Source organism: Pinus tabuliformis, chromosome 5_2, assembly GCF_031772625.1.
Source record: "Pinus tabuliformis cultivar Carrire ecotype Pingquan chromosome 5_2, CPIR1, whole genome shotgun sequence".
NCBI lineage: Eukaryota > Viridiplantae > Streptophyta > Pinopsida > Pinales > Pinaceae > Pinus > Pinus tabuliformis.
Genome location: NC_142306.1, coordinates 568,506,801 through 568,795,158, shown reverse-complemented (window position 1 = coordinate 568,795,158; position 288,358 = coordinate 568,506,801). Strand labels below are relative to the sequence as shown.

At 38.1% G+C, this 288,358-nt stretch overlaps 1 protein-coding gene across 1 annotated transcript; it reads left to right on the top strand.

The window, feature by feature from the left end:
* Nucleotides 1-82,414: 82,414 nt before the first annotated feature.
* Nucleotides 82,415-83,971, top strand: LOC149160232 (uncharacterized). Its single transcript, XM_089434548.1, has one exon. The coding sequence runs from the start codon at nt 82,415-82,417 to the stop codon at nt 83,969-83,971; it is 1,557 nt and encodes a 518-aa protein (XP_089290674.1).
* Nucleotides 83,972-288,358: the final 204,387 nt, after the last annotated feature.

Here is a 288,358-nt window from a genome sequence, read left to right as displayed (position 1 = left end):
GTCAAACAAGTCTTCCAAAGGGGTTAATCCTTTAGGTAAAAAGTTATCTTTGTGATTAATTACTTCAAAGTCCTCGTCAATTATCTCATCAATTTCAACTTGCTTTAGGTTCTCTACATTTGATTTTGCAAATTTAGTGGGGTGAAATCTATCCATCCTTTCATCTTCTATCTCATTAATTTCTATTTCATTTTTAAAATCAGGATCTAATGTTATGTCAGTATCTATATTACTATTTACAAATTCTTCTTCTAAGGTTAAAAAATTGTTTATTTGTTAGTCATTAGCAAAAACTTGCTAGTTTTTCAAGCTATCTAGGATAGCAGGTATGTGCCTAACCTAAGTAGTGTACTGATGGTTAGGTTGAAAAGGTAACTTCCAAGTGCTAGAAAACATTGCTAAACTATGATCCTACATATTATGTTTCCTTGGGATGACCGCAAGCCTAGTTTCTAGGAAAGTGTTCATTATTTATACAATTGTCCCTAAAAACTTAATCTAGGATCTTTGGCCATATATACAACATTAATTTGTTTTATAACTAACTCAGAGTCTCCCAAGACAGAAACTCTTTTGGCTCCTAAATTCCTAACTAGTTTGAGACCTAAAATCAGGGCTTCATATTCAGCCATGTTGTTAGTGCATTTGAAATTCAGTTTGTAAGCATGGCCCTCTAAGTGATCATTCTCCAGATTGTATATCCACACTCCTGCTCCTGCTCCTAACTTATTCACTCACCCATCAAATTCAAGGTGCCATAATATCTCATGTTCATAATTCTCACTGTTTGGGGGAACAAAATTTTCATTGTTTAAGGCGTTTTGATCATTCTTTTCATTGGAAAGCTCTTGAGTTTGGACAGTTTCATTTTTAGTTGTAACTGTAATTTCTTTTGGTTTTGAAACAATTTAGTTTGAAGTAGTTTGTGGCATTTGTTTATCATTATACAAAATAAAAGAATCAATGTCAGAATGCATGGAGTAGATAGGGAAGTTTTGAGGCCTATCCTAGCTACTCACTACATATTTCATTAGGGTTTCTCTGTACAACTTTTTGGGTTGTCTGAAAATTGAGATTGTGGCATATGAAATATCAAGTTGTAAAGATCCTTGGAGTTTAGCTCTCCATGATCTAGACAATAGCATGCCATATTTAGGTGGGATGTCAGCGACTACTATATCCATGAGAATGCTCTTAGAAGGATATTGTACTAAGGTAATACACAAGTATTTGATTAACCCTAGACACTTTACTTGACTTGATTCAAATGAAAATAAGTCCATGTAAGGTCTTGTTATGTCTAAGTTTAATTTTTCCATAACTGATTTGGGCATTAAATTGTGGGAGGCCCCAGAATCTAACATTGCATTGTGTAAGATTTTATCATGAATGCTAAGGCTAATATAAAAGGGTGGTATCCCTCCTTCTAGTGGTTTTCCATTATCAGGACCGAATATAAGCTCAAGTTGATAATCAAACAAGTTGACAAAATCTTCATTCCAAACAATGTTTAAGGTTTGATTTATTTGAGACATATATGTTTCACTTTTAATCAGCTTTGTTAAGGGAACTGAAATTTTCAGTTTAGCTACCTCTGCTCCCAAATTGAAAGGAAAATGGGCTTTTTTTGTTTGAGTGCTCGGAATTTTCATAGCAGGAGTTGGAGTAGGTTGCTCATCTTTTTCTGTATTTAAGGTCTTTTTATGTGGATTTTCTAATACGGTGCTGGGAGATTTTTCCACTGTCTCCTTGGAGGGGATTGAAGTGGATGGTTGATCACTAAGGGGTTGGTCATGGGTTATATCAACAATGGTGGGGCCAGGAGGGTTCTGATTTGGTCTAGGGAGGATTTGGAGAGTTTTAGTAACTGGAGTTGTTTTGATTTTCTTGGGTTGATTTGGCACTATTTTCTTGGTCTGGTCAGGAGTATCAGTATTCTTTTTACTCCTCAAGTTGTATTGTTTGTGTACTTCAAAGATGGCAGAATCATATCCTTGTTTATAATCAAATGATTCTCCAGATTGGGTCTACAATTGCTGCAACATATGCAGTTCTTGCTCATCTTGGGTCAAGAAGACAATTTCCTCATCATCTAATCCCATCAAGTTAATGTGGGTGTCTTGTTTAGGGTCATCTTAATGGGATGTTTCAACATATTTTTCTTGAAAGGGAGGCCTAATATTCTGGTTAGGTCCATTCTTTCGAGTACTTTGATTCTGATTCTTTCTAAAGTTTGGGTTTCTCACTGGAGGTGCCTGTTGATTAGCCCATTGAGGCTTCCTTTCAATGTTCTATATCATATCCATCATTTTTTCCATACCCTTGGTTAGGACATCTATTTCAAGGTCAGATGGTAAGGCTTCATCTTTGGTAGATCCTCTCCTTTCATTCCTAACCCTAGCTCGTTTTGCTGGCAAATTGGCTTCTACACTAACTGCTACACTCTGCATATCTTCTAAAGTTGGGGGATTTCTCTCTCTGAGTTGGAATACCATATCAGTATCAAACCCATTAGGAAATTTTATCAGTGCTAAGTCTGGTGGGGGCCGAATATTGACTGGTATTGCATTGTATATATTGTTAAATCTAGTATAGTAATCCTGGACTGTTTCATTTGGTCCTCTTTTAATGTTTTTGTATTCTGAAAGGATCTGCAGATGTTTCTTTTTCTTTTCCCATCTATTTAAAAATTGCTGATAAAATATATCTAGACTATCCATTCTATTAGCAGGTAAAGCTCTAAACCATTTCCTAACATAACCATCTAAAGTCTGAGCAAAAAGTCTCATTTGAATATCTCAATTATCAATTTCATGCAATTCAAAATAACCTATCATTTTGTTTACATGATGTTGTGTTGTATAAGGTCCTATGCCATCAAATTGGACAAATTTTTTTTGGTAGTCTTGTGGCATGGAACCCATTGGGGCAAGTAACACAAGAGGAGCACATTATTTGCCATGGCTCTAAGTTGGGCAAGGCTAAGAAGTGGGGTTGGGGTACTAGGAGATGATACAATAGTTGATGGAGAACTGGGAGTAATAGGTGATTGATGGGTAATGGTAGGTTGGGAGGGAAGTGAAGGTATAAATGGAGGTGAGGAATGAACTTCAGAGGTGGAAGGGAATAATGGTGAACTAAGGCTAGTGGATTCTAGTTCAAAAAGCTTAGGGATATTAACAGTAGTAAGGGATGATTGGGGAGAATTTAGAATATACTCATCAATTGACTAGTTTGTCTTTTGGACTTCGAGATCTGCAATAAACTCTGGATCTAGAACTATGTCATCAAGTGCACTTTCAGACCTGGTTCTAAATAGGGAAAGGTCAAATGAATCATCAAAGGGGAGGTATTCTAAAAACAACCACTCATCAGGGCATGGATCTTCTTTGATTGAAGGTGTTGGACTGACTGAACTTTCTTGTCTTTTGGATCTTCTCGAAATCAGGTTGGGATTATCCACTAATAGGGCAGGGTTTGGATTTGGATTAGCCCTAGTATAGTGAGTTCTCCTTGAAGCCAAAATTTCAAGCTTTTCTAATTACTTTCTTTTGTGAAATTTTGTAAATAAATTCTAATAAACCCTTCAAGAGGCTTGAAACAAATATTTGAAATTTTCTCAAAGGTTTATTAAGACTGAGCGTTTGAGTTCCCTAGTATGGTTGCCACTATGTTATCACTCAGAATTTTCCTTAGAAGTTATCAGAAGAAGGAAGCATCTGAGGTAACCACAAACCAATATTTTAGGCTTAGGCTCTAGCCAACCTAAGTCCAGAGAGGGCTCTCTCTTTATAATTTAGCTTTGTTTTATGGGATTTTAGGCTAGTTATTAGTGTTCATGGGGTTTTGGTTTTGATTTTAAGGTTGGGTGGTGGAATTCTTGGAGCAGATGGATAGAGATAGGTCTTCAAGCCATTGGGATATGGAGTCAACAAATGGATAGCATAACTGGATCAGATCATTAAAGGGAATGTTCACAGGGCAGGCTAGCAAAGAAAACTGCAAATCTTTAGGCCTAATGGGTGAAGTAATTCTAACCAGGGTGAAAGGGCACTTAAGAATCCTTGGACCGGGATCAAAATGAAGAACAGAGGATGATCATGAGCAAAGGGCAATTAAGAATCCTTTGCTATAGACCAGAGGAGAAACTACGAAAGCTAAGGCGCAATTAAGAATTCCTTAGCTAAGATAGTTTAGGAGAAAACATTTAGAGTGTAAAACAGTCAAGACAGAGTGCATTTAAGCAGTTTCTGAAATATCATTCCACACTATACCAGATACAAATAAAATTATGGAAAAAACATAAGGAAAGACAACATTGAACATGAGAGAATACTTATTTTTATTTCGCTTTACACAAGAATCTTGTAAAATATTTGATCTTTATTCCTTGATCCAGCAAGCCAATCCAGTCATTGATACAATAGAATTTTGATTTGAGAGAAAAAGTCTATAGAAATGTCTTGGAATCCACCCTACATACTTCGAAATGTGAAGTATTTATACAAAAAATAATTACAAAATATCTCATAACAATTTGATATTTAATCTAGGGAATAAAATATCTTCATGCATGAAGATAGAGACAGATGTAGAACTCCTTCTTGCTATTCCTTTTATTGTGGTGTTGCTACCTGTTTCTATTGAGTTTTGAGCCCTTTAAGTTGGTTGATAGTTGTGGTATTTCTATGCTAGAATATTCTTTACTTTGATCTTTCACTGATACTCTTTGACTCTATTACTCTTTGACCCTGCTAATTTATATTTTACCTATTTCACCTGGCTTCCTTCAGATTTACTGTGGTAACTTTCTGATGTAAAACCTTCTCATAGTAAATATGTCATTTTCTCCCACCATTCTGCCTCAGGAAATCTCAGTTTCAACATTCTTCTGTAAATTTTGTATACCTCTGTGTATTTTTCAAAATTGGTTTGGTTAGAAACAAATGTTTCACCTCATGTTCTAGGAAAAACAGGTTCTCCAATGTATCATATAATACTTTTCCTTTTGGCAGGGCTTTAGTAACTGATGTACTTGCCTGTTCCTTTGCCAATTTTCTTAACCTATCTCCATAATCTAACTGGGTCATGAGTTTATTATTGATGACCATAGGACTGGGAAGTCCCTTGTACCTCAAAATTTGAAATTTAGCCATAAACCTATCAATGGCTACCTGCATGTTGGGGCACTTCCCTTCTAAGTTGAGCATGAGGTTTCTTTTGGAAAGAACCTTTATAATCTCTAGGATGGCTTTAGTCCTATCCTCTATGTCAAGCTCATGGAGCTCATATCTGTTCTTATTGTTCAGGAGGTGGATGAGTCGATTTGCACCTCAGGTTTGTCTCCTAATTCTTCCCTTACTTTCTAGATGGCTTTAGTGGCTATCTTTAGCAATTCTATTTGCTCAAATATAACTTGGATTGATGGAAAAATATCATTGATAGAGTCAATGATATTGGCCCAAATAATTTCTTTGGTTTGTCCCAGAGGTTTCTGTAATGTTAAATCCTTATCCAGGATTTTAATTTTGTCACCCATTCTCTGGGCCTTCTGTGTTTCTTCTTTCTGCTAGATTTGGGCAAGTTTGCGGTCAATTTCTAGACTTGCCACTTTTTACTTTAACCTCTTTATCTCTGTAGCCTGGATAGACATCTTCCATAGCTTTCACAAGTTTTGCTACTTTATCTATTGATGTACCTATTGTTGTAGTAGATTCTACAGTTACTGGAAATGTTGTGGCAGGTGGAGCTGTGGGTGCTAGTGATGCTGCTAGTGTGGAAGTAACTGTTGTAGATACTGTGGGGATGACAGTTCTAGAAGTTTTGGCCAAGTCACTTTTCTTCGACTGAATTAAAGTGTCCAACTCCTTCTATGTCTCCTTGAGTTGATCGTTTAGCTTCAGGACCAAGTCCATGAGCTCTTCGTGTCCTTGATGTGCTTCTAGGACTTCCTATGTTTGTGGGTGACGCAGCTGGGGTATTTTTAGCTGCTTCTTGAGTGTAGCAATATCATCATTTTTTATTTTTTATTAGCTGTTCTGTGGCCTTTACATCTTTGGGATGATTTCCTAACTCAATGACTAAGTCCTCTAAGGACTTGATTCTAGTATCTTTGGCCTGTGAGGAGGACTTATCCAACTAGAACTATGCTAATATATTGTTAATAGATTTTTGCAGTTGGTGGGCAACAATGGCTTTCCCTGTTAAGGTGGATTATATCATCTCCTTTGTTTGCTTGTGTAGCTCAATCTGGTCAATGGGATGAATATCCCTTGCCAGTACTTCAAAATCCACCCTTTTAAAATCTGTTGTTGTCCTTAGCTACGGAGTGGTTGGCTTGATGAAGGTCATTTGCATTTTCCCCTCTTTGACATCAAAGGCTAACATAAGCCTTGTTTTATTGGTAAGGATCATCTTCAAATACTATGCATAGGTTTGGGCTTTCAGCCTCTCATTTCTAGCCTTTATTTCTTTTTATCTCTCCTTAATATCTTGGTCTTTATCTGCTGGCATTCTGAAAGAGGATACCTCAAAAATTTGATGTCTTTCCAACATCTGAGTGTGTGATTTGGAAGGTTCTAGGATGCCTCCAGATGTAGTGGTAAGCCCGCTCCTATCTCTTTCTCTTCTTGTAACTTCAACTGTCTCCTTTGTATATTCCTGTTCAGAGACATGATTCACTCTTTGTCTCAGCCTGGATTGTTTCTGCATGGGCTTGTGATGTTTCTCTTTCTGAAGTAGTGGCCCCTTCCCTATTTTTCTTGAGGCTTTTCTCCTTATTTAGAGGAGTCTGTAGAACTGGAGGGGTACTCATGGTGGTTTTTGGTTTACCTGATTTATATGGTATGTCTATTTGATTTGGCACCTCTGACAGGTCTGGCACTTCTGATCCCTCTGGCACCTGTGATTCTTCTGGAACATGTAGGAAAGAACCCTCATCAAGACGTTTCTCTAGGTCAATGAGCGCATTCTCAATGTCTACTTTGGTGTTGTCCTAATCTACTAAGGTCCCTTCTACCCATTCTGATTGGTTTGCAAAGGCTTCAATTTCAAGAATGGTTTGATGAATGAAAGGTCCTAGCTTGACCTTTTGTCTCTTCTTGGTTATGAATTTTAAGGGTCATATCTCTAGGTAAAACTTCTTTGGAATTTCATGCTTTGTAATATCACGTCTGCTTCATGGCCTTCTTCCCTTGAGTTACATATGAAGGGGCCTAATTGGTCTTTTATTTTGAAGTTGGCCTTCTTCTTGGCATTAACAAAATTTGTTTCATCTACACTTATAATCTACCTGTAATACTCAAGAGCAAATAATCTCATTGGGAGGTATTTGGGGAGCTTGTATGGTGCCAGCATGCAACCATAGATTCTGATTTTGGTATGGTTTTGGTACAAGTACCAATCACCTACTTTGGACTGTTTTGAGAGTTGCAAGATCATCTTTATGTATGAACTAATTCTTGGAGGAGGGCTTCCTATCAGCATTGTCACAATTGGATGTAAAAATAGGTCTATGAAGTCTACATATGAATATGAGGAGTCATATTTATGGATCAATGGAGTCCAAAAATTACTGATCTAGGGTGACCTTTTGCGTCAAGCTTCCAGAGAGTAAAGGGGAACTTATCTACTTGGAAGTATAGAAAAAGGTGATACAAAACAGAGGAGTACTTAAAAACTCTCTCATTACTCGTTCTAAGGAACTGGTCATGCATCCTATCGGCTACAAACTTGGCATAATCATAGATGACAGTAGGATGTTGTCCTAGAGTGAAGATGGACATGAAAGCCAGGATGATTTCATCTATATACTCACTGGTGGTATAACCTAGGACACTAGATATCATTGTTACAATGTCTTGACCAAATGGGGAAAATATGGTAGCCACATATGGAGGAGGATCTCTTGGGATATGCTTTTCATCCCTGATGAAGGTTTAGAACATCTCAGCAAGTTTTGTAGTGGTAAGATTGGGGAATTTATCTAATAGGTTTCCAATTGAAAGAGGGGTTAGGTTTTGCCCTGGTTGAAGTTGTAGCATCTCATTGATAGATTCAACAATGATGGTGAAAAGTATGGTCTGGTTAGGGTACATCACTGCTCTTTGACTGGGGATATAATTTTCATGGAAATAATGAACAATTTATGGTAAAATGTGAACTTCAAGGAATTGGTACTTGGGCAAATTTAACTCCCAAAGACCAATTTTATCAGCATGGTTCAGGTATTGGTCTTTGTATCGACAATATAGTTTGAGAAGGGATTCTAGGACAGAGGTTTCCTTTATCTGAAAATCCTTATCACCTAGGGGGAGGTGGTCTAGGTCTAGATGAGGAGTGGAAATAGGTCTAACATCCATGGCAATTGGGGCAAGCATTCTCAGTTCTTGTGGATTTGAGTATGGAGGAGGTGATTTTCAGTCTTTTAGGGCAATGGTGGTTCAGTACAAAGTAGGCTTAAGTTGCTTGAGTTTCTTTAATTAATTTTTTACTTTAACTAAGAAAACTTAGTAACTGGTTCTAAAATTGACAGGTTTTCCAGTGAATTATGGCTTAAATACCTGGAATTTAAGGAAAACTAGCACTGAACAGGGCGGCTGGCAATTGCGAACAGTCGAAAAAGGCTCTGTGTAGACTGGAAAGTGAACTGGGTGCTCTGTGGTGTCTTTAGGGTGCAATTGGATGTAGGTTGACAGCTTCGACATTCGTAGGTGCGTGCATGGAGGTTTATAGTTGAAAAAACGATAAAAACAAATGATTTGGGGCTTTTTGGCTTTATGCGCGAAAGTCGATTTTGGCGGGTACGAGTGAATAGTGGTCATTTTTTCGTGTAGCGGGGTGAACAGTAACCATTTTGTCGTGTAGCGGGCAGGCAGTAAATGGTTTCCATCGCACCGCTTTTAGGCACTCAGTGGTATTGGGAGGAGGCCGCTCGATTCCATACATTGAATGACACGTAGCATAGGGGGCCCGTCAAAAAACAACTTTATCGGGCAGGTATTGTTCGGATGTCGGGTCCACCCGATATGGATAAGGGTTGTCAGATGTGAAGGAAGATGATCGCATGGTGATCAGGCGGGGAATCTGCACAGAGAATAACAGGGGGGCCTGGAGAGTGATTAAGTGTGGCGGTATTTGGGTTAATGATAGATTAAGGTGGGGTTAAGGCATCGGGGTCATTAGCGTAGGGATTAATTGGGTTTTTGCCCAACTTAATCACAGATCGATTAGTTAGTGGGTTTTCGGGGTTTGGTTGAAATTATAGTTTATATTTAAACTAAGGGTAGGGTTAATTTTTATGTAGGAATTAAATATATACGAGGAAATGGGTTTTTATCGGGATTTAAAAAATAAAATTAGTAATTAAAAAAAAAATTGGCAAAAGGGGACACTACACACTAAGTAAATGATTTTTCACGTTTTAATGCCTTTCCAATATTAACATAAATACTTAGGATAAGGTGTTTTGGTGGGTTTTTTTGGGAAAAATGGGTTTTACATGGGGGTTATTGCTTTTCCTAGGTAAATAGTGTTTAACCTTAGAAAAAGGGGTTTTATTAGGGAAATGAGGGGAAATGAAGCAGGATGAATGAACTGAAGGGGGGGATGAATTTTTATGAGGGGGTTTTAGTACTTATTGCCTATAAGTCATTGAGCCGAGAGTCTGGTCCCTCCAAAAGTTAGAGAAATGCTCTGAGCCTCTTTGACTTAAAGGTTTTGGTACTTTGAACTTTATTTGTGGGAAATTAGTAAAGTGAAAGGATGAAATGGATGGGGGAATTTAATTAATTGACTTTTTAAATCTTATGCATGCTTAAGTTCCCACTCACATTTGGAACTTTTATGATGAGAATGATAAATATGTTTTTTTTTATAACCAATCATCATAACTTCTACAACCTTTCTTCTACTTACCTATCTACTCATCCTACCATCTTTACTTCTCTTTATTAGGGTGCATTTGAGCTAGAAAACCCTTATCAAACATTTTTCTTTTCTCTTTAAAATAGTAAACTAACTAAATCTAACCTTCTTACATCCAAGGGCTCAGATTAAACAGTGGAACTCCTTTTATTTACTCTACCTATCTAAATATCTGCCAAGGTTACATTGTTTGGATAGATTTTTATTATCTATCTATAGACATGAGATTGAAAACATGAAATAGTCAAGTTTAAACATTTTGACCATCATGGATTGTGGCAAGGATTACAAGCTGCACATAATCATTTATTTTTCACAAAAAGTAAATAGTAGTGGCATTTTGGCTTGCTCACTTTCATGGTCTTTTTCCTTTTCTTGGGGTTCATATTTTTCATTTTTTTTTGACCTTTTTATTTTTTTTGTCCTTTGATTATTCTTTTAGGACATACCCTCTTTACATTTTTTTAAATTTATCAATATGGAAAACATTTGCAGAAAGCAAAGGTATGTACATATTCCAAGTTTAAATCGCATCCATTCAAAAATTATGACTCTTAATAGTATAGGAACCTAACAGGAGAAACCAGTGGGACTGCTAAGGCAGAACCACAACTATCTGAACAAGGATCTCGTGTGATCCCAGATCTAGGTAGTGCTGCAAATCCAGCTCTGGTTGCTAACCCTCCGCTTACTCAAGAAGAACCCCTTGAAGTCCCCAAAGATTATTGGTACATATTTGACCAAATGGCAGATCAACCACCTCAAGGTCAAACCTAGACATTAGAGTACCCCATAGTCAACCAAGTGGCCAATACCCCCATGAAGGCTATTCCTCTGCACAAGGTCCCAACTTTCCATGGGATGATCACAAACGATCCTGATGCTTTCCTGTTTGAGTTTGATGTCCTCTGTAAAGGGTATGACTACACCACTAACCCCCAAAAGCTAAAACTGTTCCCTTCCACTCTAGAATTAGCAGCCTTAAGATGGTTTATGGGTTTAGGTGTGTGAACTATTAATTCTTGGGATGAGATGAAAACCTCCTTCCTCAAAAGATACTAGGACTTTTGTAAGACTAGGGAACTGAAAGCTGAAATTTTTAAGATGACTGCAAAAGATAATGAAACACTAGAAGGATATTGTAGAATGATTTAATTATAATTTGTAGAGGTCTCCACACACTGCCTTACCAAAATAAGTCCTATGAGTGATCTTAATTAAAGGAATGAAAGAGGAACGGGTAGAAACTCTAAACTTAATGGGAAAAGGAGATATTTCTTAGGAATATTATGATGAAATTATTCGCTTGTGTATTAGGTGTTCGTGAGGAACCACATGTACAGGAGCAAGAAGCTGAGATCCCATGAGCAGGGGAAGCAAACCACATAGTGGAGGCATAACACGGATGGAAATCGATAATCTCCTGGAAGATTTTAAGATGGACATCCTGGGCAATCTCACAACGTAGCTAGACGTCTTACAAGCTAAACAAGATCAAGCCTTAGCTGAATAAAACTTGGCCATCTTCTGTCCACATTGTCGAAAGAAGCACAACCAATGGGAATGCCCATTAGACATGGTGCAGACATGCGCTATCTATACTAAAGAGCACACCACTGAACAATGTCCATCATTACCAGGGCTAAAAGCAGTATTCAAGGAAGCAGAAGAAGAAACAAATCCAGTATATCAGATAAACCAACGTCGATAGTGATAGGCTAAAACTACAGGCATGACACAAGATGTATCCCAGTTCTTTCTTTCTTCACAGTTTAATCAACGACATAACCTTGGGACAACATGGCAAGGCCAATCACCCTACCCAAGTTGGCAAAACCCACCATTCCCTATGACATCTTGGACAACGAAACCTTTTTCGTGAAATGGCTAGCCAAATTCTCCTTTTACTTCTGTTTGGCAGGGTAATCCCTATCAATCCCAGTGGCCTGCCTCTACCTCTCAAAATCTGAATTGGTCTACAGATTGGCAGGGACCTCTAGGCATATCTAACACACCTATGGGGGTAGGTCCTCAACCTCAACCTGCGCTATCAGCACCTTATACATTATAGCAAAATCCCCAACCTCTTCTGCGGCCTCAATTTCCAACTCAAACAAATCCAAATCCTAATAACAGACTAGTTCAGTTGGTGCATATTATTGAAATCTTAGATTATTAGATTGAGCAGAAAGAATGTAATGAACTTAGATTGAGGTCAGGGTGTATCATCACGCCTGAGGAAAACAAGGATCAACCTTCAATTGAAATTGAAACCCCACCTATACATATACCACCACCTGTAATTAATACCGAACTAAAAGAAGGAGAAGAGACAGATCAACATGAAGATCCTGAAAAAAATACATTCACTTCTCCCCCATTCCCCAAAAGGTTAATGATACCCAAATCTATTGTTTATCCAGATTTCGATCTTGTAGGGGAATTGAAAAATATTTGTATTAAAATTCCTCTCCTCCAGGCCATTCAAGACATACCCATCTATGCCAAAACAATTAAAGAGTTATGTGTAAAGAAGCTTGCGAGGAAAGCAAAAACCTCACCTACCATTCATGTTGTAGGGACCTTATCTGATTTACTCTTGGGAGGGGAAACTCGAATAAAGTATGAAGATCCTGGAAACCCCATAGTGACAGTTCAGATATATGGCTACTTTTTTCCAAATACCTAAATTGATCTGGGTGAAACCATTAATATTTTAACAGTAGAAACATGTAAAGCACTTGGTATTATAGCCCCGGAACCAACCACCAATCTATTAGAACTCATTCAGTGGTAAGGCTAGAAGGAACCTTAAAGGATATCACAGTTTCTGTTGATTCGTGGGAATATCCAGTAGATTTTCTTATCATAAACCCAAAGAGTATATTAGATGGGCACCCTCTGATTCTGGGCTGGCCTTGGATTGTGATATTTGATGCTTATATTGGTTGCTGAGAAGGTAGCGTGACTATTGCAAAGGGGGATGTTGTAAAGAATCTTGTGTTATATCCTCCTGCCAAGCCAATTCTACCCATTGTAAAAATATGTAAACAACCACCAATGTAACTGGAGGAAAGCATTCGTTGACCACTCACAGTAGCAAAGGCATTATAATTTAAAGATCAAACTAAATATGACGTTATTAATAAGTCTATGAATCAGCGTGCTAATGTGAGCAATGTAAAGTTCAAATTCTGAAAGAAATCTTGGATAATGAAGCCATGGAGGATCCTCTGAAGGATACAGACGATCAGCATATTCAGATGACTAATGTTCATAACAGCAAACTGTTAGAGATTGAACTTGGAAAAATTCTAAATATTAATGATGGTCTAGATAGTGATCAACAACAAAAGCTCATACAGGTCCTACAGAAATATAAATGGGATTTTGCATGGGATTATCCTAATATGAAAGGAATAGACCCACACATATGTACACACCACATCTATACTGAGAAGGATGCTCGACCCATGCAACAAGCTCAATGGAGATTGAATCCGCATCTCAAGGACGTTGTGAAAGAAGAGTTACAAAAGCTGTTGGATGTAAACTTTATTTATCCTATCTCAAACAGTAAATGGGTCTCTCCATTGATGGTAATCCCTAAGAAAAATGGGAAGTGGTGTATCTATGTAGAATATAGGGAGCTGAACAAGGCGACATAGAAAGATCATTTCCCCCTCCCATTCATCGATCAAGTCTTAGATATTTTGGCAGGGAAGCAGTTCTTTTCCTTTTTAGATGGTGTTACACAAAATATTGTCACCATGACTATTTGCAATCAGTATGAGTCTATCATCATTCATACTGTCCTCCTTAGCAAGTATCAAACCTCAGCTCTTCATGTCAAGCTTTGAAAATGAGAGAAAGACCTTAAAAATCAATAAAGCTCTGGTTCTGCACTTTCTCTCACTGTTACCTATGGTCCCGCACCCCTTGTTCATGTTACCTACGGACCTGCCCACTCTGTCTCTAAAGGAGTGGGTGCAGACCCCTGTGAAAGTCAAAAAGGCGCAAGTTTATTCTTAAAAACTCACTTGTGGTTAATTCTAGATGATTCTAGAAGGAATCTTGATGATAGGAGCTAATCCCTTGATGATAGGAGCTTATCCCTTTGAAGGAGGGCTTTATCCATTTGAAGGTGGACCTAGTAACTTCCCTCCACTGCACTATAAATTAAGGCATTGGGCTGGTTGCTAGAGAGGTTAGAAGCTGAACATTTTTGAGGGTAAATGCTGTTGGAATTGAGACTTCCTAGTTAAGCTTGAGAGGAGAGATCACATACCTTTTGGCTTCATTGGGAAGAGAGTGAAACTTGTCAAAGTAGAGGAGACTTCTCGCTGGACCTTGGGAGGAGCTTGTATAGCATCAAGGCACCAAGGTTGTGAAGTTATTCTTTGATTAAAGTTAATACAATCAGATTCATTTTTCTCAACAAATTGTCTTATGTGATTTGTTTCATGAATTCCTCGATCATCATGATAAATATGATTTATTATAATGGCTTTTCAGGTGCTATTTAATGTGTGTGCTTGTTTGTGTTTGCAGATTCTCTACAAGGGAGCTCATTTGGATCAATGGAGCGAGACTTCCACAAACTTGCATTGGACCCAAGGTAGGCCTAAAACACTTGTTTGCCTTTATTTATAAATTGCATATTTAGAGAAAGATAGAATTTGTTTGGTTTGCTTGTCGCTAGATATCATTAGATACTAGGGAGGTTGGTCTTGTCTACAAGAACGACTTATCCGGTTGACAGATGGTTTTAGTGGCTATAATCAGATTCAGATCACCCCTGAACACCAGGACAAAACAACCTCAAAGTCCTCAATTATCGCCTGGGGGGCAGCTTCAAGGTACCTAATTTCTGCCTGGGGGCAACCTCAAGGACAGTACATACCTATGAGACATTACATTCCTCAAGGTCAACCCCAGACTCAGTATGTACCTCAAGGTAAACCCTAGTATCAATATGTACCTCAAGGTCAACCCCAATATTAGTACGTACCCCAAGGTTATCAACCTAAAGGTCAGTACCCAACCCAAGGTTTCCAACCACCTTCCGGTCAATCTTTTGTCCAAGGAGCTGGAAATGTACCATTGAATTATCAACCCTACCCTCAACCCGGTTATGGTACTCAATATTCTCAACCTGCTATGGGTCCATACCCCGGAATGAACTTAGTGTGGGATCCATCTCAATCTCAACATATCTTGCAACCGAATGTGCAGTTGTCATCTCAAATTGGGCAACCCTTGGTTTCTGGTTCACCCCAGCAACCTGTCCAGTCTACTATTCAAACTTCTGCACCTTTTATAGTTTCTCAGCCTGGGCCTAGTACTCCTTGTACTCCACCTCAAACGAAGGCTGCAACTACTACAACATCCGTTCAATATACCCCACCTACTTCTGGAGTATCGACAGCTCCGGTTTCTATTGTTCATGTATCAACTCCTCAAGCATATTTACCTCAGTCTGGTTCCACAATTCAGACTTCGGTTCAAATGCCTGTAGGACAACTTGGTCCAAGTACGGTTGTCACAAGTCAACCTCAATTTACTTATCAACCGTACCAGGGACAGTACCAATTCAGTTCTGCTGTGCAGCAGCCAGTCTATCAGTATCAACCGTACCCTGGATATACATATCAACAACCCCAGTACGGTCCGATTAATCCTGGTTTTCCGGGAGGATATAATATCCCAAATTCAATTCCAATTCCTAGTTATCCTAGATATCCTCCTCCTGAGGCTGGTCTCATGACCCAGGTTTTCAGGGACCCTAAGCGTCAATTACTGTTCATTGCAACTTTGGACTTGCCTGACTTGTCGCGCCTTACGAACGATCCAATTAACTATCTTCCGTTTTGGCCGCCAATGCCGAATAAGTTGCCTAGTGATATTCCTAAGTTTGAAGGCAAATCAGGAGAGGACCCGTCGAACCATGTGATGACTTACCACCTCTGGTGTGCGTCTAACTCCATTTCAAATGATTCAATCCGTTTAAGGCTTTTCCAGCGCACTCTAATTGGTCTTGCGGCCAAGTGGTACATTGAGTTACCGCGAGCCACTTTTTATAACTTTAGTCAGTTAGCTACTTCGCTTTTAACTTATTTTCAGTTGCCAGTCAGATATGAAAATGGCACAGAATTATTAACTTCATTAAAAGAATCAACGTCCACTTACATTTCAGATCACATTCATGAATGGAGACATCGACGACGTTTAGTGAAGGTTTTTATTCCGGATCAGATCTTAGCTGAATGGTTTGTAAAATCTTTATTACCGGAGATCACTGGGGATGTAGCTAAGGCAGGGGACGTTACTGAAGAGCAAGTAATTTCTCAAGCTCAGTACCTTGACTTAGTTTATACACAGTCAGGTACGTTACACGAGAAAATCCCAGACCTTCCTAAACAAAATCAAATAACTGCAGCTCCTTCAGGGTATCATGCCGCTGATGGTATGATTGGTACAGTTAATACCAAAAGTAAGAAGAAATCTTCCAAGAATTATTCTCCTATCATAACTTTACCAAATTCCCCGACAGGAGATTCTTCCGCGGAAATTTCTCCCGATATTCATGTTGTAGAGTCATCTACGGCAAAATCAAAATCCGACGGTAAAAAGAAAGGGAAGAAGAAAATAAAACAGATTAAAATTTGAAAGAGAAACCAGAAAAAACGGAATCTACTGAAGAGAAACGCAAACCTCGTTATCCTTGTCTCATTTGTGACGAAGAGAATTTTACAAGAGACTGCCCTCATCGCGTTGAGGTTGTAAAAATCGTCAAAGGTTCCCAAATGCCTGCTGTTTTAAAGGATCCTTTTCCTAGCCAAGACAGTAAGATGATAGGTTCTTCCTCAAATGCCTCTGAAGAACCCATAATGATTATGTCCCATGTTAGGATTGTGACTCGATCACAAGATTATGGAAGTAAAAGTCCTGTTGATGGTAAGGAAGCAGAATCTTCTCATTCGAACCCATCAACTTCAACTCCCGGTTCCGATCCACTACAGATCGAGAAACCTAACCCAGACTTAGTAATCAAACCACCTACCAAGGGTATACTTAGAAAGTCAGCTTTCAATCCACATGCGAGAGCGGCTCAGAACTATAATATTGTTGAAGATTTGGCTATTTCACCTTCGGCAATGTCGGCTTTGGAAGTGCTGCAATCATGTCCAGTGCAGCGTAAATTGCTATTGTCGGCTATAGGAGCTGTTGACGTTCAGGACTCGAACCTTATAATTTTTGATCTAGAAAATAGTACACCTCGCTTACCTCATCAAATGGTTTTCCAGATTCCAGTGTTAGTCAAAAACAGACCTTGTTATAGGACTGTGATTGATGAGGGATCCTCAACGTGTATTATGTCGATCTAGTGTTGGAGATCCCTTGGTCTCCCACGCTTAATCAATCCCCAATGATTCGAAAGGCCTTTGATGGCCTTGGGTTCCATCCTTTTGGCATTCTATAGGATTTACCTATAGGGGTTGAAGGCAAAACTGTTAATCTAGATGTGGAGGTGGTTGATGCCCCTCTAGATTACAACCTTCTCTTGGGTCGTAGTTGGTCTTACGCTGTGACAGCTGTTGTTTCATCGGCCGGGCTTATAAATTTACCTCATAATGGAAAGATCATAACTATAGACCATCTAAATTACTTTTCATCCGACCCAGCCTCTTCTGAAAGTATTTAGCATGTCGGCAAAACAATTATCCCGTATAAGGATGTTGGAGTAGGACTAGTTAAAGATTCTGGTTTACTAGGAACTTTTCCTTTTCCTCCTATCAACGCATCATCTTCTACTGCAACCATTCATATGATTTCATCATACACTATTTTTTATGATGATCCTTGGATCGTACCTTCCGAATCTGAGATAGATTCATTTGGTGATGTTATGCCTTTGAGTCCATATGAAATTGCGTATCAGGCCGTGCAGTCGTTTTCCGACCCTTCTTCAACCGAAATTGACTTAATGAATGTGGTCCATGAAGAATCACTTTCAACATCAAACTCAGATTCAACTACGTTTTCCAAACTTGTTCACACTGATGAGCAAATTCGTGAAATCCTGTGTGTTGATGATTTACCATGGGAAGATCTTCATTTTTACCTGATATTGATCGCTTTGAAAAATGATTTTTCATCTATTTTTATGACTGAATATGTCAAGGAACCTCAGAATCTAATGAAAAATCCTGATTCTGAGTTAAATTTGGGAAACATTTCTCGAACTATTCCTATTGATATTTCGGTTAAGCCTGCAATTGTTGAAAACATTCATATAGGTGCCTCTTGTACGGAAAATGAAATTCAAACATATAAAGCCCTATTTCAAGAATTTCGCGACGTGTTTGCCTGGTCATATGAGGAAATGCCAGGAATTGACCCAACAATTGTTGTTCAGGAAATCAAAACTTACCCGGATGCTAAACCCGTCCAGCAACTTTTGCGTCAGATCCACCCGCGAAAGGCTGCTGCCATTAAAGCAGAAGTTGAAAAATTACTTAAAGCAGGTTTCATTTATCCAATTCCGTTAACGGATTAGGTATCAAATATTGTTCCTGTTAACAAAAAGCAAGGAACAATAAGAATATGTATCGATTATAGGGATATTAATCGAGCATGTCCAAAAGACAATTACCCAACCCTCTATATTGATCAAATCATTGATGATTGTGCCGACAGTGAAATATTCTCCTTCATGGATGGTTTTTCCGGATACAATCAAAAAAATATTATACCTGATGATCAACCAAAAATGGCTTTCATTTGTCCATGGGGGACATTTTCTTATTGCAAATTACCTTTTGGGCTGAAGAACGTCGGGGCAACTTTTCAAAGAGCCATGTCTTACGTGTTTCATGACATCAAGCACATTGTGCAACCCTATCTTGATGATTTACCTGCTCATTCATTACATCGAGCTGATCATCTCATCCATTTAAGAGCAATCTTTATGAGGTGTAGGCATTATCGAATTAGGTTGAATCCACACAAGTGCGTTTTCTGTATAGAAAGGGGTCAGTTACTGGGGTTTGTTGTTTCGAAAGTCGTCATTCGTGTCGATCCCTCAAAGGTTGAAGCTATTGTCAAATTCCCTCCTTTGAGTCTTCGCCAACTCCAAAGTTTGCAAGGGAAAGTAAACCTTTTACGTCGATTAATTCCTAACTACGCTGAGATCACAAAGGGTTTTACCCGGTTATTGAAACAGAATACTCCATTCTTTTGGGATGAGATAGCTGATAAATCTTTTAATGCACTAAAACACGCATTGACCCATGCTCCGTTACTGCATCCTCCCAACTACAACCAGGACTGCTTCTTATATCTCATCGCCTCGCATTCCACCATTGGAATGGTGTTAGTTCAGGAAGATGAATTCAGTACTGAACATGTGATATATTACCTTAGTCGCACTTTAAATCCAACTAAGCTAAAATACTCACATGTGGAGAAATTGGCATTGGTAGCTGTTCAAGCTGTCCAACGTTTTCGTCATTACATTTTACTATGCAAAACTACAGTAATTTCCAATTGCAACCCTATGATCTATATTTTGACCAAGCAATTGCTAGGGGGCAAGTAATCCAAATGTATTGTGATCCTGTAGGAGTTCGACTTGGAATTTGAAAAGTCTAAGTCAAAGAAATCTTTAGTTTTTTCGGAGTTGATGTGTGACTTCCCGCGTGCTGACACGGAAACTGTGGCGGAGGAGCCCATTGCGGACGAATCCTTGTTTCTAATCAACACTTTAGATCCATGGTATGGAGATATCATCGTTTATCGCCAGAGCCAATCCTTTCGGCCAGAATTTTCAAGATCAAAGCGTCGAAAAATACGATTCCAGTCCCAACAATTCAAAATTATTGGAGATACACTTTATCGTCGAGGGGCGGACTCTGTTTTCCGGCATTGTTTAACTCATGAGGAAGCTGAAAGGGTTCTAAATGAATGTCACTCTGGAGCGTGTGGCAGTCATATGTCTGGGTTTGCCACAACCCAAAATATATTGCGCGCTGGCTATTTCTGGCCGTCTTTGTTTAAATATTGTATTAACGCGGTCCGAAAATGCCACAACTGCCAAATTTTTGATCAAAAGATGTGTGCTCCACTTGCTCCTCTCCACCCTATAATTGCCATCGGTCCTTTTGCGAAATGGGGTATCGATTTTATTACATGTAACCCTCACTTGACTGGGGGGCATGCGTATATCATCCTTGCGGTAGATTATTTTACCAAGTGGGCCGAGGTGATGCCTACATTTGAGGCAGACGGAAAAATTGCTGCAATTTTCGTGTTCAATCATATAATTACTAGGTTTGGTGTTCCACAAGCGATTATCACTGATCATGGGCGTCATTTTCGAAACATTATGATGACTGAACTTACAGACCAACTTGGCCTACGTCACGATAGTTCAACTGCATATTATCCATAGGCTAATGGTCTGGTTGAAGCCATGGTCTGGTTGAAACCATCAACAAAGTTCTAGTCATCATGATCCGAGGAATCATTGGGATTCATAGGTCGAATTGGCATAACATGTTATTTTCAGCGCTTTGGGCGTATCGAACCTTAGTAAAAACATCAACCGGTTTCACTCCTTTCCAACTAGTTTATGGTTTGGAAGCTATGTTACCCATTGAATGCGAAATCACGTCATTTCAAATGGTCATCGAATTACTTCCAGCCACTTCTGAAGAGGAAAAATGTTTGTTATACTTGGCTTAGCTAGATGAGAATCGACGTGATGCTGCATTAGCAATCGAAACTCATGCCAAATGTATTAAAGCTCAGTATGATCGAAATGTTATCCCTCGTAATTTTTCGGAAGGAGACCTAGTCTTATCGTACGATCAAGCAAATGATAAATTAGGCGTTGGGAAATTCGTACCCATGTGGCATGGTCCTTATGTTGTTAAGTGAAAGCTAGCAAAAGGGGCCTATGAATTGGTAGACTTTGACGGGGTCTCTTTAGGTAAACCTAGAAATGATCTTTACCTGAAGAGATATTATGCTTAAATCTGGGTGTGGAGATTTTTATTTAGGTTAGTTTTCTTTCTAGCTGGTGTGTTTTAGATTAAAAAGTGTGCTTAGCTTAGAGAGTGTTTTTTGTCATTATTCCTGCTTATCTTGATTTTACTCTTGATATTGCAGATGTCGATGCCTCTCCAAACATACATTGGTTTTTTTGATGGTGCTTGTCATAATACAAGGAACATTTCTTCCGCAGCTTGGGTTATCTATTCGCCCTCTGACGAGTTGGTATCTATGCATGGGGTAAGCCTCTGTCAAACAACAAACAAAATTGTCGAGTATAGTGCAGTGATTGAGTTATTATCTGAGTCTATCTCATTTGGGATAGTTTGATAGTGAGGTTAGATTTTGAACTCGTTGTATTACAGCTTAATAGAGTATATGCCATTAGAAATCCAGTGTTATTGAGATTATTTTTGCGAGTTCGTCTCTTGGAACATGAATTTGACTATATTGAATATCAGCATATTCCAAGATATTTAAATACATTAGCAGATGCAATTGCTTCTCAAATGTTAAGTAGACATTTGCAATAATCATACAAGTAAATTTAAAAACATGAAAACTCACCAAAAGAACAAGAAAAACTAGTTTTCAAGAAATGAAAGGTGAAGAGGGCACATCAAAACATGCTTCCCCAAAGTAGCCAATAACATGTTTTACAAGATAAGCCAGTAATAGTGATATATTTTAGCATAGAAGTGTGACAAATATACATCGTCTTCGATCATAGGTTGAAAAACACCTTATGGTCGGTAAAAATGATAGTACAAAAAGCAAAAAATGTCATATGTGTCTACAACAGGCGATTATCCTATCACTGGTGATGATCATGATAAGAAACCATTGTACGGGCCACCCTACAAAGGAACCTCCTGAAAGGTCCTGGGACGCCAATCACATAGTGTTGTAGCCTAAGAGGAATGTCATATATGCTGGTCTCTGGAATGTCTGCTGTCAAATGCTCTAAATGACTCTCCAATTCGGCCAAGGTCTTTATAGATTCGTCCTGTGGGGCTGGTGCTGCTGCACCTGGTTGTTTTCTCTCATAGGGCCGGAGAGTGGCTGGTCGCCATGGACTACATCTACATTTGAAACTTTTACTATCAATTTTGGGACGAGATAAAAACAAAAAAAATAAATAAATTAGAAAATGTTGAAAATGATTTTACCTGAGTCATCCCATTGCTCTTCTGGTGGAAGAGCCATGTCTGGGTCACCATGATAATCTACCCCAGCATAAGGAAAGTCCTGAATAGCAAAAACTTAGTTCTCCAACCAATGAAAATACTCAGGAGTGAATCGAACGACTTCTCTTCCCTCCTCAGGATGAGGGCCATAACTGCAACCCAACGCATTAGTTTGGGCTCTCGGGGAAGTCCAGCTCCAACAGTGAGATGTTGTGGGACCAACATTGGAACCCTCTCCAAACCAAAGATCACAACTAAAGCACCATATCCAAAGGTCTTCAGTTGTCCGTTCTTTTCTCTAGTTAGTTGGCCTTTTATATTAGCCAACACAGCATTGCACCAGTTGAAGATGGTGCCTCGAAAGCAGTCTACTGCCATCCGCATTTGGGATCCAATGGCTATATGTAGTGTTGCGCTTCTGCAGAGCTTGGTAATAGTAAACACAATCACTTTGAGCTCAGGAAGGGATATGGTTTTGATATCTATCCCTTTTTCTCTAGTTTGGTCATTGAAAAACTCTAGCCGGAGGCTATCGACAGACTTGCCACCTGGCCTAGTCCCGAATAGGGTCAAATGTTCACCTCTCTTAGGAAAACCAGTCAAAAAGTAAATGTCTTCCAGCTCCATTTCGAGCTGGTGACCACCAATAAAGAAGCGCTGGTTCTATATGTTCCACCTGTCTACCAACCACTGCAAAAAGTCCACCTGGGCCCTCATGCCAGGTATGGCCCAGAATTTGTATAAGCCGCATGCCTTCAATGCATCAATCAAAGGTTGATTATTTATCGGGGTGAGATCTACATCCTCATTCTCCCGTTCTCACCAATCAAGCATGATGTATACCCTACATTCAATAAAAAGGCGAATTAGAATATCTAAAATCAAAATTTTTGGGTGGAATTTGAAAAATTTAGGTTTAAAAACCTTTGCTGCGAGGACCGCACCCTCTCTGTTAGAGACAGTGCGTGGGTCCGCACTTTGCCTTCACGGCAGGTGCGGACCCCTGTTTTTTTTCCTTTTACAAAAAAGTCAGGGTCCATAGGTTACCTATGATATGCCTGCGGACCCCCGCGCGCGGGTTTTTAACCTAAAAATTCCTTAAAAAATGAAATCAAAGCCTAAAAACAAATTTGAAATGGATAAAATGGAAGAATAGGATAATATGGATTACCTGGAGGAGACGTCGTTCGATTCCAATGGACGGATTTTCCGCAATCTTCACGGGAAGTTTCTGACCAAAAGCTCTCTTTTCTCACTCTGAAGTCAAACAGTAAAAATGAATTTACAAAAGCCATTTTTAGAAGCTTTTTTGAGTAAATGAATTTTAATTTGTTTATTTTTCACTTTAAAGAGGTAACTTTTGCAACATTTTTATCTATTTTAAACAAGTATGAGTAATGTTTTAATTTTTGTGCAGGATAACAAATTTTTCAGGAAAACTTGGTCATTTTCGACAAAAAACATTAGAGTCACCTTTAAGCTCTTTTCTGACTCCTAAAACATGAAAATATTGCCGAGTTTTTTCTTTTACACTCGTTAAAACGGAACTAAAAGACGATCCACTTACAGCCCTTTTCTGACCGTAAAAACATGGAAATATTGTCGGATTTATGTCGTTTCAAATTCGATATTGGTTATAAAACTACGTGTCATTGATCGCTTTTTTTCTTTTTTGGATCAGAGGCACTAATTATGAAAAGTACTCCTTGGTCGTAATGATCAAGCAGTTCTCTCAAGTATTATTTTATACTTTCTCGGGCTTGGGAGACACAAATTTACGAAAAAGGACAACCATGGAGTCTTCTTAAGTTTTTTTAAACTCTATAAAATTGAAAAACGCCGAGTTTCTCCTATACTGGACTCGTTAAAACTTAACAGTAAAGGACCTGTTCAATTACAAATAGGAATGGACCACTCCTTCTTAGGGTTTGAATTTAAACTAAGTTGGACTCATCCGAAGGATGAGCTTATAATCAAGCAAATGTTATCCTCCTCGAGCTTGTTAAAAATAAAGAGGTACTTTCCAAAAATGGTGGGGGAAAAGAGAGAAAAATGAGCCTGTTTCTCATACTTTGTAACCACTCTTGAACACGACACCTTTTATTCACCTGGGTTGGGAGATACTTTTCCTAACAGTTGACCAAACCATATTGAAAGTCTTCAGCCGGTTTCTTGGTATTAACTTTGGGTCAATTTTCACCAAACCATCTGCTGTGTCGTTATGTGTTCAAGAGGTCAGTGCAAATAAACCATTCATCTGCAAAATATCTGTCATCCATCTTGACCATCCTTGAGTCAGTCCTTGCAACTAAATTTCTTAAAACTTGATCTATGATTTCTTTTTGTGGGCTTACCTACGATGGATCACTTTCTATCAACTTCAACTCATTATCTAGAAAGATGATCTAGAAATCGTCAGTACCTTGGGATCTGCATGCCTCAATGGCAGGTTTCTCGCCTTCGACGATAGGTTGCATCATTGACCTTCGATCAAAGGATTCCATGACATGTTCGACATCAACACATCTATTCACATCTCATGGATTGTACTGAGTACTTTGAGAGCCATTGACATTACTGGTGGTTTCTCTCACACTTGTTAACAGTGTACATCATTGACTGGTAATCAAGTGGTTTCTACCATGTTCGACTTCGACACATTCATTCACATGGTTAGAATCGTACTATTTTGGGAAGTAGAAATCAAGACCCTGGATCTAGTTTCCACCATCCAGGCTGTGAGGAATTTTGTATTCATTATACAGTGGACTATTCATAAACAGATGGTTGCATCCATATTGTGTCTACATGTGTCTATACTTGTGATGTATTACAAGATCATTCCTATATCAGAGCAGTAGTTAGTTTTCTAGTCAGTTTTGATCTGAGTATGGGAATGCCTACCTCAGCGATGATATGATTTCATATATATATTTTGCATTGAATGTTTTTATAGGTTCCAATCGGGATCTCCACAAGATGATCCTCGAAATGATAAATTACTTCACTCTTCTTAGATGATAAATGAAATCCTCATCTATTACAGACTTCGCACTTTAGGGGGCAATCTGTTACACAAAATATTATTACCATGACTATTTGCAGTCAGTATGAGTCTATCATCATTCATACTGTCCTCCTTAGCAAGTCTCAAACCTCAACTCTTCATGTCAAGCTTTGAAAATGAGAGAAAGACCTTAAAAATCAATAAAGCTCCGGTTCCGCACTTTCTCTCAGTGTTACTTGTGGTCCCACACCCCTTTTTCATGTTACTTGCGGACCTTCCCACTCTGTCTCTAAAGGAGTGGATGCGGACCCCCGTGAAAGTCAAAAAGGTGCAAGTTTATTCTTAAAAACTCACTTGTGGTTAATTCTAGATGATTCTAGAAAGAATCTTGACGTGGATGGTTCGCTCCTAGGTGGTTCATGCATCCCAAAACTGAAGGAGCTAATCCCTTGATGAGAGGAGCTTATCCCTTTGACAGAGGGATTTATCCCTTTGAAGGTGGAACTAGTAACTTCCCTCCATTGCACTATAAATTAAGGCATTGGGCTGGTTGCTAGAGAGGTTAGAAGCTGAACATTTTTGAGGGTAAATGCTGTTGGAATTGAGACTTCCTAGTTAAGCTTGAGAGGAGAGATCACATACCTTTTGGCTTCATTGGGAAGAGAGTGAAACTTGTCAAAGTAGAGGAGACTTCTTGCTGGACCCTGGGAGGCGCTTGTACAACATCAAGGCACCAAGGTTGTAAAGTTCTTCTTTGATTAAACTTAATACAATTAGTTTCATTTTTCTCAACAAATTGTCTTATGTGATTTTTTTCATGAATTCCTTGAACGTCATGATAAATATGCTTTATTATAATGGCTTTTCAGGTGCTATTTAATGTGTGTGATTGTTTGTGTTTGAAGATTCTCTACAAGGGAGGTCATTTGGATCAATGGAGCGAGGCTTCCACAAACTTGCATTGGACCCAAGGTAGGCCTACAACTCTTGTTTGCCTTTATTTATAAATTGCATATTTAGAGAAAGATAAAATTTGTTTGGTTTGCTTGTTGCTAGATATCATTAGATACTAGGGAGTTCGGTCTTGTCCGCTATTAGCCTCTTGTTGCAACAGGTGTTCATGTTTCATGATTGACATTTTTACATGCCAAATATGTCATATTTCATGCTACAAGGTTCCATATTTCCTTAAAGAGGCCAAAGAAGAAGTCATAAAAGTGTGCTAGTCCAAATGCCATTGCTGTATTCCAATTTTGATGAGTTGTTTCATTTTGATAAAGTTCTTTAGGTTAAGGGAAGGCCGAACAGTTTAACCTTGGTCTCTCTAGGTTTCAATTTCCTGTTTTAGAATATAGAGAATGATATCTATCCAAACAGCTCAATCTTGGCAGATTTGTAGATAGGTAGAGAATCAAAGGAGCCTAATCGCTTAATCTGGGCCCTTGGCAGAAATGAGTGTAGACTTAGATAGGGAAATAGAAAAAAGGAAAATTGTAAATCTAGGTCTGCAAGTCTAAGTGCACCCAATCCAAAAGAAGAAAAAATTCTAGTAAAGTAGGCTGGGTAGGTAGTTTTTGAGGTTGCAGAATGATGATTCATGATCAATTTTGTGTTTATAAGTGTTATATATTTTCAGATCACAGTCATGATGCAATTTTTCACCTGAAGGAGCTCAAGCTGGACATAACTAACTCCCCTCTCTTCTTATTCCCCAAATCACTCACTGATTTTCCCAAAGAGGTCAAGATCTGCTTGAGCCTCTTAGTCCCATCATGTTCCATAACATTGGCCTTGGTGAAGATCTGCCTCACTTAAGGATTTCCATTCTTCTGTTACAAAGTTCTATTTCCCCAAATAGCCTAAGGTCCCTTACCTTAGTGCTTTCTGGTCACCTCCATATTAATTACTAACTATATTATCTAACTCCCTAATCCATTTCCATTTCCCCTACTAAAACTATGTATAAAAATTCCAAAAAAATAATAGTACCCCCCTTGGCACTATAGCCATATTTTTCCTAAAAAGTCCAGGGTAAACTAGTCCATCTGGGGCTGTTTTTAGCCCATCCAAGTCTTAAAGGAAGTTAGTTTGACACCTGGTCATACTAACAACCTTTTTCCCTTAGTCCTAACCCTCATTGTTTCGCCCTTATGCCTAAGTCTCAAGTGCAAAACTATTAACCCGCTCGTTTATATATAACCCAAAACCATTTTTTTTAAGTTTTTAAACCCCCCCCCCCCCCCCCCCCGCCGCACCGTATGAAGATTCGCATATTCCCGCACCTCGTCCCTTAACCCTCCACCGTATCGTCCTTGCCGCCAGCCGTCAGATCTGGCCCGCCCGAGATCTATGGTGGGCGGGCCTTCCCATCTCCCAACGTGCCGAAGGTTAGCGTCCGGGAGATGGGATGTATTGTCGTCGTACTCCCGCCACGCGTCACCTTCCCAGGCATGGCGGAGCTCCCCTCCCCGAAACCACCTTTGCTCCAAGGTGGTGTGCCCAGAAAACCACAAACCGCTCTCCTCTGGGTGACGTAAGCCCCACGTCATACTGCTGCATCATCTGCCTGCGTGGCCTCCTGCCACCTTACCACCGAGTCACCCTGCCACATCACTGCCACCGTGTCCCTTTACTGTACTGCCACGTCACCTGTGTACGTGATGATGTCATCACGCTGACGTCATCCCGCCACATCATCCACCGTACCATGCTCCCACCCACGGACGTCATGCTGACGTCATCATCAAATTTGAGGCAAAAGGCGAAAATCGTGCTTAGGAAGCCCAGATTCAAATTCTGAGGTAGTTTTTCACGCACGATTAGCGCCTAGCGCTAGTCGCGCATGGCTACGCGAAAAGGGCCAAAAGGGAAAATCCCGAGTTGCGGAGCCCCTAGCAAGCCCAAAAGGCGCCGAATGACCCGTTTTTCTTTGCGAGGCATGCAGAAAGGATGAAAAGACAGTTCTAAAGAAAACAAAGGGCTGAACAACGGCCATTAAGTTTTGATTTGACCCACAGCGAAGGAGAGGACTGACCCGATTCATTTGTCAAAGAGTATCAGAGGAAAGACGAAGCGGCAAAGAGTATCAGTTAAATTTTTAATGGAAGTCTTCAGTTCCCAAAGCAGGTCTACATTAAATGACCTCCAACAAAGTCAAATCAGGAGGTGTAAGCCCATCCCAGCTCTCAAATCACATTTAAAGCATTTAAATCCACCGAACCACAATGGAGCAGAAGTCCATGCGCAATTATTGCAGAAGCACTACACCAAGCCACCGAGGACAACACATTAATTCAGTTTTGATACGGCTACCTTCAGCGCAGCCCATAGATATTTTCTTGCATTTATTGCTGATAGGGTTAGGTTAAAAGTAATCATTTACTTTCAGACCTGTTTAGGTCACAGCTGTAATAAACAATTTTGGAGAATTTTTCCCTATATATACCACCCTCTGTATTGTTTCAAGGGTTGGTCGATTGATAACTTTTTCATTAGAGACTCGCACTGTATGTCTGATATTTTTCTTTAATCAAAGATTGCTGAAGATATTGGAGGAATGACTGTCTGATGTGTTGTTAATGGTCTCCGGAGACTGAATGATGGAATCCTTGTGCTGCAACATGGCTCAATAAGTGCTTCTTACCTCTGTTTTCATCGTTTCGCCATCTAAATAGCAGAAAGAAAGATTAGCTTAGAACTTGTTTAAATGCACTCTAAGCTCAATGTCTGTTGTTTCTTTATGTTTTTTCATCTGAACTGAACTGGACATGAATATGAATTCCATGTGGCTCATATTTACTCTAATTCACATGTGTTTGACAGTTATCTAGGGATTCTTTACTGCCCCTAAATAGAGCTCGTTCACCCTTCTCTGTTAAGCTGATTGAGAGATTCTTGATTGCCTCTCCTTCCTTAGCATTATTTTCATCCTTTAAACTTGAAATTTTTTTCCATGTGCAGCTACCTTGCTCCGTATTCCTCCTATGACCAAGAAAACGCACCAGTAATCTTACTCCTTGACTCCATGCCCAATGGTTTGAAACTTTCACACTATACCTGCCTCTTTACCTGAGAACATCAATCTTCCCACCAAAACGCAAACAAAACCCCTGAACTCAATAGCTAGCCTAAAATCATCATCAACAAAGCTAAATCAGAAAGAGAGAGCCCTCTCTGATTGCAGGTGGGCTAGAACCTGTAATCCAAAGTTGGTCTGTGGTTACCTCGGCCGTATCCCTTACTCCAACCTGAGGGACAACCTGAGTGATAACATAATGGCGATTCCACTGGGGACCTCCTCAGTTAAATTCACGAAACAGGTTGGAAGAATCCACTGAGAAATCAATTTTCTAATTTCTGTATATTCCTTAAAACTACAGATGAAGCCTGAATGTCAGCCAGGTAGCCTTTGAAACTATCTTTGCTTTGCATTGACAGAAGTAAATAAAAGTTGCTTCAGTCAATCTTCATGCTAGTTTTAAACTATAGATAGCGGTTCCAAAATTTGATCAGTTCCTTGCTAGTTCTAAAAACATTCCCAGAAAAATACCAAAAAACAGTTCGGAAGCTGGCTCCCAAGAAGAATCTACGATACACAAGGTCAAATCCAGACCCAAATCCCCCAGCTGCTTTTGAAAATCCGAACCTAATCCCAAAAATCCTTAGGAAGCAAGGGCAAAGAGAAGATTTTGCTAATTTGAGTCCTGAAACGGCTTACCCAAGCTGTGTTCCAACTCCTGTCAAAGTTTTATTCCGTTCAACTCCTACTTCCCCTTGTTCATCATCCACATCTCAGAGCGCTCCATCCACACCTCCATTCACTGCACGTACTACAAATACCACTACTGTTGTTCCAGTTACTTCTGTTATCCCTGTTATCCCTGTTGTTCCACTTATTCCCATTGTCCCACTTATCCCTGCCAATATGGCAAATAGATATGCACCCCTGCAATTACCTGCTAATCCTGGGGCTTTACCTCAGGAGTACCAATCTAAAATTATCTATTTTGACAGTACTGGTCCTTTCACAGCCCTTCAGCATACCAAAAAGATGCAAGACTATTTTGAAAACTACGAGATAGACGATGATAGCGTGAGAATGAGAATTTTTATTCAAAGTTTAACCGGTGATGTAAGAACTTGGTTCAGATCACTCACAGCAAATTCCATAACTACTCCGGATGAGATTTACCAGTCCTTTACCAACAGATGGGAGAAAAAGAAAGACCCCCTGCATATACTAGCTGAATATGATACAATTAAAAGAGGTCCCCAGGAGACTGTTTTGGAGTACTGTGCAAGATTCAATAATGTCTATAATGCAATACCACAGAACTTAAGACCGCCCCCTAACCTTGACTTGTACAAATTTCCTGATGGTTTCGACCCGGACATGGCATACTAGTTAAAATAAAGAGCTCCTCAGACTCTTGCAGACATGCAAAATGTTGCTATTAGCGTAGAGGCCAACCTAATTTCCAAAAGAAACAGAGCTAGAATGGAAAGAAGAACCACCTTTAAGGAAGAACCCTCAGCCCTTGATCAAAAGCTTGATGCTATTATCAGTGGCCTACAAAGGCTGGGAGAAAGAGTAGAAAGTGTTGAGAGGAGATCATCATGGGAAGGACAACAGTCCAATACCATAAGGAACCCAAATTTCAGAAAAACACAGAACACAAATACTGGTAGGTCTAACCAAGATCATGACATAAGACCCCCTTTTCAAGATAACTATGTTGAAGGATCTACTTCTAGTGAACCCTTAGAAGACACTCATATGAACCTGATGGATCTAAAGGGTGAACAACAAACTTTTCTGAGCCAAGAAGGCCAAGATGAGAATAACTTTAGTCGATTTCAGACTAAGTATAGTGAGTCTTTTGATTTTAAACAAGGTTATGATACTACTGTGTATGAGGTCCACAAACAATATAAGCTGAGAACTAGGACCATTGACATCTCTGAACCTAGCAAAACAAAGGATGGCAAATAGCCCAACAAAATTAAGAGCAAGGCTGTCATGATAGAACCAGCTGATACAACTGTCCCAAACCCGCATCAAGTGACTGTAGAAGACATTACAGAAGCGCAGTCTTATGAAAATTAGCTTTTGCCACCTTCTTCCTCTGAGAAAAACTCGAACAGCTTTCCAAAAAGCCCTTCTGAAATTGAAAAACCGCAAGCAATCAATTCGCATAATGCTGATAAAAAAGAGAAAAATGCTGATAATTCAAATGAAACAGAAAAAACTGTCATTATCAACACCAAGACTCCATTGGAAAAGCCATTTAATTTAGAGGCAGAAATAGCTAAGTTGAATATATCTATCCCCCTCTCAGAACTTGCCAAACACGATGTATATAGGCAACAAATTCAAAGATCACTTCAAATAACAGAGAATAAGGACGATGTAAATGTTTTGGATGATACTCCTGAACTGTTGTTTGGTCTAGAAGTTAATGGAAAATCAACATATGGACCTATTCCACCCTTTTATGTCAGTTTTCATATACATGACAAAGTTTTGCATATACATGACAAAATTTTGCACAACGCTATGTTTGACTCAGGTGCATCACACAATCTTATGCCCAAAGCAGTTATGAAAAAGTTGAACCTTGATATTACAAGACCCTACAAAGATTTGTACTCATTTGACTCAAGTCAAGTCAAGTGTTTAGGCCTCATCAAAGACTTGTGTGTCTCCCTAGTCCAATATTCCAATAAGACCATCCTCATGGATGTGGTGGTGGCTGACATCCCACCAAAGTATGGTATGCTCCTATCAAGATCATGGGGAGCAAAGCTCCAAGGATCCCTTCAACTAGACCTCTCCTATGCTACTATTTCAGTCTTTGGGCAACCAAAGAGACTGTACAGAGAAACCCTCATGAAATATGTGGTAAGTAGTGAGAGCAAGCCTGAAAATTTTCCCATTTACTCAATCCATTCTGATATGGATTCTTTTATTTTGTTTAATGATAATACAAATTCTCTAACTGATGATGAGCCTTTGGCTCTAGAACAACGAGCACAAATCAATGAAGAATCGGTTGCACATACCCATGAGACTGTCACAACAATTAATACAACTAGCATGATAGAAGAAACTCCCCAAACAGAAATTTTAAAACTGCCCAATCCTAACATAGCTGAAACTCTTAGCACAAACCACAAGCAAGAAATCACATGGTATTTAGAGTTTGATGGCTCTGTCAACAAGTTAGGAGCAGGGGCAGGTGTTTGGATTCACAATACACATGATAACCATGCGGAGGGTCATGCCTACAGACTGAACTTTAAATGCACAAACAACATGGCAGAGTATGAGGCTCTGTTGTTAGGCCTTAAACTGCTCAAAGCTCTAGGAGCTGCAAAGGTGTCTATTTTAGGAGACTCTGACTTAGTCATACAACAGATGAAAGGTAACTTTGTAACCAATGACAATAGAATGAGGGCCTATAGGACTGCTGCCACTAATATACTCAATACATTCACTGAATTCAAGCTTGATAAGATTTCAAGAAATCACAACATTCACGCTCACAGCCTAGCCACCTTTGCTAGTACATGCAAGCTTCCTTTTGACCCAAACTATCACTTCACAGCTGAAATTAAACATAGGCCCGATGTCCCAAACAACGTTAAAGATTGGCAAGTGTTTGAAAATGACGCCCGGATCAACAATTTCCTCACCCTTGAGCATGAGTTTTTAAATATTAATATTGACATGGACGCTATGACAGATGACCAACAGCAAACAACTGAAAATCAGCGGAAAAACCAGCAGGCTGTAACAGCTGCAACAGCCAAACAAATCCTGAACTTGACTGTTCTTGACAAAACAAATATAGAACGGCTGAAACAAATGCACTGGGAAGAAACAGATAAGACAGAGACTGAGATTATTGACTTAAAAGATAATTTTCTGCCTGCTGGCCTAACCCCATTAGAAGACATGTTTGATGCCAATGATGTTCCCAGAAAGCCAAAATTACAACAATTGAACGCTACTATAGAAGAACACAACATTGGGACAGCAGAGAATCCCAAAATGATCAAATTGTCAAGAAATTTACCACCTGATCAAAAGCCCAAATATATTGATTTGTTCAAAGAATTCCAAGATGTATTTTCTTGGAGTTATGAGGATTTGAAATCCTATGACACCTCGGTGATCCAACACACAATTCCCTTAAAACCAAATCAGAAACCCTTCAAGCAGAAACTTAGAAGAATTAACCCTATGCTTCTTCCCATGATTGAGAAGGAAGTAAAGAGGATGTTTGAAGCAGGCATCATAACATCCATAAGATTTTCTGAATGGGTATCCAATCTTGTTCCCACAAGAAAGAAGACAGATGAGATTAGACTTTGTGTAGATCTGAGAAATTTAAACCAAGTCTCCCTAAAAGACCATTATCCTTTGCCCAAAATGGACCACATCTTACAAAGAGTAGTGGGGTCATCTAGAATCTCTTTGCTAGATGGCTTTTCAGGTTTCAATCAAATGCTTGTTCACCCGGATGACCAAGACAAGACAGCCTTTACCACATCGTGGGGAACATTTAAGTATGTTAAGGTGCCATTCAGACTTAAAAATGCTGGTGCCACCTTTCAAAGAGCAATGGATATTGCTTTTGCCAAAGAAATACATGACTTCCTAGTTGTCTATCTTGATGACCTGACCCCTTTTTCAAAATATGATGAAGAGCACCTCAAGCATCTTAGGCAAATATTCATGACATGCAGGAAATATGGCATTTCCTTGAACCCCAAGAAGTCTCTCTTTAGCCTTGAAGAAGGCAAATTACTTGGCCACATCATATCAAAAGATGTGATTAGAATAGTTCCTGAAAGAATCCAAGCCATACTCCAAATCCCATATCCAAGAAACATAAAAGAGCTACAAGCATTCCTTGGGAAAATCAACTTCCTAAGAAGATTTATTCCAAATCTAGCTGAACTGATACGACTGTTAAGCAATATGTTAAAAAAGGATGCTAAGGTAAAATGGTCTCTTGAAACCAAGCAAGCATTTGAGAGTATCAAAACGGCCTTAACCCAAACCCCTGTCCTCACCAGCCCACAATTTGACAAAGATTTTATCATCTTTTCGTTTGCATCTGATCATACTATAGTTGTTGTCCTTTTGCAAAGAGATGAACAGGGAGCTGAAAAGCCGATTGCATTTTTTAGCCGAGCCTTAAGAGATGCCCCTTTGAAGTACCCAATCATGGAAAAGCAGGCCTACGCACTAGTTAAGGCCATCAAGGATTTCAGAATCTATATTTTATATTCACATGTGACTGCCTATGTCCCACACGCTGCTGTAAAAGACATACTGACCCAAGAGGGATTAGAAGGCAAAAGAGGCAAGTGGATAGCAAACATCCTTGAGTATGACATAGAAATAAAACCAACCAAGCTGATAAAGGGACAAGGTTTAGCCAAACTGATGTCCGAAACAAACTTTCAAGCCCTAGACATTAACCAGCTGGACAATGAACAGGAGCTGGTGACTCCACAGATCAGTGAGACATTTTTGCAATTTCCATGGTATGTTGATATATGTTATGTACTGTTAAACCTGTTCGCTCCCCCAGGATTGTCCAGAACCAAGAAAAGATTTTTGAAAATGAAGACTATAAGGTTTTGTGTCATAGATGGTGCATTATTTTTGAGAAATCATGAAGGTATATTGCTTAATTGTTTAACCATGAATGAAACTAACAATGTCATGAAAGAATTCCATGCAGGTGACTATGGAGGACATCTATATTGGAAGTCCACCACTGATAAAATCTTAAGGGCTGGATTCTATTGGCCCTCTCTTTTTGCAGATATAAAGAGGTTTGCCATGTCATGTCACAAATGCCAAATTTTTGAGGGCAGAAGAAAGCTGTTACCCTTGCCCTTGAAACCCATCTCAACCGAAAAACCTTTTCAACAATGGGGTCTTGACTTCATTGGAGAAATCCATCCCTCTTCCTCAGGCCAGCACAAATGGATTTTAACAGCCACCGACTATTTCACTAAGTGGGTTGAAGCCATTCCATGTAGGCAAGCAAATGACACCATCATTATCCAATTCCTTGAGTGCAATATCCTTTCTAGATTTGGCTGCCCCGAGAAAATCATCACTGACAACGCCGCTGCCTTTAAGTCCAAAAAGATGATCAGTTTCTGCCATAAGTTCCATATCACCCTGGGCCACTCTACAGCTTATTACCCTCAAGGTAATGGCTTAGCCGAATCATCTAACAAAAGTCTCATCAACATCATAAAGAAAGTGCTGGAAGAGAACAAGAAGAACTGGCACAAAAGGCTGGTAAATGCCCTATGGGCAGATAGACTTTCAAGCAAGAGATCCATTGGAATGAGCCCTTATGAGCTAGTATATGGCATGGAGGCCAGATTTCCTTCATCCCTGGGCATTCCTACTATCAAACTGTTATAGGAAATTCAGGCTGAACCAAATGACATTCAAAGAAGAGTTAATCAGACCATTCATCTTCAGCAAACTAGCGAACAAGTTTATGACAGAGCTCAAATTTTGCAAGAAAAGCTTAAAAAGTTGTTTGATAAGAGAGCTAAGGCTGAGGATTTCAGTATTGATGACAAAGTTCTAAGGTGGGACTCACGAAGAGAAGACAAGGGCAAACATGCCAAGTTTGATTTTTTATGGAAAGGGCCATTTGTTATTTCTACTGTTCAGGGAAATAACACATATTTTCTCAAATCTATAGAGGGCAGTACTGCTGAAGAAGGCCCTGTGAATGGCCATATGCTGAAACATTACCATGACCCCTTTTAAGGGACACGATGCAAGCTTTGTATATATCTTTTGTACAATGATATTTATATATATCATCACTATGTTTTCATTTTTATCTAAGCAAACCAATTGTCAAGGGAGCAGTAGTAAATTTGGTGAAAACCTAGCCAATACAAGTTTTCCAGTTTTAAAAGCTCTGTCTCTGCACTAACCTCAACAAAACAGCAAGAATGGCACAGTTACATCAACCAAATCATGGCAAAGGGGAGTTGTTTGCGGTCTTCAGTCAAAGGTAGCAAAACAAAGCAGTATTTTTAGTTCACATCAGCACCCGTGCTCAAAACAAAAACAAGGCAAGAATATCAGTTTTGATCCATGTTGTGAAAATGTTTCAAAAGTACAAAGCTCAAGCAACATTCTACATAATAGCAAGCACATAGAAGAAAGCAGGCAGTGCTATGCATTTCACAACAATTCAGTTGGGGAAGAGTGTTGTTCTTATTCCAAATTTTCAACTACTTAAATAGTCAACACAGAGAAGTTTTTTAGTCCACAACAACCATAAGAGATCAAGGTAGTCTGACCTATTGTTCTTGGCTTTTCACAAGGAAAAGCCATCCCCAAGTGGAGCCACTGTTAGCCTCCTGTTGCAACAGGTGTTCATGTTTCATGATTGACATTTTTACATGCCAAATATGTCATCTTTCATGCTACAAGGTTCCATATTTCCTTAAAGAGGCCAAAGAAGAAGTCATAAAAGTGTGCTAGTCCAAATGCCACTGCTGTATTCCAATTTTGATGAGTTTTTTCATTTTGATAAGTTCTTTAGGTTAAGGGTAGGCCGAACAGTTTAACCTTGGTCTCTCTAGATTTCAATTTCCTGTTTTAGAATATGGAGAATGATATCTGTCCAAACAGCTCAATCTTGGCAGATTTGTAGATAGGTAGAGAATCAAAGGAGCCCAATCGCTTAATCTGGGCCCTTGGCAGAAATAAGTGTAGACTTAGATAGGAAAACAGAAAAAAGGAAAATTGTAAAGCTGGGTCTGCAAGTCTAAGTGCACCCAATCCAAAAGAAGAAAAAATGCTAGGAAAGTAGGCTGGGTAGGTAGTTTTTGAGGTTGCAGAATGATGATTCATGATCAATTTTGTGTTTATAAGTGTTATATCTTTTCAGATCACAGTCATGATGCAGTTTTTCACCTGAAGGAGCTCAAGCTGGACATAACTAACTCCCCTCTCTTCTTATTCCCCAAATCACTCACTGATTTTCCCAAAGAGGTCAAGATCTGCTTGAGCCTCTTAGTCCCATCATGTTCCATAACATTGGCCTTGGTGAAGATCTGCCTCACTCAAGGATTTCCATTCTTCTGTTACAAAGTTCTATTTCCCCAAATAGCCTAAGGTCCCTTACCTTAGCGCTTTCTGGTCACCTCCATATTAATTACTAACTATATTATCTAACTCCCTAATCCGTTTCCATTTCCCCTACTAAAACTATGTATAAAAATCCTAAAAAAATAATAGTACCCCCCTTGGCACTATAGCCATATTTTCCCTAAAAAGTCCAAGGAAAAATAGTCCATCTGGGGCTGTTTTTAGCCCATCCGAGTCTTAAAGGAAGTTAGTTTGACACCTAGTCATACTAAAAACCTTTTTCCCTTAGTCCTAACCCTCAAAAACCCATTGTTTCGCCCTTATGCCTAAGTCCCAAGTGTAAAAATATTAACCCGCTCGTTTATATATAACCCAAAACCCTTTTTTTAAAGTTTTTAAACCCCCCGCCACGCCGTATGAAGATTCACATATTCCCGCACCCCGTCCCTTAACCCTCCGCCTTATCATCCTTGCCGCCAGCCGTCAGATCTGGCCCGCCCGAGATCTACGGTGGGCAGGCCTTCCCATCTCCCAACGTGCTGAAGGTTAGCATCCGGGAGATGGGCAGTATTGCCGCCGTACTCCCACCACGCGTCACCTTCCCAGGCCTGGCGGAGCCCCCCTCCCCGAAACCACCTTTTCTCCAAGGCGGTGCGCCCAGAAAACCACAAACCGCTCTCCTCTGGGTGACGTAAGCCCCACGTCATACTGCTGCGTCATCTGCCTGTGTGGCCTCCTACCACCGTAACGTCGAGTCACCCTGCCACATCACTGCCACCATGTCCCTTTACCATATTGCCACGTCACCTCCGTACGTGCTGACGTCATCACGCTGACGTCATCCCGCCACCTCATCCGCCGTACCATGGTCCCACCCGCTGACATCATCCTGACGTCATGCTGAAGTCATCATCAAATTTGAGGCGAAAGGCGAAAATCGTGCTTAGGAAGCCCAGATTCAAATTCTGAGGCAGTTTGGGCTGAAATGGAAAATCCCTAGTTGCGCAGCCCCCAGCAAGCCCAAAAGGCGCCGAATGACCCGTTTTTCTTCGCGAGGCATGCAGAAAGGATCAAAAGACAGTTCTAAAGAAAACAGAGGGCCGAACAGTGGCCATTAAGTTTTGATTTGACCCACAGCGAAGGAGAGAACCGGCCCGATTCATTTGTCAAAGAGTATCAGAGGAAAGACGAAGCGGCAAAGAGTATCAGTTAAATTTTTAATGGAAGTCTTCAGTTCCCAAAGCAGGTCTACATTAAATGACCTCCAGCAAAGTCAAATCAGGAGGTGTAAGCCCATCCCAGCTCTCAAATCACAATTAAAGCATTTAAAGCCACCGAACCACAATGGAGCAGAAGTCCATGCGCAGTTATTGCAGAAGCACTGCACCAAGCCACCGAGGACAACGCATTAATTTAGTTTTGATACGGCTACCCTCAGTGCAGCCCATAGATATTTTCTTGCATTTATTGCTAATAGGGTTAGGTTAAAAGTAATCATTTACTGTCAGACTTGTTTAGGTCGCAGCTGTAATAAACAATTTTGGAGAATTTTTCCCTATATATACCACCCTTTGTATTGTTTCAAGGGTTGGTCGATTGATAACTTTTTCTTTAGAGACTCGCACTGTATGTCTGATATTTTTCTTTAATCAAAGATTGTTGAAGATATTGGAGGAATGACTGTCTGATGTGTTGTTAATGGTCTCCGGAGACTGAATGATGGAATCCTTGTTCTACTACATGGCTCAATAAGTGCTTCTTACCTCTGTTTTTATCATTTCGCCATCTAAATAGCAGAAAGAAAGATTAGCTTAGAACTTGTTTAAATGCACTCTAAGCTCAATGTCTGTTGTTTCTTTATGTTTTTTCATCTGAACTGAACTGGACATGAATATGAATTCCCTGTGTCTCATAATTACTCTAATTCACATGTGTTTGACAGTTACTTAGGGATTCTTTACTGCCCCTAAATAGAGCTCGTTCACCCTTCTCTGTTAAGCTGATTGAGAGATTCTTGATTTCCTCTCCTTCCTTAGCATTCTTTTCATCCTTTAAACTTGAAAAATTGTTCCATGTGCAGCTACCTTGCTCCTTATTCCTCCTGTGACCAAGAAAACGCACCAACAGTCTTACTCCTTGACTCCATGCCCAATGGTTTGAAACTTTCACACTATACCTGCCTCTTTACCTGAGAACATCAATCTTCCCACCAAAACGCAAACAAAACCCCTGAACTCAATAGCTAGCCTAAAATCATCATCAACAAAGCTAAATCAGAAAGAGAGAGCCCTCTCTGATTGCAGGTGGGCTAGAACCTATAATCCAAAGTTGGTCTGTGGTTACCTCGGCAGTATCCCTTACTCCAACCTAAGGGACAACCTGAGTGATAACATCCGCAAGAATGACTTATCCTACTGACAGATGGTTTTAGTGGATATAATCAGATTCAGATCGGCCCTATAGACTAGGACAAAACAACCTTCACCTGTCCATGGGGTACATTCACGTACAGAGTATTACCATTTGGCTTGTGTAATGCCCCAACTACATTCCAGAGAGTTATACTTAGCATATTTTCTAATTTAATAAATGAAGGAATTGAGGTTTATATGGATGATTTTACTCCATATGGGGATGATTGTGACCAAGCATTGCAAACATTAGAAAATGTCTTAGAACGATGCATTACTACCAGGTTATGTTTAAGCAATGTCAAGTTCCACATGATGATGACCAATGGTGTAATATTGGGACACTACATCTTTGCAGCAGGAATACAGGTAGACCGAGCAAAAATTCAGGTAATTCTTTTACTGCCTATGCCCTGCACGTAGATAGAGGTGCATAGCCTCCTAGGATATGCAGGCTATTATCGTAGGTTTATTAAAAACTTTTCACAAATTTCTGCACCTCTATATGCTTTGATTGGAAATGTTGATTTTAGTTGATCTGACAAATGTGACACAACTTTTACAGGTTTAAAGAAACTAGTCTCAATAACACCAATATTGCGTTGACCAAACTGGGAGTTGCCTTTTCACATATCCATGGATGCATTAGATGTAGCTATAGGTGTTGTCCTTGGCAAATAGGAGGACAAGAAACCTTATGCTATATATTATATTAGCAAAAATCTCACTTTTGCAAAACTTAATTATACAGTGACAGAAAAAGAATTTTAGTTGTTATTTATGCAATAAACAAATTTAGACACTATATAACTGGCTACCCAGTGTTTCTATACATTGATCACTCTGAAATTTGGTATTTAGCTAATAAACCTATCACAAATTGTTGAGTAACATGATGACGGCCAATTCTTGCCACGACTTCCTTAACGCCAAAGGATGGATCCCTTTTCCTGAGCACACCAGTTTCTCTCCTAGATCCTGGAATACTTCATTCGCATTGTGTAGAAGGACATGTTTTTTTGTCCATTTGGTTCCTTCAGCCAGAAGTCCAGTGACTTTGGCTATGAATACTTCAAAAATGGTTATACTTCTGCCTCTGACTGTGGTGCTACCATTCTGCAAATTCTGCAGAAATTCCAACGTCAACCCCTCATGAAAATCCTACAACCTATTTAGATATTGCAGCCATTCTGCACGCTCGAGAATTGCACGAGCTTGATATGATACCATAAGTACTGGTAGTTCATTCCTAATAACTCTTCCTCCCATGGCTAATGTACCTATAACTGGTTCACTTGTATGCAATTTCTTTACACTTCCATAATTCAGAACAACAACAGAAAACGTTACAACAATTAACAGAGAAATGATGATATTTTGGGATTTAATATCATATTTATTTAAGGCATCGGTCCCGTCAACTATACTTAACGTAGGATCATGAGTCTACATGCCAGCCATAATGGTTGTCGTCCTTACCCCAATCAGAAATACTTGCTAATTATTGCTCATTCATAATCACCATTGAGTCCTTCCCTGGAAGTTAATTCAAATGATTATCGCACAATTGCAAAAGCACGGCATGTGTGACAGTTAAGAGTAATTGTGTGGTAATCATTTGAAATAAATTCAGGGGAAGGACTAAATGATGATTATGAATGAGTAATAATTAGCAAGTATTTTTTATTGGGGTAAGGATGACAGCCATTATGGCTGGCATGTAGACTCATGATCCTGCATTAAGTATGGTTGATGGGACCAATGCCTTAACTAATTATGATATCAAATCCAAAAATATCATCATTTTTCTGTTAATTGTTGTAACGTTTTCTGCTGTTGTTCTGAATTGTGGACATGTAAAGCAATTGTATACAAGGGAACTATTTAAAGGTACAATAGCCATGGGAGGAAGATCTATCAGGAATGAACCACCAATACTTATGGTATCAGATCAAGCTCTTGCAATTCTTGAGCATTCAGGATGGATGCAATATCTGAATAAGTTGCAGGATTTTCATGAGGGGCTAATGTTGGAATTTCCATAGAATTTGCAGAATGGTAGCACCACAGTTAGAGGCAGAAGTATAACCTTTTATGAAGCAGTCATAGAAAAAGTCACTGGACTTATGGCTGAAGGACCAAATAGATAAAAAAAACATGTCCTTCTACACAATGTGATTAAAGTATTCTAGGATCCAGGAGAGCAACTAGTGCTCGCAAGAAAAGGGATCCATCCTTCGGTGTTAAGGAAGTTGTGGCAAGAATTGGCCATCATCATGCAAAGATACATTAACTGCGATGGTCAGCACGATGTGGTAAATCCCCATCAACTGAAAATTTTAGCCATTTCAAAAGAGAAAACTTTAGTTGATTTGTCGTTTTACTTGAATCTCTATTACATGATGTCGCCTGTCAAGTTAGGAGAGCCAAGGACCCCCACAAAGTAATCAACCATCACCGATTGATTAAATTAAACATTATGAATGGACTGGCCCAATAGCAGTTAACTTGGGATAATGTTATAAATCCTACCTTGGCTCGACCCCAAGAAAACATAGTAATAGAGCAGCAAGGGCCAAGAACCCCAGGTCCGAGAAAAACACTAAAAACAAAGAATTCCTTCGTGCCCCCCAACCCATCAAAGCATAGGCTCTTTGTGCAAGCGAAAGTTGATCAAGGCATCCCACTTCAAGCAGATGAGGTTGGACCATCCTGCACACCACCTGCAATTCCACAAAATTCTCCTTTGCAAGACTATGAGGAGGAAGTGGCCAGGGTATTGGAAAACATGGGGATATTTGGAGAAAGTAGAGAACAATCCAAGAACGCTGAGGAACAGAATTGCACTCCCAACCAGTCTACCCCTACTGACAGCCCTGATTGTGAGAAAAATCATGGAAGAATAGAGGGAACCAATTCCTTCTGTGGAAAAACTTGGTGAAATGGAGACACATGAAGAATATATCACTAATGGAGGAAATCGGGCAACAGACACCGATCTAGTGGACCCCCCAGGTGAAGAAAACCCTATAAATGAAACCCTGGTAAATGAAAATCAACCAGGTAACACTATTTTTTCTAAGTCCCCTAAGGATGAGGCCTACCCAGAAGAAAATACAGAGAATGACAATTGTTCAGGAGACATCGTTGTACTGGGGTCTCCTGGAAGAGAAATCCATGATAAGGAAAAATTAGAAGATGTATCTCCCTCAGGAGATACAGTTCCAGAAGGAACCCTCCCTGATGCTGACACATTACCACATGTATAGGAACCAAAGGATAATTTAGTTAACCCATCACCGGTTGGAATTCCTAGGATAAAGAAGTCCTACAGGGACAGGCTCAGAAAAGCACTTAATAAGTATAGGAAACAGAAGCGAATAATTGGGAAACTAAGGCAGTGGTTAAAGGAGGCCATTAGAGCCAAGAATTTGTAAGTATAAAAAGAGACCACATGCACACAAATAGAACATTGTCCTGGAAGGAACATTAAGATCCAAACTGAGGATCTTTTGGCTTGTCCAAAGGAAACTCAAACAGAGTCGTGCCTCGTAGAAGATGCTGAAATGCAAACCGAGGACCCCTATGTTTTCTCATGAGAGACCCAAATGGACCATCCTACCATGGATATTGTTGTTCAAACATATGCTAAAGAGGACATTCCAATTGGTTATTGCATGATTCAAGAGGCAGCTAAAGCTACTATTCAGACCAATCCCATGGAGACCCAGGAAGCAGAAACCCAAACCGAGGAACCACCTGCCTATACTCCCTTAATCAGGGAAGCACTTATTAACAGACTGCAAAATGAATTACTAAAGGCGCAGCAAGAATTAGCCCAGTACAAGGAGGAGGTAGTGCCCTTGAAGATACATCAAGAATTAAAGAAACAATTTGTGGCACTAACCATAACTGAAGATGAAACCTTTGCTCAGTTTAGGGCTGAATAGAAAAAGTTTGAGAAAGCATGGGAGAAATTACAGAAGGCTCAAGAGCAGTTGGAAACTATCTTCTCTCTCTATTCAGAAACCTTGTCATGTAGAGACCCTACTACAAATTATGCCCTCTACCTCCTAGAAATGTTCCTACTGCTAAAGATCAAAGCTACTAAGGCTGGTAAGCCAGTGGAAATCAAAACCACCCTGGATTTTGTCAAATGTTTTAGAGAATAGAATGAACATGTACAATACCTCCTTTGTGAGATGTATATGCACAATTTCTTTCTGAAAAATGAAAAGGACAGTAACCTTGGCCCCTTTATAGGGGATGTGCAACTCCAGTCATTTCTCTCTTTCGCCACTAATCAACTCAAGTGGGCCAAGGCCCACAATACCTTTAAGAGGCATGAAGAAGGAATTGACCTATGGGTGAGAGGAGAACCAACCAAACCCCTACAACTCTTGATTAAACACAAGAAATTCATGAAATGAGTCAGTGTTATAGGCCAACTGGGGCCATTCCATACAGATGTTATACAAGCTGGAAAGGAATATTTCCAAGAGATTAAGGAGGAAGCCTTGTCTGCAGCTAGACAAAGGTGGGAAGCCTCCAACATTACTGTTAGAAATCGAGAACCATTTAGATATCAAAACTTTAAAGCTACCTCCTCTTGTTTCTATAAATACAATCATATGATTTTGACTATGGGACCTGAATGGATAGGATATCGGTATAGGACTCCAATCATATGGTATCCTCTAGATAAGCATCACTATGATTACACCTTGAATAATTGGGATGTTACCTAGGCTTTTATTATATTGAAGAAGAAAAATGGCTTCATATATTATAAGGAGTAAGTATATTATGCCTACTCCCTAACTCAGCTACACATCAACTATTTAATTGCATGAGGACATGCAACAAGGTAAACTGGGGAGTATGTTGGGTCAAGAAAAAGGTATATTTTATACTCAGTAATTTCTTTATTTCATATTTGTCTTTACACGATTATCTCTATTTATAAGCCAAAATAAAGGAAATTATAGTTAAAGTTGGATCAAAGAACTTGGTAACAATTTAGATAAATCTGGCACTAGAAACTGACTTTTTACTATCCTTGTGTGCAAAAGACGCCAATTAGTCAATTGTTGTTCAGTTGACAGAGCAGCACCATGCTATAAAAGAGAAAGATAACGTCCAACGCAGGCAAGGCAACAAGAGACCAGGCAAACTGATACTATTTCATGACAGAATCAGATTATGTATTGCAAAATCCTCATGATTCCCTGATCCCGAGGATTCACTTTTATCTCGTTTTCTCTCTTATTATTATATATAAGGTCGAAAGGCAAACAAAGTTTATTTTAGACTTATGTAATGTATAATCATTCTTTTTGAGGCACATCCTATTGTTATCTCAGTAATGCTGTAATCTGGTTACTCATATTAATGAAAGACTGTGTTTGATCTTCACTTATATTCTAAGTATTCCTTAGTGGAGGCTTCTAGCGACTTTGGGCCCGATCAAGAGAAGTTCTACTACTTCCTTGTGTTATAATCTTTCCATTTGAATTTTTATTGATTGTTAATATTCAATTAATATTATTTTTCTTATTGTGAGGATTGACAATTCCAATTTATATTTAGCCGTGTGATGTATCTGAATAATTCTTTGATTTGATTGGTTATATTAGTTTCAGAATATATTGTTGTTCCTTCTAAGTTATGGTACCATATATCTTAGAGGTAGTGTCAATCAATTTCCATAATCTGCTGATAGATGTAGTTGTTTTTAGAAGACATTTATTGTATTTGCGAGATTTCCGTTCAATTAAGAATTTTTGTTCAATCAATATTCTTGTTCATTTGAGAATTGTTGTTCAATCGAGATTGTTTTTCAATTGATAATTTTTGTTCAATCGAGATTGTTGTTCAATTGAGAATTGTCGTTCAATCGAGATTGCTGTTCAATTAGGATTTGCCATTCAATTCTGATTTGTGATAGATTAGCATTGTTGTTCAGTTGTTATTGTTATTTTTCTTGATTAAGTGATTTAGCTTTAATTCCATTTGAAGATTTCCAAGCATGATTCTTTGCATTCGCATTCTGATTCATTTAGTTTTGGAATAAGTAGACGAAATTGCAGAGTGTGTTAAGAGTTATTTCAAAGTTATTTTTCCCTTAGTTATTTCTTTAAGAGTTGTGTGACTTAAGTTGAAAAGATATTTATTAGTGATTGCAACAATTTACCTTTAGCTAACCTCTGAATTCACTGCATAGATTGTGCTGACACTCTTGAGATAAAAATACTTACCTCAGGTAGACAATTAATGTAGGAATTAAGATTTCTTAAAAAAAAGACATCTTAGTGAGCCAAAAGCATGGTCAAAATTTCAAGTTCTAAAGCCTCGTATAAAAAAAAATATTAGTAAAAATTCCAAGATGATCTTTTTTAAGCAGTGAAACCCTAGAATCCAAAGCTTTGATACCAAATGTTATGAAATTATATCACAAAATAGAAGAAAAAACAGATCAACGACTTGAAAATTAGCCTCTTCGAGGGGGGAACCTCCTTTACATACATAAATGAACAATTCTTGGATTATAAAAATGAAAAGTCCCCCTTGGTATATATATGAGTTTAAGGGGTCACAATATAATCAAAACCTACATAACAATAATAATGTAAGGGAACAACAATAACAATAGTGGGCTTCTCTGGGGCACAACAATAACAATAAGGAGGCTACAGTAGTATTATAGGGACCTAACAATATTATAATAAATGGGTGACCCTATCAGATACAAAGTACTATAAGTTCAAGGAAATTCAATGAATCTTGCATAGGAGAGGAAGAGCTATACATCACCTCCTATAGTAGACTAACCACCACTCCCCGCACTTATTGAGAATCCATATTGCATGTGGTATGTTGTGGAAATACACACAGTCCTCACACAACATAGAATGCACATTGTACATATTAATCCTTTGTAGCAACCAATTACTAGATTTCGAACATACCAATAGTAGCATAATCTCATTTTATATTTAACCTAAAAGCACATGCATCCCAAAGGAGAATGGTCAAATGTATTAGGGACAATAAATCACCACCCAACCATGGACTAATTACATTCAAATCTATTATGCATTTGTCTCCCTCGAGCCAGATTCCAAGGCATAAGGGGACTACTCCACATACAAAGCCTCAACTACTGGTAATTTAAGGAACTCTTGTGACCAAAATATCTCTCTCCTAAATGCATAAAATTATTCCCTTGACTTAGTCCAACCACTATGCTACCTCAAGTTGGATACATGGATCAACCTTCAGTTGAGCCCCCCAACGATGCCAGCCCCATTTTTCCTAGCTCTCCCTAGGAGGCTATTGAGTAAAAAATATATATCCTCCCTTCATCCTGCCAAATTCTTAATTTTCTATTGGGTTACCAGTCTAGCCCAACGCTAGTGAGCCAATAAAATGTTGTCTATTTGTCCATATGTCTATATTTTTATGTTAGTTAGTCACGTCATTTGTTGATTAATTTTGTGTCTACTTGCCAATTCTTGCAATCGAGTCATTATCATGTCACCTACCCCCCTTGCTTACCATTTGTCCCTAAGAAAAGTCTACCTTAGCCTTGGAATCCCTTGTCCCTTTTTCCTCATCCCATGTGCCTATGTTTTCTTTCAAAGTATTAGATATTTACAAAGGTGAAAGTGACTAGGTTGTTACAAACCCCTCCCCCTTGGCTGAACCTCGTCCTTGGTATTAAATAACCACATATAATAAGATCAATAGCTTCAAAGAATAACCATATCCAATATGGATCTTTATAGGTATAACTTGTTTTAGCTTTTACGATAGGATTTATATGCACAATGTCTCACCCATCCACTCAATAATCATTACTTTATAAATTCAGACATTTTCCAATGGCCCCTTTTTTTGTCTTTTGATTCAATCCCATCTTGGATTTTTTTCACTTTCCTTGGAGTGTTGCTTGTCTCCAATATCCAACATTTTTATCCTCCTTCTCCTTGTTCCTTCAGTGAACAATTCCCAGCTCATTGTTTATGGGCACATCCCCAATGTGCTTTTGATTCCACCTAGCTATGCTCATGACCAAAAACCAATTTATTTTTTGGCCTTCCCTTCTCTATTTCTCAGTCCATTGGGAAATATGTTCATCTCCCATTCGTGCTTCCTCACATCGAAGGGATCCAAAACCAAGGCATATCCCTACCTCAAAACTATCATATCGGTCATAGCATGCTTTATGGAAATCAGTTGGCACCATTGGTGCTAGTGTCCCACAATGGATTTGTCCCTAAAATCTCCACCTTTTGCATATTGTTGTTGTTCCATCTCTTGGCCAACTTTCTTCATCTGAAGTTAGAAATCTCATGTCTATTCGTACATCATAAACACAAAAATCCCATGAGACTCATCATAAAGAAAAATGTATTGAATGTAGATTATACCTTATTAGAAATTTATCCTTATTGTGAACTTGGAATTTTCCATAATTCCTACAGAAAACCAGGTTAATGCATAATAAAATCATCATAAACTAAATCATATCATTAGGTTAGCTCAGAATCCAAGTTATTACAAATCATGCTCATAAATTAAATATTCAAAAGATCAATAAATCACTAGTACTTATCTTGATTTGGTGACTTCTTCTTTTCTCATACACACATCAGGCTGATTTCCTATCCCACTAAGCACCCAGACAATAGCATGTCCTTCACGATGAAAGTGTTGATCCGAAGTGGTTGCTTTAATGCTATAGGTAGCTTCTAGACTATTCTTCAAGGTACCAACTCAAAATTCATGTTGCTTCGTGGCTCCAGGTACCCTCTAGGTTAGTTTCCCAGGTACCCACCCCACAGTCATGCTACTCTAGGGCTCTAGGTACCCTCCAGACTAACTACCCAAGTAGCTGCCCCATAGTCATGATGGATAAGCCAACTCACGACTATGGGAACTACCAAACCAAGTATTCACTACCAACCTAAGTAGTGTTCTGTTAGAATATTGGGAATCCAGAGGTTATCCCACCTCCACCCAAAAACAATACATAGTACATGGGCCTAGACAAGTAACATAGACATATACATATACATGTAGTGCCATACCACGTACACATAACGTGATGTAATGTACACATATCACAAACACACATTTGACATGGTATAACGTATACACATTTACACATGTATGACACATGCAAATATACACAAAAAACAAGGGCATACAAAGGCTTATACCTCCACCCTAAAATCAATACAAGAATCTAGAACTTTGTTTGAGCTCCACCTAATATACAGCTGGAGTCAATAGCACTTGCTCCACCTGCTTGTATTTTCCTCATTGTATCGTGTTCATTCATATTTGCATCAAATAACTATAGTCCATCATTCTTACCCATGAACAACTTCTGACAAAGTCTACCAGTCAAAATGGCATCCTCATATATACATGTGTGTCAGCATAATCATGTATGCAATATATAAGCACATGTGCAACTAAAATTAGGGTTAAGAGAACTCCCTTTTACCATTTTGTTTTCCATCACCTTTATGGACTCAACTAGTCTACTTGGTTGTAATATCACATGCCACTTACCCTTTTCTTTTGCATATACTTGTTTCCATGTTTCTTCTAGCTTGCCTCATGGTGTTCCATGTTACCCTACTTTCCTCAGCATGTTCTTATCCATGTGAACCATCCATTACCTATTCCTTAGAAATATGTGGCTTCCTTGCCACCGAACCATCTTTTCCCAAGGAACCCAAGTATATAAATCAAGGGAAAATTATAAAATCAACAAGAAATTCAAGAGGTGAAATCCAAAGTAACATCGCTAAAAAAAATTAAAAAAAAATTATCGCAGTCATCAAGGAAAACCACACACCAAAAACAACATGTCCATGCATGTCAAAAAGTTCAAAATCATAGCACATCAATCATCAAGTAAAAGACTCCCAAAACCTGACTCAGTGTCCTTAGTCTGGCATTCATGGCACTTTCTTCCATCATACCATGTATACATATGTGTAACAAAATCAACGTCCTTTTCCTGTCTCTATCACTAGGTCTTTCCATGTGCAAGTAAAACTCAACTTGTTTCCCTATAGTTGTTCATGCATCCATAGGATTGTTAGTAGCTATAAATATATCGGAACCCAAAAATAACACCAATGTTTGTTTTCAAGTTTAGAAACACATGTGCACATTAGTTATAACTGTCATCCTACATTTGCACATGTTAGATCCATCCTAATAAGGTAATCATAATCAACCTCTTTGTCGAAAACAACATTTGAAACCAGTTGTTTAAACACTTGGCAAGATTAAGATTGCTTACTATAGAACCTGCAACCTCATAGAATCAGTTAGCATGCATCACATTTTTAAAATTTCACATTCATAGAAGGAGAATACATCACCAATCTTACAGGAAATATCAAGTTAGCATATAATCATTCTATGTTTATTAGCATTCAATTTCACATGTAACAAAGAAATTAACATCCATAATATGCCCTAAAAGTATGCAACAATAGGGTTAAAAGTTATATAATTTGATAAATACTAGTGGGTTATCTTGTGGGTCAAGAGGATATGGGTCAGATGATATAGAATTGACTAGGCTACCAACGGAACAGGTTTCTCTTCCTTCAATATAAAAACTTGACATTAGATGAGAAAGGTCAAAGTCCGATTGTTTGTAGTTTTTCAAGAAGTTGTAGGGGTTTGTATCAATCCAACTACCTCACCAATGCTTACTTAACCATCCAGACACCTTCCTCTTTACCCAAAAATAATACAAGTGAAGGTTTTTCCCGATTCAAATAATAATATGGTCTCACTTTGGACATACCTTTTCAAATCATGGGCATAAGAATTCACTTACCTTGGTTAAGTTCTAATAACCAACTCAACACAAGCACTTTATTTCATGAATGAAAAAATGTGTTGGAGTAATATCATGTGTCAAGACTCTTTCCTTTTCCATATCCTACCTAAGTATTAACCATCTCTATTCATATAGATATCATCAGTTAAACACTTACAATATCAACAAAATTTCAAAGAATTCTTACTAAATCTCTATCATCAGATATGTGCAATATTGGCATGGTCCATCATACCTAAATGAATTCCATCAACATCTATGATGTCACTTTTTCATGTGGTGTCTCATGGGAGCTTACATCATCCCTTCACTAGATTCTTGATGGTTACACAATAGCAATAACCATCATTACTCACTTTGCCACATATAGTACAGATGTGATAGCATGTGTATGTTATGACACGACTACATGTAGAGTGTATATCTGCACATCTATGTCTTATTCATTTTTGAAACACATGCATTCCTTTGAGTAATTGTGTATAGCCAATTATTAACTCTTGCAATAGCAACATTTATATGCCATACTCAGTGTACAAAACACATTTATCACTCAGATAAATATAACCATATAGAAATATTCGAGGTAAGGATTTCTCCCTTATAATATCTACACCATTGGCAAGGGTTTCCATGGCCCCATGGCTACTCTGATTGGAAGACATAGCTCCAATCATACCCAATACACAAAAATTGTTATATTCTCACCCAGGTGACAAATCATATAATTGATGCTTTACTTATCATAGTACAATTGCTACTCTATATAAGCAAACAGAAATTTTAGGTGAGAAGCTCCATTATTAATGAATCACATTGTTGATCAAGTATAACTCTCATCTACTTAGTAGGTCTTATCTACCATACAAGGCTTCCAACATTGTTCTCAAACTTTTTTCAGGTTTGGAACTAAGGTTTTCAACACCCTTTTTATGGTGTTCCTCATTCTTCCAACAAATTTGCAGGATATTTCTTGCATATCAGTAAAAAAAAAATTGAATTTGGGCCTCAACTTCTCATAAAATTGAGGCTCCTATATGAAAAACTCTTTTTGTATGTAGATAATATCTTCATAATGAAATTCAACAGTTCTTGGCTAAGCCATAAAAATTTCAGCGGTTCAATCAACCAAAATGTATCCCTCTCATGTAAAAAATTCTTAAGTATTTATATCATTACAAAGGTAGTCATGAAGAATTTAAGTCATGATACATGTATTTGCACTTATTTTGAACAAATACCTACACCAGGAATATTAAACTCCAAAACACTCTATAAGAAGCAGACAATGTATATGCTAAAAGTTGGACAATAGAGTCAATAGGCAGACACTGCATATTTAAAAGAAACTCTGAAGAGTGGATTGTATGTCCTAATTCTACATAAACCATATTTCTAGAATTTATGACAAAAAACAAAATTGTAGCTTCAATCACATACTTTTTTTTAATGTGTTGAGAGAAGGAAACTACTTCAAGTAATCATTAGAAAAAACATTGTCCCAAAACTTGAACTATCTCACTTTTAACTTCTTTATCTATGTGATGTACTATACCTTTCTTTTATAGACACAGAGGACAAGAAATATAATGGGTGTAGACACCCTGTGATTCCCTTACAACCTAACCCTAAGCACCTAGAAGGCATGTGCTTAGTCTTAATAGATATGCTTTCCTAGAATGGAGTACCCACTAGAAGAAAGGACAAGCATGCATACTTGTATCTCTCTTCCAATCACAACAAGTGGTGAGATCATTTACCCAAAGTGCTCCCTATGGCAAGAAAGTGTGATAAGAACTAAAACTTCAAGATCTTATCCTTTCCCAAGCCAAATATTTTGTGTCTCAAAATATCTGGAGAGTTTAGGAGGCTATCAAGCTTTTCATAAGATGAAGAGGTGGCAACTTTGGTTTGGACTTTCTTTTAATTGACACCAAAACTAGTAACCACCTATTCTAGTTTAGGATAACATGACACTGGCCAAAGCACCATCATTTTAATCCTTAATGCTCTTTAGGAGAGAGTTCAAGACCATCTTTGACATCAATGATAGTGGATCCAGATAATATATTCATTTACCTAAGCTAAAGGATAAATCTAGTATGAATAATGTAAATAGGGTAATGTTGGAAAAATTCATGAAATATATTTCTCGTCTCTCTCATATTCAAACATGGACCGCAATTTCGAAGGAATTGGTGGAAAATAGGAAATTAAATGAATCTAAGGTCTTCCTTGAGTATAACTAATGAATGGTAGTCATCACTAGCTATCTAGAAGGCAAGTCCTAAATGTATGACCAAACAAATTTTGGAGGCTTCATTGTAAGCAAACCACATGGGTTTTTAGGCTAAAGAAGTGTTTGGAAACCATGCTTAAAACTAAGGCATCCTGTTCTCCCTCATCCCTCATACTAGAAGGCCTTGTTGCTATATACTTCCATATTAGTCTAGGTGTTTCTCACACATATACCCCATATTTCATAGATTGGAGTTGCTCAAGCATCTATGTTGATTCTTTCCTTTTGCCAAATATGTGTGGCAGTGGTTTTAAGTGTTTTGTACCCATTTATCTTGCAATCTTATTTCGTGGAAAGCAACCATTCTAGGAGATAAATAAACTTGATTTGGTGAGTTTTAGTCTACATGCCAACTTGCTAGGATTGAAACCTTAATAAAAATTTGGAAAAAAAAATAATGTTAGTGTACCTAATGTGATTCTTTTTTATTCATAAACACTTCACTCAAAATGGAAAATTTCTTCTCACTCAACAGTGGCATTTTACTAAAAAAGGAGAAAATATATTTTTAACAATTACAGAAGCATTGTCCTCCAAAAATAGCAACATTCTTCTAAACTAACACAAAATTTCCCTTCCAAAAATAGAGGCCTTCTCTCCAAAAACACCAGCAACTTAAATTCCTAAAAGGCATCACCCTCCTCCAAAGATAGCACACTCTAAAAATATTATCAATCCTCTTAAAGGTAGTGAAATTTATCATTGACTTTGGACTCAATTTTGTCCAAGGAAAAGCATTGGTTCCATGTTGTCTTCCAACTAAAGGTGAATTATATTCTACTATTCAGGAAAAAATATAGACCATGAGAAACATTGATTTTGTTTTGTCTAAATGGAGCAATTGTCAAGACCTATTTTTATACCCTTCATATAATTCATTCCTCTTGTGATAGAGCACATTAGGTATAATGATTGAACCTGGAAGCTCTGACACCACTTATAACACGCCTCATTAATCACCATAATAAGGAGAGATGTTTATCGTGAAGGGTTGATTCCTAGTGTAGCGTATTGGGGATGGGATCTAATTTTCTAAAGGTCTCTCTCTTTTTTTTCTTTAAAATACTTTTGTAGAGAATTTAAAGTTTGATTACATTTTGTAACTTTTGAAATAACACTTTAATGTAGCTGCTACAACCACCCTCCAAAATTTTTCTTAGCTTTGTTTTGGAGCCTCCCTACCAACCTTTCATAGCAGCATGTCTTGCTTCGTCAAGTACACAAGATTTAGCGATTTTCTTGCATAAAGACAACCTGTATATCAAAGCTTGTTGCATTCCCCTCATAGGTTGTTTCTCCAAACTTGGTCCAACTGTAGGCTGAGAAACTCCCTCAAAGAATTGTGCAATTCTAGAGGGCAACCAGCCTTCCCTCCAGAAATTGCGCAATTTAGTCTTGTAGCCTGCTAGGCTCCAGAATTCTACAATTCTGCCAGTCAAGCTTCATCTCAAAAATTGCGCAATTCCTCCCAGCAGGGCTGCTCAGCCCTGGAATTGCGCAATCCTAGGCAGAAGTCAGCTTATTTACCTAGAAATTGTAGAAATCCACTAGGTAGTCAGCCCAACTCCCTTCCAGAAATGCGCATTTTCTCCCAGCAGTTGAGGAGGCTCTTGCATGTGCAGTTGGTTTGACTAGTTCCACCCGGAATCAAGGAAACTTGAATTGCATGCATGGGTTGTTTTTTCTCAGAATAGAAAAAGAAGCATGCAAAAGGCATCCCATGTTTTAGGGAGCTATTTTTAGTAATTGGATGTTACATGCAAAGATCATTTTAGAATCTTTCCTCCAAGTGTCACTTTTTCCTAGATTTGTGGCATGCGCGTCATGGGCTTCAAAATTATTTATTCGACACTTAAGAGCTCATTTCTTCACATTGATATTGGATATCTAACATCCCACATCACATCCAGGAATATTCGACACATCCAGTTCAGATATTCACGAGCAAGTGGTCTCAACTTGTCTTTTACAATATCTCTATTGCTTTTTTATGTTTTCACTTGTATGAGTATTTTTTCTTGATTTCTTTGAATGCTTTGTGTCGTTTACACGCATACTAGCTTGTACTAGCATCATTTTAGTTTTCATTACTATCTCACTGTTGTCGCATGAATGAAATTATTTTGCATGAATGGTCGCTGATTCAACGACTCGCTTCACCCACATGAATGTTGTTCCATTTTATGAATCTTTCATTCATTTTTTTCATGCATGATCATTTGTTTCTGCTCACACTCAGTACTGCCATGCATTCACTTTCACATTTTCTTTTAGTTGCCCATCAACGAGTCTAGGCAGCCTTGGCCCAGACTCTACCTCACCAAGACATCATTACAAAATCCTGAGAGGGAAGGCTCTCTCTTCCCCTCTAGAAATGAACATTTTTACCTAGCAGCTATTCCCCAGGTCTGCTTTGCACAATTCTGAGGGACAATGATTGTTGGCCCAGGAAGTTAAGTAATGTAGCCACTGAGCCTGCATCCATTGCCAACTAAAATTAGGCATTGCACAATTCTAGCAGTCAGCCTGGATTGCACATTGCGTAATTCCAGTAGCCAGTCATGCCTCCCAGACAACCCAGAATGCCTTTTGTGTAGTTATGGCAGCCAGTCACTCAGATTCCTAGAAGAAATTACACAATCCCTGCCAGTCTTTCCCCAGGTATGTGTTATGTCATTCCTCAAATTTTCTTTGGTTTTTGCTAAAATATTTCTTGCCATGCATGTCACTTTGTCTCTAGATCTTGTAGGTGTTCATCAACCTCTTGAAAATTCAAGATCAATGGTCTCCAAGAGAGTAGGATCAAAGGACACTAATGGAAGTGAAACTGGAGTAGCGGTTGAGCGAGTGTTCACAAGTCTACAAATATATGAAGATACCAAGCTGATTCTACACAAGGACATCAAGATGAAATGGTAAGAGGTCGATGATGCATTTACAAGCACTTTTGGGGAAGACTTCGAAGACCGCTAGGTATATGTGAACACCCACAAGTTCGGCTTGTACCAGATTGCATGTAGATACCCTATGTTCCCATGCGCGGACATGATACACTGGATTGTCTCGCATACTGACCCCGAGACGATGACCTTGAGCAGTGTCAGCAGGACGAAGATTGCAACCTTCAGGCTACAGGATTATGATGAGATGTATCAGATGTCGAAGCCCGTGACTATCATGGAGACTCCCTTAAGCTTACCTAACAACAATTCCAACTCTAGATACATTCCGAAGAACTAGGTAAAGGAACCGGCTAGATTCAGGATGACACCCAACCAGGTCTACAAGAAGAAGATACTACGAAAGGCGTATCAATACTTGGTCATTTTCTCATGTCAAATGTATGGCCAAGAAAGCATGGAAGCCTTCCTACAGATTTGGGTGATCGTGTTGGGCCAACTAGCCAGAGAGGGAAAACCATTCAACTGGTCCGGCATGTTGGATCATCAGCTGAAGGAATAGGTAACGAGGGCTTGACAGTTGCCCAAAGATATGAAAGTAGAAATCTACATGTCTTGGATGAAGTATATGCCCGTCAAGAGTTCCCAGGCTTAAAGTGGGAATGGTCAACGGTGGATACTATTGTGAATAGTTATTGGAAATTGTTGTCTGAATGCAGCTTCAAAAGAGTTATCACATGGTTGTCCGATCATTTTTTCACCCTAGTTTACAAGATGATATTCTAACAAGATCCACCCTGCATGTCGATGGCAGCAATGGAGGCACTGATAGACATAGCTGATTGGTATGCCTCACCGTCCAACACCTTCATACAAATGTATAGTGCAGAGAAGCCTCAGCATATTCTACCAAAGTTTGCCTTAGACGTGCTTGTCATTAAGGAAAGTAGTATATCACATCTCCACAAGATTGATAGCTAGGTTGCATCGGAAGAAGAAGACACCTTGGCTTGCTTTCCGCTGCACATTGGGTTATATGAGATCAAAATTTTCAAGCATGTGGATGTCGAATTAGAGTAGATGAATAAGTATCCATTCGACCTCCAAAGTTACAATCCATATGACCCACATTGTCTTGTGAAAGATGACTTCATGAGAGTACAGTTCAACTGGATCCACGGGGCATTTCATTGGGCGGATATTGCTACAGTTTTTCCAGATATAATGAACAAGTTAGCTTTGTTGTGGAGTGGTTAGTGAAGAAACATGAAATAGCATCTCGGAGAGCACCAAAAGCAACAATAGCAGTAGAGGTGAACATACAAGTGTGTGACAAGGGCAAGAGGAATATTGTCAATCACATGGATGAAGAGAAAAGCTACAAGTTCCAAGCAGATCCACTTGTAGAGAAAGCAGCTATGGCTATAGAGGTGAAGAGGCAACAACATAATAAGAAAATCGTGTAGAGGAAGAGAGAGAAACAAATAGTGGAGGAAACAGAGAAGGAATTGCATGAGTTGAAGGAGAAACTCTGAAAGGAATAGAGCTGCGCAAACAAGAGAGGGAATCACAACAGAAATAGGTATAGCAGGGGGCACAACATGTGTAGATGGATGAAACAACACACGTACAAGTAGTGGACTCATCAGAACAGCTGGCATTAGGTGAATAGGGTGAACCATCACAGAAGAAGGACTTCGCTCAGGAGATAGAGTGGGCATTTGAACGGATGGATACGAACATGGAGCAGAAGGAGTTAGAGCAGGACATCAACCTCATATCTCACCACCAAGAGGTCAACCCACCAGCTTCACCACATCTAGAAGATGAGAAAGTCCCAAGTAACCAAGGAGACACTGAGATCCTTGGAGATCAGCCGGAAGGAGAGATGCACAACATCTCATTCGACGAGTCTCAACATAGAGTTGTGCAATCCTGCAGAGTGTCAACTCTGGAAGATCATAAATCTCCTGTGCAATATGAGGAACGAGTGATCATGTCATAAATGCATAAACATCTAGCAGCCTTGGCCAATTCCACTAGAGCATATGTCGAAGCCACTATCTCAAGTGTTCGCTTTCTGATAGCTAAGAATGAGCGAATGGATAAGGAGACACAGACGGCCAAGAAAGGAAGAGAATTGGTGACAACGTCCGCTTGAGAAAAACTGAAGAAGGAAATACTATATGAAGTACTATCCCTTGACACAGTTATGCGAGCGTTTTATTCCAAGTTTGGTACATGCATAAAGCAGTTGTCCATCTCAACGGATGGCAACAATGATGTGCTAGAAGAGCATGTATCTTGTCAAATGTGCATGCTGCTGTTGATTACATGCAAACATGGACGATGAGATACAAGGGAGCCCCACTTCACTTGCCTAAGATGATGAAGCCCAGAGTGGTCGAGCTGAAGGCATGCATCCAGAGTTAGATCCGGAACTATGAAGAGCTTTTGCAGCTCATCACTAGTCTACAGGCTTCCCATGCACGTGTATTCAAGAGTATGGATGTTGTGGTGTGCGCACATGTGATCCCATCTATTGGGACTCTCACCCAGGCGAAGACAAAGGCACAGGTCCAACTAGAGATTGACTCATACTTTGATGAGTTGATGCACATTGCCACCAACCTAGACTTGCCCATCAATGTTGACATCATGCACAAGTATGCTGCTGGTCCGGACGCATTGAAGGCAATGATGAACATTCTTTCAGATGAGTTGGATAGAGGAGCCGAAGCAGTGTACCCTGATGCTATGGAGGCAAGAGTTAGGCTCCAGAAAGATGTCACCTTGGAGCAGAAGGACACCATCGCTGACTACCAATCTTGGCATTAGTTTGCTACTGTCAATCACAATGAAGATGTCGAAGAGTTGGTATTCCAATAGTTGCCTGAGTCATAGTGATGTCCAGCAAGGCTTTCTCAAGCCATTTTGTCTCACATGGGTACATGTGCATTGTAATGTAACATCTTGTCAAGTGTAAGTTAAAGTGTTGATAGTTGGATGTAACATTCATAGAGTAGATGAAGAGTCATGAGGGTAGAATTGTCACAAAGGGGAATGTCAAGGGTCACCCCACTCTTTCCTATAAATAGTCCCTCATAACTCATTATAAAGGCTTTTGGTCAGCCAGGCTTCCAATAGGACAATCTTAGAGAGATCTTGGATAATATTGTAATGAGCCTTGGCTTCTCCACTGCACAGAGCTAATACATCTCTTTGGAGGAGCAGGTGCTTGTGGCTGTAACGTTCCATCGTTAGAACAAGTGGTTGGACATGGATGTATTGTATGACTGGAACTTACACTTCTTAATATAACAATATCCAGCACATTTCATGCATATGTTGTATTGTATTTCAACTATCTATTTACTCTAAATGATATATGTATTTGTTTGCTTACGCATGCATGCATAGCTATTTCTGAGTATGTATGTATGAATCTTTTTGAAATGTGTTGTTGGTTTAACCATCACTTTGGATTGCTAGCTAACTTGCCTTCCATGTTGTGATGCATCCTTTCTCGTGTGTTCCCTTATTAACTCCATGCTATCACAGGTTTCTAAGGGGCACACTCATTTCAAACCTTGTGTGTTAGAACCTCTCATGCACCTTCCTTAGCCCACTACATATGACACACCCTTGCTACCAACAGAGTTATCTTACTTGCCTCTGTGCGAAATCGCGGTCAAGGCATTACCGTACGAACCACTGCTGAGACTCTTACACCAAACAGTTTGAGGTCTACTTGGGACTTCTTACCGGGGAGATCCCATAACATCTTGGCGGGTCTAGCACCATCAACATTTTTGGCACTAGAAGGAGGGCCAAATGACAAGTTGTGTCTTCTCATCTCGTTTTGAACCTTTTCATATCTATCATGGAGTCTTGTACTCTTCTCCCTCCATGATGTTTTTCAAATGCTGAATCTGTTACCATCACGAGGGAGTTTTTTTATCACTTGTCCACTTATACGTATGATGGTGAAGGAGAAGTGGCCTGGCTTGAGTTTTTACCTGAATTTCTTTCCATGCTTCATGAGGAAGATGGATGTTCTGATGAACATGCCAGTTTGTTTCTTGCATACACACTTTGCGAATCTCCACATCGATGGTTGTGCAGCCCACTGGCTGAAAGCCTACACTCACTTGAGCACTTCTGTGATCTCATTAAAGACACTTTCTATAATTTTGATGGAGACATTTTGACCAAAAACTGTTACAACAATAGAAGGATCGACATGAATCACATATGGATTTTTAGTAGTGCTTCTGCGATTTGCAGTTTCAATCTCTAAAGAGTTAGATGAAAATTTTCTATCCCTGGGACCGATTCGAGTATTGCGTTAATAAATCTTCTCATCCCAAGGAGAAGTTTGAAATCAAGCCTTTCTCAGTATTCTTTAATGGCGGAGATGCGCAATCACAGCCGATACAGTCACTGTCATAAGTGACTGTCCGCCTTCCCCTCATCGAACAACTCCACCACTGCAGAGTGATGCAGGAGATCATGCTCGCACATTTGTTTAGATGTCACATTCTCCCAACATCACTTCACTTAATTTTCACACAGATTTGGTTGTGAGTCCCTCAAGTTGTCATATGCATTTTGTTCCACAACCTCTGTCTTCGTACTTGGCTAATCCTTCGAATGATATTGTCTTGTGTTCTTCCATTCCGAACTCTACACTTGTTGTGAACGAGGATCAAACCATCGATGGAGTTGGTGTTTCACAACCAACATGCACTATCATTCATGAAGAGTATGATTGGGAGCTTGAGCATCAACACTCGATGAAGGATGAATCCCTTCCGTCTGAACCTCCTCTGTTCTTCCTTGACATATTTGGTGAACCTGACATCCATGATTTTTCATGTGTATCTTCATCTATGGATGCACCCATTGTTGATCACTCACAGGACACACCAGATTTCAGTCCATCATCTGACAATAGAGAGGATAAGTTATTCATTGAAAATCCACTTGATCTTTCATCTTCCTTTTCTAGAAACACAAAGGATGAATTTGTTTGCTTCTCATCTACCCCTATTTGATTCATCAAATCATGAGGATGCCGATGAAATGAATGATTTTTCTGATTGTGGCTATCATGATCCATTTACTCCCATATTCGATCACGATCATGATTCTATCGCAGTAGATTTTTCAAAGCCACTAGTTTATGATTATTTATCTGACGATGAAGTCGAAACACCCAAGAATATCGAGGCACTTCAGCCCAAGCTAATGGTTATGTCATTCCCTTGCTCTCTTGGGGTCAGTTTCACTTCCGACTAGGAAATTGTTAAATCACCCAAGGCTCCTCATCACTCATATGTATGCATTGAAGATCAATCTCACACACAGATCATGCTTCCTCCACTTGAACTGCACAATCCCATCGCTCATGCATTAGAGGAATATTATACTGCAAGCATGTGTGCACGACACAAGTTGTCTTTGTTTCTTTCATTTGCTTGCATGTCACAGTCAAGAATGTGCATATGCTTCACAGCTGCATGCAATGTTGCACAACACCATGATAAGTCCACGGGTTGCTTGTCATGTACTTGCCCTCACTTATGTCCTATGGGCACTTTTAAACATGACGTGTGTTTCTCTTCATGGTTATATCTTTCTTGCTTGCTGGTCCACACAACCAGGTTGCTTATGGACCAAGCCTTCATCAACATGGGTCAACCAATGCGCCGATGGCTACATTGGAAATATAAATTCACGTGATTAGGCCCTTGCACCATTAGCTTAGGAGTAGGAGTAGTTTTTGCTTACAGTTGGTTTGCTCACATGCTTGTTTGCTTACTTGTTTTGTTTGTTTGTCTATCTGCTTACTTGTTTTCTTACTCACTTTTATTTCACTTTTTCTTCTGCTTCTACTTTACTTTGTTGTTTGTTTGTTTGTTTGTGTTGTTCGTAGGTTAGTTTCGCATGAAACCATGTATGACCCTTGAGACAAGCTGGGTAAAGTACAAGAGGTATTGTATTGCTATCACTACTTGGTTATCTATCATCCTGCCTCTATATGATGAACTTGTTACCTTTAGTCCATGATACATTGAAGGAAAATATGTATCGTTCAAAGTGAACCTTGGTGAAAACACAATGCCTACGTGCTAACTTGTGTCACCTACTCTAGTCAGTTGTTTTTTGGTTAACCCTTGTCAGCTCAGTCAAGTAGAGTAAGGTGAGGGGCAAAAACTTAACAAGCACGTCAAAGGTATATAATAAACTACTTCTCTAAAGGAAAAACATCTTATGCTCTTAATAAGTTGGGATCCTTATTTCGCCTCTGAAATGAATAAGTGTTATGCGTAGTTATGAAAAAAATGAAAAGTGAAAAATGAAAAAAATGAAAAATGAATAAGGTGAAAGAAGAGAAAGGCTACCTGCGCAGAGAGGTGATGCAAGTAACTTCGCTAGGCACCTGACCAAGCTCGCTGGAAGCGAAGCAATGCTTGTGTTCTTGTGTGACTCCATCGGGGTACTATCCAGGCCTGCTGGCAATGGAGCAACACTAGAGATGAAACTAAGACTCTGACAATTATATTGCGTGTGCACCAATATACCCCTCAAACCCAATCGAAAAAACTATGTTTCCTTGCCTTGGAATGTGTTTCAATCGACCAAGAGCATGGTAGAAGCTACATCTTACAATCGAGCTAGTGTAAAACCAAGATGAACTAAGAACTAAATAATACTTCTAAAGGTGTAGACTTGTTTTTCAGGAACAAGGTCCATTTAGAGAAATGGAGTTCTACCAATGTGTCGCCAAGTATTGTATCGGCTATAACCACCCTCCAAAATTTTTCCTTAGCTTTGTTTTGGAGCATCCCTACCAACCTTTTACAGCAACATGCCTTGCTTCATCAAGTACACAAGCTTCAGTGATTTTCTTGCAGAAGCATACCCTGTCTATCAAAGCTTTTTGCATTCCCCTCACAGGATGTTTCTTCAAACTTGGTCCAAATGTAGGCTGAGCATCTCCCTCAAGAAATTGTGCAATTATGGAGGGAAACCAACCTTCCCTCCAGAAATTGCGCAATTTAGTCTTGCAGCATACTGGGCTCCATAATTGTGCAATTATGCCAGTCAAGCTTCATCTCGAAAATTATGCAATTCCTCCCAGCATAGCTAGTCAGCCCAGGAATTATGAAATCTTGGGTAGCAGTCAGCTGCACTACCCAAAAATTGCACAAATATCATGGGCAATCAACCCATATCCCTTCCAGAAATGTGCATTTCCTCCCAGCAGTTGAGTAGGCTCTTGCATGCGTAGTTAGTTTGACCAGCTCCACCCAAGACCAAGGAAACTTGACTTGCATGCATGGGATTCTTTTTCATGGAGTGAAAAAGAAACATGCAAAAGGAATCCCATGTTTTAGGGAGCTAGTTTTAGCAGCTCGAGGTTACTTGCAAAGATTGTTTTAGAACCTTTCCTCCAAGTGTCGCTTTTTCCTAGATTTGTGACATGCGCATCATGACTGTCAAACTTATTTATTTGACGCTTCAGAGCCCATTTCTTCACATCGATCTTTGAGCTCTGACATCCCACAGCACATCCAAGACTCTTCGACACATCTAGCTCAACTATTCACGGGTAAGTGGTCTTTACCTACCTTTTACAACATTTCTATCGCTTTTTGTGTTTTTGATTGTATGAGTGTTGTTTGCTTGATTTATTTGAATTCTTGTTGTCATTTACATGCATACTACCTTGTACTAGAACCGTTTCAGTTTTTGTTACTATCTCACTGTTGTCGCATGCATGAAACTATTTTGCATGAACAGTTGTCGATGCGGTGACTCGCTTCACCCCCATGCATGTTGTTCCATTTTCTGAATCTTTCATTCACTGTTTGCATGCTTGATCATTTGATTCTACTTACACTCAGTATCGACATGCATTCAATTCCGCATTTGCTTTTAGTTGTCTGTCGCTGGGTATGGATAGCCTTGGCCCGGACTCTGCCTCACCAAGAAAACATTGTGCAATCCTGTGAGGCAAGGTCCTCTCTTCCCCTCCATAAATTTGTGGTTCAACCCAACAATTGTTCCCTATGCTTTCTTTACGTAACTCTGAGGGACAGTGACTATTGGCCTAGAAAGTTACGCAATGTAGTCATTGAACCTGCAACCATTGCCAGCTGAAATTGCGCATTGCACAATTCCAACAGTCAACAGTCAGCCTGGATTGTGCATTGCGCAATTCCAACAACCAATCATGCCTCCCAGACAGCCCAGAATTCCTTTTGTGCAGTTCTAGAATCCATTCACTCAGCCTCTTGGAAGAAATTGCACAACCCCTACTAGTCTTTCCCTAGGTATGTGTTATGTCATTCCTCCAATTTTCTTTGGTTTTCGTTGACATATTTCTTGCGATGCATGTCACTTTGTCTCTAGATCTGACAGGTGTTCGTTTTCCTCTTAACAGCTTAGGATCAATGGCCTCCAAGAGAGTAGGATCAAAGGACACTGATGGAAGTGCAACTAGAGCAACGATTGAGCGAGTGTCCGCAAGTCTACCGATATATGAAGATACCAAGTTGATTCTAAACAAGGACATCAAGATAAAATGGCAAGAAGTCAATGATGCATTTACAGGCACATTTGGGGAAGACCTCAAAGACTGCCAGGTATATGTGAACACCCACAAGTCCAGCATGTACCGGATTGCATGCAAATACCTTGTGTTCCCATGTGCGGACATGATACACTGGATCGTCTCACACACTAACCCCGAGACAATGACATTGAGCAATGTCAGCGAGATGAAGACTGCAACGTTTAGGGCACAGGATTATGACGAGATATATCAGATGTCAGATTCCATGACTATCATGAAGACTCCCTTCAGAGTACACAACAACAATGCCAACTCCATAGACTGTAGAAATTCTTCAAATTATCTACAAATCTCATTCTAAGACCATGTAGAAAATATGACTGTAGATTAACCCGATAATGCAATATAACCAAAGCAAAATACTATAACCTACTTCTACTATCAATTTGCAGAAGCTTAAAGATTGAGCTGAATCAAAGCTGAACACATATAACTAGAAGAAGAAGAATCAATACACAATACACATGAAAATACTTTGGGGAAAGCCTCAACTAAAAACCCCACTATCTATATTATAATACAAGGTGGAATTATGCTAGGGTCCAACCCTAACCCCCTTATTTATGTAATAGGATCGAGTCATTGTTATAGTTAAGTAAAGAGTCAATAAAGCCCATATTAATAATTGTAAGTGGTTAACCTGCATTTAATGAAGGGACCACAGTTAGTTGCAAATGGTAAATGGTATTAGATAGATGGTATTAATAAGAACCACGGTATTTCCCCATGGTATTGCATGTATGAATCCTATAGAAAGGATAGAGACTCCCATCGAGGAGCATCATGTCTTATTTTGTAATTGAGCTCAGCTCTATTGGAGGTTGCCCCCTTGAAGAGGAAAGTGAACATTTATTTCTGAATAATAAAATACCTGTTGTTATTTCTCATTGTTATATGTTCTAGGTATATTTCTTCGCATAATTGGTATTCGGGTATCGTCTTGCAGGTTAAGAGCATAACAAAATACATAAGAATTATACAAAGCTTTAGCTCTCACATCTAGCCAGATCTCAGTACAATCCTCCTGGATGCTCATATGCAATCAAAGCTTCTCACAAGCCTTCCTCTCTACCCTCCAAGCTCCTATTTCCTTGCATTGTTCCTAGTGGATGATCTCCTCCAACCAAGTGGAAAACTGATCTCTCACACTGATCTCACACCCTGTCAGAACTATGCAATCCCCAAGGAACATTATTCCTTCTGCATGCATGAGTTTCCTTTATACAAAACCACATGCACTAATAGTACACTATCCTTGACATTTAGCTCAACTGGGTCTTTCTCAAAATATACATGCATGAGTTTTTGATGAGGGAATCTTCAGTTAACTAGAGTACACTAGTTGAGTGCATGCATGCATCAACTGACCAATAACTCACCATTAGTTCCTCAAACAGTTTGGAACTAATTTAACTAGACTTGACTCAGAACTGAGTTAACTAATTACAACTCAAATATAACTAAACCTTATCTCCTTAATTTAAGGCTTATCTCCTTAATTTAAGGGATAACTCTTGCATGACTTCAGAAAGACTTCTAACTTGAATTTATCCAACTAATTAAGTCAAAATAACTTAATTAATTATTTCCAAGCAGTTGGTGAGACTAAATTCGATTTTAATTCACAATTTTAATTCAAGGACAAATTAAAATCAGAATTTCTAGATTCTATTTTTATCATTTCTTGTTGCTATTTTCAACAGTCCCTCTCAATAAGAAAGGAATTCAACTCAATCCCGATCATGAACCTTTGGAATGTTATGCATGCAACACTTCTCTCTAGAGTTGTTGCTCCAGCAACTCTAGAAACAAAAAAACATCCAACCTGAATTAGTATGATGCATCTGTCATCAAAGTCTCTAACGGTTGTTGCCTCTGTCAACTGAAAACTTTGTGCTTCTACTGACTCTACCTTTTTGCACTATTTTCAATCCTTCTTTGCACTCTTCAGTATCTGATTGCTCTAGCCTTTATCACTTTTATCTCTGAATGCATCAATCCCACTGATTCCTCCCACTACTATGTACTTTGGTCTCCCGTAGAAAGGTACGATCCATGAGATAAAACCTCTCAATGGACCCTGCCCAATTTCAGCCTTCTTGAGACTATCACCTCACATCGCCCCACCTCACACCTGGATGTGTGGCTACATGTGATCCCTCTTCCCACTCCAATTGTGGCTCCTCCACAATTGTTTGAGACTTCTTCTGGGACTGCATGTTGAGAGCTAATTTACTCTCCCTCAACCGCCAAGTCTCTAACATTTTCCTTGCTCCTCAAGGCTTTGCATGCATCTTGAACCTCAAGAGAATGCATGTTATTAACTCATGAATTGATCTGTTTCACCTGTCTCATGTTGATGTGTTTAAGGAAAACCTTTCCCTTACTGAAGACAACATCGTAGCCTTTGTCCTCCAACATCACGACCGATACCAAGTTATTCTTTAGTCCAGGCACATACTTTACATCTGTCAAGGTGATAGGAGGTCCATGCTCCCTCTGAAAAGAAACAGTGCCCACTCCTAAAACATTATACCTTTCGTCGTCACCCATCTCTATGTGCATCTTGAGGTCTTTCTCCTCCAAGGTACTAAATAAACTTTTATCACCAGTCATGTGGAATAAGGCTCCACTGTCAAGATACCAAACACAACCCATCATCGATGACACCATGCATGCGATGAGGGTAAAGTCTATTTTGAACTGAGGCTAATGCCTCACCTTATGATCCTTTTGAGGATCCCTTCTTGGACTTCTTCGATGGGCAATTAGTCGCATAATGTCCCATCTTGTGGCAATTAAAGCATCTCACTTTAAACTTGTCACCCTCTTCCCTCCATGAGAAGAATTAGATTTGGAATGGGAATCCGTCCCCTTCCCTTTCCTTTCCTTACTCGCTAAGGCCAGATTTTCTTCATTATCATCCTTGGATGAAGAACCATCTCGTGTGCTCCTCCTGATCTCCTCCTTCACGAGATCTGACCATAGTCGTTCCCAATTCGACAGTTTTTTCCTTCCATTCACAGAGTCCTGGTAGCTATTCCAGCTCTTTGGAAGGCCAAGGAGAGTGAGGCTCACCATATCATCATCGGCAGTAGTTATTCCCACACTACCAAGCTCATCTCTACAAGTAGTGAACACATATGTGGAAATAGTATCGTCGTTCTCCATATTGATTCTTCGAAGCTCATCCTTGAGCACTAATTTCCTCTGGTCACTACTATTCTAGTAGAGGTCCTTCAATGTCTTCCACATTGAATATGGAGTATCCTTCCCATGGAGACTCGAGGCAATATGGTCTCGAACTCCCTCAAGGATGATCCATCTCACCTTCACCACACACTTCTTCCACTTAGCCAACTGTTGTGCATTAGTTGAAGCTAGCTTTGGGATTTCTTAATCAATGAAATCCCTCAAACCATTGTCTTCTAATACAACCTCCATGTGTTCTTTCCATGACATGTAATTCAAGCTACCTTCCAAGGCATACTCGAGTCTCAAGCCATAGAACGCCATTGGCCAACCTTGAAGTATCATAAGAATTCAATTTGCACCTGCAACCCCGAACTTCAAACTTCGAATTCTCTTCTCTATATACTATTCATAGCTCCAATAAACTTGGATTTGATACCATGTAGAAATTCTACAAATTCTCTACAAATCTCGTTCTAAGACCATGTAGAAAATTTGAGTGTAGATTAACCCGATAATGCAATATAACCAAAGCAAAATACTATAACCTACTTCTACTATCAATTTGTGGAAGCTTAAATATTGATTTGAATCAAATCTGAACACATATAACCAGAAGAAGAAGAATCAATACACAATACACATGAAAATACTTTGGGGAAAGCCTCAGCTAAAAACCCCACTATCTGTATTATCATACAAGGTGGAAATACATAAGAATTATACAAAGCCTTATCTCTCACAGCTAGTCAGCTCTCAGTACAATCCTCCTGGATGCTCATAGGTAATCAAAGATTCTCACAAGCCTTCCTCTCTTCCCTCCAAGTTCTTATTTTGTTGCGCTGTTCCTAGTGGATGATCTCCTCCAACCAAGTGGAAAGATGATCTCTCACACCCTGTCACAACTGCGCAATCCCAAAGGAACCTTATTCCTTCTATATCCATGAGTTTCCTTTATAGGAAACCACATGCAACTGATAGTGCGCTATCCTTGACATTTAGGTCAATTAGGTCTTTCTCAGAATAGACATGCATGAGTTTCTAATGAGGGAATCTTCAGTTAACTGGAGTACACTAGTTGAGTGTATGCATGCATCAATTGACTGATAACTCACCATTAGTTCCTCAAATAGTTTGGAACTAATTTAACTGGACTTAACTCAGTAACTAAGTTAACTAATCAGAACTGAAATATAACTCCTTATCTCCTTAATTTAAGGCTTATCTCCTTAATTTAAGGGATAACTCTTGCATGGCTTCAAAAAGACTTCTAACTTGAATTTCTCCAACTAATTAAGTCAAAATAACTTAATTGATTATTTCCAAGAAGCTGGTGAGACTAAATTTGATTTTAATTAACAATTTTAATTCAAGGACAAATTAAAATTGGAATTTCTGGATTCAATTTTTATCATTTCTTGTCGCTATTTTCAACATAGACATTTTGAAGAAATGGGTAAAGGAGTCGGCTAGATTCAAGATGACACCCAACCAGGTCTACAAGATGAAGATATTGCGAAAGGCGTATCAATACTTGGTCGTGTTTGCATGTTAACTGTATGGCCAAGAAAGCACGGAAACCTTCCCACATAGTTGGGTGATCGTGTTGGAACAATTGGCTAGAGAGGGAAAACCATGCAACTGGTCTAGCATGTTGGCTCATAAACTGAAGGAACTAGTAATGGGGGCTCGATGGCCATGCAAAGGTATGCAAGTAGAAATCTACATGTCTACTTACATCTTGGATGCAATCTGTGCCCGACAGGAGTTCCCTGTCTTGAAGTGGGCATGGCCACCAACAGAGATTGTTGTGAATACTTATTGTAAATTTTTGTTTGAATTCAACTTCAAAGGAGTTATCACATGGTTGTGTGATCTTTTTGTCACCCTGGTTTACAAGATGATATTCGAACATGATCCACCCTACATGTCGATGGTAGCAATGGAAGCACTGATAGACATAACTGATTCGTATGCCTCACCGTCTGACACCTTCATACAAATTTACAGTGCAGAGAAGCCTCCACGTGTTCTATCGCAGTTTGCCTTGGAGGTGATCCTAATGTAGGAAGTAGCATATCACATCTAGGAAGGATCGATAGCTAGGCTGCACCGACAGAAGAAGGCACCTTGGCCCGATCTTCCACTGCACATTGGGTTATATGAGATATGAAGTTTCAAGCATGTGGATGTCGAAGTAGAGCAGATGAAGAAGTATCCATTTGACCTACAAAGTTACAATCCATATGACCCACATTGTCTTGTGAAAGATCACTGCACGAGAGTATAGTTCAACTAGATCCATAGGGAATTTCATTGGGTGGAGGAGGACCCATGGAGATATTGCTACAGTTTCTCCAAACCCAATGAATAGCTTAGCTTCACTGTGGATTGGTTAGTGAAGCAAGGTGAAGTAGCATCCCAGAGAGCACCAAAAGCAGCAACAATAGTAGAGGTGAACATACTAGTGCATGACAAAGGCAAGAGGAAGATTGTCGATCACATGGAGGAAGAGAAAATATGCAAGTTTCGAGAAGATCCACTTGTAGATAAAACATCTATGGCTATAGAGGCGAAGAGGCAACAACGCGATAAGTAAATCACGCAGATGCAGAGAGAGAAACAGAGAATGGAGGAAATAGAGAAGGAGTTGCATGAGTTGAAAGAGAAACTTTGAAAGGAACATGAGCCGCACAAACAGGAGAGAGAAGTGTAGTAGCGAAAGGTACAATAGGGGGCACAACATGTGCAGATCGATGAAACAATGCCCGTACAGGTAGTGGACTCATCAGAATAGCTGGCATTAGGTGAACAGGGTGAACCATCGCAAGAGCAAGACTTTGCTCAGGAGATAGAGTGAGGACTTGAACAAATGGATATGGACATGGATCAATAGGAGATAGAGCAGGACATCGACCTCGTGCCTCACCACCAAGAGGTTGACCCACCAGCTTCACCACATCCAAAAGATGAGCAAGTCCCAAGTGACCAAGTAGACACTTAGATCCTTGGGGATTAACGGAAAGGAGAGAAGCACAACATCTCATTTGACGAGTATTAACATAGAGTTGTGAAATACCGTAGAGTGTCAACTCTGGAAGATCATACATCTCCTATGAAATATGAGGAACAAGTGATCGTGTCAGATATGCGCAAACATCCAGTAGCCTTGGCTGATGCCACTAAAGCATATGCCAAAGCCACTAGCTCAAGTGTTCACTTTCTGATAGCTGAGAATGAGCAAATGGCTAAGGAGCTTTAGACAGCCAAGAAAGGAGGAGAGTAGGTGATAGCGTCCACCCGAGCATAACCGAAGAAGGAAATACTAGATGAAGTACTGTCCCTTGACACCGTTATGCGAGTGTTGTATTCCAAGTTTGGTACTGTGCATAAGGAAGTGTTCCATCTCAATGGATGGCAGTAGCGATGTGCTAGAAGAGCACGTATCTTGTCGAATGTGCATGTTGTTGTTGATTACATGGAAACATGGACGATGAGATACAACGATGAGATACAAGGGAGCCTTGCTTCATTTTCCTAAGATGATGAATCCCAGAGTGGTCAAGCTGAAGGCATGCATCCAAAGTCAGATCCGGAACTACGAAGAGCTCCCATAGCTCATCACTAGTCTACAGGCTTCCCATGCACATGTATCCAAGAGTATGGATGTTGTGGTGCACACAAATGCGATCCCATCTATTGGGACTCTCACCCAGGGAAAGACAAAGGCACAGGTCTAACTATAGCTTGACTCGTACTTTGACGAGTTGATGCGCATTGCCACCAAACCAGACTTTCTAATCAGTGCAGACATCATGCACAAGTATGTTGTTGGTCCAGCCGCATTGAAGATAATGATGCACATGCTTTCAGATGAGTTGGATAGAGGAGCCCGAGCAGTGTACCTGGATGCTATGGAGGCAAGAGTCAGGTTCCAGAAAGATGTCACCTTGGAGCACAAGGACACCATCGCAGACTACCGATCTTGGCATCAGTTCACTACTGTCAATCACAATGAAGATGTCGAAGAGTTGGTCTTCCAACAGTTTTCCGAGTCATAGTGATGTCTAGCAAGGATTTCTCAAGTTTCTTTGTCTCACATGGGTACATGTGCATTGTAATGTAACATCTTGTCAAGTGTAAGTTCAAGTGTCGATAGTTGGACGTAACAGTCATAGAGTAGATGAAGAGTCATGAGGGTAGATGAACTGTCACAAAGGGGAATGTTAAGGGTCACCCCACCCATTGCTATAGATAGTCCCTCACAATTCATTATAAAGGCTTTTGGTCAACCAAGCTTTCGATAGGACTATCTTAGAGAGAGCTTGGACAGTATTGTAATGAGCCTTGGCTTCTCCATTGTGCAGAGCTAGTACATATCTTTGGAGGAGCAGGTGCTTGTGGATGTAACATTCCACTATTGGAACTAGTGGTTGGACATGGATGTATTGTATGAATGGAACTTACACTTCTTAATATAACGAGAGAAAAAACATTTCATGCATATGTTGTATTGTATTCCAGTTATTTGTTTACTCTAAATAATATATGTATTTGTTTTCTTACGCATGCATGTATAGCTATTTCTGTGTATGTATATATGAATCTTTATGAAATGTGTTATTGGTTTAACCATCACTTTGGATTGCTAGCTAACTTTCCTTCCATGTTGTAATGCATCCTTTCTTATGTGTTCCCTTCTTAACTCTATGCTATCACAGGTTTCCAAGGGGCACACTCATTTCAAGTCTCATGTGTTAGAACCTCTCAGGCACCTTCCTCAGCCCACTTCATATGTCACACCCTTGCTACTAAAAGAGTTATCTTACTTGCCTCTGTGTGAAATCATGGTCAAGGCATTACCATACGACCCATTGCTGGGACTCCTACACCGAACGGTATGAGGTCTAATTGGGACTTCTTACCAGGGAGATCCCCTGACATGTTGGCGGGGCCAACACCGTTAACATTTCTGGCGCTAGAAGGAGGGCCAGATGACAAGCTATGTCCTCTCATCCTATTTTGAACCTTTGCATACCTATCATAGAGTCTTGCACTCTTATCCCTTCGCGATGTTTTTTTAATGCCAAATATGTTACCATCACGAGGAATTTTTTCGATCTCTTGTCCACTTACATGTATGATGGTGAAGTCGAAGTGGCCTGGCCTGATTTTTTGCATGAATTTATTTCCATGCTTCATGAGGAAGATGGATGTTCTGACGAACATGCCAGTTTGCTTCTTGGATACACATTTTGCGAATCTCCACATCGATGGTTGTGTAGCCTACTCGCTGACAACATGCACTCACTTGAGCACTTCTATGATCTCATTGAAGAAACTTTCTATCATTTTGATCTAGACCATATTGACCAAAAATTGTTACAACAATGGAAGTCTCCGCATGAATTGCTTATGGATTTTTGGTAGTGCTTTCGTGATTTTTAGTTTCAAGCTTTGAAGAGGCAAATGAATTTTTTCTATCTTTGGGACCGATTCGAGTATTGCGTTAAGAAATCTATTTGTCCCAAGAAGAAATTTGAAATCAAGCCTTGCTCAGTATTCTTCAATGATGGAGCTACACAATCATAGATGCATACGGTCACTGTCACAAGTGACTATCCACCGTCCCCTCATCGAACAACTTCAACACTACAGAGTGATGCGGGAGATCATGCTTGCACATCTGTTCAGTTGTCACATTCTCCCAACATAACTTCGCTTAATTTTGCTAAGATTTGGTTTTGAGTCCCTCGAGTTGTCATATGCATTTTGTTCCACAACCTTCGTCTTCGTACTCAGCTAATCCTCTGGATGATATTATCTTGTGTTCTTCCATTCCGGACTCTACACTTGTTGTGAATGAGGATCAAGCCATCGATGGAGTTGGTGTCACACAACCAACATGTGCTATCATTCATGAAGAGTATGACTAGGAGCTTGAGCATCAACACTCGACGAAGGATGACTCCCTTTCGTTTGAGCCTCCTCCATTCTTTCCTGACATCTTTGGTGAACCTTCCATCCATGATTTTGCATGTGTATCTTCATCTACGAATGCACCCATTGTTGATCACTTGTAGGACACACCAGATGTCAGTCCATCATCTGACAATGGAGAGGATAAGTTATTCATTGAAAATCCACTTGATCTTTCATCTTCCTTTTCCGAAAACACGTAGGATGAATTTGTTCGCTTCTCATCTACCCCTCTGTTTGATTCATCATATCATGAGGATGCCGATGAAATGATTTATTTTTCTAATCGTGGTTGTCGTGATCCATTTACTCCCATATTCGATCACGATCATGATTCTATCACAATTAATTTTCGAAGCCATAAGTTTATGATGATCTATTTGACGATGAAGTTGAAGCACCCAAGACCGTAGAGGAAATTCAGCTCGAGCCGATGGTTATGTTAGGCCCTCACTCTCTTGGAGTTGGTTTCACTTCTGACCAAGAAATTTTTCAATCACCCAAGGCTCCTCATCACTCATATTTATGCATTGAAGATCAATCTCACACACAAATCATGCTTCCTCCACTTGAACTACATGATCCCATCGCTCATGCATTGCAAGAATCTTACATTGAAAGCATGCATGCATGATGCAAGTTGTCTTTGTTTCTTTCGTTTGCTTGCATGTCATAGTCAAGAATGTGTGTATGATTCACAACTGCATGCAATATCGCACAACACCAAAATAAGTCCATGGACTACTTGTCATGTACATGCACTCACTTATGTCCTATGGGCATTTTTAAACATGAATTGTGTTTGTCTTCATTGTTATATATTTCTTGCTTGTTGGTCTGCACAACCAAGTTTCTCATGGACCAAGCCTTCACCAACATGGGTCAACTAATGCGCTGATGGATGCATTGGAAATATCACTTCACATGATTAGACCCTTGCACTGTTAGCTTAGGAGTAGGAGTAGTGTTTGCTTATAGTTGGTTTGCTCACATGCTTGTTTGCTTACTTGTTTTGTTTGTTTGTTTGTCTACTTTCTTGTTTGCTTACTCACTTTTCTTTCACTTTTTCTTATTCTTCCACTTTGCTTTGTTGTTTGTTTTTTTGTTTTTTTCATAGGTTAGTTTTGCATGAAACCATGTATCACTCTTAAGACAAGCTGGGTAAAGTACAAGAGGTCTTGTACTGCTATCACTAATTGGTTATCTGTTATCCTACCTCTGTATGATGAACTTGTTACCTTTATTCCATGATACATCCAAGGAAAATACAAGCACATCAGAGGTATACAATAAACTACTTCTCTGAAGGAACAACCTCTTTTTCTCTCAATAAGTCAATATCCCTCTTCCACCTCTGAAATGAATAAGTGTTATGCATAATTATGAAAAAAATGAAAAGTGAATAATGAAAAAAATGAAAAATGAATAAGACAAAAGAAGAGAAAGTATTCTTGCGCAGAGAGGTGATGGAAGTAACCCTGCTAGAGTACTGACCAGGCTTTTTGGTAGTGGAGCAATGCTTGTGTTCCTACATGACTTAGTCGGGGTACTGTCCAAGCCTACTGGCAGCGGAGCAACACCAGAGATGAAACTAAGACTCTGATGATTATATTAATTTTGCACCAATATACCCCTCAACCCCAATCGAAACAACTCTGTTTCCTTGGCTTGGAATGTGTATCAATCGACCAAGAGCATGGCATATGCTACATCTTACAATCAAGCTAGTGTAAAACAAGGACAAACTAAGAACTGAACAATAATTTTGGAGTTGTTAGACTTGTTTTTCATGAACAAGGTCCATTCATAGAACTGGAGTTCTACCAATGTGTCACCAAGTGTTGTAGTGGCTACAACTACCCTCCAAAATTTTTCCTTAGCTTTTTTTTGGAGCCTCCCTACCAACCTTTCACAACATCATGTCTTGCTTCGTCAAGTACGCAAGCTTCAACAATTTTCTGACAGAAAGAGAGCCTGTCTATCAAAGCTTGTTGCATTCCCCTCACAAGTTGTTTATTCGGACTTGGTCTAGCTACAGGCTAAGAATCTCCCTCAAGAAATTGCACAATTCTAGAGGGAAACCAGACTTCCCTCCAGAAATTGCAGAATTCAATCTGGCAGCCTGTTGGGCTCGAGAATTGCACAATTCTCCTAGTCAAGCTTCATTCAAAAAATTGTGCAATTCCTCCCAGCAGGGATGCTCAACCCAGGAATTACGCAATCCTAGGTAGCAATCAGCTACTCTACCCAAAAATTGCACAAATCTCCTGGGCAGTTAGCCCATCTCCCTTCCAGAAATGCACATTTTCTCCCAACAATTGAGCAGGCTCTTGCATGTGCAGTTGGTTTGACCAGTTCCACCCGGGACCAAGGAAACTTGACTTGCATGAATTGGTTGCTTTTTCCCAGAATAGAAAAATGAACATACAAAAGGTATCACATGTTTTATGGAGCTATTTTTAGTAGCTGGAGGTTACATGCAAATATCATTTTAGAATCTCTCCTCCAAGTGTCGCTTTTTCCTAAATTTGTGGCATGCACGTCATGAGCTTCAAAATTATTTATTCGACACTTTAGAGCTCATTTATTCCCATCGATATTGGAGCTCTGACATCCCAAAAAACATCCAGAACTCTTCGACACGTCTATCTCAACTATTCACAAGTAAGTGGTCTCAACTTGTCTTTTACAACATTTCCATCGCTTTTTGTGTTTTCACTTGTATGAGTGATGTTTGCTTGATTTCTTTGAACGCTTTCTCTCATTTACATGCATACTAGCTTGTACTAGCATCGTTTCAATTTTTGTTACTATCTCACTATTGTCGCATGCATGAAACTGTTTTGCACGAATAGTTGCCGATTCGGCGAATCGCTTCACCCACATGAATGCTGTTCCATTTTCTAAATATTTCATTCACTGTTTTCATGCACAATAATTTTCTTCTACTTACACTCAATATCACCATGCATTCACTTTCACATTTTCTTTCAGTTGCCCATCGGCAGATCTGGGCAGCCTTGGCCCGGACTCTGCCTTACCAAGGCAGCATTGCACAATCCTATGAGGGAAGGATCTCTCTTAACCTCCATAAATGCGCACTTCTGACCAACAACTATTCCCCAGGCCTGATTTGTGAAATTCTAAGGGACAATGACTATTGGACCAGAAAATTGCACCATGCAGTCATTGAGCCTGTAGCCATTGCCAACTGAAATTACGCATTGCGTAATTCCAGCAGTCAACAGTCATCCTGGATTGCATATTACACAATTCTAGTAGCCAGTCATGCCTCTCAGATAGCATAGAATTCCTTTTGTGTAGTTCTAGTAGCCAGCCACTCAGTCTCCCAGAAGAAATTGTGCAATCCCTACCAGTCTTTCCCAAGGTATGTGTTATGTCATTCCTCCAATTTGCTTTGGTTTTCACTGAAAGATTTCTTTCCATGCATGTTGCTTTGTCTCCAGATCTCGCAGGTTTTTATCTACATCTTGAAAACTCACGATCAATGGCCTACAAGAGATCAGGATCAAAGGACACTAATGGAAATGCAATTGGAGCAGCAGTTGAGCGAGTGTTTGCAATTCTATCAATCTATGAAGATACCAAGTTGATTCTAGACAAGGACATCAAGCTGAAATGGAAAGAGGTCAATGATGCATTTACAGGCACATTTGGGGAAGACCTTGAAGATCGCCAGGTATAAGTGAACACCCACAAGTCCGACTTGTACCAGATTGCATGAAGATACCCCGTGTTCCCATGCGTGGACATGATACACTGGATCTTCTCACACATTGAACCTGAGACAATGACCTTGAGCAGTGTTAGGGGAATGAAGATTTCCAACCTTTAGGGAACAATATTATGATGAGATGTATCAGATGTTGGAGCCTGTGACTATCATGGACACTCCCTTCAGCTTACCCAACAACAACACTAACTCCAGAGACATTCTGAAAGAACTAGGTAAAGGAGCCGACTAGATTTAAGATGACACCTAACCAGGTCTATAAGATGAAGATACTACGGAAGGTGTGTCAATACTTTTTCATTTTCACATGTTGACTGTATGGCCAAGAAAGCATGGATACCTTCTTAGAGAGTTGGGTGATCATGCTGGACCAACTGGCTAGAGAGGGAAAACCATGCAACTGGTCCGGCATGTTGGCTCATCAATTGAAGGAATAGGTAACGAGGGCTCGACAGCCGCCCAAAGGTATGCAAGTAGAAATATACATGTCCGCCTACATTTTGAATGAAATCTATGCCCGATAAGAGCTCCCGGGCTTGAAGTCGACATGGTCACCGGGGGAGACTACTGTGAATATTTATTGTAAATTTTTGTCCAGATGCAGCTTCAGAGGAGTTATCACACAGTTGTTCGATCATTTTGTCACCTCGGTTTACAAGATGATATTCTAACAGGATCCACCCTGCATTTTGATGGAAATAATGGAGGCATTGATAGACATAGTTGATTGGTATGCCTCACCGTCCATCACCTTTATACGAATGTACAGTGCGGAGAAGCCTCCACATGTTCTACCGAAGTTTTCCTTGGACGTGCTTGTCATGCACGAAGTAGCATATCACATCTCGGCAGGATTGACAGCTAGGTTACACTAGAAGAAGAAGGCAGCTTGGCTCACTCTTCCGCTAACATTGGGTTATATGAGATACAAAGTTTCAAGCATGCGGATGTCGAAGCAAAGCAGATGAAGAAGTATCCATTCGACCTCTGAAGTTACAGTCCGTATGACCCACATTGACTTGTGAAAGATCCCTGCATGAGAGTACAATACAATTGGATCCACAGGGCATTTCATTGGGCAGAGGAGGACCCATGGAGATATTGGTATGGTTTCTCCATACCCAATGAATAGGTTAGATTCGTTGTGGAGTGGTTAGCGAATCAATGTGAAGAAATATCCTGGAGAGCACCAGAAGCAGCAGTAAGAGTAGAGGTGAACATACCAGTGCATGACAAGGGCAAGAGGAAGATTGTCGATCCCATGGAGGAAGAGAAAAGTTGTAAGTTTTGAGCAGATCCACTTGTAGAGAAGATAACTATGGATATAGAGGCAAAGAGGCAACAACACGATAAGCAAATGATGTAGATGTAGAGAGAGAAATGGATAATGGAGAAAACAAAGAAGGAGTTGCATGAGTTGAAGGAGAAACTCTGAAAGGAATAAAAGTTGCACAAATAGGAGAGGGAATTGTAGTAGCAACAGGTATAGCATGGGGTGAAACATGTGCAGATGGATGAAACAACACCCATACAGTTAGTGGACTCATCAAAACGTCTGGCATCAAGTGAACAGGGTGAACCATCGCAGGAGCAGGAATTTTCTCACGAGATAGAGTGAGTGCTTGAACGGATTGATACAGAAATGGAGCAGCAAGAGATAGAGAAGGACATCGACCTCATGCCTCAACACCAAGAGGTCAACCCACCAGCTTCACCACATCCAGAAGATGAGCAAGTCGCAAGTGACCAAGGAGACACTAAGATCCTTGGAGATCAGCCGGAAGGAAAGATGCACAACATCTCATTCGACAAATCTCAATATAGAGTTTTGCAATCCCGCAGAGTGTCAACTCCAGAAGATCATACATCTCCTATGAAGTATGAGGAATGAGTGATCGTGTCAAACATGTGCAAACATCTAGCAGCCTTGGTCAATGCCACTAGAGAATACGCTAAAGCCACTAGCTCAAGTGTTCGCTTTCTGATAGCTGAGAATAAACGAAAGGCTAAGGAGCTACAGAAGACCAAGCAAGGAGGAGAGTTGGTGATAACATCCGCCCAAGAAGAATTGAAGAAGGAAATACTAGATGAATTATTTTCCCTTAACATAGTTATGTGAGTGGTTTTTTTCCAAGTTTGGTACTGTGCATAAGGCAGTCATCCATCTCAATGGATGGTAGTAGCGATGTGTTAGAAGAACATGTATCTTTTCGAACGTGCATGCTGCTATTGATTACATGCAAACATGGATGATGAGATACAAGGGAGCCCCACTTCACTTTCCTAAGATGATGAAGCCCAGAGCGGTCGAGCTGAAGGCACACATCCGAAGTCAGATTCAGAACTATGAAGAGCTCTTACAACTCATCACTAGTCTACAGGCTTCCCATGCACATGTATTCAAGAGTATGGATGTTGTGGTGTGTGCACATGCGATCCCATCTATTGGGACTCTCACCTAGGTGAAGACAAAGGCACAGGTCCAACTAGAGCTTGAATCATACTTTGATGAGTTGATGCGCATTGCCACTAGCCCAGACTTTCCCATCAGTGTAGACATCATGCACAAGTATGTTTTTGGTCTGGCTGCATTGAAGACAATGATGCACATGCTTTCAGATGAGTTGGACAGAGGAGCCTGAGCAGTGTACCCTTATTCTATAGAGGTAAGAGTCAGGTTCTAGAAATATGTCACCTTGGAGCATAAGGACACCATAACGGTCTACCGATCTTGGCATTAGTTTGCTACTATCAATCACAATGAAGATGTTGAAGAGTTGGTCTTCCAACAATTTTCCAATTCATAGTGATGTCTAGTAAGGCTTTCTCAATCCATTTTGTCTCACATGGGTACATGTGCATTGTAATGTAACATCTTGTCAAGTGTAAGTTCAAGTGTCGATAGTTGGACGTAACAATCATAGAGTAGATGAAGAGTCATGAGGGTAGATGAACTGTCACAAAGGGGAATGTCAAGGGTCACCCCACCCTTTGCTATAAATAGTCCCTCATAACTCATTGTAAAGGCTTTTGGTCAGCCAAGCTTCTGATAGGACTATCTTAGAGAGAGATTGGATAGTATTGTAATGAGCCTTGGCTTCTCCACTACGCAGAGCTAGTACATCTCTTTGGAGGAGCAGGTGGTTGTGGCTGTAATGTTCCATTGTCGGAACTAGTGGTTGGACATGGATGTATTGTATGACTAGAACTTACACTTCTTAATATAATAAGAGCTAGCACATTTCATGCATATGTTGTATTGTATTTCAACTATCTGTTTACTCTAAATGATATATGTATTTGTTTACTTACGCATGCATGTATAACTATTTCTATGTATGTATGTATGAATCTTTCTGAAATGTGTTGTTTTTTTAACCATCACTTTGGATTGCTTGCTAATTTTCCTTCCATGTCATGATGCATCCTTTATCATGTGTTCCCTTCTTAACTCCGTTCTATCACAGGTTTCCAAGGGGCGAACTCATTTCAACTCCCGTGTGTTAGAACCTCTCATGCACCTTCCTTGGTCCACTGCATATGTCACACCCTTTCTGCCAAGAGAGTTATCTTACTTGCCTTTGTGTGAAATCATGGTCAAGGCATTACTGTACGACCCACTGCTGGGACTCCTACACCAAATGGTTTGAGTTCTAATTGGGACTTCTTACCAGGGAGATCCCCTGACATGTTGGCGAGTCCAGCACCGTCAACACACTCTTTTACCAACTTCCTTCTTATACATAAGAGAAAAATATAGCCATAGCTAGTAGAACTTCTAACTCAACCATAGGCGATCAAACTAACATTACCTATTTGGTGCTATTTAGCAAGATCATTTCATTGCATGGTTTTCTTAGCTTGATAAAGTTGACAAAAGGATAAGCTTTGAGTCAAGGAATTGGTAATGATGAGAGAAAAAAGGTAACCAAAGACAATTACAATTTCAAATGCATTAATATCTATACACATTTGACCTTTAAGGCATTTTTGGCTTGGCATACATAACATGTTTTCCACTAAAGATAACAAGGAATTCTTATCCTTTCAAAAATTAAATAAAAAAGGTAGCAAGAAAATTCTCTCAAAAATTAAATTTTAGGGTTTTGAGCATAAAACAAAATTTAGCTTAGGTGAGAAATAAATTTCAAAAGTTAACCAACAACTAGTTAGGGGTTTCAGGACTACTCCTTTAGATTACAATTTGGTGCTCTAAGAGATCATCAATCTACTTAACATTACTATTAACACATAAATCCTTAAGCAACATGAATTGTTATGATATTGGCACCATTCCGATAAATCAAGTGTAAATTTACTATTTGGTAAAGTTATTATTAATAAGAGTCAAAAGCATAAGTTATTACGCCGTAAGGCGTTTCCCTTTGGGATTAACTTCCCTGTATGCCACCCTGTAATGTTTTAAGCCGTTGATCCGTTGTGTTAGACGATTAGATGCTTGTTAATCGTTCGATCAATGGAAGGTAGGTGGAACGGTTCGATGAGTCGGATGAGTCGGCTCTGGCTGAGCAGTCCAGGTTCGTGGTGTTCATCATGGCGGACGCAATTCTGAGATGCTCAAACAGCCTGGGCTGTAGCCAGACCTGCTGGCTCTAATGTGGCTGTGGATGCTCAATGCTGAAGCCTAGAGTTGAGGAGAGGGATGTATACTGGGTTCTCAAAGAGGAGTTCAGGGCTGAATTGAGCTATTCCTGTTTTGTCAATAAATGATCTGCGGGTGATCTTGATTCTACTGGCTGCCATCGGAGCGAACCCACTAAACGCGTCACTGGACCATGAATTGTACTCGAAACACTGCCAGGAATTCATTCCTGCGCCAAAAGCCGTCAACAAAGAGGAGGGCTTATTCAACGAAGAAGCCCATGGATTGACCTTTTACCACGCTTCATACGAGGGAGGAGATCCGATCTTTAACTAGAGTGACCTCACACGATCGAATTCCGTCTCGTTTTCCGTCTCTGATCTGTGGCAAACCGAGCGGGAAGACGTCTACCAATTCAAGGGGCGTTTAATGGTTCAAAGCAAGAGGTATGGAGCAGCTGCTATCAATCGTCACTTTCAGAGGCCACCGTCCCATTTCAAGTTCGCTCGCCCGCCGCGGTGGATGTCGAGAGGTCGAGTGTTGGTGATCTTTGCAGAGGGTTTCTACTCAAATTCATCGCAAAGGATATGTATGCTTGGATTGGGTGGGAGGTATTTTCTGAACGGTTCTTCTAGGACTTTCTTGGCTTCTGTTAAGTTTTCTTATTCCAAAACGAGCACCCTTGTGAGTGGTTTGATCAATGGGACTGTAGAGAGGTTAGATAAAGAGAATTCCTTCGAGCCCATATCAATTTATGCAATGTATGATGGGTTTTATGAGTACACTAGGGTTGAGGATGCCAAAAGGGTTTGTTCAGTCAGGAAGCCTGATGTTTTGGATGCCAATAAAGATATCTTGAAAAGTGGCACTCTCTGTAATTTGCGCTCGTTGAGAAGGCCTCTAGATTTGGTGTGGAACCGTGAGTGCAGTGGAAGGGATTGTAGTCCATTCAATGTGAGTGATCGAGGATCGCTTCCGAACAGTATGTTGATTGAGAATTTGAAATGTACTCCACAAGGGCAAGTGCATGGGTTTTTTCGATTCTCCAATCTGTGGAATTCAGGCTTGAGGTTTACCTTGCCAGAGATCATGTTGACTGGGGAGGGTGTATTTGATGCTGAAAAGGGTCAATTGTGTATGGTAGCCTGCCTTATTGAAAATGGCGGAAGAGTATTGAAGAAGCTTTCTGAGGAGGATTGTGGTATCAGCATTTCAATGCAGTTTCTGACGACTTTAACCGTTGTGGATAGGTATATGGTTGTGGGTCATGTTCAGAGCCAGAAGGGTAATATTGATTCTATGTATTTTAAGAATTTTACATTCAAAGGTCCTGCTGGAATCGATCGAGTAATGGGAACTATCATGAATTTGCCCAATTTGCAGTACAAGTATACGAAACTTGACCAGGTGAGGAAGGTTTGTAATAAGACATTCGCGGAAGGGGAGATGTCTTTGGTAAAGAATCAGGTAAGAAGGTACCCAGATGGGTCCTCCTTTGGGGATCTGGGTTTTGATGTTTCCGTTGAGAATTCTGGGAAGTGGAGAATGCAGGGTTATGCGTATCCATTTACCGTTGGAAATAGATACGAGAGAGATTTGCAGCTTCGCCCCTTAGACAGAGTTGTTGCGACACATGGATTTAATCATGGGGGTGGCCCGTTGAATGTCAGCTACAATTTAAAATTTAGGATGCCCTTTCGACAGAAGTGGGACGAAACCTCTCAAGCCACTGAATCGTTTGTATATTTCTCTTCTATATTAGTAGAGGGCATATATAATCCTCTAACAGGATTGTTGTGCATGATTGGATGTCGCCATGTTGGCTCATCGGGGAGGGACATTGAAGGTGATATGGATTGTCAAATTCATATAAAGGTCAAGTATGCTTCCTTAAATCCGGAGCAACATTCTAAAGAGCATATTAGTGGGACTTGTCTCTCTTTCACTAACGGCTTCTGTCATCTATATCCAACTCGTGCATGTTAGGAGACATCCAAATGTACTGCCATTTGTCTCTCTGTTGATGCTCACTGTGCTCACCTTAGGGCATATGATTCCTTTGTTGCTCAACTTTGAAGCATTTTTCATGAACCAGAAAGGTAAGAATGTCTTGCAATTGGGGGGAGGGTGGCTAGAAGTGAATGAAGTTGTAGTTCGAATAATGACAATGGTAGTATTTCTTTTGCAACTTCGACTTCTTCAATTAGTTTGGACTGCCAGGCTTGCTGTGGCAGGTGAGAAGACTGCACGGTTCTGGGAAAGAAAGGTTCTCTATATTTGTCTGCCTCTATATGTGTTTGGAGGTCTAATAGCTTGTATTGTTCATTTGTCTGGGGCATCACATTCTAACAGCAGACATTTCTTTCAGAAGAATACTAAGCATGCTCTCTGGCAAGATTTTAGAGCTTATGCAGGCCTCATCCTCGATGGTTTTTTGCTACCACAAGTTCTGGAAAACTTTTTCTTTGACATAAAAGATATAATATTGGTACCATACTTTTATATTGGAATCACATTGGTACGTTCCATTCCACATGCATATGATGCATACCGGGTTATTCGGTATATACCACTGTATAGCAGTTCTTACTTCTATGCCAATCCGGACTTGGATTTCTACTCGATTGCCTGGGATATTGTGATTCCTTGCGGAGCACTCCTCCTTACTTTGCTTGTTTTTCTGCAACAAAGGTTTGGAGGCAGGTGTGTTGTTCCTCGGAAATTCAGAGACAGAGTTGAGTACCAGAAAATTCCTATAGTTGATGGGTGATATGTAGTGCAATGCTATTCACAGGATTAAGATAATACAAAGACCCAAGGCTTTTGCTGTATGTTATCTATTAGGACAAATTACTACTATTTCAGCTAGTGTTTTGGATTTCAGCTCCATTGATATTCTCCTAACACACCTTGAAAGGAGCCATTTGTGGTTATGGATAGCTGATAACTCCCCACCTGCTATTAGTTGGCTTTTAGGAGCTGGTTTGAATACAATCAACTGGGAAGGTGTTAAAGATGAGGTTCTTTCCTCTCATTGATGGCAGGCAAAAAATTCCTCGAATGCCCTTTTCTAATCTCTTCATATTGTAGACATAAAGTGGAAGCAAAAGCACATGATCCATGACAGGCACTACACTTGGTCCAACAAGTAAAACAAAGTTAAATTTCTCAAATGAATGAAATTAAAATTCTACAAGGGTTTCTGAGACAATCCAACAAGTAAATCAAAATGGCCTTTTGACAGGAGATAACACTATCTGAAAAGCACAAACAGATTACGATTCAGCCATCAGTGAAGGTTTGCCTCCAGCTGTCCTCAGTCAAATTTTGAAAACAAATTTTTACACTTGTTCTTTCTCTCCAGTGTAGCAGCAAAAGAGTGATGAAAATTGGCCTTTGCAGGGCGATGACTGAGCTAATTCCGGTGAAGTGTTAGCTGTTGGTTTCTTCAATTTAAATTTTAGTTGGTCTTGTGCGTTGAGATTTGCTTCCACTTGGTATTAGGTTTGTTTATCTCCTTATTTTTCCTAAAATTTGTAATAAGATGCAGTGTTTTGATGGAGTAGTGCATATAACAGAGCATGTGGGAAGAGAAGTTAAAAATTATTGGCATACTGTACATCTATACTATGAAAGTATTAAGTAATATTACAATATTCATAAGGACTATTAAAAGGACCACTTAATATAATTGTTTTTTTTGCAAGAAATGCTAAGGTAACAGAGGCTAAGGAATATAAAAAAGACCATTTAAAGGTAATTGTTTTTTTGCAAGATATGCTAGTGTGATAGAGGACAATCAGTTGAGAGACGGAAGAGATGCTGTAACCTGGGTTGGTTCCATTCTGAATTCTTTCCAAGAGTTATGGGTTCTTCTGCTAGACTGAAATTGTACTTACCTCTTTGGTCTTCTAGAGGGTTCTCAACCTTCTTCTTGATTCGTGAGGTGATGATGGGAAAGCTCCCTTGTATTTTGTAATAGTTCTTATGCTACCTGCCCACAACCTCGTATATCTGTTTTTTTTTTTTTCAAAAAGAAAAAACAGTACCATCACTATTCCTTTAGGAAATAAAATGGTACATATAGGAAAACAAGACAGAAATTGCTTTAAAAAAACTTCACAGAGAAATCTTAATGGAAACTGCCAAGACCATATGGAACCAACAGTAGTATTTCATTCGTAATTCAGGATTACTTCAACACTGTTCATCTTCAGTGCCCAAACAGTGAGTATGAATGTGTTTCAATTGGCACAAGTCTCTCCAATAGAGAGTAGGGTAATTTTTTATGAATCGGAGCAAAAATGGAACGAATAACTTATTCTGGAGTCAAAATGGCTTGAAGCTTACAAGAACATAGTAGATCCTATTTGGAAGGGCTCAAGCACCTGTCCTTTATTCAAAAATTTTGTAGCTAGTATAGCATTAGTCCCCAGCTGGGTGTTTTGTACATTTCATTTGGAAAAACGTGCAGTGACTATAGGATTTCTGTATTTATTAAATTCTCTGCCTATCTGATGTTTTCTCTAAGTTGGTGATGGTCATTAATTTCTTTTTGAAGTTGAATCTCAGTTATCATATTTTAGGTTTTCGGTGTTCAATTACATCGGCTGTAATATACACTATATTATTTATGAACAGTGGATGAAAGATGGCCAAGTGGTTGACAGAAAACCATGCCTCTTCTAATCAAGAAATTAAGAGACAAATTATAGAAGCTCTCAATTTAGTGTCTACTCATTCATGGAAGCTCTCAATTTAGTGTCTACTCATTCATGGCTATATCATCAATACCTGGTATGCATGGAGGTCTTTAGTCAGTTTTTCAGTTCTTCTGTCACAGTCAATATTTTTGTAAGGTTGAGAGTTGTAGCCACAAGCCATTGGAGTGCAGGAAAAATTACTTAGAAAATGTGTAACTTACTTCCCTGTTCTATTGGCTGTGTTGAGTGGAATTTGTGTTGGGAATGTGCACATCATCCAAGGAATGATGGTCTCCCCTTAAAATTCTATAAGGGTTTCTGAGACACCATTGGGAAACCTTTTAAATGTGTGCTTGGAAGCTCTTCATCTAGAACCACTTGCAGAACAAACTAATGCAGGCATCATCAATATAAACCACAACTCGGCCAACAGGAACTCAATTAATGATCCCAGGCTAATCATTCTACATTACGTGGCTTACAAGACTCCTGCAGAAGCATTAACCACAAAAAAAATTAATCTTGAAAACTATCTAGTGGGCTGGAGAAATTCATCAAGAAGATCTACTCCTCAAGATTGATTTTGATAAAGTCATACACAGATTAAAATGGTATATTACTTCAGATATGATGACATGGATTGGTATCCTAAGGTCAAAAAAGAAATGAGGTACAACGTTGAGAAGCTAACCAATCAAGTTATTCTGCAATGGTTCATCAGAAAGGGTTTTCTTTGTCCAATAAAACATTTCATCGCAGTTAATGCTCTAGGTTAGCTAGAGTCAAGTGCAAATCGAAGGAATGATCATTATCAGGGGCCTACAAGATGTTTTAAACTCCACTTTGTAGATGACTCTGTGCTCTCTCTAGAGTTAGCCCAATCTTTGAATATGATGATGTGTTGGATTTCGCCCAAGTTCGAGAAAGCAGTGAGCATTATGTTCACCAAAGCATCTGTTAAGTTTCAAGCTGGGCATCTAGTATTAAGAAACAAGTTACAACTAAATCATAATTAACAATTACATCTGAATCAAGTGATTTTTTATTCAAACATGGATGGCATAACAATGTTGACAATGTGAACATGGAAGAACTTCTACAAGCTGGTGTTGAGACAACGGCCAGTCAACCCAATGGCAAACTGATTAGGTTCTGATGGATGTGCAGCAATCACAAGCGGATAGACATTGCCACTGCACATATAAATCAACACAAATCCATTTTATAATTTTGCTTATTTATATAATTTTGTTTATGTATATTAGAGTTTTTCACAACATCCATTCAGCAAGATTGGGCTACCAACATCCTAGGCATTTAACACACATTGCATCTATTTAGTATTTACATTGAGAAAAACAAAGGCTTTTCATGAAAGGACAAAAACGCAAAACCAAAATATTAAACAAAAGGGATGGGATGGAAAAGGCACTGGAAACTAACAACCTCATAATGCAAAACTGGGAGATATAAGTAAAACTAAAAGCCAAGTTGCATAGCACCATCTAAGCAATACAACAAACAACCGTGACCGCATTGCAAGATGATCCTTGGCCAAGTTTGATTGATAAAACAGATTCCCCCCCGCCTCTGTGAGCTGCTAACTTCCTTAGTTGATTGATATAATACCTTAATATGGTTGCTCCTAGATCAAACTTACATTTGTATAGAAGCATTTGGAGGAATACAAATTGCAACTACTGACAAAAAGTTATGCCCTATCAAGTTGCAAAAAATTGATTATTAAATTTCAAGATGCTCTTGAAAGATGGACAGCAGAGTGGAGGAGGTTCCATCCTCTTTCTTTCTGATGCTCACGATTTTTAAGTTAAAATGGGCTTTGGCCAAGGGACCAACAATCAGGAAGAGCTTCTGTCCTATAAAAACTTGATGCTTTTCACTCTTGAAAAGGGATGCACTCAGATTCATGTTTTCAGGGACTCTATGTTCACAATCAATTGTCTCAACAAAACACAAGTATGCAGGAACATATTATTCATGCCTATTCTAGAGGAAACCAATCGCCTCCCAAAAGAGGGCCTTGATATGGACCAAGGACTGTGGGTATAATGGACAGGCCTATGAATTCTTTCACAGGCCTTACAGGGACATTCCTTTTGGGGTAGCAAGAGCATAAATTCCCACAATTTTCATATCATTGTTCTCTTTCTATTTTTTTTATCTTATCAGCCATACAGAAAGTAATTTTCTTGCTGGGTGAAGCAGCTTACTCACCTCACCTCGTATGTAATTAACAGTACTTATGTTTTTTGTTTTCAAGTTTCTTGTAAATGGTTGGATACTCCAATCAAAAGAGATCCTTTTATGAACTCAAACAGTAGTCTTTTTTTTACTCAAATGAATACACACAGGGTTTGTATATGCAGAATGTAATTTTGAATCATTTCTCAAATGAATGAAATTAAAATTCTACAAGGGTTTCTGAGACAGTCCAACAAGTAAAACAAAATGGCCTTTTGACAGAAGAGAGAACACTATCTGAAAAGCACAAACAGATTACGATTCAGCCATCAGTGAAGGTTTTCCTCCAGGTGTCCTCAGCCAAATTTTGAAAACAAATATTTACACTTGTTCTTTCTCTCCAGTGTAGCAGCAAAAGAGTGATGAAAATTGGCCTTTGCAGGTTGATGACTGAGCTAATTCCGGTGAAGTGTTAGCTGTTGGTTTCTTCAATTTAAATTGTAGTTGGGCATGTGCATTGAGATCTGCTTCCACTTGGTATTAGGTTTGTTTATCTCCTTATTTTTCCTAAAAGTTGTAATAAGATGCAGTGTTTTGATGGGGTAGTGCATATAGCAGAGCATGTGGGAAGAGAAGTTAAAAATTATTGGCATACTGTACATCTATACTATGAAAGTATTAAGTAATATTACAATATTCATAAGGACTATTAAAAGGACCACTTAATATATGTGAGTAATAAGGAGTGGAACATAGAGTTTCCCCAAATAAGTTGAGGAAGATGAAGCCCTAGAAGAAATGCTTATCAAGGCATTCATGGATTGGAGAAGCAGGTCAAAGATGGAAGCTTCTAGCTACTTAGGGTGTTTAAACTCCCATGAATGATTTATTGGATTAGGGATGTCGTAACATTTTCTTGGAAAAATAATACAGTTGAAATTTTTGAGCTTTTCCAGAAATCCACCAGCTTTATTGGCTGTTCTTATTCTCATAACAATTGGTATATGGCCCAAAGATTTTTTCACTATATTCTTTGCATCATAGTTGAGCTGTATTCAAGATATTATAGGGTTGTATTACTCAACGATTATCAATGGCATACCTTAATGTTAGTACTATGATGGGCATTATCACCTTTTGTTGCATCTATCACACAATGTTTTTAATTGCACCAACAAAAGTCATTGAATTGTAGTCATAACAATGTGAGGGTTCTGTAATGAATGTGAGGCATATATGTTCATAGAAATGAGATTGAACAGTGAATGGATGGGCAAGCAATATTCTCTTTGCACTTTGTTTTATGATTGTGATATTGTCAATGGAAACTAGATTAAACTTCCTCATTGGTCATATCAAAGATCTCCTAGGAATATGTTTTATTGCCAAATAGAAGTAGATATTCTATACTTTAATTAATTAGTCATTCACCAGTGGAGAGAACTCAAGGATGGATCTTCTTACAATCCTTAGTTTTGGTATTGAATTCACTGGTTGAAAGGGCATTTTCCAGAGGCCAATCATGATTCCGACTGCCATCTTAGTTACATTGCAAGGATTAAAGGATGACACATTTGTTATTTGTTTGTCTCAATTTGCTTAATTTTGAGAAGCTTGACAACAAGTTATAGAAAGGATCAAGAGATTTGCAGATCCACAAACCTTAGTAATTGTATATATGTTAATGCTGTATTGAGATATTGGGGTTCTGAAATTCAAGCTGGAGCTCACGTATATGGTACATTCTACCCAGCTTCCTTCTTATAGAATCTAGATCAATCAATATATCAAATGATGATACGCTTTTCCTATAGTGACTGCAAGTGTCTCTTTTATGTAAATGGATTTTACAATAAACTAGGACATTGCCTTCAAATATTTGAATGCAGATGCAAAAAATTTGCTTACAATGAACAATGACAGTGGAAGAAACATATCACCAGTGATATTTGATCAAACCAATAATGAAAATATGGCTAAGTTGTGAGCAAAGACAGATGTGTGGACAACCAGGGTCCAGTAAGATGAAATTAGTGAAGGTTGTAAAAAATGTAATATGCAAAGTCAGAAAGATAATGTTAGAAATTTACAATTGCAGACACGGTTGACAGAGCCAAGAGGTTCGTTTTTGCTGGGTGTTTAGGTGACCAAAATGCAGTATAAAAAGAGGAAGAAGTCACTAGGATTAGAACCATGATTTTGCTGAGAATTTACCAACCAAGTCGCAACAAAAGGGAGCACATTTTTAGTTGGCAAGGCACCCATCAAATCGTTGTATTTAAGGGCCACGAAATGCCGTTGACAGAGGCACGATTTCCCTGGGGAAGCAGCAACCAAAACACAGTAAATTTTAGCACAAATTAGCCGTGGAAATTGGTAGGATTTCGCTTGGTAAAAGGTTCATTGAATCTGCTGTTTGAGGGGCCATTAAATGGTAGTGGTTTGTGCAATTTTTCGCGAGAAAACTAGAAGAGACACAAATAAAAACTATGTTCGAAAATAGCCAAGAAAATGGTTAACCTAAGAGGATCACAAATGTGCTAGAAATATGAAATTTTGTTCAAGTCAATTTGGAGTATGGTTTATTTGGGTTTCAAGTCAACTAGGAGTAGATTGTGAATTGGTGAAGCTCACCACCAGCGAACCACCCCCACACAATTCCACTTTTGGTTTTTGTCATCCCACTTTTCAAATCTCAGCAGCAGACTGAGAGTGCCAACAAGCAAATATCCATGTGTTGAAAAAACCAAGCATGTCACCAAGAATCAAACACAAGTGTGTGCCATAAGTGCACCCAGGAAAAGAACTTATGAATATCAAATGCATAACGCATCCAATAAAGAGATGAACACATTTCCATATATATGTTTTAAAAAATATTTTAGTGTTGGAACTTGGCAGGTTCATGCTTCTTCGTGAGACTAATATAAATGTACTGTTTCAACGTCATTGGTGGCAGATTTATGCAACATATTTGATCATTTAAGTTTAACAGATTTGCCTTTTCTTTTCCTACAAAGAATTTGCTCTTTATATGTGCTAGAGTTATTGGGATATTCTTTAGGAACTAGCATGCATGCAAATCTATATTTTTAAATCCCTAATTCTCATCATTTGCAAATTGTTCGTCTGCATCTATGCCAGAGGACAACTTAGCTTCAGAACGTTTGTAAGACAGAAAATGCAAATTTTAGCAAATATGGAGCTAATAATAAATGCCTTGTGGTGTCAGAACATTGTTTTCTTGGCTTCCTTTGAGCAATATCATTAGAGAGCCATATATTCTTCAAATTGGTGAGGGACCTTCAGCCCAACGCATCAGTGGCTTCATGGGATTAAATGTTCCTCTTCCAATGGTGGCAGATTTATTCAACATATTTGATCATTGAAATTTAACAGATTTGCCTTGCCACCACATTCATCTCCTCCAAATTCAACTGAATTTCTTAACGCTGTCTCATTTTCTTCTTGTAATCCTTCGGGAAAGCTTCCTATTTCCACCACAATCTAAGTGAAGATGGAATGGTAGCATTAAGAATTTCTGAAGTCAGTTTGCCCTTGTTTTCTTATTGCTTTGGGAAATAAATTGGGGTTTATTAACATATCCCTAATTATTCACTGCATACCTCTGTACACAAAGCAAGTTCGTTTGGAGGGGCATCAGTCTGAATACAAAGAGTAGTTTGCCCTTATTTATTAACTGTTCGGTTAGGTTAGATAAAGAACCATCTCCAAGATGGAAGCAGAATATTGAAGAAACCAGTTCTGTTTGTAGATTTTGGGAAATCCTCTAAAGACCCAGGATTCGGCATCGACTAGAGAGACAATTTATTTGATATGGTTTATAAACAAAAAGGAATGAGCTCATATAGAGATATAGCAATTGCTTTTTAATTTAGTCACTCAAATTCATGTTTCTTTAGGTTGAAGGTAAAGCCACTAAAGTGGAAAAAATTGTGATGCCAATAATTAGAGGGATTGTGATAAGAAATTTAATATTCCAAGAAGAGGAGGTCGTAGTAGATTCTAAATAAATTAGCAATGCAACAACGTAAATGTTTGCAAAAAATTTAGAGAGATCCACCTTGTTGAATAATGCATACACTACATGGTTAATGGATTTGCACACTTTATGCCTTACGGCGTTTCCTTTGCAACATCTGGTGCAAATGCTAGTTTGTACTATGTTCATGTTTGGTTGATCCATCGCCTTTGTTTGGTTGATCCTTCAGGTTGCTTTTTTTTTAAATTAATAGTGTCAAAATGCAATGCATGCCTTCTTGGCATATACCTCATATTGTGTCAAGTGGCCGAGTGTAGGCTTGATAAGTTGTCTCATTGGAGAATTCCTACAATTATTAGGAAAACATTGAATTGGTTGCAAAGATGGGTTGTGCCTTTCATTCACGGAACATATATTGGTAATAGTAGTAGTACTTTCTCCATATCAAACAATGATATACTCCTATATTCCCATAGTTTCTCCAATATATAAATTCATACACGTGAAAAGAGAAGCCTGCTTTTTAATAGAAATGTACTTTATCTTAATAGCCTTATAGGTAGGTATAACAAAATACCTAGAGGGTATTTTGTAAAGTACCACATTTTTTCTACTCTGTGGCCAAATAGGACAGGTGCTCAAATGGACAGTTCTTCTTATGAGGCCAATCCTTGGAGAATCGTCACTGGCCACATATTACAAGCCCTAAGCCCAAAATATGGCAACGACAAATTAACACTTTGGGCCTACATCACATAAGAAGTTTTGATCACCATGGTTCCCTTTTCTCTTTATTTTTTTTTGGCAACTTACATAACTATAACATGTGTATTTGGGGGACAGAAAATACAAAGTTGTGTTAATGCTAGAAAGAGATTTATAAAACTTCTAGTTCCTGCTAGTCAAAACCTAGTAGCATATCATTGGATGCAAATGTGACCTCAAGTTAAATGTTTAGTATTTAGATTATCTTGCATGCATGAAGGATAAACAAGTCACAAATATATACTTACCCAAAGTTCAAGCTATTCTATGTGTAGCATATTGTTTTAGAAAGAAATTGATACCCTGATATCGAAAATGTAAATTATGCTTGCCATGAAAGAGGCACATAAGACAATGGTATCCAATCCAATTTTCAACACATATAACTCACTTTTCCACCTAAATATTGGTTAATAAACTCACTTATCGACCTAACAAGTGATTAATCATGAAAAATTGTGTCATATTCCAAACTATATTACAAACAAGTTGTTTACATCTTCTGGAAAATAAAAAGTAGTATTGTTTGGTTCTAGATTCTAGGTTATTTTCTTGTGATAAGAAGCACTTGGAACATTTCTAATGTAATATATAGACAAAACCAATTCATAGTAGGTTTTTTTTAAGACTCGCTGGAAAGAAGAGGATCTTACCCAAAACTCAAGCCTCGAGCCCCAATTATTTAAAAAAAAAAAGTGCAGTCAAAGGGATTTGATTTTCTAATCAAAAGAAGAAATTCTCAATAGGTTGGCATCACTTATGGGTTTCAATGTTATGCTGACAAGAATTAAGCCACCCACATTCTCATAGTGGGTTGCTTGGAGGGCCACATTAACCAGTCATGAATTCCAAATGACCTATAACATTCCCCAAATCACAATTCCCCAAATCATATGGGGAGGAAGAGGGAGGAGTCAAGTAATAAAATGCCTTGAGTAATATAAATCTATGTATATATATACATAGTGGATAACATGATTGGTGGTTTCAATAAAAGTGTGTACAGGTCAGGGTCCTCACGAGGAATGTTCATTTTATTTTAGTTGGTATTACCATATTCAACTCGTATTCAATTTATCTATTTCCACCTTACCCGGGGACTCGACTGATAAGGAGAGGAACTTTAGTTGCTTGACCACCGGGAGAGGACCCGACAGGGGGCTCGACTGATAAGGACCCTTTAGGGGGCTCGACCATAGGACCTTTAGGTACTCGACTATTAAGGACCCTTTAAGGGGCTCGACTGATAAGGATGCGTAAGCAGGCTCGACTGTTAAGGAGACCACCAAGACGGACCTACACGAAACCACCACCAAGATGCAGATACAACATGGCGATACGTTGATTCAACTTTGAGTAGAGTTTGCAAAATACGGTGCTAAAGCGTAATTACATATATAATGAAATGTATCTTTGTATACGAGATTCTTTTCCAGGAGAAAGACCTACCCTTATTTCTCACTAAAGCCCGGCACCTTCATCGCCCTACCTGCTGTTATTCAAATGTTTCTAAAGGAAAATAATTCATCAATGCACTCATTATATTCTAATAAATGGGTAACCCTATGAGATATAGAGTACTATAAATTTAGCGAGGAAATTCAACAAATCATTCATAGGAGAGGAAGAAATACACAACACTTCTTGTAGAAGATTAACCACCACTCACAACACTTGATGAGCATCCATATTGTACATGGTATGTCATGGAAATACACATAGTCCTCGCACAACAAAGAATACACTGTACATATTAATACTTTGTAGCAACCAATGAACCAGATTTCAAAAATGCCTAAGCAACCATAATCCACCAGGTATCCAACATACCAATAGTGGCAATAAGCTCATTGTACATTTAACCTAAAAGCACATGCATCCCAAAGGAGAATGGGTAAATGGATTAGGGACAATAACTCACTACCCAACCATAGACCAACTACATTCAAACCTCTTATGCAATTGTCTCCCTCCGGCCATATTGTGGGGCTTAATGGGATTGCTCCATGGAAAAAGCCTCAATTGTTGATAGTTCTAGAAACTCTCATGATCAGAATCTTTCTCTCCCAACCACGTAAATTTCTTCCCTCGACTCAATCCAACCCTTGTGTTTTCTCAAGTTGGATATATGGATCAACCTTCAATCAAATCCCCTAGCAATCCAAGCCCAATTTTTCCCTGCGCTCCTTAGGAGGATATCAAGAAAAAAAAATGTCCTCCTTTAGACTGTCAAATTCTTCCTTTATTGTTGGGTTTCTAGTTTGGCCTAACACTAGTGATCCAATCAAATGCGGCCCAGTTGTCCATCTGTCTACTTTTTTATGTTAGTTAGCCCTGTCATTTGTTGATTAATTTTGTGTCTTCCTACCAAGTCTTGCAAGTCAATCATTATAATGCCACCTGCACCCCTTTCTTGCCTTTTGTCCCCAATAAAAGTAAACCTTAGCCCTAGAATTCATTGTCCCTTTTGCCTCAACCCTTGTGCCTATGTTTTCTTTCAAAATATTACACATTTACAAAGGCGAAAGTGACTGAATTGTTACAGATCATCATTCAAAATGGGTTTCCACGTTTCATAAATCCATTTGCGAAGAATGCTCAAATGTGGCCAAAACCCATTAAATCTGTAGACTAAACACTAATTAAAAAACAATCACATCTAAAAGCATCCTCTTTCAAAGGAACATTAAGGGTTGAAGTTTATGGAACAACTAGAAAAACAAATATGGATTGCAACATGGCACTATACGAAACTTAGGCTTGAGTTGTCATTCCTTCAATAGAAACAATTTTCTTCTCTGAATCACTCGAATTCACCATTGATCAACGAGTTGCAGAAACCCTAATCGCTGCTCTTTCTTTTTTCTTTTCTTTTTTAAATACATGTTTTAGGTGTTTTTCAAATTTGTCTAACTTTCATTTATTTTATTTTATTTTATGTTGGGGGTTTAAATTATCAATTAATTGACATTATAGCCTTGACCATTGGTAATATTAAAAAAAAAAAAAAGTAGATTGTGAATCTAAAAGTGACATTATATACTTTTTGTTTAATTATTAATTATTTATTTATTTTATAATAATCCACATTAAAAAATTTAAAAAAAATCAATCGTAAATATTTTTTATAGTGGGAAAAATCAATTTGAAAAAAATAAATCACCATTCTATTCTAAGAAATATTGAAGAGCACTAGTTTTTTTATTCTTTTCAATTAAGGGAAAAGGAAATATATATAAAATACATTCAAAATTTAAAAAATAAATAAATAGAAATAGAAATTAATAAAACATTAAAAAATTTATATATATATATATATATATATATATATATATAATCATCTTTTAAACAATTATTAATATATTTAAAAAAAAAAAATTGTCAAAGGACAATAACTTGAGTGGTAGCTAGTGAGGTTAATTCCCCTTCCACTCAAGTTCTATTTTTTGGAGACATGTTAGCTTGTGCAGTAAAATTTTTAACATGACAAGTAATTCCTATAAGTCTGAAGGGGCATGAAAATTTGAATTTCTTAATATTGAGGTGAATAGTGGTAGTCATTGTGATTCAATCATGGGTCTTGCCTTAAACAATCCCACGAAGTTACAAATTCACTACTTGCTGCTAAAATAATAATAATAATAAATAAATAATTATAATTATAATTATAAATAGAAAGAAAAAAAAGATTATAAATGAATAAAAAATTAATTAAAGATTAATTAAAAATGTTAAAAAAAAAGAGAAACAATAAAAAACTAAACTCACCCACATAGTTTGGGAGAATCGACACTTTTTCTTCTTCTTTTTCTTCTTCTTCCCTTTTTAATGTATATATGTGTTTTTATTTATTTTGGTTTCAGGGTGTTTTTTCATGTTTTTTGCGCAAAGATAGGGGTTTTATGGGTTAGAGTTCTCATTTTGAGGTTGTAGTGCACGTTAAGCTGGTAACATTGTTTTATATGATCTCATGCTCCTATTCCTCAAATAGACATTTCTTACATATGCTCTATAATCTATTTCCTTATGACCAAAATTCTTACATAAATAGCAATAGCCATAAAAGAGATTTTGATACTTGGATGAACAAGACCTTCTTAACGTAATTGACCTTTTGTATTCATTTATGGGATTCTATTGGTATTCACTCCCTTTCCTAGTGTATATTTCTTTCTTTTGATAATTGGATCTCTACTCCTTGACATCCGCTCTAGTGTTGCTTGTGTTTTTGATGGGGTCATGTCTTTTTGGCCCTGTTTGCGTTGCCATTGGATCCTTTGAGCACATTGGCATGGAGTTTGGGTTCTTCTTTGCATTTCTTTTTTAATTTCATTGAGCTTGATTCCCCCTTCATATTTTCATGATAAAAAATATCTATCTTAATAAAAGGAGATCATTGGCAATTGAGAATATCATCTAATATTTCAGAACTTTTTCCAAACTTCAAAATTTGATTAAGCTAATCAATGGCTTTTTATAAATACTTTCTCAAAGAAAAAACCTTGGGTTCTAGTGTTTCACAATGTCCTTACTTTACTTTGAGTTGGCTTGGTAACATTTCTTCTATTTTATTTTCCTCTTTTATTCGTAACTTCATGAGAGAGATTGTTGATTCATCAGGATCATGATTTTTTTCCTTCTCAATTTTTTTAATAGATCCTATGTCTTTTTAGTTTTTCTTTTCAGTAATTTTATTTTTTATAATGCAAATATAAGTTCTCCCTTAATATCATCAATATCTTCTTCCTTTGAATCTGATTCTTCATTTTTATGGTTAATAGCTTAAGCATTCATGGCTTTGTGTTTGCCAAATATTGTTTTCATGGATTGCACTTCTTTAGCATCTACTTCATCATTGGAAATATCATAGACATTGAGATTTTATGTCTTCTTTGAATCTTTGAGAACTTATTCCTTCTTAGTTAACTTATCTATTCTTATTTCATATGTAGTATCCATATTTAGATTCTCCACTTCTTTCATTTATTTAATATTGTCTTTTTTATAGTTGTTTTCCAACTCATACCACATTTCTTTTGTTCTTTCACAATGCATCACCTTAACAAGATTTGAATATGATAAGTCAAACATAATGGCACTGATGGCTTTTACATTATCTTCCAAAGCATTCCTTTCATCCTAATTAGATGGAGTTATTGAACCTTTATAACCATCCAATACATATTTCCAAATGTCAGATCATAGAGAGTATAGATAAGTTCTCATATTATCATTCCAAGAGACATAATCTGATCCATCAAAAAAAGGAGCTCTGATTGAACCTTAATGAACAGCTATGGTCCCTATGAGATCTATGTTCCAATGATTGGAATGCTTTTGAAGGAACTCACTCTAATTATAATCATTGGATTTCACAATTATACTAAGAGGGGGGTAAATCAGTATAATGAATTTTTTTACTTATTTAAACATTTAGATAACATAAAACATAAATCTCATAAACTTAACAAGTAATACAACATATATGTGGAAACCCTTTTGAGAAAAAACCACAAAACTTATTTATATAAAATATCTTGTAGGCCTAATCTATTGTTACATTAATTTGTAGGCACCAACCTACTAGAGACACTAATCCCTTTATTGCTTTGTAGGTACCAACCTGAAGGATACACCAATCCCCTCTACTGCCTTGTAGGAACCAACCTATAGGAGACACCAATCCTCTCTAATAATTTGTGGGCACCAACCTAAAGGAGACACCAATACCCTTTACTACTTTGTAGGAAACAACCTACAAGGGACACCAATCCCCTTTATTGCTTCACTCCTCAAATTGTTATGCTTTTGTCTTCTCTACTCTTCTTTAATTATTTATAGCTACCTCATAAACGTTTCTCTAGACACTTCACTCTCTTTGTTAGGTAGATTCTTCTTTGGTGCTCACAAATTTTTCACTTGATTGCAGACCATCCTTGTTATGTACTTCATTGTGTTGGATCCTCAAATTGTCCTCATTTTGACACATTTTTCCCTTTCTTTTCAGCTATTACATATATGTTTTTGCTACATCTGTAGGTTATAAGGTCATTTTGGTCATCCTCACCTATAACATAAGGTATCAATCATTTGCAACTCATAACCTAGACTTTCTTTATAAAATTTATTATAATATTGTTATGGCTAACAAAATGTACAAATTTTGTAGATAATCAGAATTTTTGTAGCTAAGTCCATGGTTAGGCAAGTTCTCGAGACTTTGAATATGAAAAAGAGACATGGATAGATTCCAAATCTATCCAAATGTCAAGAACAAAGATATCCACCTATCATGCTTACCTGAAAGATCATAGAGCTCGAGAATCTGGTTGATCAAAGTGAAAGTCAACTCTAGTCTATTCTCATGCAGGGTTTCAAGGAAAATAATTTTATCACCAAGCTAGTGTGGAATTAAGAGAACGAGATTTGAGACGTGAAGACAATGATGTGTATATCGAGAACCATCATGATTTTCTCTTCTCATAGCAAATCATGAATAATATAATCTTCAAATCATGAAAGATATTTTTTTTTTAATTAGGAAACCAAACTATTGATTGAGGAACTTGCCTCTCAAAATTATTTTCTTATGAAGTGGTTGGTTAAATATAGTATAAAAATTCATTGATCCCAAGAAAAGAGAATGATTTTTTTAACTCTGTAATTATTACGACTCTTTGAGACTTAATTCCCAGTGAATGCAATACTTTGTTCCTAGACATATGCATTGGTGATTTAACTTTTTGATTTGAGTTTTCACACCTCACGCTCACTAGGAGGCCCCCCTGACGAACAGTGACATAGTATAGTGTTGTTTTATTCTATTTCTTATTGATTCTTTTAATTTTATATTTGTGAATTATATTTGGATTGCTTTTCATTCTAGATTAATAATTTCTTTTTTCTACACTTACTAATGTTTTCTTGCAATGGGTTGAGCTCTCAAAATTAAGAATAAAATACCAAAAACAATTTATTTTATTAGCTTTCACACTTGAAATTATCGCTTAGTCTCAAATTTATGGTTCATGTCTTGATTGACTCTCATTAAGATTGCACACATTAGTAATTTGTTAATATTTTCTATTATTGCTTTCCAAGTTGATTTCATTCTTGTTTTTAATTTCTTATGCGCTTGCATAATAATGGTTATTTCAATTTGATTAGAATAGAGGTAGAATATGTCTATCTCCTTTTAAGTTCATTAGAATAAGAGTTCCTTTAATTGTTTTTTAGTATAGACTTTCAATTCAACAAAGTAGCATAGACTTTTGATTTTACTCATTAGTATAGTCTTTCCATTCTAATCAATTATAATAAACTTTTAATTTCATTTTGATAGAATAGACATTTCAATTCTTAGATTAATATGATTTGATTTCCTACATCCTATTTTAGTCGATTTTGAAACTGATCTTATAAAACGAAAATGTGTGTAACTTGATAAGAGTTAGTCTTGAATAGTTGAACTTTACACCTTTCTCTTATATTTAATTCTTAATCAAAAGTAAACGTTGTAGCATATATAGTGCACATACATTTCACAAGGATACGAACACCGAGTTTGGCAATTCAATGATGTAATTTAACCAACATTCAATGATGTAATTTAACCAACAAATAAATTACACAAGACATTGCATTATCACTTCATTGTAGATCATCCTCTCTCTTCATGTGGTTCGAACACCTCCTAAGTCGATCCTCATTGTAGTTCACCTCTTCTATCTCACACTCACACATCACAATTCTTCTTGCCTCTCTTGACCTTTTTTCATTTATAGATGATCCCTTTGATCCAAAATCTTCAAAGGTTTGAAAAAGTATTAAAACAAAACCTCGAGATTAACAAATGTGCAAACATGAATTTGAACTTTTACTAAGAATTTGGGGAATACCCTGGAATCCATTAACTCTATGCAATTTCGCAAAACCAAGTTTTCTTTAGGTCTTTGTGTTAGGAAAAATATTGATATGGCGGGTTGAATCAATATTTTCAATTCACTTAAATTTAAATTTCACATTCAGAATTATGTATGTTATTGTTCTTTATGCAACCAGCATATGTACATGACTCTAGTGAATGAAAATTGCATATATCCGTAAACCTAATTTTTCATATATTCCATCATATGTTTATGTTTAATGAGCATATCATTATTTCATTACTCATTTATTAAGTTGTAATTATGAGCAGTAAAGAGTAAATAAATCATCGCCACATAATAAACATATCAATGCATATGGACACTGGTATTTTAGGTGGAAAACCACTGATTTTGTCATCAAGTTAGTCTTCTTCTTTTATTATAAATAAAATATTCATTACATATTATACTGCTGAAAACTCTTACCATCACATAGGCATCCACCTGCAGGAGGCTACAACCTCCATTCATTCTATAGCACTTACTGGAAGGGAGCTACACCCCCCTAATCTTGTTTACCAACTCCTACCAAAAGGTATCTCCTACCTCCTCACTTAAGGTTTCAATCCTCATCACCTTATGGACCATGTTTCATAATATTTCATATTGGATCCACCTTTCACTCAATCATCAAAAACATGTAGACCACCATTCATAAAATTTTCACATTGGACCTACACCAACAATAAGCCCAAACCAATATGTCAAACTGAAATATTGTATCTTAGAATCTGAATCATTAAATCACTGTAAACCAATTGAATCAATGAACATCAGGAAATCAACCATTGAACTGAATCTCAACCAATGTAACGAGATCAAATCAATGCAATACTAAGTAATATTGTCACGCATCAACCATTCAACCATTCACTGATTAATCACACTATTGGATACCAAATAGTCATCATAGAAACAATGTGGAGTCATTGCAAACCATGATCAATATTAACTTTAGAATATATACATGATTGTTCTGAAGGATACCTTCATATATACATTCTTACTGTGTATAAAACCTACGTACAGATCTCAATTCACTGAATGTTGAAATTGAATCACTGCATTGCCCACTGAGTTACTGACATACTACCTCACAGTAGCAACTAATCATAGATCAACACTCTGTAGCATCATCACTAACCAATATTCCAATCCACAATCAAATCAACCCAGTTAACACTGCAAGACACATATCATCATGATAAAGACATTATTGATAGATAGCAGCAAATAGAACATACATCATCAACTATTATCGTTAAGTAACATTTCAAACCTTAATCAAATACGCAATTGTCTTTAACCATATTTGCGTATATATGATCTTATTATGCATGAAACCTGTGGATATGTTTCAACATATTGAATACCAAAAACCCAAATCAGAAAACAAGATAAAAGAATTATTTCATAATATATACGCGACCTCTACCAGGAATACCCACATATGTACACGACTATATATAACAAAAACCGCATACATATCCTTAAATTTCTAAAACAAGACTTCATTGCAAATCATAGTCAAACCCATATCTCTATATACATATTGTCAAAATCTACAAATCTTAGTAGGTATATATTCATGATCATGCCATCACTATAGCTATAGATCTAAACAGCATAAATAGATTAATCAAGTATATCCATTAGTCTTCAATAAACTTTCATATCTATCAAATCTAAGTCTTATCCTTTCTCCCTGGTGCATATTTGTTTCAAATAATATCAATATGAATAATCTATTTCATTGCACACATGACTTCCTTGATCTCCATCTCCTTATATATATTTTTTCCTTTGATAATACCATAGTAAAATCCCTTGGTAATGTTGTTAGTATTTGTTGATGAGATAAAATAGATGTTGCCGACACAATACTATGGGAAATTAACATTGTAATGGCCCCTGGTATCTAGTTTCCCATGGTTCAGATTATGTGTGCAACTTTTATTCACAGAAAATATGTATGTACTCGACTCTTCTTCACAATAACCACGTATACTTCTCAAACTTCATACTTTTCATGCATTATGTGATTGGGCTGCTAATTCTCTCCCATATCCTTTATAATATATGTACCATAAAACATGCCATCTACAATAGTTCCATAATCATCATAGTGTAGCCAAGTTGACATCAAGATGCCAACAATGTACCCCTTTGGACTTGATGGCAACCACTTTGGTGTTTCGAAACCATCTGCAAACACCAAGTCTGCTCTCCCCCTTTGACATAAAGGGAAAAGGGTTGAACTAGGTTGAATTAAGTACTTCACTTATAGAGCTCAATATTGTAAGATTGATCTGTTGACATGAAATATGCATGCTAAACATGTGCCCCCTGAGCATATGTTGAACCTTTTTAAAGATATGAAATAAAAGTACAAGACTTTGTTGACTCAACTACATGGCTATCCATAAACAAATATGACCTTTCCTATCACTAATGACTCTATGCTCCCATGATTTGATCAATCAACCAACATAATGGGGTTACATATTTGACCCAATATCACATACATGAGTAACTTTTACAATTATTACAATATGCGTCTTTTCATGACCTTTACATCAAGAGACATACGTGACATTCATAAACAAGAATCTTAACAATGAAGTATACTTTGTAGCAAGGCCATGATATTCATTAGCAACCACAATGAACCATATAGGAATCTACAACATAATCATCTGATAAGCAACATAATTGGCATAATGACAACAACATGAATATCCTCATCATCAAGAAGAAATAAGTAGAAAAGATAGTGCATCATCAATAACATACATATCCTCCTTATCAAGTGCATTAAGATGTATCATAAATCAATAATAAGGAAACATTCATAACTTAATCATGAGCAACTCAAGCATCATTGATACCCATGATATAGTGATAGAAACACATATATTTTCAGTAATGATAACAATAATAACCATATATCAAGATCACCATCAATGATATGAACTCATCATAGTCAACATAATGCAACAAGGAGTTCTCAAGAATCCATAATGCCAACAATGAACTATTAGAAGCATGGAAGATGATCCCCCTGAACTTGTGCCGACTCTTCATCATCAATTCTGATTACATCAAATATTTCTCATCAATCAAAGAAACATATCAAATACTTTGCAACATTCATCATGAGAAACATAAGGGCATCACTAATAGACTACAAAAAACTAATGTCAGAACCAGAAAGACAATAATGAACTGATGGAAACATATGAGAAGCTCCCCCTAAATTTGTGCCATTCATTTATCACCACAAGAAACCATACATGATTGTCTAAGTCAAAAATCACATGCATACACGACTTTCATTCATAAGAAGAGCGTACATAATGAAAAATACTGATTATTCATAGTCGTAACATCCCCTAAACATGAAATTTATGTTTCTGTTACGTTAGAACAATTAGAAGAGTGAAGAGGTAGGAATCATTCCTAACTTTTGTCTGAGATATTCAAAGGAATCATGTGGAAGAGGCTTGGTGAATAAATCTGCAACTTGTTCCTTTGAAGGAATATATTCCAACTTGACTTTTTTATTCAAGAACTTTCTCTCTAAGAAAATGGTATTTGATTGGGATGTGCTTAGTTTTTGAGTGCATGATAGGATTTTTAGAGATACTTATGGCACTAATGTTGTCACAAAGAATAGGTACAAGTTGAGGACAAGTGACTTGAATTTCCTGTAACATTTGGAACATCCATAGAATTTGAACACAACGAGTAGCAGAAACAACATATTATGCTTCAACTGTTGATAAACCAGTATAACTATTTTTCTTACTGAACCAAGAAACTAAGTGAGGTCCCAAATAGAATGCTCCTCCACTAGTACTTTTGTGGTCATCAACATTACCTGCCCAGTCTGCATCTGTGTAAGCATGAAGTGAAAAATTTGTGTTTTTGGGATACCATAAACCAAGATCTTGAGTGCCTTGTAGATACTTGAATATCCTCTTGATTGATTTGAGATGTGTTTCCTTAGGATTTTCTTGGAATAATCCAACTATTCCAACAACATCCATTTTTCTAGTCTTGTATTGGTAAGATCAATCAAGTTTCCAACCATAGATATTTATTTGGGTTGATTAACTCTCACAAAAAGATAGAAAATATATATCAACGCCTTAGAAATCAGCGTCTTAGAGGGGGAAACCTCCTTTACATTACACAAATGAAAAATTCTTTGATGATACAAATGAAAATACCTCCTTTCTATATATAGGAGTCTAAGGGGTCATAATGTAATCAGAGCCGACATAACAATAATAATGTAAGGGCACAATAATAACAATAGTGGGCTTCTATGGGGCATAATAATAACAATATGGGGACTACATGGGCACAACAATATAATAAGGGGGTTGCACTAATAACTATAAGGGGTTACACTAGTAGTATAGGGACCTAACATGCCCCTCTACTTCAAAAAGTGTTGTCCTCAATGTTTGAGTAGTTTTGGATGCTTCTGTATAAAATTCTCATCCTCCCATCTGGAATCTTTAGCGGGTAAGTTCTTCCACTTGATGAGATACTCTGATATTGATCAATTTCGTAGCTATCAGGTTCTTGTTTCCATGACTGCTTCAGGTTCCAATATGATTTTTCCTTCCTCGTCAAGTTCCGAAAATATTGTTTGAATTGGGAGCTTGTAACTTATAAACTTCTTTAAGCATAAAACATGGAAAAATAGGGGCACATGGGAAGATGCAGGAAGCTCCAATTTGTATGCCATAATACCAATATTTTGCAGCACCTTCTAAAGAACATAGTACTTTGGTGATAATTTATTAGCCTTCTTAGCTTGCTTGAGGGACATTTGTTTGTATGGTTGTATTCGTAAAAATACCCAATCACCTATATTAAAACTTATTTTGTTGCAATGTTGACTTTCCTATTGCTTCATTCAATTCTGTACCAAGTGAGGTTGTCCTTTAAGATTTGGATAACTTTTTGTTGTTGAGTGTCTACCTTAACACCTTTATGAGATACAATATGACCCAAGTATTCACCTCTTGTACTCCAAAGAAACATTTGGAGGTTTTTGCATATAATTGTTTCTCATCCAATAGTCTGAGCACTCTATCAACGTGTTGAACATGATCCTTCCAAGACTTGTTGTAGATTACTATATCGTCAAAAAATACTAACACAAATTTTCTAAGGAAGGGTTTGAAAATGGAATTCATCAAACCTTGGAATGTAGAAGGTGCATTGGTAAGGCCAACAAGCATGAACAAAAATTCATAATGACCCTCATGAGTTCTAAATGTTGTTTTCGAAATGTCTTCAGTATTCATTCTGATTTAATGATATCCTGCATGAAGGTCCAACTTGCTGAAGTAAATTTCTCCATGAAATTCATCCAATAATTCATCAATGAGAGGAATGGGAAATTTATCTTTAATAGTGAGCTTGTTGATATCTCTATAATCTAGACACATGCTCCATGATCCATCCTTCTTGTGCACCAATACCACTGGAGCGGAGAAAGAATTTTGACTAGGTTGAATTATATTAGCCTCTAGAATTTTTGCAACCATACGTTCAATTTCACTCTTTTATGCAAAGGGATATCTGTAAGCCCTGATGTTTGGAGGAATACTTCCTGGAAAATCATAGCATGATCATAATCACAAATAGGTGGGAGGCCTTTGGGAGTCTCAAATACCTTGGAGTTATTTTCCAAGACTTTTTGGAGATCTGGAGAAATAGATGATTTCGACATGGGAACCTCTAGCGAACATAATTGTGCAATTATGCCTCTTTTTTCTTTCTTTAGAAGCTTTTTCATTCCATTAGAGATGATTATATTTCTTTTTTTCCATGTGATACCCCTTAATTCAACTTCCTTTCCTTCCAAAGGAAATTTCATGAAAAGTTCTTGAAAATTAAAAGCTATTGTACCCAAGGATTGTAGCCATTAGACTCCTAGTACAACATCAACACCACCCATTGGAATGGAAAGCATTGGGCTATTCAATACGCATTCTCCCATGGATAGCTTGATATTATGGCACTTTCTAGAGCAATTTATGGTTCCTCCACTTGCAACCATCACTTGACACTTTGATGCTGGATATAGGAAGCAATTCATTTCCTTGGCTATCTTACAATGAATAAAATTATGGGTAATGCCCGAATCAATCAACACCATTACCTTTTTCTTCTTGATATGTTCTTCTATCTTGATAGTTTGAAGAGTGGTACTTCCATCCAATGCGTTACAAGATATTTTCGGATTAATTTCTTGATGCTCGATGTGATCTTTCGCTTCTTGAACCTTTTTCTTCTTGGTATGTCCTTCTATCTTGAGAGTTTGAGGAGTGGTAATTCCTGCCAATGCTTTACAAGATATGGTTGGATTCATTTATTCTTTATCTTGGGTTTGTTCCTGGTGTATATCCTCTTCTTTTGATGTTTCTGGATCCTTTTCTTCCTCCTCTTCACAATCAATGTAAAATAATTTCTTCTCAATGCACTTATAACCTTTAATATATTTTTTATCACAATTGTAACAAATCCATTTTGCTATTTTTTCTTCCAATTGTTGTGGTGTCAACCTTGTAGGTTGTGTAAGGCTAGGAGAAACAACACTTCCATCTTTATAGTTGTGCGGGGTAGACATCCTTGCTTCCATAATTTTCTTTCCACTTTTCTTTCCAACCCGAATGCCTTCTCCAATGAATCAAGTTCCCAAAGACGAACCTCATGTTGAATTTTATCCTTTAAAGTCCCTATGGAGACATCAATCCTCTACTTCTCTGGAATATCATATTCCCTTATATTCAATTTTTGAATGTCCTCAATGTGCTCTGCCATTAACCACTTTTGTTTGAGATTTATCAATTAGCTAAAGAAAGTGTTGCTTTTTGTATCCTCATAATGTGCTATCATTTCCTCCATGAAAAGTGGTTTATGAGAACAAAGCTCTTTATACCATAAAATTTGATTCGGTTCTAAATATGAAGATGCAATAGGTACCTTTTGTAACAGTTGCACCTCATTTAGATCAAAATATTTCTCCATCTGTAGTATCCAATTTACCGGATCCTTGCCATCAAACTTCCTCATATCGCCTTTTCTTGATTTTAGGAGCTCGACCTTGAAATGACTGCAACTCTATAATTTCAGATCTCCATGTTCTAAAATTGCGTCCTGAAATATCCCTCTGAGTCCTATTTCTAACCCCGCAAGTTTGATTAAGATTGGAATTTTCAAGGAAATGTTATGTCAAATCTCCCACGATGACCTAATTACAAACGAGTTTAGTAGAGCTAACTTGTACAAAGTTCCACGTGTCATTGTTTCAACCTTAGGACCTGAAACTGATACACATAAAACTAAAGTATGTGCTCTTTCTATAACTTCTTACGAAATTTCAATCTGATGCTCAAAGAGAAAGTTATGATGATTTTCCCAAGATCACATGTTTGGGATGTAATTCGGGGGCTTGCAGAAACCCTAAATGTATTGGACTATATCTCCGAAAATATAGCGAATAAAAATCTGAAATTCGAGCCCGAGCTTCACTAATATTGTGGTTCAAATCGTTTTTAATTTTAGAATCTGAACCTTCGTAGAAAACAATTTATAGCGAAAAGTCCACAATGACCTGTTTGAGATGAAACTATGGAGCTTCCAAAAACCTTAACTTCCTCAAATCATATCTCCAAAAATATAGTGAGACAAGATCTGAAATTTGAACCCGAGGTGCAGACCGATTCTTCTCAAATAGGTTTTTTTTAGCTTCTAAAACTTCCTATTGAAACAATTATTGCGAAAATTCCATGATGACCTGTTTGGAATAGCGAAACCCTAGAATCCAAAGCTTTGATACCAAATGTTATGTAACCAACTCACAAAAAGATAGAAAAGATAGATCAACGCCTTAGAAATAAACCTCTTTGAGGGGGAAACATCCTTTACATTACACAAATGAACAATTCTTTGATGATACAAATGACAATACCTCCTTTCTATATATAGGAGTCTAAGGGGTCGTAATGTAATCAGAGCTGACATAACAATTATAATGTAAGGGCACAATAATAACAAATAGTGGTCTTCTATGGGGCATAATAATAACACTATGGTGACTACATGGGCACAACAATATAATAAGTGGGTTGCACTAATAACAATAAGGGGTTACACTAGTAGTATAGGGACCTAACATTTGTGTGCATACATGTTTGCAGTATTGCAGTCCATATTTCTTCATAATCATCTTGAGATACTTGGTTTGAGAAAGAAATATACCATCCTTAGTTTTATGAACTTGAAGACCAAGAAAGTATGTTAGCTCACCAAGTAAAGAAATTTCAAAATCCTATTCCATGGCTAAAGAAAATCCTTGACTCATATAATCAACATTGTTTCCAAATATGATATCATCAATGTAAACCACTACTACCAAAAGTTTGTCTTTGTCATATTTGATATAAAGATTTCTATCTACAGATCCTTTATTGAATCCCTGTTGTTGAAGACACCTGTCAATATGATAATACCATTCACGAGGAGCCTTTTTTAACCCATATAATGCCTTCTTAAGTTTACAAACAAGATTTTTATTATTCAGGTTGTTAAAACTTCTTCTTCTAGGCCCCCATTTAGAAAAGTAGATTTAACATCCATTTGATACACCTTGGTTATGAAAGCTAGAAAATGCAAGAAACATTCTTATGGATTCAAGTCTAGCGACAGGTGAAAATGTCTCTTTAAAGTTTATCCCTTCTTGTTGAGAATAGCATTTGTATACAAGTATTTATTTGTTTCGAATTACTTCTCCATTTTCGTTCAGTTTGTTTTCAAATACCCACTTTGTCCCATTTACATTTTTATTATGAGGCCTTGATACAAGCTCCCATGTTTGGTTATTTTCTATTTGATCAATTTATTCATTCATTTCCTTTACCTAAAATTCATCTTTTCTTGCTTGATTCACATTTTTACGTTCAATTGTCGATAATAAAGCCAAGTGACTAGAGGATCCAACAAAATTACTTCTAGTTTGTATTCTTGCTTCTTTATCACCTAGGATTTGGGATTCAGGATGCTTTTTGTGAAGATACCTTGATGGAGTCTTTTATCACAAACATGTATTTTCATTTCCTTCTTCTGATTTTTCTATTTCTTCTTCTCTTATAACTTCTTGGATTTTACTAGGGGGTTGTTCCTCATCTGATTGTGCTTCTGTTTTGGTACCTGTGGATGCTTCATCAATCACAACATCTATACTTTCAACAATATTTTGGAGCCTTTTATTATAATATTATATCCTTTTGATTTTGGAAGAGTATCAAATAAGGATTTGTTCATCAACTCTATATTCAATCTTCCCAAGATTATCATCATTTTTCTTTATAAAACATTTTCTTCCAAATATTTTGAAGTGTTTGACACTTGCAAGCTTACCATACCAAAGTTCATATGGAGTCTTATCATTATTTTCTCAAATGTGGGCTTTGTTAATTATATACATGGTTGTATGTATTGGTTCTCCCCAGAAGGTGTGACTTGTTCCTCACTCATCAATTATGGCATGTGTCATTTGTTGAATTGTTATTTTCATTCTTTTTGCAACTCCATTTTGTTGAGGAGTTTTATCTATGGAAAATTACCTTTTGATACCATGCTTCTCACAAAAATTGAAAAATTAATCTGATATAAACTCTCCTCCTCTATCATATCTAAGATATTTGATTTTTAATTCCAATTCATTTTCCACCATAGCCTTGAATATTTTAAAATTTTCAAATGCTTCATCTTTATACTTTAGTAAACCAACCCAACACATTCTTGTAAAGTCATCAATTAATATCATGAAGTATTGTTCACTACAAGGAGACTTCTTTCTCATAGGTCCACATAAATCAGTGTGAACAAGTTCAAGGGGTTTACCTAAAGTGCATTCTTTAGCTTTAAATTGAACTCTGTATTGCCTACCAAATTGGCATGATTTGCAAATACTATTTTCAGGTGGAGAGATGTCTAGGTATTCATGAACTGCTCCATTCTTGCTTGATTTGTGTAGTTGAGAAAAGATGAGGTGTCCCAATCTTTTGTGCCAAAGCCAACTTTCTTCAGATTTTCTCAAAAGGTAGTGCTATTTGGTGCCTTCTAGGATATAAACATTGCCTGGAGTTATGGCTCCGTTGATTATAGTCTTACATGTATCCAAATTTATTACCACACAATTCTTTGATCTAAAAATAACTTCATGCCCATGATCACACATTTGACTAACACTTAACAAATTATGTCTTAGCCCATCAACAAATAATACATTCTCAGCCTTGAACTTTTCTTTTAATATCGCAGATCATTTTCCTTTAATAATAGTAGGTGAATTATTACTAAATTTCACATTCTTTTCTTTGTTAATTTTGTTAAAAGAGACAAAAATTATCTTTGTCACTTGTCATATGCTTAAAAAATTGTTGTCAATGTACTATAGCTTTTCTTGAGCTCTTGCATACAATGCTAGACCACAATTTTCAGAGAAAGTAATTTTATTTTTCCATACCTTGGGAGGTTTTTTCTTCTACTCATGCTGATAAGATGAATTCATCCTACTTCTACATTCAATTTCTTCCTAGCCAAAGTTATTGCAAATCGAACATTCAATTTCATTCTAAAGATGGGAGAAAGCATTATAAAAATACTTCTTTGACCTATTTGCATTATGTTTTTTTCTTGCTTCTCTAGTCATAATCATTTTATAAGCAACAAAATGAACTGCTTTGTGACCAAAGTTTTGAAAAGTCAAGCATTGACCATTGAAGTAATAATACCTAGGAGTATAATACCTTTTTGAGTATCTTTCCCTTTGTTCATGGTAAGGTTGTTTTCCTTGAGTATAGTTTGACCCTTCATTCTTTTTTTGAGTCCTACTATTCTGATGATTTCTTCCGCTTATATCATTGACATAGATTTTTGCACCTTCTTCAAAATATTTCATAGGTTCTTACATTTCACCATTTTGATTTGGATTGTTCCAAGACCTGCCTTGATTAGTGGAGAACATTGAACTTTAATTGTTTCCTCTAAAGTTTTAGTTCCTTTAGCAAATATAAGATTTAGAACCTTTTCTTTCTCAAGTTCCTTTATTAGACCCACAATTTCAAGTTCTAAGTTTTCACAATGCTTTTCCCATTTTTTGAATTGTTTCTTCAAAGCTTCTTCTAATAATTTAGCCTCTTTTAGATATATATTTAGTTGGGTTATTTGTTCAACTAGGTTGTTTTATTTATACATATTGATTTCCTTTTCTTGATTCTTGTTTATGACCATAAGTCTATAATTTTTTTCTAGAGCATCCATAAAGTCATCATCATCAGACTCATCTATGCATTGTTCTTCAAATTCCATAAGTAATTGATCATCTTGATGTGATTCATCATCCTCACTATTGGGAGAATATTTACTATCTTTGTGTGTATAAAAATTTTTCTTGCTAGTAAAAGATCTTTCGACATTATTACTTGAAACATTATTTCCTTTTTCATGATTATATTTATAAGGACACTTAGTGGCATAGTGACCTACTCTTCCACATGCAAAAAATTTTAAGGGAAGCTTAGCTTTGAACCTACTAGTTCCTAATTGGAGCTTCTTCACAAGATTCACTTCTTCTTCTTCAAAAATGAAACTTCTATCTTTAGGCTCTTCCTTTTCTTTCCATTTATTTGTGGCTTTGAATTTTTCTTCTCCAACACCTGATGTATCCCCTTCATCTCATAATTTTTCAAGTTCCCATGGATTTGTTCAATTGTGAGATTCTGCAAATATTGCATTTCTTCAATTGCAAAGACTTTGGAATCGAACTTTGGGGTTATTAATCTCAAAATATTTTCAATAATAGCAGTATCATTTATTTTGTCACCAAGACCTTTCATAGTGTTAACAATCTCGTCTACTCTAAATAAAAAGCATGTAATGATTTCATCATCATGCATTCTAAGAGACTCATACTGAAATCTATATGTTTGAAGTTTAGCACTTTTTACCTTAGAGTCACCCTCATATCTTTGAACAATCTTATCCCACATTTCCATTTTTGGTGCTCAACTGCATGAATTTCACAAATTTTGATTCATCCAAACCTCCCAATATAGCATTTACAATCTTTTCATTGTTCTCATGATCAAAATCTAGATTAGGGGCATCAATTTGCTCAAAAATCAAAGTGCTCAAAATCACTCAAAACCTGAATGACTGCCTACGTCTCGGTGATATGATCCCAACTCAACTCGTTTCACTCAAAACGGAGCTTGTATGAGAAAGATAGATACTTCTATCTGCTTTGTGAAACATGCAAAATTCTAGGTATAGGGCTGACTGGAATGCTGACTAGGCATATGTACAACCCAGTTAGCAAAAATAATATTCCAAAGAATATTCCTTAGAATACTCCTAGAATATTCTGATAGGTGGCTCAAACGCATTGTGACAAGTGTTGGCATGTTATTGGTCAACGACATTTGAGGTGGACCAATGAGAAGCTAACACATGGCAAGCCCAAAGGCTGCCACATGCCCTCTCAAAGGTCGGATAAAATGTTATTTGGGAGGCTAGTGAAGTTGAACCCACGACCTCACCCGCACAAACCCCATGCTCCATCGCTATGCCACATCCATTGGACTTAACCTTTATGCAGTGGAAGGTCTATTTAAAGTTTAAGCACTGACGAGTTTGGGGGAGGGGAGGGCCAGCCCCCTTCGCATGTGACCAACACCTCATAACCAAAAGTTGATGCTTAGTGCTAACAACATGCTTAATGCGCTAACTAGAGTTTAACACTAATTAAACCATGTTTATCACATTAATTAAGCGTGGATGAACTTGGCGGCAGTTTTGGCACGTTCGACAAATCTGTCATTACTCCATTTTTGGCGGGGTTAACTGGAGTTTCTCCAGATTTGGTGGAGTTTTCCTAGGGAAAACTGAAGAGACCATAACTTCTTCATTATTTGACCAATTTTGGCTCAGAAAGAGTCATTCCTAGATGATTTGGATGCTTTGAACACAATGGAATAGGTTGCAGAGGCAGAAAGGTAATTTTGTACATGATTTTTCTACGTTGAAGTTTAAGGAAGCCTAGGGCCACTAGGAGAGGAGGTCAAGCCTATATCAGCTGAAGTCCAACTGTAGAGCTTGGATAGTCATTTTCAAGGTTTTTGGGTCTTTTGAATCCAATGGAGTAGGTTTCAAAGCCATTGGATCACTTCAGGTGCATGTAATCAAATAATTTTCCATTAATCCAAATAGGACCTAGCCATTAAAGCAAGTCCAAGGAGATGTAGGCCAAGAGGGGTGAACTCCTTTATCATCTTTGTGTTATGAGTTGCTGTGTTTTACTTATTTGAAATTTACTTGTTGTATATGCGTTTTAAACAACTAATTAACCTCATAAAATACACTCAATAATTGACACATAATTCCTCACATTTTGGTTAATTTGATTCATAAACAAATTTTTTTAATATTGGTGAGGGAGCTTGCATAGTATTAACAAGTTTTCCCAACATTCAAATCATCTCATATTGTTCTTTCCTACACCATCTATGGGAACAGAGGTTGGGTATTGATATCCACCTTCAACAACTGCCCAATAATCAACTCCTAGTGGTTGCAAATTGATCCAAATTGATGCAAATTGATCGTAACAGTTGCATTTGGTGATCAGCACATAGCAACGAGGACCGTCGGTCAAGCGCGCAGAGCGTTGACCCATGGTAACATACGCTATCACAAATTAGCAAATATAGAGGCCATTTCAAGAAACAAGGGTAGTTTCTGATATATGATTAGTGACTCGCTAATCACATATCGCAGGGCAAACCCCTCAAAGAAGGAAAAGGTCGTAAACACCCAGACCTGAAATATCATAAAATACAATAGATATCGTTCTGATTCCGTCAGAAGTGGGGTCCCACAAAAACTGGCAAGATATTGAGAGGGCCTCGAGCAGTTAGTGGTTTCAACTGAGTCCCACCTGATGCCATACAATGGTTGCCACGCGTCCGGTGGAAGAGAGAGAAAACCGCTCACATCGGACGGATAAACATCATGTTACTTATCTGCCCAATATGGACGATGACCATAGGCTTGGAGGCCCTAGATCAACGACGGAGACACATTCCAATGGATGACTAGATTTGACAAGGTCAACTGGAAAAGTTGTATAGGATGTGAAGTCTGATATGGATGATGCGTTGTCAGAAGGTCATGTTTCGCATTTATTATTGGAGTTAACGGAAAAAACAATCGTTTCGAATATGTCCAAGAGAACTGACACTCATCCATTATGAAATAGGTGGCCACCTCCCTGTGATGCATTATACAATGATTGATTACACAGGACAGAGGGATTCAAATAGATAGAGGAAGCATAAACGAACAGTCAGGATGCAGATTGGCTTAAAAGCCACAAGCTGACAGAGAAAATAGGAAGCAAGTTAGAAGTAGAGAAAAGAAGCCGAGCTGACCTGCAGAAGCAAAGGAAGCATTGAGCTAGAGTCAAGACAGAGACAGAGAGAGTCAGAGAGTTTGTGTGCTCCAAAGAAGGCTTGAGAGGTTCAAGCGCACTCCTCTGTAACGCCTGTCATGTATGAGTCTTAGATTGGGCTCATAAAACTGTGACCAGTAGAGGTCGAGAATCAGGACAGAGAGTCTATGTACTCCAGAGACTTGGGGGATCCAAGTACAGCCTTACTGATTTGTATGTATTGAGTGAGACTCAAATTGAGCTCATTGTTGTAAAAAAAAATTGCTTTGAAAACATAATAGAGATGCCACCACTAAAGGCTGGACTAGGAGACATAACTCTGGAGTGTTGGGTTAACTCCTTATTAAACTTGTTGTGTTTATATGTTTTCCTGTTATGTTTTCTTTAACTGCTTCAATGCATATGTATTTTGAAATCTTATCGATCCGTTGCATAAAATAACATAGTTTTGGGAAAATTATTATTTCTAAGAAATGCTAACCCTCTAGGTTTGGTAGCTAACCTATAAACAACAGTTAAAACAATTCACTATTTTTCCTATGAATGATAGATAAGAGAAAGATTATAAGGATCCAACTTGCAACTTCCGCTTGATCCCTCTCTCCTTTAATTGATCTTGTTGCTCCTCCCCATACTTAACATGCTTGGAGAGTACCTGTGTAATCACATAAACAAAAACCCATCAAAGCATAATGATCCATAATTCATAAATAAAATAGAACCGAAAGTATGATAAACATATGAATGCATTAACAGACTACACAAACATAGGGGAAAAATCTTGAAAAGCTTTATTAATAGAAAGAAGGATTACAACCCATAAGTTGAATACAACACCATCCTTCCAGCCTCAAACCTTCTTCACCTCATGAACAGCAAGAGATTCCAACATTACCACAATACTCAGGACCATCAGCACCTCCTTACAACACAGAATTATTCAGCCTCCAGATCCCTTGGATGAGTGATCCATTTATAGATGAGTGAAGGAGTTTGGGTCATCAATGATGATGATGAATGCCTTTCTATTTTTAGGAATTGGTTCCATGAAAGAGGGAGATAGGAGGTTGATGTTTCCTAATTCCTTTAGTCATCCTTGGGCGAACTCAGAGGGGCAGGTGGCACTGGAGAAGCTTCTAGAGGTTTCCATGAATAACTGATTCTTCAAACTCTCCCAAAACTTTGCCTAAGCTCACTCATCGCACCCTAAAGAGGGCCTAAGTGCAATGCATAGAACTTAGTCAGTGTAGTACCTGCCATTCATTGCAGCCTAATGAAGGGCTTCCTACAATGATCTCTTTAGAGACACTTTTTGGATGAATTTTGTGATGGAACTTCTTTGAGAGTGAGGCATTCATATGACTAAGTTCTTTAGGGGATGAAACAACTATATTAGGGGTTGATGAACCCTAATAACATCAACATTTAAGTTAGGGTTTGATGTGCCCAAATAAACCTGTAACAGTTTCCCTCCTAAGCATGAGGTCGTAAATATGTATGTTGGGTGAAATGCTTTATCATGAGGATCGGAAGTTTCGAAACAAAAAGGCGACCTGCATCAATTACAATATAATACATCATGATAATCTAATTTTTCTCATGAACTAGCTGAGGGAGGCATTCCCATGCTTAGCTTATAAAATTTCATTACATGTACATAGATCATATAGTCATCTACAGATATAGACTTATGATTCTACAGATATAGATTTGTGATCCATGATTAGGATGACCATCTGTGTAAAGTCTTTTTACATTTGATTTGGTACTCCTGAATATATCACAGCCCAGATGGATTAAACTAGATTTGGGGTCTTTAATCTCGTTCAATATTCACTCAATGTACAAGTCTAACCATGTTAATAGATGTTCTGAGGTTGAACATGGAGAGACATCGCCTGATTACCAGCCAATGATGTAAGTCGTTAACAGGAGCGAGAGGGATAACTGATAATGATGATGATCATCAAGGTACTACAGTACATTTCACATGGTGTGAATAAGTGATTTGACGTCAAACACCATGCAAAATTTTTTGGTCAAAGGTCATTGATGTCAACCTGTTGCCAGAAGCGAGAAACTTTCCATTGATGTATGCAAGCTTCAAAGCACTGAAAATGTGTTTCTAAGTCAACTTCTTAGATAATGAGGTGATGTCGACAAGAAGCGACTCGTCATAGGAGGACCTTGATGTATCCCACATCTACGACATGAAACGAAGTAAATGATTTTGGAGATGAGAATCGACTGACGACACAAAGTTCAGGAATGGCAGGTATGAAAATGAAGGTTTATAGTATTGCAACAGATGAAGTTTTAACTGGATGACTTCTCTTGAACATATCGATGACACTAAGATGAGTCGGTAGCATTGACCCAAAACAAAACTGATGGATGGTGTGATAGACCAATGGTATGATAACCATCAAACGGAAAGACCCAACCCAGCTTAGTCATGGAGATGAAGTGAAAGTGTCATGGTCAAGAGCGACTCACTACCATAAGTTTTCAAGACTTTTCCCATTTTCCCCAGTCATTGCTAACCAATACCTCTTTATTTTTATCAATCTTGAGGAGGATAACATATGGTTATTCTATAATTCACCCTTCGGGCAAACCCATCACTATTTGATGGTTTAACGAGTCTAGCGACGGTGAAACTCGATCTTGTCTAGATGGACAAGTTTGTCGCTATTATGATATTTTAACGAGTTTAATGACAAAGATAACTCGATCATTTTCATGTTTAGAGAGTTTGAAAAGGGACGAAAAGAAGTCTCTATAAGTTCTTTCTCGTAAAATAGTCCCTCAGGTCCGAAAAAAGATAAAATAATACAAGAGAAATGTCGTTTCCAATACTTTAATGAGTTGGAATAGACAAGCACTCGGCAATCTTTTCTTATTTAGAGAGTCTGAAAAGAGTTTAAAGAAGACTCTATGGTTTATTTTCATTTTAAATCAAATCTCGAAAAGAAAAAAAAACGTTTGCTTTGTGGTCAAAGATGTTCAATTCACCATTAGTACATCAAATTCTATTTTCAGTCATGCATCCTACTCAAAACTCCACCAAAGATGATTAAAAATACATGTTCATGGATAAAAAATGAATACAAAATAACATTTACTTGATTTACATGTAAAAGTAAATATAAAAACAAGTTTTGGTGATTCATTTTAACCATTTCACTTTTACCATTGGATTTGGAGCTCTGGAGCAGTCTTTTACCCCAAACTTCACCAGCTAATTGTGAAGGATCCTATGGATCATTTGATCCAGGAGGATATTGGTGGCCACCTGCCAAGTCCACCTAGACCCCCACCATTGTTTCTCTCAGCATTTTCAGTTTCCTTAATTGTAGCACAACTTACTATTTTTAGCAGTTTTTCGGGTCCTGAACTTCTGGAGCCGTTTTGAGGCCCTAAACGACGTTTTTTGGGAAATATGGGGGCAACATGGGTCCATGGACCGATGTTTCCCTTCCCAAAGTGGTAGTGCTCGGATAGATCTTTCTAACGAGCTATTGTACGCGTCAAATGGAGATCGTATGCCAAAGTTACGACCCCGGGAAGTTGATGTACCAATTTACCCAAACGGGGCCCACAGTTTGGCGTTTCATCTCCTAGGGTTAGGTTTTGGAATGTTAAGGGTTTTCCATTGTTTCTCAACAATAAATAGGCCTTCGAGCCTCATTGTAACACAGTTCGGAGGCATGTAGCCACCACATCTCTTCTCAGAGATAAGCTACCATCGCCCTAGCTGGTTTATTTCCATTTCTGGTTGTAATCATATTTCAGTATTTTCCATTAATGAAATGAAGTATTATTTCTGCTGCATCTTTGTGTATATGGTTATCTCTGTAATTTTTTGCGTTCCTGTTTAAATCCGGATCAGTGGTATTAGAGCGGTCTGCTTTTTCTCTGTTTTTCTTTGCATGTCCCCAACAAGGTCGGGATATAAGGAGTTAGGGCTTGAATTGGTTGAACCTTTGCAAGACCAGCCTCGCAAATCCCGACGACCTCCCATGGTGGATGAGAAGAAATACGAGGGGGTAAGAGATCCCATCAAAATCTTGCTCAAAGAAGCCCTCAAGTGACAACGAAACGCGATGATGGACAGCTTTGCCCAGATCCTTCAGCGACTACCCAGAAGCGACGCATTGGCTTCCAGCAGCTACTCTGGAAACGCCATGCCCTTTAAGGTACAAGTTTATTTTGAAATCCCCATATTCGAGGGTCAGATAGACGCATATGCCGTAGATAAATGGTTAAATCTGCTAGAGGGTTATTTTTCTGTTCATGAATTTTCGAGTCGGGAAAAGATTGTTTTTGCTCTTCTCAAAGCAGCACCCCACGTCAAGGACTGGTGGGAAACCTACTGCGAGCAGCAGGATGAAAGTACTGGCTCACTATTTTTAGCCGCACCCACCTGGAATTCATTCCGGGATGCCATCAAGGAGAAGTACTATCCTGTCGGAAGCTATGAGGATGAATACATAAAGTGGACCACGTTGCGGCAAGGAAGGGACCAAGACGTGCTGGAGTTCACCAATCTTTTCCATACCCTTCGCACAAAGTTGGGTATCAAGGATTCGGAGCAACATTTGATACTCAAATACCATGGCTGCCTGCACAAGTACATCCAGGAAGAAATACAATTCCTGAACATCTCCTCGCTCGGCGCAGCATACCAATATGCCGTCAAGGTCGAGCAGAAGTTTAAACAAAAGAAGCGAGACTTTGGATCTGCGAATCCAAAGCAGGGGAAATGTGCCCCTAAACCACAGAATAAAGGACAAAGCCAAGGTAGGACAACCCAAGACAACCGCCGAAGCTGCAAGCAAAGAAAAGCACCGCGAAGCCGAAAAAGGACACTAGAAAATGGTGTGAGTTCCATAAGATCTCCACTCACAACACAAGTGAGTTTCAGGCCAAGCAGTCACTGGTGGCTGAGCTAAAGGTTTCAGAATCAGATGCATGTTCCAACTCTGAGTCAGAACCCAATAAGGGGAATGAAACAGGGAAGCAGATCATTGATGCAGATCCCAACGCCACTGTTGCTACCACCAAGATCCAGAAAAATGAACCCGAAGATCCAGAGGAGGAGGAGCGTCTCTTCCACTCCTAGATGTGGGTAAAGGGCTCCCCGATACAATTCATTGTTGATAGCGAGAGTCAAAAGAACCTCATTTCAGCAGAGTCGTGAAGCGGTTGGGCTTACCGACCACAGCACATTCACAACCATACACCATTGGGTGGCTTCACCAAGGACGATATCTTCGCGTGAGCCAGCAGTGTCGCCTTCCATACAACATCAAGCCCTTCATGGATGAGGTATTGTGTGACATTGCTCCCCTTGAAGTTTATGATGTATTATTAGGACAACCATACTTGTGGAAGTGACATGCTGTGTATGAATCAAGGCCCTGTGTTGTTATTATTACATTGGGAAATAAGTTGTACAGGATACCAGAGGTAGCACCACCTACCGCCATCTCTTTGATTACTGCAAAACAATGCAGTAAGATCATTTCCAAAACCAGGAAATTTGTTTTCCTGATGATATGCCTTCAAGGAAAGAAGAAGACGTGGCCGCGGCCTCTAGACGGGGTCCCTCTACACGACAACTACAGATGGACAAGGTTGTGGAGGAGTACGAGGACATCTTCACCTCCCCTGCAGGGGCTCCTCTACACTGTCAGGTCAAGCACTCCATCGATTTGACCCCAGGTGCGCCACTACCCAATGGACCAATTTATCGTTGCTCCATTCTGGAGAACAATGAAATCAAGAGACAGATTCAGGAGCTCCTGCAGAAAGGTCACATCCGTCCAAGTTCATTGCCTTGTGGGAGCCCGTTTGTGTTGGTACAGAAGAAGGATGGGACGTGGAGACTCTGTATTGACCATCGGGCGCTGAACAAGATCACTGTCCGTAATAGGTACCCGATCCCGCGGATTGATGACCTCCTAGACCAACTAAAGAGGGCGAAATATTTCAGCAAGATCAATCTGAAGTTAGGATATCACCAGGTACCAATCGAACCCTCTGATGTGTGGAAGACTGCCTTCAAATCCAAGGAGGGCCTTTTTGAATGGTTGGTTATGCCTTTCGGATTGACGAATGCTCCTGCAACCTTCATGAGGCTAATGGATGACATCTTGCGGCCATTCACCAACTCCTTTGTAGTAGTATACTTGGATGACATTCTGATCTTCAGCCAGAGTTGGGAAGAGCACCTCCACCACATCCGACAGGTTCTCCAAACACTGCGGCAACACAAGTTATGTGCCAATTTGGAGAAATGCAATTTTGGCATGACCCAGGTTCAGTATCTGGGATTTATCATTGATGAACAGGGGGTGCATGTCGATCTAGCCATGATCCAAGTCATTCGGGATTGGCCATCTCCAACCACTCTAACAGAGCTCCGCAGCTTTCTAGGTCTTGCCAACTTCTACCGCAGGTTCGTGTTGGGGTTTTCTCATATTACTTGGCCCTTGAGTCAAGTCATCAAGGGAGGGGCGAAAGAAAAATTATTTTGGTTTGAATCTCAATAGAAGGCATTCATGGAGTTGAAGGATCGCCTCTGTACGGCACCAGTGCTCGCGTTACCAGATTTACAATAACCATTTGAGGTCGAGACAGATGCCTCTGACTATGCTATTGGGGCAGTCCTTACTCAACATGGACATCCAGTGGCATATCACAGTGAAACACTTTCAGACATAGTCCAGAAGTACCCCACTTATGATAAAGAGATGTATTCCATTGTACAAGCCTGCTGACAATGGAAGCATTACATTTTGGGGAAGGAAACGGTCATCCACACAGACCACCGAGCCCTGTAGTTCATACAGACCCAAGGGAAATTGCAGAATGATCGCCATCAGAAGTGGTCTACATACCTGCAACAGTTCCACTTGAATATCAAGTATAAGAAGGGCAACACCAATAATGTTGCAGATTGCCTCAGTCGACCACCGATCATGGCGTTAACCACCGTGTTCAACTCTTGTGGGAACGAGACTTCTGATTGGCCACTTCTCTACAAAAGTGACCCAGAATTCGGCCACACATACCAGACACTCTTGGAGGGTCGGCATGTTCCATATTTTCACCTCCAGGATGCCCTGTTATGCCACCTGGGTTACCTTTGTGTTCCTTCAAGCGAGCGTGCCAAGATGATTTGGGAAGCACACTACAGTCGGGCTGCTGGGCATTTCGGGGTCGAGAAAACAATGGCTGTACTACAAAATTATTTCTGTTGGCCGAATCTTCGACAGGATGTTGGGAAGTACATCAGATCATGTACTGTCTGTGCCATTGCCAAACTGACCATTAAGAAGCACGGCCTCTATACCCCGTTGCCTACCCCTAGTCGACCTTGGGAATCCATCTCCATGGATTACATGTCAGGCCTTCCTTCCACTAAGCATGGAAATGACTGTGTTTTTGTGGTCGGCGACAGGTTCTCGAAGATGGCCATTATGGCAGCCTGCAAGAAGAATATCACAGCAGAAGCCACTGCTAAACTCTTCTTTGAATGAGTGTGGGTGCACTTTGGGATCCCACAGTCTATCATCTCAGATCGAGATAGTCGGTTTCTCAGCACATTTTGGTCCAGTCTCTGGTCAATGCTGGACACCAAACTCACGAAGTCCATAGCCTTCCATCCTCAAACTGATGGCCAGACAGAGGTTGTCAATAGGATGATTGTGCACATTTTGCACATGTATAACTCAAAGCATCCACGCACATGGGACGAGAGCTTCCCCTATGTTCAACACAACTACAACTGAGCTCTTCACAGCTCCACTGGCCATAGCCCTTTTCAAGTGGGTTTGGGATTCCAGCCACTATGCTCCATTGATGTGGCCATGCCACTTGCAACTACTCACATAAATTCAGCTCATGTCCAGTCTGAAACAGATAAGGCCACCGGCTTCATTGAGCGCATCCATCATATTCGCCAGTAGGTCCATGACATTCTTGAGAAATCAAATGCCAAGTACAAGCAGCGACATGATCAACATCGGGTGCCACACAAGTTTAAGGTGGGCAACAAAGTCTGGTTGCATTTGCAAAAGGAACGCCTTACTGGAGCCTATCGGAAATTGAGACCACTCCGATATGGTCCTTACACCATTACTAAGGCTATGGGAGACAATGCATTTGAGCTCAACATTCCCCCATTCCTTGGCCTGCACCCAATGTTCAATGTGGACCGCCTTCGACCATACTTTCCACCATTTCTAGACACATCCGACATTGTAGAACAACTCAAACCCACAGAATTAAATCCAGATTGCATGGAACAAGATGCAACTGATCGGATCATGGACACACAGATCAAGAACACTCGCCAACAGAATATCCAACTGTATCGAGTTGTCAAAGCAGGCCAACTCCTTCAGTAGGGCAAGTGGCTCACCAGGGAACAAGTTCAGCAAAAGTTTCCTCATCTCATGGAGGTGTTGAGATTGCAACAAGATGATGGAGCTTAGTGAAAAGAGTCGCCTTCACTAAGTGGGCCCACAGGCAAATTATGGCGCAAGTTCTATTTTTCATCACAGTGTGGATGATCACAGTGTGGGTGACCACAGTGTGAGTGATCACAATGTGGGTGACCAAAGTGTGGGTGACCAAAGTGTGGGTGATCAAAGTCTATTTTTAGACTGGCTGCCAAAAATAGAAAAGTCAAATATTATTGTCTCATAATAATATTTGGACTATAAACTTGATCTTATTCTCTTGGAGCACTTCAGTTTGAGCTACAGATGTGGCCCATGCAGCTGTCAGAAGGAAGTACGCTTATCTTATGAGTCAGTTGAGTTGTTGCATGCATGACTTCAGTTAGAACTCAATCAGTTGAGTTTGGTGGAATTGATTGTGGAGTTGATGGAGTTGTGTTCAGTTTGACTTGGTTAAACTAGTTGTAGTTAGTCTAACTACAAATAGACTAATGATGAGTTGTTAAACTAATTATTAACTCATAATGCAACTATATAATACATCAGTTAACTTAGTTGCATGTTAGTGCATGTTCAGTTCAGCAGGGACAGGTGTTAGAGAATTAGATTGCTATCAGTTGTGACTATAGTTGTGCATCAGATCTTGCACAATCAAGGGATTTAGTATGCCAATGAGTTTGCTCATGTATTTTCCCAGTTTGTAGCTTCTACTCATGTCTTACACCTTGTGAGTGATTCTTTGGAGGTCAAATACGAGTTTGGTAGACCATTCTCATTCATTCTTGAGGAGGTATTGAGCAGTGGAGGCAGGCAAGCAATGGAATAGATTTGGTGATCAGATCTTAGTTGTATTGTGTGTAACAGGTGGAGATGGTACTGGATTTATTGTGATAAGCATTTTACTTTGTAATGTTACATGGTCTCAATCATTAATATACAGATAGTGTGGGGTTTTTAGCGAGATGCTTTCCCCGGGTTACATACTGTGTTAATGTGTGAATGCTCTTGATGTTTTATTGTTATTGATGATGCTATATTGATGATCAACGTAGAGGAGCTTATGTATTGTGTATGTATTCCGCAATAGTACATGATCAGGATAATCTTTGTTGAATATGTGTTAAATTATTCAAAATTTCTACATGGTATCAGAGCGAGCTAGATAATTGTAGAAAAAGTTTCTACATGGTATCGGAGCTGTTGATCATCAGATCTACTATTCAGGAAGTGTTTACATTCTATTTCTTCAAGCAAAGTCTGTAATCGGGCCAGGTAGCCTCTGGATTCATCCTTCCTTTGGAAGGTGAGATATCCGGTGAATGCCCATACAGTCAATCTCTATACGAGAAATATTGTGTTCTCACGAATCTTAGATCCGAGGCGGTTGAGTTGGAGCTGGTGGAAATCAAATTTGCAGCAGTGTTGTTGAAATGTCTTTCAACGGATTGCAAATGTTATTCCAAAGCAAGAGCGACCTGGCGCTCAAGGATAAACTCAGAAACAATAAAGGTGAGAATGGATCTTCATCAAAGGTATCTGATGAAGAGAATTGTGCTTTGGCTGCCAAAGCAAAGAAAGGGAAGAGCAAGAAAGCTTCTCAGTCTGGTGCGAAAGGCAAGAAGCAGGATATGTCCAAGGTGAAGTGTTTTCACTGTCACCGGCACGGACATTATGCCACTAATTGTCCGCAAAAGAAGAAGAACAAGCAAGCTACTAGATCTGCAGGGGGATAGGCCTTAGCTTCTCAGTTTGAGCTTGATTTTTCATTGATCGCATGCTTGGTTTCAAGTGTGATGGGATCAGTGTGGTTCTTGGACAGTGGTGGGTCTTTTCACATGACGAGAGATAGAGATTTGTTCTCTGATCTGGAGGACAAAGATCTTGGAGTGCACATCAAGATGGGCGATGATGGTAGATACAGTGCGACCGGTATCGGTACCATTTCCTTTGAGAGGGAGTCTGGTAAACCCTTCGTATTGAAGGAAGTCATGCATGTTCCAGGATTGAAGAAGAATCTCATCTCAGTGGCGATGTTAGAAGACAAGGGGTATGATGTTGTTTTCAGCAAGGGAAAGGCTTTCCTGCGCAGCAAGACAACTGGTGAGACCCGGAAGATAGGGGTTTGAGTGAGGAACCTTTATCAGTTGCATGTAGATGGATGCGCAGCAATGGAGGGCAAGGCAGAAGGATTGGTGATCCGGGATGATGGCGAGTTGTGGCACAGGAGATTGGGTCACCTTCACCATGGAGCCTTGAAGATACTGCAGCAGATCACTACAGGGCTTCCTAAAGGCACACTTGCACCATCAGATTAGTGCAAGGGGTTTTATTTGGGGAAGTTTGTGAAAGCCACCTTTCACGAGAAGGATAGTCGCGCCACGAAGATCCTTGAGAGAATTCACACAAACGTGTGTGGACCTTTCTCAGTTGCTTCGACAACAAAACACAGGTATTATGTGATTTTTGTTGATGATTTCTCTCGTAAGTGCTGGATCTTCTTCATGCAGAAGAAGAGCGAGACATATTCAAAGTTCTGTGAATTCAAAGCACTGGTCGAGAAGGAGTTGGGGAAGAAGGTGAAGGCTCTTAGGAGAGATAATGGTGGTGAATACATCTCAGACGAGTTCAAGGATTTCTGCAAGGCAGAAGGGATTTGTAGAGAGCTCATAGCTCCCCATAACCCACAGCAGAACGGGGTAGCTGAGCGGAAGAACAGAACAATTGTGGGTGCTGCATGGGCAATGTTGCATGATCAGGGCCTACCCCTTCACTTGTGGGCAGAAGCATGCAATACAGAAGTTTATGCAGAACCGTTGTCCTCATAGGATACTTGGCATGAGTACACCTGAGGAGACTTATTCTGGTAAGAAGCCCGATCTTTCTCATCTGAGGATTTTTGGTGCTAACGTTTACATGCATGTGACAAAGGATGCCAGGAAGAAGTTGGAGCCGACCGCAAAAGTTGGGATATTTGTGGGGTACACTGATACGCCCCACAACTATCGTGTGTATTTGCCAGACAGTGATAAAACTGTTGTGCGACGGGATATAAAATTTCGAGAGGAGAAAGCCATGAAGTGTTCACTTGAGAGGGAGCTACACTTGCATGCAGATGAGGAGCTATTAGTTCCTAAGGATGAGCTTCAGGATGTGGGTCAACCACAGGACGAGGTTCATGGAGTGGAAGAGACCACTCATGCAGTGCCAACCATCAGAGGGTGAAAGCTCTTGACAGAAGCTGAGCGACTGGCTCAAGATGCAGAGAAAGTTGTAGGACCACCTACAACCCAACGCAGGCATAGACAGTCACCTGATCGGTACACTGGATACATGGCTCTGATGAGCAAGTGTGTTGTGACTGAGCCATCCTCTTTCGAGGAAGCTGTGGAGGATCCCGCATGGGTAGACGCCATGGTGGAAGAGTATGATTCTATTGTCAGAAACAGTGCATGGGAGATTGTTCCTAGACTGGAAGGGAAATTAGTGGTGGGTTCGAGATGGATCTACAAGGTCAAGCAGGTAGCTGACGGGAGTGTGGAGAAGTACAAAGCAAGATTTGTTGCCCGAGGCTTTTCACAGATAGAGGGGATCGATTATGAGGAGACCTTTGCAACTGTCGCAAGGTATTCTTCCATACGGACGATTCTTGCTCTCTCAGCACAGATGGGATGGCACATTCATCAGATGGATGTGAAGACTGTGTTCCTCAATGGAGTCATTGAGGAGGAGGTGTATATTGAGCAGCCCGAAAGCTTTGAGGTCTTTAGGAGCGATTCGCATGTATGTAGGCTCGAGAGCGTTGTATGGGTTGAAGCAAGCACCATGTTCTTGGTACACATGGATAGACAGCTATTTCACAGGACTTGGATTCTCCAAGAGCGAGGCGGATTCTAACCTATACCAGATTGTGGTGGAGGGTAAGTTGCTTATCATTGTACTGTATGTTGATGATTTGATTCTAACGGGTGATGAGCTGTTGATACTTTCATGCAAGAAGGATCTTGCTACAGAGTTTGAGATGAAGGACTTGGGCCTCCTTCACTATTTCCTAGGATTGGAAATATGGCAGCGCAGTGGTGGACTGTTTGTTTCTTAGGGCAAGTATGCTTGGGAGATACTGGAGAAGTTCAACATGCATGGCTGCAAGCCTGTTGGTACTCCTCTCCTTGGAGGTTGGAGGAAGGAGGATGCCACTTCGGGAGAAGAAGTGGATGCCACTATTTATCGACATTTGGTGGGGTCGCTGATGTATTTGGTCAACACACGACATGATATATGCTATGCAGTTAACCAGCTTTCACAAGCTATGGTTAAGCCTACCAAGCTCTTCTGGAAGGCGGGAAAGCATGTATTGCGCTACTTGAGAGGCACATCAGGATATGGTTTGTGGTACATACAGGAGGATGAGGTGAAGCTATGTGGCTTCACGAATGCAGATTGGGCAGGGAGCCCAACGGACAGAAAGAGCACATTAGGAGGGGTCTTCAATATTGGATCGACAGTAGTTTCTTGGTACAGTAGGAAGCAGAGATCCGTGGCACTCAGTTCAGCGGAGGCCGAGTATATGGCAGCAAGTTTGGCTGCATGCGAGGCTATATGGATGAGGAAGATCATGGTTGGTTTGTTCAGTTCTCATTTGGATCCTACTGTGATTTACTGTGACAACCAAAGTTTCATTAAACTCTCGGCTAATCCTGTATTTCATGATAGATCTAAGCATATTGACATCAGGTACCATCATATCAGAGATTGTGTGCAGCGGAGGATCATGTTGCTTTCATACATTCCAACGGAGGATCAGGACGCTGATATTCTGACGAAGGCTCTCACCAGGAGCAAATTCGAGTACCACCGAGGCAGGATATGGGTTGTTGATAATCCATATCTTGTCGAGAGGGAGTGTTGAGATTGCAACAAGATGATGGAGCTTAGTGAAAAGAGTCGCCTTCACTAAGTGGGCCCGCAGGCAAATTATGGCGCAAGTTCTATTTTTTATCACAGTGTGGATGATCACAGTGTGGGTGACCACAGTGTGAGTGATCACAATGTGGGTGACCAAAGTGTGGGTGACCAAAGTGTGGGTGATAAAAGTTTATTTTTAGACTGGCTGTCAAAAATAGAAAAGTCAAATATCATTGTCTCATAATAATATTTGGACTATAAACTTGATCTTATTCTCTTGGAGCACTTCAGTTTGAGCTACAGATGTGGCCCATGCAGCTGTCAGAAAGAAGTACACTTTTCTTATGAATCAATTGAGTTGTTGCATGCATGACTTCAGTTAGAACTCAATCAGTTGAGTTTGGTGGAGTTCATTGTGGAGTTGATGGAGTTTTGTTCAGTTTGACTTGGTTAAACTAGTTGTAGTTAGTCTAACTGCAGATAGACTAATGATGAGTTGTTAAACTAATTATTAACTCATAATACAACTATAGAATACATCAGTTAACTCAGTTGCATGTCAGTGCATGTTCAGTTCAGCAGGGACAGGTGTTAGAGAATCAGATTGCTATCAGTTGTGACTATAGTTGTGCATCAGATCTTGCACAATCAAGGGATTTAGTATGCCAATGAGTTTGCTCATGTATTTGCCCAGTTTGTAGCTTCTGCTCACGTCTTACACCTTGTGAGTGATTCTTTGGAGGTCAAATACGAGTTTGGTAGACCATTCTCATTCATTCTTGAGCAGGTATTGAGCAGTGGAGGCAGGCAAGCAGTGGAATAGATTTGGAGATTAGATCTTAGTTGTATTTTGTGTAACAGGTGGAGCTGGTACTGGATTGCTTGTGATAAGCATTGTACTTTGTAATGTTACATGGTCTCAATCATTAATATACAGATAGTGTGGGGTTTTTAGCGAGATGCTTTCCCCGGGTGACATACTGTGTTAATGTGTGAATGATCTTGATGTTTTATTGTTATTGATGCTGCTATATTGATGATCAACGTAGAGGAGCTTATGTATTGTGTATGTATTCCGCAATAGTACATGATCATGATAATCTCTATTGAATATGTGTTAAATTATTCAAAATTTCTACAAGAGGAACTCAACGCAATGGGGACCATTGCTTCCTAAGGGGGGAGGAATGATCCAGGTGGATATTGGTGGCCACCTACCAAGTCCACCTGGACCCCCACCATTGTTTCTCTCAGCATTTTCAGTTTCCTTAATTGTAGCACAACTTACTATTTTTAGCAGTTTTTCGGGTCCTGAACTTTTGGAGCCGTTTTGAGGCCCTAAACGACGTTTTTTGGGAAATCTGGGGGCAACATGGGTCCATGGACCAATTTTTTCCTTCCCAAAGTGGTAGTGCTCGGATAGATATTTCTAATGAGCTATTGTACACGTCAAACGGAGATCGTATGCCAAAGTTACGACCCCGGGAAGTTGATGTACCAATTTACCCAAACGGGGCCCACAGTTTGGCATTTCATCTCCTAGGGTTAGATTTTGGAATGTTAAGGGTTTTCCATTGTTTCTCAACAATAAATAGGCCTTCAAGCCTCATTGTAACACAGTTCAGAGGCATGTAGCCACCACATCTCTTCTCAGAGATAAGCTACCATCGCCCTAGCTGGTTTATTTCCATTTCTGGTTGTAAGCATATTTCATTATTTTCCATTAATGAAATGAAGTATTATTTCCACTGCATCTTTGTGTATATGGTTATCTCTATAATTTGTTGTGTTCCTGTTTAAATCCAGATCATCATTTCTCGCGCCGTCGGGACCAGGTAGGAGCTATCCCAATGCTCTTTCATTCTATTCCATTCTTTTTTAGTTTTGAGCAAAATTTCTTAGTTTTTCAAGCCCCTAGGGTTTCAACTTTTGTTTTCTAGATCATCGCACCCTTTCCCTATCGAAAAGTGTGATGCATTTCAGGCTCCTAATAGGCAACCTACCATTCATAGCACTGTCTCTTAAGGGTAAGTGCGATGGGCACAAAAAACTAAATTTAAACAGTTGTTTTTCCTCAAATTTTTAACTGATTTTTGCCCAAGTTGGATCCTAATTTATCTAATGATTGTGTTTCAGATATCTATTGGATCAAAATGGTCGTTATATGGTGAGAATGAGAACATGAGGAACAAGACATGATTGCTTTAAATGACCAAGGTATAGTTGATGCCTTAAAGAACTATAGGTTACTGAAGTTCTTTCGCTTATCCAGCATGCGGTAACAAATGGAACTGCTACATTATCTTGTTCCTGCCTAGGATCCTACTGACCAGTTTTTTCACATTAGGGGGAAAATGATCCCCTTTACCATTGAGGATGTTTACTTTTTGACGGGTTTATCGATGCGGGGTGCCCTCATTTCACTATTAAGATCCACCAGAGGAGGTGAATCAGTGAGGGATTATATTCGTCAGTTCTTCCAGGAAAGATCTCAACCTAGAAGAGATGGAAAGATTCATATCCGAGATGCTAGTGATCGACCTTTGAGAACTATCCTATTTACCCTTGCTAGATTGGCTGGCAGTGCGGCTTTACATTTAGCAAACAGCTCTTATATGCAGTGTGCCTTAGAATGCTTGGAACCAAAGGTATTCAACTGGTGTGAGGCAATTCTTCCATCTATGAGAGAACAAATGACCAAGGTGAAGGCTGGAAAGACAAAAAAATTTGGTTATGGGTCAATCTTGATTTCCTTTGCCTTGGAAATAATCTCGCTTATGCAGCCACAACACATTTCTTTGGGAGTACCTGGACCTAGAGACCCACAGATGCAGCAGTGGGTAGATCTCATGGCTAGGCATGCTGGCCAGTCACTGATCTCATTTTCCTCCGCTTTCTTCAAGTGGTTCGACCATCAGGAGATGGATTTCACGAAATATCCATATGCTAGAATGGACTTCCGTGGTGATCCAGATCTGGTATTTCTAGTTGGGGCATAGTGGAGCGCTATTGGTAAATTGATTTGACCACACTTTTATTTTTAAGTTTTCACTTTTTTTTTTGTTTTTTTATTGTTACCAAGACTAAATAAACTCATATATGTACGCAGATGTTGGACCCATTCAACCTGTGGTACGCCCACGGGAAGCAGGTGCACCAGTGGAGAGAGCTATCGGGAGAGTAGTACTCAGAGATTTGGACATAGCAGAGACCTTGGCTCAACTACAGGATCACATAGAGGGTTTAACCCTCGGTATTCCAGATGTCCGGATTGATGAGTTACCCATGAGATTGCAGCACCATACCACTGGCGTGCCAAGTCGTTGGACGAGACTCCTGCGTATGATAGCACAGGCTGTGCCCTATTATCATCAGTAGCACTTGTCTAGGATATTTTCTACATTCATTTTTTGAGTTTTTGGGTTAGATGACTGATTTTGTCTTGGACACAAACTATTTTCAAAACTTATATACAACTATCTATTGAATTTTAGAGTTTTATTGAGGTTAAGTGATGAAATCCTATTCAAATGATGATGTGATTTGAAAAATGCCTTCTCTACATTTGTTGCAAATGTCTATTTAACACATAGTTTGCTAGAGAGTCAGTTAATATGTTTAAATTCTTGGAAATATGTTGATATTGAATGAATTCAAAATGTCTTTCCAAAATTCGAACTCTTAGGAACATGCAATGAATAGCTAGGTTTCGGATGGAATAGACGCCAGTAAGCTGTAGAATGACAAGTTGTGAATCTAGCCTAACAATGATTTGGTGTATGCCATGTGAAATGGCATCAGAGAGGAGTTCAATCAATGTGCTATACTCAGCGATATTGTTTGTCGATCGACCAATACATATCCCCCTGAAACTCACTAACTCACCGCTTGGAGCAAAGATGGCCCATGCTACATAAGATAAGTTCTACATACTACAACTAGCTCTGCTGGCATACCCAACAAATGGTTTCGAAAAGTTTGACATCTGCAACAAATGTGAAGTGGATTACCTAACCAAATCAAACCTCTAAAAGAAGACTAACACAAAAAAATGCAATGAGTGCATATGTACAGTGAGTTTTACTACACTTAATTAAGCATAGTAACGTTTAAGATACAACCCGTTTTGGGGCTGCGATAATGGAATCCCATCATAATCGACTAACTCGTAGGCTCCTTTTTTCAACACACGTTTAACAACATAAGGGCCCATCCATAATTGTTCAAACTTCCCTGCTCTAGTTTGTCAGAATCCTAATCGTAAAGCAAGACTAGGTCACCTTCTGAGAAGACACGAGGCTTAACATTCTTGTCATATTATGCCTTGATGTGTTTCTTATGTGCTTCGTTAGCCAATGCGGCATCATGACGGGTTTCATCCAGATGGATTAATTCTAAGAAACATGCTTCTTCTTCAAAAGTATTGGGTAGCAGTTCAATTGCGAGCTTGAGGGATGATAATTCACATTAGATTGGTAAGATTGATTCCAAACCATACACCAACTGAAAAGGCGTAAATCCGGTCACATTTCTCACTAAGGTCCGATATGCCCATAGAGCAGAGTACAGGATTAAATGCCAATTTTGTTTATGGATTCTAATCATTCTTTGCAACATGCGCTTAAGGACTTTGTTGATTGCCTCAACCTGTCCATTAGATTGCGGAGAATATGGAGTAGAACTATCATGAGACAGTCCTAATTTGGTAGTTAATTCGATCATCATGTGATTGCGAAAATGCGATCCATGATCTGTGACTATAGCTTGTGGCACACCGAACCTAGAAACCACATGGTTAAAAAAAAAGAGTAGTCGTTTCGCCACTATTGTTCAATGTAGGCATCACCTCGGCCCATTTGGTAAAATAGTCAACAACGACTATAATATACCCATGCCCCCCGACCGAGGTGGGGTTACATGTCATAAGATCAATGCCCCATTTTGGGAATGGACCAATAACAATGATTGGATGCAGTGGTGCAGGTGGTAATTTGGTTTTACGATCAAAAAATTGACAAGCATGGCACCTTCTGATAGTAAGAATGAAATATTTGAATATAGATGGCCAGAAGTAACCAGCTTGTAGGATTTTTGTGCAGTTGCATAACCAAATAAATTCCCCCCAAAAGCACCTGAATGGCATTCATTCAAAGCTTTCTCGGAATCCTCATGAGTAAGGCACCTACATAAGATCGTATCGACACCACAACAATAAAGTTTATCGCCAATGATCAGATAATATTTGGCTTGGTATCAAGTACGTCGTTGTTGGGAGTGATAGGTATTAGGCCGAAAAGCTTGGGTCTGGAGATAGACTACTATATCTCCATACCATGGATTATTTGACGAAATCAGAAATAGAGACTCATCCAAGATTGCTGCTTCAAATGTTAAATCATTGGAGGACGAGGGAAGATTGCAAAGTAGCTCATCAAAGACGAGAGATTTCTTGGATTTGGATTTTATGAATTCCAAATAAAACTCCTACAAGATAACAATAAATTTAGAATATTTGCCCCCCAGCAATTGACATGACAAGATGTATGTCATAGGGTTGCAATATGAGATAATGGTAGTTTTGTGAAGGAGGATGTAATGACAAAATCTTTGCACAGCTTGAACGGCTGCTAAAGCTAACTTTTCAACATATGAATATTTACTTTCTGTGTCATTAAGATTGCGACTCAAATAATATATAGGATGTTCGATTCCACTTTCCTCTTGCACTAAAACCATACCAATGGTTGTATCGGCAATAGTGAGATACAAGTAAAAGTATTTTTGATAGTTTGGGGCATACATTAATGATGCTTTAATCAGGGAATCTTTGAGAGCATCAAAAGAAGCTTGTGTAACTTGGTCCCAATGGAAGGGTACCCCTTTCTTTAATAGACGTGTATAACCTTTAGCTAATTCGGCATAGTTTGGAATGAACCTCCTCAGAAATTTTGCCTTCCCTTGAAGTCTTTGTATCTGTAACAAATTTGAAGGTGGAGGCATGTCAAGAATTGCTTGAACTTTTTGAGGGTTTCGGAGCGGATGCGAGATGAGGGTTTCGCAAGCGAGAGTTCAGCCAAAGGAAGGAATATCGGTGGCTAAGGGTGGAGCCAACGCACCAGGAAGATCCTCAGGTGCGGACCTCATAATCACAGATATCTGGAGAAGAAGAAAAACGAAAAACTAAGGAGCGCGGGATAATCAAAGGGCAAGTTCTGACTGAAAAATGGGAACGGAGCAGGGGAGGGGAGAGATCCCCTCCTACAAGGCAGTAATAACGGGGGAAGTGAGAAAGGAACGACAAAAGGAAGGAGATAAACCAAGTGAAGGTGAAACCTCAGCAGCGGGAGCACAAAGGAGAACATGAGTAACAAGTAAATGTTTGCCGAGGGCGACGAACAAACCCAGGTTTGTAATCCCACCCAATAGATTAGAGAACTATAGAAGCTACATGAGAGATTACACTTTGATCTGTAAGTTCGTAGGATATTGGCCAGCAGAGAAAGATCTACCTAGATGGATCCAGCAGAGGTGGAAACCAAAAGGTCATGTGGAAGTGAAGTTGGGAGCAAAAGGATATTTTACAGTAATATTCTCCAATCTAGAAGACAGGGAAAGGATCTTTGAGGAAGGACCCTACTTCATGAACAATGCTGGACTATTTATGAGGGAGTGGGTAGAATGCTATAACCCAAAGAAGGAAAGGATGTTAGCTACCCCAATATGGATTAGACTCTTTGGCCTACCAACAGAATTCTGGGACCCAGAGATCCTTAAGGGCATAGGAAATGCAATAGGATCGTTTGTGAAAGTGGCAAAGTCGACGAAGAGGGGAAGATACACAACATATGCTAGAATATGTGCATACATGAACATCACAGAGCCGCTTCCAGACACAATAGAATTGGAATATCATGATGAGATCTGGCACCAATCAATTGATTATGAACATATCCCATTTCGTTGCAGAAGATGCCATGAGTATGGCCATTTATATTGGGAATGTCCCATTACAATAGCAGAAAAGGAAAGAGAAGAAGAAAATGAGAGGAGAAATGCAACAAGGAATACAGGAGAAGAGGAAGAGGATTTTAGGGAAGTGCAAAGGAAGAAAAAGAGAGGAAACAACAAAACACAGACGGGTAAGCAAAAAGGAGCCCATAGCACGGAATCCCAAAATAAGTTTCAAATTCTGCAGGAGGACGAAGCAGAAACAGAGACAAACGAGGAAGAGGAATAAGAAGGAATGGAAGCAATGAAAGAAAATACAGACAAAGAGATAGAGCAAATGAATAAGGATCAAGAGAGGGCAGAAAGCCCAAGAGAAAGCCAAGAGGATCAAAGAGAAATGGAAATAGACCCACAAAGAACAAAAGGGGAAGAAGAGGAACAAGTTATGGCGAAGCTTCTGCAGGAATGGAAGAGGCTCGATGAAATATTTATCCCAGAGGATCAGAAACAGAGATACAAAGAAGCTTTCCAAAGATATAAAGAGAAAAAGGGAATAATGGAAGATAGAGAAGACGGGAAAATGGCGAAGCAGGAAGCACAAAATATAGGAATGAGCAGCATTGGCAAGGGAGGCAAAAAAAGAGGTAGAAGAACAATGAGTGAAACAATTCAAGAAGTTGGAGAGATGCTAGTTAATTCAGGAAGAGTGATACCTCTTTCAGAGGTATTCCAATCCCCTCCGAAACTGTTACGATGATAATTACAAGCTGGAACATAAGAGGCCTCAATAGCAGAGGCAAACAGAGGTATTTGAATGACAGACTGAAAAAAGAAAAACCTAGCATAATGATAGTACAGGAAACAAAAATAAGTACTGAGAAAATGAGAGAAATCCTGAATGGAAACAAGAACAGATATGAAATGATGGGACAGGATGCGATTGGGAGCGCAGGAGGTCTGGTAATAATTTGGAACCCTGAAGAAATTCAATTTAGTAATTGGATAAGCTTCCCAAGAATACTAACAGGGACAACAAGGATAATAGGAACTACATAGGAGGTTATAATAACAGGAGTATATGGGTCGCATATCCAAGGAGAAAAGGAACACTTTTTGCAAAATTTAAAAGCATTGAGAAGTCTAATCCCAGGGAAACAATGGATTGTAGGAGGGGACTTCAATCTGATTAAAACCTCAGCGGAAAAAAGAGGAGGACTAAGGAGAATGGATAAAGCAATGGAACAGTTCGGAGATTTGATAAGGGAGCAGAGACTGATCGATATTCAAACCATTAATGGAAACCACACTTGGAATAACCGCAGAGGGGGAGTTAATCAAATCACATCTCGACTTGCCAGATTCTTAATCTCCGAACAAATAATGATGAAGGATGTATTCATAGAAGCCATAATTCTCCCGGTAACAGGATCGAACCATTGGCCGATTAAAATGGAAATAGATCTAAAGCAAAGACCTCCCAACAAACCCTTCAGATTCGAAGCTTTCTGGTTAAGAAATGAAGGACTGGTAGAGAAACTTGAAGAATGGTGGAGGACGAGTGACCAGAGAGGAAGAAATAAGATGCACACCTTTCAACTCAAACTGAAGGAGATGAAGGATAAATTTAAAAAATGGAATAAAGAAGAATTTGGTAACATTCTAGAAGAAAAAAAGTGACTGGAGCAGAGAATGGAAGAGCTGCAGCAGATAGATATCCTAGAAGGTATTCAGGAAGAAAGAACAAAGGAAGAAGGAATTATATTGAACCAGCTAGAAGAAAGAAGGAAACAAGAAGAGATTTTATGGAGACAAAAGTCAAGGGTTCAATGGCTCAGAGAAGGTGAAAAGAATACTAAGTTCTTCCATAAAGCGATGGTACAACATAGACAAAGAAACCGAATCTTCTCAATAAAAAATCAAGAAGGTCAGAGAGTCCTCCAGCACGAAGAAATTGAAAAAGTATTGGTCAATCATTTCAAAAATTTATTAAAGGAAACTCAAGATAATAGATCAGAAGCCATAACAAAGATAAGTAGGGAGATCCCAAAACTGGTAACCAGAGATCAGAATTTGGCCTTAATGAGGAAAGTTACGATGGAAGAAGTGGAGGATATAGTCAGGAACATGAAAAGGAATAAAGCTCCTGGGCCGGATGGGTATACGGTAGAATTCTTTCAAGCAGGGTGGCATTTTCTCGCTGAGGAAGTTTTAGAAGTGGTGGAGGAAGCTAGAATAAATCAAAGAATATGGCCAGGAATAAACTCAACCCTGCTGACCCTGATCCCTAAAACTAATCAAATGGATCAAGTCGAAGGCTTTTGCCCTATAGCCTTATGAAACGTTATTTACAAGATAGTGGCATCAGTGGTGGCTCAAAGGCTGAAATCGATTCTACCAAGCATAATCTCCCCAGAGCAAACTGGGTTTGTAGAAGGAAGACAGATCCTGGATGGGTTAGTGGTGGCCCAAGAAGTAATCCACACTCTGAAAACGAAGAAAGAAAAAGGAATGCTGATAAAATTAGACCTGTCAAAAGCTTATGATAGGTTAAGCTGGAATTATCTTGAAACTATCCTCAAAGCATTTGGATTCTGTGATAGATGGGTGAAATGGGTCTTAAGCATGATCTCCACCCCGAATTTCTCTATCTTGCTGAATGGAGCGCCATCAAAGACATTTAATGCTACAAGAGGACTTCGACAAGGGGACCCCCTATCCCCCTTCCTCTTCATAATAGCAGCAGAAGGATTAGGTAGATACTTCAAAAAAGAATTAAGAGAAAGGAAAATCCAGGGCCTGAGACTATGGGGCAATCAAACTACAGTCACCCACCAACAGTTCGTGGATGACATCATGATATATTGCAAAGCCTCCATGAAGGAGGTGAGAAGAATAAAGAAAATTTTAGAGGTATTTATGGAAGGCTCTGGCATGGAGGTAAACAATGAAAAATCAAGAACATTCTTCTTTAATACGGTGGAGCCCATTAAAAACCATTTAACCAGGATCTTGGGTTACAGGAAAGGGGATCTCCCAACTAAGTACTTAGGAACTATGCTAGATTCCTCATCCCTCAAAATAGGAAACTGGAAGAACATCCTGGAAAAGATCATGAAAAGACTAGAAAATTGGACTTTTCGTACTCTGAACTTGGCAGCAAGGGTTGTTTTGCTTAAATCCACCATTCAGGCGATCCCGATATATCCCTTATCAGTGATGGCAGCACCAAAAGGAATATGCAATAAGCTGGTAGAGATTTACAAAAAATTTCTCTGGGGAGGACCCAAGCAACAAAAGAAATGGGCCCTCTGTTCTTGGGACAGCCTAACCAAACCAAAAGAAAGAGGAGGCCTTGGTCTAGGAGACCCTGGGACCCTAAATCAAGTGCTAGCAGCTAAGTTAAGATGGAGATGGATGCAAGGGGGGAAGGACCTGTGGAAAGAAATCTGGACATCAAAATATAATATGCCAGCCACCCCGGAAGAAATACTAAGGAAGCAAGAAGCACCTCGAGGATCAGACATATGGAACCTAACCATCCAAAGCAGGGAATTAATTGATGGGCATATTTTTTGGGAAATCAGAGGAGGCCAGATCGCGAGATTTTGGGAGGAAGCCTGGCAACAAAGGGAGAAAATGTTAGACCTACAAGGAATGCAAGAAATCTACAGAACAGGTATGGACAAAGATCTCATCAGGGTTAAAGATTATTGGACAGAAGAAAGAGGGAATGTAGAATGGAGGGAATGGAAATCTATGGATGAATGGAATAGGAATGCAACAGAGGATCAAAAAATTATATTTAGTAAAGAATTAGATTCCAGGAAAATAAAAAAGAGAGGAGGCAGGGACATCCTTCGATGGGGCAAGGAAACGAAAGGAGCATTCACCATAAAGGAAGCCTATAAAGTAAAGATACAGCAAGAGCAGGGGGAGGTCGAAGAGTAGAAGTGGAGGAAGATATGGAGAAATAAATGGTGGTCGAAGATCAAAATGTTCGTATGGCTGGTAGGAAGGAAACGCATTTTAACATGGGATCGAATTCAAAAAAGAGGTTTCTCAGGTCCTTCAAGATGCAGCCTTTGTTATCTAGACGAAGAAGACCAGGAACACCTTCTCAATGGATGCAGCGCGGCCCAATTCCAATGGGAAAAGACGAGAAACTTATTCTCGACCACTGAACGAAATCCACAGGATATAATTCAAACCCTATGTGATTGGGGAGAAGGGAAGTTTAAAAGCAAGATAGTAAGAAGAGCCTGGAGCTTGACAGCAGGCTTCAACGTATGGAATCTTTGGAAAGAGAGAAATGGTAGAATCTTTAAGGGGAAATCTTCAAACCTAGAAGAAGTCTGGAAAAGAACCCTAAGACAAATCAGATAATCAATCCTAGCGGAAAATTGGGCAGAAGAAGATTGGAAGACATCTGAAGCAGAAACAGAAATCCTAAAAAGGCTGAATTTGGATCAAGGGATGATCTATCATCAAAAAGCAAAGCAGCACCAACCTATAGCAGGCCAAAGTCACGCAGTCTATCAAAAACCTCCGGAAGGGTTTATCAAGCTCAATTTCGACGGGGCAGCAAAGGGGAACCCAGGTCCAGCTGGATTTGGAGGAGTCTTCAGAAACAGACAAGGAGAGGTAGAATGGATCTATGCAGAACACGGAGGAACAATGACTAATAACGAAGCGAAATTTATGGTAGTGTATCAGGGGCTCAAAATCACCATAAGGAATGGATATAGGAAGATCGAAATCGAAGGAGATTCAGCCCTGGTCATCAGTACCATAAGGAAATTAATCCAAGGGAAACAGTGGGAGAAGGTAGTTAAAAGCTGGAGGACAGCGAGTATAGTCCAAGAAATTGAGGAAACTTTGAAAGGGATTGAATACAAGATCACCTCTCATGTAAGAAGAGAAGGAAATAAACCCGCAGATTGCTTGGCCAATTGGGGAAGTAAAGAATCATTGGCAAAAGTGGATGACAGCTGGTCCAATCAAGCAGCGATGACAAGATGGGACGGCTTAAAACAGCTCATAAACAACGATAACCATGACACAACATAATGGTAATCAAAATTTCGCATGGAGCGGGAGAAGGAGAATAAGGCAGGCTCATGCAGCAGCGAAGACAGGACAGAAGGACGACGGTCTTAAATCCCTGACATCAGCATTTAATGATCATTCAGATTAGCAGGGACGTGGCCCAAAGCGAAAACCAGACATCACCGCAGGAACCATCATTCAAATCGTAAGGGAGATAAGAAGTGGAGAGCAAACCCATCATAAGCGAAAAGGTGGCGAGAAGTTTATAAGGCAGAACAGGAGGAGAATGACACGCAACAAGAATTCGAAGAAGGTGGCGAGAGAAGGGGAGATTTGGCAGAGGAATCATAATCAACGCCTCAACCGCACCAAAATGGCTGAGAGAAGGGATAAGATAGTCCAGGCAGAGAGGGAGGCAGTAGGCGACAGGCACTTCGAGCGGGGCCGCGTCAAAATTGAAATAGAAAGCTCAGACGAAATGGAGCATAGTGAGGGGGAGGCTTCAGGGGCAAGCATTTTGAAACAGGGCAAAGCAGCAAAGGAATTAAACGAGGAAGAAAAGGTGGGAGATGGAAGACGCATGAACAGAGAGGAAGAGGTCGACCCCGACAACCAACCATCAATGAGGAGGGTAATCAAGTGCAGAGAAGACAGAAAAGGGGAAAGAAATCGATTAGCATGGCGGTGCATGAAGCTGAACAGGCTTACAATTTGGAGACAAATTTGGACATAAGGAAAATCATTGATGCCATGGAGGACAGAGTATTAGAGGAACCATCCGACCTGGAGATGGATGAATGGGCCTCGTAGCTGCCGGACCCAAGCAACACGCGGGGCAGATTAACCCTGTACCGCTGCGCTCTTCACACTTACTGGGTGCTGAAGCACCTCTTGGTAAAAGCCATGGAGCAAGTCGCGGCCGAGATGGTGGAAATGGTGCAGGAAACGGCGACAGTGAAAAAGGAGGTGGCGAACGTGGAAGGGTAGCTACATCAACAGAACGAGCAACTCAAGGAAATCCAAGAGATGTTGAAGGAGCTGGGGAAGATCAACGACAGCAAAAAATCCGGAAGAGGAAATGCAGCGAATTGAGAGGCTTGTTATCTGTTTTCTTTTGAATTTAGAATGATACTGCTTTGGTTTTTTAATATGAGTTTGTATGCCATAACAGTAGTAGTAAATCTAGATCTGTTAGCAGTAATGGGACAGAATAGTTTTTTGGATAAACCTGGAGAGATAGGGCTTAATGTCCTGCAAAGTTTTTTGACATTTTTCAGCATGCAAAACTTTATTGACTGTTTGATGAATTGGAGCCAACAGATTTTGTTTCCCAGTTGGGCGGATTGAGGTTCCTATGGTTGTACTTTTAATTTTGATGTAGATAATAGAAATTCCGTAGCTTACAAAAAAAAAAGAATTTCTTGAACTTTTATGGGATCGAGTCGAATTCCATATTTTGAAACTATGAATCCGAGCAATCAACCAAAGCCAACACAAAACACACACTTGTGCGAATTGAATCATATTTTGTAGTGTCGACAGCGTAAAAATATTGCTCTTAAATGTTGTGGGTGATCAGTCTGTTTTCGCGAATGAGTGGTAGATCATCAAGATAGGGTTGAACAATATGTTTGATGTCATGGAAGGCATAATTCATTGCCCTCTAAACTGTAGCCCCTGCATTCCTTAAACCAAAGGGTAGCTTTCGATATGCGAATGTGCCCCACGGACATATAAAGGAAGTTTTTGATTGGTCATGTGGGTGGATATTGATTTGATTGTAACTAGAAAAACCATCCATGAATGAAAATATTTCACATCTGGCACATTTGTCAATAATTTGGTAGATAAAGGGTGTAGGGTAGTTGTCCTTTGGACATGCTTGGTTTGCATCCCTATAATCAACGCACACTCGAATTCTCCCTTGTTTTTTCATCACTGGAACAATATTAGATACCCAAGTAGTAAGAGGTACAGGGAAAATGAAGCCAGCACACAAAAGTTTCTCAATCTCTGCTTTAATGGCAGCGGCTTTCTTAGGATGAACAGGTTGAAGCCGCTGTCGTATTGATTTGACATCAGGATACATTTTAATCTCATGTTCAGCAATACTTGAGTCAATGCCTGGAATTTCCTCGTAAGACCATGCAAAGACATCTCGAAATTCGCAAAAAAGAGCACAGTAATTATCTAGTTCCAATGGAGAACAAGGATTTCTGACATGAATATTTTCTACAATGTTAGGCTTGGTCGAAATGTTTATAGAAATTGTTTCTTCTATGTTAGACAAATTACACCCAGAATCTATAGTATTTACAGAATCCGACAAGAAATCAACAATTGATGGGTGATTGAGTTCATTTGAATAATCTTCGTTTTCATCTCGAAGATGGGAACGATGATGATAATCTTCCCACGACGTCTCTCCTATCATCATTGATTGGAAAATTACTTCATCCGTAGAATGTATACGTGAAAAAGGATCCGAAGAGGTGCCATATCCTACAGACCTATCTACCCATGCAACTGTTGAGTGCAGATTAGGGTTTTCCGCACAAGCCTAATAGATTGATTGCTATAATGATTCGATGGGGCTTGGCAGCATTGCCTCACCGTAATCATCACCTTCAAAGTAGTTGGAATTCTTCTTAAACTCAGATGACGTAGAAGAAATCATGTTGCAAGTCTCCACTCTTTCCACTTCCGCGAAACGAGATGGTGATGGGAGAGTAAAAGTACCCATCAAGGAAAGATCTTTTAGGATACCTACTCCAACATTTTGAAGTGATTGTGAGTTTCCATGTATCAATGGAATGCTTCCTTGTCCTGTGAACTATTTGCAAAGAAGGCTAGCTGATCAATGACTGTTATTCCACCTTTGAAGGGAAATGCAATCGTTCGAAAGTATGTGGAAACAACGAAAACCATAGCATATACCCAAGGCCTTCCTAGTAAAATGTTGTAATCAAGGAGCCCGTCAATGACGTCGACCTCAACATTTGCTGTTTTTCCCCCTAGTTCAACTTGCAGGTTACTCAAAATCCCATACGGAGTGTATGTTATTCCATCAAAAGATTTTAATGACATAATGCAAGTAGATGCCCCCTCATCAATAATAGTTTGGTGAACATTTTTATTGAGAGCTTTTACTTGTATTAGGAAAGCTAATGGTGTATATCTTGTATGATTAAAAACCACAAGATTAGAATCCATAGGATCTATTCCACTTATTGCTGACAATAAAGCTTGTTTATGGGAGGGACAGTTTTGGGAAAATTAGTATTTCTAAGAAATGCTAACCCTCTAGGTTTGGTAGCTAACCTAGAAACAATAGTTAAAACAATTCACTATTTTCCTATGAACGACAGATAAGAGAAAGATTATAAGGAGCCAACCTGCAACTTCTGCTTGATTCCTTGCTTGATCCCTCTCTCCTTTCACTGATCTCACTGCTCCTCCCCGTACTTAACATGCTCGGAGAGTACCTGCGTAATCATAGAAACAAAGACCCGTCAAAGCATAATGATCCATAATTCATAAATAATATAGAATCGAAAGTATGATAAACATATGAATGCATTGACAGATTACACAAACATAGGGGAAAAATCTTGAAAAGCTTAATTAATAGAAAGAAGGAATACAACCCATAAGTTTGATCCAACGCCATCCTTCCAACTTCAAGCCTTCTTCACCTCATGAACAGCAAGAGATTCCAACATTACCACAATACTCAACCTCAATAATAAGACCATCAACACCTCCTTACAACTCAGAATTATTCTGCCTCCAGATCCCTTAGATGAGTGATCCATTTATAGATGAGTGAAGGAGTTTGGGTCATCAATGATGATGATGAATGCCTTTCTATTTTTAGGAATTGGTTCCATGAAAGAGGGAGATAGGAGGTTCATTTTTCCTAATTCCTTTAGTGATCCTTGGGTGAACTCAGAGGGGCATGTGGCATCAGAGAAGCTTCTAAAGGTTTCCATGAATAACTGATTCTTCAAACTCTCTTGGAACTTTGCCTAAGCTCGCTCATTACACGCTAAAGAGGGCGTAAGTGCGATGCATAACACTTAGTCAGTTTAGTACCTGCCATTCATTGCAGCCTAATGAAGGGCTTCCTACAATGATCTCTTTAGAGACACTTTTTGGATGGAACTTATTTGAGAGTGAGGCATTCATATGACTAAGTTCTTTAGGGGATGAAACAACTATATTAGGGGTTGATGAACCCTAATAACATCAACATTTAAGTTGGGTTTTTATGTGCCCAAATAAATCTGTAATAGGCACATCCATGCACATGAGTCTGTAATACCTTATTAATTGTCTTGGATCAATTCCAGATCAAGTGGTATCAGAGCTCTAGGTTGCTAAGGTTAGACAAGCTTGTGCTGGATTCTTTTGTTGAATGATAACTAGATCAAAGCTTAAATTAGGAGAAGGAGAGTTGGTTGAAGCTAACCTAAAAATTGGAAGAGTCTATCCTAAGAGGAAAATGTCAGAAGAAAGTCCCTTGGAATCAGACTCCCAGTTCATGGATAGTTTCATGACCATGAGAGCCATGGTAGAAGAAATGTATAGAGAATTTAAGAGAGGTAGAGGTGGAGAGTCATCAACCTCCAAACAAGATAAAGGATTAGAAGAACCTCTTCTATTTTCCTACCCAGAAGGCAAAGGAAAAAAAGAGAAGCCCTCTCCACCATCTCCCCCATCATCACCTTCATCGTCATCTTCTTCACACAAAGAAAGCCCTGAAAAGAAAAAGAAGAAACCTTATTTGTTTAAATTAGATGTGAAGTTTGATTTTCCAATTTATGACAAAGAATTGAATGCAGAAAAGCTAGATAACTAGATTAGATAGATTGATGTATATTGCAGAGTGCAGAACATCGATTTAGAAAGGAGAAAGATTCAGCTGGCTAGCCTATGCCTTGGAGGCACCTCCCTAGTATGGTGGGAAGGCAGGACACAAGCGGATTTGAAGAAGCACGGTAAAATTCTTTTTACCTAGAATGAATTTGTTTCTACAATTAAAAAACAATTCTATCCACTAGCTTATACGCAGCAAGCCATGATGAGTTGGCAAACTCTTCGCCAATGGAAGGGCAAAGTGTACAAAGTTACACCCAAGAATTTAGAAAAGGAGCTTTGATTCTAGGCATTTCTTTAGACTCACATGAAACTTTGCTAAAGTATATAGGTTGTCTACATAGTTATTTGAGACATACCATTCTCATGTTTAATCCCACTAGCATAGATGAGGTATCTATTTAGGCTACACATCTAGAGCCTAGAGGTAAAAATGTGAAACCAGAAGTTGGGGGATCATCAAAACCCACTGCAAGCAAGAGCAAGGAAAAGAGAAAGAAGAAATGGAAAGAGAGGAAGACAAATGTTGTAAAAAAGACCAAACCTTCATGCACTCACTGCAAAAAGGATGGGCAAGATGATGAACACTGTTGGATTCTGCATCCAGAGCTAAAACCCAAGAAGTACAATGGAAAAAAGAAGAAGACTGTTGCAGCTATTCAGAAGGATTTGGGGTCAGACTTGGGGGATGAAACAACAATCACAGCCAGAGGTATAAAAGGTTGTCTACTTTAGAGAATGCAAAAATCAAGAAGAAGGTATAGGAGCTGCTCGAGAAAGGGTTCATAAGACCTAGCACATCACCTTGTGGGTCTCCAATTGTCTTGGTGAGAAAGAAAGATGGCTCATGGAGAATGTGCATTGATTACCGAACACTGAATAGGATAACAATAAAAAATTGTTATCCCCCTCCTCACATAGATGATCTATTAGATCAGTTGAAAGAAGCCATTTACTTTTCCAAGTTGGACTTGCATAGTGGCTACTATCAGGTCAGAGTTGCAGAGCAAAAGATGCATGGAATAATGCTTTCAAAACAAAGCAGGGATTGTATGAGTGGTTGGTAATGCCTTTTGGCTTAACTAATGCTCCTGCTACTTTCATGAGAGTAATGAATGATGTACTCAGGCCTTTTATTGATGATTTTGTCATTCTATATTTAGATGACATTCTTATATTTAGTAAAACATGGGAAGAACATTTAAAGCATGTAAAGCAGACTCTATATGTTTTGAAAAGAGAAATTTTTTATGTTAAGCTATCGAAGTGTGAATTTGGCAAAACATCTTTGAATTATCTGGGTCATATTGTAGGGTGTAGTGAATTGAAGATAGATCCCTCTAAGGTTGCAGTCATTGTAAATTGGCCTAAACCCAAATCTACTATAGAAGTTAGAATCTTCCTAGGAGCAGCACAGTATTGGAGAAAGTTTATTTCTAACTTTTCCTTGAATGCAGCTCCCTTACATGCTTTAACAGGATTAAACAAGGTGTTTTAGTGGGGAGGAAAACAACAGAAAGCCTTCGAAACCTTAAAAGAAAAGATTAGTACAACACCAGTACTAGCACTGCCCGATGTTCAAAGACCCTTTGAGATTGAAACAGATGCCAATGACTATGCCATGGGAGCAGTGTTGATGCAACACGGTAAACCCATATGTTATCATTCTGAGACACTTAATTCTGCAGTAGTTAATTATCCCACATATGATAAAGAATTGTATGCATTAGTACAAAGTGTGAAAAAGTGGAAACATTATCTAATGGGAAAAGAGACAATTATACATACTGATCATCAACCACTTCAATATTTACACTCACAAACTAAGTTGTAGCAATCAAGACACTATAAGTGGATGGGTTACAACAGTTTCATCTTGCCATCAGATATAAAAAGGGCATACACAATAAAGTTGCAAATATGTTGTCCAAACAAATCATAAATGCATCTACTATACTTAAGCATAATTTAGTATTGCATGAAATCTACATTGAACAGTATGCTCAAGATATAGATTTTAAAGATGTATATGCAACTTTAAGTCATGGAAAACAAGTAAAAGAATTGGATTATCATGTTAAGGATCAACTCTTGTATCATTTGGGAAAGTTATGCATTCCTCAAACTGAAAGAGTAAAGATAATTCGAGAAGCACACACTTCTCTAATATCAGGTCAATTTGGGGTAAGTAAAATAGTTGTACAGCTGCAAATATTTTGTTATTGGCCCAAAATGAATGAGACAATTTCTAGATATATAAGAGGGTGTACCATGTGTGCTAAAAGCAAGACCAACAATAGAAAACTAGGCTTGTACACTCCACTACCAGTTCCTTCTCATCCTTGGGAAAGTATTTCCATGGACTTTGTTGGGGGATTGCCTAAATCTAGAAAAGGTCATGACTATTTATATGTTATTGTGGATAGGTTCAACAAAATGTGTATTTTAATACCTTGTAACAAACAGATTACAACTGAACAAACAACAAAGTTGTTATTTTAGCATGTATGGGTTCATTTTGGATTACCCACTTCCATTGTATCTGATCGAGATTCCTGATTTGTTGGGAAGTTTTGGTCAAGTTTGTGGGAATTGATGGACACCAGACTGAAGAATAACATAGCATTTCATCCACAAACAGATGGCCAAACAAAGGTGGTCAACCGGAAAGTGATCCAATTGCTCAGAGGCTATTGTAGGAAGCATCCCAAGCTTTGGGATGAACATTTGTGTTATGTGCAACATGCTTACAACCAGGCTAAACATTTTTCTACATAGAGATCTCCTTTTGAGACCTATTTTGGTTTCATACCAAGGTCTCCCTTGGATTTTGTCTTTGGTAAAGACATAGCGGTTGATGGACACAGTGATGTGGATAAGGCAACCAAGTTCATTGAACAAATATAAGAGATTCACTAGGCAGTACAGGAACAGCTGGAACAGAGCCAAGCCAAGTACAAGGCAAGGCATGATAAGCATCAGACTGAGCATATTTTCCAAGTTGGTGATCAAGTCTAGCTGTATATCAACAAAGACAGAATGCAAGGTGAATGTAAGAAGCTGAAGCCGATAAGGTATGGACCTTTCAAGATACTTGAGAAAATCGGTGAGAATGCTTTTCGCTTTGATTTGCTAGCTCACATGCACAACTATTCAGTAGTTAATGTAGAAAGCTTGAGACTGTTTGAACCTTCATTAATTGAAGGTCCTGAAGAGCAGAGTCAATTTCCTTCTATTGATGATTTGTTTCCTGAATATCTCAATGAGTTGCAGGAAGACACAGTTCTATATAGGAAGGTGATAACTATGCACAGAGGGGATGTTGAGTACCTCAAGATTAGTCTCAAAGGTTCAAAAACAAGTAGTGCAATATGGATAGAAGTTGGGCAAGCAAGGAATCTATATCCTCACTTGATTGATGCTTAAAAACGAACTTTTGGTGGTCCAAATTCTTTTTCAGTGGGAAGGCCGTGATCCAAATTGGATCCTAGAACACTCTCTAAGTTTTCATGAACTCTTAAAAATTATGCCAAAGTCTACAAGTCTTATAAAGCTCAAGCTATCGGAGGTATCCTGATAACAGTTGCAATTGGTGATCGGCGCAGAGCAATAAGGACTGTTGGTCAAGTGTGCAGACCATCGGCCCATGGTAATGCGCACTATTGCAAATTAGAAAATTTAGAGGCCATTTGAAGAAATGGGGGTAGTTTCTGGTATCCAATTAGTGACAAGTCACTAATTGCATATCGCAGGGTAAACCCCTCAAAGAAGGAAAAGGCCACAAGCAACCAGACCCAAAGTATCATAAAATGCAATAGATATCGTTCTGATTCTATCAGAAGCGAGGTCCCACAAAAACCGACAGGATATTGGAAGGGCCTCGAGCAGTAAGCAGTTTCAACTGAGTCCCACGTGATGCCATACAATGGTTGCCATGCATCCAATGGAAGAGAGAGAAAACCGCTCACATTGGACAGATAAACATCATGTTACTTATCCGCCCGATATGGACAATGACCGTAGGATTTGGAGGCCCTAGATCAATGACGAAGACACGTTCCAATGGATGAATGGATTTGACAGGGTCAACAGGCAGAGTTGTATAGGATTTGAATTCCGATATGGACGATGCGTTGGAGGAAGGTCATGTTTTGCGGGTATTCTTTGAGTTAACAGAAAAAACGATCATTTCGAATATGTCTAAGAGAACTGACACTCATTCGTTATGAAATAGGTGGCCACCTCCCTATGATGTGTTATATAGTGACTAATTACATAGGACATAGGGATTCAAACAGAGAAAGGAAGCATAAACAAATAGTCAAGAAGTAGATTGGCTTAAAAGCCACAAGTTGACAGAGAAAGCGGGAAGCAAGTTAGTAGTAGAGATGAGAAGCCAAGCTGACCTGCAGAAGCAAAGACAACATTGAACCAGAGTCAAAATAGAGACAGAGAGAGTCAGAGAGTCTGTGTGCTCCAGAGAAGGCTTGAGAGGTTCAAGCGCACTCCTCTGTAATGTCTGTCATGTATGAGTCTCAGGTTGGGCTCATACTACTGTGACCAATAGAGGTCAAGAGTCAGGAAAGAGAGTGTGTGTACTCCATAGACTTGGGGGATCCAAGTACATTCTTACTGATTTGTATCTATTGAGTGAGACTTAAATTGAGCTCAGTGTTGTAAAAAAGCTCTGCTTTGAAAACATAATAGAGAGGCCACCACTGAAGGCTGGACCAGGAGATTTAGCCCCGAAGTGTTGGGTGAACTCATTATTAAACTTGTTGTATTTATATGATTGCCTATTATGTTTTCTTTAACTGCTTCAATGCTTGTGTATTTCACAATCTTATCGATCTGTTGCATAAAATAATATAGGCACATCCATGCACATGAGTATGTAATACCTTATTAATTGTCTTGGATCAATTCCAGATCACAAATAGGATCTCATTCTAAGTTTCCAAAATATAAAGTTAGTTCCATTAAACAAAGGTGGATAGTTAGAAGAAACTCCCTCTTAACTGCTCATTTTGATAGATCTCCCTTTAAGAAATAAAGCTTTTGCTAAGGGACCTGCTCTGATACCAATTGTTAGGAAAAATACTAATGGAGGGAGGGGGGTTGGGGGCGGGGGGGGGGGGGTGGTGGTGGTATTTTTTATTCACTTAAAATTTCAACTTCACATTCAGAATTTGTATGCTATTATTATTTATGAAACCCACGTATGTACGTGACTATAGTGAATGCAAACTGTGTATATAGAGAAACCTATTTTTCCAAATGTTCCATCAAATGTTTATCTTTAACGAGAACATCATTATTTCATTAATCATTTATTAAGTAGTAACTAGGAGAACTAAAGAATAGATAAATCATCACCACATAAGAAGCATATCAACACATATGGGCACTAGGATTTTCGGTGGAAACCTAATGTGGGAGAAAACCATCGTTGATGCCTTCTTGTCTTCTCCTTTTATTATCAATAAAATCTTCATTACATCTTATATTGGTGCAAACTCTTACCAACATGCAGGCACCCACCTCCAAGATGCTACAACCTCAACTAGTTCCTATTGGTCACGGGATCCCCCAAGGGTAGTTTTGGGGCTAAAAGCCCATATTTTGGTCCAATTTTGTAATCCAAGTGTAAAGACTCCGAATTTTATGGTCACGGAGTGCGTAGATGTTAAAGAGTCATAGGGTTGTCCGCCCTTATTTTAATAATGTAATGTCAGCTGTAAAATATCTACCCATGGTCTGCGGACCATGGGATTGCATAAATAGAGCTAAGCTCTAAGTAGTTAAGAGAAATCAATAAAAGCACACCTACAACCATGAATAGATGCAACATATACAATCACAGCTACCATTGAAGGGAAGATCGCGACACTGTAGGCCACTCAACAGAAGATTCAGGGCAGTAGTTCAGTGGTAGTTATCGAGAAGCAAGTAGAAGAAGTCCAACAGGCGGCCACTCAGTGCGCTGCCAAGGTTGCGATTATCCAAACGGAACTGGGAGGTCTTCGTGCTAAGATATCTGCACCTATAGAGTGACTCAAGGGCGAGTCACGATGTTTGTGTTGGGGGCCTGTTGGGGGCCTATTGGGCGCGGGATCCCCCAAGGGCAGTTTTGGGGCTAAAAGCCCATATTTTGGCATGATTTTGTAATCCAAGTGTAAAGACTCTGCATTTTGTGGTCACAAAGTGAGTAGATGTTAAAGAGTCATAGGGTTTCCCGCCCTTGTTTTGGTAATGTAACATCGGTTGTAAAATATCTACCCATGGTCTATGGACCATGGGATTGTATAAATAGATATAAGCTCTAAGTAGTTAAAAGAAATCAATAATCATGAAGGATTGAGTCATAGCTTTAGAGCATAAGTTTAAGTTTGGGTCGTAGCGTAGGTAGAGGCTTTACAGCTGAGTGTGCAAAGGCCTAGAAGTCCGCAACTGAGTACGCAAACCCCTGCAGCTGAGTGTGTAGGGTAGGTCAAGTCTGTAATTGTTCGGAATTATCAAGAAAGAGGAGGATTCTATAATTTCTGCGTCTTTATTTCCTATTTATGCATCTGTTATATTGGGTATAAATTTCACTTATAATACTTATATGATGCGTGAATGTATGTAAATGTGTTGGTAGGAACATCTGTTTACATGAAGCTAACTAAGATTGGTTAATAAGATAAGTAAGACACTTAACCTAGCTTGGGAGATATCAACAACGCAAAAATTCCTAAGCCGTTGTTTAGGGTTACGCGAAAGCCAATTGTACCCTTCCGCGAAGGTACTGAAGAGTGGAACAGAGGGCTAAGAAACCTGCACGAAGGCAGGTATAGCCGAAATAAACTGACATCACAACCATCTCAAGGGTGCATAAACTTGGTTCCAACATCCCCCCATACTGCTTTGGGTGAGACTTCAGTCTATGCTCTGAGGGCTAATTCTGAAAGGGCCAGTAGTGTAGGGATTTGTTTGGCTAACTAACACTGAACCGAGGTCAAGCCCCCTCAAGCCAATAGTTATCCAACAACTACTGGGAGGGGGCTACAACCCCCTGATCTCATTTACTAGCTCCTACTGGAAGGGATATCTTGCCCCCTCACTGAAGATTGCAAGCCTCATCAACTTGTGGACCATGTTTCATAATATTTCATACTAGTTCCACCTATCACTCAATCATCAAAAACATGCAGGCCATCTTTCATCAAATTTTCACACTGGACCTACACCAACAATAAGCCCAAACCAATATGCCAAAATGAAATACTGAATCTCAAAATATGAATCACTCAAGCATTGTAAACCAACTGAATCACAAAAGCATCAAGCCACAAATCATTGAACTAAATATCAACCAATGAAATCAGATCAAATCAATGCAATACCAAATAATATTGTCGCATGTCAACCATTCAACCATTCACTGATTAATCACATTATTGGATACCAAACAATCATCATAGAAACAATTTGGAGTCATTGCAAACCCTCATCAATATTAACTTCAAAATATATACGTGATTTTTCTAAAGGGTACACATGTATATATGCACTTAACACCTACATACAGATCCTAATTCATTGAATGCTGAAATTGAATCACTGCATCACCCACTGAGTTACTGACATAATGATTCACAGGAGAAACTAATCATAGATCAAAACTCAGTAGAATAATCACTAACCAATATTCCAATCCACAATCAAATCAACCCCGATCAACACTGCCAGACACAGATCATCATGATAAATACATCATTGATATATAAAAACAAATAGAATAGGCATCATCAACTGTTATCATCAAACAACAATTCAAACCCTGATCAAATACACAACTGTCATTAACCAAATATGTGTATATATGAGCTTATCATGCATAAAACCTATGTATATATTTCAACATACTTAATACCGAAACACCAATTAGACAAAAAGCTAAAATAAATTATTTTAGAATATATACGTGACCTCTACCAGCAATAGTAATGCATGTACGCGATTATATAGAACCAAAATTGCGTACATATCCTTAAATTTCTGAAACAATGCTTCATTCCAAATCACTTGTCAAACCCATATCTCTATGCACATACTGTCAAAAGCTAAAAATATCAGTAGATATGTATTCATGATCATACCATCACCATAGTTATAGATCTAACAAACATAAATAGATTAATCAAGTATACCCATTAGTCTTCAATAAACTTTTTGATCTATCAGATCTTAGTCTTCTCCTTTCTCCTTAGTGCACACCTGTTTCAAATAAGATCACATATGAATAATCTATTTAATTACACACATGACTTCCTTGATCTCCATCCACTTACATAGTTTTTTCCTTTGCCAATACCACTCATCAAATAGATGTTTCCAACATAATACTAGGGGAATTACTATGGTAATGGCCCCTAGTATGTAGTTTTCCGTGGTTTGGATTATGTATGCGACTTTTGTTCACAAAACCTATGTATGTATGTGACTCTTCTTCACGGTAACTACGTATACTTCTCAAACTTCATACTTTTCATGCATTATGTGACTGGGCTACTAAATCTCTCACATATCCTCTATAACATTTGTACCATCAAACTTTTCATCTACAATAGTTCCATAATCATCATAGTATAGCTAAGCTGACATCAAGGACATAGTCCTCAAGCAGGTTACCATCAAGGATAACACATTAGCCATAATGCCAAAACTTTGAAGAAAACCTTTTATATTAAGAAAAAACCATATTTTTGTCTTTTAGGACCATCAACCGATGGATATTCAACACCCAATCACTTAGCCAATGAGCACTAGAACCATATGTTATGACAAAGGTCCATATCAAGTCCTGAGAAATCGAGAATACTTGAACACTATTTTGCAACATTACTCTGGGACTTCGGGGTTTCAAGGGCACTAATCCCTCACATGCTATATGTTATTTCTCTATGGATAGGCGATATGACTACAACAAAAACCTTATCAAGAAATAATGATATTAGGAGATATTTTTTAAAACACCACCAAAATATTTTGAGGCTTCATGGGGTCATTGTTGGGTGTGGACCCTATGTATCTTCCTTATTGTTCTAAGGTTTTTTGTTTCAGTGGTGGTTCAATCACAGTCCCTAACGGAGGGGTGTGGGGGGCCTTTCCATTCCACTAGTGTCACCTGTGGGGTGGCGGTAGCCACCTAGTCCCCCACTAGTGGGGGTTGATGGGTAACACCCCCGAAGCGAAAATTAGATGAAAATTTGTCTTATAAAATATTGTAATTTCATAGTCAATCTAGGCCATTTATTAGTTGAAATATCTTATGATATAAGGTATGTTAATTTATGGGTTTTTTCCATAGAAGTAAACCCTCGGTTTATATGAGGGAATTGCATTGTGATTGTGTATTATTTTGTGCGTGAAGAAAATAAGAGAGACTATGTGAGAGAAGAGGAAATTATAGCAGATTTGTTGTAGATTGTGTCCTTTCATTTTGCTGGATAATATAAAAGGAAGGACTGGTTGTTTCTCTGTAGAAATAGCCCAAATTGGGTGAACCATGCATATTTATGTTTCTCTTTGTTTGTTTTTACACAATATTTTATTCATTCCATTGCCCTGTTAATTAATTTCTAACAACCAATAACATCAAACTTCATATCTATTATTAGTGATTTATTTTGTCTCCTAGTATTTTCAACTGATGGATTATGGGCTATCGAGTGATCTGATAGAAAACACCACTCTAGGACTTTGGGGCTTTGATTCCACTCATCCTTCCACATCATCCTTTCAGAAACCATTCATAGAATGACACATGGAATATTTTGAAATTCCATCTGCCACATGGTTCTGCCTTTACATAGTTGTTCAACTAAAAATCCTAGATTTTAGTGACACATGTCCACTTCCATGTCACCTACTCCACCTGGCATGCCACGCCACTACTATTTAATCTACCATGTCACTACTTTGTCACTTATCCAACTAGCATATCCTGACCTATTGAGTATAAAGGAAATATGAGGGATTTTGTATTTCTTATATTTGTGATGGCATAGTGAATTGATGAGCTCTTAGCCCTTAAGAACTAATACATAACACTTTGCAACCAATGGATTGATCGAAGGACATGACTATCCGAAATAAGGAAAATATATTGTTAATTGTGTTGAAAACCATATGATATTTTGGGGTCTTGATGAGAACTTAGTCCTTAGGTGTTATATCTTTAGCACTTGATGACCTGGGGCTTGACTAGAGGCCAACCATCTCGAGCATCAAAAAAATTTCATGAACCTTTACATTTATAAAATGATCGATATACTTTGATCCAAGGGCACTTAGCTCTTGGATGTTAATCCCGAAGCATTTGATGACTAGGAGCTTGAACATAGGCTTAAACATATCAAGTATCAACAAATCTATTAGCATTCTCTTTGATGAACCATCTAATGGCCGAGTGTCCAATAGATGGTGCAAAACTTGACAACAACTTCTCCATTCGTTAACTGACGAAAGACTTGCACATCTAGCCCTAACAGATTCACATCACCTAAAAAGGCTTCGTATCACGTTAAACGGATTTTGGGGGGGTGAATGGTGGTTTTATTAAGGACAAGGGGGGACCCCCAAATCCATTCATTGAATTCCACGTGCCTTAAGCAGTATTATTGCTTGGTGTCATCTTGAAACCCCCTTACAATTAAAGGTCGAGCAAGTTAGGAACCCCTGAAATGAACAAGGGTCATTAATCTTCCAAGTTGCATTGATATACATTAATTTCTATTTCATACCTTGTGCATTCAAACATGCTCATTGTTGACAACTCACAGTATGCACTCCTAGACATTCACTTCAATGATAACATACTATACGTACTTGTCCTGATGTTGACTAATCCAATTTGTTGAGCCAATTACACTCCTCTTGGCATTGTTATATCAATGATGACATATTTTCCAATAGGCATCTAACTATTCAATTACTTGAATATCACTCATATCTCGATCTCATATTTGAATGTAGACACAAGTGAAAACCCATCTGGGATCCATCATCTAGAACATCAAAGTGTTGTATTATAATTGTTATTCCCATATTTGGATGGATATGAGAACCGAAGTGATCTAGCATCCAAGTACTTGGGCTATCGCTAATGAGTCACTACATGTTAATTTGTGAATCTGGATGTAATCATTCACCATTAAATATATTTGGAATTTGAGTACCCAAAGTGTAAAGTAGTGTTGCACATAATATTTCTCCATATCTAGATGTGATGTCCATTAGTGCCACAGTTAATTCAGCTCAGCAGCCACATGCACATGACTCAATAAGTAATTTCAAGTGGAATGACATGTCATAAGTACCACATTAATAGTCCAATTCAGTAGCCTACTACACCATCAATGAATGACATAATGTCAATTATTGTATATAAAAAATGCAAAATTAAAGGAAAAGGGGACTTAGAATCAATATTCGACATCCAAAGGAAATAAAATGAAAAATTTAAGGATTACATCTAGATTCATATGTAATAAATCTGGCATCCACCACTTGCTAAGTAAATGTTAGTAATGGATCTATATTTGGATGCTAGCACCACATCTAACATGTGGTGAAACCTAAAGCAATGTATTTCCTCATCCAAATCTAGATTACTCTTATCTAGGTGGCATCTAACTTCATCAGCTCAGAAACCAATAGTTAAGTCCATATTTTCTTTTGAACATTAAATAGAAGTCAAATTGAACCAAATACATAGATTTCTAAGGAAAAATAATTGAAACAAATTGGAAAACACATCAAAAATCATAAGAAAACAAATCATCTCTAGTTATGTACAAATGTGATAAAATAAAATTTAAATAATTAAAACTCATTCAAATTCATAACATAAGTGAAAATTAGAAGGGTCCCCATTATTTTATGAATAATTCATATCAAAGGGAGGGGGGGGGGTTGTTATACAGACTACAACAATTGGTGACTAACTAAATGAACTAGTTATCACTACCATTGATAATTTAGGAAGACTTTTATCCAAAAGATTATAGCATGATTCTTTCATTTCAAATTCTAAAATTTCAAGAATCTATGATACTACATACTTGTGAAAATAATCTTGTAATTCCAAATATTCATCACTTAATATTAGATTTTCAAAACTCACTAAATTAGTTTAATTTAATCTAACAAGTAATGAAATTGGCCAAAATGGGTAAAGCTTTTATTATCATAAATGTTGCATGATTTTGGTCCTCATCTCCTTTTACTCTCATTGCTTCATTGCCTGCAAGAATATATAGCCCCAACAAAGTGTCTTAGTACCATGCCCTTCTGCTAGCGAGTGTCCATAACCCCTGTGGGTTTACTTGTACTTCCAACACTTTAAAGTGCTTTCAACTTCTTTCTTTTGTTAAGAAATTTATTTCACCCTTTTTATTTATAAATATAAATATCAACACTAGGAAGTGGGGTGGTACAAGAGTTGTTATATTTAGTAAACTATTCAAGCACAAAAATTTAGTATTGGGACTATTTTCCACTTCTAGTTCTCCTTTAGTATGTTTAACTATTTATAAGAGTAAATCTCTTGCAAGAACAATACTAAAGTGTTGTTACTTAGAAACAAACTTTTGAAAAATAAGTATAGCTTAAATATAAAGATTCACTGCAAAAAAAAATTCTTTGAAATTTTGAAATGTTGTAATATTCTTTAGATAAAGCCTCCATGAGGATTTATGGAAAAAGTGTTGTTGTAAACTATCCACAATAAATTCTTTCATCTACAAAAACCAATAATTAATGCAAATCTATACAAAAAAATCTAAAGTCTACATTGTAAGCAACAAAACCAAAATAAATTTCAAAATTTTCAAGAAATTTCAAATAAATAAGGAAACAAATGTATTATGGGAAAAAATAAATATCAGTTTGCATAAACAAGGAACTTCATGCATACAATCTCTTCAATACTTGGTTGTTCACAAGGAAGCTTCCTAACTCTCCCTCCAATGATCAAAATGTATGTTGAAGGGCCAATCTTTTGGGAGATTTGAAATGGACATACCAAGGGGTTTTGAAATTTAGTATGTTTTCCTTTAACCTCATGGGATTTGTCCCATTTCAGCATTAAGACATGAAAATGAAGTCATTGTTACCAACTACGGATCTATCAAACCACTTTTCAATAGTTTGTTAAATAATATTGAATTTTTGTTTTGTTTTTCTTGCTCTCCCAATTTTAACAAAGTTTCAAGTTTTCTCTACATTGATGGGAAATGAAAATCGCTTATAGATTGGGCAAGCTATAGAGAAGGAAGGAAAACATCAGGAGGGAGAATATCTTCCTTTTCATAGACAAGGAAGAATGAAGAGTTTCCTAAGGCTACCTTTGGTGTAACTCCATCTACCGACAAATCATTTGGAAGAGATTCATGTTGATTGCATTGGTTTTCTTCAACAATTTTTTTAATAATTCTAATGATATTTATATTGGTGGATTCTACTGGAGAATTTTTCTATGAATGATAATTTGTAAAATATTTTGTTTTAATACCTTTATTAATAGCAAACTGAATTACTTTCAAAGATGAAAAGTAGAATACATTGTCTAAAACTAAAGAATCAAGGATACCAAGCATAGTAGTAATATTATGTTCAAGGGAAGAGATAATCTAATTGTTGTTTACAATTTTAAATGGGATGGCCTTTGTCCATCTTGTAAATTAATACTTATTAGTCAATATATACTTGTGTAGTAGTCTCTTAAGCAAAGAAGCAAGAGGAAACGTTAAGTTGGCTCGACCAACTGGATCAGCTGCATCTACTGCTTTTGGTTCTTTTCCACGTGGAAGCAACAGATCCAATCCCAACTACCCAAGAATAAGGTTTCACGTGTTGGAATCAGTATGTGGTTAATAGAGCTGTTCACATGATACTAGTGGTTTCATTCATCCTATCTTATTGATTACTGATATGCCTGTAGTTAGCTAGTGAATAGTGTGTACTAATATTAATGGGGTTAGATCATGCACAAGGAATACTATGATGAAGCTCTTATATATTACGGATATGCTTAGAGTCCCATGCCGAGCTGTAAGTTGATCACGTTATACATATCAATAAAGCTAGAGTCGTGATGACTTTAGAGTAATTTCTCTAATTATATCAAATCTTGACTATTGAAATGGACTTTTGATTATCAGTTTTTGTAAAAATAATGCATGTTTCTTCTCTTTACCTACATTAGTCAGACATATTTTTCATTTTTTGGAAAAATCATGAATATCCTTGAATAGTGTAGGTTATTAATATCTAGCATGCAAAAATTTGTGTGCAATGGTGTCACCACCAAAGTGTCCCCTTTTTGGTTTGTTGTGTAACTCTATTAACCCTTGAATAACATCTATATTTTCCAAGCACATAAGTACAACATTGTCATAATTTTGTGAAACAATACTTGATCTATGAACTGCTATTAAGAAAGTTTAAACCTTAACTCTATATTCTTCTTTGATTACAAATACTATGAAGTGGTGCCATGGTTAAGATAGAATTTCATATCATTGTACCATGAGTTTGTTGAAATGTCTACATAAAATATTTCTTTAACATTCATTTCAAAATCATTTTCCGTTTCGATTTAGCTGCTACCTTACAAAGACCTTGTTCTCTAATAATCTTTGCAAGCTTTATCTCTGGATCATACTCCTATAGTGTGGTCCTCTAATTTTCCCTTTTATCTCCCAATTGTTTTTGAACTAATAAGTGGCATACAACATGATACATAACAATAACTTTCCTATGGGGTTTCAATATATATGGTTGAAAATGTTTCACCACTTTAAAGACAATAGAAGCTTACTTTTCCTCTTCTTGATATCTTAATTCAACTCCCTGAAAACTAGAACTCATAAAAGAAATGGGCACTTCATCACCCTTTAAGTTTTTCTAAGTTAGCATTGTAGAAAAAGAAAAATTTGTAGTAAAAGTATATAGAATAAATTTATGATTAAAATTAAAGCTCATCTGTGTTGGAGTTTGTGAAATGGCTTATTTAATTGAATTGAAATATTCATTTTCTTTGATGTTCCATTTAAATAACACATTTTTCTTTGTCATATGTTGGAGTGGTTTAACTATATCTACAAAACTAGGAACAAATATTCTCACAAATATATTTTTCCTAGAAATGATTGCATAGACTTCTTATTGTGAAGAAAAAAAAAATTGTGAAAAAAAATTGTTCTCTTTGGATCTATCATAAAACTAAATTTGGATATAAAAAAAACCCAAGAGTTTACCTTTTGTTACTACAAATATAGTCTTCTTTGGGTTGAGAGATATGCCATACCTTTGATAAGGATCAAAAAAATTCTCTAATAGATGTATATGGTTCTTTCTATCCTCTGAGAAAACTATTTCATCATCCAAATATACTACTATTGTTTTATTAAGTAGCCCCCTCAAAGCAATGTTAATTTCCCTTTGAAATTTGGCACCAACATTAATTCATCCAAAAGGAATTTTTTTGTATGCATATGTTCCCCATTTCATTCTAAAAGTAGTTTTTAATTGATCATCATATGCTACTAAAACCTCATTATAAACTAAAAAACTATCTAGGAAAGGCAACATTTCAAAACCTAAAACACACTAAAATATTTGTTCCATGGGTGGAACAATGAAATTATATTTACCTGATGCTTTGTTGAAATTTTTGAAATCAATGCAAATCCTAATTTCCCATTCCTTTTCCTAATAGACACAATATCAGAAACTCATTGGGGATGTCAAATAAGAAATATCATTTTTACCTCCAAGATCTTAGTGAGTTGTTTTTTTGTTGTTGTTCCATTGTTGGATGCATCGTTTGCAATTTTTTTTAACAAACTTTGAATCTTTCTTGAATTGTATTGCATGTAGAATTATTTTAGTGTCATAGGTCCTTAAATAAATATGACCCTAATATATATATATATATATATATATATATATATATATAGATAGATAGTTATATTCCTTGAAAAAATGAATAAAAGTGACTCTCTTGGTAGGCATGTATCCAATACCTAGAGTAATATTTTACATGTATTGTTCAGTATCGAGATTGATTACATCATATTGCATTAAATAATATTATGGTTTTATAGTTTCTTACCCCTTTAAGCTTAACTTTCAAGTATGTTGTAGCGGCTACAACCACCCTCCAAAATTTTGCCTTCGCTTCATTTTGGAGCCTCCCACCTCAAAATCATTGCAGCTATTTTGCAATGATCAGCGACTTGTGTTTATTTGATTTCATTTGATGCTTAAAAACTTGTGTTCACTCAATTTTCCCTTTGGTCAACTACAAGTCAACCCAGCACTTCGTTCACATCCGGTTAATGGGTTGTCGGGAAAACCTGCACAATCCTGGAGGGTAGTCTATCTTCCTCTTAGGAATTGCGCAGAGCATCCCAGCAGCTACCGTGCACTCAAAAATTGTGCATAGCAGGCCATCTAACACTGCTATCCAGAAATGCGCAAAGCAGGCTAGCCGAAACTGCTCTCTAGAAATGTGCAAACCAAGCTAGACTAGTTGCACTTCTCTCTAGAAATCTGCAGAACTGACCAGCAGAACTGCTCCAGAAAAATCCACAAAGAAGGCCAACAGCACTACTTTGAAAAATTTTGCAGAGCTAGCTAGCCAGCGAGGGTCACCCAACCCAAAAACAACGCAGAATTTTTCCCTCAGTGATTGTCCATTGCATGTGCCGGTAGGTTGCCTAGTTCCCTCCAGAACTGCACAATCCTTCCTTGCATATCGAGTAGCTTTTCCCGAAAAATAAAAAAGCAAAAAATCATCCCTAGGTTTTAGGGATCTATTTTTAGCAGCAGGAGTTACATGTAAAGTCGATTTTAGAAACTTCCCGCCAAGTGTTGTTTTTTTCCTAGATTTGTCGCATGCACATCATAAACCCTAATTTCACCAAATCTATTTAAACAACACCCTAGAGCTCATTTTTCACATTCAATCTTGTAGCTATAACATTCTCAAGGCATCTAGGAACCTTCAGCACAGCCAGCACAAGTTTTCCAGGTAAGTTTTGCTTTTCATGCCTTTTTCCAATTTTTATGTCGCTTTTTAGTTTTTGGCTTGTTTGAGTGTTGTTTCCTTGGTTTTATTGAATGAATGTTGGCGTTTTAATGTGCTTTAACTTGTATAAGTGTTGTTTCAAGTTTTTCATTACCTTTCCTTAGTGTCACATGTATAACATTGTTTTTGCATTGATATTCATCGTTGCGACGACTCTCTTCATGAGCTTCTTGGTTTTGTTGTTTGACTAATTTCTACACTTTCCTGAATTGCATGCATGTCTGTTCACTAAGATCTGCACCAGCTTTTCACACAAATTAAGTCCTTCACATTTTTAGGTTTCCATTGGGTAGATGCGAGCTGTCTTGCCCCATATCTTGTTTCTCCCAACATGCTCTTGGAATTCTTGCAAGTCAAGGCTTTGCATTTCCTCTAGAAATTGCATAGAGGCTACCCACACTAGCTCCTAGCCATGATCTGTGCAATCATGGAAGGCAGTGCCCAGTCCTATCCACTGGAACTACGCAATATACAATTCCATCCAGAAACCCAGCCTGATTTTTCTATGCATTGCGCAGTTTCAGTCAGCAGTCAGCCTCACTGGACTGCGCATTGCATAGTTCCAATCAGCAGTGAGCCTCAATGGTAACTGAGACTGCACAATGTGCAGTTCCAGCTAATAGTCTCCCAGCCTCCTGGAGTCAATTCTATGCAATCTTGCCCACTAGTCACCAGTTTGTTGCCCAATTGGTTCTCGAGTTGCTTGATGTTTTTTTTAGCTAGCATTGTCTTACCGAGAGTGTCTTCTTTGTCTCTAGGTACCACAATGTTTTTAGCAGCTTCTCATCAGTACAGGTATCATGGCCTCCAAGATATCTCGATCAAAAGATACAGTTGAAATAAGTATTGGAGATGTGGTTGAGCAGGGGTCTATGAGCTTGCCCATGTACATAGACACACACTTGTTCATTGAGAAAGACATCAAGATCACATGGCAAGACATCAACACTATTTTCGCAGGTAGCTTTGAGGAGAATCTGGAGGACTGACAAGTCTATGTAAACATCCATAAGTTAGGATTGTAAAAGGTTGCATGCAAGTATCCCATATTACCATGCGTGGATGTGATCCACTGGATTGTCTCACACACTAATCCGAAGATGATGATATTGAGAAATGTCAATGGAGCAAAACTTGCTTCCTTCAGGATGAAAGATTATCAACAGATGTACCATTTTCCATTGTTGGTGAGCAAGATCGATGCACTATTATACACTCCCCACAAAAACATGAATACAAGATACATCTTGAAGCATTGGGTAAGGGAGCCATCAAAGTTCAAGACGACACTGAACCAAATAAACAAGACAAAGACACTAAGGAAGGCATACCAATTCTTGGTCATCTTCGCATGATGCTTGTATGGCCAAGGGAGTATAGAGACCTTCCCATAGAGTTGGGTTGTTATTTTGGATCAACTGGAAAGTGAAGGAAAATCATTCAACTATTCCAACATGTTGGCTCTCCAGCTGAAAGGCTATGTATCCAATGCCCAGAGTCTATCTAAGGACCAACAAGCAATATTCTTCATGTATGGCTACCTTCTCGATGCAATATGTGCCCATCAACAATTTCTTGGCATGAATTGGGCATGGACACCTTCAAAAAATGTTGTGAATGTATATTACAAGTTTCTCTTAGAATGCGGCTAACGAGGAGTTATGGCTAGAATATCTGACCATTTCATCACCCCAATGTACACGATGATATTTGATAAGATCCACCTTGCATGTCCCAAGTAGCAATGGAGGCATTGTTGAACATTGAATATTTGTACACCTCACCCAATCGCATTTTCATCAGGATGTACAATGCGAATAAGGCTCTGCATGTGTTGTAGAGGTTTTCCACAAACAAGTTGGTCATGCAAGAGGTTGCATACCACATCTCGATAGGGTTATCAGCTAGATAGCACGAGAAGAAGAAGGCACTATGGCCTATGCTTCCTTTGCGAATTGGGTTGTACGCGATCCAGAGTTTGAAAGAAGTGGACGTCGAGGTAGAGGACTTCAAGAACTTTAAGTTTGAAACCAAGAGTTCCAATCTGTATGATCCACATGGATCATGCAGGGACCATTGTGCAAGAGTGTACTATTCTTGGATCCATGGGGCAGGTCATTGGCTAGAGGAATACCCATGGAGATATTGTTATAACTCCTATAGGCTCAATGAATCATTCAGCATGGCAGTAGAGTGCCTAGTAGAAATCAAGGCAGTAGCACCATAGGGAGCAGTAATGGCAACAACAACAAGAAACAAACCTGTGCAATACAAAGGCAAGAGGAAGATTGTTGTCCCTACAGTTTCTTAAAAGAGGAATATTACCGAAAGCGCAAAGATGGAGAAAAAATACAAGTTTAGGGAAGACCCACTTGTGGAAAGAGTAGGTTTGGAGATAGATGCAAAGAGGTGACAATGTGACAGGAGGATAGTGCAAAGAAAAAGGGAGATGAAAATACTGGAAGAAGAAGAGAGGAAGTTGTAGGAAGTACAACAAAACCTTAAATAAGAACAAGAGTTGCGCAGAAGAGAGAAGGAAGCGTAGCATGAACAGGAACATGAACAAGAATAGGAACAGGAGGAAGTGCAAGGCACACAGACAACGTAAACCACACCAATATAGGTCGAAGCCTCTAAACCAAAAATAGATGAGGAACAGGGTGAGCAACCACGGGAATAGGAACTTGCTCCACATGATGAACCAATAGTAGAAAAAATGGATAGGATATGGAGCAGGTGGAATAGGATCAGGATATCGAATCATTCCAAAAGAAACTGAGGTCACCCCACAGGCTTATCAGGATACCATTCTCCTTGAGGATAATCTGGGAGCAGATGTGTACAACATATCCTTTGATGAGTCACATCACAGAGTTGTAGATGCACGTAGAGCACACACCCTAGATGAGCATGCATCACCTACTCACTTTGAAGAATGGGTGATTGTGTCAGATGTACAAAGACATCCAGCTACCTTAGCTAATGCTACAAAGGCTGAAGCCAAAGCTACGAGCTTGAGTGTGAAGTTCTTGATAGTAGAAAACAAGCGCATGGCTAAGGAGTTGCAAGCAGTCATGCAAAGAGAGGAACAATAAACAGGATCCGTTAGAGCAGAGATGAAGAAAGCGATACTTGCTGAAGTATCGGCTCTTAAGACAGTCATGTGGAGACTGTATGACAGGTTCATCACCGTTCACAAGGAAATTGTCCATCTACATGGTCATCATCAACATTGCATCAAGATAGCACGAACACTCATAGATATACATGCCGCAGTTGATCATGTATAGACATGGACAATGAGGTACAAGGGAGCCCCGCTTCACTTGCACATGATGATGAATCCTTAGGTAGAGTTGGACAAAGCACGCATCCAAAGTTTGATCTAGAACTATGAGGAGGTCTCGCCACTCATCACCAGTTTTGACACTTCGTACGCACTATTTTTCCGGAGTTTGGATGTCGTGGTGAGATAGTATGCCACCCCTTCGATTGGTATGTTCACTAAGGCCAAATAGAAGAACCAAGTGAGACTGGAGCTCAAAGCGTACTTTGATTAGTTTATGCTCACAGCCACCAGCACAAATTTTCAAGTCATTGTTGATAACATGCAGATGTACATCACCTGTTCGGCCTTTCTTAGGACTAAGCTACGTATGTTACATGAAGAGTTCAATAGAGGTTCCAAACCAATATACCTGGAATCAATGGAGGCAAGAGTTCATTTCTAGAAATACATCATCAAATACTATGCGGAAACCATTGCACATTGCCAAGCATGGCATCAGTTCATCACCGAGGATCACGGAGAGGAGTTTGATGAGATTGCCTTTCCATAACCATCCGAGTCTTAGTGTTGTCTTGTCTGGCTGACTCAAGCAAATTTTGTCCCACATGGGTATATGTTGAAAATGTATTTTTGTAAACATGTTGTAAATTGGAATTCCAAGTGTCATTAGTGGAATGCAAACAGTCGTATGTAATGTAAAGAGTTATATAATGAAGTTGAAGAGTCATGAGGGTAGTCCAAGAGTCATAAAGGGGAATGTCAAGGGTCGCCCCACCCTTTGTTATAAATAGAACTGCATAACTCATAGAACAGGCTTTTGGGAGCCAATATTTTGCTAGACATTGCTTAGAGAGGGCTTGGAGAGTATTGTGATGAGCCTTGGCTTCACCACAGTGAAAAACGAGTACATATCTTTGGAGGAGCAGGTGATGTTGACTATAAGGTTCCACTATTGGGGCTAGTGGTTGTCATGGTTTTATGTATGGATGGAACTTTCACTTTATATAATATAACAAAGCCATCATGTTTCATGCATATGTTTTTATTGTAGTTTGACTATTCTAGTTACTTAAGCAATGTACATGGTTTTAACTTATGCATTTATGTATGGAATATTTCATATGTGATTGTATGATTCTTATTGAAGTGTGTTGTTGGTTTAACTCATCACTTTGAATTTTCGACTATTCTTCTTTCCAATTTGTGATGTCTTTAATCTCGTGTGTTCCTTTCAGACTACGTACTATTACAGGATTCTAAGGGACACACATCTCTCCCCCTCCATGTATTAGAACCTTCCCATTCATCTCTCTTGACTTTCTGTAAGTTCACACCCTTGCTTCTGACAAAGATATTTATGTGCGTTATCGCATTCAAGGCGCTATTGTACTACCCACTATTGGGACTCCTACTCCAAATGGTCTGAGGTATACTTGGGACTTCTTACCGGGGAGATCCCCTGACATGTTGGCAGGTCTAGCACTGTCACCATTTCTGGCGCTAAAAAGAGGGCCAAATGACAATGAGTCCTCAAAATCTATTTTGAATCCCTGCACATATATCATGACTTATGTTACAATTCACCCTTCGAGATGTATGTCTTATGGAAATGTGTTTGAAGTCTCAAGGGAGTTCTGGGATGACTTGTGACAATACACATATGATGGTGAAGGCGGGCATAGAGTTGCTTTCGAAGATTTCTATGATACCTTGGAAGACCTTGGGGATTATTTGGCCTGCTTTTTGTTCACATTCATGCTTCAAGGGCACCCATTGGAATGGTGTGTCACACAAGGAAAATTTTAAGGATGGAAAATTATCTTGAAGTTTAAAAACATTGGTGAATCTCACTAGTCCTTTATATGCAAACTATACAATGTTTATTGATGTATTTTTAAAATTATTAAAAATATAATTATTTTATATATATACTCTCTATATAATGTTGGCAATTTTTAAGGTAAAATAATTTTATATTGTAAATTTGGGCGAATCATTTTTATAAAAAAATGGAAATTGGTGAATCTATTTTTTTGGAAAAATCATGGAAAATTAGCCCACCAGCGAATATTAGCCCCTAAAATTTTCCATGGTATCACACTACCTGATAAACCTATTCACTCTTTCAACTGGTTCATTGAAGAGATAGACGTGCTTTCCATCATTTTGACTGTAAAACACTTTAACAAAAATATTTTGGAGTTACAGAAAGCTCTTGATGAATCCTTGCTGCAATTTTGGGATCACTTTCGTAATCTCACATTTCAATTATGAGAGGATGAAATTGACTGGAAATTTCTTCGTGAAATATTTCACTATCTTCTTCACATATCTGAAAATCCATAGGTGTTAGAATCATTCAAACCTATTCCAACATACCTCGGTGTTAGAGCTGCTAAATCTAAGGGGGACAAGGCTATTGTCACAAGTGGTTGTCCGTCCTTATCTCATCAAACAACTTTGGCCCCGTAGTGCGAGGCAGGAGAAGGTGCGCACCCATATGTTGAACAATCAAATCCTCCTACCCCATGTGCTCTTGAATTTTGATGCAGATTTGGCTTGCAAGATTATTGGTTGTCACGTGGACTTGTTTCCTCAACCTTTATCCCCATGTTCTATTGATCCTCAAAATTGTACTTTGTTGTGTTCTCCCATTCCGGACTCCACACTTATTGTTCACGAGGATCAATTTATTGATGGAGTTGGTGTTGAACAACCAACCTACGTTATCATTTATGATGAGTATGTGTGGGAATCTAAAGAAGAACCTACGGTGAAGGATGACCTCCTTTTGTCCACACCTCATCCACTTTTCCCTGACATCTTTGGTGATTCTGTTATTGTTAATTTTCCATGTGAGAATTCATTCTCAAATGTATCTACTTTTGATCATTCACAGAATACACCGAATGTCAGTTTGTCATTGCATAGCAGAGAGGACACATCTATGTTTGTAAATCCACTCAATATTTCATATGTCATTTCCAGAAATGCAGAGGGTGAACATTCTTGCTTCTCATCAACCCTCTATATGATTCATCAGATCATGAGGATGTCGATGAATTTTTCAAATTTTCTGATCATGGTTGTCGTGATCTCTTTACTCCTTCATTTGATCACGATGATGATTCATTCATTGTTGATATTTCTAAGCCACTCGTCTTTGATGATCTATCTGTTGATGAAGTGGAAACCCCACAAGTTGTCAAGGCACTTCAACCTGAGCTAATGGTTATGTTAGGTCCTCGTTGTCTCGAGGTTGATTCCACTTCAATTCAAAAATCTGTTGAAACACCAAAGGCTCCTCATCACTCTCCTATTTACATCGAAGATCAATCTAGTTCACATAACTCACATCCTCCACCTGAGTCACATGATCCCATCGCTCATGCATTGGAGGAATCATACACAACAAGCACTCTTGCTAAATGTAAGTTGTCTTTATTTCTCATGTTTGCTTGTTTTTCATGGTCAAAAGAGTGTGCATGTTTATCGTCTACACACAGTGTGATGCATAACCATGGTACATCTGCAAAATTCCTATCTTGTACCTTTATTCTTTTATTTTCTGTGGAATTTTTAAACTTGGAGCATGTTGGTCTCCACTGTTGTATTTTTATTGTTTGTTGGTTTATTTGCTTACCTTTCTCGTAAACAACACCTTCACAAACATGGGTCAACCAATGCATCGATGGTTGCATTTGAAATATCACTTTATGTGAAGAGGTCCATGCACTGTTTAGTTTAGGAGTAGGAGTAGTGTTTTCCTTCTTGTTTTGCTTTGTTTGCATGCTTTCTTTATTTAATTTGTTTGTGTTGCATGTTTGTTTGATTTTCCTTCCTTCTTTTCTTTCATTTACTTCTTTCCTTTCCTTTCTTGTTTGTTTGCTTGTTACACACCCATAGGTTTAGTTTGCATGAAACCGTGTGTGGCTCTTGAGACAAACAAGGTAAAGTAGAAGAGGACTTGTACAACTATCAACACTTGGTTATCTATCGTCCTCTCTCTTTATGAAGAGCTTGTTTTCTTCAGTTGATGATACCCTGATGGAAAATATGTTATATTCAAAGTGATTCTTGGTGAAAACACAACACTTGCACTTTTAACTAGTACCACCTACTCTAATTAATTCTTTTGGGTTAACCCTTGTCAGCTCAGTCAAGTAGAGTAAGGTGAGGGGGAAAACCTTAACAAGTATTGTTAGAGGTATATATAAAATACTTCTCTGAAGGGATAAACTCTTATGATCTCAATAAGTCAGGATCCTCTTCCGCCTCTGTAATAAATAAGTTCCTATGCACAGTGCTTTGAAAATAAAAATAAAAATAAGGAGAAAGAATAGAAAGGCTTCTTGCACAAAGAGGTGACGCAAGTAACTCTATCGGGGTACTGACCAGGCTCACTGGTAGCGAAGCAATGCTTGTGTCCCTGCATGACTCCATCAGGGTACTGTCTAGGCCCATTGGCAGTGAAGCAACACCAGAGATGCAAATAAGAATCTGACACCTATAGTACTTGTGCACCAATATACCCCTCATCCCCAATCGAAACAACTTAGTTGACTTGGCTTGGTATGTGTTCTAACTGATCAAGAGAATGGTAGGGACTATATGTTTAACTCAATCTTATTGTTGAATCCATGACGATCAAAGAGTCGAAAAATACTTCTGGAGGATTTAGACTCGCTTTTCACAAACAAGGTCCATACAAAGAGCTGGAGTTCTACAAGTGTGTCACCAATGTTGCAGCGGATACAACCAACCTCCAAAATTTTTCCTTCACTTTGTTTTGGAGCCTCCCACCTTGAAACCATAACAGTTATCCTGCACCAATTGAGTTGCAGTACTCTCCAGAAATGCACAAAACTGGCCAGTATCACTGCTTCGGAAAAATGTGCAAAGCAGGCCAGCAACACTACTCTGGAAAATTACGCAGAGCTAGCTAGCCAACCAGGGCCACTCAGCCTAGAAATAGTGTAGAAGTTTTCCCTAAGTGACTATTCATTGCATGTGTTGGTAGGTTGCTCTTTTCCCTCTAGAACTATGCATCCTTCCTTACATGACGGACAACTTATCCCAAAAAAGAAAAAAGAAAAAAGTGAAAAAGCATCCCTAGATTTTAGGGATCTATTTTTAGTAGAAGGAGTTATATGCAAAGTCAATTTTAGAAACTTTCTGCCAAGTGTCACTTTTTCCTAGATTTGTGGCATGCCCGTCATAAACCCTAATTTCACCAAATATATTTAAACTACACCTTAGAGATCATTCTTTAGATTTGATCTTGGATCTCTGGCATTCCTAAGGCATCTAGGAACATCCGGCACAGTCGATGAATATTTTCCAACTAAGTTTTGCTTTTCATGCCTTTTATCACTTTTTCTGTCGCTTTTTAGTTTTCGGCTTGTATGAGTGCTGATTCCTTTGTTTTATTGAATGACCGGTGGCTTTTTAATGTGTTTTAACTTGTAGAAGTGTTGTTTCGAATTTTTCCTTAACTTTCCTTAGTGTCGCATGTATAACATTGTTTCTGCACTGACAGACGTTGTTGCAGCGACTCTCTTCATGAGCTTCTTGGTTTTTCCATTTGACTAATTTCTGCACCTGACTAAATTGCATGCTTGTATATTCACTCAGATCTACACCAGCTTTTTACACATCTACACCAGCTTTTTACACACATTCAGTCCTTCGCATTTTCAGGTTGCCATTGGGAAAATCTGGGTTTTCTTGACCTAGATCTTGTTGCTCCGAGCATGCTCTACTCATTCCTGGCAGTCAAGGCTCTACCTTGTCTCCAAAAATTGCACAGAGGCTACCCACACTGGCTCCGAGCTATGCTCTGTGATGAGCCTCGATATTGCAACAAGAATGCTGCAACTCCCAAGACTACAAAATTTAATTTTCAACTGGGGGTTCGTACAAACTTAAGAGGTATCGACACTATATGTGTAGCATACAATGTGTCCTTCCTTTGTCGTTATGATGTAATGGAGTGCATGTAATGAAATCAAATCCTAAACTAATTGCAGAAAATCAAATGCTCGAAATGGAAACCTTAACCTATTGCAAGAAATAAAATTTAAGGAAAGAAACCTATTCTAATTACATAAAGTAAATATCATGAATAAATGTCAACCATTACATTTCAAATATTTTATATCTATTAATAGATTTCATTGGATGTGGCAATCAAGAAAATCATCATTGTATTATCCAATTCATAAATTTGTCCATTAACCCAAATCGTTGAGATGTTTTGCATGGGTAAAAAGGCAAGTCCTAAGTGGTGTTTATCCCTCCTCAACCATTTATTTAGAGCCTAGGGGTCATGATTCAACCCTAAGGGACCAAAACCAATATTTTTGAGCAAATATGGGCAAGTATATACATGTTGGAAGAGTACTACAGGAAACTACAGGATGTTACAGATTTACTACAAGAAGTTATAATTCATCGAATGACCAAGAAAATAAAATCCAAATTGGATGGGACAATTTATTTTATTTACTAGGATGTATTAGTTCTCCATTCCAAGTTGAATCACTCAAAAAGACCTTTTTTAACCCATGCTAAAAAATTGCAAAAAATTACTAGTCTAAAATCTAGAAATTTTTGAACTAGCAAGCTAGTAAATCTATCAAGTTCCTAACCTAATCAAGTGAAAATTCAATGGGGTAATTTTTTATTAAATATAATATTGTTTTGATCTAATTCAAGTGGAATCAAATCAATTGAAGCTTGTTAGAATATTCTAAAAAATAGCATAAATTTTTCTGTTATTTTCCACAAGGGACTTCCAGAAATCTAGATTTGGGAATAAGCAAACTAATCCAAGTAGCTCAATGATTAATATGACCTTCCAAAGTTGTTAAAAGGATGAAATGATGTTTTTGATCCTGCAAAAGAACTTAATTCAAAAATTTAATCCAATCTTACAACAAAAATCATCAGTACTAAATGCAAAAATAGGAAAAAACAAGAACAAGAGATTCATGTGAATAAGAAGTGAAAGGAATAAGAGTAAATGATACAAAAGGGATTTGAGGCTTCTAGGATGTTCAAGTTCAAGTAAAATAAAATTACTATGAAGGAGACCAAGATTTAGAAGTTGAACATGACACCAATCTTCATTATTTCCATCAATATGATTACATCCCTGCAAGAAATGAAAGTGGAGCTACAAAAATATGAGTTCTCTCCATAACAAGACTACAAAAAATCAACCCCTAGAGGAAAATTCGACTTAGTACTTATAAAAAATGATTAGGAAGCATTCCCTATGAAAGGAGAAAACTTTCACAACCAAAATACCATAATTAGTGGATCTGATTCCCAATACTAGGAATCTGCATTAAATGACAAGGAACACATTCCTATATTTTCTCAATCATTGGAGCTCCAGAATCTGTGCAATTATTTCAGAATATCTTATTGATTTATTACTTAATATTGATCCTCCTATAATAGGGAGCACGTCCCTAAATTATCTACTCCTCCAAATATTTATAATCTGCCCAATATTCTCACAATACTCCACAAAAATAAATAATATTAGGCACAAATATGCAATTATCCATAAACCTTCCTAATGAACATATTAAAGTTAAAAATACATTATATAACGCAAAAAGAGAGGTTTAATGTGTTTTTGATGGTGTTGGACCTTCCAACATGTCAGGGGATCCCCCTAGTAAGAAGTCCCAACTAAACCTCAAACCGTTTGGTGTAGGAGTCCCACTAATGGGGTAGTACAATATAGCCTTGATAGTGGTTGCACGCAGAGGTGAGTAAGATGTCCCTGTTGGTAGCAAGGGTGTGACATGCACAACAAGTCAGTGAAGTTGCATGAATGGGTCTAACACACGTAATAAGGGTATGAGTGCACCCCTTAGAAACCTGTGACAACATGCGGCTTGAAAGGGAACACACGAGAGAGATACATCACAAGCTGGAAAGAAGGTTAGCCAACGATCCAAAGTGATGGTTAAACCAACAACACATCTCGATAAGATTCATACAAACATATATAGAAAAGTCCATACATACATGCGTAAACAACAAATACATATATCATTAGAGTAACCAAGATAGCTGAAATACAATAACAACATATGCATGAAATGTGTTGGCTCTATTATATTAAGAAAGTGAAAGCTCCAATCATACATAAAACTATGACCAACCACTAGTCTCGACAACAGAACGTTACAGTCACTGCCACCTACTCCTCCAAAGAGATATACTAGCTCTGCACTGTGGAGAAGCCAAGGCTCGTTACAATACACTCCAATCTTTCTCTAAGATACACCTATAGGAAGCTTGGCTCCCAAAATCCTGTACAATGAGTTATGAGGTTCTATAAATAGAAGAGGGTGGGGTGACCCTTGACATTATCCTTTGTGACTCTTCAACTACCCTCATGACTCTTCAACTACTATATGGCTGTTACATTTTACTATCAACACTTGGTCTTTCACTTTTGCAAGATGTTACATTAAAATCTACACATGTACCCATGAGAGACAAAATGAGCTTGAGCAAGGCATGCAAGCTATCACTAAGACTCGGACAATTGTGGGAATACAAACTCTTCAACATCCTCACGATGATCGACGGTGGTGAACTGATGCCAAGCTTGGTAGTCTATGATAGTGTTTGTGTGCTCAATGGTGACATCCTGCTAAAAGCGAACTCTTGCCTCTGTTGCATCCAGGGACATTGATTTGGCACCTCTACCCAACTCATTTGATAACATGTGCATCATAGTCTTAAGTGTAGCCAAACTAGTGACATATTGATGCATAGTGTCTACGCCGATCTCCAAGTTTGTGTTGGTGGCTACACACATCAACTCATCAAAGTACATGTCCAACTCCAGTTGGACTTGGTTCTTTGACTTCACCTTAGTGAGTGTGCCAATATATGGGATCATGTGCATGTGCATAATGACATCCATGTCTCTAAACACCCATGCATGTGAAGCCTGCAAACTGGTGATGAGTTGTGGGAGTTCCTCATAGTTTCGGATCTGACTCTAGATGCGTACCTTCACCTCTACAACCTTTGGCTTCATCATCTTTGGAAAGTGCAATGGGGATCCTTTGTACCTCATTGTCCATGTTTGCATGTGATCGACAATAGTGTGCATATTTGACAAGATGTGTGCTCTCCTATAACAGCACTACTTCCAACCATTGAGATGGACAATTGACTTATGCACAGTGCCGAATCTGGAATACAACATCTGCATGAATATCTCAAGGGATGATACTTCATCGAGTATTGCTTTCTTCAACTATGCTCCTTGCTTGGCCGCTTATAACTCCTTAGCCATGTGCTTTTTCTCTGCTATCAAAAATCGAACACTCGAGCTGGTGGCTTCGGCATATGCTCTGGTAGAATCAACCAATGTTGTTGGATGCTTGCGTACATCAGATGCAATCACTCGTTCTTAAAATTGCACAGGAGGTATGTGAACATCCGGAGTGGGAACTTTGTGTGATTGCACAACTCTGTGTTGTAACTCATTGAAAGATATGTTATGCATCTCTGCCTCCGAATTGTCTTCAAGGATCTTTGTGTCTCCTTGATCACTTGGGTCTTGCTCTGCTTCCAGATTTGGTGAAGTCGGTGCGGTGGCCTCTTGGTTTCGAGGCATAAGGTAAATATCCTTATTTGACTTTGGCTAGACCATATCCCTATCCATTTGTTCTAGCATCTGTTCTATCTCTTAAGCTAATTCCTGCTCCTACTACTGCTCACCCTGTCTTCTTTGTGCCAGCTACTTGGATGATTCTATAACCTATATGGGTGCAGTTTCCTCAACCTGTGCATGTTGTGCCTCTTACTATGCATGTCTTTGTTGTGCTTCCTTCTCTTTTCTGCGCAACTCTTGTTCTTCCCAAAGTTGTTGCTTCAACTCTTGCAACTCCTTTTATATTTCCTCCATCCTCTGTTTCTCTCTTAAACTTTGCACGATCCTCTTATCGCATTGTTTCCTCTTGGCCTCAATCTCCAAATTTTCTTTCATCACAAGTGGATCTTCTTTGAACTTGCGGCTTTGTTCTGCCTTTGCATTGTCAACAACCTTTCTCTTGCATTTTTCATGTGTAGGTACATTACCCTTTGCTATTGTTGATGATCGTGCTCTCTGAGATGTTGCTTCTTTCTGCTTTTCCAACCACTCTATAGTTATGTCCAATGGTTCATTGAGGTTGGAGAAGTGATAGCAATATCTCCATGGTGTTGGGTTGTGTTATATTCTTTCCACGACTAGCCCACGTAGTTTACGAGGGGGTGGAGACCCCCACTTCATTGTGACGACTGTGTAGTGGGGGGGGGGTCACAGGGGGTTTGAGGGGGGTGGTTAGCCCCCTCTACACGGTCTGGGGTAGCGCCCCAGGGAAATTTTTTTTGGACCCTATATTAGGTGGGGCGAACCTACCTATGGTTTTGTGCATGGTTTTCGCACATGGTTTTGGACGCAATGGTTTTCGGTCATGGTATTGGATGCTACGACGTGTATATATATGTATTGTAACATTAAAAGGAACATAATAAAAAATCAAGTTGGTCGTCTTGGTTTTGGGATCCGGGGGATATCTCTGTGTATATGTGTTTTATGTGTTATGCTCTCACATTGTTTCCTTTTTGTGTTTTAGAATTCGTATGCGGGTAATTTCTGTATGGGGTTAAAACCTCCATTTGGTATTAGAGTTGTTTTGGCTTCAATGGGATGCCTTTGTTGTTGAGGGGTTTCGCTCGGGCCTATGGTAGACCATGTTTAGTGGGAGATCTGCGGGATCAATTCTAGCGGTGAAAGAAGATGGTGAGCAGTGGAAATATAAAGATCAAAAAATTTAATGGTCAAAGTTTTGAGTTATGGAAACTCAAGATGGAGGATCTGCTGGTGGATAAAGATCAATGGATCGCGGTAGATCCAGGTACTAAACCAACAGGAGTGTTTGATGAACAATGGAAGAAGTTGGATCGGAAGGCTAAGAGCACAATACGATTGTGCGTCTCAGATTCAGTATTGTTGAATGTATCAGGGGAATTTATGGCGAAGGCTTTGTGGGACAATTTATGGACTTTGTACCAATCTAAGTCTCTGGTGAATAAACTGTTCCTACGGAAAAAGTTGTATAACCTGAGGGTGAAATATGGAGACTCGGTGATAGAACTTTTGAACGCATTTAATACTATGGTAAGTCAGTTATTATCTGTTGATATTAAAATTTCAGATGAAGATAAGTGCATGAAGTTGTTGTGTTCTCTACCAAATTCGTGGGATAGTTTGGTTATTGCAATAGATATCAATGCAATTGCCTTGCATTTTGATGAAATAGTCTCATCCTTACTGACGGAGGAGATGAGACGGAAAAATATGGAGAGCTAGAATGGTGATGCCTTGTCTATACGAGGACGGTCCCAGAACAGAAACAAAAATAAGTCATTGAGTGGGAGATCTAAATCTAGAGGGAGATCTAAATCTCTAGGAAAACCTATAAAGGTGGTGTGTTGGAAATGCGGAAAGGAAGGGCACTACAAAAGGGATAGGAAATCTAAAGCTCCTGACAAAGGAAAGGGATCTGATCATGCTCCTTCTGTAGAGGTGAAAACCACCTCAGATGAAGGTGGCGATGTGTACTTGGCTTCTTCAAGTACACATGTAGATCATGAGGCATGGTTGATTGACTCGGGTGCATCCTTTCACTTCACTCCCCATAGAGAGTGGTTCTACGAGTATGAGAAATATGATGGTGCTGATGTCTTCTTGGGGGATGACATGAAGGCTCGAACCGTTGGTCGCGGAAAACTAAAGTTGCAGTTGCAAGGTGGAAGAATTAGACCACTTCCAGGTGTTTGGAATATTCCTGCATTGGCCAAAAATCTGATTTCTGTAAGCAAGTTGGATGATGTAGGTGTAAAAATAGTGTTCGATAACGATACTTGCAAGATGGTTCGTGGAGAATTGGTATTTATGCGGGGAGTTAGGATTTGAACTTTGTACAAGCTGCAAGGTAGCACTGTTGTTGATGAGTGCAATAGTTTTGTGGTTCCAAAAAGTGGAGTAGAAAATCTAGTGGTATTTGGAGAGAAGACCATGATGTTGCATCAAAGGCTTGGACATATTGGAGAGAAGGGCCTCCGAATACTTCATGGTAAAGGTATGGTAGAAGGTGTGAGAAATAGCTCTCTAGATTTTGATTTCTGTAAAAATTTTGTATATGGGAAGCAGAATCAAGTGAGTTCCCCCTCTGGTGGTAAGAGGGCGAAACAGATATTAGAGCTTGTGCATAGTGATGTGTTTGGACTTGTGAAGGTTCCATCACTAGGTAAGTCTATGTACTATGTATCATTTATAGATGACTTCTCAAGGAATACATGGATATATTTCCTTAAGAATAAATCTAAAGTCTTTGACAGGTTTAAAGAATTTAAGGCTCTGGTGGAAAACCAAACAGAGAAGAAGATAAAGGTGCTGAGAACAGATAACAATGGAGAGTTTTGCAGTAAGGAATTTGAAGAATTATGTAAGAAGTTTGGTATAGAACGACAGCAGACTACTCCATATACACTTAAGAAAAATGGAGTTGCAGAAAGAACGAACAAGATGTTGATGGAAAGGGCAAGAAGCATGCTCAGTGGTGCCGGGTTAGGACAGGAATTCTGGGCAGAGGCGGTGGAGACAACATGTTACCTGGTCAACAGATCACCTTCATCAGTGTTGGAGGATAAGACTCTACAAGAGGTATGGATTGGTAAGAAACCCTCTCTTTCACATCTGAGGGTATTTGGATGTGATGCATATGTACATGTTACAAAGGAAAAAAGAACCAAGTTGGATAGTAAATCTAAAAAGTGCATCTTTATTGGGTATAAGGATGGTTTAAAGGGTTATAAGCTTTGGAACCCAGTAACAAGGAAGGTTGTGTACAACCGAGATGTTGTGTTCAGAGAGGTGAAATATTTTATTAAACATGAAGTCCAACCAAAGGAACCTAAGAAGATAGAGTTTGAGATTAAGGAGGAAGAATCTAACTCTACAACAGAAGAAGAATCAGAAGATGAAGAGCCACAAACTCCGGGTGTGAGAAGATCAGTTTGAGAAAGAAGACAACCAGAAAGGTATAGTCCATCTATTTTTTGTTCAAAATTTTCTTTATTTATTATTGATGATGATCCGAGAACTGTGAAGGAAACTATAGATTCAAAGGATGGAAAACTCTGGAAAGAGGCCATGGTTGATGAAATGGCATGTTTGCACAAAAATAAGGCTTGGGATGTGGTGGAGTTTTCGGCTAGAAGGAAACCCATTGGCGACAAATGGGTGTTCAAGAAGAAGACAAATGCAGAAGGAAAGATGGAGAAATAGAAAGTTTGGTTGGTAGCAAAAGGTTATTCCCAGGTGCTGAGAATTGATTTTGGTGATATTTTTTCTCTTGTTGCCAAGGTAGCTTCTATTAGATTACTTTAATATGTTTCTGTTGCTTTTGATTTTGAGGTAGAACAGATGGATATGAAGACAACATTTCTTCATAGGGATCTCGAGGAAGAGATCTACATGAAGCAACCTAAAGGCTTTGCAGTGAAGGGTAAAAAAGAACTGGTATGCAAGTTAAAAAAGTCTCTGTATGGATTAAAACAGTCACCAAGGATGTGGTATTAGAAATTTGATACATTTATACAGGGACTTGGCTTCACCAGAAGCAAAGCAGATCACTATGTGTATTTTAAATTAATTTGTGACCGTGTTATTTATCTGGTCTTGTATGTGGATGATATGTTGTTGGTTAGAAATGACAAAGAAATTATCCAGGATTTGAAGACCCAATTGTCCTCCAAATTCGACATGAAATATCTTGGTGCTGCAAACTATATTTTGGGCATGGAAATTAAAAGAGATCAGGAAAAGAGGAAGATCTGGTTAAAATAGAGGAAGTATGTCGAGAAAATACTACAGAGGTTTAATATGTAGGATAGTAAACTGGTGAAGGTTCCTATTCATGTTGGTGTAAAGTTATCTGTTGAACAGTGTCCCAAGACACAAGAAGAGGAAGATAACACGTCCCGTCTTCCATATGCAAGTGCAGTCGGTAGCCTGATGTATGCAATGGTCTGTACTAGACCAAACATTGCACATGCAGTGGGAGTATTGAGCAGGTTTATTTCAAAACCAGGAAAGCAGCATTGGACAACAGTGAAGCGGGTTTTCAGGTATTTGTGTGGCACTAGTGATAATGGTTTGTGCTACCAAGGAAGAACAGGATGAGATAAAGTTTTGGATATATATGGCTTTGTTGATGTAGACTGGGCTGGAGATCTGGATCAGAGAAGATCTACAAGTGGGTATGTGTTTAACCTATTTGGAGGTGCAGAAAGCTGGATGAGTAAGAAAAAATCTACAATGGCATTATCAACTACAGAGGCAGAATACATGGCAGCCACTCATGCAAGAAAGGAAGTAGTTTGGTTGCATACATTGTTTTCATGTATGGGGTTAGTATAGGGAGCTATAAGGATAGACTGTGATAGCCAAAGTGCAATTTTCTTGGCAAAGAACCCTGCTTATCATTCAAAAACAAATCACATTAATGTTTAGTATCACTTTGTGAGGGATATGATAGAAGACAAAAAGGTGTTGCTGGTAAAGGTGGACACTTTGAAGATTACTGCAAATGCATTGACAAAATCTATGAGCTCTAAGAAGTTCTCTTGGTGTAGAGAAACAATGGGCATTTCAGGGCTAGATAAATGACTAAGCTCTCTTGTGCCCCCCTGTGGAAAGAAAACAACAAGTGGGAGAATGTTGGGTTGTGTTATATTATTTCCATGACTAGCCCATGAGGTTTACAGGGGGGCTAGAGGGGGGGTGGAGCCCCTCTTCATTGTGCCGACTATGTAGTGGGGGGATCATAGGGGGTTTGAGGGGGGGGAATTATCCCCCCTCTATGGGGTCCGGGGTAGTGCCTAGGGGAAATTTTTTTTGGACCCTATATTAGGTGGGGCTAACCTACCTATGGTTTTGTGCATGGTTTTCGCACATGGTTTTTGACGCGATGGTTTTCGGCCCATGTTATTGGATGCTTCGGCATGTATATATATGTATTCTAATATTGAAAGGAACATAATGAAAAATCAAGCTGGTAGTCCCAATTTTGGGATCCAAGGGGAAAATCTTTGTGTATATGTTTTTTATGTGTTATGCTCTCACATTGCTTATTTTTTGTGTTTTAGAATTCATATGCAGGTAATTTTTGTATAGGATTAAAACCTACACATGGGTCTTCCTCATGCCAATGACATGCCTCGTGGATCCAAGGAAACGACATTACCGCATAGTGGTCCTTCACCAAGCAATGCGGGTCATACAGATTGAAACTTCTGGTGTCGAAGGTGAATCTTTTGAACTCCTCCATCTCTACCTCAGCATGCTTGATATTTCTCATGCAACCCGATATGCAAAGGAGGAGTGGGCCAAGGTACCTTCTTCTTCCTGTGCAGTTTCGCTAACAACCTTATCGAGATGTGATATGACACCTCTTGCATGACGAGCTTGTCCATGGAAAACTTCAGTAAAACATGTAGAGCCTTCTCTCTGTTGTACATATGTATGAAGGTGCCAAGGGGTGAGGCATACCAATCTTCTATGTTGATCAATGCCTCCATCATTTCCTGCGACATGCAAGGTGGATCATGTTCAAATATCATTTTGTATACCGAGGTGAGAAAGTGGTCTGACAACTGTATGATAACTCCGTGGAAGATGCATTCAGAGAACAATCTACAATAAGTGTGCACAAAGGTTTTCAAAGGTGTCCATGCCCAACTCAAGCATGGGAATTGCTGACGAGCACAGACTGCATCCAGAATGTTAGCAAACATGTATATATCTGCTTGTTGACGCTTAGGTGGATGTTGGGATTCTGTAACCTATTACTTCAACCTGAAATACAACATGTCAGACAAGTTGCAAGGTCTTCCTTCACCAGCTAGCTGGTCCAACGCAATCACTCAACTCTACGGGAAGGTTTTTGTGCTCTCTTGGCCGTATAAGTGGCATGCAAAGATGACCAAGTATTGATATGCCTTCCGCAGTATCATTTTATTGTAAACTTGTCTGGGTGTTGTCCTAAACTTGGTTGGCTCTTTCACCCAGCTCTTCAAGATATCTCTTGAGTTTACATTGCTTTTGGGTTGCTAAAGGGTTTCTCCATTGTGATCACCAACTGTGGCAAGTGATACATATGCTAAAAGTCCTTTGCCCTGAAGGTAGAAAGATCTTTCCACTGACACTACTCAACATCATTGTCTTAGGATCGGTGTGCCAGAAAATCCAGTGGATCATGTCCACGCATGGAAATGTAGGATACCTACATCCAAGCTGGTACAAACCATAGTTGTGGATGTTAACATAGACCCTGAAATCTTCTAGATCTTCCTCAAATATTCCGTAGAATGTGTCATTGATGTCCTCCCTTGTCATCTTGATGTCCTTGTCTATGAACATCTTGGTGTCTTCGTAGATAGGAAATCTCATAGACACTTGCTCAACTACATCTCCAGTTTCACTTCCAACGGTGTCCTTTGACCCTGCTCTCTTAGAGGCCATTGAACCTATACTGCTGAGAGACGGATGAACACATGTGATACATGGAGACATAGAAACACTCATGGCAAGAAATTTGTTAGTTGAAAACCAAAACAAATTTGAGGACTGACATGCAACATACCTGGGTCACTAACAGTGAAGATTGCACAATTTTCACCGAGAGGCTAGGAGACTGACTGCCAAAACTACACAAGGCACAGTCTGAGCTATCAAGAGGCTGACTGAATATTGGAACTACGCAATGCATATTCTAGCCTAGCCTGTTGAGGACTGAAACTACACAATGCATAGTTTCAGTTAGTAATGACATGCAAACCCACAAATTGCGTTGCGCAATTTCTGGGGCCAGCAAGGCACTGCCTCCCAGAATTGTGCAAAGAAAGCCTGGAGGTTAGTGCTAGAAAAAATGTCGTAGTTTATGGATGGAAGGCAGAGCCTTCACTCTTAGAAATGTGCATTGGTGTCTGGGCAAGGTAAGGTCTGGGTCGAGGCAGCCCAGACCCGCTGACAGGCAACTGAAAACATTAAAAGGTTTGAATTCATGGCGAGACTGACTGTAAGCAGGATTGAATAATCATGCATGAAAATAGTGAGTGCAAGATTTAGAAAACGGGAAAAGCAAGAATGTGTGTGAAGCAAGTCGCCGCAATGGCGACTGTCGGTGTAGAAACAATGTCATGCATGCGACAACAGTGACATGCAATGAAAAACTTGAAACAATGCTTCTATAGGCTAACATGCATTAAAATGACAACAGACATTCAAAAAAACCAAGAAAACAACATTCATACAAAGCGAAATACAAAAAGCGATAGAAAAGCAGCAAATGACATGAAAAGCAGACTTACCCAGAAAAAGTTGAGTTGAATGTGTCGAAGACTCCTAGATGTAATGTGGGATTTCAGAGCTCCAAGATCAATGTGAGGAATGAGCTCTGCAGTTTCAAATAAATAAGTTTGATAAGGATGAGGCTTATGACACACATGCCACAAATATAGGAAAAAGCGGCAATTGGAGGGAAGTTTCTAAAATTATCTTTGTATGCAACCTCTAGTTGCTAAAAATAGGTCCCTTAAATATAGGGATGATTTTTTTCTTTTTTCTTTTTTCTTTTTCAGGAAAAGCAAGCCATGCATGCAAATTAGGATTGCTCACCTCTGGAGGGAACCGATCAACCTTAAAGAACATGCAGCAATCTGCAATCCTAGGGATGAGATTTGCACAGTTTATGGGTTGAGCAAGACTGGTTGTCCCTCATGCATTGCACAATTTTTGGATTGAAGCCCTGGCTGTTAGTCAGAATTGTGCAATTTTTGATTTGAAGCCCAGTGTTGGGCTGAATTGCGCAGTTTTTAGAGGGAAGGCTGCTTGGCTGGATTACGCATTTCTGGAGCCCAGCAAGCAGCCTAGCAAGATTCTGCAATTTCTGGAGAGAAGGTTGGTTCCCCTCTATAATTGCGCAATTTTCAAGGGGAGCATCTCAGCCAGAAAAATGCCTAAGTCCGAAATGACAACCTGTGTGGGAGAAAAACAAGTTAACATGTACAGGCTAGCAAGCCACTGAAACTCATATGAAGCCTATGTACTACTCAATGCAAGACATGTTGCTAAGGATGGTTGGTAGGGAGGTTCCAAAATGAAGCTAAGGAAAAATTTTGGAGGGTGGTTGTAGCTACTACAACATGTGTTGAAGGATGGCCAGATGGGCCTTAATTTATGTCTAATTTAGAGTCCCATCACTCTACACAATCTTGGGAGGAAATGCCCAGTCTTGCCCATTGGAACTACATAATGTGCAGTTCCAACCAGCAACCCAGCGTGACTCTCCTCCGCATTACATGGTTTCATTCAGCAGTCAGCCTCACTGGACTACGCATTGGGTAGTTCCATTCAGAAGTGAGCCTCACTAGCAGCTGAGACTGCAAAATACGCAGTTCCAGCTGATAGTCTCCCAGCCTCCCAAAGTCATTGCTGGGCAATATTCCCCAGCAGTCACCAGTTTGTTACCCAATTGATTCTCGAGTTGCTTGATGTTTTCTTAGTTGATATTGTCTTGTCGTGAGTGTCTTCTCTATATCCAGGTACCACAAGTATTTGAGCAGCTTCTTAGCAGTATAGGTATCATTACCTCCAAGAGAGATGGATCAAAAGACAATTGAAAGTAGTACTGGAGATGTGGTTGAGTAAGGGTCTATGAGATTTCTCGTGTACACAGACACACACATGTTCATTAAGAAAGACATCAAGATTATGTGGCAAGAAATCAACAATATTTTCACAGGCAAGATTTGAGGAGAACCTAGAGGAACGACAAGTTTATGTAAACATCCATAAGTCGGGATTGTACAAGGTTGCATGTCGGTATTCCTATATTCCCATGCGCGAATGTGATCCACTAGATTGTCTCACACATTCGAAGATGATGATATTGAGAAATGTCAGTGGACCAAATCTTTCTTCCTTCAGGACGAAAGATTATTAGCAGATGTACCATTTTCCACTGCCGATGAGCAGGATGGATGCACCGTTCTACACTCCTGACAACAACATGAATACAAAAGACATCTTGAAGCGTTGGGTAAGGGATCAATCAAAGTTCACAATGGCACCCAACCAAATATAAAATACAAAGACACTCAAGAAGGTATACCAATTCTTCGTCATCTTCGCATGCCACTTGTATGGCCAAGGGAGTAAGGACAAGTTCCCATAGAGTTGGGTTGCTATGTTGTATTAATTGGAAAGTGAAGGAAAACTATTCAACTAGTTCGTCATGTTGGATCTCCAACTGAAAGTGCATTTATCCAATGCCTGGAGTCTACCCAAGGACCAGCAAGAAAGATTCTTCATGTTTACCTACCTGCTCAATGCGATATGTTACCGTTAATAGTTTCCTGCCATGAATTGGGCATGGACACCTTCATAGAATGATGTGAACGTATATTGCAAGCTTCTCTCAGAATGTAGCTATCAAGGAGTTATGGCTAGACTATCTGACCACTTCATCACCCCATTGTACATGATGATCTTTGAACAATATCTACCTTGCATGTCTCAACTGTTAGTTCCTAGATTTACCTCAGGCTGAGAAAGGTAGGATCTAGGGCCAACATCAAACCACACTTAACCTAGTAGCTAGCCCTACTAGGTCGAGAGAGGGCTCTCCCCGGGTCAATCTCAACAAATTATGATCACTAAGGGCTTGAGATATGACTGATTTAACTAATTATCTTAGGCTAGGTATATGTGCAAAGAATTTGATTGGATAAAATGATGTTTTTATTGGCTCTAATGGAAAGGCAGATTTTGGGTGCGGGGAATGAGGCTCAGTCTTGCAGAGATATTAATGGGGCAAGGCAGGCAACTGATTTTTGCACTTCAAATCAAATGATATGGATGGATTAGATAGGTGAGGAGTTGAAGAGGGCAAGAGAAACCATGGATCCTCTCCAAACAGCTGAAAACATCAAGAAACTAAAGCAAACCTCAAGTAGAGCACTGCAATTTCAATGGATTCTACTTACACTCTTGTTTGATTTAGTTAGGAAGAAACAAGATAGATAATTTCATACATAACACATAAGTAAATTCACAATTACAAAGAAAAGCACTGTACCAAAACAAAATGCCACAGGGATCCCAAAGAGTGCTGCAAATCCTGGTCTCAATTCCTTAGCCAAAATGCTGATATGAGTGTACAATGAAGCTCAAGGCTTTCTCAAAAGTCCAACCTCTACCAAAATCAAACCCCTACACTATGAAATTCATAAAATATATACATTTTCTCATCCTTGTACTAAGGGATCGAGCTCAACGATTTTCTTCAAAATAGAATCAGTTACATTAAACTTGGGCCGAATTTCTGAAAATAGGTGTTGAACATGAACTCGTATCTCCTAACCATAGCACCTGTTACAAAACTGAAAGAGGTTTATTAATATAAGGTCATGATGAAGAAAACCCTCTCTCAAATTTTGGAAATTCGTTTCCAGTTGCTCGTAATCTGTTCCACAAAATCATCTCTAAAACAACAAATCATTAAAAATTTAAATATGTGAAAATGAGCTGTAAAGATCCAGTCACATATCCCAATCCATGACACCTGTGAATAAACTGAAATAATTTTTTTTTATATGGCTCGTGGTTAACAAAAATCTCCTTTGATTTTTAAAAATTACTTTCCATCTGTTGTAAAATGGCCCCGCACTAAAATGACTAAAACAGTAAAAAAATATGAAAAATTTGCTTTGTTTTAATGTAGGCTCCAAATATCACTATATATCTCCCACATAGTAGTACCTATGCATAATCTGAAGGATATTTTTGTTATTTGGTATGCGATGAACAAAAACCTTTTTCACTTTTGAAAAATTCATTACCATTATTTCAGAAACTAATTTTATACTAAACTTGTCATTGTGTGCAGCAACTGACCTCAAAACATGCATAACCAAGAATCACTCATTCATTTCAATCATATCTTCTAATCTAGAAACCGGTTATTGGATTGTGATATACCATTGGAAATATTTTTCTGAGCTTCTTCTGATGGACACACTTGTGACATGTTTTGTGTTGAACATCATGTGTAAAACATCTAACAAAACAGACATAGTAAGATCTCATGTTGATCCCTGCTGATAGGCTACGAAGACTAGAATTAACATCGGGAAACAATGGAGGTGTTGTTGAATATTGCAGATTTTTACACCTCACCCGATGGCACCTTCATTAGGATGTACAATGTGAAGAAAGCTCCACATGCGTTCATGAGGATTTCCATGGACAAGTTGGTCATGTAGGAGGTTGCATACCACATCTCGATAGGGTTATCAGCTAGATTGCACAGGAAGAATAAGGGACCATGGCCTATGCTTTCTTTGTGAATTGGGTTGTACATGATCCATAGTTTGAAAGAAGTGGACATTGAGGTCGAGGAATTCAAGAAGTTTAAGTTCAGCACCAAGAGTTTCAATCTATACAAACCACATAGATTATGCAAGGACCATGTGTGATAGTGTACTATTCTTGGATCCATGGAGCATGTCATTGGCCAAAGGAAGACCCATGGAGATATTGTTATAACTCCTCTATACTCAATGAACCAGTTAGCATGGTAGTAGAGTGGCTATCAGCACTCAAGGCAGCAACACCATAGGGAGCAGTAATGACAGCAACAACAAGTAGCAAACATGTGTAAGAAAAAGGCAAGAGGAATATTTCCAAAAGTATAGAGACATATCAAAGCTACAAGTTTAATGAAGACCCCCTTGTGGAAATAATAACTTTGGAGATAGATACAAAGAGGCGACAACACGACAGGAGGATAGCACAAAGAAAATGGAGAAGCAAAGACTGGAAGAAGTAGAGATGAAGTTGCAGGAAGTACAATAGAAGCTCAAAGAAGAACAAGAGTTGTGCAGAAGAGAGAATGAAGCGCAACATGAACAGGAACAGGAGGAAGTGAAAGGTGCATAGACAATACAAACCACGCCAATACAGGTCAAAGAATTTGAACCAGCAACAGATGAGGAACAAGGTGAGTAGCCACAAGAACTTTCCCTGCGCGATGAAATGATAGTATAACAGATGGACATGGAGATGGAGCAAGCATAATACGATCAGGACACCGACCTCATGCCAAAAGCAACTGAGGTCACCCCACAGGCTTCACCAACTCCGACAACAGAGCAAGTCCCGAGTGAACAAAGGGATGTATAATTTCCTGCAAATTCTCTACAAATCCACTTTTGAGATCTATGTAGAAAATATGACTGTAGATTAACTCGATAATGCAATATACCAAAGCAAAATACTTAATCTACTTCTACTATCAAACTTGCGGAAGCTTAAAGATCGAGCTGAATCAGAGTCGAACATATATAACCAGAAGAAGAAGAATCAATGCACATGAAACATAGAAAATACTCAGGGGAAAGCCTCAGCTCAAAACCCCACTATCTATATTATCATACAAGGTGGAAATACATCAGGATTATACAAAGCCTTAGCTCTCACAGCTAGCCAACTCTCAGTACAATCCTCCTGGATGCTCATAGGCAAACAAAGCTTCTCACAAGCCTTCCTCTCTTCCCTCCAAGCTCCTATTTCCTTGCGTAGTTACCTATGGGATGATCTCCTTCACCGAGTGTAACACTGCTCTCACACACTACTCTAAGACACTGTCAAAACTACGCAATCCTCAAGGAACTTTATTCCTTTTGCATGGATGAGTTTCCTTTCTAGGAAAATACATGCAACTAATAGTAACTTGTCCTTGACATTTAGCTCAATTGGGTCTTTCTCGGAATAGACATGCATAAGTTTCTAATGAGAGAATCTTTAGTTATCTGGAGTACACTGGTTGAGTGCATGCATGCATCAATTGACTGATAACTCACAATTAGTTCCTCAAATATTTTGGAACTAATTTAACTAGACTTAACTCAGTAAACTGAGCTAACTAATTACAACTCAAATATAAATCAATCTTATCTCCTTAATTAAGGGATAATCTCCTTAATTTAAGGGATAACTGTTGCATGACTTTAGAAAGACTTCTAACTTGAATTTCTCCAACTAATTAAACCATAATGAATTAATTAATTATTTCCAAGAAGCTGGTGAGACTAAATTCGATTTTGATTCACAATTTTAATTCAAGGACAAATTAAAATTGGAATATTCTGGATTCTATTTTTATCATTTCTTGTTTCTATTTTCAACACTCCCTCTCAACAAGAAAGGAATTCAACATGATCCCGATCCTAAACATTTGGAATGTTCTGCATGCAACACTTCACTCTAGTGTTGTTGCTCCAACAATCTCCAGAAACAAAAAAACATCCAACTTGAATCAGTATGATGCCTCTTTCATCAAAGTCTCTGATTACTATTGCCTCTGTCGAATTAAAACTATGTGCTTATGTTGACTCGGCCTTTATGCACTATTGTCAATCCTTCTCTGCGCTCTTCAGTATCTGACTATTGTAGCCTCTATCACTTTGATCTCTGACTGCATCAATCCCACTGATTCCTCCCACTACTCTGTACTTTGGGCTCTCGTAGCGAGGTACGATCCATGAGATAAACCTCTCAATGGACCCTGCCCAATTTCAGCTTTCTTGGGACTATCACTTCACATCGCCCCTTCTCACACCTAGAGGTATGGCTGCATGTGATCCCTCTGCTAACTCTAATTGTGGCTCCTCCACAATTGTTTGAGACTTCTTCTGGGACTGCATGTTGAGAGGTAAATTACTCTCCCTCTCAACCACCAAGTCTCTAACATTTGCCTTGCTCCTCAAGGCTTTGCGTGCATCTTGAAACTCAAGAGCATACAGGTTCTTGACTCATGAACTGATCTATTTCACCTGTCTCGTGGTGATGTGTCTAAGGAAAACCTTTTCCTTACTAAAAACAACATCGTAGCCTTTGTCCTCCAACATCGCGACTGATACCAAGTTATTCTTCAGTCCAGGCACATACTTCACACCTGTCAAGGTGATAGGAGCTCCATGCTCCCTCTGAAAAGCAACCATGCCCACTCCTGAAACATTAAACCTTTCATCGTCACCCATCTCTATGCGCATATTGAGGTCTTTCTCCTCCAAGTTACTGAATAAAATTTTATCGCTGGTCATGTGGAATGAGGCTCCACTGTCAAGATACCAACCACAACCCATCATCGATGACACCATGCATGCGATGAGAGTAAAGCCCATTTTGAACTGAGAGGCTAATGCCTCACCTTCCAATCCATCCAAGGATCCCTTCTTCGACTTCTTCGATGGGCAATTAGTTGCATAATGTCCCATCTCCTGACAATTAAAGCATATCACTTTAGACTTGTCAACCTTCTTCCCTCCATGAGAAGAATTTGATTTGGAATGGGATGCCTTCCCCTTCCCTTTCCTTGCCTTACTTGCTAAGGCCATATTTTCTTCATCATCATCCTTGGATGAATAACCATCTTGGGTGCTCCTCCTAATCTCCTCCTGCATGAGATTCAACCACAGTCGTTCCCAATCCAATAGTTTCTCCCTTCCATTCACAAAGTCCTGGTAGCTATTCCAGCGCTTTGGAAGGCCAAGGAGGGAGAAGCTCACCATATCATCATCGGTAGTAGTTATTCCCACAGTTCCAAGCTCATCTCTATAGGTGGTGAGCCTATTTGATATGTGGAAATAGTAACATTGTTCTCCATCTTGATTCTTCGAAGCTTATCCTTGAGCACCAATTTCCTTTGGTCACTACTATTCTGGTAGAGGTCCTTCAATGTCCTCCACATTGAATATGGAGTATCCTTGCCATGGAGACTCGAGACAATATGGTCTCAAACTCCCTCAAGGATGATCCATCTCACCCTCGCCACACACTTCTTCCATTCAGCCAACTCTTGTGCATTAGTTGAACCTGGCTTTGGGATTTCTTGATCAATGAAATCCTTCAAGCCATTGTCTTCTAATACAACCTCCATGCGATCTTTCCATGCTATGGAATTCAAGCTACCTTCCAAGAAATACTTGAGTCTCAAGCCATAGGACGCCATTGGCCAACCTTGAAGTATGATACGAATTCGATTTGCACCTGCAACCCCAAACTTCAAACTTCGAATTCTCTTCTCCATATACTATTCACAGCTCCGATAAACTAGGCTCCAATACCATTTAGAATTTCTTGCAAATTCTCTACAAATCTACTTCTGAGATCTATGTATAAAATCTTATTATAGATTAACTCGATAATGCAATATACCAAAGCAAAATACTATAATCTACTTGTACTATCAAACTTGTGGAAGCTTAAAGATCGAGCTGAATCAGAGTTGAACACATATAACCAGAAGAAGAAGAATCAATGCACATGAAACACAAAAAATACTCAGGGGAAAGCCTCAACTCAAAACCCCACTATCTATATTATCATACAAGGTGGAAATACATCAAGATTATACAAAGCCTTAGCTCTCACACCTAGCCAGCTCTCAATACAATCCTCCTGGATGCTCACAGGAAATCAAAGCTTCTCACAAGCCTTCCTCTCTACCCTCCAAGCTCCTATTTCCTTACGCAGTTACCTCTGGGATAATCTCCTTCACCCAGTGTAACACTTCTCTCATACACTACTCAGACACACTATCAGAACTACGCAATCCTCAAGGAACATTATTCCTTCTGCATGGATCAGTTTCCTTTATAGGAAAACACATGAAACTGATAGTAACCTGTCCTTGACATTTAGCTCAACTGGATCTTTCTCATAATAGATATGCATGAGTTTCTGATGAGAGAATCTTCAGTTATCTAGAGTACATTTATTGAGTGCATGCATGCATCAACTGACTAATAACTCACAATTAGTTCATCAAACAGTTTGGAACTAATTTAACTGGACTTAACTCAGTAAACTGAGCTAACTAATTACAACTCAAATATAACTCAATCTTATCTCCTTAATTAAGCAGTAATCTCCTTAATTTAAGGGATAACTATTGCACGACTTAAAAAAGACTTATAACTTGAATTTATCCAACTAATTAATCCATAATGAATTAATTAATTATTTCCAAGCAGCTGGTGAGACTAAATTCGATTTTGATTCACAATTTTAATTCAAGGACAAATTAAAATTGGAATATTCTGGATTCTATTTTTATCAATTCGTGTTGCTATTTTCAACAAGGGATACCATTCTCCTTGAGGATAATCCAAGAACACATGTGTACAACATAGCCTTTGGCCCTTTGATGAGTCACAACACAGAGTTATACAAGCATGTAGAGCACACACCCTGAATGAGAATGCATCACATGTGTACTTTGAAGAACGGGTGATTGTGTCAGATGTACAAAGATATCTAGCTGCCTTGGCCAATGCTACAAAGGCTTATGTCGAAGCCACAAGATCGACTGTGAAGTTCTTAATAGTAGAAATGAGTGCATGGATAAGCAATTGCAAGTAACTAGGCAGAGAGAGGAACAATCAATAGGATCTGCCAAAGCAAAGATGAAGAAAGTGATACTTGCTGAAGTATCATCTCTTGAGACAGTCACACGGAGACTGTATGAAATTTTCATCAACGTACACAAGGAAGTTTTCCATTTACATGTTCATTAGCAGCAGTACATCAAGATAGTACGAACACTCACAGTTATACATGCCATAGTTAATCATGTACAAACATGGACAATGAGGTACAAGGGAGCCCTACTTCACTTGCACAAGATAATGAAGCTACAGGTAGAGTTGGACAAAGCACACATCTGGAGTCTGATCCAAAATTATGAGGAACTTACACCACTCATCACTAGTGTTGAGGCTTCATACGCATGGTTGTTCAGGAGTTTGGATGTTGCGGTGAGAAAGTATGGCACCCCGTTGATTGGTACGCTCCCTGAGGCAAAAGAGAAGAACCAAGTCAGACTGGAGCTCGACACGTACTTTGGTTGGTTGATGCTCACAACCACCAGCGTAGATTTGTAAGTCAGTGGTGATAACATGCAGATGTACATCGTTGATCCGACCTTGATCAGGACTAAGTTGTGCATGTTACAGGACGAGTTGGACAGAGGTTCTAAATTATTATACCTGGAAGAAATGGAGGTAACAGTTTGTTTCCTGAAAGGCATCATCAAAGAGTACGTGGACACCATTGCATACTACCAAGCATGGCATCATATCGTCACTGAGGATCACATAGAGGAGGTTTATGAGATGGTCTTTCCATAGCCATCTAAGTCTTAGTGTTCTCTTGTATCGCTGAGTCAATCCAATTTTGTCCCACATGGGTATATGTGGAAAATGTGTTTTCGTAAACATGTTGTAAAGTGAAACTCCAAGTTTCATTAGTGGAATGCAAACAGTCATATGTAATGTAAAGAGTTATGTAATAAAGTTGAAGAGTCATGATGGTAGTCCAAGAGTCACAAAGGGGAATTTCAAGGGTCACCCCACCCTTTGTTATAAATAGAAACTCATAACTCATAGAACAGGATATTGGGAGCCACGCTTTTGCTATGCATTTCTTAGAGAGGGCTTGGAGAGTACTGTGATGAGCCTTGGCTTCTCTACAGTGTAGAGCGAGTACATCTCTTTGGAGGAGCAGGGAGTGTTTACTATAACGTTCCACTATTGGGGCTAGTGGTTGTCATGGTTGTATGTATGGATGCAATTTTCACATTATATAATATAACAGAGCTAGCATTTTCATGCATATGTTGTTATTGTAGTTTGACTAATCTGGTTACTTGAGCAATGTATGTAGTTTTAACTTATGCATTTATGTATGAATTATTCCATATGTGACTGTATGAATCTTATTGAAGCATGTTGTTGGTTTAACTCATCACTTTGGATTGTTGACTATTCTTTTTTCTAGTTCGTGATTTCTTTCAGCTTGTGTGTTCCTTTCAGGTTGTGCATTATTACAGGCTTCTAAGGGACACACTTCTCTCCCCCTCTATGTGTTAGAACCTCCCCATGCATCTCTCCTAACTTGTTTCAATTTCACACCTTTGCTTCCGACAAGGATATCCTTCTTACCTCTGTGCATTATCATAGTCAAGGAACTATTGTACTACCCACTACTGGAACTCCTACTCCAAAAGGTCTGAGGTCTAGTTGGGACTTCTTACCGGGGAGACCCCTGACATGTTGGAAGGTCCAACACCATCAACAAAGTCATAAAACTTGTCCATTTGAACTATAGCTTTAGGAATTGTGTTCTCGCTCTTTGGTTCTCCGTCTAGAGACAACATCTTAATTTGATTATCATGGCGATTGTCGTCAATGATTGATTCCATAAAAGTATCTTCCTGCGTGAAAAATTCCAAAATTTTGGCATCATCATAAAAATCTTTCTAGTTTGCGTATTGTTTGAAGGCCTATAAATAAGTTCAAAAAAAAACTTGTCAACGAATTTTTTTTGTAATGACATCAATCTAGAGGATACATTAGAAAGTAAATCAACATCTACTTTTGGACTTTGAGGTACATAAATAATGTTGAATACATCAAAAGTAGAAATAAGAATCCATACCTCATTTCTATAATTCTTAAGGTGATTCCACACACAATGAGTCAAATTTTGAAACTATTTGATAACTATTTCTTAACTATCAATTGGTTGAGTTGTTTAACATCCAAATCTAACACTTTTTAAGACCTTGTATCAAATCCTCATGCTTAATGATGTTATTTGTGCATTAAAACTTCAAACGGAAAGCCATCATATATTTGTTTCTTTGAGGATCTCTGAGAATGCATCCAACCCCTACACCCTCACTTGACTTAGAGCCATCAAAGAAAAAATACCCTAAATTTTTATTTACATATAAATTTACTATATCTGAAAATGAATTTGTACATGTTCTTACAAAATTTATAGAATTACTTACAATAGTATGAGTTAAATAAGGTAACTCTAATTGATTGTACATATTTTCAAAAGGTCAAGAGTCAAGAATAAATTTTCCAAAAAACAAGTCAAAACAATAGTTACCAAGAGTAGAGATACAAAATATAATGGGCTTGTATGCATCATTTAAATAAGAAAACATGTGCTTCATATGCCTCTCCCTTTCTACTTTAATTTTATTTGGCTTACCATTTCATCGCAGCCAAAGATGTGACCAATCTGTTAAAAAATATCTATTTAATTTTTCAAACCAATCCCTGCTTAATAACAAACCATATGACTTGAGAATATTGAAAACCACTATGTTCGTAGTTTGACAGAATTTTGGATTAGAGGAAAATATGATAAGTACACTCTTTAATTGACCTAGCACTTTAACATTTGAGTTATCCAATTGAACAATCTGAGTGGTTGTTTTACTAGGTATAACATTCAATTTTTTACAAATTAAATATGGCATAACATTAGAGGATGGCTTAGAATTATCTAGGAAATTATATACATTTTGATTATAAATTTCAAATTTTAACAAGAATGGAGCATTCAAATTATATTTCCCCCTATAAGTGCAACATTTATAGTTTATTAATTTTTGTACAAACGAATTTGAGTATTTTATCTTTTTCTCCAGTAGTTGAATTATTATTTTCTTAATTGTTACCATGTGCATGTAGCAACTTGTTCTTCTTTTGTGTTAATTTAGATAATTCAAAAAGTGAAATATTTACTCTAGTTTTCTTTAAACCCTCTACCAGACCAGATTTTAAATTACTTATAATTAAAATGGATTTACCTACATTGAAATTCATTCAGTTACTAAAAGAAATTTTATAGGAAGTAGAAGGAGATCCTAAGATGGATGTGAAATGAACTTTACTTCTTATTTTTAGAATGAAAACTTCCTCTAACTCATCTTCGCCATCATTAGTCACCCCTTTAGAAATTTCCTAGATAACATCAATTGATGGTTCAGGGTTGTCTTCCTCTTTATGTTCCTCGCTAACTAACTAATGTGTTCTATAGAAATTATTCTGAGTAAAGTTCTCAAGACTAATTTCATCAGTAAAATGATTTTGGTTTGTATAAGGTGGAGTTATATTTTTAATCCAATGAGTAACCACTTTGCATTGAGTAGGCCAACATCGAGACAAAATACATTTAAAAGTGTGTTTTTTCATGTATTTCCATTTTTCCTTGATGTAGGCTTACTCAAAAGTATGCAGAGTGGTACTCATTTGATGAAAATTTTAATTTTGCATCCAATGGGTGCATACACTTTATATTTTAGTAAACATGTAAAGAGAGCCCGAAAATATTTTTTTAAAAAAACTAGTAGTTTTATTTCTTTTCCTTTAAAAAATCATCTCTTGTTTTATTATTTTAACCATTATTTTATTATTTTCCTTTGGTGGCCCATTTTAGACCTCAAAATTCCCCTAATGCATTGTCTCCTATAAGATGGATTTTCTTCTGAGCTTTTCTTTAAATCTATGTGATAGATTTTCTTCTAAGCTTTTCTGGTGATTCTTTGTTATCAGGATCAAATTTGGGCAAAACATTCACCCGGTGCTTTGGTAAACCTTGCAGTTGTCCAAGTACAACCATTTATCCTAGTGTTAACCATGATCTCCTTGGTTAATGTGCCGTATTTTGAGGTGGTGAGATAGATTTCCTCATATTTTAAGGTATTGAAGCCTTGGGAGTGTGATGTGGACTACATTTTGGTGGTTCCTCAAGAAATATTTGTGGATAATCTAGAGGATAGTGAGGTATAGATGGAGGTTTACCTATATTTCCAAACATTGCCATAATTAGTTCGCTTGGATTAGCATTACTTTGTAAAACCTGAACCTAATTCTCCTTCATATATTTCTTCATAATTACCTACTTTCACCTTTCTTTGTAGCCTACCTTTTGGTGGAATAGTGAATTTGATAGCGATTCAACCAATCTCTCTATTATGTGCTTTGGTAAATACCTTAGACTACTAAAGTTCTACAAATGCACGATTGTGCAGCAAGTATTATGAAGTTTCACTAATTTTAACATGTTCAAAATGAGATGATTCAATGGGATCATTTTGTGATTCTATTTCTTGTGAATAATTGATGGTTTAGATATTGAGGATTCAGATGGTTGAGATGCTTGTGAATCCTCTTTCGAAGTTTTACCAACATATCCTTTTTGAGAAGGTGTTTGTGTGGGTTTGGATGGATTGTTTAATCTAGATGCACTTTATGTCATTCAAACATTGGCCCTTCTTCTAGCACCAATTATCATTGATGGTCAGAAAAAACCCAAAAACAATGAGAAATATCACCTAATCAAGGTATAAATTAGATTTGTACTTGCTTAGTATGGCGATATTCACTGGTTTGTGGACCCAGTTTCCTCCACAAAAGGTTTTGGATGTGATGAAATATCAATCCAAAAGGAAAAATATATGACCTAACAATAATATACATTAATTGTATTAAATATATATTTAATATATTCTAACTAATATTTAGTATTATATATTCTCAAATAGCTAGGAGCCTATTTAAATAAGTGCTTTCAAAACCAAACAAAATACTAATTATGAGATTCAAGAAATAATTCACCAAATCAAGTAATGAATAAGCTCAAATACAATATTGAAACTATTTCAAATAAATAGTTATTTGAAATAATAGACAATGTATCATGCATCTTACTACAATATGTTAAGAATTTGTAAAAAAACAAGAAAGGATTTTCAAATTCTTATAATGTAAACTTTAAATCATACACTTCTCAAAATGAATTGTGCAAGATCGCTAGTCCACATTATCAACTTCTCAACAAAAAAAACTTGGCCTTTAAAGTTTATTATTTCACTCATAAAAATATACACTCATAAAAATATATAGCTACAATAAAAAGTTTTATATCCCATGACTCACTGTAAGAGATGTTATTTAAACTACAACCTACATGCATTCGAATTCCTAAGGATTTCTATGCAAACAATATCAATTTTCTAATTCATAAATTTAATGGCAAAATTATAAATTGATTCCTCTTGAGCAATTACATTAAAACATGTTTTATGTTTTCCAATTTGAAGAGTTATGGTTTTGTAACAAACTGAAATTTGTTACACATGTGACCATGTTTGATTTGGATCGAAGATGTATACAATTCTTTATTCGTATATGAATAGACCTCTTCTTCATCATTTGTCTAGCTATTCCTTTATTTCCTCACTCTACTAATACTCTTGGTCTTTAATATTATTTCCTTCAACCTTAAAATATACAAAAATAAATATATAATAAATAAAATGGATGGAGTTAGTATTATCAAAAAAAGCACACAATGATAAATAAAGCACACAATGATCATCTCATTCACATGATTTGTCCTTTTACAATTCAAAATTAAACTTTATTCATTATCATTGTAATCAGATATCGGTTGAATATGTTGCAAAAGAAATAAATTGTTGTTTTGGCAATTAGTTGGACATTTTCAAGTTTTTACAATCATGATAATTTATACCACATTAGTTGGGTGAATTTAAAACACTCAGTTACCAACACAATGTGTATTGTGACTTATAATGCACATTGTGGTTAATAGGACATTTAATCAAATTTTGGCCTCCATTCCATTTAACAATATAACCTCGATTTCCATGAAAGCCCAGACACATAGGATGACACATCAATTTTAGTCCATGGCATAAAAAATGATTTTGCAACTAATTGGTAGTCTTATGAAAGGGATGTCGATGCATTACTATCATCTAAATATTTAGGCATTTGGGTATCTAGATTAATCAAATAACACCCATAGCTTGGTCCTAGATCCAAATGTAAACACAAGTGAAAGCTCATCCAGGATTTGGGCACTCAGAACATAAAAGTGTTGCAAGTTATAATGATTCATCCTAGATTCAAATGCATTTGAGAATCGAAGTGATCTAACATCTATGAATCTGGGCTATTTCCAATGAGTCACTACATGTCAAGGCCTGGATCTTAATGTAATTTTTCATTATTAAATGGATCTAGCATCCAAGTTCCCAGAGGATTAATTAGTGTTGTGCATAATGTTTACTCTAGATTTTGTATATGATGCTTGTTAATGCCACATCAATAATTTAACTCAGAAACCACATCCAAATGACTCAAATATCAATGCTAAGTTTAATTCCATGTCATAAGTGCCACATTGACAGTCCAAATCAGTAGCCTGCTACATCATCAACATATGGCAAAATGTCATTTGTCATATGTAAAAAATGAAGAATTTAAAGAAAAAGGGACTTAGAGTCAATATCTAACATTTAGAGGAAATAGAATGAAAAACTTGAGTTTTACATCTAGATCCAGATATAATAAATCTAACATCGATCACTTGTGAAAGGAATTTTTGGCAATGCATTGAATCCAAATTCTAGAACCATATCCATCATCCAACAAAACTTAAAGCAATGCACTTCTTCCTGATCCAGATTACCCTTATCTAGGTATTCGACATTAGACTGTATCCTCTCAAAAACCATGAGTTAAGTGCATAATTTTTTTAACATAACTTTTCTTTTCAAAGCCTTGACGTCCTACGAAAATAAAATAGAGATAAATATGAACCAAAGAGGTAAATTTCTAAGGAAAATCATTGACATAAATAAAATAACTAGTGAAAATTAAAAATTAGCTCAAGTCATGTACAAATGTGATAATATCAAATTTAGATAATTACAAATCGTTAAAAAATTTTATAACAAGCAAAAAGTAGAAAGGTCTCTATTATTGTGCCAAGAGACGCATTCTATAGCCTAGTATGGAGGAGATGTGTAAGTTTTGTCTGTCTAGCTGAAATTTTTGCTAATGTCAACCAAAATAAAAATCTAAATAACCATACAAAACATATAAATAATGTTGGATTAAACAAAAACTTAAATAACCATATAAATAAACAATTAAAAATCCATTAACACAACATAATTAGTTCTATATTCTTTTTGGAGTGCAGAACTTGAGATAAGGTTTGCACTTTGAGCGATTTGATCCCTCTCGATGTATGATAGATCCATAATTAGATAATTTTTTTATAAAAAATTCATATCACAAAAAAAATTGTTCTATAAACTACACTTGTGTGCTCCGAACAATATAAAACTCATATTATTAATGATAGAAATTTTCCTATTAATAAATCTATTAAAAGTTAATTATATTTTTAATTTTTTTTTACTTTTTTCTCACTAGTACTACTAAAATGCTTAAACTATAACAATAAATAACATTGCTTAGAATTTAGAAAAACAATCATATAAAACTTGAGTTCGCTAATATAGCTAAAAGCATTAAGAAACATTTAAGCATTCAACATGGTTTTGTTTATAGTTTTCTTAATGCAATATACCACTTTTAGTAATTGAAAAATTCAAAATACCTACCTCACTTCTTACTATATCGCTTGCTTTTACGGTCACTCTTTGATTGGATTCACAGGCTTAAACGTAATAAATTACCTTTTTAATTTTACCCTTTGTTTGTTTATTTATCTTGCTTTGTTTATTAATAATTCTACCCTTGTTACGTGTTATTGTCTCTGGGTTGAGACAAAATGTAAAACATAGAGTGTATATCTTGTGGCCCAACAATTGATGTAGGCCCTTCCTTTGATTTCTAGTCTAATATACCTTAAACAATAAGAATGGCCATCAATTTATTTTTGGAATAACCATTAATGGTTTTTTCTTAATCATAAGTTTTTCTGAAGTTAATTTTAAGATAAAGTTGAGCCTTTCTCCATCAAATATTCCCTATGGATGTGATCTCATGGTTATTTTAAACTTAAGCCATTACTTTATCAATTTCACTTTTGAGTGGATAAGGGAGGCCTCCTTATCACACACCAACTTTGAGTACCATGGATAAGGGAGGCCTCCTTATCACATACTTTGGTTTCCAACTTTGTGTATGATATTTTTCATTTTTGTCTACTTCATTGTCACATTGCCTTTTTTCTCTTCCCTAAAAGTCCTTATTAGCTCACAAGTAAATAATTTTAACATGGAAAATGCTCATAAAAAGTTGGTGAATATATTTATTTTTTATTTAAAAAATAGTTTTAAAAATTTAATGATGATTTTTTCTTAATTCGAGATTTTTATCTATATTATTTACATAAAAAATAGACATATTTATTAATCCCTTCTCAATAAAAAGTATACATTTTATTCGATGGTAAAACTCCATTTTATTAGTGCGTTTTGTGTTCCTTCTATTTATATAAAGTTTTGCAAAATTATACGGTAATCATATCTTAAATATATATATATATATATATATATATATATATATAAGAGATAAAAATGAATAAATAAATAATACATAATTTAAATAATCTAATTTTTAGAAGAATGTCATATTTACTGATGGAGAAGGTGTGTATCAATCATCGATAGTTATGGGAGGCATTATGGATGTCTTTCTATAAAGTTAATACACCGAAATCCCTACTATGCATTATCATCTTTCTTCCACCTTCAATCTTCAACTAACCTATAATAGTATTGTGCAAGAGGGGAGAGGAGAGTTTTATCAAAAAAGATTAGTGTGTTATGTAATAGGAGCGAAGAGAGTGTTTATCGAAGAGATTAAAAACTTAGGCAAGATTCGAGATTGGAAGTTTGTGAAATGGATAGGCTTTTCCTCTCAGCATGGTCTAAACCCCATCATTTATGATTACATAGAAACCTCTCGACTATAATTCTATGATTAGAATATCGTAGTCAGGGTGGCCCACGAACTAGCTTTTTTGCACCATGATTCTTTTGGTAGGATCATTCATGAAGACATCAAGTCCAGCAATATTTCTCTTGTCTTGCTCACCTCAATGATTTTGGCATGGTAAAGGAGTTTGATGTTTCAATCACAACTTAATCCTTTAAAATTTTCTTTCTTGGCCCCTTTGGTTGTGTTGCTTCAAGTATCCAATTTAATTGTACTTACATGTACATTTGTCTGCATTTTATGATCCTTAATGATTCCATTCTCAATTTTGTTGTTTTCCTGGTGTATAAATATCCAATAGTTTTCTTGTCACACCCTTAATTTTTATAATGGGGGTGGTAGCAATGTTAAGCCATCAACAACAAATGTAAAATCAAAATTGGAGCGAAATTCATATTAAAACATAACAATATGAACCTTATGTGATGCCAAGGGCTTTTGTAAATGAAATTTTAGCCTCCACTCATGGTAACATAGCAAGAAGAAATATAATTGATGATTCTAATTCCAATTGTACACTTTTCAAGCCATGTTCGTTGGGGAGGAGAGGTCTATTCTATTTAATTATTATGTATACAACACAGTCACATCAAGATTTAATGGGTCATTTCACATTCCTACCATCAAGAAACCCTTAAAAATTGTTGCATGAGCTTGAATGACTAGTTTTTCTTTTTATTGTTTACATTTTGTTCTTTTTTTGTTAACATAGAAAATGCATTAGTGTTGGTCTTTTGTTTTTTGTGGGGGATTGATTGATTTAAGTTGTGGTTATTCTATGTAAATTTACTCAATCCTCAAGAGGCTACCATAGAGACATAATTAGTTAGGTGGAGAAAGGCAATATGTATGTGTAGATTGATATAAGAATAGACAAATATTGAGATTAAGAAGTCAATAAGTCTAAAAAAAATTATGATTCATAATGGTGATCTTGTTTATCATTTTTCTTACCAATGAAGAAATTCTGCAAAAAACTTTGATAAACACTATTATGGGTTTTTGTTGATGTCTAAAAACATTGATTCTTCTTCTTTTGGGAAAAAATTTTAACAAATAAAAATTCATGTAAACTACACAATTTACCCTATTTCAAACATAAAATCTCTTATTGCTTTTCAATTGCTTTCTTCACCTTAACAATAACAAAACCCTAACCACCATTAAAAAATGAATAGAAGAATAAGAAATGAAATCTTTATGGTGATAGAGCATTCCCTTCCTACAAAGTATACAAAATGTGTTACATGAAAATGAATAAAGTGAAAAGCAAAAATCAGTTACATGCCTTAGAATATAATATTATAATACGTCCTCTATGGTTAACTAGCTAAACATAATAAAGGTTTCAAAGCTATTGTAATTCCTTATAAAATGCTGAAGTATTTTAATTACCCATATCTAAAGTACACCTTACTTTCTAATTCATATACCAATGGTCTAAAAGAAACCAACATGAATTGGGTGTAAATTTGTACACATTTAAGATGAGGGCAAACATGAAAAAAAAATGTGAATAAGGAATAGGCATGAAAGAAGATGTCACTCACGGAATAGGGAATAGGCATGAAATAAATTTAAAGATACCACAGTTTTATCTACTTCAAATGAGGTATAGAGAATGCTTTCCCTCTTCTAAAGAAACAAGGAAAAACTTTCAGATGTTTTTGTTTTATTTGGTGGTTGCTGGAATTTTTGACATCTTCAATTTCAATTAAAATGTTTCCTCATATATGACATCTACTCAATGTTTCAATTTCAATTAAAATCTACTCAATACAAAGATGGGTTTCCCGTTGAAACAAACTTGGAACCATTCTTGTTCGTTTAATATTTAAATTAGAGATAGAGATAGAGATAGAGATAGAGATAGAGATAGAGATAGAAATAGAGATAGAGAGAGAGTATAATTTATTTTCTGTTAGTTAATTACAAGATAATTATATATCTATTATATATATAAAGTATAATAAATAAAATTATTATATTTCATTAATATATAAATATTTTTAAAAATAAGAATAATACGTTTGTCATATATATTATATAATAAATATAAATATTTTATTTTATTTTAGTATATACATTTATATAAATATTAAAAAAAATAATTGTTTTACATTAAAGTTGTATCATATAATTATTTTAATTTATATGATTTTAATTTATTTTAAAAAAATGTTGGTATAAAGTTTCTATTATTTTTTTAAAAGATTACAAAATGTTTTTCCAAAATTTGTTATTCTTTTAGCTTCACTGTGATGGAATTTATTGGATAAAATAACAATCCAACAACTAATTACAAAATGTCAAAAGTTTTTCAATACTCGGAACATGAAAGAACAAAATGCTCAGAAGACTCCAAAGATACTAACCCAACCCACACACATCAAGGGAGAGTAGGATGATCCAAATCAATGTTTGACGGATCTTGATGTCCAAGATTTCCATGGACATGAAATTCAATGTGAGCCAAATGCCCCTCCAGTTGTTCTAGTCGTTCAGCTAGTCTCATTTGGCCACACCAAAGTGATGCAAGGCAATCTTGCATGTTCCATTGATTGTGTTGCAGGTCATTCATGAAGTTTATCATTTCGTTGTGGTCATCATGCATATTTTGACTCAATTTTTCAAGAAGAGTCGTGACTTTCCTTAGTTGTACTTCTAGGGTGTCTAAAGAGGCAGGGAGAAAGACATGACTGGGCGATTGTTCAAGATTATCAGCCACCCTTTCATCCAGCTCTGCATCTTAGACCCCTTCTCCCTTTGCTTCCACCACTTCCCTTCCCCATTCAACCCCCTACCCTCATGGACCAATCCCTCTTCTCGCTCAACCTCTTTGTCAAAACATATTCACCACCCATTCAGGCCACCAAAACCAACTTTGAATTATCGTTGTTGTACCACAAGTCCAAAAATTCACCTCCCACTGAAAAAGCAGTTGTAAAATCTAGAGCTACAAATTCCACACCACCTTTGTAGGTGACCACCACTAGCCGGGATCCTCTCTAGGTCTTTCTAGCTTACTAGGACCATAAACCCACCATATCTGTCGTTAAAAAAAAATGTTCCCCACTCCGATGTTTCGAATTCCACCACAAAATTAGGGTTGGCATGACCCTAATGACACCACCCACCCCTAACCTTTTTCCACCAAAAAATAGGACTCTGAATGCCAATTCGATTTATTGTGCCCCAATTCCCAGTAGCCAACCTAAAGCATAGAATTACCACCATAAACAAAATGTGGACACCAATCAGGAAATCCCACCACCCTCTACAGTTGAACATGGTGACGAAACCTTAACAACTCTGGCCCTCCTCTCTCTTTAAATTTTCTAACCCCAAAGACTAAATATACACAAAAACACCACCAACAATATTACAATACACTTGTCGTATGTGAGAGCCCATGATACCCATGAGAGAGAGAGGTTATAACCAGAGACTAACACAATTGCTACAAGCCTCCCTCCAAATATAATGCAAAAATACACTTTGAAATAAGAGATAACCTTTTAATGAACTAACCAAAATGATTGAATCCAAACTCTAGCTCCGCAGCGTTTCTCCCATAAGCCATTTATGAGAATTCCACTCTCATGTCCCTCTAGCCCCTTCATCATGAAACCTCCAGTTAATCTCTTCACCAGAGTCCCAGACCTATCCTTGGTAACCTCCAACAGAATGTGGGAGAAATCCTTACTTGTAGACAACAAACAGTAGCCCTGAAAGCCACACGCAAAGAGGTTTGCACAAGTTGGCGGCCTACAAAAATGCTTCATTCTTTTTGTCATTATCACAACTTCCCATGCGCGAAATTGCTAACAACAACTGCTCAAATACCTTCCCACATATAACCATAACTCCATTCATCACGGAAGTTGCATAAGGTGGTTGCATGTATGTCACATGCCATTCATACAAAGGGATTAATTCTCAAGGGTGAGGCAGTTATTGTTGTCACCCCCTCATCTAACCTTTTATCCACCCCCGTCGGGGATACTTTTTCATTCTCAATAATATTACTCAATTGCTCCATCCAATTATTGGGATTTTGTGGTGTCCAGAACTGCATGTTTTCAAAATTAGAATCTTGACTACCCTAATTCGCTAGCATATTTGTGGATTCATTCCTTGCTCTTCTACAATGCGTCATGATGACATATGGAAAAGAAAGAACCGAAGTTTGGATTCTAGTCACCAGCAAGTCAAGGCACTAGGTCTTGGCTACCTTCTGAACTAGCGATCCATTGATCAATTTCTTAACCACATTTATGACCAACTGTGAATCTGCATCCCCCTGTAATTTAGAATAGCTAGCTTCATGTGGCAGGGATAAGCCCCATTCTAAGGATTTAAATTCTTCCACATTTTTGTTATTGTAACCATTGCATCCCGCAAAGAACTAAATTGGATTGCCCTAATCATCCCTAAACAAGCCCCCGTACTCAGTTGATCTTAAGTTTCCTTTGGCTTCCCTATCAAAATTGAGCTTAACAAATCCTTGGGGGGGATAGAAAAGGCATTTGGGCATGAGCTAGTGTTGATGGGCCACTAAGTTTTCTCCACTAAAGTCATGTTCTAGGATACCTCTAATTCCATCAAGATGTGGGCTTCATAGCCTTCCACTTTACAATCCTATTCATCCCATTTCTCTACTAAAATTGATTCCTTAATGTTTAGCTTTGTAGTCTTCTAGATAGAATCTTATGGAGCCTTTGTATCTTTAAATACTCTTTGATTCTGTTCTTTCAAAAAATTTCACGGAAGGAATCCCAAATCCAATCCCCAAGCCCTGTTGACAATTGAATTTTTAAATGGTGTAGGATGTCAAGATTCAATAGTCTCCAACAAACTACCAAGAGAATGCTCCAAGTGGCCAAAGAGGCTACCAATCCTAGTCCAAAGGATCTCCATGTTCATACATGTGTTAAGTATATTCTCATTTTTTTCTTCTTGATGTAGGAAATTGGGACACGGGGACGAGCCAATGTACCCTTTTTTCTGCAAGAGATCCCCTGTTAACAATTGTTTCCTTCCTATTAAACATAATAAGCTCGCGCCTTTAGCCAAATTTTTCCTTTCCAAACCTTACTCGAAAGTGGATCATTAGGGAGTTCTAAGTGAATAGCCAAAATTCCATAAGCCTCTTTGATAGTTAACATGCCCTGGGATTGATGCCCCCATCTCAACTTATCTCCTCTTGCTAATGGAATTTTCCTATCTTTTAGTTTATCATCAAGGTTCTACCATTACGAAGAAAATTTTCCTTTTTCTAGTGCTCTTACGTCTTCCATACACACCATTTATTATGATCAGTTGAATCTGTCCATAAATCAGTGACCACTACTGCTCCCATCCCCTTGGTGTATTTTCTTATGCTCCTTATCTCTTCCCTACTCCCCAACCTTGGTAGTTGTTGCCAAGATTCTTCCTAGAATTTTGTAGTTGTGCCATCTCGAATCTCCCAAAACGTGTGCTCATATATGAGATATTTTTGTCCATTGCCAGATTCGATTTTGATGAACCCATGGGATATTCTAGATGCCTCACCTTCTCCACTTGTGTGCTAACTAGACTATATTTCCTACGCCATATTTGTTTCCACGGATTTTGGCCTCCCTGTAACTATCTCCACCATATCTTGGCCCCCATAGTTTTATTGAGCGTTTTAGGGTACCTTAAGCCTATGCCCCCTTCCCATTTCAGTAGACACACTTTATCCCAAGATACGAGGGTCCATTTCTAGGCTTGTGGTGCTCCTTACCATAATAATTTTTGGAATCAAGAGACTATTTCCTTATAAAATTCTTCCAATGTTGGAAGCGCAGATAATTGATAGATCGAAAGTGCTTGTAAAACAACCTTAAGTGGCTTAATGTGACTAGTCAAGTTAAATGCTTTAAATATCCATTTTCATAGTCTTCTTGAGATCTTCTCTTTGATCTCCATCTAGCAAGAGACCTGCAAAGAGTTATCCACAAGGGGGATGCCAAGAAATTTAGCTAGCAGGGATTCAATTTGAAAACCAGGATTTCTCGCCAAATCCCTATTGGGTGGAGAATAGGGTCTATAAATATACCAACATTTAATTTATCAATCTGGATAGTTCATGAACTTCGAGACACAGCACTGGTAATGCCAGAGAGAGCCCCTAGAAACCTGCAAAAAAATGCTAGTCTATCTTACATATTAATCTCATCAATAAATGAAATCCTGCACTAAAAAGAGAATTCGAGAAAACACCAATCCAAACAATTAAATTCATGTAGGAAATAAAAGCGATAAATGTGAAAGGAAATTCTAATTACGAGTGGATAGAAGGGAAATCTAAACTAGAAATCAAGCAGTGTTGGCATAATAACAAAAGACTATAAATGCTAGAATAAATTCAAAATAAATTCAAAACCATTATGCTTGCACTAATGCACTAATTCTGTGTAAGGTTAACTTGAAAGCATCAGCAACATAACAAGGAAATTTACTATGTAAATAAACTCATGAAAGAAATTGAATTAATATGAATTCCTTATCCTGAAAATAAATCATTGAGAATTTTCCAGAAGTTAAAGGGCAACTACAAGACCAATTAAACATTATCATAGTGCAATTTCCCTTTTATACATGCTGTCTTTGCGTCAATAGAATCACAGCTTTATATAATATAAACTTGTATGTGATTGTTGCTTAATGATGCACGAGTTAATGATTAAATGATTTCACCATTTAATAATCATTTAAATGCATAACATGAAACCAATCAAAGCACAAACCCATTGATTCTTGACCAGAGCAGAGGATTCTTTTTTTATCTAATGCAAGTGGAATCAAATCGATTGAAGCTCAATAGCATATTCTAAAAAACAGAATAAATTTATTATTATTTTCCACAAGGGACTTCCATAAATTTAGATTTGGGAATAAGAAAACTAATCCAAGTAGCTCAATGATTACTATGACCTTTCAAATATGTTCCAAGGATGAAATGATGTTTTTGATCCTTCAAAATAACTTACTTCAACCATTTAACCCAATCCTACAACAAGAAATCATCAATACTAAATGCAAAAATAAGTAAAAACAAGAACAAGAGATGCATGTGAATAAGAAGTGAAAGGAACAAGAGTAAATGATACAAAAGGTCTCTGAGGATCCTAGGATGGCCAAACCCAAGGAAAATCAGAGTCCTATGAAGGAGACCAAGATTTTTAAGTTGAACATGGCACAAATCTTCATTATTTCCATAAATACAATTATATCCCTGCAAGAAATGAAAGTGGAGCTGCAAAAATATGAGTTCTCTCCATAACAAGACTATGAAAAATCAAACCCTCGAGGAAAATTCGACTTGGTACTTATACAAAATTATTAGGAAGAATTCCCCATGAAAGGAGGAATATTTACCCACCAAAATCCCTTAATTAGTGGACGTGGTTCCCAATACTAGGAATATGCATTAAATGATAAGGAACACATTCCTAGATTTTCTCAATCATTTGAGCTCCAGAATCTGTGCAATTATTTCAGAATGTCTTCTTGATTTATTATTTAATAGTGATCCTCCTGTAGTAGGGAGAATGTCTCTAAATCATCTCCTCCTCCAAATCTTTATAATCTTCCCAATATTCTCACAATATTCCACAAAATTAAATAATATTAGGCACAAATATGCAATTATACATAAACCTTCCTAATGAACATATTAAATTTAAAAATACATTATATAATGCAAAAAGAGGTTTAATGTGTTGTTGATGGTGCTGGACCCGCCAACATATCAGGGGATTTCCCGGTAAGAAGTTCCAACTATACCTCAGACCGTTTGGTGTAGGAGTCCCAGTAGTGGGGTAGTATGGTATCGCCTAGACCGCGGTTGCACGCAGGGGTGAATAAGATATCCCTGTTGGTAGCAAGGGTGTAACATGTGAAGAAAGTCAAGGAAGGTTCATGAATGGGTCTAACACACGTAACAGGGGTATGAGTGCGCCCCTTAGAAACCCGTGATAGCACGCGGCTTGAAAGGGAACACACGAGAGAGATACATCACAAGCTGGAAAGAAGTTTAGCCAACAATCCAAAGTGATGGTTAAACCAATAGCATATCTTGATAAGATTCATACAAAGATATATAAAGAAGTCCATACATAAATGCATAAACAACAAATACATATATCATTAGAGTAACCAAGATAGTTGAAATACAATAACAACATATGCATGAAATGTGTTGGCTATGTTATATTAGGAAAGTGAAAGCTCCAATCATACATACAACTATGACCAACCACTAGTCCCGACAATGAAACGTTACAATCACTGTCGCCTGCTCCTCCAAAGAGATATACTAGCTTTGCACTGTGGAGAAGCCAAGGCTCATTACAATACACTCCAATCTTTCTCTAAGATACACCTATATGAATCTTGGCTCCCAAAATCCTGTATAATGAGTTATGAGGTTCTATAAATCGCAGAGGATGGGGTGACCCTTAGCATTCACCTCTCTGACTCTTCACCTACCCTCATGACTCTTCAACTACTATATGACTGTTACATTCTACTATCAGCACTTGGTCTTTCACTTTTACAAGATGTTACATTACAATCTACACATGTACCCATGTGAGACAAAATAGGCTTGAGAAATCCATGCAAGCTATCATTAAGACTTATACAGTTGTGGGAAGACCAACTCTTTGACATCCTTGCGATGATCGACAGCGGCGGGCTGATGCCAAGCTTGGTAGTCCATGCTGGTATCCGCATGCTCAAGGGTGACATCCTACTAAAAGCGAACTCTTACCTCCATTGCATCTGAGTACACTGTTTTGGCACCTCTGTCCAACTCGTCTGATAACATGCACATCATAGTCTTGAGTGTATCCAGACCAACGACATATGGATGCATAGTGTCTACGTTGATCTCCAAGTTTGCGATGGTGGTTACGCACATCAACTCATCAAAGTACATGTCCAATTCCAGTCGGACTTGGTTCTTTAACTTTGCCTCGATGAGTGTGCCAATAGATGAGATCATGTGCATGCGCACAATGGCATCCATGCTTTTGAACGCCCGTGCATGTGAAGCCTGCAAACTGGTGATGAGCTGCGAGAGTTCCTCATAGTTCTGGATCTGACTTCAGATGCATTCCTTCAAATCTACCGCCTTTGGCTTCATCATCTTTGGAAAGTGCAATGGGGCTCCTTTGTACCTCATTGTCCATTTTTTCATACAATTGACAGTAGTGTGCAGATTTGACAAGATTTTTGTTCTCCTAGCACAACACTGCTACCAACCATTGAGATGGAAAACTGACTTATGCGTGGTGCAGAATCTGGAATACAACATCTACATGATTGTCTTGAGGGACGATACTTCATCCAAGATCGCTCTCTTAAACTCTGCTCTAGCAGATGATGTAGCCTGTTCTCCTCCCTGCTTGGCCGCTTGTAACTCCTTAGCCATGAGCTCGTTCTTTGCTATCAATAATCGAACACTCAAGCTAGTGGCTTCGACATATGCTCTAGTAGCATCAACCAATGTTGTTGGATGCTTGTGCACATCGGATGTGATCACTCATTCTTCAAATTGCGCAGGAGATATGTGAACATCCGGAGTGGGCACTCTACGTGACTGCACAACTTTGTGTTGTGACTCGTCGAAAGATATGTTGTGCATATCCAACTCCAAATTGTCTTCAAGTATCTCTATGTCTCCTTGATCACTTAGGACTTGCTCTACTTCTGTATCTAGTGAAGCTGGTGGGGTGACCTCTTGGTTTCGAGACGTGAGTTCAATATCTTGATCTAACTCTAGCTGGACCATATCTGTATCCATCTGTTCTCACATTTGTTCAATCTCTTGAGCTAAGTCTTTCTCCTGCAACTGTTCACCCTGTCTGCTTTGTGCCAGCTACTTGGATGAGTCTATAACATGTATGGGTGCAGTTTCATCAATATTTGCATGTTGTGGCTCCTGCTGTACCTGTCTCTAGTGTGCTTCCTTCTCTCTTATACACAGCTCTTGTTCTTCTTAGAGTTGTTGCTTCAACCCCTGCAACTCCTTTTATGTTTCCTCATCCTCTGTTTCTCTCTTAGCCTTTGTGCGATCCTCTTGTCGCATTGTCACCTCTTAGCCTTAATCTCCAAAGTTGCTTTCAGCACAAGTGCATTTGCTTTGAACTTGCGACTTTTTTTTGCCTCTGCGTTGTTAATAAGCTTTCTCTTACCTTTGTCATGCGCATGTACATTACCCTCTATTGTTGCTGATGATGGTGCTCTCTGAGATGCTACTTCTTTATGCTTTTCCAACTACTCTATAGCTATGCCAACTGGTTCATTGAGCCTGGAGAAGTGATAGAAATATCTCCATGGGTCTTCCTCAAGCCAATGACACACCCCGTGGATCCAAGGAAATGACACTCTCACACAATGGCCCTTCACCAAGAAATGTGAGTCACGCAGATTGAAACTTCTGGTGCCGAAGGTGAATCTTTTGAACTCCTCCATCTTGGCCTCAACATGCTTGAGATTTTGTATCTCGTATAACTCAATCCACAAAGGAAGAGCGGGCCAAGGTGCCTTCTTCTTCCTGTGCAGTCTCGCTAACAACCCTGTTGAGATGTGATATGACACCTCTTTAATGACAAGCTTGTCCATGGAAAACTTTGGTAAAACATGTGGAGCCTTCTCTGCAATGTACATTCGTATGAAGGTGCCAAGGGGTGAGGCATACCAATCTGTTATGTTGATCAATGCCTCCATCTCTACTTGTGACATGCAAGGTGGATCTTACTCAAATATCATTTTGTACACCAGGGTGACAAAGTGGTCCGACAATTGTATGATAACTCTGCAAAAGATGCATTAAGAGAACAATCTGCAATAAGTGTGCACAGAGGTTTCTGAAGGTGTCCATGCCCAACTCAAGCCTGGGAACTGCTAATGAGAATAGAATGCATCCAAAATGTAAGCGGACATGTATATCTCTGCTTTCTGACCCTTGAGCAGATGGTGGGCTTCTATCACCTGTTCCTTCAACATGAGAGCCAACATGTCAGATCAGTTTCAAGGTCTTCCTTCACTGGCCAGTTGGTTCAACGCAATCACCCAACTCTACAGGAAGGTTTTTGTGCTCTCTTCGCCGTATAAGCCGCATGCAAATATGACCAAGTACTGACATGTATTCCATAGTATATTCGTCTTGTAAACCTGGTTGAGTGTTGTCCTAAATTTGGCTAGCTTTTTCACTCAGCTTTTCAAGACATCTCTTGAGTTTACACTGTTTTTGGGTTTGCTGAAGGGTTACTCCATTGTCATCATCAGTTGTGGAAAGTGATACATCTGTTGAAAGTCCTTTTCCCTAAAAGTAGCAAGATCTATCCTGTTGACACTGCTCAACACCATTTTCTCAGGATCGGTGTGTGAGACAATCCATTGGATCATGTCTGCACATGGAAATGCTGGAAACCTGCATGCAATCTGGTACAAGCCAGAGTTGTGGATGTTGGCATAGACCCTGCAGCCTTCCAGATCTTCCTCAAATTTGCCTGAGAATGTGTCATTGATGTCCTGCCATTTCATCTTGATGTCCTTGTCTATGAACAACTTGGTGTCCTCGTAGATAAGAAAGCTCATAGACACTTTCTTAATTGCATCTCTAGTTGCACTTCCAACAATGTCCTTTGACCCTGCTCTCTTGGAGACCATTGAACCTGTACTACTGAGAGACAGATGAACACCTGTGATACCTAGAGACATAGCAACGCTCATGGCAAGAAATATTTCAGTTGAAAACCAGAACAAATTTGAGGACTGACATACAACATACCTGGGTGATTAACAATGAAGATTACGCAATTTTCACTGGGAGGCTGGGAAACTGACTGCCAAAACTACATAAGGCACAACCCAGGTTGTCAGGGGCTAGCTGACTACTGGAATTGCACAATTCACAGTCTATACTAGGTTGTTGAGGACTGAAACTACGTAGTAATGACATGCAAACCCACAAACTGCATTGCACAATTTCTGGGGAGCAGGGCACTCCCTCCCAAAATTGTGTAAAGCAAGCCTGGAGTTCAGTGTTGGTTAGATTTGCATAGTTTTTGGAGGGAATGTAGATCCTTCACTCTCATAAATGCACATTATTGTCTAGGCAAGGCAAGGTCTGGGCCAAGCCAGCCCAGACCTGCCTATGGGTGACTGAAAACATGAAAAGGTTTGAATGCATAGAAAGACTCAGTGTAAGAAGGAGTGAATGATCATGGATGGAAACATCGAGTGCAAGATTCAGAAAATGGGAAAACAAACATGTGTGTGAAGCGAGTCGTGCAATGGTGATCGTTTGTGCAGAAACAGTGTCATGCTTGCGACAACGATGAGATGCAATGAAAAACTTGAAACAGTGCTTCTATAGGCTAGTATGCATTAAAACGACAACAGGCATTCAACAAAACCAAGCAAACAACATTCATATAAATTGAAATACAAAAAGCATCAGAAAAGCAACAAATGACATGAAAATCAGACTTCCCTGGAAAAAGTTGAGTTGAATGTGCCGAAGACTCCTAGATGCAATTTGGGATGTCATAGCTCCAAGATCGATGTGAGGAATGAGATCTGCAGTGTCAAATAAATAATTTTGATAAGGATGAGGCTTATGACGTGCATGCCACAAATCTAGGAAAATGAAACACTTGGAGGGAAGTTTCTAAAATGATCTTTGCATGTAACCTCCAACTACTAAAAATAAATCCCTAAAATCTAGGGATTTTTTTTTTTTTTTTTGTTTTTTTCTTCTTCTTCTTTTTTTTTTCAGGAAAAGCAGCCCATGCATGAAAATTAGGATTTCTCAGTCCTAGAGGGAATCAGTCAACCTGAAAGCACGTGCAATAATCTGCAAGCCTGGTGATGAGATTTGCATAGTTTCTAGGCTGAGAAAGACTAGTTGTCCCTCATGAATTGCACAATTTCTGGACTAAAGCCCTAACTGTCAGTCAGAATTGCACAATTTATGAGCTGAAGCCCAGTGCTGGGATGGATTACGTAGTTTTTAGAGGGAAGGTTGCCTGGCTGGATTAAACATTTCAGGAGCTTGACAGGCAGCCCAGCAGGATTGCGCAATTTCTAGAGGGAAGGTTGGATCCCCTCTAGAATTGCGTAATTTTCAGGGGGAGCATCTCAGCCAAAAAAATGCCGAAGTCCGAAATGACAAACTGTGGTGGGAGACAAACAAGATGACATGCATAGGCTGGCAGGCCAATGAAACTCATCTAAATCCTATGTACTTTCTTAGTGCAAGACATGTTGTTAAGGATGGTTGGTAGGGAGGTTCATCGGAATCCTATGTACTTTCTTAGTGCAAGACATGTTGCTAAGGATGGTTGGTAGGGAGGTTCCAAAATGAAGTTAAGGCAAAATTTTGGAGGGTGGTTGTAGCCGCTACAACATGTGCTGAAGGATGGTCAGATGGGCCTTAATTTATGTCTAGTTTACATGCCCATCACTCTGCGCAATCCTAGGAAGTAGTGCCCAGTACTGCCCAGTGGAACTGCATAATGCGCAGTTCCAACCAACAACCCAGCTTGACTGTCCTGTACATTGCATAGTTTCTGTCAACAGTCAGCCTCACTAGACTGCCCAGTTCCAGTCAGCAGTCAGCCCCACTAGACTACACAGTTCCAGTCAGCAATCAGCCTCATTAGCAGCTGAGATTGTGCAATGTGTAGTTCCAGCTAATAGTCTACCAACCTCCCGAAGTCAATGTTGCACAATCTTGCCCAACAGTCAATAGTTTGTTTCCAAATTGATTCTCAAATTTCTTGATATTTTTTAGCTAACATTATCTTGTCGTGAGTGTCTTCTCTATCTCCAGGACCACAAGGTTTTTAGCAGATTCTAAGCAATATAGGTATCATGGCCTCCAAGAGAGATGGATCAAAAGACACCGTCGAAAGTAGTACTGGAGATGTGGTTGAGCAAGGGTCTATGAGCTTTCTCATGTACATAGACACACACCTGTTCATTGAGAAATACATCAAGATCACATGGCAAGACATCAACACTATTTTCGCAAGCAGCTTTGAGGAGAATCTGGATAATCAACAAGTCTATGTAAACATCCATAAGTGAGGATTGTACAAGGTTGCATGAAAGTATCCTGTATTCCCATGCACAGATGTGATCCACTGGATTGTCTCACACACTAATCCATAGACGATGATACTGAGCAGTCTCAGTGGACCAGAGCTTTCTTCCTTCAGGATAGAATATTATCAGCATATGTACCATTTTGCACTGCCGGTGAGCAGGATGGATGCATCGTTCTACACTCCCAACAACAACACAAATACAAGAGACATATTGAAGCGTTGGGTAAGGGAGCAATCAAAGTTCGGGACGGCACCCAACCAAATATACAATACAAAGACCCTAAAGAAGGCATACCAATTCTTGGTCATCCCGCATGTCACTTGTATGGCCAAGGGAGTAAGGAGATGTTCCCACAGATTAGGGTTGCTATGATGGATTATCTGGAAAGTGAAGGAAAATTGTTCAACTAGTTTGTCATGTTGGCTCTCCAACTAAAAGTGCATGTATCCAATGCCCAGAATCTGCCCAAGGACCAGCAAGCAAGATTCTTCATGTCTACCTACCTGCTCAATGTGATCAGTTCCTGTCAATAGTTTCCTAGCATGAATTGGGCATGGACACCTTCAAGGAATGATGTGAATGTATATTGCAATTTTATCTCAGAATGCAACTATCGAGGAGTCATGGCTAGACTATCTGACCATTTCATCACCCCATTGTACATGATTATCTTTGAACAAGATCTGTCTTTCATGTCCCGTGCAACAATGGAGGCATTTTTGAACATTGCATATTGGTATGCCTCACCTGATGGCACCTTCATCAAGATGTACAACACATAGAAGGCTTTGCATGTGTTCATAATGTTTTCCATGGACAAGTTGGTCATGCAAGAGTTTATCAACTAGATTGCACAGGAAGAAGAAGGGAACATGGCCTATGCTTCCTTTGTGATGGGTTATACACGATCCGGTGTTTGAAAAAAACAGACGTCGAGGTCGAGGACTTCAAGAAGTTTAAGTTCAGCACCAAGAGTTTCAATCTGTATGATCCACATAGATTATGCAGGGATAACTATATGAGAGTGTACTATTCTTGGATCCACAAGGTGTGTCATTGGCCAGAGGAAGGCCCATGAAGATATTGTATAACTCCTCTAGGCTCAATGAACTAGTTAGCATGGCAGTAGAGTGGTTTGCAGCACCATAGGGAGCAGCAATGATAGTAGCAACAAGCAACAAAAATGTGAAAGACAAAGGTAAGAGGAATATTTCTGCAAGCACATAGATAGAACAAAGCTACAAGTTTAAGGAAGACCCACTTGTGGAAAGAGTAGCTTTGGAGATAGATGCAAAGAGGGGACACTACGATAGGAGGATAGTGCAAAGAAAAAGGGAGAAACAAAGACTGGAAGAAGTAGAGAGGAAGTTTCAGGAAGTAAAATAGAAGCTCAAAGAAAAAAAAGAGTTGCACCGAAGAGAGAATGAAGCGCAACATGAATAGGAACAGGAACAGGAGGAAGTGCAAGGCACACAGACAATGAAAACCATGCCAATACAGGTCGAAGACTCTGAACCAACAACAGAAGAGGAAGAAGGTGAGTAGCCACAGGAACATGAACTTGCTCCGTAGGATGAAACGATAGTATAATGGATGGACATGGAGATGGAGCAGGTGGAACATGATCATGACACTGACCTCATGCCAAAAGCAACCAAGGTCACCCCACAGGCTTCACCAGCTCCAACAACAGAGCAAGTCCTGAGTGAACAAGGGGATACCATTCTCCTTAAGGATAATCTGAGAACAGATGTTTACAACATAGCCTTTGATGAGTTGTAGCACATATTTGTACAAGCATGTATAACACACACCCTGAATGAGAATGAATCACCTGTGCCCTTTGAAGAATGGGTAATTGTGTCAAATGTATGAAGACATCCAGCTGCCTTGGCTATTCTACAAATGCTTATGTCGAAGCCACGAGCCCGAGTGTGAAGTTCTTGATAGCAGACAATGAATGCATGGATAAGGAGTTGCAAAAGCCAAGAAGAGAGAGGAACAATCAGTAGGATCAGCCATAGCAGAGATGAAGAAAGCGATACTTGTTGAAGTATTGGCTCTTGAGACAATCACACAGAGACTGTATGACATGTTCATCACTGTGCATAAGTAATTTGTCCATCTACAAGATCATCAGCAGCGGTACATCAAGATAGTGTGAATACTCACAGATATACATGTCGCAGTTGATCATGTATAGACATGGACAATGAGGTACAAGGGAGTCCCACTTAACTTGCACAAGATGATGAAGCTACAGGTAGAGTTGGACAAAGCACACATTCATAGTTTGATCCATAATTATGAGGAACTCCCGCCACTCATCACCAGTGTTGAGGCTTCATACACACAGTTGTTTAGGAGTTTGGATGTCGTGGTGAGAAAGTATGGCACCCCATCGATTGGTACACTAGGCCAAAGAGAAGAACCAAGTCAGACTGGATCTCGACGCGTACTTTGATCAGTTTATGCTCACGACCACCAGGACAAATTTGTAAGTAAACACTAATAACATATGGATGTACATCGTTGGTCCAGCCTTGATCAGGACTAAGCTATGCATGTTACAGGACGAGTTGGATAGAGGTTCTAAATAAGTATGTCGGGAAGAAATGGAGGCAAGAGTTCGTTTCCTAAAAGGCGTCATCAAAGAGTACGCGGACACCATTGCGTACTACCAAGCATGGCATCAGATCGCCACTAAGGATCACGGAGAGGAGGTTGATGAGATGGTCTTTCCACAACCATTTGAGTCTTAGTGTTGTCTTGTCTGGGTGACTCAAGCCAATTTTGTCCCACATGGGTATATGTGGAAAATTTATTTTTGTAAACATGTTGTAAAGTGAAACTACAAGTTTCATTAGTGGAATGAAAAAAATCATATGTAATATAAAGAGTTATGTAATGAAGTTGAAGAGTCATGATGGTAGTCCAAGAGTCACAAAGGGGAATGTCAAGGGTCACCCCACCCTTTGTTATAAATAGAACCTCATAACTCATAGAGCAGGCTTTTGGGAGCCACACTTTTGCTAGGAATTTCTTAGAGAGGGCTTGGAGAATATTGTTACGAGCCTTGACTTCTCCACAATGTAGATCGAGTACATCTCTTTGGAGGAGTAGGGGGTGTTGACCGTAACATTCCACTATTGGGGCTAGTGGCTGTCATGGATGTATGTATGGATGGAATTTTCACTTTATATAATATAACAGAGCCAGCATGTTTCATGCGTATTGTTGGGGCAAAGTGATTGCCTATCATTTAATTTGTCAACCCGGGGGTTTCGTAAACTTGTGAAGCATGCGTGCACTGTATGTGCTAGAAATTGTCTTTCATTTTAGATCAATCTAACTACAAAATAATGAAAATAAGTTCATCTAATCTATGAAATCAAATAATGAAAATGAAATTCAACTAACCTGTGAAATCAAAAACAACTAATGTATGCTTAGTTACTCCAACATTCAATTATGAAGTGTTACCTTCTTGAGATGATGTGTAAGCAACTATTTATACTTTAGCTTCTAATGTCCTAGAAAAGCAAGTAATGTGTGCAGAAAATAACTCAGTAATTGCATGTATCAAATATTCAACCATTCAATCTTGAAATATGATTAAAAAAATTTCTTAGAATGATCTTTAGGAATATCATTTAATGCAATTAAATGAGGATCTTAAAAGCAAATATAAAAGCACGAAAAAGTAAAGCTCAATGATTGCATAGGTTGAACATTCAATCACCCAATTTGAAGTCACCTTCTTGGCCTAATCCTTTATTCAATTATACAATGAATTGATGGTTTGATCTAAGAAAGTAAATAACAGAACATGAAAGGAAACTAAATAACTATGAGCCCTTGCCTCAAACTTAATCCAATTAGAAAATACATAAATCTTCCCTATTGAAATGTTTTAGAAAAGCAAAGATTACACAATCATTCTAAAACTAATACTAAGAAAGCAAATGAACTTTAATCTATAAAAGCAATTAAATCTCACAATCATTAGATGGCCATTCCAATGGTGTATGAGGATGGCAAGTGAAGAAGCTCCATATGCAAGCAAAACTAAATCTTCAAATCTCCAAGTATAAGCTCCAAATTCTCTATTAAAAACATGAGCATTTCTCCAACTTTACACGTCTTTCAAAGGAGAAGGCTCTCCTATTTATACAAAAACGTAAGAAGATACCCTATTTAATGAGAATCCACTAAAATCTCATATAGTTACAACCAAATAGCTCATTATGGGACACATATCCCCTAAGTGTCTCATAGATTTCTAATCCAAATAAGAAATGATGAGACACCTCATAGAGTTACAATCCAAATAGGACACGTATCCTTCTTTGACCTCTATCCAAATCTCCTTTGAAGGGAATTCGAATTTGAGCATTGGAGGCCACATAAGGGTGCCTTGGAAGCTTCCAAATGACCTACACATGTCATGAAACTCAAGCCACATATATAGATACATGAAACCATGTTAATTTCCTATTTTTTAATCATAAATTCACTTTAAACACATAAAATAAATAACTTTGGTAAATAAGGATCCTAACCCATATATTTATGAAAATGGTGGCTAATGAAAGGTTATATGGTTATGGAGTTGCGACAAGTGAGTGAAATGGTGGTGATAAAGGTGAAAGTGGATGTCATTTTGAAGACATTTTGGAGGCCCAACACGTATGTTGTTATTGTAGTTCGACTATTATGGTTACTTTAGCAATGTATGCAGTTTTAACTTACGCATTTATGTATGGACTATTCCATATGTGATTGTATGAATATTATTGAAGCGTGTTGTTGGTTTAACTCATCACTTTGGATTGTCGACTATTCTTCTTTCTAGTTCATGATGTCTTTCAACTCATGTGTTCCTTTAAGTCCATGTACTATTACAGGATTTTAAGGGACACACTTCTCTCCCCTTCCGTGTGTTAAAGCATCCCCATGCATCTCTCTTGACTTGTTACAAGTTCACACCCTTGCTTTAGACAAAGATATCCTACTTACCTCTGTGTGCTATCGCAGTCAAGGTGCTATTGTACTACCCACTACAAGGACTCATACTCCAAAAGGTCTGAGGTCTAGTTGGGACTTCTTACTGGGGAAATCCCCTGATATGTCGGTGGGTCCATCACCACCAAAAAAGTCATAAAACTTGTCCAATCAAACTATAGATTTAGGAATCGTGTTATCTCTCTTTGGTTCTCCATCTAGAAACAACATCTTAATTTGATCATCATGTTGATTTTCATCAATGATTGATTCCATAAAAGTATCTTCCTGTGTGAAAATTTCCAAAATTTGGGCATCATGATAAAAATCCTTCTAGTCTGCATATTGTTTGAAGGCCTATAAATAAGTTCAACATAAAATTTGTCAACAAAAAAGTTTCGTAATGGAATCAATCTAGAGGATACATTAGAAAGTAAATCAACATCTACATTTTGACTTTGAGGTACATAAATAATTTTGAATGCATCAAAAGTAGAAATAAGAATCCATACCTCATTTCTATAATTCTTAAGGTGATTCCACACACAATGAAACAAATTTTGAACCTATTTGATAACTATTTCTAAACTATCAATTGGTTGAGTTGTTTAACATCCAAATCATCACTTTTTAAAGACCTTGTATTAAATCCTCATGCTTAATGATGTTATTTGTGCATTAAAACTTCAAATGGAAAGCCATCATATATTTGTTTCTTTGAGGATCTCTGAGAATGCATCCAACCCCTACACCCTCATTTGACTTGGAGCCATCAAAGAAAAAATACCCTCAATTTTTATTTACATATAAATTTACTATGTCTGAAAATGAATTTGTACATGTGCTTATAGAATTTATAGAATTATTTACAATAGAATTATTTAAATAAAGTATCTCTTATTTATTGTACATATTTGCAAAAGGTCAAGAGTCAACAATAAATTTTCCAAAAAACAAGTCAAAACAATAGTTACCAAGGGTAGAGATAGAGAATATAATGGGCTTGTTTGCATCGTTTAAATCAGAAAACATGGGCTTCATATGCCTCTCCCTTTATTTGTCTTACCATTATATCGCAGCCAAAGATGTAACCAATCTATTCAAAAATATCTATTTAATTTTTCAGACCAATCCCTCCTTAATAACAAACCATATGAGTTGAGAATATTGAAAACCACTATGTTCGTAGTTTGGAGGGATTTTGGATTAGAGGAAATTCTGATAAGTACACCCTTTAATTGACCTAGCACTTTAACATTTGAGTTATCCAATTGAACAATCTTAGTGGTTGTTTTACTAGGTATAACATTCAATTTTTTACAAATTAAATATGTAATAACATTAGAGGATGCCTCAGAATTATCTAGGAAATTATATACATTTTGATTATAAATTTAAAATGTTAATAAGAATGGAGTACTTAAACAATATTTCCCCCTATAAGTGCAACATTTATAGTTTATTCATTTTTGTACAAACGAATTTGAGTATTTTATTTTTTTCTCTATTAGTTGAATTATTATTTTCTTAATTGTTACCATGTGCATGTAGTGACTTGTTCTTCTTCTTTGTTAATTTAGATAATTAAAAAAGTGAAATATTTACTCTAGTTTTCTTTAAATCCTCTACCAAACCAGATTTTAAACTATTTATAATTACAATGGATTTACCTACTTTGAAATTCATTCAGTTACTAAAAGAATTTTTACGCACATAATAGGAAGTAGAAGGAGATACTAAGATGGATGAGAAATGACCTTTACTTCTTGTTTGTACAATGAAAACTTCCCCTAACTCATCTTCGCCATCATTAGTCACCCCTCTAGAAATTTCCTAGATAACGACAATTGATGGTTCAGGGTTGTCTTCCTCTTTATGTTCCTCACTAACTAACTGATGTGTTCTACAAAAGTTATTCTGAGTAAAGTTCTCAAGACTAATTTCATCAGTAAAATTATTTTGGTTTGTATAAGGTGGAATTAAATTTTTCATCCAATGAGTAACCACTTTGCATTGAGTAAGCCAACATCGAGAAAAAATACATTAAAAAGTGTGTTTTTTCATGTATTTTCATTTTTCCTTGATGTAGGCCTACTCAAAAGTATGTAAAGTGGTACTCATTTGATGAAAAAATTAATTTTGCATCCAATGGGTGCATACACTTTATATTCAGTAAACATGTAAAGAGATAACCCAAAAATACATTTAAAAAAAATAGTAGTTTTATTTCTTTTCCTTTAGAAAATCATCTCTTGTTTTATTATTTTAACTATTATTTTATTATTTTCCTTTGGTGGCCCATTTTAAACCTCAAAATTCCCCTAATGCATTGTCTCCTATAAGATGGATTTTCTTCTAAGATTTTATTTAAATCTATTATGTCATTCAAAAGTTTTTAATTATTCTTTGTAAACCTTCTATATCAAAAGTATTTTTTTATCTTCAATAGCTTTAGTAACTATGGGTTTTTTAACAATAGTGAAACTTTTTTTTTTCCGTTGAAGGCTTACTTTCAATGCTAAGCTTTTGAATTTCAATTGTTAATGTTTTCTCAAATGTTTCAACTAAAGTATTTTTACCAACTCTTCTCTGAAATAACAATGCTTGAAGGAAGAATTATAGTGTAAAACTCTATGAGGACATTCATCAAATTAAAAACTAAGATAAACTTACTTACATGGTTTTCTGGTGATTCTTTGTTATCAAGAACAAATTTGGGAAAAAAATTCACCTGGTGCTTTGGTAAATCTGGCAATTGTCCAAGCACAGCCATTTCTCCTAGTGCTAACCATGATTTTTTTGGTTAATGTGCCATATTTTGAGGTGGTGAGATAGATTTTCTCATATTTTATGGTATTCAACCTTTGGGAGTGTGATGTGAACTACCTTTTGGTGGTTCCTCAGGAAATCTTTGTGGAGAATCTCGAGGATAGTGAGGTAGGGATGGAGGTTTACCTATATTTCCAAACACTATCATAATTAGTTCACTTGGATTAGAATTACTTTGTAAACCTGAACCTAATTCTCCTTCAGATATTTCTTCATAATTACCTAGTTTTGCCTTTCTTTGTAGCCTACCTTTTGGTGGAATAGTGAATTTGATAGCGGGTCAACCAATCTCTCTATTATGTGCTTTGGTAAATACCTTAGGCTACTAAATTTCTACAAATGCAGGATTGTGCAACAAGGATTATGAAGTTGCACTAATTTTAACATGTTCAAACTGAGATGATTCAATGGGATCATTTTGTGATTCTATTTCTTGTGAATAATTGATGGTTTAGATATTGAGGATTTAGATGGTTGATATGCTTGTGAAGCCCCTTTCGAAGGTTTACCAACATATCCTTTTTGAGAAGTTGTTTGTGTGGGTTTGGATGGATTGTTTAATCTAGATGCTATTTATGTCATTCAAACATTGGCCCTCCTTCCAGTGCCAATTATCATTGATGTTCAGAAAAACCCCAAAAACAATGAGGAATATCACCCGATCAAGGTCTCAATTAGATTTGTACTTGTTTAGTATGGCGATATTCACTGGTTTGTGGACCCATTTTCCTCCAAAAAAAGGTTTTGGATGTGATGAAATGTCAATCCAAAAGGAAAAATATATGACCTAACAATAATATACATTAATTGTATTAAATATATATTTAATAAATTCTAACTAATATTTAGTATTATATATTCTTAGAGAGCTAGGAGCCAATTTAAATAAGTGCTTTCAAAAATGAACGAAATACTAATTATGAGATTCAAGAAATAATTCACCAAATCAAGTAATGAATAAGCTCAAATACAATATTGAAACTATTTCAAACAAATAGTTATTTGAAATAATAGACAATGTATCATGTATCTTACTACAATCTGTTAAGAAATTGTAAAAAACAAGAAAGGAAATTCAAATTTTTATAATGTAAACTTTAAATCATACACTTAACAAAATGCACTGTGCAGTATTACTAGTCCACATAATCAACTTCTCAACAAAAAACTTGTCCTTTAAAGTTTATTATCTCACTGATAAAAATATATAGCTACCATACAAAGTTTTATATCCCTTGACTCACCGTAAGACATGTTATTTAAACTACAACCTACATGCATTCAAATTCCTAAGGATTTCTATGACAACAATCTCAATTTTCTAATTCATAAATTTAATGGCAAAATTACAAATTGATTCCTCTTGAGCAATTACATTGAAACATGTTTTATGTTTTCCAAATTTGAAGAATTAGGGTTTTGTAACAAATTGAAATTTGTTACACATGTGACCATGTTTGATTTGGATCTAAGATGTATACAATTCTTTATTCGTTTATGAGTAGACCTCTTCTTCATCATTTTTCTAGTTATTCCTTTATTTCCTCACTCTACTAATACTCTTGGTCTTTAATATTATTTCCTTCAACCAAAAAATATACAAAAATAAATATATAATAAATTAAATGGATGGAGTTAGTATTATCAGAAACTCATTAGAAATAAAATAAGTTTATTTATAGAAATTAGAAATAAAACACACAATGATCATCTCATTCCCATGATTTGTCCTTTCACAATTCAAAATTAAACTTTATTCATTATCATTGTAATCAGATCTAGGTTGAATAGGTTGCAAAAGAAATAAATTGTTATTTTGGAAATTGGTGGGACATTTTCAAGTTTTTACAGTCATGAAAATCTATACCACATTAGTTGGGTGAAGTTAAAACACTCAGTTACCAACGCAATGTGTATTGTGACTTATAATGCACATTGTGGTTGATAGGACATTTAGTCAAATTTTGGCCTCCATTCCATTTAACAATATAACCTCGAGTTCCATGAAATCCCAGACACACAGGATGACACATCAATTTTAGCCCATGACATAGCAAATGATTTTGCAGCTAATTGGTAGTCTTATGAAAGGGATGTGGATGCATTACTATCATCTAAATATTTAGGCATTTGGGTATCTAGATTAATCGAATAACACCCATAGCTTGGTCCTAGATCCAAATGTAAACACAAGTGAAAACTCATCCAGGATTTGGGCATCCAGAACATAAAAGTGTTGCACTATAATGATTCATCCTAGATTCAGATGCATTTGAGAATCGAAGTGATCTAACATCTAGGCATCCAAGATATTGCCAATGAGTCACTACATGTCAAGTCCTGAATCTTAATGAAATTGTTCACTATTAAATGGATCTAGCATCCAAGTTCCTAGAGGATTAATTAGTGTTGCACATAATGTTTACTCTAGATTTTGAAAATGATGCTCATTAATGCCACATCAATAATTCAACTCAGCAACCACATCCACATGACTCAACAATCAATTATAAGTGTAACACCATGTCATAAGTACCACATTGACAATCAAATCAGTATCCTCCTACATCATCAACCTATAACAAAATGTCATTTTTCATATGTAAAAACTGAATAATTTAAATAAAAAGGGGCTTAGAGTCAATATATAACATTTAGAAAAAATAGAATGAAAAACTTGAGGGTTGCATCTAGATCCAGATATAGTAAATCTAACATCGATCACTTGTGAAAGGAATTGTTGGCAATGCATCTGAATCCAAATGCTAGAACCATATCTGTCATCCAACGAAACATAAAGCAATGCACTTCTTCCTGATCGGGATTACCCTTATCTAGGTATTCGACTTTATACTGCATCTGCTAAAAAACCATGAGTTTAGTGCATAACGTTTTTAATGTAACTTTTCTTTTCAAATCCTTGACGTCCTACAAAAATAAAATAGAGATAAATGTGAACAAAAGAGGTAAATTTCTAAGGAAAAATCATTGAAATAAATAAATAAAAACTAGTAAAAATTAAAAATCTGCGCAAATTATCCGCAAATGTGATAATATCAAATTTAGATAATTACAAACGTTAAATTTGTTATAACAAGTAAAAATTAGAAAGGTCCCCATTATTGTGCCGACAGATGCATTCTACAGCATAGAATGGAGGAGATGTGTAAGTTTTGTCCGTCTAGTTGAAATTTTTGCTAATGTCAACCAAAATAAAAATCTAAATAACCATACAAAACATATAAATAATGTTGGATTAAACAAAAACTTAAATAACCATCTAAATAAACAATTAAAAATTCATTAACATAACATAATGAGTTCCATATTCTTTTTGGAGTGTAGAATTTGAGATAAGGTTTGCACCTCCAACAATTTGATCCCTCTCGACACGTGATAGGTCCATAATTAAATAAAAAAAATTATAAAAAAACCATATCACAAAAAAAATGTTCTATAAACTACACTTTTGTGCTCCAAACAATATAAAACTCATATTATTAATGATGGAAATTTTCCTTTCAATAAATCTATTAAAAGTTAATTCTATTTTTTATTTTTTTACTCTTTCTCACTAGTATACTTTCCTACTAAAATGCTTAAACTATACCAATAATTAACATTGGTAAAAATTTATAAAAAAAATTAATATAAAACTTGAATTCGCTAACATTGTTAAAAGCATTAAACAACATTTAAGCATTCAAAATGTTTTTTGTTTATAGTTTTCTTAAGGCAATATACCACTTTTAGTAATTGAAAATTTCAAAATACCTACCTCACTTCTTACTATATTGCTTGCTTTGACTATATTGCTTGCTTTGAAGGTCACTCTTTGATTGGATTCACCTACTTAAACTTAATAAATTACCTTTTTAATTTTACCCTTTGTTTGTTTATTTATCTTGCTTTGTTTATTAATAATTCTACACTTGTTACATGTTATTGTCTCTGGGTGGAGACAAAATGTAGAACATATAGAGTGTACAGCTTGTGGCATCAAGACAAAATGTAGAGCATAAAGTGTACATCTTGTGGCCCCAACAATTGATGTAGAGAGCTTCCCTTCCTCTTATTTCTAGTCCAAGATACCTTAAATAATAGAATAACCATCAATTTATTTTTGGAATAACCATTAATTGTTTCTTCTGAATCATAAGTTTCCATCCATTTATTTTTGGAATTTCCATTAATTGTTTCTTCTGAATCATATGTTTTCCTGAAGTTAATTTTAAGATAAAGTTGAGCCTTTGTTCATCAAATATTCCCTATGGATGTGATCTAGTGGTTTTTTTAAACTTGAGCCATTACTTTATCAATTTCACTTTTGAGTGGATAAGGGAGCCCTCCTTATCACATACCAACTTTGAATACCATGGATAAGGGAGGCCTCCTTATCACATACTTTGGTTTACAACTTCATGTATGATATTTCCCAACTTTGTCCACTTCACCCTCACATTGTCTTTTTTTTCTTCCCTCTTTTAAAAGACCTAAAAGTCCTTATTAGCTCACAAGTGAATAATCTTAACATGGAAAATGTTCATCAAGGTCAATGGATATATTTATTTTCTATTTAAAAAATAAATAAATTAATTAATGATGATTTTTTTTTTAATTCGAAATTTTTATCTATATTATTTATATACAAAAAATAGACATATTTATCAATCACTTCTCAATAAAAAGTATACATTTCATTCGATGATAAAATTCCATTTTATTACTGTGTATTATGTTCCTTCTATTTATATAAAGTTTTGCAAAATTATTCGGTAATCATATATATTTATATGAGATAAAAATAAATAAATAAGCAATACATAATTTATATAATCTAATTTTTGGAAGAATGTCATATTTACTGAAGGAGAAGGTGTGTACCAATCATCGATAGGTATGGGAGGCATTATGAGTGTCTTTCTATAAAGTTAATACATTGAAATCCTTACTATGCATCATCATCTTTCTTCAACCTTCGATATTAAACTAACCTATAATAGTGTTGTGCTAGAGGAGAGAGGAGAGTTTTGTCAAAAAGAAGGCAGTTTCCCTTTGCATATTTCATAGTTGGCTCTCCTCTCTTGAGCTCCAGTGTAGAACATGAGCTGAATAAATAGAGTGAAAGTTTTTGTATTGTCTTATTACTTGCATCTCTACGTGATGCTCAACCTCTATCATTTGAATATACATATGACACAATGTAATAGGAGTGAAGAGAGTGTTTGTCAAAGAGATTAAAAAACTAGGCAAGATTCGAGATTGGCACTTTGTGAAATGGATAGGCTTTTCCTCTCAGCATGCTCTAAACCCCATCATTTATGATTACATAGAAACCTCTCTACTATAATTCTACGATTAGAAGATCATAGTCAAGGTGGCCCAAGGACTAGTTTTTTTGCACCATGATTCTTCTCATAGGATCATTCATGAAGACATCACGTCCAGCGATATCTCTCTTATCTTTCTCACCTCAATGATTTTGGCATGGTAAAGGAGTATGATGTTTCAATCACAACTTAATCCTTTATAATTTCCTTTGTTGGACCCTTTGGTTGTGTTGCTTCAAGTATCCAACACTTTTAATTGTACTTACATGTACATTTGTTTGCATTTTATGAGCCTTAATGATTCCATTCTCAATTTTTTTATTTTCGTGGTGTATAAATATCCAATAGTTTTCTTGTCACACCCTTAATTTTTATAATGGGGGTGGTAGCAATTCCAAGCCATCAACAACAAATGTAAAATCAAAATTGGAGTGAAATTCATATTAAAACATAACAATATGAACCTTATGTGATGCCAAGGGCTTTTGTAAATGAAATTTTAGCCTCCACTCATGGTAACATAGCAAGAAGAAATATAATTGGTGATTATAATTCCAATTGTACACTTTTCAAGCCATGTTCGTTGGGGGAGGAGAGGTCTATTCTATTTAATTATTATGTATACAACACAGTCACATCAAGCTTTAATGGGCCATTTCCCATTCCTACCATCAAGAAACCCTTAAAAATCGTTGCATGAACTTGGATGACTAGTTTTTCTTTTTATTGTTTACATTTTGTTATTTTTTTTATTAACATAGAAAAGGCATTAGTGTTAGTCTTTTGTTTTTTGTGGGGGGTTGATTGATTTAAGGTATGATTATTCTATGTAAATTTACTCAATCCTCGAGAGGCTACCATAGAGACATAATTAGTTAGGTGGAGAAAGGCAATATATATGTGTATATTGATATAAGAATAGACAAATATTGAGATTAAGAAGTCAATAAGTCTAAAAAAATTATGATTCATAATAGTGATCTTGTTTATCATTTTTCTTACCAATGAAGAAATTTTGCAAAAACTTTGATTAATATTATTATGGGTTGTTGTTGTTGACGTCTGAAAACATTGATTCTTCTTCTTCTAGGAAATTTTTTTAGCAAATAAAATTTCATGTGAACTACACAATTTACCCTATTTCAAACATAAAACATCTTATTGCTTTTCAATTGCTTTCTTCACCCTAACAATAACAAAACCCTAACCACCATTAAAAAAAATTGAATAGAAGAATAAGAAATGAAGTCTTCATGGTGATAGAGAATCCCCTACCTACAAAGTATACGAAAGTGCTACATGAAAATGAATAAAGTGAACAGGAAAAGTTAGTTAGATGCCTTAGAATATAATATTATATTACGTGCTCTATGATTAACTAGCTAAACATAATAAAAGTTGCAAAGCTATTGTAATTCCTTCTAAAATGGTGAAGTATTTTAATTACCCATATCTAATGTACACCTTACTTTCTAATTCATATAAGAATTGTCTGAAATAAACCAACATGAATTGGGTGTAAATATGTACACTTTTAAGATGAGGGCAAACATGAAAAAAAAAATGTGAATAGGGAATAGGCATGAAAGAAGATGTGACTCAAGGAATTAGGAGCAACTAAACTTATATTTAAATAAATTTAAAGAGACCAAAGTTTTATCTACTTCAAATGAGGTATAAAGAATGCTTTCCCTCTTCTAAAGAAACAAGGAAAAACTATGAGATGTTTTTGTTTTGTTTGGTGGTTGCTGAAATTTTTGAGTGTACTTTGAGATGTTTTTTGTTTTATTTGGTGGTGGCTGAAATTTAGTATACTTTGAGATGTTTTTGTTTTATTTGGTGGTGGCTGAAATGTTTGAGTATTGGATTGATTGGACTGACCAAATTGAAAAACTTCTTCCATTTCAATTAAAATATTTCCATTTCAATTAAAATGTTTCAATTTCAATTAAAATCTACTAATACAAACATGGTGTTTCCCGTTGATACAAACAAACAAAAGTGCGTTGGAACCATTCTTGTTTGTTTAATATTTAATTAATTTATTTATTTTAATATTTATTAATATCATATATTAATAGTGTAATTTATTTTTCGTAAGTAGTTAATTACCAGACAATTATATATTTTTTATATATATAAAATATAATAAATAAAATTATTATATTTTATTAATATATAAATATTTTTAAAAATAAGAATAATATGTTATATGTTTATCATATATAATAAATATAAATATTTTATTTTATTTTAGTATATACATGTATATAAATATTAAAAACTTTAATTATTTTACATTAAAGTTGTATTATATAATTATTTTAATTTATATGATTTTAATTTATTTAAAAAATGTTGGTATAAAGTTTCTATTTTTTTTTAAAGATTACAAAATGTTTTTCCAAAATTTATTATTTTGTTTAGCCTCATTGTGACCGAATTTGTTGGATAAATTAACAATCCAACAACTAATTATAAAATGTCAAAAGCTTTTCAACACTCGGAACATGAAAGACCAAAATGCCTAGAAGACTCCAAAGATACTAACCCAAGCCACACACATTAAGGGAGAGTAGGATGATCCATATCAATGTTCGACGGATCTCAATGTCCAAGATTTCCATGAACATGAAATTCAATGTGAGCCAGATGCCCCTCCCATTGTTCTAGTCGTTTAGCTAGTCTCATTTGGCCACAACAAAGTGATGCAATGCGATCTTGCATGTTCCATTGATTGTGTTGCATGTCATTCATGAAGTTTATCATTTCATTGTGGTCATGATGCATATTTTGATTCAGTTGTTCCAGAAGAGTTATGACCTGCCTTGGTTGTCCTTCTAGGGTGTATAAAGAGGGAGGGAGAAAGACATGACTGGGCGATTGTTGAAGATTATCAGCCACCTCTTCATCCAACTCTGCATTGTGGACCCCTTCTCCCTCTTCTTCCACCACTTCCCTTCCCCATTCAACCCCCTGCCCTCATGGACCAATCCCTCTTCTCACTCAACCTCTTTGTCAAAACATATTCACCACCCATTCAAACCACCAAAACAAACTTTGAATTGTCATTGTTGTACCACAGGTCCATAAATTCACCTCCCATTGACAAGCAGTTGTAAAATCTAGAGCTACAAATTCCACACCACCTTTGTAGGTGACCATCAATAGCCAGGATCCTCCCTAGTTCTTTCTAGCTTATTAAGACCATAAACCCACCATGTTTGTCATCTAAAAATATGTCCCCCACTCTGATGTTTCGAATTCCACCACAGAATTAGGATTGGCATGAGCCTAATGACACCACCCACCCCTAACTTTTTTCCAACAAAAAACAGGACTCTAAACGCTAATTCAATTTGTTGCGCCCCGATTCCCAGTAGCCGACCTAAAGCATAGAATTACCACCAGAAACAAAATGTGGACACCACTCGGGAAATCCCACCACCCTCTACAATTCAACATGGTGAAGATGCCTTAACAACTCTGGCCCTCCTGTCTCTTTAAATTTTCTAACCCCAAAGACTAAATATACACAAAAACACCACCAACAGTATTACAATACACTTGTCATACGTGAGAGCCCATGATACCCATGACAAAGAGTGGATATAACCAGAGACTAATGCAATTGCTACAAGCCTCCCTCCAGATATAATGCAAAAACACACTTTGAAATAAGAGATGCCCTTTTAATGAACTAACCAAAATGATTGAATCCAAACTCCAGCTCTGCAGCATTTCTCCCATAAGACATTTATGAGAATTCCACTCTTGTGTCCCTCTAGCCCCTTCATCGTGCAACCTCCAATTAATCTCCTCGTTAGGGTCCCAGACCTATTGTTGGTAACCTCCAATAGAATGTGGGAGAAATTCTTACTTGTAGACAACAAACAGTAGCCCGGAAAGCCACATGCAAAGAGGTTTGCACAGGTTGGCGGCCTACACAAATGCTTCATTCTTTTTTCCTTTGTCACAACTTCCCATGCCCAAAATCACTAACAACAACTGCTCAAATACCTTCCCACATATAACAATAACTCCATTCATCATGGAAGTTCCATAAGGTGGTTGCATGTATGTCACATGCCATTCGTACGAAGGGATTAATTCTCGAGGGTGAGGCATTTCTTGCTGTCACCCCCTCATCTAACCTTTTATCCACCCCCGTCGGGGATACTTTTTAATTCTCAATAATATTACTCAATTGCTCCATCCAATTATTGGGATTTTGTGGTGTCCAGAACTACATGGTTTCCAAATTAGAATCTTGACTACCCAAATTTGCTAGCAAATTCGTGGATTCATTGTGATGACATATGGAAAAGAAAGAACCAAAGTTTGGATTCTAGTCATCAGTAAGTCAAGGCGCTAGGTCTTGACTACCTTCTGAACTAGGGATCCATTGATCAATTTCTTAACCACATTTATGACTAACTGTGAATCTGCATCCACCTATAACTTAGAATAACTAGCTTCACGTGGCAGGGATAAGCCCCTTTATAAGGATTTAAATTCTTCCACATTGTTGTTATTGTAACCATAGTATCCCACAAAGAACTAAATTGGATTTCCCTAATCATCCCTAAACAAGCCCCCGTACCCAATTGGTCTTATGTTTCCTTTGGCTTCCCTATTGAAATTGAGCTTAACAAATCCTTGGGGGGGATAGAAAAGGCATTTGGGCATGCGCTAGTGTTGATGGGCCGCTAGGTTTCGTCCACTAAAGTCATGTTCTAGGATACCTCTAATTCCATCAAGATGCGGGCTTCGTAGCCTTCCACTTTATAATCCTCTTCATCCCATTTCTCTACTAAAATTGATTCCTTAATGTTAAGCTTTGTAGTCTTCTAGATAGAATCTTATGGAGCCTTTATATCTTTAAATACTCTTTGCTTTTGTTCTTTCAAAAAATTCCACACAAGGAATCCCAAATCCAATCCCCAAGCCCTGTTAACAATTGAATTTTTAAATGGCATGGGATGTCAAGATTCAATAGTCTCCAACAGACTACCAAGAGAATGCTCCAAGTGGCATAAGAGGCTACCAATCCTAGTCCAAAGGATATCCATGCTCGTACATGTGTTAAGTAGATTCTCATTGTTTTCCTCTTAATGTAGGAAATTGGGACACAGGGACGAGACAGTGTACCCTTTTTTCTGCAAGAGATCCCATGTTAACAATTGTTTCCTTCCTATTAAATATAAGAAGCTCACCACTTTTCGCCAAAGTTTTCCTTTCCAAACCTTACTCCAAAGTGGCTCCTTAGGGAGTTCTAAGTGAATAGCCAAAATTCCATAAGCCTCTTTGATAGTTAACATGCCCTGGGATTGATGCCCCCATCTCAACTTATCTCCTCTTGCTACTTGAATTTTCATGTCTTTTAGTTTATCATCAAGGGTCTGCCATTAACTCTGCCAGGTTAGAAATAAATATTCTAAGGAAGTTAATCTTTCCTAAGAAGGCTTGTAGTTCTCTGATATTCCTAGGGTGTTGTATCAACAAGATGGCTTCAATTCTTGCAGGATCTATTCTTATGCCATCTTTAAAAATGATATGCCCTAACAATTTCCCTTCTTCCAATCCAAATAAAGATTTATTGGGGTTCAAGGAGATGCCATACTTTTTGCATTTTATAAAGACCTACCTTAGATGATCTAGATGTTGATTGTCTGATTTTGAGAAAACACTAATATCAGCAACATATATCACAAAGAAATCATGGATTTCTTTGGCAAAGGCTATATCCATAGCCCTCTAGAAAGTGGCTCCTGCATTCATTAGCCCAAAAGGCATTTTGACATACATAAAACTACCCCAAGGAGTGGTAAAAGCAGTCTTGGGTTGGTCGTTAGGGTGAGAAAAATTTCCTTTTTTCTAGTGCTCTTACATCTTCCATACACACCATTTATTATGATCAGTTGAGTCTATCCATAAATCAGTGACCACTACCGCTCCCATCCCCTTGGTGTATTTTCTTATACTCCTTATCTCCTCCCTACTCCCCAACATTGGTAGTTGTTGCCAAGATTCTTCCTAGAATTTTGTAGTTGTGCCATCTCCAATCTCCCAAAATGTGTGCTCATATATGAGATATTTTTTTCCATTGCTGGATTTGATTTTGATGAACCCATGGGATATTCTACATGCCTCACCTTCTCCACCTATGTGCTAACTGGACTATATTTCCTAGTCCATATTTGTTTCCACAGATTTTGGCCTCCCTGTAACCATCTCCACCATATCTTGGCCCCCATAGTTTTATTGAGTGTTTCAGGGTACCTTAAGCCTATGCCCCCTCCCCATTTCAGTAGACACACTTTATCCCAAGATACTAGGGTCCATTTCTCGGCTTGTGGTTCTCCCTGCCATAAGAATTTATGGAATCAAGAGACTATTTCCTTATCAAATTTTCCAACTTTGGAAGCACAGATAATTGATAGATCGGAAGTGCTTGTAAAACAACCTTAAGTGGCTTAATGTGACTAGGCAAGTTCAACACTCTAAATATCCATTTTCATAGTCTTCTTGAGATCTTCTCTTTGATCTCCATCTAGCAAGAGACCTGCAAAGAGTTATCCACAAGGGGGATGCCAAGATATTAGCTAGCATGGATTCAATTTGAAAACCAAGATTTCTTACCAGATCCCTGTTGGGTGCAGTATAGGGTCTATAAATGTACCAACATTTAATTTTTCAATCCGGATAGTTCGTGAACTTCGAGACACAACACTGGTAATGCCATAGAGAGCCCCTAGAAACCTGCAAAAAAATGCTAGTCTATCTTACATATTAATCTCATCAATAAATGAAATCCTGCACTAAAAAGAAAATTCGAGAAAACACCAATCCAAACAATTAAATTCATGTGGGGAATAAAAGCAATAAATGCGAAAGGAATTCTAATTACAAGCGGATAGAAGGAAAATCTAAACTATAATTCAAACAATGTTAGCATAATAACAAAAAGACTGTAAATGCTGGAATAAATTAAAAAGCAATTCAAAACCATTCTACTTGCACTAATTCTACCTGCACTAATTCTGTGTAAGGTTAACTTGAAATCATCAGCAACATAACAAGGAAATTTACTATGTAAATAAACTCATCAAAGAAATTGAATTAATATGCCTTCCTTGTCCTGAAAATAAATCATTGAGAATTGTCCAGAAGTTAAAGGGAAACTACAATACCAATTAAACATTGTCATAGTGCAATTTTCGTTTTATACATGTTGGATTTGTGTCAATAGAATCATAACTTTATATAACATAAACTTATATGTGATCGTTGCTTAATGATGCACGAGTTAATGATTAAATGATTTCACCATTTAATAATTATTTAAATGCATAACGTGAAACCAATCAAAGCACAAACCTGTTGATTCTCGACTAGAGCAGAGGATTCTTTTTTTATCTAATGCAAGTGGAATCAAATCTATTGAAGCTTAGTAGCATATTCTAAAAAAGAACATAAATTTATTATTATTTGCCACAAGGGACTTCTAGAAATTGAGATTTGGGAATATGAAACTAATCCAAGTAGCTCAATGATTACTGTGACCTTTCAAATATTTTCCAAGGATGAAATGATGTTTTTGATCCTTCAAAAGAACTTACTTCAGCCATTTAACCCAATCCTAAAACAATAAATCATCAATACTAAATGCAAAAATAAGAAAAAACAAGAACAAGAGATGCATGTGAATAAGAAGTGAAAGGAAGAAGAGTAAATGATACAAAAGGGCTCTGAGGATCCTAGGATGGAAGAACAAAGTCCTATGAAGGAGACCAAATTTATAAGTTGATCATGGCACAAATCTTCATTATTTCCATCAATACAATTACAACCCTGTAAGAAATGAAAGTGGAGCTGCAAAAATATGAGTTCTCTCCATAACAAGACTATGAAAAATCAACACCTAGAGAAAAATTTGACTTGGTACTTATAAAAAATGATTAGGAAGATTCCCCATGAAAGGAGGAATATTTCCCCACCAAAATCCCTTAATTAGTGGATGTGATTCCCAATACTAGGAATATGCATTAAATGGAAAAGAACACGTTCCTAGATTTTCTCAATCATTGAGCTCCAGAATCTGTGCAATTATTTCATAATGTCTTCTTGATTTATTATTTAATATTGATCCTCCTGTAGAAGGGAGCATGTCTCTAAATTATCTCCTCCTTCAAATCTTTATAATCTGCCCAATATTCTCACAATATTCCACAAAATTAAATAATATTAGGTACAAATATGCAATTATACATAACCTTCCTAATGAACATATTAAATTTAAAAATACATTATATAATGCAAAAAGAGAGGTTTAATGTGTTGTTGATGGTGCTGGACCTGCCAACATATCAGGGGATTTCCCAGTAAGAAGTCCCAACTAGACCTCATATTGTTTGGTGTAGGAGTCCCAGTAGTCGGGTAGTATGGCATCACCTTAACCGCGGTTGCGCGCAAGGGTGAATAATATTTCCCTGTTGGTATCAAGGGTGTGACATGCGAAGCAAGTCAAGGAAGGTGCATGAATGGGTCTAAGACACATAAAAGGGGTATGAGTGCGCCCCTTAGAAACCTGTGACAACACGCGGCTTGAAAGGGAACACTCACAAGATGGAAAGAAGTTTAGCCAACAATCCAAAGTGATGGTTAAACCAATAGCATATCTCAATAAGATTCATACAAACATATATAGAGAGGTCCATACATAAATGTGTAAACAACAAATACATATATCATTAGAGTAACCAAGATAGTTGAAATACAATAACAACATATGCATGAAATGTTTTGGCTATGTTATATTAATAAAGTGAAAGCTCCAATCATACATACAACTATGACGAACCACTAGTCCCGACAACAGAACGTTACAATCATTGCCGCCTACTCCTCTAAAGAGATATACTAGCTCTGCACTGTGGAGAAGCCAAGGCTCATTACAATACACTCCAATCTTTCTCTAAGATACACCTATAGGAATCTTGGCTCCCAAAAGCCTATACAATGAGTTATGAGGTTCTATAAATAGCAGAGGGTGGGGTGACCCTAGACATTCCCCTTTGTGACTCTTCACCTACCCTCATGACTCTTCAACTACTATATGACTGTTACATTCTACTATCGACACTTGGTCTTTCACATTTACAAGATGTTACATTACAACATGCACATGTACCCATGTGAGACAAAATAGCCTTGAGAAATCCATGAAACTTATCACTAAGACTCAGACAGCCATGGGAAGACCAACTCTTCGACATCCTTGTGATGATCGATAGTGGCGAGCTGATTCCAAGCTTGGTAGTCTGTGATGGTATCCGCGTGCTCAATGGTGACACCCTACTGAAAGCGAATTCTTGCCTCTGTTGCATCCGCGTACACTAATTTGGCACCTCTGTCCAACTCGTCTAATAACATGTGCATCATAGTCTTGAGTGCAGCTAGACCAACGACATACTGATGCATAGTGTCTATGTTGATCTCCAAGTCTGCGATGGTGGTTATGCACATCAACTCATCAAAGTACATGTCCAACTCCAGTCGGACTTGGTCCTTTGACTTCACCTCGGTGAGTGTGCCAATAGATGGGATCGTGTGTGCGCACACAATGGCATCCATGCTACTGAAAACCCATGCATGTGAAGCCTGCAAACTGGTGATGAGTTGTGGGAGTTCTTCATAGTTCCGGATCTGACTTTGGATGCATTCCTTCAAATCTGCCACCTTTGGCTTCATCATCTTTGGTAAGTGCAATGGGGCTCCTTTGTACTTCACTGTCCATGTTTGCATGCAATCGGAAAGAGTGTGTAGATTTGACAAGATGCGTGTTCTCCTAGCACAACGCTGCTACCAACCATTGAGATGGACAACTAACGTATGCTCGGTGCAGAATCTGGAATACAACATCTGCATGATTGTCTCAAGGGACAATACTTCATCCAGTATCACTCTCTTAAACTTTGCTCTAGCAGACGATGTAGCTTGTCCCCCTCCCTGCTTGGACACTTGTAACTCCTTAGCCATGAGCCCGTTCTCTACTATCAATAATCGAACACTCGAGTTGGTGGCTTCGACATATGCTCTGATAGCATCGGCCAATGCTGTTGGATGCTTGTGCACATCGGATGTGATCACTCATTCTTCAAACTGCACAAGCGATATGTGAACATCCAGAGTGGGCACTCTGCGGGACTACACAACTCTATGTTGTGACTCGTCGAAAGATATGTTGTGCATATCCACCTCCGGATTGTCTTCAAGGATCTCTATGTCTCCTTGATCACTTGGGACTTTCTCTACTTCTATATCTCGTAAAGCCGGTGGGGTGATCAATATCTTGATCTAACTCTAGGTGGACCATATCTGTATCCATCTGTTCTAGCATATGTTCAATCTCTTGAGATAAGTCCTACTCCTATGACTGCTCACCCTGTCTACTTTGTGCCAGCTGCTTGGATGAGTCTATAACATGCATGGGCACAGTTTCATCAATCTGTGCATGCTGCAACTCCTGTTGTACCTATCTCTATTGCGCTTCCTTCTCTCTTCTACACAACTCTTGTTCTTCTTGAAGTTGTTGCTTCAACTCCTGCAACTCGGTTTATGTTTCCTCTATCCTCTGTTTCGCCCTTAGCCTTTGCGCAATCCTCTTATCGTGTTGTCACCTCTTAGCCTCAATCTCCAAAGCTATTTTCATCACAAGTGGATCTTCTTTGAACTTGCAACTTTTTTTTGCCTCTGCATTGTCAACAATCTTTCTCTTTCCTTTTTCATGCGCATGTACATTACCGTCTGTTGTTGCAGATGATGGTGCTCTTTGAGATGTTGCTTCTTTATGCTTTTCCAAGCACTCTATAGCTATGTCGACTGGTTCATTAAGACTGGAGATGTGATAGAAATATCTCCATGGGTCTTCGTCAAGCCAATGATACACCCCATGGATCCAAGGAAACCACACTCTCACACGATGGCCCTTCACCAAGAAATGCGGGGCATACGGATTGAAACTTTTGGTGCCGCAGGTGAATCTTTTGAACTCCTCCATCTTGGCCTCAACATGCTTGAGATTTTGTATCTCTTACAACTCGATCTGCAAAGGAAGAGTGGGCCAAGGTGCCTTCTTCTTCCTGTACAGTCTCACTGACAACCCTGTTGAGATGTGATATGACACCTCTTGCATGACAAGCTTTTCTATGGAAAACTTCGGTAAAACATGCGGAGCCTTCTCCGCAATGTACATTTGTATGAAGGTGCCAAGGGGTGAGGCATACCAATCTGTTATGTCGATCAATGCCTCCATCACTACCTGCGACATGCAAGGTGGATCCTGCTCAAATATCATTTTGTACACCGTGGTGACAAAGTGGTTTGACAATTGTATGATAACTACACAGAAGTTGCATTCATAGAACAATCTGCAATAAGTGTGCACAGAGGTTTCTGAAGGTGTCCATGCCCAACTCAAGCCTGCGAACTGCTGACGAGAATAAACTTCATCCAGAATGTTAGAGGACATGTATGTCTCTACTTTTTGACCCTTTGGCAGATGTCGGGCTTCTATCACCTGTTCCTTCAACATGAGAGCCAACATGTCAGACTAGTTTCAAGGTCTTCCTTCACTAGCCAGTTGGTCCGACAAAATCACCCAACTCTGCAGGAAGGTTTTTGTGCTCTCTTGGTCATATAAGACACATGCAAAGATGACCAAGTACTGATATTCCTTCCTTAGTATCTTCATCTTGTAAACATGGTTTGGTGTTGTCCTGAACTTGGTTGGCTCTTTCACCTAGCTCTTCAAGACATCTCTTGATTTTACAATATTGTTGGGTTTGTTGAAGGTTTTCTCCATCGCCATCATTGGTTGTGGAAAGTGATACATCTTTTGAAATTCCTTTTCCCTGAAGGTAGCAAGATCTATCCCACTGACACTGTTCAACACCATTGTCTCGGGATCGGTGTGTGAGACAATCCATTGGATCATGTCCACACATGAAAACGTGGGAAACTTGCATGCAATCTCGTACAAGCCAAACTTGTGGATGTTGACATAGACCCTGTGGCCTTCTAGATCTTCCTCAAATGTGCTTGAGAATGCGTCGTTTTGATGTCCTACCATTTCATCTTGATGTCTTTGTCTATGAACAACTTAGTGTCTTCGTAGATAGGCAAGCTCATAGACACTTGCTCAACTGCATATCTAGTTGCACTTCCAACGATGTCCTTTGACCCTACTCTCTTGGAGACCATTGAACATGTATTGCTGAGAGACAGATGAGCACCTTCAATACCTAGAGACATAGCAACACTCATGGAAATAAATATTTCAATTGAAAACCAAAACAAATTTGAGGACTGACATGCAACATACCTGGGTGACTGACAGTGAAGATTGTGCAATTTTCACCGGGAGGCTGGGAGACTGACTGCCAAAACTACGCAAGGCATAGTTCGGTTTGTCAGGAGGCTAAATGACTACTGGAACTGTGGAATGTACAGTCCATACTAGCATGTTGAGGACTAAAACTACGCAGCGCAGTTTCAGTCAGTAATGACATGTAAACCCACAAACTGCATTGTGCAATTTCTGGGGCAAGTAGGGCACTCCTTCCTAGGATTGCGCAAAGCAAGCCTGGAGGTCATTGATGGCCAAATTTGTGCAACGTTTGGAGGGAAGGTAGAGCCTTCACTCTCATAAATGCACATTGTTGTCTCGGCCAGGCAATGTCTGGGTCAAGTCAGCCTAGACATGCCAACGGGTGACTGAAAACATGAAAAGTTTAAATGCATGGTGAGACTTAGTGTAAGAAGAAGTGAATTATCATGGATGGAAAGAACAAGTGCAAGATTCATAAAATGGGAAAACAATCATGTGTGTGAAGTGAGTCACTGCAACAACGACCGTCGATGCAGAAATAATGTCATGCTCACGATAGCGGTGAGATGCAATGAAAAACTTGAAACAGTGCTTCTATAGGCCAACATGCATTAAAATGATAGCGGGAATTCAACAAAACCAAGTAAACAACATTCATACAAAGAGAAATACAAAAATCGACAAAAAAGCAGCAAATGACATGAACATCAAACTTACCCAGAAAAAGTTGGGTTGAATGTGTCAAAGACTCCTAGATGCAATGTCTGATGTCCTAGCTCCAAGATCGATGTGAGGAATGAGCTGTGAAGCATCAAATAAATAAGTTTGATAAGGATGAGGCTTATGACGTGCATGCCACAAATCTAGGAAAATGCAACGCTTGGAGGGAAGTTTCTAAAACAATCTCTGCATGTAACCTCCAACTACTAAAAATAGATCCCTAAAATCTAGGGATGTTTTTTTGCTTTTCGTTTTTTGCTTTTTCAATAAAAGCAGCCCATGCATGAAAATTAGGATCTTAGACCTAGAGGGAATTAGTCAACCTGAAAGCACGTGCAGTAGTCTACAAGCCTGGGGATGAGATTTGCACAGTTTCCAGGTTGAGCAAGACTAGTTGTCCCTCATGCATTGCACAATTTCTGGACTAAATCCCTGGCTGTCAGTCAGAATTGTGCAATTTATGAGTTGAAGCCCAATGCTAGGATGGATTGCACAGTTTTCAGAGGGAAGGTTGCCTAGCTAGATTACACATTTTAGGAGCCTGACAGGCAGCCTAGCAAGATTGCACAATTTCTAGAGGGAAGGTTGGTTCCCCTCTAGAATTACGCAATTTTCAGGGGGAGCATCTTAGCTAGAAAAATTCCTAAGTTCGAAATGACAGACTGTGGTGGCAGACAAGCAAGTTGACATGCACAGGTTAGTAGGCCATGAAAATCATCTAAAGCCTATGTACTTTTTAGTGCAACACATGTTGCTAAGGATGGCTGGTAGGGAGGTTCCAAAATGAAGCTAAGGAAAAATTTTGGAGGGTGGTTGTAGCTGCTATAACATGTGTTGAAGGATGGTTAGATGGGCCTTAATTTATGTCTAATGTAGATGCCCATCACTCTGCACAATCCTATGAGGTAGTGCCCAGTACTGCCCATCGGAACTGCGCAATGCGCAGTTCCAACTAGCAACCCAGCCTGACTATCTTGTGCATTGCGCAGTTTCAGTCAGCAGTCAGCCTCACTGGACTGCGCAGTTCCAGTCACAGTTAGCCTCACTGGTAGCTGAGACTGCACAATGTGTAGTTCCAGATGACAGTTTCCCAGCCTCCTATAGTCAATCCTACACAATCTTTCCCAATAGTCAATAATTTGTTGCCCAATTGATTCTCTCTCTTGATGTTTTTTTAGCTGACATTATCTTGTCATGAGTGTCTTCTTCATCTCTAGGACCACAATTTTTTTACTAGCTTCTCAGCAGTATAGGTATCATGGCCTCCAAGAGAGATGGATCAAAAGACACAGTTGAAAGTAGTACTGGAGATGTGGTTGAGCAAGGGTCTATGAGATTTCTCGTGTACACAAACACATGCCTATTCATTGAGAAATACATCAAGTTCACATGGCAAGACATCAACATTATTTTCGAAAGCATCTTTGAGGAGAATATGGAGGACCGACAAGTCTATGTAAACATCCATAAGTGAGTATTGTACAAGGTTGCATCAAAGTATCCTGTATTCCCATGCGTGGATGTGATCCACTGGATTGTCTCAAACACTGATCTGGAGATGATGATACTGAGCAGTCTCAGTGGACCAGAGCTTTCTTCCTTCCGGATGGAATATTATCAGCATATGTACCATTTTGCACTGCCAATGAGCAAGATGGATGCACCGTTCTATAATCCCAACAATAACACAAATACAAGAGACATCTTGAAGCGTTGGGTAAGGGACCAATCCAAGTTCAGGATGGCACCCAACCAAATATACAAGACAAAGACACTCAAGAAGGCATATCAATTCTTGGTCATCTCCGCATTTCGCTTGTATGGCCAAGGGAGTAAGGAGACATTCCCATAGATTTGGGTTGTTATGTTGGATTATCTGGAAAGTGAAGGAAAACCGTTTAACTAGTCCATCATCTCGGCTCTCCAACTGAATGATCATGTATCCAATGCCCGAAGTCTGCCCAAGGACCAGCAAGCAAGATTCGTCATGTCTACCTACTTGCTCAATGTGATTGGTTCCCGTCAATAGCTTCCTAGCATGAATTTGGCATGGACACCTTTAGAGAATGATGTGAATGTATATTGCAAGTTTCTCTCAGAATGCAGCTACCGAGGAGTCATGGCTAGAATATCTTACCATTTCATCGCCCCATTGTACACGATGATCTTTGAACAAGATCTGTCTTTCATGTCCCATGCAATAATGGAGGCGTTTCTGAACATTACATATTGCTACACCTCACCTTATGGCACCTTCATCAGGATGTACAACGCGTAGAAGGCTTTGCATGTGTTCACAAGGTTTTCCATTGACAATTTGGTCATGCAAGGTTTTATCAGCTAGATTGCGTAAGAAGAAGAAGGGACCATGGCCTATGCTTCCTTTGTGAATTCGATTGTACCCGATCGAGAGTTTGAAATAAGCGGACATCGAGGTCGAGGGCTTCAAGAAGTTTAAGTTCAGCACCAAGAGTTTCAATCTGTACAATCCACAAAGATTATGCAGGGATAACTATATGAGAGTGTACTATTCTTGGATCCACGGGGCGTGTCATTGGCCAGAGGAAGACCCATGAAGATATTGTCATAACTCCTCTAGGCTCAATGAACTAGTCAGCATGGCAGTAGAATGGTTCGCAGCACCACAGGGAGCAGCAATGACAACAACAGCGAGCAACAAACACGTGCAAGACAAAGGTAAGAGGAATATTTCCAAAAGCACAAAGACAGAGCATAGCTACAAGTTTAAGGAAGACCCACTTGTGGAAAGAGTAGCTTTCGAGATAGATGCAAAGAGGTGACACCATGATAGGAGGATAGTGCAAAGAAAAAGGGAGAAAGAAAGACTGGAAGAAGCATAGAGGAAGTTGCAAGAAGTAAAATAGAAGCTCAAAGAAAAACAAAAGTTGCATATAAGAGAGAATGAAGTGCAGCATGAATAGGAACAGGAACAGGAGGAAGTGCAAGGTGCACAGACAATGCCAACCATGCCAATACAGGTCGAAGACTCTGAACTAATAGCAAATGAGGAACAAGATGAGCAGCCACAGGAATAGGAACTTGCTCCGCAGGATGAAACGATAGTATAACAGATGGACATGGATATGGAGCAGGAGGAACATGATTATGACACCGACCTCATGCCAAAAGCAACCGAGGTCACCCTAAAGGCTTCACCAGCTCCAACAGTAGAGCAAGTCCCGAGTGAACAAGGAGATACCATTCTCCTTGAGGATAATCTAAGAACAGATGTGTACAACATAGCCTTTGATGAGTCTTAACACATATTTGTACAAGCATATAGAACACACACCCTGAATGAGAAAGCATCACCTGCATAATTTGAAGAATGGGTGATTGTGTTAGATGTACGAAGACATCCAACTGGTTTGGCTAATGCTACAAAGGCTTATGTCAAAGCCACAAGCCCGAGTGTGAAGTTATTGATAGCAGAAAATGAGTGCATGGATAAGAAGTTGCAAGAAGCCAAGAAGAGAGAGGAACAATCAATAGGATTCGCCATGGAAGAGATGAAGAAAGCGATACTTGTTGAAGTATCTGCTCTTGAGACAGTCACACAGTGACTGTATGACATGTTCGTCACTGTGCACAAGGAATTTTTCCATCTACATGGTCATCAGAAGCGGTACATCAAGATAGTACGAACACTCACAGATATACATGTCGCAGTTGATCATGTACAGACATGGACAATGAGGTACAAGGGATTGCCGCTTAACTTGCACAAGATGATGAAGCTGCAGGTAGAGTTGGACAAAGCACACATTCATAGTTTGATCCATAATTATGAGGAACTCCCGCCGCTCATCACGAGTGTTGAGGCTTCACTCGCAAGGTTGTTCAGGAGTTTGGATGTCATGGTGAGAAAGTATGACACCCCGTTGATTGGTATGCTCCCCGAGGCCAAAGAGAAGAACCAAGTCAGATTGGAGCTCAATGCGTACTTTGATCAATTGATGCTCATGGCCTCCAACGCAGATTTGCAAGTCAACGCTGATAACATATGGATGTACATCGTCGGTCTAGCCTTGATCAGGACTAAGTTGTGCATGTTACAGGATGAGTTGGATAGAGGTTCTAAATAAGTATACCGGGAAGAAATGGAGGCAAGAGTTCGTTTCCTAAAAGACATCATCAAAGATTACATAGACACCATTGTGTACTACCAAGCATGGCATCAGATCATCACTAATGATCACATAGAGGAAGTTGATGAGATGGTCTTTCCACAACCATCTAAGTCTTAGTGTTGTCTTGTTTGGATGACTCAAGCCAATTTTGTCCCACATGGGTATATGTGGAAAATGTATTTTTGTAAACATGTTTTAAAGTGAAACTCCAAGTGTCATTAGTGGAATGAAAACAGTCATATGTAATATAAAAAGTTATGTAATGAAGTTGAAGAGTCATGAGGGTAGTCCAAGAGTCACAAAGGGGAATGTCAAGGGTCACCCCACCCTTTGTTATAGATAGAATCTCATAACTCATAGAGCAGGCTTTTGGGAGCCACACTTTTGCTAGGAATTTCTTAGAGAGGGCTTGGAGAGTATTGTGACGAGCCTTGCCTTCTCCATAATGTAGAGCAAGTACATCTCTTTGGAGGAGTAGGGGGTGTTGACTGTAATGTTCCACTACTGGGGCTAGTGGCTGTCATGGATGTATCTATGGATGGAATTTTCACTTTATATAATATAACAAAGCCAACATGTTTCATGCGTATGTTGTTATTGTAGTTCGAATATTATGGTTACTTTAGCAATGTATGTAGTTTTAAATTACGCATTTATGTATGGACTATTCCATATGTGATTGTATGAATATTATTGAAGCGTGTTGTTGGTTTAACTCATCACTTTGGATTTTTGACTATTCTTCTTTCTAGTTCATGATGTCTTTCAGCTCCTGTGTTCCTTTAAGGCCGTGTACTATTACAAAATTTTAAGGGACACACTTCTCTCCCCCTCCGTGTGTTAGAACCTCCCGATGCATCTCTCTTGACTTGTTACAAGTTCACACCCTTTCTTTTGACAAATATATCCTACTTACCTCTACGTCCTATCGTAGTCAAGGTGCTATTGTACTACCCACTACAAGTACTCCTACTCCAAAAGGTCTGAAGTCTAGTTGGGACTTCTTACTGGGGAGATCCCCTGATATGTCGGTGGGTCCAATACCACCAAAAAAGTCATAAAACTTGTCCATTCAAACTATAGATTTAGGAATTTTGTTCTCTCTCTTTGGTTCTCCATCTAGATACAACATCTTAATTTGATTATCATGTTGATTGTCATCAATGATTGATTCCATAAAAGTATCTTCTCGGGTGAAAATTTCCAAAATTAGGGCATCATCATAAAAATCTTTCTAGTTTGCATATTGTTTGAAGGCCTATAAATAATTTCAACATAAAATTTGTCAACAAAAAAGTTTCGTAATGGCAGCAATCTAGAGGATACATTAGAAAGTAAATCAACATCTACATTTTGACTTTGAGGTACATAAATAATGTTGAATTCATCAAAAGTATAAATAAGAATCCATACCTCATTTCTATAATTCTTAAGGTGATTCCACTCATAATGAATCAAATTTTGAACCTATTTGATAACTATTTCTGAACTATCAATTGGTTGAGTTGTTTAACATCCAAATCTATCACTTTTTTAAGACCTTGTATCAAATCCTCATGCTTAATGATGTTATTTGTGCATTTAAACTTCAAACGAAAAGCCATCATATATTTGTTTCTTTGAGGATCTTTGAGAATGCATCCAACCCCTACACCCTCATTTGACTTGGAGCCATCAAAGAAAAAATACCCTAAATTTTTATTTACATATAAATTTACTATATCTGAAAATGAATTTGTACATGTGCTTATATAATTTATAGAATTATTTACAATAGAATGAGTTAAATAAAGTATCTCTGATTGATTGTACATATTTTCAAAAGGTCAAGAGTCCACAATAAATTTCCCAAAAAACAAGTCAAAACAATAGTCACCAAGGGTAGAGATAGAGAATATAATGGGCTTGTTTGCATCGTTTAAATCAAAAAACATGTGCTTCATATGTCTTTCCTTTATTTGTCTTACCATTATATCGCAGCCAAAGATGTGACCAATCTATTAAAAAATATCTATTTAATTTTTTAGACCAATCCTTGCTTAATTGATCAGGAGCTCAAGTCCAAGCCATGGAAAAGGCTCAAAAATTGAAAGTGTTCAAAAATACTTGCAACCTAAACAAATGGATAGGCCTTGTCGATACGATCCTATTGTTGCAAATGGCACTCCAATCCGACACCGTATGGAGAAGTTATTGCATTTTGAAAATGCCCAATAAACTGCAAAATTTGAATTTAAAAAAATAAAAAATAAATAAAATAAATTAATTAAAAAATCCCTAGAATATTCGTGGAAATATTTTGTTTTGATGACCAATTGGGAGCTGACACGTGGCCTACCCGGAGACCACCACGTGGCCTCAAGTCTACAAGGTTTGTTTTGGGGAATAATTTTATGGAGCTTGCAGGAATCGAACCTAGGTCGAGTGGCTGCCAGCCCACAGGCCTGAACAACCCGCCTATGTGTTGGTTCTTAACAACCACCGGGCACTGTTTATATTTAAGGTTGATTCAGGATTAATTTTGGCGGAAAACCGGCCAGCCCCTTATCAATATGACTAGAGCCCAAAACTAGGACCTAAAACCCGACGGATAATGTTAACCCGACGGTTATGATACGTGGTCACATGCGTGCATTTTAAACCAGCGATTACAGTCAAGTTTGCAATTAGTTTGGCAGAGACTACCAATTTTTGTGCGTTTTCCATTTTTTTCGGAGTTAACTGCATTTTCACCAAATTTGGTGGAGTTTTCCTAGGTGAAACTAGACAAAACTTCAATTGGTCATAACTTTTGGAAGGGAGAACCTTTTTGGATGATTTTTTTTTTTATTTCGTAGCTTCTCATCATTCCAGAGTCATTGAGATAGGTTCCAGAGGTAGTATAGGTTTTCTACAGCCTGTTAGGTTTAGGGAAGCTTGGAGAGCCATCAGGGCCATTAGGAAAATGGAGTTATCTAGAGTTGTACCTCATTGTTTGAGGTGAACCAAAAACCATTTTCTGCTATTTTCGACCTTCTGAACCTAATGGAAGAGGTTTCAAAACTATTTGAGGACTTCTACAACCCAAAAAGCTTCAAAGGAGTTCAAAGAGCCATTAGGGCCCAATGAAGAAGGCACTATATTTGGTAATTTTTCACTATTTAGTGAATATGGAAAGGCATTTTTAGCATTTTCATGTCTTCTAAATCTATATTTGCATTCAGATTTGCCTATTGAGGAACTTTTAAACTTGTATTGCATTTGAGAGCATTATAATAAAAGAGGACAAGCTCATTTTGGGAGGCTTGATCCAGTAGACGTAGCCCAGGAGGGGTGAATTACTCACCAAACATCTATGTCATGTTATGCTGAAGTTATCTTGCTGGGTATTTCTCATTTAATATGTTAAACAACAAATTAAATTAACTTTCCTTCACACATAAACTCATAAACAGCTACCAAAAACACTTTGTTTAATCAGCAGGACATGGAAAACTTTGCACACATTTAATTTAATGGAAATGGATAGCTTGCACACATTTTCAAGTACTTCCATTTTCAAATCAGATGGTATCGGAGCTCGGGTTGAGCATTTTTTTGTGAAAAAGGTGTTAAAGCAGTGTAAGAGATTCATTGTTTTATTATTTGCAAAATGGTTGATTGTATGAGTTTGCTTGAGTTGAAAGGATAGTTGATGTTAGCTAAGTCTTGGAAAGGGTTGAAAACTATTTTCCTTACCACAATTTACCTCAAGATTATCTTTTGGAAAACAAACCCACTTGATTTGTGTTTGCTGCAAAAGCTATTGGAGTTTGTGTTTTATGGTTGCTTGAATAAGAGTATGGCTATAAAGACATTTGGTCAAAATATTGTCATTTTTTGAAAGATTTGAGAACTTTTAGTTGGAAGTTCCTTTTGTTAAGTTACCATTTACATAATGTCAGCTTCTTCCACAAGTAAATTTTCCTCCTTCATGAAATTATTCAATGAGTACATGAAGAATGAGTTCATTAAGGTGAAGGGCATGGTGCATATTCTCATTGAGGATCAAATAGAAAGTGTTAAGCTTCATGCACAATTGTTGGCTATGAAGGATGAGAAGGAAACAATTCTCCAAAGACTGCATGACATGGAGAAACAACTCCTTCAAGCTCAAGAAGCTTTGTCTAAGAAAATGCCCGAGGATGAGGTAAATCATTCAAACTTGTATTCAATTTCCTCAATTGAAAAGTGTGTTGGTTCTTTTGTAAAACATACAAGGAGTATAGGGTCCAAATGAATGTTTAAGATGGGCTATCATGAAAGCAAATGTTTGGGCATGCATGCACAAGGCATGGTTGACCCTATTTCAGTGGTGGAGCGTCCCAAGAATGTTCATCTTAGATATGAACAGTTTAATGGCAAAGAATTCAAATCCTTGAATGCATGTGATGCAAATTTAAAGAGAACCTTTATCCCAAGTTCTCAAATGCATATATGCCAAAATTGTTTTTAAGGATGATTGCCATTGTTTTAAGCCAACATTTCAGAAAGTAGAGGGTAAAAATGTCGCTTATGGCGAGCATGCAAATGTAAACAGTTTTCAAGACAAGCACAGTGATGAAAATGTGAAAATGAAAGTTGTCTCCTCTACTAGTTCATTGTCTCTCGAAGACAAAAAGGATGGGCATTCTATGCAGAAAAAGAGGTATAATTATTCACATGCTCAGTTTGATTATGTTTAAGCAAAGAATGATCATTTTTCTTGTTCAAATGAAAGGAAGCTTTGTTGCACATTTTGTGGTGGATTTAACCATGTTGCTTCAAGATGCTGGTTGAAAAAGAAAGCACACAGGAAGCAGAAGAGGCAAAGAAAACTTTCTCATAAAGTGCTTAAGAGTTGTACATTTTGTCAAAAGAAGGGACATCATGTTTCTCATTGTTGGACTTTGCATCTAACTCATCGTCCAAAGCACATGCAGCCAGAGGACAAAAAGATTGGTGCAAATGGATCTATGGATGCCATTATCGGTGTGGAAATGAAAGATTCACATGAAGAAATGCTATTACAACAGAAGACGCCATGGAGTTTGCTTGGTAGGAAGTGGACTAACTTCTTAATACAGTAAGTCATACTCATTTTGTACATGCAAATTTCAGATTGGTATGCATGTATTTCAATTGAAAAGTTTGATGCAAGACTGCATGTAAAAGCAGTTTCAGTTTGAAGGAATTTTTATGTTGTTGCAAAATTTTTCCATGGATAATGTTAACCCGACAGTTATGATACATCGTCACATGCACGCATTTTCAGCCAGCGGTTATGGTCACGTTGGCAGTCAGTTTGGAAGAGTCTGCCAATTTTGGTGCATTTTCCATTCTTGTGGGAGTTAATTGCAGTTTCACCAAATTTGGTGGAGTTTTCCTAGGTGAAACTGGACAAAACTTCAGTTGGTCATAACTTTTGGAAGGGAGAACCTTTTTTGGACGACTGGGAAAATGGAGTTATCTGGAGTTGTACCTCACTATTTAAGGTGAACCAAAAACCATTTTCTGCTATTTTTGACCTTCTAAACCTAATGGAAGAGGTTTCAGAACTGTTTGAGGACTTCTACAGCCCAAAAATCTTTAGAGGAGTTCAAAGAGCCATTAGGGCCCAATGAAAATGGCACTATATTTGGTAATTTTTCACTGTTTAGTGAATATGGAAAGGCATTTTTAGCATTTTCATGTCTTTTGAATCTATATTTGAATTCAAATTTTCCTATTGAGGCACTTTTAAACTTGTATTTCATTTGAGAGCATTATAATACAAGAGGACAAGCTCATTTTGGGAGGCTTGATCCAGCAGACGTAGCCCAGGAGGGGTGAACTGCTCACCAAACATCTGTGTCATGTTATGTTGAAGTTATCTTGCTGTGTATTTCTGATTTAATATGTTAAACAACAAATTAAATTAACTTTCCTTCACACGTAAACTCATAAACAGCTACCAAAAACACTTTGTTTAATCAGTAAGACATGGAAAACTTTGCACACATTTAATTTAATGGAAATGGATACCTTGCACACATTTTCAAGTACTTCCATTTTTAGATCATTAATAACAAACCATATGACTTGAGAATATTGAAAACCACTATGTTCGTAATTTGGCGGAATTTTGGATTAGAGGAAATTCTGATAAGTACACCCTTTAATTGACCTAGCACCTTAACATTTGAGTTATCCAATTGAACAATCTGAGTGGTTGTTTTACTAGGTATAACATTCAATTTTTTACGAATTAAATATGGCATAACATTAGAGGATGCGTCAAAATTATCTAGGAAATTATATACATTTTGATTATAAATTTCAAATGTTAACAAGAATGGACTACTTAAACTATATTTCCCCTATAAGTGCAACATTTATAGTTTATTCATTTTTGTAGAAACAAATTTGAGTATTTTATCTTTTTCTCTAATAGTTGAATAATTATTTTCTTAATTGTTACCATGTGCATGTAGTGACTTGTTCTTCTTCTGTGTTAATTTAGATGATTCAAAAAGTGAAATATTTACTCTAGTTTTCTTTAAATCCTCTACCAGACCAGATTTTAAACTATTTATAATTACAATGGATTTACCTACATTGAAATTCATTCAGTTACTAAAATAATTTTTACGCACATAATAGGAAGTAGAAGGAGATCCTAAGATGGATGAGAAATGACCTTTACTTCTTGTTTTCTACAACGAAAACTTCCTCTAACTCATCTTCGCCATCATTAGTCACCCCTCTAGAAATTTCCTAGATAACGGAAATTGATGGTTCATGGTTGTCTTCCTCTTTATGTTCCTCGCTAACTAACTGATGTGTTCCACATAAATTATTCTTAGTAAAGTTCTCAAGACTAATTTCATCAGTAAAATGATTTTGGTTTGTATAAGGTGGAATTAAAATTTTCTTCTAATAAGTAACCAATTTTCATCGAGTAGGCCAACATCGAGAAAAAATACATTAAAAAAGTGTGTTTTTTCATGTATTTTCATTTTTCCTTGATGTAGGTCTACTCAAAAGTATGCAAAGTGGTACTCATTTGACGAAAACATTAATTTTGCACCCAATGGGTGCATACACTTTATATTTCAATAAACATGTAAAGAGATAACCCGAAAATACATTTTAAAAAATTAGTAGTTTTTTTTCTTTTCCTTTAAGAAATCATCTCTTGTTTTATTATTTTATTATTTTCCTTTGGTGGCCCATTTTAGACCTCAAAATTCCCCTAATGCATTGTCTCCTATAAGATGGATTTTCTTCTGAGATTTTCTTTAAATCTATTATGTCATTCAAAAGTTTTTTATTGTTCTTTGTTAACTTTCCATATCAAAAGTATTTTTTTATCTTCAATAGCTTTAGTAGCTATGGGTTTTTAAACAATAGTGAAACTTGTCTTTTTCCAATGAAGGCTTACTTGCAATGCTAAGAATTTGAATTTCAATTGTTAATGTTTGCTCAAATGTTTCAACTAAAGTATTTTTACCAACTCTTCTCTAAAATAACAATGCTTGAAGGAATAATTATAGTGTAAAACTCTATGAGGACATTTGCAACATGTTAGAAAAATATTATATATGATAGAGAGATGCAAGACATATTATATGCGGAAAAACACAAACACATAAAACCAGAGAGACACAGATATACGTGGTTCACCCAGTTTGGGCTACGTCCACCCTGAATAGCCAATCCTTCCTTTCTATTATCCAACAAAATGAAGAGACACAACCTACAGTAGATCCACTGTAATATCCTATGTTTTCTCTCACAATCTCACCTATTTGTTTCTCACTCTAAGAATACACATATATACAACAGCCTCAATACAATACCCTCACACAAAAAGAGGGGTTTCCTTCTAGGGAAAAAAACCCTAAACTAAACATAAATTCTACTGTCAAATCATCCGCCTAATGAACGGTGCAGATTGACTAGAAATTACTATACTTTTACAAGGCAATTTTACATCTATTTTTAGCTTCGAGGGCGCTGCCCCCGAAACCCCTGCCAAGGGACCGCTGGCCCTCGAACCCCCCAACTAGGGGGGATGCCCCCCCCCCCCCCCCCTTGAACCCTTGTAGGGGGGACAAGTCCCCCCCCCCGCACCCCCTTGCATGGAGAGGTGTACAATATTCCTGGGGTATACATCCGGCTGAAACAAAGACCTCTAAATTAGGATGATAATCATTCTCCTCACCCAACACAACATACCTTAAATCTTTAGGGATATTAATTGTTAATGTTAAAAATGTTGATTAAAAACTTCATTTTTTTCCCTTTTGGTTCATTTCAATTCTAGAGGGCTCAAAAACTAAAGTGGCTGGTGTTTTATATTCATCGAAATTTTTAATGAAAGCATTTAAAATGTAAAGGAGGTGTGAAATAACACATAAATGCCTTTCCTTCAAATTTAAAAGAAAATAATCATCATACTACATCCTCATGTTGGACATTCATCAAATTAACAACTAACATAAACTTACATGGTTTTCTGGTGATTCTTTGTTATCAAGAACAAATTTGGGCAAAAAATTCACCCAGTGCTTTGGTAAACCTTGCAATCGTCCAAGTACAACCATTTCTCCAAGTGCTAACCATGATATCCTTGGTTAATGTGCCATATTTTGAGGTGGTGAGATAGATTTCCTCATATTTTAAGGTATTCAAGCCTTGGGAGTGTGATGTGGACTACCTTTTGGTGGTTCCTTAGGAAATATTTGTGGAGAATCTAGAGGATAGTGAGGTAGGGATGGAGGTTTACCTATATTTCCAAACACTGCCATAATAAGTTTGCTTGGATTAGAATTAATTTGTAAACCTGAACCTAATTCTCCTTCATAATTACCTAGTTTTGCCTTTCTTTGTAGCCTATCTTTTGGTGGAATCGTAAATTTGATAGTAGGTCAACCAATCTCTCTATTATGTGCTTTGGTAAATACCTTAGACTACTGAAGTTCTACAAATGTAGGATTGTGCAACAAGGATTATGAAGTTGCACTAATTTTAACATGTCCAAACTGAGATGATTCAATGGGATCATTTTGTGATTCTATTTCTTGTCAATAATTGATGGTTTAGATATTGAGGATTTAGATGATTGATATGCTTGTGAAGCCTCTTTCGAAGGTATACCAACATATCCTTTTTGAGAAGGTGTTTGTGTGGGTTTGGATGGATTGTTTAATCTAGATGCTCTTTATGTCATTCAAATATTGGCCCTCCTTCCAGCGCCAATTATCATTGTTGGCCAGAAAAACCCTAAAAACCATGAGGAATATCACCCGATCAAGGTCTAAATTAGATCCATACTTGTTTAGTATGGTGATATTCACTAGTTTGTGGACCCAGTTTCCTCCAAAAAAAGGTTTTGGATGTGATCAAATGTCAATCCAAAAGGAAAAATATATGACCTAACAATAATATACATTAATTTTATTAAATATATATTTAATAAATTCTAACTAATATTTAGTATTATATATTTTTAGATAGCTAGGAGCCAATTTAAATAAGTGCTTTCAAAAACGAACGAAATACTAATTATGAGATTCAAGAAATAATTCACCAAATCAAGTAATGAATAAGCTCAAATACAATATTGAAACTATTTCAAATAAATAGTTATTTGAAATAATAGACAACATCATATATCTTACTACAATCTGTTAAGAAATTGTAAAAAACAAGAAAGGAATTTCAAATTTCTATAATGTAAACGTTAAATCATACACTTATCAAAATGCACTGTGCAGGATCGCGAGTCCACATAATCAACTTCTCAACCAAAAACTTGGCCTTTAAAGTTTATTATCTTACTGATAAAAATACATATCTACCATACAAAGTTTTATATCCCTTGACTCACCGTAAGACATGTTATCTAAAATACAACCTACATGCATTCAAATTCCTAAGGATTTCTATGACAACAATCTCAATTTTCTAATTCATAAATTTAATGGCAAAATTACAAATTGATTCCTCTTAAGCAATTACATTGAAACATGTTTTATGTTTTCCAATTTGAAGAAGTAGGGTTTTGTAACAAATTGAAATTTGTTACACATGTGACCATGTTGGATTTGGATCTAAGATGTATACAATTCTTTATTCGTTTATGAGTAGAACAATTCTTCGTCATTTGTCTAATTATTCCTTTATTTCCTCACTCTAATAATACTCTTGGACTTTAATATTATTTCCTTCAACCTAAAAATATACAAAAATAAATATATAATAAATAAAATGGATGGAGTTAGTATTATCAGAAACTCATTAGAAATAAAATAAGTTTATTTATAGAAATCAGAAATAAAACACACAATGATCATCTCATTCCCATGATTCGTCCTCTTACAATTCAAAATTAAACGTGATTCATTAAAGAAATAAATTGTTGTTTTGGCAATTGGTTGGACATTTTCAAGTTTTTACAGTCATGATAATTTATACCACATTAGTCGGGTGAAGTTAAAACAATCAGTTACCAATGCAATGTGTATTGTGACTTATAATGCACATTGTGGTTAATAGGAAATTTAGTTAAATTTTGGCCCACATTCCATTTAACAATATAACCTCAATTTCCATGAAAGCCCAGACACATAGGATGACACATCAATTTTAGCCGATGACATAGCAAATGATTTTGTAGCTAATCAGTATTCTTATGAAAGGGATGTGTATGCATTATTATCATCTAAATATTTAGGCATTTGGGTATCTAGATTAATCGAATAACACCCATAGCTTGGTCCTAGATCCAAATGTAAACACAAGCGAAAACTCATCCAGGATTTGGGCATCCAGAACATAAAAGTGTTGGGCTATTGCCAATGAGTCACTACATGTCAAGTCCTCAATCTTAATGTAATTGTTCACTATTAAATGGATCTAGCATCCAAGTTCCCAGAGGATTAATTAGTGTTGCATATAATGTTTACTCTAGATTTTGTATATGATGCTCGTTAATGCCACATCAATAATTCAACTCAACAACCACATCCACATGACTCGACAATCAATTCTAAGTGTGACGCCACGTCATAAGTGCCACATTGACAGTCTAACTCAGTAGCCTGCTAAAGAAAAAGGGACTTAGAGTCAATATCTAATATTTAGAGGAAATAGAATGAAAAACTTGAGGGTTGCATCTAGATCGGGATATAATAAATCTAACATCGATCACTTGTCAAAGGAATTGTTGGCAATGCATCTGAATCCAAATGCTAGAATCATATATGTCAACCAGCAAAACTTATAACAATGCACTTCTTCCTTATCCAAATTACCTTTATCTAGGTATTTAACATTAGACTGCATCTGCTAAAAAACCATGAGTTAAGTGCATAATTTTTTTAATGTAACATTTCTTTTCAAAGCCTTGACATCCTACGAAAATAAAGTAGAGATAAATGTGAACCAAACAGGTAAATTTCTAATGAAAAATCATTGAAATAAATAATTAAATAACTAGTGAAAATTACAAATCAACTCAAGTTATGTGCAAATGTGATAATATCAAATTTAGATAAGTACAAATCATTAAATATTTTTACAAGAAGAAAAAAATTAGTAAAGTCTCCATTATTGTGTTGAGAGGCACATTCTACATCTTAGTATGGAGGAGATGTGTAAGTTTGTTCATCCATTTGAATTTTTTTCTATTGTCAACCAAAATAAAAATCTAAATAACCATACAAAACATATAAATAATGTTGGATTAAACAAAAACTTAAATAACCATATAAATAAACAATAAAAAATTCATTAACACAACAAAATTAGTTCCATATTCTTTTTGGAGTATAGAATTTGAGATAAAGTTTACACCTCAAGCAATTTGATCCTTCTCGACACATGATAGATCCAGAATTAGATAAGTTTTCCTTAAAAAATCATATCACAAACAAAATTATTCTATAAACTACAATACTTTTGTGCTCCAAACAGTATAAAACTCATATTATTAATGATAGAAATTTTCCTATCAATAAATCTATTAAAGTTAATTATATTTTTAATTTTTTTACTTCCTTCTCACTAGTATACTTTCCTACTAAATTGCTTAAACTATACCAATAATTAACATTGCTTAAAATTTATTAAAAAAAATATAGTTAAAAGCATTAAACAACATTTAAGCATACAACATAGTTTTGTTTATAGTTTTCTTAATGCAATATACCACTTCTAGTAATTGAAAATTTCAAAATACCTACCTCACTTCTTACTATATTGCTTGCTTTGATGATCACTCTTTGATTGGATTCACGGGCTTAAACATAATAAATTACCTTTTTAATTTTACCCTTTGTTTGTTTATTTATCTTGTTGTGTTTATTAATAATTCTACCCTTGTTACATGTTATTGTCTCTCGGTGGAGACAAAATGTAGAACATAGAGTGTACATCTTCAAGACAAAATGTAGAACATAAAGTGTACATCTTGTGGCCCCAATAATTGATGTAGAGAGCTTCCCTTCCTCTGATTTCTAGTCCAAGATACCTTAAACAATAAGAATAACCATCAATTTATTTTTGGAATAACCATTAATGGTTTCTTCTGAATCATAAATTTTCCTGAAGTTAATTTTAAGATAAAGTTGAGCCTTTCTTCATCAAATATTCCCCATGGATGCTATCTAGTGGTTTTTTAAAACTTAAGCCATGACTTTATCAATTTCACTTTTGAGTAGATAAGGGAGGCCTCCTTATCACACACCAACTTTGAATACCATGGATAAGGAAGGCCTTCTTACCACATACTTTGGTTTACAACTTCAGTTTACAACTTCGTGTATGATAGTTTCCATTTTTGTCCTCTTCACCGTCACATTGTCATTTTTCTCTTCCCTCTTTTAAAATATCTAAAAGTCCTTATTAGCTCACAAGTGAACAATCTTAACATGGAAAATGCTCATAAAGGTTGGTGGATTTATTTATTTTTATTTAAAAAATAATTTTAAAATTTTAATGATGATTTTTTCTTAATTCGAAATTCTTATTTATATTATTTATATAAAAAATAGATATATTTATCAATCCTTTCTCAATAAAAAGTATACATTGCATTCAATGGTAAAATTCCATTTTATTAGTGTGTTTTGTGTTCCTTCTATTTATATTTATTTAAAATTTTACAAAATTATTCGGTAATAATATATTAAATATAATATTTAAAATATATATATTAATATATATAAGAGATAAAAATAAATAAATAAACAATACATAATTTAAATAATCTAATTATTAGAAGAATGTCATATTCACTAATGGAGAAGGTGTGTACCAATCATCAATAGGTATGGGAGGCATTATGAGTGTCTTTCTATAAAGTTAATACACTGAAATCGCTACTATGCATCATCATCTTTCTTCCACCTTCAATCTTCAACTAACCTATAATAGTGTTGTGCAAGAGGAGAGAGGAGAGTTTTATCAAAAAGATTAGTGTATTGTGTAATAGGAGCGAAGAGAGTGTTTGTCGAAGAGATTAAAAAACTAGGCAAGATTCGAGATTGGCACTTTGTGAAATGGATAGGCTTTTCCTCTCAGCATGGTCTAAACCCCATCATTTATGATTACATAGAAACCTCTCGACTATAATTCTATGATTAGAATATCGTAGTCAGGGTGGCCCAAGGACTAGCTTTTTTGCACCATGATTCTTCTCGTAGGATCATTCATGGAGACATCAAATCCAGCAATATCTCTCTTGTCTTTCTTACCTCAATGATTTTCGCATGGTAAAAGAGTCTAATGTTTCAATCACAACTTAATCCTTTATAATTGTCTTTGTTGGCCCCTTTAATTGTGTTGATTCAAGTACTCAATACGTTTAATTGTACTTACATGTACATTTGTCTTCATTTTATGACCTTTAATGATTCCATTGTCAATTTTGTTGTTTTCATGGTGTATAAATATCCAATAGTTTTCTTGTCACACGCTTAATTTTTATAATAGGGGTGGTAGGAATGCTAAGACATCAACAACAAATGTAAAATCAAAATTGGAGTGAAATTCATATTAAAACATAACAATATGAACCTTATGTGATGCCAAGGGCTTTTGTAAATGAAATTTTAGCCTCCACTCATGGTAACATAACAAGAAGAAATATAATGGTGATTCTAATTCCAATTGTACACTTTTCAAGCCATGTTCGTTGGGGAAGGAGAGGTCTATTCTATTTAACTATTATGTATACAACACATTCACATCAAGCTTTAATGGGCCATTTCCCATTCCTACCATCAAGAAACCCTTAAAAATCGTTGCATGAGCTTGGATGACTAGTTTTTCTTTTTATTGTTTACATTTTGTTCTTTTTTTTGTTAACATAGAAAATGCATTAGTGTTGGTCTTTTGTTTTTTGTGGGGGGTTGATTGATTTAAGGTGTGATTATTCTATGCAAATTTACTCAATCCTCAAGTGGCTACCATAGAAACATAATTAGTTAGGTGGAGAAATGCAATATGTGTGTGTAGATTGATATAAGAATAGACAAATATTGAGATTAAGAAGTTATTAAATCTAAAATTTTTGATGATTCATAATGGTGATCTTGTTTATCATTTTTCTTACCATTGAACAAATTTTGCAAAAACTTTGATACTATTATGAGTTGTTGTCGACGTCTGAAAAGATGATTCTTTTTCTTCTAGGAAATTTTTTTAGCAAATAAAAATTAATGTTAACCACACCATTTACCATATTTTGAACATAAAACCTCTTATTGCTTTTCAATCACTTTCTTTACTATAAAAGTAACAAAACCCTAACAACTATAAAAAAAAAAAATGAATAGAGGAATAAGAAAGGAAGTCTTTATGGTGATAGAGCATCCCCTACCTACAAAGTATACAAAAGTGTTACTTGAAAATGAATAAACTGAAAGGTAAAGGTAAGTGCTAGATGCCTTAGAAACAAGGAAAAGCTTTACAAAAGTGCTACCTGAAAATGAATAAAGTGAAAGGTAAAGATCAGTGCTAGATGCCTTAGAAACAAGGAAAAGCTTTGAGATGCTTTTGTTTTATTTGGTGGTTGCTGGAATTTTTGAGTATTGGGTTTATTGTAGTGACCAAATTGGGAAACTTCTTCAATTTCAATTAAAATGTTTATGAGGAAAAGTAATGATGTAAATCTACTCAATACAAACATGGGTAAGACTGATTATAATGAGGAAGATGGTGTTTCTCGTTCATGAAAGTGTGTTGGAACAAAAGTGCGTTGGAACCATTATTGTTTGTTTAATATTTAATTTATTTATTTTAATATTTATTAATATCTATATCTATATATATATTACTATATATATATATTTATTTATTTATTAATTAATTAATAAATACTATAACTTATATATAATATAATAAATAAAATTATTATATTTTATTAATATATATATATATATATATATTTAAAAATAAGAATAATATGTTTATTATATATACTATATAATAAATATAAATATTTTGTTTTATATTAGTATATACATATATACTAAAAAATAATTACTCTACATTAAAATTGTATCATATAATTATTTTAATTTGTTTTTAAAAACAAATTGTTGGTCTATTATTTCTTTAAAAATTACAAAATGTTTGTTTAAAATTTGTTATTTTTTTTAGTCTTACTGCGACCGAATTTATTGGCCAAAATAGCAATTCAACAACTAATTACAAAATGTCAAAAGTTTTTCAACACTCGGAACATGAAAGACCAAAATGCCCAGAAGACTCCAAAGATACTAACCCAACCCACACACATCAAGGGAGAGCAGGATGATCCAGATCAATGTTCGACGAATCTCGATGTCCAAGATTTCCATGAACATGAAATTCAATGTGAGCCAGACGCCCCTCTAGTTGTTCTAGTCATTTAGCTAGACTCATTTGGACACAACAAAGTGATGCAAGGTGACCTTGCATGTTCCATTGATTGTGTTGCAGGTCATTCATGAATTTTATCATTTCATTGCAGTCATCATGCATATTTTGACTTAGTTGTTCTAGAAGAGTTATGACTTGCCTTGGTTGTATTTCTAGGGTGTATAAAGAGGCACGGAGAAAGACATGACTTGGTGATTTTTCAAGATTATCGGCCACACCTTCATCCAACTCTGCATCTTGGACCCCTTCTCCCTCTGCTTCCACCACTTCCATTCCCCATTCAACCCCCTAACCTCATGGACCAATCCCTCTTCTTGCTCAACCTCTTTGTCGAAAAATATTCACCACCCCTTCAGGCCACCAAAACCAACTTTGAATTGTCGTTGTACTACCACAAGTCCAGAAATTCACCTCCCAATGATAAGCAATTGTAAAATCTAGAGCTACAAATTCCACATCACCTTTGTAGGTGACCACCACTAGCCAGGATCCTCTCTAGGTATTTCTAGCTTACTAGGACCATAAACCCACCATGACTATTGTCTAACAATTATTTCCCCCACTCTGATGTTTCGAATTCCACCACAGAATTAGGTTTGGCATGACCCTAATGACACCACCCACCCCTAATGTTTTTCCACCAAAAGCCAGGACCCTGAATGCCAATTAGATCTGTTGTGCCCCTATTCCCATTAGCCGACCTAAAGCATAGAAGTACCACCAGAAACACAACGTGGACACCACTCAGGAAATCCCACCACCCTATACAGTTGAACATGGTGACGAGACCTTAACAACTATTGCCCTCCTCTCTCTTTAATTTTTCTAACCCTAAAGACTAAATATACACAAAAACACCACCAAGGATATTACAATACACTTGTCGTATGTGAGCACCCAGGATACCCATGATAGAGAGAGGATATAACTAGATACTAATGTAATTGCTACAACCCTCCCTCTAGATATAATGCAAAAAAATACTTTGAAATAAGAGATACCCTTTCAACAAACTAACCAAAATGACTGAATCCAAACTTCAGCTCTGCGACATTTCTCCCATAAGCCATTTATGAGAATTCCACTCTTGTGTCCCTCTAGCCCCTTCATCGTGCAGCCTCCAGTTAATCTCCTCATCAGGGTCCTGAACATGTCGGTGTGTTGTAGCGGCTACAACCACCCTCCAAAATTTTGGCTTGCACCCAAATTTGGAGCCTCCCTTGAGAGTTTCACTTGACGGTTTCATACACTGGGGTTCACTCTGTGAGCTTTTGTGAGCCTTCATACCCACCTTGCTTGTTCATTCCACCCAAGCATTTACATGGTTATGTCAATGTCTTTCTTGCAACCATGTTTAGGTCATGCTCAAGGTCTTCGCTTCGTATGTACATGTTATGCTCACGATGAAAACATTGATCGCACTCACACACGGAGTCACATTCACTATCGCGAAAGCGTCATCACGGTCGATCAACAATCAATCACGAGTGTCACTCTTGTCGCTTGCACCATCGGTCAGTCATGTTGAACATGTGTGTCTGGGTGGTTTGTGTCGTCTCGTTGTCAAGTCATGTGGGTGTGTTTTTGTGAGATCACATTTTCATCTTTCACTCGTTCACACACTTAGTCATTTTGCTGAAGTTCTGGCGACTGGACTCCCTTCTAAAATTGAACCATCACCTGCCATCGATTTCATTGATTGTCACCCAGAACAACGCAGAAGCACCAAGCAAGTAATTTTAAGTTATGCTGCCTATAAGTAATTCAATCACCATTCATGCTGGCCACCTAGAGAGTTGGACCCAGCAGCCACCCCAGGACTGACTCCCCTAAAAAATTACGTAGAGGTTGTTGACCTTGCCCGCTCTGTTGACAGAATAAATTGTGGAGATAGGTCAGACAAACACCTGGTGCCCGTCCCTATCTCCCACAGAAAATTGCACAACTTTTTCCAGCTAGTCCTCCCGACAGTCGACCAGCTGCTCATACAGAAAATTGCGCACTTTTCATGAGCAGACCCTTTGCTGCCCAGCAGTCTGCTCAGCTCAGAAAGTGCACAGAGATAATCAAAAGTGTGGCCTCCCAGAAAGAGTACAATTTCTCTCACTAACAGCAGACTGCTAGTTCCCTCCAGGAATTGTGCAGTTTCTGCTGCCAAGCTCCTGGCAGCTGACTGCATGTTCCCCTTAGGAATTGTGTAGTTTTTGCTACCAGTGACCCCACAGCCAGCTGCTAGTTCCCTCTAGGAATTACGCAATTTTGGCTTGCCAGACTCCTGGCCAGTTCCTCCAAAAAACTGCGCAAATCTTGTCTGCTAATCCTCCCTATAGCCCGACCTGTTCCTCCAAGAAATTGCACAAATTTTGCTATCAAGCCCCTGCATCCCTCTCATTCCAGAATATGCGCAAATTTTGTCTGCCTTGCCTTCCCGCAGCCCAGACTGTCCTCCCAAAATTTGCGCATTTTTTCCTTTCAGCTAAGCCAAACCTCGCAGACAGTCACTATCATCTCAGATTTTCCATATTCATCACCCAGTGACCCTTGCACTATTTTCATCAGCAATGCCCGGAGCCATCATCCTGCCTTGCAACCTTGTTACCTCTCCTAGTCACCTACATCTGAAATAGTCACCTGCATCTAAAATGATCATGTGTCATGGTAGACTAGGAGGTTTTGGATTTGATGTCATCTCATCATGAGTGACTGCAGGTATAGGTACACCAACAAACATGGCACAACGACAAATGGGATGAACAAACGAAGCACATGCAGAAGGACAGGTTCACCAACGGACAAACAAACGATGCATGCGAAGAGATGTGCTTGTGAACAAATGATCATGCAAAGATGTGTTCGCGGATGGACAGACAAGAAAACATGTAAGATGTTCTCATGGATGGATGAACGGACGAACATGCACCTTTCGCAAACAAATGAGCCTATCAAGCCTTCCAACATACAAGCAAGGAGAAACATGCCAAAGCAACATCTAGTGAACCACGGCCATTGAAGACTCTGCGCACTTTGCCATGCGGAGGTGAATTTGTGACACACCATGAAGACATCCATCACCCAGCAGCACTGCAGCTCGACATGCACTCCAACAGTAGCACGAATGTACTAGCACTGTCATGTCAAGTCATGTCATGAGTCATGTCGTCCACATCTCTACTATGGGCCATGTTGTCAAACAATGTAATGTAACATGGAAGTCCAAGAGACCCACTTGTTGTACAAAGAGTCATGTAAATTCGAAGAGTCATGGAAGTCAAACAGTCATGAGGGAAGTCGAACAGCCACAAGGGTTAGTTTCAACCTTGGCTATAAATACCCTCATTTATACATGAAAGGACTTTTCACCTCAGCTCCTCCCACATAACTAAGAGGGTCTGTAATCTTTTCTTTGAGGAGTAAGTAGTAGCTCCAACATCCCATGCACAGGGTTAGTGATGTATGGCGTAACGATGTGTCTTGGAACTTTCTCTTAATTCAGAAGCCTACTAACAGACCAGCACGTTTTCACACATGTATTGTAATTGTTGTAAGACTAATCTTGAACACTTGTAATGCATGTTTCTTTAACCTGTGTTGAACACTTGAACTTATTTCACTTGTTGTAACGCATAATTTGTTAATGAAAATGTTTTGTATATGTTGTTAATGTTGTCTCGCCCGTGGTGGCTATCTCCCTAGACATCAGACATACCTTTCACCTAAAATTTGTTGTAACGACCGTTGCACTCATGCGGACTCATCCTCTTAGTTTTGTACATGTTATCTTTCCTTGTGTGTTGTGATTATCACATCCATGTGGACTGCTCCTCTAGAAGTTGTGCACATCCTGTAGTGTTGTATGTTCCTAGCAGAGTTGGAGCTTCCTCCCAACTGACTTGGGACTCACTCTCACCCTCTCCTTCTACAATGAAAGAACCATTGACACAAGTAAAACTAGAAATCACCAGGCATGCGAACCTCACTTCTCGAAGACAAAGCAGACCACTCTCCTACGCTGACAAGCAAGAGTTGAGTCCATCATACCGGATGGGACTCCCACACTAAATAGTGTGAGGTCTAGTTGGGATTTCATACTAGGGTGATCCCTTGAATGTTGGCGGGTCCACGACCATCAACATTTCTGGCGCTAGAAGGAGGGCAGTGAGTTGTATATGGTTGATCACCCCCTCACACTCATTCATCAACCATCTAGTCAAGGGAGTAACTTGCACTCCCTCCCACCTACACATGACTCTGCAGTTGGCTACTCCTCACCTCCTAAGATTGAACACGGGATTCCATATCAACACCTTCGCTCCTTCTGTCCCATCACTCACCAGTTCGTGAAAGCAGTTGGACCAATCTCAGGAATACAACATCTTCCATACGCATCAAGAAATCCAAAAGCCACTCCTACCAGAGTTGTTATCATCGATGGAAGAAGTAGTCCTTGCCACAGTCGAAGGTCTAGCAGAAGTTATTGAAGATGGAGAGGAACCTCCGGTATTTCGGTAAGGCGAACAAGAAACCTTTGTGATCTTGGGATTGAACTCTGATACAAGAGGCATATGGGAAGGTAGCGAAGGAGGCAGAGGTAGAGACGAACCAACAGACTCAGAGCCAGAACCATCAGATTCTGAAAGAGAAGAGGAGGATGAAGAAGAAGAATAAGAAATGGCTGACCCAAATATTGAATGGATGATTCAGTGACCATTGGCTCTCCCGGCTGTTCTACACAAGATGTCAAAGCGAGCAGAGAGAATGAACATCAAGTTCAACCCTAACAGCATGGTGAAGGCAGAAGACCACTTGGACAACTTCTACCTATAGCTGCAGACCCTTGAGGTATGATATGACAACGTAGCATGTAGATTGTTCCCATGTACCTTGGACGGTCATGCAGTTGCATGGTATCATAGCCTTCCACCAAACTCTATACAAAATTGGGGTGCATTCAAATGCATGTTCCTTGAAAATTTTGTTGATGACAAGACCCTAGCCATGCTACTCAAAGAATTGGGAAGCCTCAATATGGAGGGAAAATAGAAAGTAAAAGACTTCAATCAAAGGTTTACGTGCATATTGAACAAGTTTGCAGCAGACACTAAACCTCATGACTCCATCACTTTTGATTACTACACGGCTGCACTGCCGACCAGAATTTCACAGTTCGTCAAGCGAGCTACGAAACCAATGCTCTTATAAAGTTGCGAAGAGGCCATTGTTGTTGAGAAAGACCTGCACACGATTGGAGTCATCAAGGCTGATGAACCAGGAAAGGACTCCAAAGGTGCAAGCAAGAAGTCCCAGGTGATGGAGAGAAAGCGTAGAGACAAGGAAGTAACTGACATTAAAACCCTCACTCGCGTCATCAAGAACTTGACAAGAGAAGTGTCTGAGCTTAAACAACAAGAAACAGACACATCTGCAAGTAGCCATCTTCCCAGGCAAAGACAGGCAAGTATATCATCAGGTAGCAACTGGTTCACTCCAAAAAATGCAAAGAAACATGTGTTCCAAGTCAAACAGTATGTAGATCCTAAGTTCTTTTCTTTCCATGAAGAACATCACCCTGAGAAATTTTGTTCAGACTGGAAGCGAGTCATAAGCTCTATCTATAGTCATACACTCGATGTAGAGAGTAATATGTAGGAGCAGCCAAAAGACACTAATGATGACAAAGAGTTTACACCTGATGAAGCATCATTTTCTGGGCATGTGGTGAACGCATATCAGTGCTCGCAAGTAATGTCAAAGACAAACACTAAGAAGCAGCCCCAAAAGAAAAATGATCGCTACAATCTTAGGAGTAAAGGGGCTCCCCTTACACTTGCGGAAGCACAAGAAAAAATGAGACTGATAATGAGGAAGGCTAATCCACGGTTCGTCCCAAAGCAGAAAACACAAAACAAGTCTGGGAAGACAACGACAGATAAGAATACATCCATGAGAAGCAAGCTGCAGAAACATTCGTCGGATGACACAAACATTTGTTCTACCCTGGACACCTTGGTCAATCTACCACCTCTAGGTTACAACATTGTTGATGACATGAAGAAAAATCGGGTGAACATCAGTTTTTTTGAGTTAGCTAAGATCCAGAGTTAGTCTTGTGGCTCACATTGGGATAGAAAACAATGGACAGCGCAACCTCTACCAGAGAGGGAGAAATCACACCTCCTAGATCACTTTCTATTGTGCTCAACAAGCTCCAGATGGAAGAAGCAAACTCGGGTTGCCCTCCATTCCTGCTATCCTTTGAAATATTTAAATACAATGTTCACAACTGCTTGGTTGATTCTGGTGCAGCTACTAGCGTCATGCCACTCTCCATTGCAAACCAGATCAATGCAAAATGGATCAAAACATCCACATGAATCATCCAACTTGATCAAACATTGGTACCAGCCATTGGTGAATTGTGAGACGTGATCATCTGACTATCTCATGATTGTCGAGTCCACCAATGCATCAACATAATGGTTTTGGACATATCGGAAGCATGCGGTCTACTACTTAGCTGAGATTGGTCCAAGAAGCTAGACATATATTTTGCTACAGACTGGTCCCATCTGTTGCTTACGTACAAGGGAAAATGCAACCAAATCTAGGTACTATCCAAGACGTATATGAAACACAATTTTACCCCCCTTAATGGTGAGAATGAACCATTGGCCTTCGCAGAACTCATGTTTGGAAATAACTCCTAGAAACAATGTTAGGGTGGAATCCTGCACAGCCACCTCCAACCCCACCAGACACGCAGTTGGGACTCCTTCCTTGCCCAATTGATGGTAATGAAACATGTACAATAAAATCTACCAATAGTAGCAGTAGTAGTAGCAGCAGCAGTACTAGCATGCCAAATGGTCCATGTACAGACAAGCTATGGGCCATGGATTTTGACGAATCAAAGACACATGATGGCTCAAGGACTGGGTGTATCTCAGTCACCCAAAACAATAGAAAATGCATGATTTCAAGTTGCTTGAAGTTCGAGTGCACAAAAAACATTGTTGAGTATGAAGCACTCGTGCTGAGCTTACAAAGGACCATCAGCCTCAACGCAGCCGCACTCAGAGTGATACTGCACCCCGTGGATAGTGTTGATGCTTTCAAGGACATAACAATTGATGAAGGTAAGCACGAGTAGCCCTTGAAAACTGTAGCTGAGGGCAAGAAAGGAAACCTCATTCCCAAGGGTGGGGTTTCCCTCAACAAGCTCTATGGTTTGTAGAATTTATGTCAAGGGCCAAGAAATAGCGGAACCCACAGGACCGCCACTATGAACGAACAAAGCAACCTAGGAACCAATCATGATTTGAAGATATCCAATCTCGGTACAAGCTACACACTGTAGCAGTGAAAAATGTTTGGTTGCTTGATCAAACATTACCGGGATCTGTCTACACAGGAAGATGATGACTTGAGTACACACTACACGCAAGCAATTCAACACGGGATTCCAGGTAAAGGAGGAGACAAGTTGTTGCAGCAAAGGCCAAGTAAAACACATATGTTGTTTGAACTCCTTATACAGAAAAAAGTTGACTAACATTTTGGATGATTGGATTACTTGCAAAGTTCGTCATCATACTTGGGTTTCTAATTTAAATTTTGCACGTAAGAAATCTGGGAAAATCCTCTTATGCATTGATTTCAGAAACTTGAACCACTGTCAAAATTATAAAAAAAAAACTACCCCGTACCATCATCTAAGCCTATGTTGCACGCAATATCTGAAGCAGTAGTGTCATCTTCACTTAAACGTCTTTTGGAATACCATTAGGTTCTAGTAGCGGAACCCGGTGGACTTATACTGGTCCATGAGAAACTTGGAAGACATAAATTTTGTATGCAATACTTTGATGGGAGAGTTGTCAACCTTCCTATCAACGGCCAAAATCTCAAGTGTTACTTCCACTAGGTTAGGTCGTGCCCCATGCCATGTACATAGTATGTTTGTTGGTTGCTGTTTTCATCTTGTTTGTTTTGCTTACTTTCTTTGTTTTCACTTTGTTTGTTCTTCTTTCTATTTTTGTTTACGTTTGTTTTGTTTGCTTGGTATATGACTACTTTTGTTTTCGGAAATAAGTGTTACCGACTACTACGTTCTGGATTTTGAATAGAGTATGTGGCTGAAATTTGAAGAGACTTATGACACTGCAGCATTTGGCTAGTCTTGTGTCTGTATTCCTTGTGCTTGGTTATAACCTTTAGCCATTGAAGTATTGATGAAAAATATGAACTATCTACAAGGGAAGTTTTGGTCCAACCATGAACTTGTGTCCACACTGGGAAGCCCCATGCCTCTACTCAACCTTCTGCCCTATGTGTTCAAGCTTACCCAACTAGTAGACGCGGAGAATGGGAAAATCTAAACGATCAAACCTATGTCAGAGGTATTACATGCTTCTTTGAAGGGACAACCTCTTCTGCTCTCAATAAGTCAGGACCCCTCTTCCGCCTAAAAATTAAATAAGTGCCTATGCATAGTCCTCTTGAAAAACACAAAGGCAAAAGAAGAGAAAGGTTTCCTACGCAGAGAGGTTAAGCATGCAACTCCATCAGGGTACTGACCAGGCTCACTGGCATTGGAGCAATGTGTGTTCCTATGTGACTCCACTAGGGTACTTTCCAGGCCTACTGGCAGTGGAGCAACACCAGAGATGAAAACTTATACTCTAAAAATCTTCAACTCGCAAGCTAAACTACCCTTCCCGGATTCGAAACACTGTGATCAAGTTGAACTTTTGATTTTGTTTGACTGAGTTGGCAAAAGGTGAACCACGTATGTCCATGGGGTAAGTGGGGAAGCCGAAGTAACCTACACAATGATTCAATACTCCCTGAAATACCAAATCCATGTGCCATCAATGAACCAAAACAGAGAAGTTGGAGTTCTACCAGTGTGTCACCAAGTGTTGTAGCGGCTACAACCACCCTCCAAAATTTTGGCTTGCACCCAAATTCGGAGCTTGACAGTTTCACTTGATGGTTGCACACACTCGGGTTCACAATGTGAGCTCGTGTGAGCCTTTGCACCCACCTTTCTTGTTCATTCCACCCAAGCTTTTGCATGATGATGTTAATGTCTTTCTTGTGACCATGTTTTGGTCATGCTCAAGGTCTTCGCTTTGTGTATACATGTTATGTTTGCTATGAAAACATATGTCGCACTCAAACACGAAGTCACATTTACTGTTGTGAAAGCAGCATCATCGTCGATCAATGATCAACCACAAGTGTCGCGCGTGTCACTTGCACTGTCGGTCAATCATGTTGAACATGTGTGTCTAGTTGGTTTGATTCGTCTCATCGTCAAGGCATGTGGGTGTGTGTTTGTGAGATCACATTTTCATCTTTCACTCGTTCACACACTTAGTAATTTTTCTAAAGTTCTGACGACCGGACTCCCCTCTATAGCCAAACCATCACCCGCCATCGACTCGATCGACTGTCACCCAGAACAACATAGAAGCGCCAAGCAAGTCATTTCAAGTTGTGTTGCCTGCAAGTAATTCAATCAACCTTCATGTTGGCCACTCCAAGAGTTGGACCCAGTAGCCACCCCGGGACTGACTCCCCTCAAAAATTGTGCAGAGGCTGTTGACCTTGCCTGCTCTGCTAACTAAAAAAATTGCGCAGACAGGTCGAACAGACACCCGGTGCCTGTCCCTGTCTCCCTCAAAAAATTGTGTAGGTTTTCCAGCCAGTCCTCCCAATAGTCGATCGACTTCTCATATAGAAAATTGTGCAGTTTTCATGAGCAGGCCTTCTGCTACCTAGAAGTTCGCTCAGCTCAGAAATTGCACAAAGATGATCAGTAAGTCGGCCTCCCAGCATCAGTGCAATTTCTCTTTCCATCAGCAGACTATCAGTTCCCTCTAGGAATTTCTCAATTTCTGTTGCCAAGCTCCTGGTAGCAGACTACCTATTCCCCTTAGGAATTGCACAGTTTATGCTACCAATGACCCAGCAGCCAGCTACCAGTTCCCTCCAGGAATTGTGCAGTTTTGGCTGCTAGGCTCCCGACTAGCATGGTAAATTTTAGGGGAGAATTTTAGCCCAAGGGAAAAATTTTTATAAAACACCCATTTCATATATTTAGCCAAACTTTTATTTAAAAAAGAATTATTTTTTTCATTTTAGCCCAAAAAAAGGGGCAGATAAACTATGAAAAGACTCATTTGACCCGATTCGCCTGGTGTGGGAGGTTATATTCCATTACAATCGCCGGATTTTCTGCTTTGCAATGTTAAATTCGTTTGCAATCGCTCATTTTCTAGTTTGTGAGGTTGTATTTGATCCCAATAAATAAAAAATAAATAAAGTGGAGGTATAGTAAATAAATAAAACCTATTCTTATACTTACTCCAAAGGTATGGTAAATAAATAAAAATATAAATAAACTAGAGGTACGGTAAATAAATAAAACCTCTTTTTATATTTAGTCCATAACCCTCTTTCTATTTAAGAAGAGTAAAAAAAGAGGTTTTATTTAAGTGAATCCTATGGGCCAAATACCATATTTATAAAAGAGGTATGGTAAATTAATAAAAATATAAATAAATGAGAGGTATGGTAAATAAATAAATAAATAAATTATTATTTACTCCATAAGTCACTTTATATTTACGAATACCCAAGGGTGTAATAAATAAAAATATAAATAAAGTGGAGGTATGGTAAATAAATAAAACGTCTTTTTATACTTACTCCAAAGGTATGGTAAATAAATAAAAATATAAATAAACTAGAGATATGGTAAATAAATAAAACCTCTTTTTATATTTAGTCTCTAACCCTCTTTCTATTTAAGAAGGCTCAAAAAAGAGCTTTTGTTTAAGTGAATCGTATGGGCCAAATACGATATTTATAAAAGAGGTATGGTAAATTAATAAAATTATAAATAAACAAGAGGTATGGTAATTAAATAAAACATTTTTTTATAATTACTCCATAAGTCACCTTATATTGACGAACACCCAAAAAATGTGTTATATTTAGGTGAAGATAATGGGCCAAATTATTATTAATAACATGCAAAAAAACATTATTAACCCTAATATTAGTATTAATAAAAATAAAGATGGCACATGGTATTGACCCATGGTATTCACGTGGAATGTAGCCTATTTAAAGGAGGGAATTAAACCAACATAGATCAATCTTTACTCTGGATCTACTAAGCCCCGAGAGGGATCAAATATCATGATCTGCAAACTAGCATAGACTGAAAAAATATTTGATCTCTCGGGGCTTGGTAGATCAAGAGTAAAAATGGATCTTGTAATTTAATGTCACTTAAACATTTTAACTTGGTTAAAAATAATAATAATAAAAATAAATTATTAATTTTATTAATTTTTATAAATTACTAATAATAGTTTTTAAGCTCCAGGTTTATGATAACCCATGGTATTGATCCATGGTATTCATTTGAGCATAGACTATTTAAAGGGGAAATTCTATCAGGTTAGATCCATCTTAATTCCGGGTCTACCAAGTGCTGAGATGGATAAATAGATTTCATCCCTCTAAGTAGTAGATGTGGAGTTCTATGGATATAGGTTGGTTTTATGATCATGAAGATATTAAATAGACTTAGGAAATTATATTGTAAAAAACATCTTAAGGTGAATGGTTAAAGCTACATTTAGTCACTTCAAAAAATTTAGTAAAAAATACCAATATCTCCATTAATATTGGTTTTTCTAATTTAACAAAAAAAAATCAAAATTTATCACTCTTTCCCCATCACCCTCGCGGAAGAGAGATAGTCACTCCCCAGATTTACTACCATTTTTCAAATGTTCTCAATATGATATCTTCATTTCACCTTATCACTCTTTCCCCATCACCCTCGCAGAAGAGAGATAGTCGCTCCCGAAATTTACCACCATTTTTAAAACCTTCTCAATATGATATCTTCATGAAAAAGTTAAGTTACTAATGTTGGATTAGTTGTTTGAAAAATATGTTGGTTTGTAGTTTGTCGTAATGATCTGTACGGGTTGGGCCACTGCACCAGATTGTCCTAAAAGGCATAGATTGTGCACCAAAAAGGAAATTAATCCACATGTTACAACGTTTTTAAAAAATGAAAGACATATGAAGGTAGTGAAGTATGCTAATAAGAAATTTAGATTGGGAGAGACATAATTAAATTTTATTATTTAATTGAACATTTCCAATTAAAATAATAATAAATATACATTTATATATTTATATATTGATTGGAAGGCTTCACAACGATCACTTCTTTCCATTAGATCCCCTCCAGACCTTTGGGATACCTACTACTTTCTTATATTATATAGTTGGGGCTTGCTACTTGTTAGTGTGTGGGGGTAAACAAACTTGATGTGTTTTTTTTTTAATCTCGCAGTTGGAGTCTATGGAATAAGAAAGAAATTTGATAGCTTGACAAAAGTGAGAGAGAAAATATTAATCTCTCCTACCTTGACAACACTAGTGGTCAAGATGAACACCTACAAGAACTTTGTTGTGGAATATTATCAAAACTAATAGAAGGATATGAAAGAGTGTACAGTAAGAACCTTGACAAACACGGCCACTGAAACTTGCAACATTGTTTGTAGGAAGAGAAAAATATGTTTCTTTTTTCCAAACATGTATGTTAGTATATTGCAATTTGATGAATATGTTTTCCTATTATAATATATGGTTTCATACTTTAACAAAACATTCGCCAAGGCTTCACAATGTTTTATTATTCAGTGAAAGATTTTTCAAGATCTTACAAGATTTTATAATTCAGTGAAAGATTCACCATGACTTTACAAGATAATATAATTTGGTGAGAGATTCGCCAAAAAAATTATATATACATATTATATTATTGATAAAATCGCCCCCCATTTTTCTTACGTATCATGGGGATTCACCCATTTATTATACATATAAATTTAGGGTGGTTCTTAAAATTTTCCTTACCCGCCAATTCCTCCAAAAAACTATGCAAATCATGTCTACCTATCCTCCCTGCATCACAGCCTGTTCCTCGAAGAAATTGCACAAATTTTGTTGTCAAGCCCCTGTTGCCCGCTCATTCCGAAAAATGTGTAGCTTTTGTCTGCCTTGCCTTCCTACAGCCCAGACTGTCCCTCCCAAAATTTGTGCAGTTTTGTCTTCTAGTCGAGCCAGACCTCGCAGACAGTCACTATCATCTCGGATTGCCCATCTTCATCACCCAGTGATCCTTGCACAGTTTTCATCAGTAGTGCCCAGAGCCATCATCCTGCCTCGCAACCTTGTTTCCCCTCCTAGTCACATGCATCAGAAATGATCATGTGTCATGGTACACTAGGAGGTTTTTGATTTGATGTCATCTCATCATGAGTGACTGCAGGTATATGTACACCCATAAACATGGCATGACAACGAATGGGATGAACAAAGGGAGCACATGTAGAAGGACAGGTTCACCAATGGACGAACGAACGATGCATGCGAAGAGATGTGCTCGCAAACGGATGATCATGCAAAGATGTTCTCACGGACAGATGGATGAGAAAACATGTAAAATGTGCTCACAGGTGGATGAACATGCACCTTTCACGAACATATGAGCCTGTCAAGCCTTCCAACATACAAGCAAGGAGCAACGTGCTAAAGCAACATCAAGCGAACCAATGACCATCGAAGACTACATGCGCTTTTCCAAGTGGAGGTGAAGCTGTGACACACCATGAAGGCATCCATCACCCAGTAGCACTACAACTTGACATGCACTCCAACAATAGCACGAATGTACTAGCACTGTCATGTCGAGTCATGTCATCCACATCTCTACTATGGGTCATGTTGTCAAACAATTTAATGTAACGTGGAAGTCCAAGAGACCCACTTGTTGTACAAAGAGTCATGTAAAGTCAAAAAGTCATGGAATTCAAACAATCATGAGGGAATTCAAACAACCACAAGGGTCGGTTTCACCCTTGGCTATAAATACCCCCTCATTTGTACATGAAAGGACTTTTCACCTCAGCTCCTCCCACATAGTCAAGAGAGTCTGTAATATTTTCTTTGAGGAGTAAGTAGTGGCTCCAACGCCCCACGCAAAGGGTTAGTGATGTATGGTGTAACGATGTGTCTTGGAACTTTCACTCAATTCAGAAGCCTGCTAACAGGCCAACATGTTTTCCCACATGTATTGTAATTGTTGTAAGACTAATCTTGAACACATGTAATGCATGTTGCTTTAACCTGCGTTGTACACTTGAACTTATTTCACTTGTTGTAATGCATAATCTGTTAATGAAAATGTGTTGTATATGTTGTTAATGTTGTCTCACCCGTGGTGGCTATCTCCCTGGACATCAGACATACCTTTCACATAAAACTTGTTGTAACAACTGTTGCACTCGTGCGGACTCATCTGCTGAGTGTTGTACGTGTTATCTTCCCTTGTGTGTTGTGACTGCCGCATCTGTGTGGATTGCTCCTCTGGAAGTTGTGCACGTCCTGTTGTGTTGTGTGTTCGTAGTAGAGTTGGAGCTTCCTCCCAACCAACTTGGGACTCATTCTCACCCTCTCCCTCTACAGTGAAAGAACCATTTACACAAGTAACACTAGAAATCACCAGGCACACGAACCTCACTTCTCGGAGACAAAGCAAACCACTCTCTTGTGATGACAAGCAAGAGTTGATGCAAAACCTTAAGAAAATGGCAACCAGGCCATCATACTGGATGGGAATCCAACACCAAATGGTGTGAGGTCTAGTTGGGACTTCATACCGGGGTGATCCCCTGAATTTTGGCAAGTCCAACATAGTCAACACATTGGTAATCTCTAATAGAATGTGTGAGAAACCGTTACTTGTAGACAACAAATAGTAGCCCTTAAAGCCAAACGCAAAGAGGTTTGCACAGGTTGGCGACCTACACAAACACTTCATTATTTTTGTCATTGTCACAACTTCCTATGCCCAAAATTACTAACAACAACTGCTCAAATACCTTCCCACATATAACCATAACTCCATTCATCATGGAAGTTCCATAAGGTGGTTGCATGTATGGTACATTCCATTCGTACGAAGGGATTAATTATTCAGGGTGAGGTAATTTGTGTCGTCAACCCCTCATCTAACCTTCCATCCACTGCCTTTGGGGATACTTTTTCAATCTCAATAATATTACTCAATTGCTCCATCCAATTATTGGGATTTTGTGGTGTCCAGAATTGCAGGGTTTCTAAATTAGAATCTTGACTACCCCAATTAGACAGCATATTCGTGGCTTCATTCCCTTTTCTCCTAGAATGCATCATGATGACATATGGAAAAGAAAGAACCAAAGATTGGATTCTAGTCATCAGCAAGTCAAGATGCTAGGTCATGAATACCTTCTGAACTAGGGATCCATTGATCAATTTCTTAACCACATTTATGACCAACTATGAATCTACATCCATCTGTAATTTAGAATAACTAGCTTCACGTGGCAGGGATGTTGGCATTTTGGCACAGGTGTGGCGCTACGATCCAGGTGTTGTCCTTGATGGAAACTCTCTTTGATGACAGATCTCAGTCCAGACTACAAGTATGAAGAGAAATTTCATATACACAGGTTCATTAAGCCCAAGTTGCGTATACATGCAGGTACTCTATAAACTAAGTCACGGATATGCTGGTTCGCTATATACGAAGTCGCGTATACACACAGCTTCATGAATAGAAAAGGGCGTACATGTCGAGAAGCTTCCCTTTGGTCCGTGGTAGTTAGTCCTCGGTACTTGAACCTATGTCTTTGGACCAAAGTATCTCGACAGACGTGTTGATCCCTAGTTTTGAAGTTGATGGTATTGGATTTCTATGGTTTTGGCCCTTGGTATTGAGCAAGGCCTAAGGCTATATAAGGAGAAGAAGATCATTAGGCAAGCACAATTTGAAAATTCTTGAATATCTGAAAAGAAAGAGATCTGGTATGCAGGTTCTGGGTTGCTTGATCTAAGCTGAGGAGAGATCACACCGGTTGATGGAAGACTAGATCTAGGGACAGATCGGGATCTAATGGTTTGAAATGCACTATTATGATATGGTTGATTATGTGTATTTCTAGATCTGCATACTGACTCAATGTTATGTTCTGGGTCTAACTGATGTCTGGTACAGCTGCAAGTTAAGAGAATTTACTTTTAGATCTGTACGCAGGTTGTCTTCGGTAAAAGCGCGTGTATACACGGGTTTCTCTCATTGAAGTAGCGTATATCTTTTGAAGTTTGATTTTTGGGGTTGCAGTTGGGTCTGAATGCTATTGCAGAGTTCTATAGTCTGCTCTGTGTTCTGGTGACTGGTGTTGACAGGGTTTCAGTGGTTCAGTGATTCAAAGATTGATGATGCTAGTATTGGTTGTTTTGTGCTTCAATGATCTGTTATGAAAATTGAATGAATTGTGCTTCAGGAATATCCAGTCTGAAAATGTATGAAAATTGGTACCTGAAGGAAAGAAGATTGTAGGCCAGCACCTACGTATTAGTATCTTACCTAGTACAAGAGCAAAGGGGGTTGGAGCTCCCTTCCAAGGAAGTTTTAAGAACGAGAGAAGGTTGAAGCCTTCAACAGGTTGTAGCCTGCGTACTGGTATAAGGCTGCACCAGTACAAAAGATTGTAAACTGAAGTTTCATATTAAAGAAAGATAGAGACGACTTGCAGCAGGTGGTTTTCACCCACATTGGGTTTCCACCTTATATCATGGTGTTCATGTGTGTGTTTTCTGTGTGATGATCTGTTCCGTTATACTGCACCTGTTTTACTATCATGGTTAATAATGTCCTGATGCATTTATTGAAGATAAGCTACTGAATCATAAGTTTTCTTGTTATACGCTGGTTTCTTTAGACACAGTAGCGTGTACACGTTGTTTCACTTAACTGAAGTAGCGTATATGTTTCTGAGCATAAAATGAAAATTTTTTTCTGATAATACTGATTCACCCCCCCCTCTCAGTATTATTTCCAACAATTGGTATCAGAACAGGTCCTTCAGAGAAGCTTGATCGCTTGAAGGTATATCGTTCATCATGAGCAACTACGAGAGAGAAGCATCAATCAGGCCACCGGTGTTTGATGGGACAAACTTCAATTATTGGAAAGTAAGAGTTACTGCCTATCTTCAATCTCTTGGTACAAAAGTCTAGGACATCGTAGATACAGGCTACACTTTTCCTTCAGCTACTCCTACAGATGCAGACGAGAAAAAGAAATATGAAACAAATGCGAAAGCAGTCAATACTCTATTGGGATGTATATCTCAATAGGAATTCATGAAGGTAATGCACTATAAGTCTGCAAAAGAAATATGGTACAAAATTGTCACGAGCTATGAAGGAGACGAACAGGTAAAGCGTGCTAAACTTCAAACTCTCAGGATTAAGTATGAGACTCTCAGAATGTATAATGATGAAAGTGTTGCTAACTATTTCCTTAGGGTAGATGAGATTGTTAATTGCATGAAAAACTTGGGTGAAGAAATAAAAGAGGCTATTGTGGTTGAAAAGGTTTTAAGATCTTTGTCCCCCAAATTTGAATCTAAAGTGTCTGCCATAGAAGAAAAGGAAAATCTGCAAATTCTTACTATGTCTCAGCTTCACGGAATTCTAACCGCTTATGAAATGAGAAAGGGAGGTCCATCAGACAGAAGAGAAGTTGCCTTCAAGGCTTCAGGAAAAGAAGATTATTATGAAGCAAGTCACGTGCCAGAAGATGAAGAAGAAGAATCAAATTTTGTCAGAAATATTCAAAGGGGTTCTGGAAGGTTCAGAGGTAAGTTACCTTTTAAATGTTTTGCTTGTGGAAGAGTAGGTCATTATGCTGCCAAATGTCCTCACAAAGATAAGAATGACAAGGGGAAGGAACCTGTTAAATGGAACAAGAAACAGAATGAAAAGAAGAAAAGCTATTACACTCATGAAGATAGTGATGGTCTTTCAAATAGTGACGAAGATGAACAAGGTAATAGATATAAACTTTTAATGGCTTTTGAAGATGATGACTACATGGATGCTATAGATGTAGATGGCTTTTATGAAGAAATGAATAATATCAAAGTTTGCTTAGAAGAGAAAAGTGCTATTATTGATTCTCTACAATGTCAACTGACTGAAAAAGAAAAACATATTGAAAAATTGGAATGTGAGATTGTTTGTCTTAGAAAGGAGATTAAGAAAACAAAAGCGATTAATCTCAAATTTGTTAAAGGATCTGAAACCTTGGATGAGATTATCAATGTGCAGCGATCTCCTCTGATCAAGACAGGTCTGGGATATAATGGAGAAACATCTCAAGCCTCTACCTCTAAAAGTTATCTTGATGCAGCAAGGAGAAGCGAGCAAAGGCCAAATAAAAGTCATCAGGTGAATCAAGGACAGTTTACCTCAAGAACAGACCATCAAGAAATTCGGGGACAAACTGCCTTAAGGACAAACAGAAGCTACAATCAGCCACAGGTAAAATCTTCCCAATTTGCTCCATGAATGAATGTGAATAGAAGCTACAATTGGTTGGATGATAGATCTGATTATCGCAGAAGTTTCTTTAATGGCCAATGCTTTTCTTGCCATAACTTCGGTCACAAAGCAGCTCAATGTGTTGCCTACAAGACAATCATGACTAGAGAAGCTCAAAAGCAAGGGAGAATGACTGGAACCATGAAAAGGACTTATAACAACTTTTCGGTTCTTGAAAATGAAATTGAATGCTCTATTTGTAATAACTTTGGTCATGAAGACTCTGAATGCAGGAGCAGGTTCCGGAAGACAACTCAGAAGGAACAAACCTCAAATGTCAGAACATGGAGAACAAAGGAACCGCAACCAGAAAGATGTGGGATAACCTTTTATGCAGAAGGTCAAGAAAGTCTATGGTACATTGACAGCGGATTTTCGAAGCATATGACAGGGGACAAAGAAAAGCTTGAGTCATATACCGCATTAGAAAAGGGGAAGAAAGTTTCTTTTGGAAACGATATCTCTGCAGCCATAAAAGGAAAAGGTGTTGCTCCATTGAAAGAGAAGATCAAAGCTGGAAATGTTTTGTATGTTGATGGATTGAAGCATAATCTTCTGAGTGTCAATTAGATGTGCGATCAAGGAACAGAGGTAATATTTAGATCAAATGGATGTTGTGTTCGTGATCTTGATACAGGTAAAACAGTGATCAAAGGAAGAAGGACTCCAAATAATCTATACATATTTGAAGAAAGACCACAACAATGCTATTTGAGCAAGGATGATGAACACTGGCTATGGCATCGGAGGTTGGGGCATCTAATCTTTTCACAAATAAGGAAAGCATGCAAATATCAGGCAGTTCGTGGTCTTCCAGATATCAAAATTCCAGACAACACTATATGCAAATCTTGTCAGTTTGGAAAGCAAACCAGAACTAACTTTCCAGAGAAGGAAGGATCAGCCAGCATACCTCTTGAGCTAGTCCATAGAGATGTATGTGGTCCATTTAGGAAAAGGACACCTCGAGGAGAAGAATATTTGATATTATTCATTGACAATTTCTCCAGGTTTGTCTGGTTAGGACTTATGAAGCACAAAGATGAAGCATTTGAAAAATTCAAATCCTTCAAAGCCTTGGTTGAAAATGAATCACGACACAAAATTAAGTGCCTCAGATCTGACAGAGGTGGGGAGTTTACCTCAAACGAATTTTTCGATTTCTGTGAAGAACATAGGATAAGAAGAGAATTCTCTACAGCTAGAACTCCTTAGCAAAATGGGGTTGTGGAAAGAATGAACAAAACAATCCAACAAATGGCTCGTGCTATGCTTGATGAATCAGGTACTCCCGCAAATTTCTGGGGTGAAGCTGCACATGCTGCAGTTATTATTCTTAACAAAACAAATGTCCGAGTAAACAGCACTCAAACACCTCATGAGATCTGGAGTGGTGAGACTCCTTCGGTGAAGCACTTCAAAATCTTTGGGAGAAAATGTTATATTAATAATACTGATGAGCAACTTGGAAAACTTGAACCAAGAGCAGATGAAGGCATTCTTCTTGGTTATTCTCCACATAGCAAAGCATGCAAGTGCTACAATAAAAGACTTGGCAGAATTGTTGACAGCATTGATGTAGTGGTTGATGAGAAGGGATATATTCCTAGGCAAGTTCATCATGAAGACATTGAAGAAGATCAAGGCTACCCTCAAAGGAAAAATGATGAAGAAGAAGAACCTCAAGAAGAAGAAGAACCTCAAGAAGAACCAGAGGAGCAGACAAGAATAGAAGAAAAGACTCCATCCAGATATGTTCAAAAGAATCATCCAGAATCTCAGATTGTGGGGCAGAAAGAAGCAGGAGTACAAACAAGAAGAAGAATTGCATAAGCTTCAAGATATTTGGCATTACTCTCTTCCACTGAACCACAAAGTGTGAAAGAGGCATGCAAAGATGAATGCTGGGTCAAAGCAATGGATGAAGAACTTGAGCAGATCGAAAAGAACAACACTTGGGAATTGGTTCCTAGACCAAAAGATAAAAATGTCATAGGGAAAAAATGGGTCTTCAAAAATAAATTGAATGAAAATGGATAAGTAATTAGAAACAAGGCCAGACTTGTTTGTAAAGGGTATGCGCAGCAAGAAGGAATAGATTTTGAAGAGACCTTTGCTCCTATTGCAAGACTTGAGGCCAACCGAATGTTCCTTGCTCTCTCAAGCTTTCAAAACTTCAAGGTATTTCAAATGGACGTGAAATCAGCCTTTCTGAATGGAGACTTAGAAGAAGAAGTATATATTGAGCAGCCAGATGGTTTCATTCTTGGGAATGATCCAAACCTTGTATGCAGATTGAAAAAGGCTCTCTATGGTCTCAAACAAGCTCCAAGGGCTTGGTACTATCGATTGGACAAATATCTTCACCAACAAGGCTTCTCAAAAGGATCAGCAGATAGCAATCTCTATATAAAAGTTGAAAATAAAAAATTGCTAATACTTGTTGTTTATGTAGATGATATTATCTTTGGCAGCAGTGAAGAGACTATGAGTCAAAGCTTTGCCTTGGTTATGCAGAAAGAATTCGAAATGTCACTACTTGGAGAATTGACATACTTTCTTGGATTGCAAATCCAACAAAGTGAAGGAGGCATCTTCTTGTCTCAAACCAAGTACCTCAAGCAGATCTTGAAGAAGTATGGCATGGAAGATTCAAAGCCAATATGTACACCCATGGTTACAGGATGCAGCCTCAGTGCAAATGATGAATCAGCAGCAGTTCATCAACCAACTTATAGATCCATGATTGGGAGTTTGCTTTATTTGACAGGTACACGACCAGACATCATGCATGCAGTCGAAATAGTTGGAAGATTTCAGGCAAATCCAAAGGAGACTCATCTTCAGGCAGTGAAGAGAATTTTCAAATATCTTCAAGGGACACAAAATTATGGATTATGGTATCCTAGAGATACAGATCTCACACTTCATGCTTATACAGATGCAGATTGGGCCGGAAGCGTGGATGACAGGAAGAGCACAAGTGGTGGTGCATTCTTTATGGGCTCCAGATTAGTATCTTGGTTCAGCAAGAAACAAAGTTCGATTGCCTTATCTACATCTGAAGCAGAATATGTGGCTGCGGCATCTTGTTGCACACAACTTCTTTGGATGATGTAGACTTTGCAGGATTTTCAAATCACTTGCACTTCACTAGTCTCTATCTTATGTGATAATACAAGTGCAATCAGCATTTAAAAGAATCAAGTCATGCACTCAAAGACCAAGCACATACCAATCAAGTACCATTTTCTTCGGGAACAAGTGTTTGAGCAGAAGGTCAAGTTGGAGTATGTTCCTTCTAAGGAACAAGTTGCTGATATTCTCACAAAACCACTGCCCAGGGAAACTTTTGAAAATCTCAGACAAAAGCTGGGAGTAGTTGATGCTTCATCCTGCTGTTGAAGCTTGTCCGTTCTACAAAAAAGTTGGTATACGCAAGTTACGTAAGGGATATCCGCGTATATACGCCGATTTATGCTGGGAAAGTCGTGTGTATGATGTGCGCGTGTTGTAGAAAGAATATCCGTGTACATACGTTGTTTTATGCGCCAGAATTCTTCAGGCAGAGTTTCAGGAGGTGCAGCAGGCACAGGTTCAGGGAGAACAGCTTAAAGTCTCATAAAGCATTGTTGGCATTTAGATGCTTTTGGTTCTAGTACACAACTGTTGTTGGTTTCAGGAGAAGGAGCTCAGAAGGAAATCTTGGTTGCTGATCTAAAAGATGTTTATCAGATGCTGCTTGTGACTTTCATAAGTCTTGGTCTAGATTTGTTGTCTCTATGTCATGTATTTTTTTTGTGATATCTCTTTTATGGTGTCAAGGTCATGTAACGGCCTATGTTGGTTTCCCCACTATGCCTGGGATGAATGATGTAATATAATTTGTTGTTTCTGATGTATCCCCTCTTGGTTGGGAGTATGGATGTATGTATTGAGTCTTTTGGTGATAGGAAGGTCCCTTATGGTGTATAAGTCTTGGCTCTTTTGAAGAACATCTTTTGCAGATCTTGCCTACAGTCAGGGGGAGCATGTTTCAGCACAGCCAAGCAGAGATATCAGCATGTACTCAGGGGGAGCACAGCCCTTTGCCCTTGATGACAAAGGGGGAGAATGATTCTAAGGATCTTGGGGTTGCCATCAAGTCCAAAGGGGGAGATTGTTGGCATTTTGGCACAGGTGTGGTGCTACGATCCAGGTGTTGTCCTTGATGGCAACTCTCTTTGATGACAGATCTCAGTCCAGACTATAAGTATGAAGAGAAATTTCATATACGCAGGTTCATTAAGCCCAAGTTGCGTATACACGCAGGTACTCTATAAACTAAGTCGCGGATACGCTGGTTCGCTATATACAAAGTCGCGTATACACGCAGCTTCATGAACAGAAAAGGGCGTACATGTCGAGAAGCTTCCCTTTGGTCCGTGGTAGTTAGTCCTCGATACTTGAACCTATGTCTTTGGACCAAAGTATCTCGACAGACGTGTTGATCCCTAGTTTTGAAGTTGATGGTATTGGATTTCTATGGTTTTGGCCCTTGGTATTGAGCAAGGCCTAAGGCTATATAAGGAGAAGAAGATCATTAGGCAAGCACAATTTGAAAAGTCTTGAATATCTGAAAAGAAAGAGATATGGTATGCAGGTTCTGGGTTGCTTGATCTAAGCTGAGGAGAGATCACACCGGTTGATGGAAGACTAGATCTAGGGACAGATCGGGATCTAATGGTTTGAAATGCACTATTATGATATGGTTGATTATGCGTATTTCTAGATCTGCATACTGACGCAATGTTATGTTCTGGGTCTAACTGATGTCTGGTACAGCTGCAAGTTAAGAGAATTTACTTTTAGATCTGTACGCAGGTTGTCTTCGGTAAAAGCGCGTGTATACGCAGGTTTCTCTCATTGAAGTAGCGTATATCTTTTGAAGTTTGATTTTTGGGGTTGCAGTTGGGTCTGACTGCTATTGCAGAGTTCTGTAGTCTGCTCTGTGTTCTGGTGACTGGTGTTGACAGGGTTTCAGTGGTTCAGTGATTCAAAGATTGATGATGCTAGTATTGGTTGTTTTGTGCTTCAATGATCTGTTATGAAAATTGAATGAATTGTGCTTCAGGAATATCCAGTCTGAAAATGTATGAAAAGTGGCACCTGAAGGAAAGAAGATTGTAGGCCAGCACCTACGTACTAGTATCTTACCTAGTACAAGAGCAAAGGGGGTTGGAGCTCCCTTCCAAGGAAGTTTGGAGAACGAGAGAAGGTTGAAGCCTTCAGCAGGTTGTAGCCTGCGTACTAGTATAAGGTTGCACTAGTACAAAAGATTGTAAACTGAAGTTTCATATTAAAGAAAGATAGAGACGACTTGCAGCAGGTGGTTTTCACCCACATTAGGTTTCCACCTTATATCATGGTGTTCATGTGTGTGTTTTCTGTGTGATGATCTATTCCGTTACACTGCACCTGTTTTACTATCATGGTTAATAATGTCCTGATGCATTTACTGAAGATAAGCTACTGAATCATAAGTTTTCTTGTTATACGCTGGTTTCTTTAGACACAGTAGCGTGTACACGCTGTTTCACTTAACTGAAGTAGCGTATATGTTTCTGAGCATAAAATGAAAAAGTTTTTCTGATAATACTGATTCACCCCATGGGATATTCTACATGCCTCAACTTCTCCACCTATGTGCTAACTAGACTATATTTCCTAGTCCATATTTGTTTCCACAGATTTTGGCCTCCCTGTAACTATCTCCACCATATCTTGGCCCCCATAGTTTTATTGAGTTTTTCAGGGTACCTTAAGCCTATGCCCCCTCCCCATTTCAGTAGACACACTTTATCCCAGGATACTAGCGTCCATTTCTTGGCTTGTGGTTCTCCCTGCCATAAGAATTTATGGAATCAAGAGACTATTTCCTTATAAAATTCTTCCAACGTTGGAAGCACAAATAATTGATAGATTGGAAGCGCTTGTAAAACAACCTTAAGTGGCTTAATGTGACTAGGCAAGTTCAACGCTCTAAATATCCATTTTCATAGTCTTCTTGAGATCTTCTCTTTGATCTCCATCTAGTAAGAGACTTGTAAAGAGTTATCCACAAGGGGGATGCCAAGATATTTAGCTAGCAGGGATTCAATTTGAAAACCAAGATTTCTTGCCAAATCCCTATTGGGTGCAGTATAGGGTCTATAAATGTACCAACATTTAATTTGTCAATCTAGATAGTTCGTGAACTTCGAGACGCAACACTAGTAATGCCATAGAGAGCCCCTGGAAACCTGAGAACAAATGTTAGTCTATCTTACATATTGATCTCATCAATAAATGAAATCCTGCACTAAAAAGAGAATTTGAGAAAACACCAATCCAAACAATTAAATTCATGCGGGGAATAAAAGCAATAAATGCAAAAGGAAATTCTAATTACGAGCGGACAAAAGGGAAATCTAAACTAGAATTCAAGCAGTGTTGGCATAATAACAAAAGGACTGTAAATGCTGGAATAAATTAAAAAGCAATTCAAAACCATTCTGCTTGCACTAATTCTACCACTACAACAAAACAGGCAATTTGCGCCAGATTTAGCACCAGATTCTAGTGCATTTTTTTCTCAATTGGGATGAGCAACCTGGCACTAAATCTGGCTCTATTGTACAATTTTTAAAGCGTCCTTTTTTGCACCAAATTTTGCATCTATTTTACGCCAAATTTTCCATCATTTTTTGCATCATATTT

Bases quoted from the DNA above. Each gene is read 5' to 3' on its own strand.
- LOC149160232 (XM_089434548.1), top strand. From the start codon at position 82,415: ATGGTTCAAAGCAAGAGGTATGGAGCAGCTGCTATCAATCGTCACTTT.